At 38.3% G+C, this 288358-nt stretch overlaps 6 protein-coding genes across 10 annotated transcripts; 3 read left to right on the top strand and 3 right to left on the bottom strand.

Moving 5' to 3' along the window:
• Positions 1–12796: 12796 nt before the first annotated feature.
• LOC110169453 (contactin-1a-like) lies at positions 12797–46760 on the top strand. Its single transcript, XM_055155877.1, has 22 exons — positions 12797–12848; positions 17254–17383; positions 20734–20912; positions 22492–22587; positions 25328–25534; positions 25648–25747; positions 26562–26743; positions 28035–28159; positions 28541–28658; positions 29453–29600; positions 31062–31189; positions 32307–32479; positions 33909–34032; positions 37584–37742; positions 38742–38891; positions 40082–40152; positions 41932–42166; positions 43672–43775; positions 43865–44054; positions 44222–44331; positions 44424–44580; positions 46681–46760. The coding sequence occupies exons 1-22, from the start codon at positions 12797–12799 to the stop codon at positions 46758–46760; spliced, it is 3018 nt and encodes a 1005-aa protein (XP_055011852.1).
• Positions 46761–52836: 6076 nt separating this feature from the next.
• On the top strand, positions 52837–197399 carry LOC110169454 (PDZ domain-containing RING finger protein 4-like). Its single transcript, XM_055155990.1, has 9 exons — positions 52837–53167; positions 53615–53686; positions 171406–171659; positions 175868–175970; positions 187423–187521; positions 191797–191859; positions 194327–194428; positions 195093–195209; positions 195534–197399. The coding sequence occupies exons 1-9, from the start codon at positions 52838–52840 to the stop codon at positions 196962–196964; spliced, it is 2571 nt and encodes an 856-aa protein (XP_055011965.1). The 5' UTR covers position 52837; the 3' UTR covers positions 196965–197399.
• Positions 197400–237560: 40161 nt separating this feature from the next.
• Positions 237561–243239, bottom strand: LOC110169615 (glucoside xylosyltransferase 1-like). Of its 2 annotated transcripts, XM_020935174.2 has the most exons (8): positions 242894–243239; positions 242477–242563; positions 241994–242168; positions 241773–241904; positions 241447–241698; positions 240584–240707; positions 240062–240234; positions 237561–238378 (listed from the first exon to the last, which is right to left on the bottom strand). In XM_020935174.2, the coding sequence occupies exons 1-8, from the start codon at positions 243094–243096 to the stop codon at positions 238217–238219; spliced, it is 1308 nt and encodes a 435-aa protein (XP_020790833.2). In that variant the 5' UTR covers positions 243097–243239; the 3' UTR covers positions 237561–238216. The 2 variants fall into 2 exon arrangements, with proteins under 2 accessions (XP_020790833.2, XP_055011164.1); XM_055155189.1 differs by lacking the exon at positions 242477–242563.
• Positions 243240–243614: 375 nt separating this feature from the next.
• LOC110169648 (YY1-associated factor 2-like) lies at positions 243615–245136 on the bottom strand. Its single transcript, XM_020935212.2, has 4 exons — positions 244978–245136; positions 244615–244746; positions 244284–244415; positions 243615–244202 (listed from the first exon to the last, which is right to left on the bottom strand). Exons 1-4 carry the CDS (start codon positions 245001–245003, stop codon positions 243977–243979), a joined length of 516 nt encoding a protein of 171 aa, XP_020790871.2. The 5' UTR covers positions 245004–245136; the 3' UTR covers positions 243615–243976.
• LOC110169361 (periphilin-1-like) lies at positions 245090–255185 on the top strand. 4 transcript variants are annotated; one of them, XR_008632379.1, is made up of 11 exons: positions 245271–245637; positions 245823–245867; positions 248509–248585; positions 248674–248907; positions 249018–249070; positions 249417–249568; positions 250112–250165; positions 250309–250436; positions 251080–251156; positions 251353–251529; positions 254574–254712. XR_008632379.1 is itself a non-coding variant. In XM_055155190.1 (10 exons), coding segments are annotated over exons 2-10 (1023 nt in total). In that variant the 5' UTR covers positions 245090–245174; positions 245823–245866; the 3' UTR covers positions 254796–255185. The 4 variants fall into 4 exon arrangements, 3 of the variants coding, with proteins under 3 accessions (XP_055011165.1, XP_020790549.1, XP_020790550.1); XM_055155190.1 differs by lacking the exons at positions 245271–245637; positions 249417–249568 and adding an exon at positions 245090–245174 and having other exon boundaries at positions 254574–255185; XM_020934890.2 differs by lacking the exon at positions 249417–249568 and having other exon boundaries at positions 245447–245637; positions 254574–255185.
• LOC110169359 (prickle-like protein 1) lies at positions 255050–281862 on the bottom strand. Its single transcript, XM_020934889.2, has 8 exons — positions 281675–281862; positions 263204–263404; positions 260642–260755; positions 259362–259499; positions 258156–258359; positions 257890–258076; positions 256563–257414; positions 255050–256442 (listed from the first exon to the last, which is right to left on the bottom strand). Exons 2-8 carry the CDS (start codon positions 263387–263389, stop codon positions 255613–255615), a joined length of 2511 nt encoding a protein of 836 aa, XP_020790548.1. The 5' UTR covers positions 263390–263404; positions 281675–281862; the 3' UTR covers positions 255050–255612.
• Positions 281863–288358: the final 6496 nt, after the last annotated feature.

The raw sequence follows: 288358 nt of genomic DNA on the forward strand, positions 1-288358 counted from the left end.
CAGCTGAACATGGCAGATTGGAGACGCTGGTTTATACAGATATAGTTACAATCAGCAGTGGAATCAGTCTTTAGCAGCAGATTAGGACCAGTAATCCAGCCAACAGCCAACGTGGGGATACTGTGGGACTGGACGTAATCATTTGGAGAAGAGAAAGTGAGTGAGGCTGTGGCACCATGCAGCTCTCCATAGGACTGCAGTTATTTATAGCAATCTGCAAGAACTCCACAGCTAGTCTATGCGGACTAGAGTTGTCCAGAAATATTGATACCCAGATACTGATAGATATTTAAAGAACACCTATTGTGCTTGTTTCTGCCATATTTGTTATATATCTGCTATCTCTGACACCCGTGGATCATTAGGTTCATCATCATTTGGACATTTTAACTCACAATACTGATAAAATGACTTAATGAAAGAAACAATTGCACTGACTTCCATGTTACAAAACTGAGCTGGGAGCTGACGTCACTGTAAACAACAAAATCTGGTGAAGCTGTTGGCATGTCCTGTTGATAGCTGCACATCACACTTGGAAGCCACAGATTTTTTTTTTCATTCATGGCAAAATTTGAGACTTTGAGATGCTGTCGAATCCTACATGGATCACAGGAAACTAGATAATTTAATGTGTTTTGTACATTAAATTAATTCCTTTCTTCCTCTAAACCAGGCTTAATCAAATAAAAGATGCGTGACTCTACACATAAGAAATACAAATCTGAATTGATTTTATTTTCCTGTGGCTATTTTGGTGAGAGATGTAATCGGGTATATGTTATGTTGCCAGAAAGCAACTCTAAAATTACCCTGTTTCTGATGCAACTGATAAGATGTAATGTCATCACCAACATCTTGGAGAGAGAATGATCAAGAGGCAGGCCCAGACATATTAATCGAATAAAAGATTGAGACAATACAACAGGTAGCATTCACGTTCTTAAATGTCAATATTATTATACTTTTAGATGGGGGGTATTAACTTTATAACTCTATGGGACATATCTCCTTTCAACTGACAATACTCACATCTTTGGGACTGAATAAAGGCACCACTTCCTGAAGCTATTGTCAATATATTTTTTTTATGTTTTACTGACAGAGAAGACCATGATCATATGACCCTATGGTCATGAGCTCTGGGTAGTGACCGAAAGGACAAGATCGTGGATACAAGCGCTCGAAATGAGTTTCCTCCGCAGGGTGGCTGGGCGCTCCCTTAGAGATAGGGTGAGGAGCTCAGTCACAAGGGAGGAGCTCGGAGTAGAGCCGCTGCTCCTCCACGTCGAGAGGAGCCAGTTGAGGTGGCTCGGGCATCTGTTCCGGATGCCTCCTAGGCGCCTCCCTTGGGAGGTGTTCTGGGCATGTCCCACCGGGAGGAGGCCCCGGGGAAGACCCAGGACACGCTGGAGGGACTATGTCTCTCGGCTGGCCTGGAAACGCCTCGGGGTTCCCCCGGAGGAGCTGGAGGATGTGTCTGGGGTGAAGGAAGTCTGGGAGTCCCTGCTTAGGCTGCTGCCCCCGTGACCCGGCCCCGGATAAGCAGATGAAAATGGATGGATGGATGGATGACAGAGAAGACATTGAAGTTCATGACAGTTTTTGTTTCATGTGAATAGGTCCAGAGATAATGACCATTAACCATGTTCAAAAATATCTGTAAAGCTGACAGTTCCACCACTGGATTCTGACTAGACCTCCAGCTCAGTTTTACATTTGTTTATGGGGATGGGGGTGTTATACATGTAACTTAATGGTAGAATGTTGTCAGCTTCTCCTGGAGGCGGCCTGAAAAGAGTCTTAAAAGAGAGTCCAGAAGAGTTAAAGTAGTTCATAGACATGTCTCTTTATTGGCTCCAGCAGGTACAGGTCTCAGATTTAAGTTGACATACATGATTCAGCCACACAGCATCTCTCCACGTCACCCCCCCTTAGTACAGCAGAGCAGGTAGCTTTATACTAAAATATTGACTGACTGTATAACTGGTATTTGCAGGAAATTCACACTAATGTTGACCCAGACAGTGCTATCATAGATTAGCATATGTTAGAGAGTTCAGACCCTCCCCTTTCTGTGTCGTATACATCACAAAGTCCATCATAACATGTCCCAACCTCATTGACACTTTAAAGTTCAGACATTGACTTCTCTTTATGACACATGTAAAGGGACTTTGAACAACTTCCATATTGCATAGTGAATTAACATGAATGAAACATTAAAAACACGGAGAATAATTCTCACACTGTTGTCACATGGTGACACAATGCACACATCTGGAAAGACTGACAAAAACATTTTAAAATGGTCAAAAAACTCAAGAAAAAAAGTTCAAAATGGATTTAAACACCACATTTTCAGGAGCCTGTGATTAATACGATGTTCATGGTCCTATTTTGGTGTTTTCAGCAAAAAAAGTGAGAGAGAAACTGAAAAACGGCTAGCCAACTTGTGACAGCAATTGTGCATATGTGAGAGACTTGTTTAACAGTGTCATTTTACCTGTTGTAGTTCCAGCCAAGTCAGCTCTTTTTGTTCAGATTGTGTTAAAATAAAGCTCAGATTAAGCCTAACTTGAGTAACAGAGCTTGTAACAGAGTAGTGCTTTCTGTTAGCTTCACCTCCCCAGGGAATGTTGATGACACCACCTGCAAGGCACTTTAATCCCATTCTTAGGCATAATTGATCCTTATAGATTTGTGTTTTGATTTTACATATGTTTTCCTGATTTTTACAATAAATCTATTGTTTGATCTATATCAGTGACCACACGGACATGGGCTTTTGCATGATCCTGTCTGATATTTTACAGTGTTTATTCAAATCGTTTATCACTGACAGTGCTGTGTGTGATCAGGCTAATAGAAGGAGACATGCTGCTTGCTGGAGTTTGTGAGTGGGAGGTGACAAAACCAAATCTGTGCTCTGTGCATCATCTCACCAGTAAAAATAGTGAGGCAACATGGAGGAAACAAACAGAAGACCACAGCTAATACTTTCCCACAATTCAAATGTAACAGTCCTGATTTAGATAATTATAGTCCAAACACCCCCCATCACAAGTCACCTAGTGTGTAACTGGTGGGGGCTGCGCGATGTGTTTGTCTCCATGGAGATGTTCTTGCTTTGCCTGAAATGTTACATTATATACCATTGTACTGATCTATGGCCACGGAGACAAGCAGGTAGTACCACTAGGTCAAGTTATGGTCAGATCATTGGAAAGGCGAGCTGCTCACAATAAGAACTCAAGTTTTTCAAGGTATTTTTGAGCAATAAAAAACACAGTGCTATACTGATATGCTGTTCTTTGCCATATAGAGGAACAGTCAATTCAAAGCAATAACATTTCCACTGAGACCAGCAAGTTGTTTACCCTCCACCATCTCATTCGTCTTCAGATAACTTTGTATTTGATAAGATGCAGGCAGTCTAAGGCACTCTGTTTTTGAAGATTTGTATTTGTTGGGTGGATACATTCATTAACTTAATACGTCTGAAAACTAATTGCCCATTTGAAAGTGTATAACTACTAAGTATTAAATATTTGTCTCTTAATATAACCACCCTTGTATATTTAACATTCTGTGTTTTCTTTTCAATGTGGTGCAATGAGTTTGTGAAGGTCTAGTTATTTATGATGACTAAAAATACATCGTGCAAGGGGATTCTAATGTGAATGTGGTCTTGTTTGAACTCTGGTTTTAAAGTATTCTCTCTCCTTTTCTCTTCAGGATTGGCCTTCAGTGCTGCTCATGTGGCTAGAGCAGAGGGTCCGGCTGTAACCCCCTGGTGGTCCTCACTACAACACCATGACTCACCTGGGCCTGCCCCTCCCCCTCCTGCTCCTCTGCTTCTCCATGCACGGTGAGGGTCGCCATAACAACACGTCTGCACGTCTGCAGTACTACTTTTACTTTTGGAAGATGAGTTTTAAGTGAATATTTTAAAAGTTTACAAAGTTATGTGCACTGTCAATCATTCACTTGTAAGCTTGTAAGTTAGCTTTCATTCAGAAATCAGAATGAGCCTTACACAAGTCTCTCATTGGTGTTGCCAGTTTCAATATTGAAACCTGAAAGGACTCTCTCTAATCCTCACTACCTAAACTCCAGCATATGAAGTAGCCTTTGAGTGAATTCTGGAGGTTCTGAGCTTTCACATGATTGATGGCCAGTCCATACACTGAGAATGAGAAAAATTTGAATGTGTCATTTGTAATTGTAACCTTTTTTTTTTTTTTTTTTTTTAACTGCATACATACATTTGATTAAAACACTAAAATAGTATGTCCCCTTTAAGAAAAAAACTTGAAGAGAAATGTATGATGATTCAACTATCACCTGTCAAAACTTGATGTTGCAAAACCACGGCCTTGCTGATTGAAGCAGAACTGACAGTGTGCTATTAAAGTCTATTATGAAGCTGTAGACAAGCAGTCATCATTCTGAGATGGGAGCAGTAAGACAGGCATGTTTTAGATGTGTTGCACACTGGCAGTTACATTTTAATGCATTTGAGGTTGCAGGATAGATTTCTTTGTGTGGTCTCTCTGAGCAGTGTGCTGTGGTGGAAACAGAGTGAAGTTGACAGAAAAGAGCAGACCTGAAAATGACCTGTCCAAAAATCTTACATCCCACTTGGAGCTCCTGTCTGCAGCCTGCTCTCATGTGGCTTCCATACCATTTGTTTTTCCACTGAAACAAACAATACTTTGAAAAATGCTATTTATTTGATGCTCCAAAACCAAGTTACAGGTCAGATCTGTGGAGAGGCAACCTTGCTCCCTGTAAGAATGTGTGTTTTTCAAGGTTTTTTGGAGTAATAAAAAGACTGAAATTAAATAAATGTGAAATAGATCATCTAAAGGTCCTATATTACACAAAGGGATTTTTGTGAGTTTTATTTCATGTTATAATGTTGTTACCTCATTAAAAATGTTCATTCACACGCGTTTGAGTAACCCTTTATTATTAGTCTGTTTTCATCTCCAAAGCTCAAAATGCTCTGTTCCACCTTGTGATGTCACAAAGGGGTAGTTTTCAAGTTAACGGCTGCTTTTTTTTTTTAACTTTTTGTTTAGTAGAGATTGGCAATTTCAAGACTGAAATTATCCAAATAGTGAAGGGTCATGGAATTTAAAAAGACAATAGAGCACTTCCTGTATTATCACATGACTTCATTAGGTGGAACAGTGTGTTTTCCATTTGAGAGAAGAACTCAGCCTAAATATACAGGGTTTGTGTGTTAAACTTATGTGAATGAAACAAAACTCAATTCCAGGTATGCTTTTGATGAGGACACAACATTAGAACATAGATCAGAGAATAGCATAAAATGGGCCCTTTAATGCCATACTATGGGACATAATAGGCAAAGCATTAACATTGTGTGGAGACAAGCAGATGACAGACCCTCCTCCAGAAAAGTTACAGTTTACTTTTAAAATTTTTAAACAAACTAAATTTGTGCTGGAAATGCCACTGAAATAACATCAGTAGTCTATAGATTGACTTGATATTCATTGGGCTTCATTTTCTCAAAGGTTGTAACATGCACTTATGTTATTAATAAGAATCACAGTGTATTGAATGCCCCCGTAACCGTAATCTAATAAATTGCTATGATTTGTTCAAATTGCAGGTGCCTCGACACAAGGAGAGGATTTCTATGAAGGTAAGAGAATATACCTAACCCCCAGCTGACAATGAATGTAATTGTTATTCATATAATCTTACATTGTACTGTGCATTATAAAAACTTCTGTACCAAGATAAAGTGCATATGACAGGTTGCACTACTCTTTTTACTAAAACACAGTTAAGATCATTGCATTTAAGATTTTTGCAAAAACATTCACACTTGTTTTTTTAGGCATTTTAGGCTTACATTTTTACCTCCTGGTTAGAAATCATGTCATCATAGTGGGGAATTTCATGACTGTTCTCTAACAAAACTTGCCTAATGTTCACAGAAATGAATATCTAACAAATACAAATATAAGAAAACACCTTTTGGATATAATTCTCCCTAGTCTGATGGCATGTTATTGTCTAATTGTGTGTTTTAATGCTTTACTTCCTGTAATTTTCAACATATTTTTCAACTTTTCTTCACAAATTTCTTCTTGATTTGTGCAAAACTATCATTTATATTTACAACAGGTTTTATCCCACCAAATTAAAGGTTCACTGTGTAACTTTTCTGGTGGAGGTCCATCAAATGCTTTTCTCCAATGAGATGTTATTGCTTTGTCTGGAATGTTTCACAGTATGGCATTAAACCTAGTTGTCATCATGGAGACCAAACCAGGCCGCTCAGAGTCACAATACCTGTTTTTTAGGTATCTTTGTGCAATAAAATCACTTGTAATTGGATACAAGTATGGTAGATCTGTTTAAAGTCATATTGTGGAAAATTTGAAGCAGACCAATGAGACATAATCATAGAAACAAGCAGGTCATGGACCAAAAAGTTACACAGTGCACCTTTAAGTCAAAGTTAGATAATCATGAAAATCTGTCATACGCACTTTAAGTCATCAGGGTCATTACTTATTCCATTGTATTTAAGCAATTTATCTTGAACATGTCTCTACATTAAGCTCCTGTTCTAGGGCTGGTTAAATGACAGACAGTAACAGATGGGCCCCATTTTAACAAAAGGGCAGAAATAATTAATTAGATTCTCGAGGTCACGATTCCATTCTCTGTTGCTATTTCTGGATCTCCTCCTCCTCATATCTAACATCAGTGCTTAACTAACTGAATGAGGACAGCTGTGTTTGACTAGGATATTACCAGGTTTTATAATTGAATATTTTTACAGTATCAAATTATCTATAATGACAAAATGGTCCTGTGTGTTTTTAGTGTGGGTAGAAAATTGTACCTTTCAGAGTAATTTTCTGACACCGTATTTACCACACCATACATTAGTTCTGCTTACATAATATATAGATTTCTAAGTAATAGTACTGTTATTTGAGTAATAGTTGTTCTGTTCCACCTTGTGATGTCATGGTAATACAGGAAGTGCTCCACTGTGTAAACTCCATACACTTCCACTAGAATCATTTGGAGGATTTCAGCCCTGAAATTGCCAATCTCAACTGAGCTAAAGGTAGCTGTTAACTTGAAAACTGACAATTGATGACATCACAAGGTGGAAAAGACCATCTTGAGCTTTGGGGATGTAAATAGATTAATAGTAAAGGTTACGCAAACATGTTTGAATGAAACAAAGCACAACTCCAGGCATGTTTTTGAGGAAGTAACATTATAACATGGCTTAAAGCTCATAAGAGTCAATTTAGAGCAGGAGTGACCAAACTTTTTTCTTTGGGGGGCCACCTTATTGGTCCTGACTGTGATGGGGGGCCGGGCCGTATAACAGAATTGTATGACCCTGACGACGCAGATTATATTATATTTGAAAACCATCAAACTTTCTTTACATATCAGACAAACTGTATGGTCCTTACACTGAACAAAAAGTAATCAGTTGTCCACTGCTCTTTGAAAACTCGGTACTCTCTGTCAAATTTTTGTACTCGCCATTTTGCTGTCCTTAACTGCACTACTGTCAGTGTCACTGTTTGATCGTGAGCTTGTCAGATGATGGAAATTCTGCTGCAAAAGTCAATACATCATATAATTATTTAAATACTTCATTTCATTCATTCACTTCATTTTATTGAAAAAAATCTACAAAATACAAGAGACAGACATGTTATTATTTGCCAAAAATGTATTTAAAAAGATAGGCCATGACAGCTTGCCTCACAGGGCCAATTCAAGTGGTGGGGGGCAGAGGGGCTGGTCAAAGGGGCATGGAGCCTTAGTTTGATGACCCCTGATTTAGAGTAATATAGGACCTTTATGTAAAAGTAAAATGTTCTTGACTACTTTACTCGCCTCTGCTTGAGTAACTATATATTAACATATACGAACACACCTCAAAATTCATGAGACTAAACTTCAACAAAACGTGTACTGTAAGAAGGACTTAACTAAGCCTAAATTAGAACCAGAAATTAGAAATTAGAACTAAACTACAGGACTCACCCAGAACTTAACTAAAGCCTATTGTGAAAAACATATAAAAAAAAGACTCACATCCCAAATCTACAGTTCACGCTCTCTATCTGGCCTAGATTGGCTCCATCGCGTGTATAAAAAAGCGCAGTAGAGTCAGCGAGGGGTAAATTGGAAAAAGGATGCTTGCTGATTTGTTGCTTGGGAACAACTCGAGAAGCTGTGCATTCAGTATGTTGCAATTTTCACAGTGCCACCAATGAGAGGGGAGTCACTCATTCTCCTTTTATCATTCAGTGTGAGTTATTAGCATTTGCCGTCTTCTTTTTCTCTGGTTTTGGCTATTTGGATTAGCTAAACAATGATGACACTAAAATTGGACAGATGGAGGATGGTAATAAAAGTTAATGTTGATTTTATCTGTCTTTAGAGACTGACAAAATTTATGAACCGATCAGGCACAGCATAATGGTTATTATTGTGCTCTTAATGTATGCCACCTGCCTCACATTATCTTTTAAACAACTTCAAGGACAAAATCTCAGACTGTTATTTACTTATTTTTAAATCACCTTCAAAGGTATGTTAAAGGTGCAAAATGCATATTTTTATTGCTCAAAAACACCTTAAAAACAACAGTGTAGTCATGTCATCCTACTGGGGAATTCCATGACTGTTCCATGTTCACAGAAATGATTATCTGACAAATACAAATGTAAGAAAACAGCTTTTGGATATAATTCTCCCTAGGGTGATGTCATGTTATTCTATTATTGTATGTTTTAATGCTCTACTTCCTGTAATTTTCAACATATTTTTCTACTTTTCTTCACAAATTTCCTCTTGATTTGTGCAAAACTATCATTTATATTTACAACAGACTTTTTCCCACCAAATTAGAGGTGCATTGTGTAACTTTTCTGGTGTATGATCAAATGCTTTTCTCCATTGTGATGTTCTTGCTTTATCTGGAATGTTTCACAGTATGGCATTAAACCTTTTTGTCATCATGGAGACCAAACCAGGCCAAGTTAGAGATCAGATCTGTGGAGAGGCTCAGTGTCACCCGTTTTTCTAGGTATTTTTGAGCAATAAAACCACCTGCAATTGAATACATGTACAGTAGATCTGTTTAAAGTCATATTAAACAGCTCAAAAACACCTTAAACACAACAGTGTAGTCGCCTCTTTACAGACCTGACCTGTAATTTGGTCTTGGCCCGTGTCACTTGCTTGCTTCTTTTGGAATAGATACATTTAACATTTAGAAAAGGTAAACCAAAGACATTATGGAAACAAGCATTTGGTGGACCCTCCACCAGAAAAGTTATTATATTTTTCTGTTCACCAACCTTAATTGTTTGGCCTAAATTTTTCCAAGTAGGACAATAAACCATTTTCATAGAGACAAACAGCCGATGTGTGTGAAGTTAGATCTCTGGTGTTTTAGTAATAAAAACATGTAACTCATTGTAACTGTCACTGGATAAATGCATGATAGATGAGCTGTGGAACATTCAAGGCAAAGCTGTTAACATCTCCATGGATACAAACAAGTAGCAGATGCTCTACCCAAAAGTTACTTAGTGCACCTTTAAGTTAGTTACACAGTAGGTCTGGCACTGTAATATTTAACATATGGTCCTGATTTAGCCTTAGGGATTTAATTCTGCAATGCAGCGTGATTCCAAACAATACAACTGTGAAGTGATTGAGTTCTGCCTGATTTAGTCAATGCTAAATGGTTTTAGTGCAGAAGATTAGGCAGCTGTTCTTTAAAAGGCAGATTCCAAATGCGTTTGCTATACAGTCAAATGCATTTGTACATGAGAAGAGCAGATTGTATTGATTGTTTTTCACACAATATATAAGTTAGCTGCACAGAGAATGCATTGTCAAATAGAATACATATACAGCAGGCACTCATGCTCTGCTAAAGTCTATTTTCCATCATGTCTGGACTCAGGTTAAAGCAGAATAACTGAATTATAATTGAATACTGTTTTCAATCTCTAATTAAAAGACAAAGTTGGGGATTTTCCCAGGGGCTTTGGGTTGGTCGCATACATCTCTGCATAGCTCCAGGCTTTAGGCTTGATATTAGTCACACACAGATGCACAGAGGACACCAAATGTGCTGTGTTCTTCATGTACCACTGACTAGTGAGGCAAAACAACACATGTGAGGGGACCGTGGACACAGTGCTTTTGGGATTTGTTGACATTGCATCACAACAAATCTCAGAGGGGCCTCGTGACACAGCAGTCATTTATGATTACAGCATATCTCTTCTTTACCTTCAAACAGACTGCAAACTTGCGCATAAGCCTAGAGCAGTGCTTCTCAATTATTTTCTGTCATGCCCCCCTTAGGACGAATAAAACATCTCGCGCCCCCCCACGTGACTATAAATAGTATCATTTGTCTATAAAATTGTTATAAGTACACCTCTGCGTAACACTGCCACCTTATATGACGCCAACAATGCTCGCTGGTTTACTGAAGTAGCAGTCACAAGCGGGATGATTGTCGGCAATATTCGGCACGTTTTCGCTGAAAAAACTCAAGTGGCTTATCAGAGTGATTGGGGTGTAATGTATTTAAGTGACGCCTTAATTTATTGGGCATCATGCTGTCCGCTGCCAACATTTTTAGACACAGTAAGCACACCGGTCTTTCCTCGTCTCCCACCGTAGTCACAGTGAAGCCAAGCGCTACATACGCTTCGTCGTATTTCCTCGTCTAAGCTTTCGGGAGATTTTCGTTTCTCTCCACCTGTCTTCTCATCCCTGTTAAATATTTTTTCATGGTGTCACTTGAGGGTCTGCTACACTTCGTGTCTACACTTCATACTCAAACTCTGTGCTGTGTGCAAAGCGCGCATGCTCAGTGCAAACAAAACTCCTACACCACCGAGCGAATGCTCCCTGCGCACACTCTGGCAATGAGAGCGCCACTGCCCCCTAATGTAGTGGAAGTGCAATTGCACTTTATTCTAAAGGCCCGTTCAGACCAAAGCGTCAAAGCGTCCACTTTCTATGTAAAGTCTATGTGGACGCGCGACTAGAGCGTCCTGCGTTTTTGCGGCGCGTTTTCGGCGTCAGCGCGGCGCGTCTTCAGCGTTTTGGCGTCAGCGGCCAAGACGCGCGTCCAAGGCGTCAGCGTCAAGAAGTTGAAAATGCTGAACTTTTCGCGTCAGACGCGCCGCGTCGACCAATCAGGGACGAGTATCCAGAGACGCAGCGACGTTATTATCAGGAAGAAAAACCCGAGAACCAGAACGAGAACCACAAACATGAGCGGAGAATAAATATATACGCCACAATCACCGAGCCGATCGCGAGGACTACACCAGGACCGGACCAGGACCAAACCAGGACTAGACCTGGACTAAACAAGGACTAGACCGAGACTAGACCGAGACTAAACCAGGACTAGACCGGGACTAGACCGTGATTAGACCAGGACTAGACCGGGACTAGACCGGGACTAGACCGTGATTAGACCAGGACTAGACCGGGACTAGACCGGTATTAGACCAGGACTAGACCGGGACTGATCCAGTGTCATTAGCCGAGTATAAATATATATACGACCCGATCTCCTCCTTTGATGTTTTATGTCATAAAAACACTCTCTCAGTCTGGTCTGACATTGTTTCGGGAAAAGAGCGGGACCGGGCTCTTGTTTCCAGGGCAACGGACGCGCGTCAAGTATTTTTGTCCCGTTTGTCCACGGCGTCAAAGACGCGCGTCGGGGGCGTCTAAACTCAAATGCAAAGGCTCCAAATAGAGGCGTCAAGGCGTTTTTTGACGCTTTGGTGTGAACGGCCCTTAAGACAGTAAAAAAAAATAAAAATAAAAAAGCATGTTCCCCGAGGTCAAACGCGCCCCCCTTGACGGAGCCTCACGCCCCCCCAGGGGGGCGCGCCCCACTATTTGAGAAGCACTGGCCTAGAGGAATTGCTTTATGATTTCATAGTTTCAGGAAATAAACTATAGTATTAAAATATGTAACCTTATGTACTTGACTAAGTTGACAAGCCCGTATTTGTGTCTTATTTTAAGGTTCAAGATATGTTGCTTTAATCATCATAAAAATAACCCTTCCTAGGAATTAAATCCTTAAACTCTCCCCAGAAAATATTTGCACTTTGAGTAATACCACAACTAAACTAGGTCTATAGTAGAACCTTTCAATTAGGATCTAAATTTAGGAATTAGGAACTAAACCATAATGTAAACCTATTATAGGCACTATATGAGGACAAAAACAAAGAAAATGTACTTTAAAGCAGAAACTAATACAGAAGAGGACCTGATGTACCAGAAATAGTCACTGGACTGGACTACCTCATCTGTGATATTATATAAGAGTCAACTTACAATAAATGAAACTGAAAAGTCATATCAGCGCAAAACCCCTTCTGGGTATAAGAAAGCTGAATAGATCTAAAACAAATGTATTCAGTTAGCTTACACATTCAACCTACTGTATATTGAATTACCAGTTATGTCCTTTAAAACATATATAATAGAGACTCATCAGATCAATATGGCTGCCTTAACTAGTTTGTATAGCAGATGCTGGGAAGGATAACAGACTTCTAAAGCAATTGTGGCATTTTAAATCGAATCCATCTTTCCCTGCTGACTGTTTGATGAAGTCTGACCACTAAGAAGGTCATATCCTGGAAACCGCTCTCCCTTCCCCTGCTTTACTCACTCACTGCTGTATGTCGTGTACAGTCGAAGCATGAAAGATCTAAGAGGCATTGTCAAATGTATACGAGAGCTGGAGATGGATGGTGAGGGGAGAGAAGTGAGGCGGACAGACTGGCCTCAGAGTCTCCAGGCTGTGGGTCTTATATGTGGTCCGCTCTAGCACTTCTCTACACCATCTGTCACACGCCACTTTAACCAGACACCATTCAAACACCACCAGCTCTGTTTCCTCACTGTGGTTTGAGCTGTAACATACCAACACCGGAGATTCTAACACATTTATCACATTTATTTTTTATATGTGCATGTTAAATACTTAGAGGCAGCACTGGTGCCCTGTACAGTATATGCAAGTTTATAGGCCTGTCACAATAACATGATAATATTGCAGCTAATTTAGCAGCTAAGTTAAGTACAATAATGGCATTTAAAAACATAAAATCCAGTGCAATGGGTATGTATGAAAAAGGAAAGTATGTTGCATAATAGTGAAGATTTCCGTTTGCAGTTGATTGAGTTTATTGTGACTGAACTGAAATTTACTGATTTGAAATGTTTTAAAGTGACTATCAGTGTTGACGTATTGTCTGGAAAAGGGAAAAGGGGGCGGATAACATAAGATTACTCTTCTTTCTGCTCCTTTTCATTCATTTCTTGTATGTTTGATGTTGTGACACTTTTAATGTCTTTTTATGCTTTATGAATTAAATAAATAAACACATAAATCAATCAATCAATTTATGCCAATGACACAATAACCCATTTAAACCAGAGAAACTATTCTAAATGTACAATTCTGCTAAAAAATCATGAGTTGCAATAAATAAATACCAAAATGAAACACTTTATTACTTAGTTGGCACCTGTAATGAGACATAGAAGTTATTGATTCAACCTTTTATGGCTTAAATCTTATCATATAGCCAGTAAGAAATGTACACACAATAAATATTGAAAAATATAGGCTTACAAATTAACTGTAAAAATGAACAGCAGCTCTTGATTCAGTTTGTCACTTTAAAGATATATCTGTTCTAAATCAGGTTGCGTAGATGGTGCTGCATATTTTTTTTGATATGTTACTCACATAAATGTAACCCTGACCCTTTTAGCAAATGAAAACTGAGCTGTGCTATGACTTGACTATGATGAATTTAGCTGCAGTTTAACAACACTGCTAATAGCTCTTTTTACACTGCTATGATTCAAAATTTTACCACCCCCTGCTCTTCTGCACTTTCAGAAAATACACACTTGACTGACGTGTGTAATGTGTAGTGCGTATTGAGACAAGGACAAAGTTAATTATTTTGAATTTATTCATTAACAGGTATTTTTATTGCTTAAAATACCTCAAAAAATAAAATCATACATTCGTGAGCAGGATCACCTCTTCACATTTCTAACTTGTATCTTAGCATATCGGGAATATTGTGGAATATTCGAAGCAATAACAGATGGTGGACCGTCCATCAGAAAAGTCACATAGTGCACCTTCGAGTTTAGAACTACAGTGATGATCTTTTTTTTTTTTTTTTTTCTTTTGGCAATATTTGGTTTAAGATTTGCGTTTTCCAGGACACCTCCATGTAAGGAGGTTGAGTAATTCACAGTATTTTGTAGTCCTTTTCCGTTGCTCCCAGGACATGTTTCTCTGTTAATATGTCGCTCTCTCATCTGCTCCACAAACCCCATTCACACTCCTGTTTAATTCTCACTCAGCCGATGTAATTGTGAGTCCTTGGGATTTCCATGGCGTGTGAGACAGCTGTGCTCCGCCGCTGCACTGAGAGGGGGGGGTCTGTCTCCCACCGTGTTCACTGGAGCTTCTCACAAAGAGTGATATTCAATTCAAGTGTAATATACAGTGTCTTTTAGATCATTATTATGATAACATTGAGCAGTTAATCCTTTGGGATCTTTTAGACAAGTTAATGATAACCTTTACCTTATAACAATATTAAGATTTATTTTGTTATCAGAAAACAGATTCTGTTCCCCAACCACGCCTCCTATTGGTCAGTGTCGTTGTGCTCTAAGTGAGTGACAGATGGATTCAGCCAATCACAGTGAAGTGTGAATGTTCAGTAAAAGAACATGACTTTGGTTATTAAGTTGAAAGAGGAATACGTTGAGGCTTTAAAGGTGCATTGTGCAACTTTCTGGTGGAGTGTCTGCTGCCTACTTGTCTCCATGGATTACTTTGCCTGGAATGTCCCATGGTATGCCATTAAACATATTCATCTAGCGTTTAGTCATTACGGGTGTTTCTGCTGCTGAAAAATACCATAATTCCTTCTGTGAACAGGGGCGACTCTCCACAGATGTGACTTGTAATGTAGCGTAGTGCTGTAACCTGCTTGTCTCCCCATTATAGATAGATTTAATCTATACTGTGGAACATTCTAGTCAAATATCCATATAGTCCATATCCAAGGAGACAAGCAAGTGATGGACTCTCCTCTAGAAATGTTCTGCAGTGCACCTTTAAAGTGAACTAGCTCTGTTTTTCACTTTTTATCATGAAAGAGCATTATGAAAGAGTTCTCACATCAGTCGATACTACAATGTTATGACTATTATTCACTCACAGAATGTTTTAATACAAGTGATCATTTATGTTAGCCTACTCCAGCTTTTTGCTCCTGACTCCTTTAAAGGTTGTGCACAGTTGGTCGATATGACATTTTCAGCTTGAGTGAATCCTAAGCACCAGTATAGGCCTGAGTATAGGTGCTGAATAGGGTCGGATATTACTGTCTAAAACACCTTTTCTCTCTCTGGAGGCGTCAGCTGCGCAGACATCTGGACATCACAAGCACGTGGAATAACAAGGACTCAAGAAAAAACAAAAAGACAGATTTTGATCTTTTTTATCTCGTAGAATAATCAGAATTTGGAGGCGCTCATTGCTTATTCATAACCCTGGCGTTGTCTTAATGTCTTATTCATGATTTTTCCTCATCTCTGTTTTTTTATTGAGTAATTGAGGCTAATTTGTATGTGTGCATTGATAGTGTAAGAGATGGATTTTTCACTCTCTGAGGATTTATTTACAAGGTCATTATATTATGCTACATCAATGAACATTTGTATTCTGCTTTGACAAAAGGATTCTCACCATTGCACTATAGAAAACATCCCCTATTAATTACTGTGATGTTGCCATTTGGATTCATTACACAGCCAGGACTGCGCCTAATAGATATTTAGTATTTAGTATGTATGGATGAAGGAATTACATTAGTTAAAGCTACAATCTGTCAGCATTAAAATAAAAGGCATGTCTCTTATTTCATTATAATTTCAAGGTTTGTACGTTAGTAGAATACATTGTTTCTGTGAAAGTTTTAAGTGTAAAGTATAACATAGAAAGTATTTAAAGATACCATCGACCCGGCGCAGTTGTATTCTCACATATGGCCACTAGTGTTGTGTACATTACTGCTGTCTGATAGTGTAGCCAGTTTTGACATGACAAAAGAAGAGCAGAGACCAGTCTGAACTAAGGCCTGGTGAGGGGAGAGGAGACCTACTGGTAAAAAAATAAAATAACAGATGGTAACTTAATATAACTAAACTGGACCTTTCCTAAACCATAAAATGGTCTTTAGGTATATCAGACTGTATAAATAAATGGACATAGCTAACCCGCCAGCCGTCGCATCTAAATAGAAAATGAGCATGGGAGGCGCTTTTGGCTTCATCAACTCTGGCTCCTATAAAAATGGTAACCCCTCTCTTTGTAACTGCTGCAGTGAGCCTTGTCATTTTGGTCTCAAAATGTACATATTAATCCGCTTTACATGATCCATGGTGTTTTTATTTAGCTATTTTGTCAGTTTATAAATTGCTATTCATAATATGGGACTGGGCTCAAAATTCACTTCTATAACTGGTAGAATCAAGATCTTCACTTGTGTGGTGCTGTACGCTATGGGTGACGTCCAATTGTGACGTCACACTCCCTTAGTCCACTTTTTTAGACAATCTACGATATCAGATCTAGTATGAGACCACATTATAATTTTAAATAAATGTACATTATTTTGTGTTGAAAACTACATTTTATCTAACTATAAGAGTGTTTTTAATTTGTATCTAAACTGGTATAACTTATCAAACCTATTTTTGTAGTATCAAAAATTACAACATATTACCATAATAAAACTACATATACTTATACTATCATTACGTAGTACTGTCCACTATTTCACTATGTTACAAAAACAAACTTGTAACCATATCTTTTCCAAAATTTTTACTCAGAAGACTCATTCTTATAAACTTGTTTTCTTTGAGACATCTCACAGTTGCATCGATGATCTTCTTCCTCTCTACTTATGTAACAAGTGAACCCAGCTGTCAGTGTATTTGATGGACCTGCCCCAGAACCGCCAGACGAACAGCTCATCTCTAATACCTCATTCTGATTCTGACCTTGATTCTGTCTTCATATCCTGTCTCATTTGTTTGTGTGTTCTTCAGCAGACGAGACAGCGGGTTATGGACCAGTGTTTGAGGAGCAGCCGGTGGACACCATCCACCCGGAGGAGTTGCTTGAAGCCAAACTCACCATGACCTGTCGTGCCAAAGCTGACCCACCTGCCACATACAAGTAACATATGTCCCCATTCACCCTCATTGACCCTGTCCACACCCACACAGTCTGTCTCCAAGCGCCGCTTTATATATGAAGAGTTCAATAGCACAAACAGCTACGTAGCTCAGAAAAATTGCCATAATTTTTCCTTTTTGTTATTATCTTCTACAGGTATTATCAATGACAATACTGTATAGTGAATTTTAATTTTGAATTTACTATTAATATACTAAGAGTAACTAACTACTACAATACTACAAGCCTCTGATGACTTCATATATAGACACTGCAAAAATTATATTATGATGGTTTCTATTTGGCATATTGTTTTGAGTCGATAAAGTTTGAATTGATCTAAAATTTATTTTAGATATTGTATTATAACATATAGAAATTTAATTTATTTGATTGTAGTGCCAATTTTCTGATCCCATTGGTTGATAAAAAGTGTAGGACAACTAATTAATTGTAATAAAAATATTTGGATGTGATATACAATGTAAATTGTATACAGTATCACTGGACGCATACAACTTTTCTGATGGGTTGGTTGGGCCCCTACTTGTCTCTATGAAGATTTTATTACTTTTCCCAAAATGTTCCACAGTATGGCATTAACCTTATCAGATGGACCAGCAGAAAAGGTACATATTCCACCTTTATGAAGAGTGGGCACAGCAAACATAAATTTAAAGCACTTTTTGTACTATTTTCTTTTTATCTTATTAGATTTATGTGTGTCTCTGAACTATGTTTAATTATTGATAGTAAGATCCAGTTAACAAAGTTCATATATGTATATTCTGTTAACATAAAAAAAAAAAAAACAACTTCGCAGTCATAATCAAAGGGCCCATATTATGCTATTTTCTGATCTGTTATAATGTTTCTACATCAAAAATGTACCTAGAATTGTGTTTGGTTTCATTCACACATTTTTAACAGTCATATCCCGCATATTTAGTTCTTCTCTCAAACAGAAAACCCTCTGTTCCACCTTGTGATTTCAAATGATTTGGATGATTTCAGCCCTGCAGTTGACAATCTGAACTAAAGGTAAAAAGTAGCTGTTAACTTGAAAAGTACCTTTTCATGACATGACAAGGTGGAACAGAGCATTTTGAGCTTGCAGATGTAGACAGACTAATGATAAAGGATTACTGAAACATGTGAATGAAACCAAACACAACTCCAGGTATGTTTTTGATGAGGTAACATTATAACATGGCTCAAAGCTCACAAGAGTCAGTTTTGCGTAATATAGGACCTTTAACTTAGCTATATAACGTTCATCTAAACGGCCAAATTTGTCCAACTGCACCTTGTCTCTTTGCCTTATTTAGCTATCTTACTTAAATGTTTTGGACAACCCATTTCAATTTACATGCAAATATATGCTAATTATGTCAGCCTGCATCTTCTTCTACTGTCAGTGAGTAAAACATCAGAGTCAGTCAGAGTGGACACAAATTAGCTCTGACCATCTCTAACCTTATTCTAATTCTTGCATTTACTAATTTAAGCATCTATTCATTATAATTTGAAAGTGTCCAAATGTGGATGAAGCAATGTTTTAAGTAATTTCTCAAGATGTCTGTTTAATTCCTCAGTCATACAGGTAGGATCCATAGCAAAAGATGGCTGAATTCTGAGTTAAAAAAAATATAAATAAAATTATTTAAAGGTGCACTATGTAACTTTTTGGTTCAGGGTCCATCACCTGCTTGTTTTTTTGGATATGTCTTTGCTCTGCTTGGTATATTCCACAGTATGACATTGAACAGCTCTAATTTACATTTATTCAGTTCAATTAGGTAGTTCTATAGCTCAATAATACCTAGAAAAATAGGCCTTCTGACTCTGAACAGGGTTGTTTCTCCACAGATCTGACCTGTAACTTGACCTGGTTTGGTTGAAGATAGAAAGGTTTAATACCATACTGTGAAACATTCCAGACAAAACAATAACATCTTCATGAAGAAAAGCATTGGACGGACCTTCCATGAGAAAAGTTACACAATACACCTTTAAATTATTACCATTATTTATGTATGAATATATTTTTTTATGAGTACATTATACCATTCATCTAAATTTTCAGTTCTGTCACAGCTCTGATAAGGGACAGGCTTAAATGTCTGTCTGAAGAGAGGCACTAACTACACTGAAACTTAAAGGGACAGTCCAGAATTTTGACATAGGACCTCATTTCCTAGTGAGCCTGAGTGTTGGACACGTGTGGAGACACTTTTTAAAATAATCCATCCAGTGCTTGTATTTGCAGAGGTCACTGGGGCTAGGATAGCACATGTCAATGGGCATAGTTAGCCTGACACTAAAAACAGTCTTACCCACTCCACAAAGCACCCGAAGCAAAACAATTATTACACCAGACTGTGGATGTAAATGTCTGTGTTGATAGAATAATGTTTGAAATAAAACTAACCTTGCGTCGCATGAATCTTCACATGTTGAGGGACTATTTTCTCAGCAGCAGAATTTTACTTTGTCGGTAAGCTAGGCGCTAGGTGATATCAGTCCGCCGCTACCAAGCTTTCTATGAGAAAGTACAAATCACTGCTGCTGCTCAGACATAAATCCTTCAAATGCAAGGTTGGTTGTACTTCTAAAATTATTTGATCAACACAGACATTTATGTCGATAGTCTGGCATTATAAATATTTAGCTTTGGGTGTTTTGTGGAGTGGGTAAGACTGATTTAGTGGCAGGCTAACTATGCCCATTGACAAGTACTAACCTAGCACCAGCGACCTCTGCAAATACAAGGACATTTATGCCTATCAGGACAGGATCTTTAAAAAAGTGTCTCCACATGTCTCCAACACTCGGCTCACTGGAAAATGAGGTCCTATGTCCGGACAGTCCATTTATAACATCCCAGCTTTTTCTTTCTTTATTTATTTATTTATTTTTTGTAACAGGAAGGGCTATTAATTATAATGCATATTATTTAATCCATTGAACTAACCTAAGGTGTGAACACTCCGAACAAAGGTAAAATGTATCTGTTAACTTGAAAACTGCAGTATCATGACATTACAAGGTGGAGCAGAGCATTTTGAGCTTTAAGATGTACCATAAACAAATTGTAATAAAGGATTACTCTAATATGTGTCAATGAAACAAAACACAACTCCAGGCATGTTTTTTGAGGAGATAATAACATTATAACATGACTTAAAGCTCACAAGAGTCAATTTTGCAAAATGTAAGGCCTTTAACTCTTTATCTACCTTCATACCATGATTACCCATACTGTTTTCAACTGTTTATTCAATGTTCTTTTGCTATTTTTTCAAGCAATAATATTGACATTTTGACTAATTCTGACATAATCTTTGCAGGTGGATGTTTGACGGAGAGGAAATCAACTTGAATGAACAAGGGGGCCACTTCAGTTTAGTCGGGGGTAACTTGGTCATCAGTTCCCCCAACAAGAACAAGCATGTGGGGCAGTACTCCTGTCTTGCATCCAACAAGTACGGCTCAGTGCTCAGTCGCTCTGCCTCTGTCCAATTTGGATGTAAGTGGACCTCACGTGGACTGTGTGTAGGTCATAAAATGGAGGAGAGGGACAGATATATGTAGTCGTGTGCATATTAAGTAAGCTGAAATTGGAAAGGACAAGCAGGACAAATCTTAAGTGGCGAGGAAAGGGCAGGGGATGATCTCATAAAATATAGCCCCTCTTCTTTTAATATATTAAAGTATTCAAATGTATCTGATCTTTACACCTTTAATCCATGAAAAATTTAATGGGATTTTAAAATGTGAAGTGATGCAAAAGCTCGAGAAACAGGAGTCAATTAAAAGTACTCTATCCATGCTGAAATACATTACTCTCAGCTTTGTAAGTATAGCCCATGTGTATCTAGTTGTAAAGTCTACGTAGAGGCTACTGGTAGTAGAGTATAAAAAGTAGTTGAATGCAATGAAGTACAAAAGTAAAACTGCCCTACAAAGGCAAAAGACTTTAACTCGCCACAGTGTGAAACTGACAAAAATTACTTGAAAGCTTCTGTTTTGTCCAGACAAAAGTATAATAGGCAGGGCTCGCAAAATTTGTCAACTAGTTGCTATAACGAAGAAAGATTTGTATGCAAAAAATATTGACCTGTACTCTGCCTTTGGATCATGAACCAAAAATAAGGAGTCGTGCAAAGGCAAAAGGCAGTAACATGATCATTATTTGCTTGATTTTCCCCAGACTTCCATCCATTATAAGAAAAACACCTCACCAAGGTCTAGTCATCATGGTGTTTGTTTGAAATGATATAGAAGACCTTTGGATTTCCTATTTAGTGCTGATCAGGATAGTGCGGCAACACTTTTAAACACAATTAAACAGTTTGATAGACAAGTTAAGTAGTATGTACAGTATGAATAAATACACCAAATACTTTCACATTAAAGATAACTGAAATATAATTGAATACAAAGGAATATTTATTTAATGTGTTAAGACCCTGTGCCAAGGCCATAACAAAAAGGAGGTTGGATTTTAAAATAAAATAAATTTATGAACTAAATCACAAATAAAACATAAACATTTACTGCCTTTTGCTTTTGCACAACTCTTTATTTTTTCATGATACAAAGGCAGAGTACAGGAACTGACAAATAAGGGTCAAAGGTCCATTTTGAGCTCAGTTTTTTCATGATATTTATTCATGTGATAAAGGAGATCTCAAATACCCCCAAAATAACATGAACTAATTTTGACTTTAACCAATTATGATGTTACAGAGTTTAGTTTGAGCTACTCTACTTACTCCACTAGTACTTATTACATTTTACAGGAGATATTTTTTGCTTTCACATGATGCCTTTCAAGAGCAGGTATCTGTAATTTCTACTGCTACATTTTGTTTTACTTAACTTAAAAAGTATGTATTTTTTTCTTTTTCTTAAGGTTTTGAGTTGAAGTCCTGGCTTTGAACAAATTAAAAATTACCATGATATATAGCAAACTGAGTCACTTTTGTTGACCCAAAATGTTTACAATTCTTAATCAAGATCACTACATTTGAGTCTTTAATAGTTTTACAGTGGTGCATTTTGAAGTCGCTCTTGACAGACAGCGTTTTGTTTTGTGTTTTCAGATCTGGATTTCTTCTCATCAGAGGAGAGGGAGTCTGTATATGTAAAAGAGGGCCAGGGTGCTGTGCTGCTGTGTGCCCCTCCTCCACATTATCCAGGTAACCACATGTCATGAACAGCCCCGTGATTGTAGACAACCCCCTCAGACTGCAAAATGAGGGTAGATTTTACAATAATAGCTTTGTACTGATTCTGTCTTTTTTAAAATTTTTTTTTTTGAGACCTGACTATTAAAAAACATATAGTTCAATCACCTAGGGATGCAGCATATACAAGCGTGTGTGATAGCTACAGTAAAGGAATGACAAAATATCAAATTTTTGTGTTATGATTATTATGAAAGGAAACATCACAGTTGTACAATTAATCACAATTACTGACTCTGTGACCAAACAATAATGCAATACTTAAATGTGCATTGTGTAACCTTTCTGGTGCTTTTCTTCGTGGAGATGTTATTGCAGTGTGGAATTAAACCTTTTTATCTCCATGCAGACTAAACCAAACCAAATTACAGAGCAGATATCAGTGTTTCTCGCAGAAAATGAGTTACTCAAGGTGGTGACCAGGGAGGGGGAGGTGCGATCATCATAGTTTTGCGAGGATTCACATGGTTCTGAGGGACGTAGTCAAGGCGGGGGGGTAATTGTTGTCAAGATGGCCGCCCTAACTATAAAGCATTTTGGGAAGTACTAGGTGTTTTTCTAGGTATTTTTGAGCAATAGAAACCCCTGTAATAGAGTACGTGTTAGGTATAGCAGTTTCATGTCGTACTGTGGAACATTCCAAGCAGAGCAGTGACATATTCATCAAAACAAACAGATGATGGACCCCAAACCAAAAAGTTACATGGTGCACCTTTAAGATGAGGCAAGGTAAGGTTCCCCATAGAGAAATTTGTCTTCTGCATTTGACCCATCCTTCAAATCCACTGGGTCACAATAACAAATTTTGATGCACGATTTATTGCTAAAGAGAAATATTGTGATAATGGATAATACTGCTTTATGCCGCTGACACAAAGATAATCCCAGTAAATTACTTTTTGAATATACCATATCATTAAAAGACTTGAACTGCAACAAATAAATTGCAGAATAAACCAATAAGTAGGCAAATAAGTATTTATTCTACCATCTAAAGCTCAAATCTTAAATTATTACATAAAAATGTCAAAAAATCTCCCCACTATTAAAAAGAAAATGTACACACAATAAATATTGTCCCCCAAATATATCATTCCAGCTTTTATATACTGAATGATTAATCGATATAGTAATTCAAATTCAACTCAATAATTTACTTTGATTGACATAATCTTTTAGAGCCCTATTCCAAATCACATTTCTGAAGGCTCGGTGCAAGAAACACAATGTTGTAATTGAAGATTTTATCAATTCTACTCATTGTGGGCAGAGTAACTAAAATCTTTACTCAAGTAAGTGTACTGTTACACTGCAAGTTATATTGCCAGAAAATAAACTATGGTGTCTGAAAACTCTTCAGAAAAGTACAAATTGTTCAGTAAAGTAAATGTAACTGAATACTTCCCATCTGTTCCCTAAATAACCATAAATCAAATGATCCCGACATCTCTATACTACAACACGTGTAAAAGGGATCTGAGTGTTCACTGTGACAGATCTTAGCCTCTCTTTTGTCAAAAGCAATAGTTATCATAGCTCAGAGCGCTAACCTCTTTAGCACACATGCAGTCTGCAGTGGGGCTTCTCTGATCTCATTTAGACTAATAATGAAATGAGCCAAAGCCATATCCCCTGTTGTCTCAGAGTCGTCCTTCATGTGTTCTCAGAGGTATAGGAGTAATGACTTGACTATCACATTCCTATCATTTAGGCAGGATTTATATGGGCTGTTTTATAGAGAATATAATGGAAAGGAGTATTGCTGCTCGTAATTGAGTAATGATGTTTTCCAAAATGTGTAATAGGGCTGAACCATTTTCACAAGATATCATTTTGCGTTTAATTTGCAATTTAAGTTTTAATAGTAGAACTCTGGTCAAGTTCACATTTTAAAAAGATGTCTAGGAGCATTAACATTTGAGAGACAACTGAAATATTAACTGTTTAACAACTTTTCAGATCCTTTTGTTCTATGCAGAGGAAACTATGTTGCTTTAATTATTACAGTCATTGCCATCTGAACATTTTTGATTTGATTGCGATATATATTGTAACCCTAATGTCTTATTTAACATTATCCTAGGCCTACATCATCTGTTCTGTGTGGTTATATTTATACAAACCAGAAATCCAAACACTTCAAGATACACTATGTAACTTTCTGGGGGTGGAACATCACCACCATGAGTCTATGGAAACGGAAAGCTAAACCCATACTTCAGAACATTCGCCATGGAAATAGACAGGTTTCATGACATACTTAAGAAGATTATAGCCAAATAAGAGTCAGTTTAAGAGTAAGAGTAAGGACGCATGTTTTTTAGTGCAATAAAAAACATCCAAACATGTTTTTAACTTACGTATTATGGCTTTAACTTGCACAATGAATTTAATGTATTATAATATTAACATCCAAAGCGAATCGGCCAATCAAACATTATTAATACCTCACAGGCAGAAATCGCCAATGTAAAAGGTCAATAGATGCTTGAATAACAACGCCCGCATAGCTCACAGTAATTGTGCTATTTTGGTTTTGCATTGTTCAGACTATGTCACCCCATGCACTGTATCTCTCTGAGCTTTTTGATGGACAGCTTTTGTTTTATTTGTTTCCCCTCTCTCTCTGTCTCTCTCTCTCTCTGTGTGTGTCTCTCTTTCTCTCTGTGTCTCTGTCTTATATTCTCTTTAGCCGAGCTGTCATTCCGATGGATCCTCAATGAGTTCCCCACCTTCATCCCAATGGACAAGAGGCGTTTTGTCTCCCAGATAACAGGCAACCTTTACATCTCCAAAGTGGAAGAGTTAGACAGCGGCAACTACTCCTGTATAGCTACAAGCCCGTCCATTTCAAAGAGCGTCTTCTCCAACTATATTCCCCTGGTGCCCATAGTTGAGCGTTAGTAGCCCATCTCCTGCTTTTCACTCACTTTTCTGACCTTTAAAAATAATGCAGTTATTTCATCAGTTATACATGCTGGTTTAAATGATAATAGTCTGGTTTTGTTGCAGGTTCTGTCAGAAAATATCCAGCTGATCTCAAAGTCAAATTTCCAGACACCACAGCGATGGTGGGACAAAATATCACCTTGGAATGCTTTGCTTTGGGGAAGTGAGTTTGACTGACTTTCAGCTCAACCCCATACTAAATAATTAGCCTCTTATGTAGGTCTGTCACAATAACACATTTTGAAGTTTGATATATTGCTGAAGTAAATATAGACAATGAACAATAATATTGCAACTAATTTATGCTACTGATGCAATAACCCCAGAGCAGATTTAAACCACAAAAACTATTATAAATCTACAATACTTTTAAAGAATCATGAGCTAAACAATAAAGAACAGAATGAAACACTTAAGTTCTTTGTTTGCATCTGTAATGAGTCATACAAGTTATTAATTCAACCTGGCCTTGCTCAAATTGTGTAAAATGCCCAAAAAGTAACCAAAAACCTCCCAGTAGTGCAAAGAAAATACACACTATAATTACTGACCCCAGAAAATACAATTCCAGGTTTCATATATTGAACGATAAGGCAATATAATTATCATGACAGGCCTACTCTTTTTAAATGAAATAGCATAGCTCCTTTTTCAAAAATATATGATGATATATTAATTATGAATAAAATATGCTACACATAAAATAAATACCATCTTTGTAATGGGCTGAATGTACTAAGCAGAATGAGACTAACACTAAACATGCATTGATTAAAAAACATGTTAAAATGACTGAGCTGGAACTAATTTCCTGAATACCACTACGACAAGCTGTACTACAATTTTAAAACAACTGTCCAATTATATTTCCAAAATGTTGCATGCTTGTTAAGTCTTTCTTGAATACTTTTTTTTTTTTTGCATATAACTCATCTCTCTCTTCCTCCTCTTCTCATCTTTCCCACTGTCCTTCACAGCCCTGTCCCTGAAATCCGTTGGAAGAAGTTAGATGGACCCCTGCCGGCCAGTCACGAGGTGCGCATGGCAGGGGCTCACTTGCACCTCAATAACATACAGATCGAGGATGCTGGCACATACGAGTGTGAGGCTTTAAACTCCAAAGGGAAGGACTACCATTCTGCCATGCTCTCTGTCGAAGGTAACAAAACACAGTTTATAATTTGAGCTTTCAGCTTCCTTAAAGGTGACAATCTGAGGACCTTTTACCATTCAAAAGGTATAACATTTTGTTGTTGCTGTAGTCGTCAAAACTATTATCTCTGTGTCTGACCCAAACTGCACTCACAACACTACAACTGCACATGTGTTCATATAATGATAGAATAAACTTAAAAATTAAATAAAATTTAAACTGCCTTTTAACAAATGAATACCAAAAAATAAACTCCAAAATCTTAAGATAACACACTAACTAACTTCTCCTTTCTGCTGCCATGTAAATCCTTATAATCTAAATAAAAGACAACATTAACCGAAATGGATGAAGGTCTACAAACCTAATATTTAGTTTTACATTTTTAACTGCTTTGGTAATGGTCCTTATTTTTCATCATTCTGACACACATGAAAAGGTGAAGCAGCATTTCTTTGTCATGGCAACAGTGGATGAACATTATGTTAATGCATAAAAAGTAGGTCAGTCATACTAATACATTTTGAAGTGTCATATATTGATTCAGAAAATATTACAATAAGATTCAATGCCACTTTATAATCCTGACAGGATGCATCTAAAGCAGGATAATGCCAATAAACCCTTTCGTAAATTAACCATATTGTCTGTAATAAGGCTGTTCAGTACAGGATCAGTTCAAAAGCTCTCCATGGGCAGGCCCCAAGTTACCTGTCTGACTTTCTCCATGGGCATATGCTGGGTCATAGTCTCAGGTCTGCTGACCAGCAGCTATTAAATGTTTCACAGACTAAGTTCAAAACAAGGGGTGACCGAACATTCCAACTAAATTTTGGAATGTACTCCCCTTGATCTTAGAACAGCAAGGTGGGCTTAAATACTCACCTGTACAGACTTGCCTTTCCTCGCTGACCTATTTTATTTGCCATCTGTGTTTGTATTTGTTTTTTGTAAATGTTGGTGTTCTTGTTTTTTATAATGTTTTAGCATTTTATCTTGTTATTAATAAGAATATGTTTAATCTGTAAAGCAACTTTTGCTCTTATCTCTGTGAACAACATTCTATGAATAAATGTAACTTAGATACTGTGAAAACATGAGTTTGAGATAGTGAGGGGAGGCAGGCTGTCAAACATTATAAGTATAACAATACTCATAATGTTTGACAGGAGGTTATAATTTTATACTTGATCTTATATCTAAGTTACTGATTCTCATTAGTACTTTGGATATCTTTATTGATTTGTGAAAAATAACAAGATGTATTTACTCTGATATCACACTGTTTTTGCCTCAGCTGTCCCTCAGTGGGTGGAGCACATCAACAGCACAGAAAAAGGCCTTGGCAGCGAACACTCCATGTCTTGTGTAGCCAGCGGCACACCCACACCCCACATCCGATGGCTCAAAAACGGACAACCGGTAATTTTTCCCAATCCATAAATCTCTATTGTCATGTTCTTGCTACTGCGGTACAGAATTAGGCAGCCATCAGCAGCTTTATATACTGTTGTGCTACACTGCTGACAGGATGCTGGCACTGTGAGTACTGTGTCAGGAAATAGTACCTGTTGTTATTGAGTGGGAGCCAGCCATTGTGCAGCTTCCTATAGTAACAAGGAATGCCCAAGAGAGTAGCTATAATGACAATAGACTCCTGCTCTGTTTGACTTATGCTAAATACATCATTATACATTTAGCATATCGTCTCCCAGACTCACTAATTGTCGCGTTCATTTCGGTAGATGTCAGATCTTCTAATTGGTGGAGTTGTAATCCCAGGTGATGTTCTTGTGTCTACAGTTTCTGAGGAGTGACATGATGTTTAGTGAGCTAACGCTTGAAGATGGGGGGATGTACCAGTGTGTGGCTGAGAACCGCCATGGGGTCATCTATGCTAATGCAGAGCTGCGTGTGTTTGGTGAGTCACAATTCCAGTGTCACAAGAGATATATGGAGCCAGGTTTGACCAAGTGTTATAATAACAACAACATTTTGTGAAAAAGTAGTGCTTCTGTCTGTCTGCTGTCTCAGTGTGTTACCTTCACCAATCTCAATTGTAGTGCAGTTGCTTCTTTTGAAGATGAAAACTTTAAGTAGTACACTTGACATATTCACAAAAATAAATTAAAGGTGCACTATGTAATTTTTTCCTGAAAGCAAGTCTGCCACCTGTCTGTTTCCAGGGAGATGTTATTGTTATGCTTGGATGTTCCAGAGTATGGCATTAATCATATCTATCTAACAATTATTTATTTAAATATAGATGTTTTTTGCCTGTAATACAGTATATGCATGTTAACTCTGAGTGGATCACTTCTTCTCAAATCGAATATTGTAACTTGTCTTGTTGGCTTCCGTATGCATGTTTCCATGGAGATTCATTGGTTTAAAGCCATAGTGTGGAACATACTAAGCAAAACAATAACCTATCAGTGTAGTCTTTAATCTGGACTATATATGTAAAAAGTTACATAGTGCACCTTTAAAATAACTGCACTCAGCACCAGAATGTTCATGGCATGCAGTATAATGGATATTGTCTTGATCAAATTGTGAATATAATGCATAAAATGCATAATGATTCACATTTATGACAATGTAAAACAAATGTTGTCAGTAGAATATAATCAGCAAATGCTATTGTATCTGTAATGTATTCATATGTGGAAAGAGCATGTTTCTCTCCTGTTTCCTAACATAATGCTTTCTTAGCCTGTGCACCCACATTTGAGCACAGCCCTGTGAGGAGGGCGCTGGCTGCGCGGAATGGGCGTGTGGTGATTGAGTGTCGACCTAGAGCTGCCCCCGAGCCCGCCATCTCCTGGAGCAAAGATACGGAGCTGCTTTACAACTCCACCAGGTGAGGAGTCACCATGTCTCTGTATAAATCTGTAGGATTTATGGAGATGTATGCCTCACCTTAACAGGCCTTTAACAGGAATCAAGGTCGGGTCAGTCAAGTTTAAGCCATGGGTTTACCAGGGTTATAGGAGCGGTGTGATTGATGACTGCAATCCATTAAGATGCTTTATTGCAATGAAAACAATTTAAGTATCTTAAAGGATATCTGTGTCTGTGGATCTGTTTCTCCAAAATCTTCTCACTTATTTGAGATTTGGTGGGATTAGATTACGTTTTCACCCTGATAATCCCCTCCATATGCCATCAGTGTTTTTGCTGTTTTAAGATCTTCATTCCATGCCCTCATGGTTAACATTAGACCCAACTTTAATCTTATCCAATAAAGAACTCCTACCTCCTTGTGCTCCTTGCTGACAAAACAAGACTAATCTCTGGGATCCCCAGCATGGCTCGCCCTCTCCCCCCACTGTCACCACAGCCAGACACTGGGGGGATCTTTGAATGTGGAGGAAGAGGTGATGGGCGAAGTAGAGCTACTGTATATTTGTCAGTCAGTGAATTTAGATTATGCAAGGAAATTGAATTGAACGTGTTTTTGTTCAGTTTAGTGTAGTGTAAGATCTTGCTGAGTACTGGAGTTCACATATATTTACTCTTAGAAAGCAAAAAAATGTAATGATAAACTGAAGAGTAGTTACTGACCTTATTTATATAAAACATCTATAAAAGCAAATAAATGGACACTAGTACTATTTTTTCAAATATCAATTTTAGATATTTCTGCTCCTACTACTTTTACGAAGAATTGTTATCTAGTAGTAGTACAGTGTAATATATTATAGGCCTACTCAAATTATCATTAAAACACTAAACAACCAATACTGACATTACTACATGTTTTGCAAAAGTGTGCTTAGTGTGTACTTAATTAATTCATTTTAAGGAAAACTCCCACTCCAGTTAGAGTACTTGTAAGAATAACTGTAGGAGTAACAGATCATATAGATAAATCAGATGTTACACAGACAGTTTAAGTAAAATCTGATTTATACTGATGATGATGATGCAAGTATTTTCAAATGTTAGACCTGAAAAAATGTGGGAAAATGGCATGAGAAACACAAATGTTCAAATCATATTATCAGCCTAAAGCTTTTATCATTTTTACACAAGTTACAGTTCTGTGTACATAAATCTAGTAGAAGTACTTTAATTTTCTTGCAAAATATTATCACGTGCCTTAGAAAATATTCTCCACCTACACACATACAGTCAAATCCTTGACTAACAGTTTTACATTGTTATCCAGCACTGAGGAGCAGCAAGTTTCACAGATTTCTTTCATCATGCTCATATCCAGTGAATTACAAAGGCTGCACTTTTGACCCTCACTCACTGCTTAATATTTGATATCTTTTGGATCTGCAGTTCAGTGTGTGAAGAGTTCATTTTTCTGCAGGGTTTTCATATGGGAAGACGGGAGCCTGGAAATACTCAACGTCACACGGGCAGATGAGGGGAGATACACCTGCTTTGCTGAAAATGACCGAGGCAAAGCCAATAGCACCGGTTCCCTCCTGGTTACAGGTAAGTTTAACAAAAAATACAAAATGTTCAATAATAAAACAATGGTGCACTTTGCAGTATCCCTTTGGTGCTGTCAGTCAAGAAATTCTTCCAGACCACAAGTGTTTGTAAAGCTATTTCTATATTAAAACATAACCCTCCAGGGTGCTGTAGGATATTCAAGAAGCTGTTGGTCAAAATGGAAGAAAACAGAGTTTATATATATATATATTTAGGGATGCACTGATCTAGCTTTTTCAGTTTTGATAAAATTTCAATCTACTGTATGGCTGCCAATACCCAATATCTATACCAATATCAGATGTGTTATGTAGCTGTCATTTATCCCTCATATTAACTACATCTGATAACAACTTTGTATAAATAAAAATACAAACATTAAGAAAACTTAAACACATAAAGAAGACATATATATAATATAAAGATATTTTTTTGGATACAAAGGTAGAGCTTTGTGGGAGCAGTCCAGTTTAACTTGGATGAATAATTCATAGATTTAAAATAATGTTTCATCAATAGTTTGCAGTCATTAGGCACAGAGCTGATTTACTGCAGCTACAGACACCAAAGAAGCTTCACAGATCATTAGTGAATGTGAGCTCAAGTCTACTTCTAAATCTCAGCATCTTAATATATATATTTATCTGTGCAGTGTCTGATGCCAGTTATGTGTTTTTGTCCAATGATTGGACAACACAGTGTTGTTTGTTCTATTTCAAATGGGTTTTATCTTTCTGTGTTTCCAGCTCTTTTTAATTAGTTAATTATAATACAAAATAATACATTCAATAGTTACTTGGGTTAATTGTTTTTCTTTTATCAAATATTTTATATTAAATATGTGTTTGTGGTCATACCATGATTTTAGATAATACTGGGTCCCCAAATATCATTCAAACACTGGAAACTAGGAACAGCTCAATGACAAAACCACAATCTTGAACATCTCCACCCATTCATTTGACTGGACCCACACATTTTCAGTACAGCTCTTTTCTGCCCTCTACTGGACCTGACTGATTACTGTGAATATATGTCCCTGTAACAGGACAAACTTTAGCCAGCCAAACCCTTACATTTGTCCCATGATTTATTTCCTTGTATGTTATGTGCTCAGATGCCACAAAGATTACGCTGGCTCCAGCTACCACTGATGTAAATGTGGGAAAAGATGCCTACATGCGATGTGCTGCTTCACATGACCCCTCCCTGGACATCACCTTCATCTGGGCTCTGGAGGGGAAGGTGATCGACCTCCACAGGGACAGCCTGCATTATGAGCGCCCCCTGGTGAGACCAAACAGGAATCACTATTCTGCTCATTTTTATCCACTATTTTATAACATGAGAGAGCAGACTGGTGTGAACATAAATGTGTCATGAATAAATCATAATACTCCCATCAGATGGACAGTGAATGCTTACATGACATTTCAACATTTTGATACTTTCAGAAATCAGTGATGATCTGATCTTTGGAACACATCTAAACATAGCCACGTTCTCAAGATAATTACCTTATAAATGTGATCAAACCTTGCTTAAAATTGTAAAAAAAAACAAAAAACTCTTAGCTGTTTTTGGCCCCTAGATTAAAGTTTTACATAGTCCAATAATGTGATAAAGTGTGTAACATTGACGTTAATGTATTTCTAAAAGCTATATCTGTTCCCACTCACTTGTACTATATCCTTTAATAGCAGCCTGTGCTCACATCCATTACTGTTGACATGACCTGCTCTGCTCCTCTCTTCTCTGGCCGGACTACGCTCTGGTTAGCGGTTCTCGTTTATCAATCGGCTCATTGGCCAAACATCACATTATGACTGTGATTAATGGCGTACTATTTTCGATCATGGGACAATAATTTTTCCGCTTATAAAACAGGGCCAATTTCCTCCTAATTCAGATTCCGTGGGGCAAGCAAAACATAACTCTTCACTCGAGTCAGCGTAACCTTACTTCGAACTGTTTGTGGTTTGACTGAGAACAATAATATAACAGCAACAGATGTCGTCAATGTCCTCCCACAAACCTATGAAATATTTGACAAGGGCCCATGTTACACTAAATCTACTGTATGCTATAATGTTATTTCCTCATCAAAAACGTACCTAGAGTTGTGCTTTGTTTCCTTCTCACATGCTTAACTCACAAACCCTGCATATTTAGTCTCTCAAATAGACCACTTTGTGATGTCATGTGGTAATACAGGATGTGCACCACTGAGATTTTAAACTCCACTCATATTCATTTAAATCATTTGAATAATTTCAGCCCTGGAACCACCAATCTTTAGTGAACGAAAGGTAAAAAGTAGCTCTTAACTTGAAAATTTGCAACAGAGCATTTTGTGCTTTGGAAATGTAGACAGACTAATAATGCAGTGTCACTCAAATGTGTGAATGAAACAAAACATAATACCAGGTATTTTGTGTTTTGAATAGGTAGTAACATTACAACAAGGCTTAAAGCTCACAAAAATCTATTTTGTGTAATATAAAACCTTTAAGAGAGATATGGTCAACTGCTTCTAGTTTAACACCAAAGTGAGAAATCAGTGATCATCAAAGTATATATTATTTTAATCAGACTTTACTTCTCCCTCTCTTTCAATATCTTTCTCTGTTCCATCAATCTAAATCTAAAACAATGCCAATGCCAATCATTTTCACAAACACATGTACAAATGAAAATATATTGTGTGTTGTTTCCACAGAATGGCAGCTCTAATGGAGAGCTCCTCATCAGAAACGTTCAGCTGAAGCATGCTGGGAACTATAGCTGCACTGCTCAGACTCCTGTGGACAATGTGACTGCCTCTGCCCACCTGCTTGTGCGAGGTGAGACACATGTCAAAACAATCAGTACGGATTTAAATTCAAAAGTGTATTGTCATTTATTGTCAGTATCAGTGCAGTTCATAAAGTGCACTTTTTTCCCCACATATAGATCAGTCATTTTATTACATTTTTAAATTTTATTTTATTTAAACTTAATTTAATTTAAATTTTATTTTATTTTTTACATATAGATCTGTCATTTTACAGCATTTAGACTGATCTATATGTGATTTTAAGTCAGGCGTTCACTGTTTAGTCACAGCACATGCCTTTGTACTGGCTGAAGGACTTAGACTTGTGCCTTAAGCACAAACAGCTGTTGTTTTGTATTGTATTTCCAATGTGTTAAATTTGATTTGGCATCGTCTTTATCTGTAAATGAGATTTCCATATCTAAATATGTACCCAGGCAACTCATTCAAATTTGCTTTGTAGCAGCTGTGTGTTCAAAGAGATTGTGAGATAAGTGAAGTAAGTGCAGTCATTTGATTTCATTGCATTTCATGTGCGAAATGTAAATCTTATCGCCAAGCAAAAGAATCCGCCCATACAAAACTAATTATAGTGAAAATTACTAAGTCTTATTCCTTAAATGTAAAAAGGTGCACTATATAGCTTTTTGGATGGGGTTCCGTCATCTTCTTGTTTCTGTGGATATGTCATTGCTCTAGTTGGAATGTTCCACAGCATGGCATTAAACAGCTTTACATGTAACAGCCTGATTTGGTCTCCATGATGATAGAAAGGTTTAATGCCATAAACAAAAACATTCCAGACAAGACTGGCTATAATATTCCCGTAAATAGAAAATGTTTTTTGGTTGCAGGTGGCTGGATAGATTTCTAGACAATGGGGCTGTGTGGTGGAATGTGCACTACATAATTATGAGTCAAGGGGCCGATGCAGCACCAGTGTACACATATGCACACTCACCTTCAGTTATTATGAGCAATTAAGTCAAGTGCCTAACACACTCCACTAAGAGGGACACCAATGACGCCAACTCATATAGCGTCATAAGCATTTCCCACTTTACCATTTTGAAGTACAAACCAACCATGAACAACAGTATACTCATCTTCCTCCCCTGTATATTACCTGTATTTGTCCGTTAGTTTAGAGTACTTACTTGACGTGCTCTAAAAACCCACATCTCCACACTTCCGCAGTGAGCTCTGTGTCAATGACTGTATTTCAACACTTGGATGATTTACTGTACTTCCCGATGAGCGAGTTTGCCTTACAGTATTCCCCTATACTGGTGAATCCTGTGCACTGTTATCAGCACACAAAGGCCCTCTTCACACAGGAACTCAAGACGCTCTCTGGATGTGCCTGCACTGACCCCTGCTGTGGCCTGGATGCCCTGCCTCCACAATTCTGGTCTCAAAGCACTTGTTGATAGATAGCATTACAGCCTATGGGGCGTATCCTTAAGTGGCAGACAAACGTACTTCCTGCTAATGGACAACCTCAAGGCAGAAGTACTTGAGAGATGAGAGACAGGTATTTAACACTGAAAAACAGGAAGAAAATGTAATTCAGATGACTGCATTGGCGATGACACCTGTATCTTTACTGCAATAGTCTAATGGTATCAGAAATCTCGCAATATGTGTAGAGGTGGGAAATTTCTCAAAAATATATTGACTAATTTTGCCGTTGTTGTTTTGGAGCTGTGCAAAATTAGCATTTAAAAATATGTTGTCTCTTATTAAAATATGAATATCAATTAAAAAAGGGTTGGTAACAAAGGCTAATCAAAGCCACAGTATGTTAACCCCAAAATAGACTAAAATAAAGGCTTTTTTTGTTTGTTTATTTTTTTGTTTTTGGCTTGGGTTTGGATCTCCACAAACCTGACTTAATTTGGTTTCTTATTTCTTATTTGGCCTGGAGGAGGGTCTCTTTCTACTTGTTTCCATGGAAATGTGGCTTTGGCTATAGTCTTCCACATAATGGTATAAACATATCTATCTCCATGAAGAATATTGTGTATGTACATGTAATATTAAGTATGGTTTTAACTTTCTATTTGTAATGGAATCATGCAAGTGACACGCCACCTCCAGAAAGTTACATACTGTGTCTTTAAGGCATACTTATTATAAATTGGTACATGATTGCATGAAAATCTTGCGATGTTGTGCTTCCAAACTATCATATAAGATGATATTTCTGCACATTCTTGAATCTCGACCAAGACATTTCCAGGCACATTTTAGGACAGTTTCAAAGTTCTGCCATAATGAAAAGCTGGCTATGGGATAAGCCAGAAACAATATTGAGATCATTCATTTTTGTCAGTATTGTCCACCACTAGTAGTTAATGAGGTCATCAATTGTTAAACATGGGAGTTTTGTTGTGGCAACCATCGAAGAGAAGTTAAATGGATAGACTTTTATTACTTGAAAATAGTGATGAAATCTCAGTGTTTAAAAAAGTGAGTGTGGATTTGTCATGTCAGTGGGGATGAAATATCTGTCTCTTGCTCTTTTTTTTACCAGTTCTTTCCTCTCTCATGTTGAGGACAAGCTTTAGTAACGGCCTGCCTTGCCTGTATAATCATCTCAGTCGTCTAGGCTCTTGGAAAAAGTCAATCCACTCTGATTTCTGAGACAGCGAGTTGAAGTCTGTTTTTTCTATTAGGCGTTTTTTTATGAGGTAACAGAAGAATCAAAAGGAAAACACTGAACTGAAATGGTATTAGTATGGCTGTGCTGTAATTTAGGTTTTCAAATACAAAATGGCTGACTGAAATTTCCCCCAATTAAAAGTGAAGCTCTTTCTGAACCCTTTGGAGTACTAAGAAATGGCTGAACTCTCTGTGAAGATGAGACTCTGTAGGTTTGGCCTCTGTTGTCTACTCTAATTATAAGTCTTAACCAGCTATTCACAGAGGAAAACCAGATTTGAAATACCGTCTAGATTTCTGGGTAAATATCACAAAAAATCAGATGCAGGGTTATAAAAAAAAAAGTCTAGAAAGAATGCTTATAAAAGGTCATTACAGTTTAAAAAAAAAACATGTATTTTTATTTGTGGGTTTTGAGTACAAGTTGATCTTGATTCTTCCCAGAATGATGGATTTAACAAAGTATGAATGTTATAGCTTACCTATTATGTTTTATTTGTGTAACAGTTTGATATTCTATGGTTGACACAGAGGAATGGATGAAAAAAAAAATCGAAACTTCAGGACACTGAAATTTCAAGAGATGAAGAATGTAACTTTTATGCTTTTGGTACTTCTTAAAGGTGTATTGTGTAACCTTTCTGGTGGAGGGTCCATCACCTACTTCTTTCTATGGATGTGTCATTGCTCCTAGAATGTTCCACAGTATGACATTAAACAGCTCTACCTTACATTTATTAAATTACAGGTGCTTTTAATGCTCAAAAATACCTAGAAAAACAGTCATTCTGGCTGTGAGCTGAGTTGCCTCTCCACAGATCTGAGCTGTAACTTTGTCCAGTTTGGTCTGTTGTTGTTTTTACTGACTTTTGCAGCACCAATTTAAACTCACATGTCACACCTGCCCATTCACAGGTGCCCCGGGAGCCCCTGGAGGAGTGCGAGTGGTGAACAAAACAGAGAAAAGTGTGACTCTGCAGTGGAGCAAAGGAGCAGACAATCACAGTCCTATATCCAGATACACCATACAGTACAAGGACCCGTATTCCAAAGACTGGAAGAACGCCTCCACATGTAAGAATGTTTTTATTTGTGTGTTAATAACAAGGGTGGAAAGAGTACTCAAAACGTGTACTTAGGCAAAAATATTGTTGCATGGCTAAAAGTAGACTCAGTTATAATTACTACAGAGTTCCCACAGTCATGGAATCCTGGAAAAGTTATGGAAATTGAAAATGTCATTTTGCAGGCCTGAAAAAGTCATGGAATTTTGTAAATTCAATGAACGTTTTGGAAAAGTTATGGAACTGTAGTGTCTCTTTCATGCAACTACAGCCTTCTTATTTCCAAATGTATGCACCTTTTGTTTAAAAGAGCCGACACTAAATGCATTGACAGTATTTTGAATGTTAAAAAACTATAATACCATAAGGTGAGTGGAAAGGCTTAACATTTCATATTTAGCCCTAAAAGTATGATAAATTCTACACAGTGCTGTAAGGTCATGGAAAATTCACTTTGGGTCATTGAAAAAGTCATGGAAAAGTTTTTAAATTTTGTCAGTGAAAAAGAATGGGAACCCTGTTACTAATACCGCTACCAAAATTGCATGCAGTATGTAGTAAGTAAGTATGCATAAAATGTAGTAGTTAATAGTACTAAGGTTTTAGGTTAAGGTTTTAGTAGGTTGTTTTAAATTCACATATTCTCAGAGCTCTGGCCTATCAGAGCAGGCAATGCAGTGATGTGAGTGTTTGCACAGAAAGAAGTGGGTACAGCACTGAGACAATTGTACAATGAGAATATTAGGAGTTACATGTTCAGAATTATGCTCAAGTATAGATTTAAAAATGTGTTTGGAAAAGTAGAATAGCTCTGTGCACTGCAAGTAGCGTCACTACTTCCTGTCCAATTGTGCATCTGTGGGTTTATTGCAAAATCTTGCTAAAATGAACAAATATTTAAAGATAAGATATTGAACTGGATGGATGTAACTGACAGCATGTTAAAGAGTACACAAATAAAATCTCGTGATAGTAATCGCAAATATAAAATGTGACATTGTGTCTTTAGCTCCTGCGATTGTGGAGGGGAATTCCGAGTCGGCCTCAGTGGTGGATCTGTTTCCGTGGACAGACTATGAGTTCAGAGTCATCGCCACTAACACTCTGGGAACAGGAGAACCCAGCAGCCCCTCGCCCAGAGACAAGACGTCAGAGTCGTGTAAGAAATCTGTCAAAGTCTGTAACCAAGAAAGGCTCCCCATAGCAATCACAATTCTGCAACCACAAACTTATAAATGTCTCTGTGACCTGAATAAACATTTTAAGTGTCAAGAAAGTTTAGAAAAGGTAAACTCAAGCCGCACCTAAGGATTATTTTAGTAGTGGATTAGGCACCTTTTTTTTTTTTTTTAATGAGTCACAAATTGAGAAATAACTTCTTTTGTATATATATATTTCAACCAGACAAAGATAAAAGTGTTAAATCACAAAGAGTTTATTATTTTTGTTCAATCACATTTCTATTTAATAATGCAGCTACTTTTGGTCCATGTTTTATAGTCTGTATATGCCAAATAACAAATGTTAAAGGTGCATTGTGTAACTTTTCTAGTGGATTTATCAAATGCTTTTCGCCGTGGAGATGTTATTGCTTTGTCTGGAAAATTTCACAGTATGGCATTAAACATTTCTATCTTCACGGAGACCAAACCAGGCAAGATACTGGTATTTTTGAGCAATAAAACCAGCTGTAATTGAATAAATATAAAGTAGAGCTGTTTAATGTCATACTGTGTAACATTCCAGGCAGATCAATGACATATCCATACCCATAAACAAGCAGGTGACAGACCCCCAACCAAAAAGTTACATAGTGCACCTTTAAAGATTTGTTTATATATATATAAAAAAGTACATGTAACCTAAAAATCAAACATGGATACATTTCACCATTGGAAAAGGTCATTTGAGTTTGTGTTTGATGCGTGGTGATGCATTTAAACTTTTGTATTTCCGCTGAAAAGTACAAAACCAGAAACCATGATCTCGCTGACCGCTGTCATTTCAACCAAGCCAGGACACTGCCAAACTAACCACATAATCCTGCTCTAAACACACACTTATATGAAAGCTAATACTAAAATTCGCATATCAGAATAACAGATTTACAATAACGGATAATAATTAGAAAGTGATAGTGAGTTTAAGAAAACACGAATCACTTTAAAATTTCCACTGGTGACAGGGCAGAAGCAGAGAGATGGAGGTGTTGGACTTGGCTCGCTGTAGGATACTGATATTGTGTGTGATGAGGAAAAGTGCCTCGGTGCCAGGCAGGAGTTGGGCAAAGAGAATGTGGGTTTGGCATCATCAGTGTGTTTTGACCATGTTCCCCTCTGTCTCTTTCAGTTCCTGTGGTGGCACCCTCAAATGTCACAGGAGGTGGAGGGACCAATGGGGAACTCATAATCACATGGAAGGTAAGTGAGGATAGATAGATCTGTAAGGATGTGTAATGTATAAATCAATGCATATTCAAACACCACTTCTAAAGGAGACTAGATAAGGTATTTAACTCATGAATTTCAATTTAAAGGATCCATGTTGCGCTATTTTCTTCATCGAAAACTTACCTGGAGTTGTGTTTTGTTTCATTCACACATGCTTAACACACAAATCCTGCATATTTAGGCTGTGTTCTTCCCTCAAACAGAAAACACTCCATTGTGTGATGTTAATAATACAGAAAGTGCTCCACTGTGTTTTTAAACTCTGTACACCTTCAGTAGAATCATTTGGATAAATTAAGACCTGGAATTACCAGTCTCTGCTGAACTAATTTAAAAGGTGGCTGTTTACTTAAACTAAGCTTCAGAACATCACAAGTTGGAACAGAACATTTGGAGATGTGGACAGATTATGTTAAATTTTTTATGTATTCATAAGGTGGAGGCTTTAATATAAGCCCTTTTGGGTTTTTTGCCTCCTCTGGCACCAACTTTTTTATCTAGTGTGTTTTTTTTATTGTTATGTTATATATGTGCAAAATAAATAAATAAATAAATAAATAATAAAGGATTACTAATGTGTGAATGAAACATAAGACAAATCAACATATGTTTTTGATAAGGTAACATCTTTCGAACATGGCTAAAAGGGTCAATTTTGCATAATATAGGATCTTTAATATGTTTAGCCAAAAATCAGTCAACTCTCAGGTTTAATCCTGGTTTAGTCCCTGTTTCTTATTGTATAATACTGTAAGTATTTCTATTAAAATCCACACAGGTTACATAAATTACTCATGTCTGGGAGATTAAACTTCCCTCAAATACAATCTGGTCAAAACTGGACAGATCCTCCCAGGGTTTTTCAATAACAAACAAACAGTTTGTTACCAGTGCTACCACATCTCTGCAATATTTTGTGTACTCCACTGTGCTGCCTGTAGGAAATCATGTATCTTTGATGATGTCATATTTAGTGAAGGCTCACTCCTCACAAAAATCAATGACTGCTTCTGAATCATTATCCGTCACGTTTCCGTGGCAATGCGTTATGGATGCCCTCTCAAGTTCACATTACCTCCTATCAAATGGGATGTGAGCGTGTGGGAAGAGGTTAGTCATGTCTAATACAGACAGCACCACACAGGTAGCAGGAGAAATGAGCCCTGAAATCTACTACTCACAAACTGGAAAACTACTGTGATAAAGCCTATTTAGACAATCTTTCCAATCGGCTATGCTTGGTTATGCACCTTATTCGGGAAATGCAACGGCATTATCTTTAACTCTTTTTCCACTTGGAGATTTTGCACAGGGCTGCAGATCTCAACAGCAAATATTCATATACAGACTAGGGATAAGTATTAATTCAAGATTCACGATTTTACTGTCATTGTCATAGAAAAAATATAAAATTACAGTTGTGACTTGTGATATATTAATCTGAGTGCACATTGTAAAAGCTCCCGGAGCATTAACATTTGGGGTGGCGAATTATCTAAAACTGAAATATAAACAGATAAATTAATACAGTGATCGAATGGATTTCTTCGATTTTCACACCGCCTAATTAAATATTTGCACTAAAAGAGGAGTAAACCAGGTAGAAAGAAAGTCTAACTCCATACATGATGTTTTTTGTATAATTCTTTCATTTGAATTCAAAAACTGAGTGGTTATAACACTTTAAATGGTTAAGTTATTTTTCATAATTTCAGAAACTGTGATTAACTCTCCCTAACTTCTCCTCAGCCCGTGGAGCCCCAGTACTACTTTGGACCAAACTTTGGCTACATCTTGGCCTTCAAAAAGAAAAACACTTATGAGTGGAGATACGTGACAGTGGCCGACCCCCAGGCGAAGCGCTACGTTCATAAAGACTCCACTATCCCTCCAATGACAGAGTTTCAGGTCAAAGTCAAAGCGTTCAACAGCAAAGGAGAAGGTCCCTACAGCACGACGGCAACCATCTACTCTGCACAGGACAGTGAGTTATAGGAGTCTATTTAAAGTGTGCTATCATCACTCAACTAGATCCTTCTATGTATAATGTATGGTTCAGAATCTGTAACAATCTGAGCTTTGTAGTTGTACTGTAGAATTTTGGAGGGTCTGCCATCTACAGAAAAATGGCAAAAGTACCCAATGTAGGCAATGTATTTAACTGTATTGCTATATTTATAGAACATCCAAGACAAAACATACATAGTGTACCTTTAAATATTTTTTGGAGGGACGATCATTTTGACCACATAAACTTTTATTTTTACGTGTTTTTTCAAGTTAGATTTGCTCCAGAAACTCATGCTAAGGATAAATTTTTACTAGTAGATCGTAAAGTGGTAGTGGTGTAATGCTGTACTGAAGCTGAGGTAGATATTTGTAGCTTTGATTATTCCACACTAGCATTTCTTACCACTTCACAGTTTTTCCACGTACAGTCACAAAGGGGAAGTTACACTTATCTTACTGTAAAATCAAGCCAAAGCTTAACCTGCGTTCTAATGTTAACACTATATCATTGTCAGCTACTTATCACTACAGGGCTTTGAGTGCTTTGAGACCTGTTTTCATGTATAGTGTGGAATTGTAATGCCTCTTGAAAGTGAAGCCATCCTCCTCTCCTCCTCCTCTTCGCTCATTCACAAGGATTATCCTGATCTATTTAGCATGAACCAGGGAGCTGATAATTTGCCCAAGGATGCAGAGTATTTAGCCTAGTTATTAACTTGCACTGACAGACAGTTGAGATAACCACAGGCAAAACCGGGCGTGATGGTGCACCCTGATACCCCGTCGCCATGGTAACATCCTGACAAGATCCTGCCCTTTCAGTGTCAATGGTTTTATCGTTTTTGTCTCTTGCTGGGCACAGACGGCATACTGCTGCTTTGTGCTTTACTGATACTAGGCTGGTAGTGTGTGCATGATTGTGTTGAGAATATATCATTGTGCTTGTATTAATGGTAACTGTAAAACATGTTTCAGTTCTGTTTAGGCTCTGATTGTGTTGAAAGGGGAATCTGATCTGACATATTTATCTGAATCTGAATTATTATTTTAATTATGTGACTCATTTATCTAAAAATATCAATTAGTTGGTGTAATCTCTCATTCGTCCAGGAGTGCTCCACGGTAGAAAGGGTTTGATCTGCCAATCATCTGGACAATGTTTTTGAAATTGTGTTGTTTCATCTGCCATCCAAGAGCCATTTTCGTTCTGAGGGTACTGGTTTGAGAAGCTAGAATTGCAGTTGAAACATCTCAATATCAAAAACATTGTCGAGATTACTACCTTTTGAACCTTTTCTACCAAGCTTTTTTCACTAAAAGAGCTCTTGGTATTTGAGAAGTGGGATAGTGTAAAGTTGATTCTTGAGTCTTCAAATATAGTATTAAATGTCAATAGAGAGATTGTAAATAGACGAACAGACTGTAGAAAGTGTTGGGCCTGTAAATATAACACTCAGTTTTGTTTTCTCTGTTTTCCAGTTCCATCAAAAGCTCCACAAATAATAAGCGGCAAAGCTTTGTCTGCCTCCACAGCCATTTTTTGGTGGTTGCCTCTCAACCAGAGCGCTATAGATGGATACCAGGTGAGTAGTACTAAAAAATGCCAACTAAAATGTTATGAAATGTTATATAATGTTATTTTATGGGAACTAACCGCTGTGGTCTGTGGTAGGTGAGGTTCTGGCGCACTCACAGAGACCCAGAGGAGAGAGAACATAAAGTGGTGGTATCCCATAAGGAGAACCACACAAGGCTGGACGGGCTCAAACCAGACTCACACTACTTTATAGAAATACGAGGGTACAACTCTGCGGGATACGGACCACCAAGTGACCCCCTGCAGATCCACACCAAAAAATCACGTAAGACTGTTAGCGAAAGATTTTTGCTCTCACTGTTGTATTTTATTTTGTTGAAAGGAGCACTGCACATTAATCAACACCAAACCATGTAAATGTGCTTATCAACATGCATTCCTATTGATAGACTGTCCAATAACTGTTTCCTCCAACTGTTGTCCCCTTTCCAGCTCCTAAACAAGCCCCTAAAGTCACCAAGAAGTTTAACAGGGGGATGGTTAATATTTCCTGGGAGGGTGTGAGACCTCAGGAAAATGAAGCTCCAGTGAATGAATACAGAGTAAGTACATTTTCCTAGTTAAGTTTTGATGTATAGAAGTCATGTCATAATTTTCTCATGGTCAAATATATGTTCTGTCTTGGTTCCTGTAGGTGTTATATAGAAAAATGGGCCACTCCACAGGGTCTCTTTTCACGACCAACAAGCTCTACATCGACCTGCCCGTGTTCACCGATGGGAAGTATGTGGTGGAGGTCCGAGCACACTCAGAAGGAGGGGATGGACCCGTGGGACAAATCGAAATCCTAAGTATGCTTTTTTATCACTTATTAAAATAATCTTTTTATTTCTTATCTACATAGCATATTAGATGATTAGTTCATTTAAATCCTATATCATGCAACATAGACTCATGAAGCAGTAGTTTTCAAATTAACAGCTACCTATTACCTTTAGTTCAGTAGAGATTGGCAATTCCAGTGCTGAAATGATTCAAATGATTCTAGTGAAGGTGTATGGAAGAGTTTGAGGGAAGAATTCAACCTAAATATGCAGAGTTTGAATGAAACAAAACACAACTCCAGGTATGTTTGTGATGGAAACAATGTTATAACATAAATCAGAAAATAGCATAATATGAGCTCTTTGTTGGCACAGTGAGACAATCAAGATAATATGTGATGAGTCAGTATACTGATAGATGATTCCTGAGGTCAAACTGCAGACAGGATGCCTAGAAGAAGACCATAAATAGATATTTAGACATTATATATTTATTGTTAGATTGAGAGGATTTTATATCTAAATAACTAAAGCTTCTCTTATCTTTAGTAGCCCAAGTTTCTATTATTTCTATCACTGTCTCACCTATGTACTGAATATTTTACATAATAATATTGAATCACACGTATATCTCTAACACATAAACCATAACTTGAAATCCTGCTTCGGTGTTATCATCAGATATCTGTGATCCCCAATGGCTTTCTCTTCAGGTTTCATGTTCCTGCAGTATAGGGCTGAGAGTAGAGGCTTTACCATGCGTGACTAAAGCTTTGATAGGCTGCTGACTGGTCCCATCCTTCGCTGTGCAGTGAGAGTGACAGTTAGAGCGCTCACAGGTGGGGGGATCTTTAAGCCCCTGTAATTGATCTTGATGTAGAGGAAACCCTGTATACGTGGTGTGTGTGGTTTGGTCTTATCACTCTGTGCAGACCCTCCTGACAGCTTGATTTCACAGAGAATATAAACCAAGAGGGACTGTGAATGCAGGACACTGACAAATGGGTAGCATTTTGGGTGATTTCCAGCATATCAGCTCTACATCTTTCTAATGGACTGTAGTGTGATTTATGTAAGGGTAGAAGCTTGAAATTGAGGCAGATATTGGGTATGGGATTGTGGTTTAATATAGACAGATATTTGCAATCTCCATTTTAGGTGGGTATGTTGTTAGTAATGACCACCTTGTTACATTTCTCCCTTATAGATGTGTAGTATAGCAGGGTTGTGGATGTACAAAAATATCACCATAGATAATATTTTTTGTCATTATACTATTGTTATATAGAGCCGTGCAATGGCAGTTATTTGTAGTCATTTCAAATTATATAAATTGGAGAAAATTTATCTAAATTGGCCCCACTTATTGGCCTAAATAATATTTATATATAATATAATATTTATATATAAGCTTATTAACCAATTGCCTTCTTTGGATTCTCAAAAATTGGGATCTGCCAAGAAAAAAATCTGCATCTCAAAGGTTGGAAGGAGCTATAATCACACTTATAATAGTATCAGTAGTGGTTGTAGTATCAGTCATTTTTATACTAATAGTTGTATTTCTCCTTTAGACTATCACAACCATTTTTGAACTGTGTCATAATGGAACATAAACAATAGGAGTGTAACATATCCAAGTCTCACAATACGATATCGTCACAGTATGAACCTCACGGTACGATTTTTATTGCAATATCGTGGGAAAGCTCTGTTAACTGTTAATATGTTACTTTTTCCTCTTAAAATGCCTTGAGAAGACTTAATCCAAAGAACTAAGACTTAAAAGTGCTTAGAACTGTTATTTCTTCATGTAGTCTACACTGAAATGGAACAAAAGATCATGGTCTATGTAGTCCCCTCTGTCTTTTCTTTTTTGCTGCACCATAACACTTAATTTAAGCAAAGAGACTTGTAATTTGATATATTGTGATGGTCCACAATATTAGTGTGAGAACTTTGATGATACAATAACACAGTATTTCAGTTATTGTTACATCCCTAATAAACAAAGTTAAAACTTGCTACTTTACTGTCTATGAATTAACTCTGATGTTGTGAATGCATCCAGCTGAAACTGCTTTAGTTCTTATTCTTTTAACAACACACTTGCTTTTGTGTGTGTAGGTGGAGGTGCCATGTCCCTGTGGTCTCTCTACTCCTCCCTCCTCCTGCCCCTGGTGGCTGTGCTCTGCCTGACCCTCTGAATGTAGCACCATCTCTGGACTCAGCTCTCCGTGAAGGACACTCTTTATGGCCGACGCCTACCAAGGGACTAAGGGACCTCCGTACACTCTGCTGGTTCTACTTTGTAAACAGGACGTCACCTATACCAACTCTCCTGCCCTCTCTCAAGTGTGCAAAAGACACAGATATGGAACATTATTTAATATCTCTGGAGGAGGGAGAGTTGACTTTAAATATGCCTTATATCAATGGATGCACTTATCTTTCACACTGGCTTGTTCCTGGATTGTCCGTGACTGAAGGTTTTTGTGTATTCAAAGAGACCTTTTCTCTGCATTCCACTGTACGAGCAAATCAAGGAGTTGTGAAGGATAAGTGGATGACTTTGTAAATTTGTATGTTTTTTTCAGTGGCATTCTCACACATTCGCTTCAATATTGAGGCACCCGGGCCACAATCATACAGTCAAAGCAATTGAAAATACCTACAACAAATACAAAATATGGTTAAGAGGTTTGTAATATTTTGGTTATGTAACAGTATGCTGTCTGCTTCTTCAAGTAGTAAAATCTATAAATGTGTAACTTGAGTTCATATTAGGGGATAGCTTTGGTGACTCCATTGCAAAATAATGCAGTGTGTTTTCTGGTCTTTAAAGATGAACTATGTAACTTTTCTCACACTCTCGGGAATGTTCTTGCTCTGCCTGACATGTTCCATAGTAGATTATTATACGTATCTATCTTACATTTATTCAGTAACAGGTTTTTATTGCTCAAATAATACTTGGAAAGCATGCATTTTTTCTGTAAGTGGAATCACCGCTCCACAGATCTGACATGTACTTGATTACCACCATGGAGATAGACACAGTTAACAGGATACAGAAGAATATTCCAGGCAAAACAATAACATTTTGATGGACACAAGTGTGGTGGGGGGGTCTTCACCAGAAAAGTTGCATAGTATATCTTTAAGCTCATAGAGCAGATTCAGGTGTACAAAGGAAATTAAAGGCATGAAATAATTCTCACTGAAAACTATGTAAGCTGCTCAACAAGACTCATGTCCTTTTATTTTACTGAAACACTTCTTCATCATTAAAGGTGCACTATGTAACTGTTTTGATGGAGGGTCCGCCTACATCTTTGTCTTCATGACAATGTAATAGCTTGAAATGTTTCACAGTATGATACTAAACTTAACTATCTCCATGGAAACAAGTAGGAGATGCCCCCAGATAACAGTCAGATCTGTGCAGGGGGTGGCCCACTGACTGTAGGTGTGTATGTTCTTTGAGCAATAAAAGCACCCATAATTGAATGAATGTTAGATGGTTAAGTTTAATGCCATAGTGTGAAACCATGGATCTATAATAAAAACTGGATAAGGCATTCCTCCTCTGTCCCGGCTCGAGATCAACTAGTGGCTGCTCCATTGGTACTGCGGCTCCTGGGAGCCGCACAAGCACAATGCATTTTTTGGGAATTCAAACTACCTGTGTTCGACTGACAGGGCTCTGACAACTTTCACAAAGGTCGGATTTTGTAGAGATTCTTTTCTATTTTAAACAACATGCATTTATTTATTTTTTTTTTAATCCTCAAAGCGCCTAAAAGTTACCTTTGTTAGACTTAACTTAGCCTCGCTCTGAGCCCGGGCTAGTTCTACTCTAGCAGCTCTTGCTCTGATTGGTCCAAACACTCCATGCCGTGCACGTACAGATGTCACACGGGTGGGAGGCGCTAGCCCCTATTGAGGAAGTAAATTCGGAAATGAAAAATGTTTTGGGCCCATGCGCCACTGAGCACAGGCCATTGAAAACAACACGACACCATCTTGGATTCATCTTCCAGTTTTTATTATAGTTCTATGTGCGAGATATTTTAGACAAATCCATCTCCAGGGAGGTAAGCAGGTGACACTCTACCTGAAAAGTTCTACAATGCAACTTTAAGTGGACCAACTCTGGTGCTTTGACTGTATGGTCCGGCCCTCAGCTGCACCAATTGGTGCTCCTCATGAATGTTGCCGTTTTATGACATATGTTTATTACATAACACGTTCATGTCATTTCCATTTTCTGTGTGGGAGAACCACTATCTAGGAGGTATCATTGAGACACTCATGCCCTGAAAGCTATTGTGCAATGTCCGCTTATTCTGTGGCAACTTTATATTTGTATCAAAACAACTTGCCTAGCTCTTTCAACAGCAATCTTGTACATTTGATTTGATGTGAGCTTCTGTGAGCAAAGCCATTTGTGTTAGCTCATTCAATGCAAGTTATCATTTTATATTCCTTTTTTCTGACCAGATTTGTTCCCAGTCTATAAGCTGTTTACCATAACAGATATTATATTTCTTTGTCACGTGACACATGGTGGTTAAAAGTGCACTGCGTAACATTTCTAGTAGAAGGTCCGCCTCCTGCTTGTCTCTATGGAAAAGTTATTGCTTCATGAGGTAAATGAGAAGAAGGAATTCATGAATTTTTGAGCAATAGAAACACCCTTAATGAATGAATGCTAGATAGTATGACATAAATCATACCATAGAACATTTGGGGCAGAGAAGTAACATTTCCATGGACACAAGTAAGTAACGGACCCTCCACCAGAAAAGTTGCGATGTAACTTTTTACTGGGTGTCCGTCACCTGCTTGTTTCTATAGATATGCCATTGCTTTGCCTGGAAGGTTTCACAGTATGACATTAAAAAGCCTTACATTTAACCTTACATTTATTCAATTACAGCTGGTTTTATAGCTCAAAAAATACCTTAAAAAACAGGCATTCTGACTGTGAGTGGGGTTGCCTCTCCACAGATCTGACCTGTAACTTGGTCTGGTTTGGTCTCCATGAAAATAGAAAGGTTTAATACCACACTTTGAAACATTTCAGACAAAGCGATAACATCTCCACAGAGAAAAGCATTTGACAGGCCTTCTAACAGAAAAGTTACACAATGCACCTTTAAGAAAAACAATGCTGCATTTCAAATTAATTTCTACATTTGACTGGTCACATGTCTCTCCTTGTCTATAACAAAAGCCACCGCAGAGTGCTTTCCCCCAGTTTTCCTCCATGCAAGCGATCATTTTGAAATCAGTTGCCAAATGCATGAATGCCTTGACACAGCCGTGGTTCTGAATTCGTAACATGCATGAGACTGGATAAGATGGTCCATTACTCTCTCCAACTGTCATTCTCCAAGCAACCGTCAGAGGAGCAGGAACATCTTTTATGTGGAGTGACATCCCTTTACAGCAGAAACTCTATAGACTTGAACCTACTGTGCATTAGCTCAAAGAGACATCTTCTGTGAGGGGAAAACCAGACGCGGAGGTTAGAGGAAGTGAGCGGTCCAATTCTAACGCTATGGCTGGGATTGGAGACAGCATTATGTGGTAAAGAGAAGAACTCAGTGAGGGATAAGACTGGAAAAAGGTACAATAAAGGTGTAGTTAACTATTACATGTGTTCTTTATTTTGTGTGGGAGCCTCTGGTCAAGAAATGATGATAGTTTTTAGCCTTGTATTGAATGTGATGTCATATGTAGTGGCCAGGTAGTGGTGGGGACATTATGTTCCCTTTGCAAACCATACAACTTTTGGCATTCACTGACCCAGTTTGCGGATAGCCACAAATTTGCTTACCTCTGGAACTTTTAAACAAAACTTTTATAAAACTGAAATTACATGACTCAACAGGAAAAGTCAAGGTCAAAAAGTTCACCTTCACCTTATATTACACAAAATTGACTCTTGTGAGATTTAAACCATATTATAATGCCATTGCCACCTCAAAAACAGACCTGGAGTTGTGTTTTATTCACATGTTTGAAAAATTATGCATCATTAGTCTGTCTACTTCTCCAAAACTCAAAATGCTCTGTTCCACCTTATGTTGTCATGAAGCAATGGTTTTCAAGTTTACAGCTACCTTTCACTTTAGTTCAGCAGAGATGGGCAATAGATTTTTCAGTCCTGCTCCCGCCTGCAAAGAACTGTAACTTTCAGTCCTGCTCCCACCTGCATCTGCGATAGTTTGTCCTGCTCCCGCCCACAAATCCCGCAAAATGTTGACGTTCACTTTCGTAAGCTCTGTCAGACAAGGAGAAGCAGAAAGGAATTGTCTGAAATTTGCGTGAGATTAGAAAACATCCGCATATTTAGGCTGCTTAAAATGTTTTTATTAATGCCAAATAAAAATACATACATACATTAATCATTTGTATATTTTACTTTACACACAATATTTAGTTTGTGGGACTGCAGTTTATCATCCCACCTGCCTGCTCCCGTATTGTGCAGTCCCGCTCCCGCCCATGCTCGCAATGAGCTTTCAAAATGTGTCCTGCCCCAGCAGTGCAATTCTAAAGCTGAAACACTTCCAGTATCACCACATTACATCACAAGGTGGAACAGAGTGTGTGAAAGAAAAACTCCTAAATATTTAGGATTTGTGTGTTAAACATGTGTGAATACAAAACACAACTCCGGGTATGTTTGTGATGAGGAAACATTATAACATAGATCAGAAAATAGCCCTTCTTACAGCCCTTTAAAGCTTAATTTATTATTAATCTTAATTGAACTAAAATAAGAAAATGTATGTTTTAAGTATTATTGTGATCTCCAGATGAAATACTGAATAGTGAATATATTTAATTCAGCATTTTTTCCTCAAACAAAGCAAGAAACCTGATCAAATAACACTGCTAATGATGCCAGTAAATAATATTCAGGTATTAAGGTATTATGGTGTACAGCTTGTCTTTCATTACATGCACAGGGGAGCTTAGTGCCTTTATTTTAAGCAAAAACAGCTGTTCTACTTCTGTCTTAATATTAAGTTTCTAGAAGATGAAAAACAGATCACACCACTGTTTTCAAAGATTAGATTCAACTAAAAAGATGCAATTTGAGAACCGTAACAACACAAAGCTTGATATCATATATTCTGTATAAAAGACTATTGAAGGCGTACGAGAAGTGGAAAATGATCTCTAAATCTGAAACAACAATACTCAACTCAAATAAGACCAACCACAATCACAGATATTTATAAAGACGTCATATTCTCCTTGATGAGTGTCTCCCATGGGTGCAGGCAGGTGTACACAAATTGTTCTATACAGTCTTTGTAAATGGACACCTTCTCTGTGATGGTGCAGACAAAACAAAACACACTTGTGTAAGAGCCCTGTTTGAGCGGTGAGTAGGGCCAGGGCTGATCTGAGAGAAAGGTGAAATGTGAGCCTCTGTGTCAAGGGTCTGTTATATGTCATGTGTCAGGAGGAGCGGGACCAACCGGAGATCAGGCAGGATACACCGAAAAGAGGGGCACAGAACTAGGAGAACTAGGATAAGGTTACTGTCTGTGACATAGAGGTATTTTAAACATCTCTGAAATATGATCTGTATGTTTTGTAAAAAGGGAGCTGGTAAAATTTACTTATGAATCAAGTGAGAAAATTGACAAATTTCTGCACATTTTACAGCAATGGCTAGGTCTACATAAAGTTGTATACCAGCCTACTGCCCAATATACTTATACATAGATACTACATATATACTCATCTTATATTATTAATAGTCCACTGAACGTGTGGTCTCTTCTTTGTGTACACGAAGTACCAACGAAAAACTGTTTTTTTCCTGACAAAATTCCCAAGATTCTATATTAGAATTGGTAAAAGTCTATCCTTTTGATGACCTCTGCTGGAGTGTTTTGGCATTACAAATAATTAAGACTCCTCCAGCTACAGAACACAAACTCACCAATAACAATCCAATTAAATTTAAATTACATAATGTATTTCTATGTAATTGTAGATGACTGTCAATATATTCATTACTATGTAGTTTTATAATTATTACGGTTCTTTTGGCATCCAGATATGGGGTTCTATCTAGTAGTCATTCCTTCCATCTCCAGAGAGGGCGTAGTTCTTTAATGTCCCTCAAAACTTTTCTCACTCTCATGTGCCCGGAGTCATTGCACAAACTTGGTCGCAAACTTATAACCTCTTCTCCAAAGCATGCACTTTTCCTTGCGCTAAAAGAAACTCCAGCTGTTTTGTTTTCTGGAATATGGATCCACAGTTCGACCCGGAAGACTGTACTGAAATTTTGTGTGGTGAAGGATGCGGGCTGCTGCTGTGTGCCGAGCGCCCAGAGGAGCACAGCTGTGTGGAGGCTCTGCGCGCTCTGGCGGACGAGCTGCAGGACCGGAGCGCGGCGCTGGAGCACGAGGGGCGGATGGCGAGGCTCGGGTGGGAGCGCAGGGAGCAGTGGCTGGTGGCCCGGGCAAACACAGCCCAGACTGAGGCCAAACTAACGCGGACCAAGTACCAGAGGAGACTACACCAGTACGCCCTGCACGTGCACACCATCCTGCAACAGGTTCTGGGATTATATCAGGTACGTTTTCATGGTGAACAATGTAGGCTAATATTACCATCTGTTTGTCTTCCTGGAGAAATTATTGCTTTACCTGGAATGTTCCACAGTACAGAGATACACATATGTCTCCTTGAAGACAAGATGATGACATCACAAGGCCAAATCAGGGCTCAGATCTGTGGAGAGTCGACATGCTAGTATTTTGCTAGGTATTTTTGAGCAATAAAACACATACAAGTGAACAAATTCAAGAGGGAGTTTAGCTTGTACCACCATAGTCTCAGTGTAAACCTATAGGAAACCTTTAGAGGGTAAATCTGGGCTAGTTTTTATTCATTGTCATTCATTCATTTCACTCTTTGAAATAGTAGTTGCCTTTAGAAGTAGGGTTGAAATTTTAACTACACAATTTAGTATAATATAGGCATAATTTTAATGTATATGCTATATATTGTTGTTACACAGGGTCACACCAGGACAACTGATGAATCAAATCGGCTACAAGCATCATGGACAGTGAATGGGACCGGGGCAAATGTAAGTACTACTTATCTGCCATGCGATTAAGCTTTGCACATTTGCTTAGTTTATGTCCAGTGTGTGCTCATGATGTACAGAAGTCTTGTCCTTTGTATTATGAGTTTTCCCTCTTATAGTCCTACATAAGCCACTCTGATTCTTGTGTTACTGATATGAGGATTTCATTGAGACTCCACTGCTACTACACCTGCTGCTTCTACTCTCCATTGACTCTCAGTCCTCTAAGTAAATGTTGACTCTGGGATTTAGCTGCTTGTGTGTAATCTTAGGCTAAAGGTAGCACACACACAGTTATGCATGTCCAGCTTATGTGCTACAGTGATTAAAGGTTTGTAGTAACGGCAAATGAACAAGTACCACCATCTCCTTTATATATTATATGGTACATGTTAATGGTTGCAACTTAGTTTTCATTTTATAAGTAAGAAGAAAGAAAATAGGTGAGCCTGATCAGAGCTAGTTGCTGTTTGGGAAGCTCATTTATGCGAATAGGAGTATTGGTATGTACTGTAGGTGAAAATGTTATATCTGATTAGTGGTAGTAAGATAAAATCAACATATATAATCATATTTGAGGGCTGTGCAATTCAACTCATCAAATTTGAATTGAGATCTAGATTCCATCAATTGTAATCAATAATAAGCTTGTGTTTTATTAAATGTAATGTCTACTGTCAGAAAATTAATTTTGGAGGAGAATTTTGTCAAAAATAGCAATTAAATTCGTTCCAAATCTTTTAATTTCATTTAAAGAGGGCGTGGTTTACTCCCATGGGGTACCAACTGCTCACACATAACATAGTTAAATTACTAGATTATCTTTGCCGAAAACAACATATTAACATGTGGAATGAATTTTGTTTTAGTTTCTTAAGCTCTTCCTCTCTCCTCCCTTTGCTCCCCCTGTTAAATCTCCCCACCTCCAGATACACCTACTGCACTTCACATCAGATTTGTTTATATTTATGGAGAAGAGTGTAGGAGCATGGAGGATTTAGGCTTGTGGGCTGAGCATTGGACATGATCGCTCAGGCATGTTTCTGATGAGGAAACAACATTATATAATAGTAGAAAGCAACAAAAAACCCTTTTGCATAATACCCCCTCGTTAAGCTGGAGAGACTTAGACTGACACGTAGAGAAAGTATCAGTAGTTTTATTGAATGAGTTAGTTTTGGCGCTCAAACCCTGGCAGAAGATATTATGATGAAGGGTGCGGCTGATTAGATGACGTTTAGGAGATGTCTTCCCCTTGGGGCCTGGACACTGGAGGTGGTAGAGGTGAGGCTGAGAAGAGTGGGGGAGACAATGAGATGACCAGAAGCCGAGGGGGGCTGGGGAGGAGTTGGGGAGCAGCATAAACCGAAACGGATATGTACTTGCACTGGGGGTTTAAATTGGGCAGACTGGTTGCTGATTGGACGAAGAGGAGCAAGCAGTAGAGAGGAGTATTTGGAGTGAGGTAATGACAGCTGAGGAGCAGGTAAACTCTAGAATGGCGAGGTAGATGGGAGCAAAGTTAGATCTTCCGGGCTGAATTTATGTTAGCTCCATTTAACAAAAGCCTTTCGTGTTCAGGACATAATGAAAACCATTTAGTTTGTTTTGTTATTAGTTAAAAATAAGACAAAGTCAGACTGAATCAAAAATGTGGATTTATCAATACGAGGAAATATTGTTTGCCAGCCCTAATTTGCACATTATGATGGGGGGGGGGGACTGAGACTGACCTGAGGAAATTGCTGGAATTTTTGGTAATAACTTGTTTTGTTAACCTGGATTGTCTTGACAGTCCAGTCCAAGGTTGCAGAGTAATTTTTCTACTGTTTGTGTGTGTTTATGTGGTGAAGCTGGCTTGGTTCAATAGTGGTAATGGTCTTGTAAAGCTGGCTTCTGATAGGCTGCAGCGTGCTACAGCCGTTCTTTTGATTTATGTGGAAAAGTGCTTTGCCAACGCTGGGCACCAGCACAACATCTATTTTCATCTCCGTTCTCTAATGTGTCCGTAATGGTTTTCTTTCTGTGTTTTCATTCCTAAATGGATTTTCCAATACTTGAGAGAGCTGGTTTACTGGTTTGGAGTAATAAAGGAATCAACTTATTAAATTACTTTGACGAATGCTCAGATAAATTACAGTATAGAAGTGACTATGGTGTTGGCGGTATTGGTATTGAACTGGTCCTAAAGTTTGTGTGTTCCTATAATAAAAGCAACAATCCACTTTACATTTTAGAACAGACTGTGCTGCTTTTACTTTTGTGTAGAAGAAAATACAATTGAGAAAAAAAAACATTAACTATCCCTTGGTGAGAGGGTGTAGTTTACCTCTATGAGGTGCTAACTGCTGCATAGTTAAATTACTAGATTACCTTATATTGCTTCGCCGAAAACAACATTAATATGTTGAATGAGTTTTGAGAATGAGAATGAGTTTTGTACATCCTGTTAAGTCTCTCCACCTCGAGAGCACTATCACAAGACAATCAGTGTGAAAACCACTAATGAAACTACTGCACATCAGGTTTGTCAGATTGGTGTACTGTATACTGTGTAGCGTGTATAGTTTTGTATCATGTTTTTGTATATTTATGGAGAAGAGTGTTAGGAGCATGGTTGACTTGGGCTTGTGGGCTGAGCATTGAACCGAATCTTAGAGCTAATTGTGAGGAGGGTTTGAATAAGACCTGTGAGATATTGCTCAGGCATGTTTCTGATGAAGGATAAACATTATATAATATGGTAGAAAGCTAAAAAAAAACAAAAAAAACATACATTTTGTTTTATACCCCCACTTTAATGCTTTTAACTTCTGTTTTAGCTTTCATTGTTTTATCTGCTTTTTCTGCTTCTTCTATGCCAGACCTCGACCATTGCATTAAAACTGCCCACAGTAGTTATTCCATGTGTGGCAGGGTTGTTTTTAGTGATGCACCATGTGTTTTTATTGGCACATTACATTTATATTTTGTTATGGTCGATATATTTGTTCTTGCTAAAGCATGTTACAACTCAAAGCTACTGTGCATGTCTGTCAGGCTGCATAAAAGTCTGCAGTTTTTGCAATCCAGATGAAACCAACTGGATCCACCCTGGTCTTACACAGTTTAATATCAGTTAAAAAGTTTGTTTTTCTGTGTTGAAAATAGAAACTAAATATAAGACTCATAAAATTTCTGCTCAAAACCCAACATGGTCCATTTGCTTTTTATAATTTGCCCAAGTATTTGTAAAGAACTAGGTAGATGTGCACAGCCTGTAGTTTGCAGCCGAGATCATTCACTTGCATTTTGAAAGATTTTGTCTACTCACGCTCCATCAAACTATAACTGCCTTGTTGACTGCTATGTTAAAGGTAAAGTATGTAACTTTCTGAAGGTGGCATGTCACCTACACGTTTCCATGGAAATAGAAAGTTAAAACCATATCATGTATCTTTCTCCATGAAGATAGATATGTTTTATGCCATAGGGTGGACTGGAACATTATAGCCAAATGAGCAGTAGCAGGAGACGGCCTTCCTCCAGGCCAAATAAGAGTTTTTTAGTGCAACCGACACAACCAAAATGAAAATTCATGCATTTATTTTTTGTCTGCTTTTTGGCTAAAATTTTACACATTGTGGCTTTAAGTTAGTTTAGCTTTTAGTTTAGTTTAACATGGACCATGTGCAAACACATTCATCTCATAAAATAAGAAATGCTTTACACCAGATTTAGCTAAAGCTAGTTTCCATTTGCAGTCCCTGGGCAGGTTAACAAACTATTAAAATACATCCAAGTATCCACCCATTTTACCATCAAACATGCACTCTTCCATTCTTTGATTCAAAAACCTCACAGTCGACATTTCTGCATTTAAAATGACTCAAATCAGATATTACCATATAAGCCTTCATTACAATTTATTACATGCAAATCCAAATCAGTGTTGACAGTGCTGACTCTCTAGAAGGACTTTCCTCACATTATAAGAGAAGTCCCTGAGGTCGGAGGAGAGTTTCAGCCTGTTTGGGAACTTGTTCCATTCTTTGATGCCCATGTATGAAATGGCTGTCTGTACAAATGCTGAGCTACATCTGGAGAGTCTGCAGTCATTGTGACTTATGGAGGGAGGTTCTAGTGGTCTGCTCAGAGCGAAACTGTGGCGAAACAAAGTGGTGAAAGTGCAGCATTGTCTAAAAATGTTAATCACACATCAAAATACACAATCAAATTCTCAAAGTTTTAACATTTTATATTTTGTAAGGTTTTGACAATGATGATGCTTTAGTGGTTTCTTGTCTAGCACTTTTGCTGCCTGATTATATGAAGATTTGATTGGTGTTAATGCTGTCTTTTTTGCATGAGACAAACTGTAATTTCAATAGTTTTATATGAGAAATGAGAGGAATACAATAGATACAGCTTAAAACTTTTGCGGAGATAGAGAGAACCAAACGGATGAAGAATGTAGTCTAAAGCCAAAATCATTCAATTTCACATTCAAGAATCAGTAAAAGTTTCAAAATAAAAAGCTTCAAACAGCAACTCTCGCATCATAAAAGCTGTTAAACTGACCCATATTTTGGCTCTGACTTCTTTGGCCCAGAGCCTCTCAGGCCTGTCCACTCCTGTGTCAAACTCAAGTACCCCTTTTTACAATTGTATTCACTTGAAGAAAGTCAAAGGGAGGGAGAAAAAACATGAGAAAGTGTGAAAGGTATACAGCTCAGGTATCAGTACCATCAACACCCAATGGTCCATGACAGGTGGCTCCCCAAAGCATGGCTGTCTGTTTGCTCCCTTAACAAAAGATGACAAGGAGAGATTGCTCAAAAGATTTATGACTTGTGCTTTTGGTGTTGGCTGATTACATTTTTCCAAAGTCGACACAAGAGTATATTGTCTCCATTGGGTGGTTGGAAAAATAAAAACCATTCAAGTCGGTCGTGTGGCTGCAAACAAAGCAGATGTGGAGCAGTCACAGCGTCTGGGCAGCGCTGGTGTTCCAAAAGGACTTGACTTGGAAATAAAGCAGATTGTGTTTGGACAGAATTGAGTTGTGTCATCATTTTGAGCTTTTCCACTAACTGGTCTCTCACTGAAGGAAATGCTATAGTCGCCATGGAGATGTAAATTGGTAAACAGAAACTTTATCCACGCAACATTGACTTTGGATACAGTGAGGCAACGTTATTTCAATTAAACATTATGGCTACTCGATGATGGAGAAATAAAAATAAATTAAATCAAAATCGTAACTATTTGGGAAATCATAATAATTTTAAGATGTTTAGATGACTGTAAGTTTGTCAAAATAACCATGATTTCAATTATGGCCCAAATAATTGTGATTAATGGTCCTATATTATACAAAATTTACTCTTGTGAGCTTTAAAACATTTTAGAATGCTGTTACCTCCTCAAAAACATACCAGGAGTCTGTCTACATCTCCAAAGCTTAAAATGCCTTGTTCCACCTTGTGATGTCATGTAGTGGTAATTTTCAAGTTAACAACTACTTTTTACCTTTATTTTGGTAGATGTTGGCTGAATTTATCCAAATTATTCAAGTGAAAATATGTGGAGTTTAAAAACACAGTGGAGCACTTCCTGTATTACCACATGACATGACAGAGTGTTTTCTGTTTGAGAGAAGGCCTCAGCCTAAATATGTAGTTTTTGTGTGTTAAACATGTGTGAATGAAACAAAACACAACTCCAGGCATGTTTTTCATGAGGAAACATTATAAGCTCAGAAAATATGTGTAATATGGGCCCTTTAAATCGCTTTACTATGTCATTCTCATGTAATAATCCTTTATTTTCCTGTTTAATTTCTCCACCTAAACATTACCCAAGACAACTACTGAACTACAGTTTGTTTGTGCCTCGAGCCCCGCCCATTTCCTCCGTCCCCTCTATTATTCCTCTAACCCTAACCTTTGCTCACATTAATCTACATCACATACGACGTTAATTTGCCTCTTTAGCAGCACTCAAAATGTTTCTCTCTCCTCCTCGTGCTGCTTATTTGTAGAAGCATGTTGGCGTGTTATTTAGTGCTGTTTGAGTTCATGTGTTTACTTCTTCTGTGGCTTTAGGCACTAGGTGTGAAGGACCACCATGTTCGGCAGGGGAAAATCTGTTTGGATCTGTCCCAACGCAGTGAAAGATTTGGGTTCAAACTTGGACTCGAGACTGGAAAAGGAAATGAGGCACAGGTGCTGCTCCACGTTCAGATGAGCCATTTAGATATTTGTGCTTTTGGTGCTAATTTGAAAAGTGAGTTGTGTTTGGCTAAACTGTACCACCCAATTTGATTAAATAAACATGGAAGAATGATTACGTGTTCCAGTAACAGCAAGAGGGGCATGGCATTTTTACAGTTTGCATGAGACTGCTAGCAAACATGTTATGATGTTGGTTTTTAAAATTGTATTTATTTATTTGGAACCCCATTAGTTTTACTAGTCTTCCTGTGGTCCATTAAAATGTAATAAAATCAAAAAACATTAGCTGCAGTAACGTCAGTGAAGAGGAAGCAGAGCCGAAAGGCAAACTTCTCCATTTACTGGTCAATCTACGTTCCTGCCCTCACTTATGGTCATGAACTTTAGGTAATGACCGATAGGACAAGATCGTGGATACAAGTGGTCGAAATGAGTTTCCTCTGCTGGGTGGCTGGGCTCTAGGGTGAGGAGCGGGAGTAGAGCCGCTGCATCGGGCATCTATTTTGGATTCCTCATGAGCACTTCCCTCGTGAGGTGTTCTGAGCATGTCCCACTGGAAGGAGGTCCCAGGGAAGACCTAGGACACACTGGAGGGACTGTGTCTCTCAGCTGGCCTGGAATGCCTTGGGGTCCTTCCCCTCCTGGAGGAAGTGTTTGGGGTGGAGGAAGTTCGAGAGTCCCTGCTTAGTCTGCTGCCCTTGCGACCTGGCCCCAGATAAGCGGAAGAAAATGCATGGATGTATTACACTTTTAAATCTTAATTCTTTGGAATATGACAGTCAAGATTCCCACGGAAGACTTGTCAAGGCATTTTAAAAGGAAAAAGTAGCATATCCACAATTTGTGTTTTTTTTGTTTGTTTTTGTTTTGTTTTGTTTTTTTTCTTCCACAATTTTCATATATTGTGAAAATATCATACTGTTAGATTTGGATATTGTTACATCCCTATCCCTACTGTCACATAACAACAAATACTAGACTTAGATAGTACAATTCCATACAGATGGTATCATAAAATCATTTCGACAGTTCATTCATACATTTTTGTTTTAAAGTCTACTGTTGACTACTACACATTCTACTTATTTGCTGTGTACTCCCAGACAGCTGATTCCACACTGCTGATGGTCTACATAATATTGTTCTCATACAGTTTGAGATTGAGAAAGAAGCCAGAGCTGACAATACTTACTGTACACTGTTTACCTATAAAAAAAAGTTGAGCTATTTTATATATGACAATGTGCTCACATTTGCCCTAAAAGAGCAATCAAGGGCTAAAAGGGTTAAGGGTAGTTCGAAGAAATGCTGAATTAATACAAACACAAGTTGAGGGGAAAACGTTCCAGTCTTCCTAGACAACTGTAGAGAGCTGGCATTGCCAATGGGAGCCCAACTATAAAGTCAGTATAGTTTTATGGACTACTTTTTTACGACTGCTAAATTGCGTAGCAGTAGTAAAATTAGAATATTGCAGTACAAACTTAGAATATTGAGTATAACTGCCAGAAGCTACAAGAATAAAACTAATTTGCCATGTAATTTGCAAATAAGGCCATAAAGTGATCTTTGTGTAATGAAACGTGTTATTTTAGGTTTTTTTTAAACTATACTAATACTTCAGCAACATTTACAGTTTAGCACACTTCTGATGGATTGTCATAGTCACCGGGATATTCCCCCCAGGAATTCAACATATAAATTTTTGTCAATATTGTCCACTATTATTGAGGAACTATTACACTATTACTATTACTATTACTATTACTATTACTATTACTATTACTATTGATAAACAAATGTGCAGTAAAATTGGCTGCTTCCAGTCAATTTCTCTAATCTATCCAAATGTATACCAAGGTATAAAAAACTGACTGACCTCTACTGACAAGAAATGACTTACACAGGACCAAAGTGGACCATTCCTGAAAAGATTTATTAGCATAAATAAAATACTATTATTTTGGGTTAAAAAAAGCTAGTTTTTTTTTTTTTATTGTCATTGTAGTTTTGTAATGGTATTAAGCATTGAGTCTGTTCTTTAAGTATTGAAATCAATTTTGCAATTTTAGTATGGTCACTAAACACTAAATGTATGTAACTTTGGTTCACCGTAGTGTATTTTTCAGAAGCTAACCTGGAAAGTTCATCAGATCCTTTAAGATCAGACAGAGCTTCCGGGGCTGTAGGTTCTTTTCCAGATGTGCAGCTGAGAGTTGAACCTGAGACTTTGGTTTAGAGTTCACAGAGCAGTGAGGAGGATGGGTCAGGGGCTGGGCTGGGGGCATTGGGGCTGCTGTGAGATCATTAGCGTGTGGACAGTGTGAGATGTACTCTAGGTTAGACCTATGATAAATTAATGTGTCCATGAGCGCTGTGGGGTTCACCTGAGAGATGCAGGCCAGTATCTGCTACATCTGCTCTGCTGTGAAGAGGCAGGGAGAGCAGTTAATGATGCTACAGTGGACAGCTCATATTTGTAAAGATAAATGGACCAACAGCAAAAGAAGGTGTGATATGGTGTAACATTTGTTAGCAACTGTTAGCAATAACAATATGGCTGACGATATAACTGTCTTTAAAGTTACTGTTAGTTGTTTTTCCACTCCAAAATCTTGTCTCCATTCTCTTTCAGCATCTGCAGAGCCTCCAGTCAGTGGCTATGTTTACATGTGCACCAGTAATCTGATCATGACCTGATTTCTGCAGTTGTTAAAATGATGTGTGTAGATCTAAATCTGATTTGAGTATTCTGATTGCATTCTGATACTGTATATCCAATGTCTAAGTCTTATCTTATTTCTGAGGGAGGTGTAAACACATGCCAATGATCAGATCTCCAGTGTTTGTAAGCAGTGTTTAAGCCACTCTATGTGCTAGCTGTTGCTTCTGTTTGCATGCACAAATGACAATAAAATATTCGAACTTCATATAACCAAACAGAAATATATTATGCACAATATGATATGGCTGTGTAACGGTACTAGAAATTAGCTTAAAATAAAATGTCAATTTTCTTGGACTTTCACATTCCATTAAAATTGATTGTATTAAGATTGCAGTGTTTTAAAACTTTTGAAATGTCAGTAATTTTGCAGTATTTCTTTCACTACTAACTAACACGCTATTGTAACGTAACAAAGGGCTAAATCTACATTGCTATGTTGATGTTGGATTTAAAACTACAGAAACGTTCTGTCAGCGTAGCCTAGTCTACCTCAAACACACTATGTTATTTTTCCGGACCGTGTTATGAGAAAAGTCCTTCTGTTAGGCCTGATTCACCATCTGAGTCATTGTGGTCAGATCTGTACCAGGTCGCCCCCTCTGTTCCCATCTTTACAGTGGCTCCTGGTGACTGTGTGAACTCTGCAGACCTCCTGACCCTGTCCATCTGATAAACATGTGGCTTAAAGTGCAGCTGTTTTAGGGGAATAACACTAAAGTCTGGAGTCAGCAGTGCAGACAGCTGGGTTTGTGCCCTCATACCTGTAACACACAACACATCAAATAACATAATGAGGATAATGAGCGGGACTGGACTTCTGTGGTGGCCTTGTGCTAGATTATAAGAGAATAGCTTTACAGATTGTAAGAAATAAAAGTCAGGGTAAAATAGAACTGCACAATATATACAAGCAACAACAAAAACATTACAATATTAGCTAAGGCTAAACTATCATAATAACACTACAGGGAATGACAGAGGTGTGTTTGGAGTTTGGAAATGATTAGTCTTGTTTTTATCTTGGTTTAACTTAACTGTTTTACTAAATATACTTTGTCAAAAAGTATTTGAAATAAGACGGCAATATATTTATTGCAATAATAAACATAGTTAGGGAATATCACATATTTTTCTTACATCTTGCAAACCTATTGGCCAATACATGATGTAACACAATCCTCTTTATGAGATTAAAGTATTATACTTCTATGGGGTCTTAATTACTATCAAATAATGTATTTAGATCTCCATATTATAAAAGTGCTATATTCACAGAAAAAACACCGTATCATGTTTAATAAGTTTCACTTTCATTTTGATGCTTTGAGTCTCTCCTCCCTTTGTTCCCTGTGCTAAATCACTCCCCCTTCAGAGTGCCATTACATTACAGTCAGTGAGCATTATGCTAATGAAACTACTGTACAAGGAGTCAGGTTTGTGAAGTTGTATTGTGTCACTGTTGTATCCTGCTTTTGTATATTTATGGAAAATTGCCAAATAGAAGTGTGGGTGACATAGGCTCGTGGGGCGAGCATTGAACAGAATTGTACCGCTAACCATGAGGTGGGTTCAAATAGATGCTGGGGGACATCTAAACCTCTTCAGGCTTGTTTTTAATGAGGAAACATTATAACCTGGTAGAAAGCTTCAAAAGGTTGATTTTTGCACCATATCCTCTCTTTAATATTGATGGCACAAAACCAAGACCATTTGAAATGCCTAATACTGTACCTGTGTGTTTAATGCTCTAAATATTGTTCTTAAATCATAACACTTGGCCTTATTAATTCTATCTCTTCAACCCTCTATTCTTCCTTTATTACTCCTGTGTGGGTTGAGAGAGGTGGCTTCCAGCAAGTAAGATGACTTGATTCTAATAATCTAATAATGATTTAATCTAATTGGTGGTGTTGGAGTTGGACAGTGATGGATGCCTTTAATAAACACGTTAATGTGTTTGAGGAAAATCTGATTTATTGTGGTGTTTTACTACCAATTATATTACTATGGGCACAGTCTCTACTTGTATGCTCTGGTTTGCATATTGGTTTGACTGTTATAATTTTATTGGCAGTGAAGTTATGCCAAAGCAATAATCTAACTTTAGTAGTAGTACTGGAGTTGTTAACTTAAAGGTGCACTATATAACTTTGTTGGATAAGAGCACACCACCTGCTTGTCTTCATGGAAATATTATTGCCTTGCCTGGAATGTGCCACAGTATGTAAACAAACAGGAAACATCTCCAAGACACATTACAAGTCTGGATGTAACCCTGCTCAAAGTTGTTTAAAATGCTTTTTGGAGAAATAAAAACACGTGTAATTTAATAAATACAAGATAAGTTTAAAACTACGTTGGAACATTCTAAGCAAAGCATTAACATCTCCATGGTGGCGGACCTCCCATTGGAAAAAGGGAATAGTGCACTTTTAATTTCCCAGGTTAAACACCCACAAAAGCTGTTTCACACAAGTTGCATGTGTGTTACAATTTTAGGGCTTAATTTCCTGCTAATTGACTTTTCAGAATAGCACATGGCATAGAGCACTGATACATATCTTTGGCTGTCTATGAGAGGTGGTTAGCCTGAGCTGCTGGACCACAGGGCAGCTGGTGTTGGAGACTCCTGGGTCACTGGGGTGGCTCACAGACCTCCATCTTTGTGCCAAAGGAAACCTCTCCCTCCATCTGATCTCAGTGGTGCATGTTCTAGCCTCGCCACAGCAGCCCACATTCACAGCACACTGCCTCTGTGCCATGTGTTTCCCATTTGTTTGAGTGAGTTTAGATTGAGGTTTATGTTTGTAGTGGTAGATTTAGGAGATGGTGATGTAATGGTGTTATGGTTCCAGCAGATGGCAGTAAGTGCACATTGTGTATAGCAGCTGTTCAGTTTTTGCAGCCTTAAATGGAACAATACACACAAAACACATTTTACTGAATAAGTTAAAAAATAAAACACATGTAAAATGTGTTTTTTTTTTAAGTGCTATAGGTACTGCACATGGTCAGCAGCATAATAAGTTGCTTTCTAGGTCTACAACTAGGGCTCATGAGGCTTATAAAATGTAACCAGTTAAAGCTAAAAAAACAAGAAAAATATTTAAAAACTGAGATTTTTTTTCAATCAAAAATCACTGAAGATGTTATTTTGTTGACTTCTGATTTAACAACTGCAGCATCTTTACAATAAAATCTATTTTGATAAATGTCATGTGTTACTGTTTATACTTAAAATAGTGATTAATGATTTTTATAAGTAGCAAACTCCCGATTATTCCAGTTAATCATAACAGCCCTCTATTGTTGTCACTACATTCTTCTTGAGGATAAATATATATATTTTTAATCTTTTTGTAGTACTCTGTCTTTATGATAAAATGTAGGATAATATTGGTAAGTGTTTTGTTATTTTACCTTTCTGAAATAGATTTTAAAACTTCTTAGTGAATTACAAAATAATACTTTAAGGATACTGTCAATATGTTTACTCTCCCTAATGTGAGTCAGAACCCTTAGAACCCTCTTTAGGTCCTGGCTGATTCAAGTATCATATCCTGTTAAAAAGGACATGTTGGATTGCATTAACCTGTCATCCTGTTTTTATTTGTGCCTCATGTAATGTTCTATAGAGGCTGTTGTATGTATAGGCTCTGTTACGTGTCCAATCAATCTATTCTACAAGGTTACATTTTATTGTGTCAAGTGCAAATTGGATCTTGCTGCAGAATCATCACACACAGTACACTGGTGATAACTGATGAAAAACAATCATGTAAGGTTCATAGAGAAGTGAATGTTCTTTTAATATTGGTCTCCTTCCATATACCCCATTTTAAAGATATTTTCCTGCTCTTTGAGGACAGCTCAGATTTTTCTTCCCTCAGTAATATGACTCAACCAGGTTTGCTTCACAACATATACTAAAGTAGATCACATATGCTTTACTACTTACCTGCTAATGGTCCAATACTTGTTTTTAGAACAAATTACACTGTATTTTCATTTAGGGGGTGACTTTAGGGGGTGAATTACACTGTTGGATTTTCATTTAGCAGTGTTGGTACAGGTTGGTGGTGCAATTCCAGCTCTCACAGATGAATGTTGTCATTGTATCCTTAGACAAGACACAAGACAAGACAAGGCTTTGACCGCACTGACAGTGGAAAAGCGCTATATAAAAATATGACCATGTGTGACCATTTATTCACAATTGTTTAGGCAGGGATTTTTTCATGAGGGAGTTTAGACTAATGATGAGCTCTTTCATGGACCCGGTTTAGTTCTGGTCTAGACTCATCCAGACCCTACCTGGGATCCAGCATATACGCTTCTCCAATACTTCACGAAGATTTGAGTCTTTTGAGAGTCTGTTGAATCTCCCTGAGCTCAGATGGGTGTGATTGTGAATCTGATTAACCTGCATTCACAGATCATCAGTGTGGTCAGTGCATTCAGAAGCCATGGGTCATCACACTCCAGCTCACAGATACAAAAAAAAAAAGTTTTAGTTGTTTGGTTCCCTACATTGTGATAATTCAATGCAAGTAAACTCACTGTATTTAATTAAAGAGGATTTCTTCTGAGCTTTGATGCCTTCTGTCACATCATATTTTGTATTATTAAGAGTAATGAGATCAGCATTTTTAGGTAATGGCTTCATTCTTGTGAGACTTAAAAGCATGTTGTCTCTATCATTATCCGCACGCTTTATCAACATCAAAGTAACAGCATCAACAACTTTGCAGCGGCTCATTGGGCACAAAAGAAGTGTTGTAATTTTCTTCACACATGTAGTCTATTGATAATGGTCTTCAATGAGCTTGCATGAAAAATAGAGTACAAACTAAAAATGACTGCTTTTGATACTGTAGTAGGCTTTCTAGTCCGAGAAACGCAAAAGGTGACAAATATGGACAGGGGAAGAAGTACTCAAGTGAATGTCTGGATGCCAAAATATCATCATAACTTTGAAAATCTATTATTTTTTATAAAAGTAAATACATGTACATGATAAAAATATTAAATTGTCTTACTGTCCTACGGTTACAACTAGGGTTGCACTAATCCAGCCTTTTTCAGGTCTAATAGCGAGATTCTGATATTATAGCTTTAAGTATCTGCCCATACCAGAGCAGAGACTTAAAACAGCATGTATTTCTTTAAATCAAAACTAAAATAAGACAGATCAAAATGTGTTATGTAGCTGTTCTTTATCCTTCAAGTAACTACTGAACAGCTAAAAATTCAAACATTCTGAGACTTTCAGGGCTATCTACGACCATTAAAAATTCTTATTACATCCATTTATATGTCCAACCACTATATCGACTAAAATTATATTATTATTTTTCCGGCGCAATATCCAATATCAGTGTCGGATCAGTGCATCCCTAGTTACAACCAGCCACACTTTCAACTTGTGAACTCCATGCAATAGCATCCAAATAGATTCTTTGGGAAAATGTAATGCACTTACTTTATTAAGTCAGCTAAATTATTTATATTATATTATAAATTCTTTCAAATATTCATATTATGTGTGCTAGCATTAGACTCGGAGCTTAAATTCTCTACCTTGGCTTTTCACATCAGTCTCAGACATAACCAAAGTACCTTTATATTATTACACATTTTCCACACAAATTCAAACTACATCAACAAACATCCACGGCAGGCCTTGGTGAAGACCTGTGTGTGTACTCCGGGCACAGTAAACAGCCTCATAAAACCCCATAGAAGGCCCAATTATGCCAGGAACCTGACATCTCCTCCTCGTAAACCCGGAGGAGGCCGTAACTATTGGACAGAGCATGATATATGTCTGGTTGTTATCGAGGCCCATTTGTGGCGATTAAAAGCTGCCCTGGAGAACCTCAGCAATGGGTAAGGGGTGCACTCGACGCCTGTAGCCTCACCATACGGCCCGTGCCTCCAGTGGGACCACCCCATGCCAACAATGCTCCCAATGACGGTTTGATTTATGGGCGGCCATCTTCAGCTAATGTACCAGGCACTCTCGCCGCTCTTGTGGTTCTCCTGGTTAGCTCGCCACAATAGAAGAGCGGCTTTATTACTATTATCAGCACTGGCACTGGAGCAGAGAGAGGGAGGCCTGTATTATTAATAAGCTCGCCCACATGTTCTCAGACAAAGTTGAGTTACATTATACCAAGTGCAAACCATGATTTATGGTGTTGCGTGACACATTCATTTCCTAAAACCTGAAAACACTGATGGTTATAATGTTGTTTCCTTATCACAAGCATACCTGGAGTTGTGTTTTGTTTCATTCACACATGCTTAACACACAAACCCTGCATATTTAGGCCCAGCAATTCTTTCAAACAGAAAACACATGTGATACCATTTGGAAATACACTGTGCTCCAGATATGCTTTTTGATGATTCCAAACACCTTTTTATCCATTAAAATGCAATTTTCAGAACAAAACAATAGTTGTGTTAATGTGGTTTTTAACTAGTTCTGATATAGATCAGGCACAATAAAAACTATCCACCAAAGATCAGTGTTGTCCTACATGTTTTTTCACTTGTTTAAATTAGTATCTATTTTTATAGTCATTTCTGAGTATTGATTTTGTGTTAATAGTTGTAGTGGTTGTGCAGCTATAAATATGTGTTTATTAAGCTATAGATTGTAGATTTATATTGAGCTTTATGTTTCTAAAGCAAAGTTATTCAGACACAGCGGCCATTTTGTGCCTGCAGTCACACATTAACACATCCTGATGAGGACTCGTCTAATGACACATCCATAGCATGCTGTCAGAAAAAATTAAACTACCAACATTTGTGATAATGAGAAAACAAACATTTAGAGAAGAGTATTTTGCAACTTGCACTTATGCTGCTCTCAAACCTGGGTATTGAAAGTAAATGTCTGAAAGGGCATCTGGGGTACAAGGACACAGAGATTATGCAAATGACAAGACAGTGAGAAGCATATTCGCTAGTTACTCAACACTTTGATATCCATTGAGACAAGCGCGTGTAAAGCACTTCTAGGCTAAGTATGACGTGTCCATACAATAGTCATTTCTTATACTAATAGTCATTGTAATCTGCGTGAGTCTTAGTGGGTAAAGATCTTTGAGTGACCTAACCAACCCAGTGGGAATACCTAATGACAACTCGACATCAGTTCTTGATTAAGTTTCAATAGACTCTCTCAACTGTTGGTCTCCTAATGAATGCCAGAGACGATTTGGCCGTGATTGTCTTCCCTCATCACTGCAAATGACCGCTGAGTGCTGCTGCTGGGCTCAAATCAATATCTCCGGACTTGCGCACAGAGTACTGATGAGGCCAGTTCGAGATGTTTTCACTTTTAATGTGTGTTTGGCTCGATACACGCTGAATTAAAAGGAAATTCCACTATTAAAGCCATGTACTTAAACAGAGCTTGACGTCGCGCTTTACTTGCCTCCTCTTCTAAACGGTTTTGGTTTCTCTTTTAAACATTGAACACCGTAGGTGACAGATGATCCCGAATTCGATAGACAAACAGCGAAAATCAATATGTGCTGACGGCCTGTGGCAATTCAAAGTGAGTAATCCTCCTGTTGCATGCCACTGTTTTTACAATGGTTTTTGGCTCAATGTAATTTTCTTGCAAAAGAATTGAGACAATGCAATAATCATCATAGCTTTGTAGTGCTTTCATATTCACATAATCAGTATTGGTGGAGGATATTAGCTCACTCATATTCATTCATACAAAGTGATTCTGTAATTTGCCATTCTCTTTGTTATGAGCCAGTCGCCTGTGGACACTTTTATTACCAGCTACAAGTGTGGTTTCGTTTCATTTTCTTTTACTGCTGCAGTGTACTGTATCACTATTTGGGCTGAACACTTTTGTAAAAAATACCTTTTGTAAAAATGGAATTTTTATGTACAAACATTATGAATGCTAATAGATTTGAAATCTACTTTTAAAGTTCACATTTTAAAGGAGCAAGCAATGGTCTCTAAAAACTGAAAGTCTTTTCTGACACGTCACATTTCAAAACACTATCATTTTGATAGGTTAGATATTGGTTCTAACATATCGGTTCAGTCGATATCTCATTTTGATCTATAAACTTTTGTAATACGACAGTTTACTGGCTGATGTTGGCCAAAAATGATTGAACTTCAAAGCTGTTCTGTAGTTAAAATCTTTAAATCATAAATATCACTTATAAAACACATTTAGGTAATATTTAACTCTACGCCATTTGTATTCAGCCTGGTATTGGTTCATATTGGGTATTGGCAGGTTCTTAAAGCCAAAGTATCAACATCACTATCTGACCTGAAAAAGCCAGATCGTGCGTCTTTAGTTGGTATACATACAGTATATTATGAATACTATAACACAGAATATTTAGTTGTTTAGAGAGGATACTCATATTTGTCTTTATTGTACAGTCTCTGCAAATTACTAATAGCAACAATTCAGATTGTAGCTTTGTTTAATTTCCAATCAATCTTACAGTATAGATCCCTATCCTACCCCTTATAATTTATCGTATCTTCTTCCTATAGTAATGGACCAGACATGTATTTGCATATTCATTTACAGTATACATGCACAGTGGGAGTACGCCCAAGAGAATACATGGTAACCTACTATAACCTACAATACATACATTAACCTCATAAAACCCAAATCCTAAATGACATGACATTACATATACACCACTCTAATGGAACTGTATTTGTTTTGAAATAACAAAAGTTCAAATTTAATAGCCTGTTGTTTGTCTCTGTACTCCCCTCTCTTCTCTAGTACAGTTGTGTTTGGTAATCAGAGAGTCCCAGAACTGCACCTGCATTATTGATGATGATAAATATCCATAATGTTAGAAGAAGAAATTACGAGGTGTGTTTATGTGTACTTTGGGACCTTCTGCTTGTCATCTGTTGCCACCAGAGACACTTGGCTGATGTCACTATGGGGTAAGATGATATACTGTACTGCAAGTCACTGTATGTAGAAATGGTATCAAAACACTAGCCAGCTATGTCACTTTTCCTCTCACTTTATTGTACCTGTGTCTGTATATAGAAAACCCACGCTGTGAACTGCTGCTGCACCTCTTTCATGTGTTGTAACAGGATTGTCACTTCAGAGGCCTCACAGGTCCCAGTGTCTCGGTCTAACACCCAAACACACCGTGATGAATAATGAAGGAGCCAGGCACAGACAGACACAGACTAGTCCTACAGGAGCGACTTAACCTCCTCCTACAGTCATCCTACATGTACACCACACGGGGTAAAATACTTTTTGTTGAGGCAGTTGTACAAAGCTGATATGTAGCCAGGGTTTTTCAGGTATTCTATGGGACACGAAGAAAAAAATGAAACACAATATATTTCAAGATAAATGCAATAGACATATTATACTTGAGTAATGGGTTATATTTGTGTATTTAAATATACAAAATCATGACTTATTGATCCTTAGTTTACATTTTGTTCATTAGAAATCTTTACATTTATCTAAAACATGTTGGAATAGAAATAACAATGCAATAAATTGATACTGCCATTTCACTTCATGCATTAAATTTTCAGTTTCATATGTTTTTATACATGTGTAAACAGATATAGATATGTCATTCAAACAACACATGTACACACATTTTTTTTTCATTTTTATGCAGATAAAACATAACTTAGAAAGTTAACTAACAAAAACAAATCACTCAAGAAATACGAGTAGTGTCATACAATATAATAAAAGAATGATAATAAATATACTACTACTATTAATAAAAAAATAAAATAAAATAATAATAATCAATTAAAAATAATAGTCATATATATATATATATATATATATATATATATAAAGGGGGGTTAGACTGCTTCAAAAAGTCAATAAATGGTTGCCACTTTCTAAAAAAAAAAAAAAAAATTACATTTCTTGGAATATCTAATCTTTTCTACTTTCAAAAATAATATAACATGAATTTAATTTTCATTCATATTTATATTGTTGGTCATGTGCCATGTTTTAAACCCTAACTGTACAGTATGTAGAGTTAGTCTGGATTTTTAAAATGGTAAGTACAGAGATGGGGAAGGAGATAGGGGGTAGGTGCAAGATAATATAGCATTACTGTATGAATGGCTCAAAATACAACTCTGAGTATAGCTAATGATGTTAAGAAGCCCATTATAACACGGTTTAAAGCTCATAAAAGTTGATTTTATCATAATATCACTTTTATGTCCCTTTTAAGCTTACTGGAGCTGAGAAGTACTACTTTCTACTTGAACTGCTCTGAGTCCACAGCTGTAGAAAAAAAACCTTAACCCCTGTGAAAGTTCGACACACAACTTTTAATAATCCCATTGTTTTCCATGTTTTCCACATCTAGCTGATCCACCCCCAATACCCAAAGCATTAAAAGTTATGATGTCTAATAAAAGTATGGCTGGCGTGCTGAGGCTGAGAGATCTGTGCGTGTTGGTATAGAGCTGTAGCATGTCGTCAGTGTGTAATTGAGGGTGCTGTTATCTGCTCAGAGACCCATTACCAGACCAGTCTTTTTATGACACTGTCTATTATAGATGCCTTCTGCGTGCACTTTCATCTCAGGCCATAAACATCGGCCCAGTCAGCAAAGTCCACTCATTAAGAGACATTTAAATGTAATTATTTATTGATGCCTCTTATGATCTATTGTCCAGGCTGTTCAAGTGTGAGGGTGGTATTTTTCCTATCAGGAGGCCTGCTGGAAGAGATTGCCCAAGTTAACAGCTGTCTTAACTCTTCTGTGGCTAATTAATGCTTTATCATAATTGTGCTAAAGGTCAGTTGGATAAGATGGAAAAAATGATGTACATAGAGTTTAGAATGTGTTTGGACTTAATATTTGAATTAAAAATGGGACGGTTTCAGCACAATCGGTTCAGATCCTCTTGATGGTTACATTTACATATTGCTCCTAGGATACTGGTGCACCAATTAAAGTGGCACTATGCAACTTTTCCGGTGGGAGGTCTGCCATATGCTGTCTTCAAGAAGATGCTGTTGCTTTAACTGGAATGCTCTACAGCATGGCATTTCACTTTTACATCTCTTACTGAGTTATAGTTCTGATCTCTGATGAGGTGACCCCATAGCCAGGCTGGCGCCACCTAGTGCCTCCGATCAATTTAATTTCTCTCCAGCGACTAGGTCAGGAATCAGAATACACTAGATGGTTCGGCAAAACCCCAGAAGTGTGAATTCGGACAACAACCAATCAGCGAAGAGCCATACATTTTGCGTTAGCAACAATTCCCAAGATCGAGGATTTAAAGCCAGAATAAAGAGAATACGTGGTGAATTTTATCGAGGGGAAAGACGTTATTACCCTTCTTCCCATGGGATTTGGGAAAAGCTTAATATACCAGTTAGCCCCGTTAGCAGCTACGACCAAATAACAGTTATTGGTTAAATGAAAAAAGTACCCGCCTACCATTGAGCAAACAAATTCTAACACTGCGAAGTCAGATGGTTTCTATGAAGTGAAACGGGCTGATGAATCAGGCTAGTGACCCCACCCACCGCAAGAATATGTGAACAAAAGAATATGAACAATATGAACAATAGCAAGATAGAAATATTTTCTTTCCCAGAGTCCAAATCATAGAAAAAAAAGTAAAAAAAAAAAGTGTACTAAGCGAGTGTGACATCACCCACAGCGTTCAGCTCCTCTCAAATGAAGCTTGCAAATGCTAATGTTTACAGGGGCAAATTTGGAGCCAGGCTCTTTGTTATAAATAGGGCTTTTTTAATGGACAAAATAGTGAAAAAAAAAAAAAAAGGATCACATAGAGAGGGTTAATACAAACATTTTAAGACCAAAATGAGAAGGCTCACGGCAGCAGTTACTGAGAGGGGCCACAATATTGTAATGTAATGTCAGTGGAAGCTTGCATGCGAACGTCCTATTTTGAAGGCGGCAGCTAGCAAGTTAGCTACGTCCATATTTATATATACAGTCTATGGTCCAAATGAATAAGAGAGACCATGATACTCTGCAGCTGGAATTACTACTCTGTTAGAAGCTCTGTTGCTCAAGTTAGATTTAAACTGAGCTTTGTTTTAACACAATCTGACCAGAAAACGATGACTTGGTTGGAACTACAAAAGGTGAGATGATTTGTGTGTTTTGAAAAGTCTCACACACATAAAATTACAGTCACAAGCTAACTAGCATTAGCCAACAGTTTTTCAATTAGTCACTTTCACCTTTTTGGCTGTAAATCAAACACATCAAACACCTAAACAGATTAGTTATTTAAGTTCTTTTGTATTTATTTCAGACTATCTTAAAACTTTTTTTAATGTGTTTTGTGTGTGCATTGTGTCACCATGGTAACAACCCCCCATCGTGAAGTGACTGTAAAGTATCAGTATCTTGTACATGTGGACTTCCTTTATCCATGAGTTTTCACCATTGTCCCATTGAAGCCGTGTTAGTGCATTCATAACAAATAGATTTCATGGGCAATGTAAAGTTTTATTGACCATTTTATGTGACTTTGAGCCAGTGCCAGGGAAAGTTGCCCATGTGACATTTGCTGAATCCAGTGATGAAGCTGTTGAAGCAGCACATTTTATGAAAGGCATTTGTGCTCACATAAGGGTTTATTAGACTATAGAAAAGCTACAGGCCTACAAGAGCAGAGGGTCAGCAGGGACTGGTACGGACTTTGGGGGGATAAGTACGACCGTTTCACTGAGACAAACCCTTCACTCTTAGAAACTTTATGTAGTCTTTTATGTAATGTGTCTATGGCTCCATAAAAAGCATTAAAAAAAAAAAAAATAAAATACAGCTTTTTGAAATACTGATCAACCAATATGTGTGGGGGTCAATACGCTAAAAAGACCAAATATTGACCTCATATATCGACAAACTGCTTATCTATTTATCTATTATTTATGTATTTTGAAATTATAAATTGTGAAATATTAATCTAGAGGTGCACTAAGGATAGGGCTGTCAAAAGTATTAATACACAGATGCTAATCAATGCTAAAACTAGTATCAAAACTAGACACTCAAACTGGAAAAAACATTTTGTTGTTTTTGTTATAGTTTCATTATCAAAATCACAACAACGCGCAGTTAGGGGAGGCAACCAGTCCTTTTGAGAATAAAGAACTGCTCAGTGTCTAAATAATTACTTTATATATTTTAAATATAATATTATTTACTCTCAACCAAGTCCACCCACTACACTGTGGAGTTTAGCTCACTAATGTAAGTTTCTTGCTCTGGGTTCAAGACTCCAATCTGTCAGTTACATATTTATTTTTTTCTTTCTTCCCTTTTCGTGTGTAAACAAGATTATTAACTAAAACTGAATGTTTTTATTAGTTAACGTGATTCATGTTTGTAAAGAAAAGCTGAAATTTTCTGAGCCTGCTGCACTTTGCCTCACTGGCTGTAAACCTGACCGCACATCATTGCAAAATAAGTATAAAATTTATTCCATGATATCAAAAACAACAAGTGACAAAAACACAACTAAATAATAGAATGCACATACAAAACAAAACAAAAACATTTACTCTCCAGATTTCAAAGTAGACTTACTTTAGCACTTTCCACACATGTCTTGTCTAACTTCACTTTCACTTAGATTGTGGATATTCTGAAAGCACTCAACTCTGAAGCAGGCTATAATTTGATCCAATTTCACGAGGATATTAAAAATGGCTTAAGTTCATGCCGTCTCATTCCTACAATCTCCCCCACACACGCTATTACATTTCACACAGACCCCCCCCGTAGTCTAGTGCGCTGTCCTGATCAAGGTTAAATAAGCAATAAAACCTGTCAAAAAGCCTATCCATCAAGTGAAAAAGGTGAAAAATAGGGCTGAACATGATCCGCGACATGTAATTTTTCAAAAACTCGTCACATGCACGGGCTATATATTCCACAAACAATTTCTGGCGTGACGTTAAGCATGAGTAGGTCCACGCGTGCTCCCAGCTCCTGTCAGCCATCACAAAGGCTGGGGCTGATTATAGGCCGACCCAGAGGGATTGGCTTGGCTCAGCAGATAAAAGAGGTTGGCAGTGCACGGACAGGCTCCATCCATCAGGCACTGAGGTGGTACGGAGGCCATTTTACAGAGCTCCACAGCCTGACGGATCGCTCGGACCACTGACATAAAGACATCTGAGGCTTTGTCATCACCCACTGTGTAGACCCCTCTGGACGTGTATGTGGACACTGCTAATAATAACTTGTCTTTAAGGTCTTATATTAGACAGAACTGACTCTAGTGAGCTTCAAGCCACGTTATAACGTTGTTACCTCATCAAAAACATAGCTCGAGTTGTGTTTTGGTTCATTCACATGTGCTTAAGTAATTCTTTGTTATTAGTTTGTCTACATTTCCAAAGCTCAAAATGCTCTGTTCTACCTTGTGATTTCATGTAGTGGCAAGTTAGCAACTACCTTTTTATCTTTAGTTCAGCTCAGTTATCCAGATGATTCTACTGAAGGTGTACGGAGTTTGTGGAGCACTTCCTGTATTACCACATGACATCAGAAGGTAGAAGGTAGAGTATTTGAGAGAAAAACTCAACGTAAATATCCAGGGTGTGTTTTAAACATGTGAATGAAACAAAGCTCAACTCCAGGTATGTTTTTAATGACGAAATGGCATTTATAACTTACTGTAAACCAGAGAATAATGTTACATGGACCCTTTAAAGGTGCAAGACTTAATTTTAAAAACGTAAAAAACAGAACTACCAACCGAACTATTCACTGCGTTGTGTTTACTTTCAGAAGCCAAAGCTGAGTTTCGCTGTCACTGTAATGCCAACTTGAACTATCATGCTAACAGAGCATTTTCTGGTTTTGGGACAATGAAATGATTTATAATTAGATGCAGACAGCACATAAGCACATATCGGTCTCGTTTTGAACCCAAGAACTTAGGTCAGTCCTGATTTTGGTGTAGGAATCTTTGTCATTTAAACCATTAAGTGGTTTTGTCTGTCAAAAATTATTGCCTGTACAAGTTAATTTTGTGGCAGTTTTTGGGCAGCATTATAAATTTTTCAAACCACAAGACACAAGCATAATATTAAAGCTGCATTACCCCATTTTCAACCCACAAAAGAAGGTTTTTAAATATATCTATCCTAGCTATCACAGACCCTTTGGCTTATTGCTCTGATTTTGGTTCTGCTGTTGCAATGTCCTCTTGAGGATTTAATTTAATTTATTTATTTATTTATTTTTATTTCCAAAGATAGTCTAGTACCCCAACTTAACTTTGGACTTTGGAAGCAACGGCAATCACACCAATTTGCAGACTTTCTCCTCCAGTTGTCAGAGCTGATTTATTGTGAGGCCAACTTTGCGCAATCAAAAGGCTGAAAATAATCTTGTTACGCTCAAATTCATTTTTAATTAAGCAATCAACGACAGAGCATGCCTATTTACCATCTGTAATGCATGGATCATTAACTTAGATTGTAATAGGTTATGTCAGAAAAAGTGTAGCATAATTTACCTCATGCTTTTGTCTTGATACAGTGGCTAATTTAGATGGATATGTTTTGAATCATTAAGCAGTATTTGGCTCCCAGCTCCTCACATGATATGATGCTAAAATAGTTGTGGAGGGAAAAGCATGCAGCACTAATAAGGATACAGTGGTCAGAGGTTATTCATATTTTTATTTAATTTGATTTCTGTGCTGGAGACAGAGCCACCGTTTTAATGATGTGGTTGGTAATTTTCAGACTAAAAGCGCCACCCTCTCTCTCTCCTCGGTTAGTCTAACAGTAATGGCTGGCTCCTCATTTATGGAAGCACGCCGGGGTGAAGCTATAATATTAAGAGCTAATTTTGCTGGTTCACTGTTGAGCTGAAAAATGTTTATGATTGGTATTGACAGAAAACCCAGGGAGTAGTGTTGTGTGGCTCTTGTCTGATTCAGGGCTCCATTAGGGGATTAAAAGATAAACATAATCAATCCTCTTAAGTTTGACAAATTGTTATGTTAATGTAGATAGTATCTGCGAGCATTTGAGCTGTGTGTTCCTAGGACTTAACAACAGTTTTCACAGTTCTGTAGACTTTTTTATGTGCCTACTTTTTACTAAAACAAATTAAACTCATTTTTATTTGTAGAAAAAGCACTTTTGGTGTGTCATGAAATATATCGTGGCTTTGTATAATTGTAATTGGCTGTTAGTAACAATACTGTAAAACTAAAATTGTATATTCTTTTCACTATTTTAGGTAGTCAGCCATTTAACTAAATGGTTGACTGTTAGAAACTTGCTTAGCCAACTGTAGGCCTGTCCCAATAATTAATTACTAAATTGATTTATCTGTTTAAAATGGTTTAGTGGGATTATCCTGCTTTATTTTAATCTGAAAGTAAAAATTAGTAGCATAAACTAATTTCAGCATTATGCACTATTTGTCTGTAGCAATATATCATGCTTCAAAATTTGTTATAGTGACAGGCCTACCCAACTGCATGTGCGTTTGTGTCATTGGGCAAGACACCTCACCTATTTAGATTGATATGGCCACTCCATTTCGTTCAGTCCCAATTGGAATGGTTTTAATGGGCAATTATAAATGGCCATGGATTGTGACCGCAATTAGATTCTGTTTGGTGTGTGCACTGTGAGCAACTCAGAACATGTTAAGAAAGGTCTGAACTACTGGGACTGACTGGGAGGTTGTTTCTATAAAAAGAGAAGATGTTTTGTTGATTGCAGAGGACATTCTATTAAATAATTGCACCCTCTGTGTTTTAACGATTACACCAACTCAAATTGCAGCTTCAATTTGATTTTGATATCCTGTGTAACCCTCTTTCTGATTTCACATTTCTGAATCAGTCCCATGTGAGCTGCAGAGACACTGTTAGCCCAAACACAGTGGCCTGAGTGATGCCTCAGAGACGTGGCTGTGTCATCAGACTTTATGTAACACAAGGGCTATGGCAGTGTGTATGACGCTGTGTATGGGGCGGTGTATGATAGTGTGTAGGGCTTTGCCAAAAATCAAAAGATCGATAAATCGCGATCTCTACTTTGGTTGATCTCAATGCTAAGGCATATGCATTTTAATCAAGAGGTCTATAGCCAGTCATGTGACTGTAAGAGCGTGTGGTGTTGATGAGGATTTATGCTCTTGTTTAGGAAAAAGCAGCCTGAGCCACAGCGCGTCTCTGAATGTCTCCTCATGTGTTCACAAGTTTTAATTTAAATCTGCACAATTTGTCTAAAAGTCTTGTCTCTCCCTTTGCCTGTGTCCAGCTCCTTACCTTTCCTCCTCATTCTCTCCTCTCCTCTATAATCCAAGTTATGGAAACCACTGTTTATGAGTGAAACTTAAGACCTAATTTAGCGCACAGACATCGTGCGTGTTTCTGTTGATACATTTATTTTGCTGCTAACTGTAACACACATTTAGGCTTAATATGCTGTATGAACATTCCAAGCGCTTTCCAAACACGAAATAAAAAGTGCAGCAATACTGACACCTTGCTCTTTATGCCCAAAATCCGCATGTCTATGTGTTCAATAGGATGGAAGAAGATCGAATCGAGATTGATCATTATCCCGGAAAAAATTGATGATTGGTGATTCTTTTTTTTATTTTTATCGCCCAGCCCTAGTGCTGTGTATGGCGCTGTGTATGGCGCTGTGCGTGGCGCTGTGTATGGCGCTGTGCGTGGCGCTGTGTATGGCGCTGTGCGTGGCGCTGTGTATGGCGCTGTGCGTGGCGCTGTGTATGGCGCTGTGCGTGGCGCTGTGTATGGCGCTGTGCGTGGTGGTGTGCATGGCGTTGTGTATGGTCCTGTGTATGGCAGTGTGAGGGCCCAGTTCATTATGATCGTGTAGCCGCCAGAACAGCCTTCAGTCAGACATTTATCTGTGTGGATGCCGCCGAAGCTCAAAACTCTTTGTTCGTCCTCACTGCTGCTGATGGAAACCATTTCTTTGTCATGGCCTGAAATCAATGAAAGAATGATGAAAACACAGCTGTCAACTCTCCGTCCTCTCCTTCAGAAGCACAGGCAAAGAGGTACATTTTCAGTTGAGCTGCACAATAGAAGAAAATAAGAGATGTGGCCTCCAGAAAAAGATGCATGCTGCACCTTTAATTGAATTAATATATATAAAAAACAAGCCTTTGTCTGTCCTTAAAAATGTTTATTCACTAGTATTTTTGTTTACATGAAGAAATAAGAAGTGTTTCTGGATTTAAATAAAATAATAATTGCACAATGGCAAAGCCCAAAAGATTGAATAGACCATTCAATATATATTTTCTTTTAATTAGTGAATTATTTGACTGTTGAATACCGGGAAGACCTTAATATTGTTATGACATTTCCTCTGAGTTTGACATTTTGCAAATTAGATATTGTAAAGCCTCGATCACACCATCATTCCAGTTTCCTATATTCTCATAATGGATGGACATGTCAGTTCACCTGGCAGTTCATTGTACTCCCATCAACTTTAAACCTTCTCTCACTGAAAACCAGCCTTCAATTAGTTTTTATCAGGAAACTGGGGCATAACCTGAGATTGTAACTAGCCCCACTTTACGATCACCCTCCTCTCTCTGCTTTGACAGCTCTGACACTCCGAAAGGTCCCATTTCATTTAGGCCAACACTGTATTATGTGGAGGCCCTTGGAGAAATAAGAGTGGAGCTGTAGTTTTAGGCATACCCTTTATGTTTATGAATGGAGGGAGAGTGAAAGCATGCCTGTCACTGGGGTTATTAGATAAAAGAATACACAAATAATGGTTACATCTCTGCCCACAGGTTAAACAGTCCAACGGTCCAACTTTAGACAAACCGTTGCAATTTTAAGCTATCCTTTCCTCCAGCAAAAATAATTGTCTGTGTAAACTTCAAATAATAACACATCTCCTGCCTCACAGTGTAACTGCCATTTTCAATTTTCCAAGTCATTAGACCCTGAAAACCTAGAAAAATGACTTATAGGCTGAATATAAAATACAAATTTCTATCTTCAATCTTCAAGCATTTGTAAATTTTACCTGACAATGATCTGATTGTTATGATATGAATTGTGCATTCGTGTACTATTTATGTGCATAATAATGGACCCATATTATCCTATTCTTTGATCAATGTTATACTGTTGTTTCCTTATCAAAAACATACCTGGAATTGTGTTTTGTTGATTTTCACGCATGTTTAACACACAAAACCTGTATATTTAGGCTTCCTTTTTCTCTTAAAAAAAAAAAAAAAAAAAAAAGTTCCATTTTGTGGTAATACTATGTTTCTAAACTCCATACACCTTCACTAGAATAATATGGATAATTTCAGCCCCAAAACTGCCAAAATCTCCATCCATCCATTTTCGTCCGCTTATCCGGGGCCGGGTCGCGGGGGGAGCAGCCTAAGCAGGGACTCCCAGACTTCCTTCACCCCAGACACGTCCTCCAGCTCCTCCGGGGGGGACCCCGAGGCGTTCCCAGGCCAGCCGAGAGACATAGTCCCTCCAGCGTGTCCTGGGTCTTCCCCGGGGCCTCCTCCCGGCGGGACATGCCCGGAACACCTCCCGAGGGAGGCGCCCAGGAGGCATCCGGAACAGATGCCCGAGCCACCTCAACTGGCTCCTCTCGACGTGGAGGAGCAGCGGCTCTACTCCGAGCTCCTCCCGTGTGACTGAGCTCCTCACCCTATCTCTAAGGGAGCGCCCAGCCACCCTGCGGAGGAAACTCATTTCGAGCGCTTGTATCCGCGATCTCGTCCTTTCGGTCACTACCCAGAGCTCATGACCATAGGTGAGAGTAGGAACGAAGACTGACCGGTAAATCGAGAGCTTCGCCTTTCGACTCAGCTCCCTCTTCACCACAACGGTCCGATACAGCGACCGCATCACTGCCGAAGCTGCACCGATCCGCCTGTCAATCTCACGTTCCGTCCTTCCCTCACTCGTGAACAAGACCCCGAGATACTTGAACTCCTCCACTTGAGGCAAAGACTCCCCACCCACCCGGAGAGGGCAAGCCACCTTTTTCCGGTCGAGAACCATGGCCTCGGACTTGGAAGAGCTGATCTTCATCCCAGCCGCTTCACACTCGGCTGCAAACCGCCCCAGTGCACACTGCAGGTCCTGGCTCGATGAAGCCAACAGAACAACATCGTCCGCAAACAGCAGAGATGAAATCCTGTGGTCCCCGAACCGGACCCCCTCCGGCCCCTGACTGCGCCTAGAAATTCTGTCCATAAATACAATGAACAGAACCGGTGACAAAGGGCAGCCCTGGCGGAGTCCAACATGCACCGGGAACAGGTCTGACTTACTGCCGGCAATGCGAACACAGCTCCTGCTCCGGTCATACAGGGACCGGACAGCCCTTAGCAAAGGGCCCCGGACCCCATACTCCCAGAGCACCCCCCACAGGACACCACGAGGGACACGGTCGAATGCCTTCTCCAGATCCACAAAACACATGTGGACTGGTTGGGCAAACTCCCATGAACCCTCGAGCACCCTATGGAGAGTGTAGAGCTGGTCCAGTGTTCCACGGCCAGGACGAAAACCACACTGCTCCTCCTGAATCCGAGGTTCGACTATCGGCCGGATTCTCCTCTCCAGTACCCTGGCATAGACCTTACCGGGAAGGCTGAGAAGTGTGATCCCCCTATAGTTGGAACACACCCTCCGGTCCCCCTTCTTATACAGAGGGACCACCACCCCGGTTTGCCAGTCCAGAGGTACTGTCCCCGACCGCCACGCGATGCTGAAGAGGCGTGTCAGCCAAGACAGCCCCACAACATCCAGAGACTTCAGGTACTCAGGACGGATCTCATCCAACCCCGGAGCCTTGCCACCAAGGAGCTTGCCAACCACCTCAGTGACTTCGGCCAGGGTGATGGATGAGTCCGCCTCCGAGTCCCCAGCCTCGGCCTCCTCCTCGGAGGACGTGACGGTGGGATTGAGGAGATCCTCAAAGTATTCCTTCCACCGCCGGACAACGTCCCCAGTCGAGGTCAGCAGCTCTCCCCCCGCACTGTAAACAGTGTTGGTGAAGAACTGCTTTCCCCTCCTGAGGCGCCGGACGGTTTGCCAGAATCTCTTTGAGGCCGTCCGATAGTCCTTCTCCATGGCCTCCCCGAACTCCTCCCAGCTCCGAGTTTTTGCCTCCGCGACCACACGGGCTGCAGCACGCTTGGCCCGCCGGTACCCGTCAGCTGCCTCAGGAGTCCCCCGAGCCAGCAAGGCCCGATAGGACTCCTTCTTCAGCTTGACAGCATCCCTTACTTCCGGTGTCCACCACCGGGTTCTGGGGTTGCCGCCGCGACAGGCACCACAGACCTTACGCCCACAGCTCCGAGCAGCTGCATTGACAATAGAGGCCGAGAATGAAGCCCACTCGGACTCCATATCTCCGGCCTCCCCCGGAATCCGGGAGAAGTCCTCCCGGAGGTGCGAGTTGAAGGTCCCTCTGACAGAGGGCTCCGCCAGACGTTCCCAACAGACCCTCACTACACGCTTGGGCCTGCCAGGTCTTTCCGGCTTCCTCCTCCGCCAGCGAACCCAACTCACAACCAGGTGGTGATCAGTTGACAGCTCAGCCCCTCTCTTCACCCGAGTGTCCAAGACACGCGGCCGGAGATCAGATGACACGACGACAAAGTCGATCATCGACCTCCGGCCTAGGGTGTCCTGGTGCCACGTGCACTTATGGACACCCTTGTGCTCGAACATGGTGTTTGTTATGGACAAACTGTGACTAGCACAGAAGTCCAATAACAAAATGCCAAAATCTATTGAACAAAATGTAAAAGGTAACTGTTAATTTGAAAACTACCACTAAATGACATCACAAGGTGCAACGAAGCATTTTGAGCTTTAGAGATATAGACACACTAATAATAAACGGTTATTTAAACATGTGTGAATGAAACAAAGTACATCTCATACATATATTTTTGAGGAGGTATCAACATTATAACATAGCTTAAACCTCACAGGAGTCGATTTTGCATAATATAGGACCTTTAAACTGTAAATTCTAATACAGTAGACATGTTTGTGTTTATATCAGTGAATAAAATCAAATATGTGAGATTCATATTTGCTGGGCATTGGACAGTGAAGTGAATCCAGTGCCCACCTGCTTGTTCTAAATGTAATATTGGGTCTGATTTTCCTGAGTGGGTGCTGGTGTGGAGGATGACTATCATTAGATATAAATGAGCTTGCTGAGGTTGCCATGTGTTGCCATGCCTGATAGGGACCGGTCTGTGGGGTTTCCAGGCCTGCGGTGGGAGGGGCAGGGGGAGAGCGGGGGAAAAACACCATGTTAGAAGATATGAAGCTGATTACTTTGGCCGCTGTGGCATAGACCAGATGAACACAGCAATATCTAGTAGCTCAGGCTTTGCTGCAAAAAGAATAACTGAGCTTAAAATTAAAATGGGGTTGCTTTGGTTTTCAAAAGCCTTGTCAGTGTAGTAGGCTGGTTGTGTTTGGCTTTAGGGACAAATAATGATGATGAAATTACAATGTTGGGCCAGTTTTTAGCATGTTGTATCATTAGATTTACCTGAGTTCCTCTATTATGCATATCAATAGACTGTGTACATAAACATGGACATGGCAAACTGGCACTTCCGACTCTACTGACTCAGTTTCCCATTGACTTTACATTGGAAAATTGCCACTCAGCCTCATTATTTTGGTTTTAAAATGATTGTATTAACCCGTCTACATGATTCTGGTGTTTATTTTTTTTTTATAAATTCCTATTCCTAGTACGAACTCTTATAAAGGCTAGCCTCATGAGCTTCATTTGACTGGAGCTGAAGGCTATAGCTGACCTCACAGTCCACTTCTTTATACAGTCTGTGCATATCCCAGCTAACCCCAACATAACTGTGGTTGTGTGACTATTAAGAGTACTTTGCCAGTTTGTCCTGTGTTGCACAAGTATAAGTATAAACTACTCATGACTTTTCCATTTGGAGTTGATTATTGGTACTACATGTTCCAAAGTGCATAGTGACATTATTTCTGACATTTTATATTTTATTTTGTTGATTTAGAACAAGGTCCCGTATAAACATCTCTGTCTTAAATCAATATTGTTTATTAGCTCAAGGCTAATGAGCCACTAAAACTCTGTAATTAGCACTAAGACAGGACTGCTGCTTTATCACTTCTCTTTCTACATTTGTTAAATGTATGCTATATGTCACTTGGAGGTATTAGATGTAACTAGAGCTGAACGATTTTAAGAAAAATTTAATTGCAATTTTCCTGGCAGCTATTGCGAGTTTGATTTCATTCACGATTTTTTTTTTTCAAATCAAGTTTCATTGCACATGAATATTTGCAAACAGAATCACGTCACAGCAAACATCACAGAAACTTGCATCATACCAGAGTTCTGCACCACGATTTGACGCTAGACCATAAAGCCCAATCTCTACCATCACTCTATGGCTTTCCTTTCTTTCAATATACATTGAGTAATAATGTGTTTAATGCAGCTTTGCGCACATTTGTTTGTTTTACAGAAACAAAACTTAAAACCACATGGCTCCTTTGCATAAACTAACAGTGCTATAAAAACAGCTTATTCCTTGTGTGCTGATGGGGTCAGCTTCTGTCAGACTAAAGGACGCAACTCAGTGGAATATTTGTTTCTTTCTGTGACAGAGGATGTGCTGATGATGGTGAGTCCTCGTGTTGTGGTGGTGAATTACTTTGTGCAAATCTGTGTTGTCTGAGATCATGATTTTCGGTCCAAAACCATAGATCATTCACCCCTAGATGTAACAATACAATTTAGAAGTTTCTTGTTTCAGTGCTGGCTGTAACAGATATTTGTAGATGTGATTATGAACTCCACAAATATGACCTGGACTCTTCTTTTAATAATTGCAGCAGTGAGCAGAGGTGGGGGTTTGGTGAAAACTGAAATTTTCTTGCAGTGCTAGATTACTCAAACATGCATTAATTACTCAAAATACAAATATGGACTGGCTAACAATGAGGCAACACCATTACAACATGATTAAAAGCCCATAAAACTATATTTATTTAACATGTCCTTTAAGATTAAGATTAAGAGTCCTTGAGTGACACTTGGAGGCAGTTTGTTTAGCAGCTGTTGTTAAAGACAGGAGTTTACGCCTAATAAACCAGGACAGTGTCTTATATTACTGCACATTACCTCTGCAGGTCAGCAAATAGACCTAATGGTGCACAAAATCAACACCAAACAGGAGCATATGCAGCGCCCCGTGGCTGGATGTTTACGAGCCTTGCGCTGGGCTCCCTCTAAATCATTGTGGCTAATCAGGACCATCCACGGTGCTCTGGTGTGAGATGAGGAAGATGAGTTATGTTCTCCATATTGCTCCATTCTCATCCCCTTCACTCCGCTGGTCCTGTCACCGCACCGCCCCTGTCACCACGGTGGGCCCTGTCACCACACCGGGCTATCTGCTCTGACCTTGCAGGTGCTCCTCAGCTCCAGGTGCAAGTGATAGATACTCCCTCTCCCTGACAGCACAGCGCTTTGTATAAGGGGAGACGTATTGATTCATGAGCCAATAAATACAGACACCAGCTACTTGGCCACCGCTACATGCACACGTTTTTCCTCTCTTCCTCTTTCATTGGTGGTGTTTGTTTGTGCGGAGAGCTTTAAAGGACACACATTATGTATTAGTGTGCTGAAATTTCTAACTGTATTTTGATACTAGGAAAGAAGCTTGATACTCAAAACCAATTTTGTTAACATAAAGACACTCTTTTTTGAATAGAATGAAAATTTAAACACACAATAGCATTTGGATTTACAGTTCTGATAAAGAATAAAAAGCTGTCTGGAGTCATCTGGAATTACTGTCAGCACTTGATGCATTGTAAGAATTACCTTTGGAAAAAAACAAAAGCTATCTTGTTTTAACAACGTAGCTGGCATGCTAAATTAACCATGTACGCAGTTGTAATGAACACAAATTGACAACAGAAATGATTAGTGATTCATGGACTTAAAAACAGCAGAAGACCTCAGGATTTCTGCCTGTGATGTCACAATCCAAGTAAATTTGAAGCTACGTGTTTTCTGAGTCCTCAAAGGGAAAGACCCTCATAAACAGGATTAATGAAGCAAGCGTGAATGAAGTTATAACATGGTTTGAAGCTCGGAAAAATCTGTTTTACATAATATACGTCCTTTAAGGCTTTGATAATATGGTCAGCATATGGTGCCGGTTCTTATCAGGGTTTGGCTCATCAGCAGCTGCCAGTCCGGGCTCACGCAGAATAATGGGTGGAGCCTTGTCTTTCTGTGATAACCCATCCCTCCTCTCTCCATCCTGAAGGTGCTCGCCGCCCGATGGATTAAATATTGATCACAACGCAGAAGAAAATGGAGTTATTTTCTCCATATGTCATTATTAAAGGTGGCACTATCGGTCTGTGCTCATGGATTGTCACTTGTGGCTGATGCATTGTGAAGATATAAAAAAAAAAAAATAAGTAAAGATACATGCAGGTCATATTGACAGAAAACCTTTTCACTTCATCCTACTGCTCAAAATCTATGCTGATTAATGGCATTTTGTATTATTACACTAAACATTGTGAATAATTTAAGCTTCTTTAAGTTTAAGCTTCTTTGTTTAATATATATTTTATAGTTTACCTAGTACTTATGTTTTGTGCACTGTGTAACTTTCCTGTCTGCTGGTCTCCATTTAGAGTTATTCATAGCTTTGCCTGGAATGTTCCACATTTTGGAATTTAACTATGTTGCATTCATTTAATCACATGTGGATTTATTGCTTTGAAATACCTTAAAAAAAGATGCATTTTTACTGAGAGAGGATCGCCTATCCATAGATCCGAGCACTAACTTGGCCCGGAGACTTCACAGTGTTGTCTCCATGGAGAGAAGTGCAGAAAAGTTACATAATACACCACAGAGTTCATCACAAGTCATCGTAACAAGCACATTCCTTATGAGTCTCAATACAGTTTATATTCTGAATCTATTCTGATGTTTAACACCTTATATATCTTCATTTATAATATATATAATTGACAGCATATGGAAATGGATTTTTCATCTATATGTCCTCCGCATGTTGTGTTATCACATCGAAGGGCATTTTAAAAGACCCTTATTTCTTGTCACTCCATTGATTTCTCAAGTATCTCCCATCACATAATGCTACACAGGCGTCTGCATGTCATATATTACAGTATATGTCCTCTTTTCGACCTCTCAGCGCTTATATTCTTTACCCAGTGGCACATTGATTGGGGTTGGGGGCTTCGTCTTAGCATATTTTACTTGCTGAATACAACTGGTAATAGGACAACGTAATGGGAACAGTCTTCGATCATATTTGACACATATTTGACCCTACTGCATAATATAAAAACTATGAATAAAATATTGCAGTTGTCTTACATTGAGCTCCTCTACTCTTACAGTTTTCCAATTCGGTTTACTCTCTTGGCAATGAGTCGTGCCCAAGCCTAAATGGAAGCATAGTAATGTATGTATACAAAGAAGGCAGGTGGTTACCCTCAGAAATACAAGTTCTTTTTATCAAAGAAAAATTTTGCCAACATAAAATATAGCAATGTTTTTAACTGTGAAATTGTTATAATTTGTCTCCATATCACTTGACATTATCTTAAAAAGGCAGCTGTAATCTTGTTGGCCTATTTGGTTTCAAAATCAAATTTTATCTGAGGCTACTTTCACCACAACAGGAACAGATCCAATCACATTTGACTGAAAAATGGGACAGGCTATATTTTCAATTACATTTTAGCATAAAGGGATTGTTAATCCAGCCTGGTGCTGCCAGGAGCTGCTAATGAATGTGCTTATCCCCCAGATACTCCCAGCGACTCTGCACTGGGGGAAAGACAAAAGAAAGGCACACTTCTCTTTGTCCTCTCACACAACAAGGTGGCTCTGTATAATGGATGCAAATCTATTCAAGGTGAGGCTGAACAGTTTTTAAAGCAAACATCTTGTGAACTAAAATCATAACTATCTTAGTCATTCAGATCATTAACCTCCAAGTGTGTGCTTCATTAGCTTCCATCTCAAGTTTTATCAGATTATTTTTGTGTGGTTAAATTTACACGTTTCTGTCAGACCAAAGCTGGCACACTACCAGACAGCAGTAATGTAGATACCATCTAGAGGTTTTATATGAGGACTGGATTTTTTATTTTTTTTTACACATTTTAATTGTTGACTATGTCAATTTTTTTATCTACATGTTTGAAATCAGCATTTTTTTTAATAATTGCAAGTCAGTACAGAGAAGTGAGCAGAGAAAGGGGCAGGTGAAAACAACTTTTTCCTGAGTGCTCAACTCAAGCCTTAAAGGTGCACTATGTAACTTCTACGGTAGAGGGTTTGTTACTTGATTGTCTCCATGGAGATGTTCTTTGCCTGGAATGTTCCACAATAGGACAGTAGGACTCCTTTGCATTTATTCAATTGCGGGTGTTTTATAGCTCAAGAATGCCTTAAAAACATGAATTCTTAACCATGTGCAGGCTTGCTTCTCCATAGATCTGATCATTAACCTGTCTCCATTGTGATTACCAAGTTTATTTCCATACTGTGGCATAATTGAGACAAAACAGTAATATTTCCAAAGAGAGAAGTAGGACTTTCCACCAGAAAAGTTACACAATGCACCTTTAATGTAGGACAACACTAACCAGGCTGGTGCCATCTAGTGCCTCCACTCAAATTCATTTCTCTCCAGCGACTAGGTCAGGAATTAGAATACACTAGATGGTTCACAAAAACCCTGAAAGTGTGAGTTCGGGCACCAGCCAATCAGCAAAGAGCCATATAATCTGTATTGGCAACGATTCCCGAGCTCAAGGATTTAAAGCTGAAACAAAGAGAATGTTTGGTGAATTTTATCAAGGGGAAAATGTTATTGCCCTTCTTCCTACGGGATTTGGAATAGCTTAATATACCACTTAGCTTTGTTAGCAGAACATTACATATGTCACGACTAAATGGCAGCGATTGGTTAAACGAGAAAAAGTACCTGCCTACTGTCAAGCAAACAAATTCTAACGCTGCGAGGTCAGATGGTTTGTACGAAGTGAAACCGGTTGATGAATCAGGCTAGGACAACACCAACTTACTCAAACAAAATACTACTTCGATTAAACAAATAATGAGGGAACACTTTAAAAACATTATTAAAAACTCATAAAAGACCATGTTACCTAATTTGTCTCCTTTAAATAATGGCATTACACTGCAGGTGTGCCTTAATTCAGCCCCTGCCCAGCCCATGCTCCAGGTCTGGTTCACATTAGCTCTGACCCTGGCTCCAGTTAGCCTCATGATGGATGATGTTTTAATGCACTCTTCTTTCTTTTGTCACTTTAACATTGCAAACACATTAGGCCTAAACAAATACCCGTCTGCCTGCCCGGTGTCATGTGTCTAATTATAGCCTGTGTCACCTTGATACTATGAACAAAGTTCTATTCAATTAACTAAAGGCACATTACGTCAGTGGGTTTACCTGACCTCAGCAGCTCCTCTAAATTACAAATGGGATTTACATTTTCGTAGGTCTAAGCACTGTACTGTACACTGCTGATTCTCATTCATATTCATATTTGTTTATTATGTGTGAGGGTTATATCAGGACTAAGCCCAAAAACCATATGGGCCTATAATGGATACAACATATTTGACTATTAGTTTCAACTTATAATTTATAAATCTATCAAAAAGCAGGTGGCTATTTGTTTTTTGTTTCTAACCAAATCAGGGTGGAGTCACAGCAGAAACACAAGAACAACATGCAAACTCCACAGAGAAAGATTATATACAGTCTGTGTGGTGGTACTGAAATATGGAGATATATACATATGGTACATTTATATAGTTCTATTTAACAGTATTTATATTGCAGGCAGCTGTATCCATATTAATTTTTTGGACAAATCACAAAATTAAGTTGTGGCAGCACTACAATTGTATTGCTTACTTACAGAAGGAAAATATTTTTGCTACCAGTATATTTAGATGATTAAGTGATTTTAATAATAAATAAATAAATAAATGCAATTATTCATAACAGACCCACACACATAAACGCACACACACAAAGATTTCTTTCCTGCTCTCATGATAGATTAGATTTTCTTCCTGTCTGTAAACAGATTTGCTGCCACCTTGCATACAAGTTATGTGCAGGGTTAGACAATATAATTGTTAAACTTCAGCCTAAACCATTTCAGTCTACAGTAACTGAAGTGACATGCCAAAGTACCTATAACATTTGCACAAAAAAGATTCTCATAAACTGACAAACTAACTTTTTTCTTTTTGTTGTTTAATATACATGTTTTTAATAGAGACTATATCTAGTGCTTTTATTCAGCCATTATTCACTCTTTCTTAGCCTCTTTTCATATTAAAACCAGCACTCTCAGACATATTAACTGATTAGATTGCGTATTACATGTTTAATACAGTGGGTGCGATCTATGGTCTGGAGCGTGGGTGTGTGTGTGGGCAGTTTGTCTGAGATTTGCGCTCACACACATGTTACAGCACACATGATGCAGAGGTTAGCCAGTCACCGTCATCAGACCTTCACACGCATCTGCTCGTGCCGCTGGGTCATGTGATCTCTCAGCCTCTACATGACAGGTGGCCATTTAGCTCCAAATTTATGCCGCCCATGCCCTTTATCAGTGCACTGGGAGGAGGGGGCAGATAGGGGGCGTCATTCAGAAGCCTGGGTCTGATTTGTGTGTCTGCTTTAACTCAACCCAACGTCGAAATGACACATTGTAGGCCCTTTGAAAACCTTTGATGGAGGCACAAATAATCCATAGACCATGTGTATATTGGATTATATCTGAATATATTTGCATAATGTCATTTCTAAGGACAAAAGTGTTTTTAGGTAAATCCAATCAGGCTATAATAAGGCAGGAATGCAGAGTTTGGTGTCAGATTAATTTTGTCTTGACAAATTTACAAGTAAATAAAGTAATATGTTAATTATCACATTTATAATTATGGTAAATAGTAAATGGTCGCATTTTTAGTGCTTTTCCACCTTCAAGGCATTCAAAGCGCTTCACATATGGCGAAGTGGGTTAAGTCTCTTGCCCAAGGATACAACAACATCTGCTGGACAAACATTCTTCTAACTGACTTACTGTTGCCCCTAATTATGTAGTTTGTTTTGAACTGGTTTGTTTATTTTATTTATAACAATGTATTACAGGTGGTTGGTGCTTCTGTCTGCCTCCGAGCAGAGAGGATGATGGTTCAACACATAGCAGTAACATAGATCACATCTCGTGGTGAGAATACAACTGGGCTGGGTTGGACTTTAAGAATGCTTTGGTTGGAGGATTTGAACATCACTATTGTATTCATTAGTACTTGTATGGAAGATAATTTGATCCTTTAGATTTTGAATTTTTCCCTTAGATTTTTTTTTTTTACATTTTCTGGGGGAAAAAAAAATTTCATAGCAACGATGAGGAGGATAGAGGCTGTTTCCTATTGGTCGTTCTCATCTGTGGGCAGGGCTTGAGGGTTTGATGAGACTAATTCTGACCAATCAGATTGTTTCACTGCAAATTTTACACTCTGAATTTTGACTGTTGAATTTCAGGGTTTGAAAATATTTATGCAGAATATTTAAAAGTTGATATTTTTTTTAAATATTGAATTTTAAACACTTTGAATATGTATGCTTAAAATTTCATCACCGGTCATACAGAATAAAAATAATTCAAACATGTTTTTTCAAAGTTAAAAAACTCAATGTAAGAAATTCAACAGCATTTAAAATTCAGAATCTAATAACGAATTAACTGCCTACAATACATCAACACATCCATATAAAGTACAAGTGATTAAAGTACACTATGTCAGTTGTAGTTATTTTGGCAACCTAAATAGTCATTGCAAAGATGTTTACTGTATTAGACTCAAAGTTACAGATATGACAGTCTCCAGTCAACCATGACATGAACAGGAACAAATAGGACACAGTTCTTTACCAAACTGAAATTGAAGGCAGATTAAAACTTTTTTGAATTACGCTTTATCTTAATACATTTCATATCTTTATTCATAGTTAGCACTAAAAATAAAAAGTACACAAGCCTGCTTTATTATTTTTCTTATCAAAGCTTTCAAGTTTGTGGCTTCTGATTTCTCCATCCCTTCTTTTGAAAACTGTTGTCAATTTTAGGCATGCTTGAATTCCCTGTGGTTTTTACAACATCAGGCATATTTTGATAAGCCATTCTGCCTTGCACATTAACAGATCTGCATACAAAACAGTTGTCTACAGCCCTGTCTTAGAGATGTCTTCAAGTGTTTCCTGGCAGCAAGGAATCAAAAGCATATGTTCATTTGCAGCGCTTTTTACTGATTTTAGCGGCTTTAATTAAAGAATCTGTTTGGAGAGGTAAATAGATGCTTTCAGTCAAATCATTTGTAGACTTAAAAATAGGAATAGACAAAAGTTTGGATTTTTGTGGGAGTTATAATAAATGACTTATGGTGCTATTAATGTATTTTGTAAGTTGGAAGTTTTTGTAAAAATTCAACATAAACAACACCAAAAAACATGCTCATCAAATAACACAATTTAAAGCTTTTACCTTATTAAGAAGTATTGATTTGGAACATTTTGCACCTCTAATTAGTATACATGCCAACACTGTTTCATCAGTTTACAAAAGAAACATTTGAAGTAGTGCTATAGCAGTTGTACACAATACTACAATTCCAAACTTGATTTTGATATTAAGGAATAGACGTAATACCAATGCATTACTACAATTCATTACATTTCACTATTTTAGATAATGGAAACTTAATCATCATTATTCTTTATGTTACCATGTGTTTTTTAACCTGTACTGACCTCTCACTGACTGGCCCTCTTCACCTGTTCAACTGGAGCATAGAGACTGGTGCATAGAGGGACAGTCATGGCTGCCTGTGTGTCCCTTCTCTGCTACATAATTCCAATGGAAGGTGTGAGGACTGAATATGCATTATATATTACACTGACTGAGCACACACAGGGACATTTGAATATGCATGCACAGTGTGTGTGAAAATAGGCTTTATTTAACATTCAGTACAGTAGATATATTCTATCTCAGAATCACCCCAAGTGTATTACAAAAGACAGTTTTGTTTTAATAAAAGTTTTAATACAAATTCAGAATTCAAGCAGAAAGGGGTAAAAAGTTCATGTACCTGCTACTCAGATTCTAATCAATACTAAAACTAGTATAGAAACTAGACTTATTTGAGGTATTGATTTAAAAGATCACATAAACAGAACAAAAATGGAACAGTGTTGCTCTAAATCAGAAATTGCAGAAAACCGCTTGATAATATGAAACAAGTGAAAAAAAACAAACTATTATTTTGAATTGAAAATTCCATTCTGTTGTCAAAAAATAGTATCACTGTTGTATTAATATTGTTATCCAGAATTTTCTTCCAAATAGAGACAGATTCTTTTGTATTATGACAACACTACCTACATATGCATTAACATTTAAACATATAAGTAATATAAATGCTGCAATGATCTGTAGTATTGTAAAGACACACTAACACTGCTTTGGCTCTCTCTTTATCATGGTGTAACATTGTAGATCACTCACAGTTGTCTATCTTTGGCTTTTGACTACACTCCCCATTGAGAGAGTTCAGTCTGATCATACACAGACTGGAGCAATGAACCAAGAGAGGTGCAAGTCATATCAAAGCTGCCTGTACTTAGTGTGGAAAAGATATGAACTCCTTACAAGCCGTCTCTCAGTTCATAAACTCATATTTAGATATACTTTGCAGGATTGACCAGGCCCCATATGGGAGTATGGCATCATAAAATTTTAGAATCTAGAATCTGAAAAGCCACCACCGATTTTGATACCACAATAATAAAAAAAACTATTAACTATTGTATTTTATAATAGAAATTTAAACTCAAATATACTAGTTCTGATAAAAGACCTTTCTAAAACCATTCAAGGAAAGCTTCAACTTTATTCCATTTTGTAGTATTTATTGTTCAAGTAAGTATCTAGTATCTGACACATCATTTAGAGTTTGTATTGATTTTTTTTGACAACCTTAGACATGACATAAATACGCATGTGTGCATATGGGTACACCAAATAAACCTAGCACCTTTGACATTGAGTGACTATGGCCCATGGAGAAAGTAGCCCAATATTTAGTTCTAAAACAGAAGTGGCAAAAGCATTACAGATTTCTCCCTTCATCAGGGTTCACTTATCTGTGAGCCTCTCTGCCAGCGCTGATGGATGCCCCAGTGGCACTGAGTGTGTCTTTACTGACAGTAATGCCTGCTTTCAACAAGACTGATCCCCACACTGCAGCCTATACACAGCGGAGCTCAAATGGGATATTTCTTATCATTATGGCCTGTTGTGAAAATGAGCCTGTCAGCGGAGCCTGGCACATTTGGGTTCATTCAGGGAAACCATTGAACAGTGAAGGTGTGCAGCAGACTGAAGAAGAAGGCTCTTAGCGCAAAATGTCATCAGGATGTGCTGAATCTTATTTGCACACAAGAAGGAGGCTGCTGCAAATGTCTAAGGGCGCGCAGCAGTCAGGGACCACTACAGGCCTCGGTCATGCATCAAGAAATACGAAGTTTGAAGCCTGTATTCAAACTGAAACTTTAATCAGAGCACTTCCAAAGAGCATTGATGAACCATGTCTCTGATGCTACTGTCCTTGTAAGGAAGCTGGTTTTCTGCGCTTGACCAAGGCTATCTCCCTTTGTAGCTGGAGCCTTCGTATAGGAACAGTGGGTCCATGAACTCTACCCTAGATCTACAGCAAGAATCTTGATGAGAGCAATATACAGTCTTTATGTTGTGTAAATCTATAGAAGGGACTATATCTACTGTATTGTGAAAAACTTTCAAATACCACATGCATTTCCAGTTTGAAAAGTGTATATATTTCATGTAAGAATGGCTATGGGTTATCAGTGATCTTGGTGTTAATCTTTGGACATTAGTATTCCCAGATTGTCCTCGATGCATCATGTTCATGTGTGAATGTATTAAATTAGTAAATATGTATTATATCTTAAGATGAATTTGTGGTCCTTACTGTGGATTTTTAAAGCTTAATATCAGTATCAACTGCCACAACAGCCAGACAAATATCGGTATAAGCTCAAAAAAATCTAACCATCCCTAATTTGGCAGTGGTGACCATAATAACCTCACAGTGTCATCACTTTTCAGAAAGCTTTTAAGAAATGTTACTATACCATTGACTTTACTGTGGTGTTGCAGTTGTTTAGAAAAGGTTATAAATGCTTGTCTGACATGTCTGATGCAACACATGGTCACCTATTGTCTGCAGCCTGTAATCATGTGCTTTAATCCCCCTTTGCTGTTACAAGAGCAAACAATTGTGTCCAAAGTGACTTATTGATTTCATAACACTGCTAGTCAAGCTCACAGTGAAACCAAGCAGCATGCTAGTCTTCCTGTGACCAGTAATCTAGAAGAAAAGAGCCGTGGTGTGGAGCCGTTCAACGATTCTCCATCCCCTAATGCTCCAAGGAAATCCAATTTCACATGGCTGTAATTGAAATTTATTTTGTCACCACAATGGAAGCCCACATTACTTATTGAGCTCTGTTGTTCTTCTGCTGTCAGGGGAGTTTTCTCACACCTGACATGAAGATGCTCAGAGTCTTGCTAATAAATGCCTCTATTTAAATGTATTATTTAACATCTCTGTTAAAAGAAATCTGTATGCATTAAATAGTGCTATTTGTTTTACGCCTGATTTACACTATCTAGACATGTTGAATAGCCTGGAAACTGTTCCAGACAGCTGTGGTGATTGGGAAAAATAGACTTTGCCAATTTCTTCTATAGACCTACACCTATCCCAGATCAGCATGGGCACAGAACCTCACCCAATTCACAGTTAGTCTACTTTTTCTCTTAGTTAGTTAGTCTAGTACTCTTTGACATTGTAAAAGGGCTAGGCTTTATTTTATCCTCTTACTGGACTGTCCATTCTGTTGTCTCTGACTCTATGGGCTCCTGCCTTACAATGTATAATTTATTAAGCTTTACATGCATCTGAAGTATTCATGCAGAACATATGCCAATTTAAATAGTTTCGGTTGGAGTTGGCCTCTGTTAAAAATATTATTGGCTCCAGATTGTTTCTAATCCAAACTTTTACAGGCCAATTTTCCACCAAACAGTTCAGAACAGAACAGACTGTGTTGAAGGTGCAAGAATCCATTCGTTCTCCGGCAGGTCATGCAGCGTTATGTCGGACAAACTCCTCGCAGTGAGGCCCAGTTGGATTCTATCATCACTATCAATCCTGGAGAATCAACATTAGCATTTCTCTCTCTGACTAGTGCTCCGTATCCCAGGGTGTGATGTAGAGGCAGCCTCAGGATCACCCGTCATACTTCACCCATATGTTTGGACTGCACAGCGTGTAGTGGTCCATTACCTCAACCATTGGCCTGCCTGCCCCTCCTTCTGCTCCACTCTCCATCCACACCATGGAAATAAGGCAGAACACTTCAATGGAAAGGCATGTAGACTTAAACAGAAACAATCTATGTATCCACAACTGGGAATTAAATTGTATATACATATTGGATACCTGTATTGTGATTACTGTGATATTGGTAATATAAATATATTTTATTCAATGTATGTTTTGACATTTTTGTATATACATATTTTATTTTACAAATCAAACTCTATCATCTATCAGACTTAACATAGAGACAACCCAGATCAAGGCACATTTATGCTATGTATTTAGTTTGTTGTGATAGTCATTGTTGCATCATCCAGTATTGCAGTATCAATACTTTTGCCATATATTATTAAAAAGCATTCTATTGTAAGATATTTGGTAACTGTATGTCCTTAAGATAACTCAAAGTTATTTAAACACCAAAATTTTGCCTCAATATTTGTTTTTGTCCCTGCCCTTCAATTGGAGTTTTTGTCACACCTATAGTTTCAGCTTTGTCCATTTAATTGAGAGTTACTACCTGGGTGTAGGCTGGTGGAGGCGTGTATGAATTTGACAGGTGGGCTCATAACGTCTGGGCTCCTTTGGGGGTTGGAGCGACATGTGAAGTTGTTGCAGTAATTGCTCATGTGCGGTGGTCTTTCCCCTTTGTCTGCTGCCACTGTTACACTGATTGTGTGGGCCTTTCCTTTTCTTTGTCTCTACACATATAATATTTGGGTGCTATTCAAATCAAATGGATGTGTGATATACATTAGACCTAATTATAATATCTCTGTGTAGTTGGGCACTTACTTTAATTGTACGAGCACACAGTATCAAAGCAGGATACATTTTGTGCCAAACCCAATATTGCAAGAATGAATAAAGATAAAATTTGCATCAGATGGGTCAGCATAATGTTAAATAACAATATAATAATATAATATTTTTCATTCTTGTGGCTTTATTTCTCATTAAAAGTTTTTGGACATCTTAGGAGGAGTACACTTTATAAACTATATTTCCGTTTCAACAGGTATTTAGGTATTTTGGTGTTTACTTTCAGCAACAGGAATAAACTGTGAGAAAATAAACAAATGAAACTCATAGGCCCTGAATGCTATGATAACAGAGTCATGCATTTGGAACTCGGAAGGAATCGTGGACTTAAAAACTGCACAGGAGAAGTCTGAATTTTTACTTGTGATGCAACACTCAAGGCCAAATGCAAACAGAGCCTTTTTAAGTGCTCAGAGAAGACAACTTTGGATTAATGGATTAATGAAACAAGCGTGAATGACACAAATACAACTCCAGGTTTGTCTTCGATGAGGGAGCAACAATATAAAATGGATAAATGCTCAAAAAAGAAAGTTGTTGGAAATTTGCTGTTCCATATTTGAAATGAACATTGAGGTTAGTTGACAGTTCTGCGAGTTACTGTCCCTGTCCCTAAGATAGAAAAAATAGGAAAGTTGAATGATTACCAATATTACCAATAATGTCATATTTGGTGAGGTCAGTTTTCTTCAACATTGTGCTGATGTTGTATTATTATTCCAGTTGCTTCTGTAAATCTGTGATATTATACAGCTCTAATGCATCATTCCGTGTCAGGTAAAGGCCATACCACTGACAAGCACTGTGCATACCCGTTAAGAATAACCCAATATTTGTGTTTATACGTACAGTTTCACTCTGAATAACAACAGCCCCTCTCTGCATGTATTTGAGTGGCAGGCTGTTTGTTTGTGTCTGATTTATGCTTGCATACATGAACTGGTGTGTGTGTAAATGTGTGCTGTGGCGCTGTAACATCTGGCAGAGCTATGATTGGTGTGGTGAGCCTTCGGGCCTTCTCATAGGTGATAGATGACACCTATCACAACCTGTCAGCGGGGACCCAGCAGCCAGCGCGCCCGGACCACCATAAGCCCCCCGCACGCTGTACAGAGAGATGGAACGAGTGAGAAAGACAAAGTGATTCATGGGCTTTTATGAATATCAAGATGCATGCTGAGGTGGGCTGTTTTGTGCCCTAAAGATAACCTGCAGGGAAACTGAAATGTCAGCAAATTAGATGTAATGAGTAGAAGTTGCACAGAAGTAGATATAGGCAGTTTGCACTGTTCTAAAAGGGAGAGTATGTAGTCAGTGCTCTTACTGGTTTAAAAAGGAACTACAGTCACAATTGCCTCTGGGTTGCCAGTGCCTTAACCTGCATATAGAGTAGTGATTCCCAAACTTTTTTTCTGGGGACCCATATTTTAAAAGTCACAAATATTTACATTCCAAGTCAATAGACATTATTCATAAATCACAAAATAAAGGTAGTTTTGATCATTATTGGCCTTTTAATGAGGATATTTTACTGTTGACTGAGTGATCGTGTCTCTCTGAACAAGTAGTATTACTCAAGTTTTAAACAATGAAAAACAGTAACTGCACCAGCAATAAAAAGATTCATAAGTTGACTATTTGGACATTAAATGTAGCTCATTTCTTTTTCTTTTCAAGATTCAATTGAACTGGCAATAGTGGAACAAATTAGTCTGTAGAACTGTATATTGCAGACTTACATGCAGAGGGGACCCAAAAAAAATCTCTTGCGACCAACCTGAGCGTTGCGACCCAGTCTTTGGAAAACAATGATACAGAGGACACGTACAGGTTTTTCTCATTCTCAGTAAATGGAGGGAAGTGTCAAAAATCTCCAGAACTCACTCAGCCCTTTTAGGTTTGTTTAGGTTTGTTTTAGTCATAGGGTCTGTCTACAAATTTAAGGCTCCTACTGCTTAAAACATCAAAAATTTGTTCATCACATCGATTGTTGTTATAATAAAGAAAAATTTGCATTACAGTTGTTATCACTTAAAGCTAAAAGTAAAATTTGATTTGAGCATATGTAACTTTTACTTTGTTGTTAATACAATTTCAGAAAGCTAACTTTGGTTTCAATCAACCAAACATATGCGATAACAAAAGGTAGGTCATTATTTGCCCTTCCTGATCCCTGTTTCCACATTTACGTAGGCTTACCACTTAAGCTTGTAACTATGGTTTTATTCTTTTGTATGATAATATTTAGCGCTAGATGCTAATGCTAGTTTAATGCTTTTGTCATGTGATTGTCAATGGAGCCGGCTTAGCTCCCAGATGTGAACAGCTGAACCGGGCTGTGTTCTATAGAGCTGCAGGTCCACAGTGGCTGCTCTGACGCCTGATAATAATTGATGGATGACTTTGGTGCTGGACAGTGACAGCCCGGGTGCCTGGCCTTTACCCTCTGCCAGCTCAGCCTTTGCATGTGTGAAATAGCCAATTACAGCACACTTATTCAAAGTAATAGGCTGATTAACTAACAGTTAAAGTGGGCCACAGGGGAAGTTTGAAGAATACATACTTTTAACCTTGTCTGGAAAGTGATCTATCTATACTTTAAAGGGACATTATGTAACTTTTTGCTGATAGAGTTTCTGTCACCAGGAATGTTCCACAGTATGACATTAAACTCATTTATTTAAGCCAGGGATGCTACTAGGCCAGGTTACAGGTAGGGATGCACTTATACTGGTATCCGATATCAGCGCCGATACTTAAGGATTTGTTTGATTGGATATCGGTGTCCAAATATTGGTTTGGTCGATAACCTTGTTGGACATACATTGATGTAAGATAAATAATGGTGTTTTTTGGCCCAGAAAGTCTCATGTTAGAATTTCTATTTATACAAAGCTATTCTGTTGTTACTTGAGTGATAAATAAACACATTTGGATCAGTTTTGTCTCATTTAATTTTTGCTTTAAGGAAATAAATGCTGTTTTCAGTCTCAGTCATTTATTCTTAAATCTTAGTATCCCTAGTTACAGTTTAGATCTGTGGAGAGATAACCTCTCTGTTGTTGAACGTTTTTCCATGTATTTTCGACCAATTAAACCATCTGTGATTAAATGAATTGTTGATTGCCAAGTTTAAAGACATACTGTGGAACAATCAAAGCAATAACATCTCTATGGAGACAAGCTTGTGATGTGTCCTCCACCAGAAAAGTTCCACAGTGCACCTTTTCATTTAAGACACATCATCTCTCTCTAATCAAGCTGCAGCCAGTGCGTATTGACTTAAAGTTTATGATCCATGCTGCTGTCTTGCTATATGAGCTCATTTACAGAAATAGATCACGTCTTTACAGCCTTTTAAATGGATAATAGAAACTGCAGATATAGTATATTCTCACAAAAGCATTAAACACACTTTTACTGTAAACTGGGAAGTCATTCGGCGCGAGGCTATCTGACTTAAGCCATCCAGTATTGACAAAACAATCCATCTTTATAACAGTGGACTTGCCTGTTCTTACGGCGGTCACATTCTAAGGAATTGTGTAAATAATGAGCAGAAATATCCCCCAAAGAAAGGTGAGGTTTAGACTTAGACAAACTTTACTAATCCACAAGAGAAATCAGCAGCTCACACATCATATATCATATCATAACAAAGAGCAACAATATAAATGGTAATAATAAATTCAATGTGAGATTAAGTAGCAAAAAATATTTAGAGATTAGGGATGTAACAATAACTGAAATATCGTGATATTGCATCGTCAAAAGTCTCACAATAATACTGTAGGCCATCACAATATATCAAATTACAAGTCTCTTTGCTGAAATTCATTGTTTTGGTGCAGTAACAGCTAAACTACATATGCCATGATCCTTTGCTCCATTACAGTGCAGACTACATGAAAAGTAATACAAATAATAATAAGAATCATAACTTTAAGCACATTTAAATCTCAATTCTTTGGTTTATGACAGAACAAAAGTCTTGTCTCATTCTCCAACAGGCTCCTACAGCTCCGCTCAGTGAGATACAGGACTACATTCATACTACACTCAATACAACTGTACATCAACTCACCCTTATGTAATAGATAACCCTATGTCATGTCAATCATTATTTCATCTTTGCACTGTTTCTCCTTACAACCTCTTATATAGCTGAGATATATTTGTATTAACATATTTCTATATTATATTATTTTTTACTTGTACATATGCATTTACATAATTATGGCTTGTTTGACACCAGTCTCTTGTAGAGGTGTAACAATATTCAAATCTCTCAACATGTAGGATACACTATGATACGATGTACGGTACGAAATTTATTGCGATATTTTGTAGATGCTAACAAAACTGTGAAATGCAACTTTTTCCTTTTAAAATGCCTTGACCCTCTGTCCCTCTATAGTCTGGTGCAGTGGGTGAGCAGGAGTGTCCATGATGGAGAGCAGTTTGTCCAGTGTCCTCCTGTCCCTCACTGTGATGTCTCCAGCTCACAGCCTAGGAGAATATTGTAGTATTGTTTGGTAGAGATAACAAACTGGGAGCATCCTATAACAAATCTGGGATACTCTGCATAATTGGAGAAGTTATTTATACACAGCTCTGGCGTCTGGCTGTTTTTTGACATACATTTTCTTCTCCGAGGATATAACTCACCTCCCATAGCATTTCTTCATTTACTCTTGTTTCAGTCCCCGGCACGCTTCTCACTATTAAAACCCATTGTAATTGAGTGCTGTTTTGGAGGCTTACTGGGAAAAGAGACAGTGATTGGACACAGCTTGTGCCTCTTGTAACAGAACCCATTCACTTTGCACTAATTCAATTCCAGCTTGACTCCTACCTCAATCGGCATGTGCTTCAGTCGGAGGCAAATGAAAATTGAGTCAGGATATGGATATATACGGGAACATTTTTACACATATTTCTCTGTGTGCTTATCTTGCAATTAATTCATCATCTAACAAAGTCATTACCCAGAGTTCCACAGCATGACAAATCTCATTATACCTCAGGGTGTAATGGAGGACAAACTTTTAACAAAATAAGCTTTGTAAATGTAAGCCTCAGAAAGTCTAATTCAATTTTAGGAATGTTGGTCTGTTCTTGCTGTGTGTTTGAAAAATGAGGATTTGGAGTTCAGCTATTTGAATGGAGGCAGCTAGTAAATCACAAATGCTGAAATTTTATACCATATGCCATTATTTCCTCACCAAATTATAATATATCCTTTATCATTCTGTGTAAAATCTGCTAACCCAGTTGTTTTGATCTGTTAAAACGTTCTGAATTCCTGTATTGGGTGTCAGTTCATATTTCAGTGAACTTTGAACAGAATCTTATTTTTAAAACAGAAATTGCAACTCTAAATGCATTCAGAGTGCTTGTCAGATAAATTGCAAGTAGATATTTTTCCCAGATTGTTCAGTCCTAGTAGTGGTCAATTGTGATGAATGGTCACAGATGTATGAGAGTTATGGAGTTATGGACGCATGAAATCTGGTGGGCTCTTTAAGTGATTGATGTGAATGAAAATAAATGGACCACAGGAGATTTACATTTTTTACACAATGGGCAAACAGAATGCTAAAAATTGTTTGTTGTATGAAAGTAAGAAGGCAGCAAAAACACATGCCGTAGTTCATGTGTATTCATGTGCCATCATAACATTTTAAAGTTTTCGCAGTTAAAGTCAAAGTACAGATGTCTTGACCTGGAGTATAGCTCATATCTCTGCACAAACTGGGCCTATCCACAAAAACTGGTGCAAAGTTCAGTGTCTTAATGTGAAATTATTTTTATAGTCTATAGTCTCGTTATAAATACATGACAATAAATTTCAAGGTCATAATTTCTGGATTTCTGTTATTACTTTCAAATACAGTAAACCGCCCAATTGAGTTGTGGTGGTCTCATTCTGCAGTGTTGCACCTGATGTCATCAACGTTCCCTGGGTGTTATGCTAACTGTAGACACTGCTCTGTCTAAAGCTTTGTGACTTAAGTTACACTATAAAGGGACAGTTCGGAATTTTGGACATAGGGCCTCATTTTCTAGTTAGCCAGAATATTGGAGACGTGTGGAGACATATTCCATCCAGTCCTTGTATTTGCAGAGGTCGCTGCTGCTAGGCTAGTGCATGTCAATGGCCATAGTTATCTTGCCACTAAAAATAGTCTTACCCACTCCACAAAACACCTGAGGCAAAACAATTATTACACCAGACTGTCAATGTGAATGTCTGTGTTGATATAATAATTTTAGAAGTACAACCAACCTTGCATTTATGTCTGAGCAGCAGCAGCAAGTTGTACTTCCTGATAGAAAGCTTAGCAGTGGTGGACTGATATGAGAAAATAGTCCCTCAACAAGCGAGGATTCATGCGATGTGAGGTTAGTTTTATTTCAAACATTATTTTATCAACACAGACATTTACATTGACAGTCTGGTGTAATAACTGTTTTGCCTTGGGTGCTTTGTGCAGTGGGTAAGACTGGTTTTAGTGGCAGGCTAACTATGGCCATTGACATGCACTAGCCTAGCACCAGTGACCTCTGCAAATACAAGGACTGGATGGATTATTTAAAAAAGTGTCTCCACACGTCTCCAACACTCTGGCTCACTAGGAAATGAGGCCCTATGTCCAAAATTCCGAACTGTCCCTTTTAATCTGAGAGTTGTTTAACACAGTCTGACCATATAGAACTAACTCACTTGAATTTCCAATAGGTGAAATGATTTATGCAGTTAAACAAGTCCCTGTCAAATAATGATGATGATGATGTTGATGATGTTGATGTTGATGATGATGATGAACCATGAATGCTTGTATTGATCACAAGTTCCTGCAAATATGTTGTTCAAATACATTATGTATTTTTTGTTGACTTTTTCACTCAGACTTTAATCTCAAAACCTTGTCTGTGTTTGCTAATGTGTGTATTGTGCCACCATGGTAACTGTTGAACATTCTGCCACAGGGATACATGTAGAACACCCCCACTGCAATGTCACAGCAAAGTATCAGTATTAGCATAATGGTGTGTCATCTTATGTTTACAACACAGCCTTCTCCTTCAGATTTGGGAGTTGCTCAAAGTTCTCCTGTACCATTATGGAACATTTACATTACAGACTGTTCATTTTTCATTTCCATCTCTAGCTCAGTCTTACTTATTTTCATTCTTATCAAGCCTTGCAAAAACTGACACCATTTTTCCAGTCATTTTCCCTCAGCTGTGGCACCATATATTCACTGCTCCGAGCGGTGTACCCAGTGACAGAGCGATGCATACTGTAGTGATGCTGTGATTGACAGAGGCAATGGGGCCTGGGATTGCAGATGGCTATGTGCAGTATTGGAGCACTCCCTTCATTAGACAGGGCCCGAATGACCCCACGGTGACCCCACGGTGACCCCTGGAGCACAATTATGAAGCGTACAGGCCTGGCAGGTTATTGATGCCTGTCGCCCATGAGCAGCTGTTCCGGGTTAGGCTTTTACTGTCTAATGTGGAGAACAGTCGCACTCACTCAGCTATGGAAATGCACTGGACAATGGCAGAATTCACTTATGTCCATTATAGGTAGGCTCAGTCATGCATTATTATTACTACTACCAATGTTATGTCAGCCAGCTGGAAAGGCACATACATAAATTAGGAAAAATACTGGGATGTTTTTGATGTTGGTACAAGTCCCAAAACGTTGGGACAATATTAACGCAATTGTAATGATCTGCGAACCTCATAAAACCCACATTAGCTCGTTATTGTGTTTAATGCCAATTTAATAAATTGGTGACTGAGAATGATTTTGGGTGTATCCCAAAACTTTAAAAGTTAATGCTTATTTTTCTTTAATTTATTATTTTTAATATAAAAGTTTGGCGCCATTACAATCATCGACATTCAGTCAGTTTAAGACAAGTCCTTCTTTTTTTTGTGTCTTCTCTTTATTTGTATTTTTTCATTCAAACCAACAGAAAAATTAAAGAAACATGGTTGTGTAAAGGTATTACACAAAACTGACTCTTGTGAGCTGTAAGCCATCTTATAATGCAGTTACCTCATCAAAAACATACCTGGAGTGTTTTGTTTCATTCACACATGTTTGAGTAACTCTTTATTAGTCTGTCTACATCTTGTGAAGGTGCATAGAGTTTAAACACACATTCCTGTATTCCCATATGACATCACAAGGTGGAACTGAGTGTTTTCTGTTTGAGAGAAGAACTCAGCTGTGTGTTAAATGTGTGTGTGAATGAAGCAAAACATAACCCCAGGTTTGTGATGAGGAAACAGCATTATAACAGAGATCAGAAAATATGGGCCCTTTAACTGCAAAGTAGTCATTCCTCTGACGGTCCTTAAAATCAGTACTGTGAAATTTAGGATTGCACAATAACAAATTTTGATAACTCGATAGTACAAGTAGTTCAAAACAACACAATATTTTCCATTTTACAGAAGTGTACCATTTTTGGAAAATTAACTGGACAAAAAGGCTGATTGTATTAATGATTTCCTTTATTAAATCACTTGGGTCAGTTTTGGTTTTTATTTTGACCCAGTTTGACTATAAGTAAATAGTATATGCTTTTTGTTTTAAATTAAATAAATGTTTTGTGCCAAAAAGCAATTAAAATGCTGCAATGATATCAATACAATATCAATCAATACAAAACATAGTTATTGAATATCACAACTGTTTCACATATCGCGAAAGTCAAGGAATCCATATGAACAGCAGTCCCAAAGTTTAGTCCAAAAAGAAACTATATGTCCGTGTAATTCACTGCTGTGCTGTGGGATGTAATATTGTAAGTAAGAGCTTTGTGAGAAGAAAAAAACAATGTGCTGCTTGTTGTTAGCGTCTCATTTTTCCTTCGGAGAGTTGGCAATAAACCAACATTCAACGTATTGATTTTTTTCATGTCTTGGTGTAAAATGAAACCTGAAATTGCACCTACCCCTGTTTTCTCTGACCCTCTTTTTGCTGCTACCAACAAAGTCTGCTCTCTGTGATTTATGTTACTTTAAGACTCCAGAAAGCAGAGTCCTTTTTCACAAGAAGTTGCTTAAGTTTACAGGTATATATTTTTAAATACTACAGCTAAATCTTTTATATGTTTTAAGCATATGTAGTTTTCAAAATTACAAATACTTCATATGCATAATGTATTCACACATTTATTGCATTTAATTATGCATTAATTATATGGTTTCCAAAAGTATAAAAAATCAGATATCATCAGATATCTGATAAAAATCAGATACTAATCGAAACTAAAACAAGTATCCAAATTAGACACTAATTGAGCAAGTATTGATACTAAAAATAATGCACAGGACACAAATGAACCTTTCCTGATCAGCTTTAGAATGATTTTGAGCTGTATCAGAGCAAATATGAAATCACATATACTCTATATGCCCATGTACCTGAACGACTGAGGGATTACGTGGATATAAGGCCACATGGTAATATAAAAGAAAGTACTATTATTGAATGTTGAAAATCACATTCTATTGTCTATTGAGTCTATTCCTTAGTATAGAAATGGATTTTGAAATTTTTGTTTTGTGACAACACTTTTTCATTATATTAATATGAATCCATTTGTTCACTTAAAGGTGCACTATGTAACTTTTCAGTTGGAGGTCCTTCTAGTTTCTATGGACATGTCATTGTTGTGCCTGGAATGTTCCACAGTATGACATTAAACAGCTCTATACATTACATTTTTCAATTACAGGTGATTTTATAGCTCAAAAATACCTAGAAGACAGCGAGGTTGCCTCTCCACAGAACTGATCTGTAACTTGGCCTGGTTTGGTCTCTGTGAAGATAGAAAGGTTTAATACTATACTTTAAAGCATTCCAGACAAAGCATCTAATATCTCCATGCAAATAACATCTCCATGAAGAAAAGCATGGATGGACCCTCCACCAGATAAGTTACACAATGCACCTGTTAATATAGACATATTTATGGATCTTATGTTGATTACAAAATGAACATTAATCTTTTGTAGTATGATTTTGGCATTGTTCCATATTACCTGCCCTGACAGAATGTTGGCTGCATACCTCCTGTCTCTTGGTGCTCAGGAGCTGGGATCAGGAGCTCTTGGGGTGGTGGGGTTTCTGTGGTAATGAGCTTTTGTCCCTGCTCGTACGGCCGTGGCAGAGAGGCCTTTCTGATGAGTAAATTGTGCTTAATTAGACAGATTACAGGGTCACAGGGGGCGAGACAGTCCAGGGAGCCATTGAATGATGTGGGTATGTGATACTGCTAATCAAACAGGGCTCTCACAACAGTGTGGGGCCTGTAGTAGACTGTAATTGTAATAGTCATTAAGAGCTATTAAAATGGAAGGACAAAAGCAAGTGTTCTTAACTGTCTGAAGAGTGAACACATCTGTCCATATTCATTTATTCACAGACAGCGTGAGAGGAGTCAGTAGACTGGGGACGAGTGGATCAGAGACATTTTCACATGCAACTGTTATTTTCAACGTTCTAAAATGTCACTTAGATATCATACTAAAATGCTGAAAAAAGTCAATATGGTCCCATCATAATGCAATGTGCTTAGAGGGCTTTGTTTAAAAAATTTTAAAGGAAATTGTGTTCATTGGCAGAAATTCACTGTTTTCACTTTTAGTAATTTCATCCAACTTCTGTAGCAGCATTGTTATTAAAGGGCTCATATTATTTTCCAATCTATGTTATATAGGGGTGTAGTGATATCCAAGTCTCACAATACAATATCATCATGGTATAAACCTCACGGAACGATATTTATTGCAATATCATGGGAAAGCTCATGATATGGTGGGGAGGCTCACAATTAGAAATGTAACAATATCCAAATCTCTACGATATTTTCACGATATACATCTCAAGGTACGATATTTATTGCGATATTTTGTGGAGGCTAACAAAATCTTAAAATGCCTTGACAAGACTTAATCCAAAGAACTAAGACTTAAAAGTGCTTAGAAACTGTTATTTCTTCATGTGGTCTACACTGAAATGGTCTATATAGTTCCCTCTGTCTTTTTTTTTTTAGCCATTGCTGCACCATAACTCTTCATTTAAGCAACGAGAACTTATTGTGAGAACTTTGACGATACGATATCACAGTATTTCTGTTACTGTTTACATCCCTAATGTTATAATGTTGTTTTCTCATTACAGACACACCTGGAGTTGTGTTTCGTTTCATTCACTCATGTTTAACACACAAACTGCATATTTAGGCTGAGTTCTTCTCTCAAACAGAAAATACTCTGTTCCACCTTGTGATGTCATGTAATAATACAGGAAGTGCTTCACTGTGTTTTTACACCACATGCATCTTCACTAGAATCTTGTGATGTCAGCCCTGGAATTTCCAATCTCTACTGAACTAAAGGTAAAAAGAGTTGTTAACTTGAAAACTTCCACTACATGACAGCACAAGGTGGAGCAGAGCGTTTTTTAGCTTTGGAAACATCGACTAATAATGCAGGATTGCTCAAAAATTTGTAAGTGAAATAAAATACAACTCCAGGTATGTTTTTGAGGAGGTAAAATTATAACATTACTTAAAGCTCACAGGAATGCTCACAGGAAAGATGAATCAAATATGACCCAAAGTGAAGAGATTAGCTCAGTATCAACAGCATGGCTCACATTTCTCTTTTTCTTCTTATCTGACTCTTGTTTATTTCCATCAGCACACCCTCACATAAATAAAAGCTTTTTCACTTGTTAATCTCCAAACAATGATATGTCTAATCTAATCTGATGTACCAAACAGAAATGGCTGAAAGAGACTCCTGGCCAGTTGTGTTGGCTCTGGACTGGGCTCATAGCAGGTGCAGCGCTGCCTCACTGCTGGCTGTACGGCTGACCTCCCTGCTCCTGCACCGGGCAATTAGTCCACAAAATGGCCGTCAGTAAATCTCCCAGAGCTAGACTTTGGCAGGTCCACCCCGAGGTGAGCTCCACAATGAGGAATTAAGCACAGAGTATTACCTAACAGCACTGCCAGTATTAGCTAACAGCGCTTTATGATGTGAGGAGCTGAACCGGGTGAAGAAGGGGCAAGGATGCACGTCTGGAATCTCCAGGGACCTGCACACTGCTCCAGGATGCTTTAAAAAGAAGAATTATATGTCAGATATACCATATAATGAGAGTTAGTTCAGCAGTTCTCATTGATGTAAATAATGGGCAAACCAAACAGCAATGAATTAGATTAAAAAAGAAAACAATAAGTCCATGAAAGTTAGTGATTTGTGGAAATTGTCTTAATGGACCCCAATTTCCGATGTTTAATGGAAGGGCTATGATTGTGATTAAGATTAGATGTGTGATATATTTGTGTTTTGAAAAGTAGGATTCTATTCAGATAGCTCTTTGTAAAATTCCAGGAACATTAATATTAGAGAAAAGGATAAAAAATTTATAAACTAATATAAGAATACCATACATTTCAGAACCTGTTTGTAGAAGACTAAACAACATGATTTCTCTATGAAAAAAATTATATCTTGCTAGCTGAAGACAGCTGACAGACAACTGTATAAAAAATTGCAGCTTTATGATTGGATAATTGCGCCACCTCAGATTGTTATTTCAATATAATTGTGATACATTGGACAGCCCTATATTTTATGATGTCTTTTGAATTGTTATGTAAAATGTGTGTGATTTACTTTTTTCTTAGATTTGAGTTTATTTTGCCTTGTATCAACAAAGCTTCCTGGTTTTAGAATTAAATTTGTGCTCTTGCCATATAATCTTATTACCTCAGCTCCCATAATACAGCAAATAAAGCTCTATCAGTCTGGTGAAATAAAAAAAAACTACCGCGTAATTGGCCTATAATTGCTGACTACCCCGCTGTAATTGGATGGTGTGGGACAAGTTTTGTTTACATGACTGTCCTATTATTCCACACCTTTATTTAATGGCCACTTAAAGCGACTCACCTCTGCATTTAACAAGCTCGCATCGATAGCCCCTATAGCCACAAGCAGAACACTGTGAGCATATAGTTTGAGGTGAGGTTGTGGCAGTAGAAGAGAGGAGCTGTCAGCTGATAGTGTTGCCTCTTGGCCCATAACCACTGTCTGATTTGTGAATACAGTTTCCCCTTTGGTTTAATCTGCAGTGTGCTGTGAGGCAGAAACTATTCCCAGAAGGCAGCTCACAGGGGGATCTTAATTCATCTCCTGGGTATTAGCACAGGCCTGGCACCCGACCTCCTCATCCCTGTAAACGGGGGACGTTTTGACCCGCTCTGACCCACAAACCTTGAAATGGACGATATTAAAGGATGAGGCTGGTTATTAAAAATATGTGTAACAGTTATAGTGCAACCTCCCACCTGACCCGGGGGCTTCTGTTACAGGTATCTTATTTGCTGGAGGTCAACTCTCATGAGGTTTTAAATCTGAGCAATGCACTCATTTTATAGAATGAAAACCGCTGTTACCACCTGCTCACATGGATTCTATTTTAGCGATTATCCAAAATGCTCTTGCTCATAGTTATGCATTGTTGATGTCAATGTAAAGTTTGGAAATTTTTAGTAAGACTCAGCAAGTAGGTTAAGTTCTAGGTGCACTGTGCAAATTTTCTGGTGTAAGGTGTGTTACCTACTTGTCTCCATGGATATGTTATTGGTCTGCCTGGAATGTTCCATGGTATGACATTAAACATATACATCTCACATTTATTCATTACACGTGGTTCTCCATATTCTACATGCGCCCTTGTGATGGATAGGTTTAGAGTATACTATGGAACATTCTAGACATAGCAATAATATTTCCATAGAGACAAGCATCCTCCACTAAAAATGTTACGCAGTGCACTTTTAAGTTCACAAATAAACTTTTCACTTAAGCCAAAATAATCATAAAATATAATTTACTGTGATAATTAGCTACACTTTAGAACAGCTACACCTTTATTAGCCTTAATAAAGCATGAACAAAGACTTAATTTATATTGAACAAACTGTGTCTTAAGTCGGTAAGTTAGGTTAGGGCTTTATTTAGTTTCTAAGCCATTCTTAATAAAATATTTGTTAATTACTAGGCTAATTGGGTATAGTTATTATACCATATTGTTGATACCATATTGAACCTAGAACTCCTTAATAACATGGTGGTTGCTATGTTGGTTGCTATGGTGGCTGTTACGGTTGTTATGGTGGTTGCTATGATGGTGGTTGCTATGGTGGTTGTTACGGTGGTTGCTGTGGTGGTTGTCATGGTGGTTGCTGGGGTAGTTGCCATTGTGGTCGTCATGGTGGTTGCTATGGTTGCTATGGTGTTTGTCATGGTGAATTTTTTGGTGGTTGCTATGTTGGTTGCTATGGTGGTTGCTATGGTGCTTGTTAAGGTGGTGGTTGCCATGGTGGTTGCTTTGGTGGTCGCTATTTGGTGGTTATAGTGGTTGTAAAGGTGGTGGTTGTCATGGTGGTTGTTATGCATTACCAGTATAGCAACCGCCATAGCAACCATGACAACCACCATGACAACCAGCATGACAACTACCACAGCAAGCACCACAACAACCACCATGAGTTGCTAAGGTGGTTGCTATGGTGGTTGCTATAGTATTTGTCATGGTGGGTGTTACGGTGGTTGCTATGCACCCTCATGGACCAGCCATGTCCTTTTACTGGCCATCCAAAGACGATTCTTGTTGGATACCTAATTTAGACATACACTGTATGATGAACACTCTTTTGTTCACCTTCGATGAGAAACTACAGCACTTCACATAATATGTCCAGAATTTCCAACCAGTTTGAACCGACCTGCAGATAAGGAGTAAATATAATGATTTCATGAAATGAAGACAGTTGTGAAATTTTCAGTGACTTTTGGTTCTGTGTGATTGACAGTTTTTCATAGATTATATCAACTTGGATATATAGCTATATACACTGAATGGATATTTGGCACATCTTAAGATGGGGGTAAGTCAACTTGTAGGTAAATTTGTGTGAAAATAAAAAAGAAAACCCTGTCAGATGTTATACATGTTGTAGTAGACATATAGGGCTATATATTTTCTATTGGTGTCATTGGGGTCAGGCATGTCAAGGTCAAAATATAGGTCAAAAGGTAATTCATCTCAAAAGTACTCAAATGCAAATTTAAGGATTCCTTACGATGTCTCCTTTCCAGAGATACCTTGGTTTTTGATATCGGACCAATAGTTGCTGAGTAAATGCAATTTGAAATTCAGGGATCAAGTGAAAAAATTAAATTGCGATATCTCGGAAACTGTTGGTACGATCAAACAAAAATTAGAAAATTTTGACTTTTCTGGCTATGATTTACCTGCATACCAAGTTTCATCCAAATTTGACAAAGTAGGGTTTAACTCATTGGGTGAACTGAGGTGGACAGACCCGTATGTAAATATGATGTTATACTGAAGTAAAAGTAAACTTTCTATGGAAAATGTGAATATATATTGTTAGAGGTTGTTCCTGACAGCCATGTTTTACCTGCAAAATCAATTTTAATGCTTGGCTGTGTTGGCGTAACATAGAGCACAGCATTGTAAGGAACAGAATAGTACATTTCTTATTTTGAGGAAAAGTTTTAAAAGTGAAAAACTTTCCTCTGCCGGGCTGGACAAATGAAGTGTCCAGTGCTGTTATACAAACGTCAGCGCACACAATAAAACTAACTATAAGGTTTGTGCGAGTTGTCTGGGGAGAGGGTGACCTGGTCCAGCCTCCAGCAGAAAGAGCCTCATTTCCAGGATGAATCTGGTCACAGCGACTTTATCACAAGCGTTTTGTCAAACAGACTCCGTTACCATGACGACAAGGTTCAGAAATCCCATCTCCTAGAACTGCCCGCAGTCCACCACACTTCATCATGTGACAATCAATAATTTGGTGTTGATTGTAATGGTGAAGCCAATGTATGTCTTTTAAGATATGAAGTGTTAAAATGGTGAGTGTGCCCACCTGTTTTTTATGTTTCTGCAGGTAAAAATAGTATTCTGGAAGTAGTGTATAAACAAAAATATGTGTCATCATTACTGTATATTAAAGGTGATATTGAAGGAGCACTGTGTAACTTTTTGTCTGAGGCTTTATTAGACTTTAAACTTTAAAGGAACGGTTTGGATTTTGGATATAGGACCTCATTTTCTAATGAGCCAGAATGTTGGAGACGTGGTGAGGCACTGTTTTAAATATTCTACCCTGTCCTTGTATTTGTAGAGGTCACTGGTGCTAGGCTAGTGTATGCCAATGGCAATAGTTTGCCTGCCACAAAAAACAGTCTTACCCACTCCACAAAACACCCAAAGCAAAACTGTTATTACACCAGACTGTCAATGTAAATGTCTGTGTTGACAGAATAATGTTTGAAATAAAACTAACCTTGCATCACATGAATCGTCGCATGTTGAGGGACTATTTTCTCAACAGCAGAATTTTACTTTGCCGGTAAGAAAGGTGCTAGGTGATATCAGTCTGCTGCTGCCAAACTTTCTATCAGAAAGTACAACTCACTGCTGCTGCTCAGACATAAATCCTTCAAATGCAAGGATGATTTTACTTATAAAATTATTCTATCGACATCTTAGGAGAAAAGTTACATAGTGCACCTTTTAAGCTTTACTGTGCTAGATTAGACATTGAAAAGACATCAGATCTGAATCCTGTACCCCAAATGCCATACCACATCATTTAGGTGTTCTGTAGGTGCATTTGAGGGTATGTTCTCTTATTAAAAAGTTGAGTTGTTGAGCTGTTTACAAATGTAAGCCGTGTGTGTGAATGTGACAGTGTGATTATGAACGAGACACAGTGTGAAATATGTAGCTCATTTGTGCGTCTGTGATGAGGATCAGACTGTTATACGAGGCCGCACACGCATCCATCTTGGTTCTGTGGGAGATAACACAGGGGGGCTACTTCTCTGCGTGTAATCAGACTTTTCACTGGTTTGTGAAATTGTTTTTTCTTATCTTTTGTGGACATTTTCTTTAACACATGCACAAGCACATGTTTGGTGAAATTATCAGTTTCCTCCAACAGATTGTAGACAGAAGGACGGTTTTATCTTCATGAAAAGTCCATTAATGGCTCTGCTGGATACGTTTTTCTTTTGAATACAAAAGGCGTTGTACATTTTTGAAGCGTGCAATCTTTTTTGTAATTCTAAAGTATCATAATTTTGGCAAAACATGTCATGGATATTAACATCTTGCTTTAGTCTAGCCCCACAAACATGTACTCCTTTTTGCCTGTACCCACCCGGAGTGTGTTAGACAGGGCAGCTGGTGCGACTAATAAGACTCAGACTAATAAATGTGGATTTAAGTTTTCATTTCATGGACATAAACAAGACAGACTTTCGTGTTATTTAAGTCAAATTTCCAGTGCATTCCTCCATAATCTGAACTGTGCTCCAGACCACATAATTTTACCGCCACAGGACTGTCTGATAAACCATGCCAAGTAAAAAGCCCCCAGCTCATCATTGTCTGTTACAAATTATTTGATCAAAATTAAATAAAAATGTGATTATTTGTTTCAAAATGCTGATAATCATTCATGTGTCAACTATACCAAGACCTAAAGGGCCTATATTGCTCTATTTTCTGATCTGTGTTATAATGCTGTTTCCTCATCAAAAACATACACGAGTTGTGTTTTGTTTCATTCACATATGTTTACAAACCCTGCATATTTAGACTGAGTTCTCCTCTCAAACTGAAAACACTCAGTTTTCACCTTGTGATGTCATGTGGTAATACAGGAAGTGGTCCACTCTGTTTTTAAAAAGCACACATCTCCACTAGAATCATTTGGATGATTTCAGTTCTGCAATAGCCAATCTTTACTGAACAAAAGGTAAAGGGTAGCTGTTAACTTAAAATGACCCCTTCATGACATCACAAGGTGAAACAGATTAGCGTTAATCAAACATCTGTGATTGAAACAAAACGCAACTCTATGTATGTTTTTGATGAGATAACAACATTTTAACATGCCATAAATTATTTTTGTGTAAGTACATTCTATCTGTAATATAGGACCTTTAAATGTGTACACAGTGTCAGTCTTTTTGTGGAGAAAATACAATATAAGACAAAAGCAGAAATCTTCTCAGTAAATTACCAGATACCTGACTTCCAGATTAGAACATGGTTGTATATTTCCAGAACCAACATTGACACATTAGCTGTCTCACCGTATCTGCCCCTGTCTGTTTAATAGGAAAGCCACCACAGCAGTGAGAGGCCCAGCATGTTAAATCACATAGCCCCCCCCTCCCTCTCCCTCTTGTCTTCTGCTCTTGTTTTCTTATCAGGAGGACAGAAAATAAGATTCTTGGCCCGTGGGTATCATCATAATTCCCAGCTAATCTTTGCACAGAGCGCCGACCATGTGATCCGTCCCCCATCTTGTTATTACTGGGGCTATTCTCATTCAGAAGCGGTCCAGTTTAGGTGGCGCTGTTAAGCTGATCCTCAGGCATTCTCCTCCATTCATTGTAGTATTGGAATTAGGATGTGTTTTTGCAGCAGGGACCTCGCACCCTCAACGGTGCGCAGGTAAACAAAACTGATACAACACAAATTATAGAAAACATGTAGAATTCCCCTGGAGGCGTCCTGCAGCCACTCAAATGACAGTGGCCCATGTTTTCCCCCTTGTAGAGTGCACTGGGTCATATGGACTGGAAAAAAGCCAAACGCATTACTTCAGCTTTTGCTGTAACTTTTCTGGTGGTTGGTCTGCCACCTGAGTGTATCTACGGAGATTGCTTTGTCTAGAATGTTCCACAGTATCAATTAAACCTATCTATCATGAGAGAGACGAGCAGGTTACAGCACTACGCTACATTACAATTCAGATCTGTGGAGAGTCACTCCTATTCACAGATGGAATTAATGTATTTTGGAGCAATAGAAACACCTGGAATGAATAAATGCTACATGGATATGTTTAATGTCATTAACATGGAATAGGCAAAGCAGTAAAATCTCCATGGAGAAAAGTAGGAAGCAGACTCTTTACCAGAAATGTTCCACAGTGCATCTTCAAATGTGTGCACTGAGTAACTTTTATGATGTGGAATTCGGCCTTCTGCATGTCCATGGAGATGTTAATGCTTTGCTTAGATCAGACCTGAGCATTCTGTATGATTTACATAACAGAAACATATGTAAATAAAATAACCAAATAATAACAACTAAAATAAATATGAAATATAAATATAATACAATCAAATATAACATTGAAGATAAATTGATACAAAAAAATGTAAAACACACACAAACACACAATGGGGCACACACAAATGTCCACAATTACATTATATAACAACACTGCCGCCGCCTTCTTCAGGGGCCCACTACAAATTCAAATGCTCCAGAATGGGTCTCCATACCTTCTGAAATTTTTGAGGGTTTCCTGACACCTCGTACCTCAATCTTTCAATATGCAGCACTCCCATCATTTCTCTGAGTCAGGCTTCAAACTGGGGTGGAGAATATGATTTCCACAGTTTCAAAATACATCTTTTAGCTATCACCATGCCATAAGTCACTACTATGGTGACATCATTTGGAATTACAAAATAAACATATTTTATAATTTTACCTCAGGCATGGACTAAAGCTGCATTGCTTTTTAAGGCAATCTCACTTTTTCATTGCTTAGTTATAACATATACTCTTACCAGCTCATCAAACAATGCTATTATAGCTTTTTATAAAGAAATACAATTAATGTTATGCACAACTGAGTGAAGCATTTTGGCCTGACCCTCCACAGTATTTTCTGTTTCTAATGTGGCCCCATGGAAAAAATAATGGCCCACCCCTGGCTTAGATTGTTCCAAGCAATGAACACATCTTTCTACATGGAGACAAACAGGTGATGTCACAAGTCCAAGTTACAGGTCAGATCTGCGGAGAAAATGTAAGTTTCTTCTAGGTGTTTCTGAGGAACAAAAGCACCTAGGGAATAGATGCAACATACATTTAATGTCATATTGTAGAAAATCCCAGGTAAAGCTTATAACATCTCCATGAAGACAAGCAGGTGGTGGACCGGACCATCCCCCAGAAAAGTTACACAGTTCACCTTTAACTGTGTGAATACAAAGCTTGATCCTAATCAGTTGTGTTTATGGATCTATTATGTGTGACATTGGAAGACAACATGAGGACAGCCATTGAATATAGAAACAGTTTGATCCTTGTTGTCCGTGACAGGACACAAAGCAGCGTTCCTGTTTCTGCCAGAATCAGTGTTGGCTGGAGGTTGTAGATGAATAGATGAACCTGAACAAAAGCCTGTCACGATAAGCACTATATCGAGTTATCAGTCAATATGTTAGATGGAACAAAGTATTTTGGGGGTCAATATTTATTGAGAGTACTTATTATGATACTAGGATTAGATTTGAGCTGTGAAGGGTTAAATGAATAAATTCTATGACTCAATATAGATACAAACGGACTACTAAGTGTTTCATTCTGCGATTTGTTTATTGCAGTTTGTGTTTTTAATGACATTATACATTTTAGAATAGACTTATTTTAACTAAATTTATTGATCCACAAGGAAAATAATTTGGACACAGTAGCTCACACATCACACTATATTAAAATAACAACGTGCAACAATTTAAATGGTAATAATAAGTTCAAAATAAGTAGCAAAAATAACAAGACTGGTGTGAAATAGAACATAATTATATCAATGTGTATAAAGTAAAACAGAAACGGAAATATAGTAATATAAAGAAGCCTTAAGGAGAATAGTTTTTTGGAGAGAATTCTGCTTCAGGTTTATTATGTCAGTGGCATAAATTAGTTTCAATATTATTATTTATTGTCTATATTTCCGTCGACAATATATCGTACTTCAAAATTTGTTATCGTGACAGACCTACGTGAACATTTTCTAGGAGATCTGCAGTGTGCCCTCTGAGATGATTGTTTCTATAGATCCAGACTGTCTCTTCACAAGCACAAAACTTTCATCCACAATCAAAGGTGTATTGAGCGAGTATTGACAAGCGCTCAGCCTCAGAGTGTTGGGTCTCAGATCAATGACATGCTGTAGTACACGGTCGGTGCATGTGGGATAGCTTCAGCTTCTGTCACAATAACACATGAGTGACCTTTTATTGTTCTTAGACATGCATAAACTGGTTTATTTCTTCTGGGTAATGCTTATGTCTGATGACGCTCCTTTACAGAATATAAATGTCAAGTGTAGCAATATGGTGTTGAAATTTTTTTTGACAAATTGTGATTTAAACCCTGTGATGATATGCTGAAATGATTTAGTGCTTTTCTGTTTGATGCAGCTGTTATTGACTGGTGGACTTAACCAATCACACAGAAGTATGAAATCTCAAAAGCAAAAGATGACTAAGTTCTTCTTAGAAACATAAGGATACTAACAGCTTGAATTGTGTTAAAAAATCAAATTTACACAAAAATTTCAGTTTTTTGGCATATCACCCAACCCTGTATAAAGCCTGTATGTTTTACAGTCCACTTGATATTTTTTGTCTCATGGAGGGGTGTCAAGATTATTTGGTTAATCGATAATCATGATTATTCATATCACAGTATGAACCAACAAATTATAGCTGTGAGAATTTTACTTTGCAAGTCAATATTTATTGCAAAAAGTAAAGATAAATGTAAAGTGTTTTTTTAATCTGTTTATATCACATCAGCATTACTGTTACGGTCAACAGTAGCTCAGTTGTTTAAGTGTTTGTCCACTAATCCAAAGGTTGGTTGTAAGAATTCCCCGCTCAACAAACATCATTGGTAGAGTTGCTAGCTCCATGCGATTTCAGCTCCCACAGATGAATGCTTGTTGTGTCTTTGGGCACTTAACCCCTCTCGCCCCTAGTGTCTGCATACACCGTTGTAGGAATTTGTGTGTGAATGGGTGAGTGGCTTCTTAAACGAGGTGCTTTGAGTGCCTTGAAGGTTCTAAAAACACAGTCTTTACCATTTATTGCGATAATTATTCAGAAAATTTTATTTCATAAAGCTTGGCACATACTAGAGGAATGGTGATCTTTTAGATAAATAAATATAAGCAAATTAAAGATTTCACTCTTGTTTGGTCATGCTGTCAATAATTCCAAATAATGGTTGAATCACGGTGTTAGTCTGTAATATAATTCAACCTTTTCCACTAACATGTGAGGTTTAGTTGTAAAGATGACTGCATAAATAAGCAGAGTTGTCCTTTACCCTCTCTCTCATTCTTCTTTAAACGGTGTATGGCTGAAAAGGTCACTGCTCTTACATGTGTTCACCTGACAAAGCTTGTGTTTCCTGTTTGACACATGAAGTGATATTTACAACATTAGCTAAGGCTTTGATGCATGTCTTTTAATCATCATTATTTTACTTCAAGTTTACATTTTTCTTCTCTAGCTTAGGTAATTAGATGTGTAAAGGTTAAAACAGAATTGCAAACATCATTTCTAGTATTAATCTTGTATGCTTAACTGCTCTCTGATATTTAATATGTTTAATCAAGGCTTTATTTCCTCTGTCAACTTGTCAGATTACGTTAGATTGCCATACATTAGTAATTCATGTTTAAGGTCAGTAATTAGTCTGTCCAAGGGTTGTCAGAAAATAAATAGTTGGAGAATGGTTTTGGTCAGAACTAGTCAAAGACCATAGCATGTGGCAAATTTGATTGAAATGAAGTATCAAGTAATATGAGTTTTTTCATGGCCGATGCTGACACTGATTGCTTAGAATCCAGAGCAACCGGCTGATTACCTCTGCTGATATTTTTGAGCCGATTTAGGTCATTTCCCCCAAATTTCAATAATCAAATTAAAATGTAGTGCATAACTCATCCACAACTTTCTTTTATTACAAACTGTGTAGAGCCCAGTGTAGTCAAATTTTTTCAGTACTTTTTCTGGACTCAAGTGTTCAAACAAAGCTTTATGTATATATTTTTCATGCATATTTAGGCTGCTGGAGATTCATGGTTGACAACCTATACGCTGAAAAGGAAGATATCGGCCAACCGATCAACCAGCCAACCAGTCTATCTCTAGTATCAAATATCTACATTGGAGGAACTGTATGTCGAAAGAAGTAATGCTGTACTGTTGATTCTCTGTACACCAACACTGCATATGTTACCATACAAATCAGCCGTACAGTGTACTATTTATATCTATGGTCAGGTTCCTGCATGCATTAAAGATTTGAACCCTTTTAATAATTTACTGTCATTGAGAGAGATATTTTGGTAGGCTTCCCATGGTCCGGGCACACTGTCTTTGAAGCATCCACCTGTGTAGTAGTACCCACTGGAACCACTGCTGTCAGAGCTGTCAGGGAGCACCACACATACTCACTGTGATTCATTCATTAAAGACTCTAGCTTAATTACTCCCTGAGGTGGTCATGTGGCTCCCAACATGGTCACATGATTCCCAGGAGGAACAGCAGGGTGAGTGTATGCACAGTACACATCACATTTCACTATAACATACATCGTGGTAAAGGAGGTTGCTGGCCTAATAAACTGCTTATGTAGTTCACACCACTGGGACTGTCTTCGATCAGTAATCACGTCATAACTGCCTGATTAAAGCCCCAGCTCTTTACCATGCTCCACTGTTTGTTGTCAAGGTTACCATAGGCTTACGCAAGTGTGGGAAACGGAGTCCTGAGTGGTTTAAGTATTAATGTCTGACCACTCCAATCAGATCAGTGTGTTCTTTCAAATAGCTGATACTATTGTTTTGATCGTCTGTGTCTTTGTAGTTTATGCTCTTTGTGAACATCATAAATCAGGAAAAGTATTTTGTACATTAACGGGTGCCATAAGTAACACAGAATGTCTTTGCAGCACTATTGTAGATAGTGCACTTCACCCGACGAGTATGAATGTGGTGTATGAGTGAGTGGAGAGCAGAAATTGGCACAAATTGTCAGTCTTGCTTTCATAAGTCTACCCCAGGGCAGATGTGGCTTACCATGAGCGGAGTGAATGAAAAATGTGATGTTAAGTTCTTTGGGTGTTTTGAAAGCTGCTATATGAATGAAAAATAGTCAATAATGTAAGTAATAATAGCCAAAGTAGTAATAGTAGAAGTAGTAGTAGTAAACAAATGACATGTGATGACCATAGAGAGCTGGCCTACAAGTGCAGTACAATACTTAGATGACCGACTACAGTTAGGACTGTCGTAGCAATAATATCGAAACTAATTTATCCCACTAGCACAAAAATGCAAGAGCAGATGTAAACCACAAAAACTATTCTAAATCTACAATACTGTTAAAAAAAACATGAGTTGCAATACATGGATAGCAAAATGAAACACTTCAGTACTTAGTTTGCATCTGTAATAAGTCATACAAGTTATTAAGTCAACCTTTTACATCTTAAATCTTATCATATAGCCAAAAAATAACTAAATATTCCCCAGTTGTGCAAAGAAAAATGTATACACGATAAATATTGATCCCCAAAATATATTGTTCCAGCGTTCGTATATTGAACGATAAGTCGATATAGTAATTACCATGACCACCTAACTTAAGTATTACTTTTATGTATACAGTATATATATTTTGCACATGGGGTGGCATAATGAACAGGTCCTCATTAATCCAAGAAATTCTACTTTTTTGCTTTATAGTAATGTTTTTTTTTGTGTAGGGACAAGCAGCTTGTTGCCAATTGCGGTTGACTCTGAGCTTTCACATTTCCAATCTTTTCTTTTTAAAAATCATTACCGACTCCACATATAAAAGACATTGTTATGCCCTGATGTTGTATGAGATGGAGGCAGAGGAATATTAAATTGATCCAACTTGTGCGGTGTACTAAATGACAGACAGCGGTCTTTATCTCACGACATGAAATCAATTCAAACAGACTTTGTGGGCACTGATTAGGATTTTATATTTGATATTGACAGCACTGTAACTCTATAGTTGTAATTTGCCTCACATTTAGTCAAGTCCTTTTGTAGCCTGCAGAAAAAACTAGTGATCCAACTTTGTGACATACTTGGCTGGAGGTCGTAGCCGATGTGTTCAATTATCAGTTTGTCAGAAATGCAATTAAAGAAACCTTCAAATACGTCTATGACACAAAGGAAAAATGTCTCCTCAATGCTGCAGGTGTAAGGCCCATTAACAGAAAGAATGAGTAGGATTGAAGAGCTGTTTCTACCTGAGCAGGCAAAGGGCACCTCTATGATGAATGACCAGTGGACGAGAGGGAAAGACACAGGCAAAGTCAAAAGGACAAAGCTATGATGCTATAAAATATCCTTAAGGTCTCCAGGTAGTCTTTATCCAGGCTGCAGGGCTGGGTTTACAATCAGAGGGTTAGGGGAGATCACTGAATCCTCAATCTTATCTCTTTGGGAGCTTTTAAGGGGAAACCAATTGGCAATATTTTTTGTGGTCTTGGTTTTTCCTGAGAAGACACGGTACAGCGAACGCAGTATTTAGATCCTGATGATGAACTTTACAGTTAAATTGCATGGTCAAATGAAAAGAGATGGAAAAATAGACATTTTAAAACTAGTATTAAGAGTGATATATGAATGTTTGAACAAAATGGTCCCGTATTCCCCATATATGCCCACTGCTCTGTACTTCCTTCTTTATTTTTGTCTTATATGCTGATGCACGGAGAATTCTGCCACATTGCAAAGTCATTTTGGCACAAATGAACAAATATATACTCCCTGCTATCATGGCCATCAGCATGGTCTGTCAGCATGTTTTTTTTAAATAATATTTTTGGTGATATGTAGGAAGTCTGTTTCAATTCAAGTTTAACTTTGCCACAGTTTGAACATTTAAACTAGAACCTCACAAATAATAACTTAACTTAAATTAAATTAATATATGTCATAAATATGACTGGTGGCGGCACGGTGGCTGAGTATCTAGCACTCACACTTCACAGCAAGAAGCTTCCGGATTCAAACCCTGGGTCGCCTGGGCCTTTCTATGCAGTTTGCATGTTTTCCCTTTGTCTGGGTGGGTTTTCTCCCAGCACCTCGGTTTTCCCAAAATATGCATCATAAGTAATATCCTCAAGATCACAAGGAGATGTCCCAGCAGCACTGAAGGATGGGTCAAATGCAGAAGACAAATGGGAACAATAAAGAGTACAATAAACTAGAGCCCGACCGATATATCGGTTGGTCGATATTATCGGCTGATATGGGCAACTTTAGGCATATCGGCTATCGGCCGATATGCTTGCTGATAGGGGCCGATATTTCACGTGGGCATGTTATACCTCGTTATAAAGCTTAGACTCTCTACATTCTGTTCATTTAATCCAATTTACAGACAGATAAATGTCCTAATATGTGGCTCCACATCAGTATTTATCTACGGAGTCATTTGTCTGTGTGTCCGTACTGTCCCTGAACACACCACAGAGTCGCGTCACTCACGTGTGTTTGTTTACACCTGCAGACACAGATCCAAACACTGAGGTTATATTCTTTTTACGGACAATCGGTTTGAGTCTGGATTAAAAGGACATTTATTAGTGCAGATTTGTGATGTGAGGAGGAGCCTGTATGAGCGGTGAGTGTTGGAAATATGTCGACTCTGAAGCTAGTTTTTGTCATTTGTTATGGGTTAGCTGCTGTAACTCCCGCACATAAACAGGCTGTTTTCTATTGGTCTGTTCTAAAGTGACTATATTGGCCGTATATTTGTTACTGGACCTGCACTGATATGTAAATGAGCTGTGAATAGAGGTGTGAATTATGACATTTGCGCATATAATTAATTACCGCGGCGCGCACGTATTTACGGCTAAAGGCTAATAGCGCTACTTTCTTTACTAGTTATGGGTCCGTCGCGAACGAAATGACTCTTAGAATCGGCTCTTTAAAGGGAACGACGGGAGCCTGATCCTTATTGGGAGCCGTGTTTTCTCTTTCTCTCACTTTTTTTCTCTTCACGCCGCGTGCAGATTCGTGGTTTGACAGCGGCAGCGGCTAAAAACGAAACTTTGAGAAATTTGCGTGTACGTAGGATTAAAAAACAAAACAAAAACGAGCATATTTGACTGTAGTTTAGCATAAAATAAATAAGTCCCGGTTTAGTCCTTTTTTAGTCCTGGTTTAGACCTGGTTCAGTCCTGATTCAGTCCTGCTTTAGACGTGCTTTAGTCCTGCTTGCAACAAAACAATCTGAAGAGCCACTTGGGAGCCAAAAGAACCAGCAGCTTTTCGTGAGCCGAGCCAAAAGAGCCGGTTCTCTAAAAAGAACTGGAATACCCATCACTAGTGTCTAGAATGTGATGCAAAAATGCCATTAAGCCAACCTACTGTCTGTAAATATGATGTAAAGAGGCAGAATAACAATAAATGTTGCCTAAATAAACCCAATTTAAAATCCACCGGAGCCAAACCTAAGTTTTTTTTAAACAATTCAACATTTACAGTGAATTTTTACATCACTAAATATATCGGCGATTATATCGGCTATCGGCAGCTCCAACTCCCATTATATCGGTTTCATATCGGCCACAGCAAAATCCATATCGGTCGGGCTCTACAATAAACTAGCTATTCTATTCTCATCTATTTTCTACCATATAGATTTTCCAACATCCCCTAGAACCTTTTCTCTTCTACTATATTTTTGTACAATTTCTCAGATGACTTCCTAGAGCAACATGAGGATCTGACAATGGGAGAAACAAATCTTTGTCAAAGTAAATTGCTTTACTAAATGTAAGTATAATGTGCCAGTCTTGCCCTGAGCTCTGTTGAAAATGCAGCATGAGGTAAATCCACTCGATCACGTAGTAAAATGCAGGGCCATAAAGCAGTGGGCGCAGGCTTTTATCACTGTTTGATGCCCTCCTCTGAGACCATCCCTCACTCAGGACACCCCATCAGGAGGGGCTGGCTGACCACGGGCCGAGCTACTGTATCAGTCATGCTTCACAGATGATGATGAGAGTCCATTTGGCTGACCAATGAGCATCTTAACCTTTCGGGGTCAGTGAGTCCACTGCTGCTGCTGTTATGGTCACTGCTTCTCTGGTCTGGTCTCGCCAATTGAAAACTGTCGGAGCATTTTCAATCAACTTTACGATCTCCTCGTCCTTCTGCATGCAAACGTTTTGATTCTGAGCCTTGTTCTGACACCTGACTGCAAACTACTCAAAGCACTCAACATGTAAAGTGTCTCACTGTGAAACCATAGACTGTACGAAGAAGTGGACTAAGGGAGTGTGACGTCATCAACCAAATGAAGCTCATCGATTCTAGCAAATATATATTATATAATAAAATCTGCTACCAAGGAGCATATTTGGAAATCTAAATAAAAACAACAGGATCGTGTAGAGAGGGTTAATATGAACATTCTAAGACCAACATGACAGTAGCAATTACAGAGAGAGGGGCAGTGTTTTCACTGTAGAAAGTGAATTGCAACCAGAGCAGAGAAGAACCAGTTTGTTCCCTTGTTCAATTCCTATTTGGAACACAGCAGCTAGTGGGCTAGCTATGTCCATTTATAGATCCATCTGAGAAAGTAAATAATGTCTGGAATAATGCTGCATTCTAGTTATCCTCTGAGATCGTAGCCCGAGTCCTCAAATTAGCCAAAATGCAGATTCAGTTAAGTTCATTTATTAACCCGGACACTGTTATTACATTTACTGTTTGTAAAGCAACCTTTGAGAGTGAATGTTTTTTGTCAACATTAGCCCAGAGTAGACATTAGCCTGGTGTAGACATTAGCCTGGTGTAGACATTACCATCATTAGTATAACAGAGAATAATGGTGCATTTATAGTTACAGAGGCAGGTTCACACACAGAAGGGAAGGGAAAATAGTTTCCAAGTAGGAATCCTGAGATGGAAGGGTGTTACACTTTAAATTTACTCAGAAAACTGACCCCCGAGGACAAATGAAACGCTGCATTAGTTAGTTATTTGTGCTTATAGGACTACTTTTGAAACTTTAATTTCTATGGTGAGTTGGGAGTCAAGTAGGTTGATAGTGTGTTTTAATGTATAATGTATGTATAATGTATTTCATAGGATACGTTGCAGAAGTATGGATGTTTTTAGGATGTTTTTGGATTGTCAGTTGTCTTCAGTTTGTTGACTTGAATGATTGAGTTTAGTTTCAAAGTGCTCTATTTTAGAAGACAGTCCATTGTAGCAAACAGCGCCTGTTCACAAAATGCTATTCTATATAGCGCTCGGTCTTGCTGCAAGACCCTTTGATGTGAAATTGACACTTTAGTGAGGAACACTTGGATGGGATATTGCCTGGCAACGGCAGAAAACTCACTTGTTGTGGGCTCCTTGAGGATGCTCCAGCGGATGGCTGGGGCAAAGGAGACGGAGGTGGAGAGCTGGGTGGAGGATGTGTACAATCATACTGCGCTCCATGTGATGTAGGCTCTGTTTGGCCTGCCTTGAGGCACTGGAGCAAAATTAAAGTCCAGAAAATGGGATTATGTTGTCCCTGGAGGAGGGATGCCCAGAGCAGCTGATGAGCACTCATCTAGTCTGGATTCTGTGGAGCACCCCCCACTGGTCATTTACAGGACTATTTGTGAACTGTTACTGCTCATTAGTGGAACACTGTGGTACAGACAAGGTACACAGTGTCATAGTGATTGAGGACATAGTTATACTATACTGTGTTTTTCCTATTTAATTGACAATTACACCAATAGCATTTGCTCTTCTGTATTTAATCTGTTCATCACAAATTCTATTTAGATGTCTTTAATAGGCTTCTCAGCAGTGATAAATGCTCATGAAAATGATGAATGCCAACTAATTTTGTGATTATTTAGCATCTGTATTGAAAATAAGTAAAACATTAAATAATTTTGTTTGTGTATGATTTAAAGGGGTGCTACATCATTTTTTGGTGGAAGGTCAACAACCTTCTTCATGAAGATGTTTTTGTTTTGCTAGAAATATTCAACTGAATGACTTAAAAGCAGCAATCTCCATGGAGACAAGCAGGTGATGCCAAAAAATAAAATATGATTTTGGCAATAAAAACACCTGGAATAAATTAAAGATATAAGGGTTTATACCATTCTGTGGAACCAAAAGGGTTCCAGAAAATGTGCATATAGTGTGCTTTTAATTTTGTGATTTATGTAATGACATCTGTAGGTATAACCAATAATTGCAGAATATCCTTATAGCATTTATCATGTGAGGCACAAACATGAACTCATTTGCAATTCAAATGTCTCATTCATATTTTTAATCTAGAATTGCTTTTGATAGTTTTGTAATAGTGACTGTATGCGGAAAATATTAGCTTTTAAAATAAAATTTTTATTGAGATCTAAAACTTAAAGACGTAACACACCAGCTGTCCACCACTACTCATTGCTAGTACGCTGTGTAACAAGAATCCAATACTTTCCCTTTCTCTCTCTCTTTCACTGACTCTGCCTCCTGTCCCTCCCACCTCATGAATATCCAATCACATTTCTTTACCATTATTCAGGAGCCCTTGGTGTAGTCATGTGCCTTCACTGTGGCAGAAAGGGGGAGTGTCCCTGCACACGAGAGAGCGAAGCACAACTCCAGCGTGTGTGAAAAAGACGGAGCGCGGAGGAGAGCGAGGATAGACTGGTGCTTCTGCTCGCGACCTTCACGTACTCTTCCACTCTCTCTCTCCTCTTCCTACTCTGAACACTAAATCCTTCTCTATAAATGAATGGGGAGATGCTGGCAGAGGAGGAGTGACCGATGAGAACCACAGTGGAGGGTGAAGACTCGGGGAGATTTGGTTTCCACAGCGACTATAATGGGCTGCAATCTGTGCACTTTACAGAAGCGCGAGGAACACTACAAGCTGCTGTATGAGATCGCACAGGTGAGTGGCTGCACAGGGATATCTTTAATAGGGAATGTGTTTTTTTAGGATTAGGGAACTGTCTGTTGGTAGCATAGGGACTTAATTAGTGAATGAACTTGATTGGTTGAGACAAATTATGTTACTGATACAGCTGGAGGTACGCAGACAGGTTTCTTGTGGGAATACTTTTGCAGTTCTTTTGGTGAATTATTGGTTTGCGCATAGTTAAGTCCTGGTTTAGCTTATTTGCTTGTTTTGTTGTTGTTTAAAATTTTTATACAATTATGATACAAAAAATTCTAACTAAATTTTTATACTAAAGAATAAGTTTGATACTCGAATGCATTTTTAACACAAGATATTAGTACTTTCTCTATGTTGTGGTCTTGTACATGTCCTGACAAAGCACAAGATAATTCAAAAACTGTATAGAAAAGGTAAAATTTTGCCTTGTTCATCTAATTTTTTAGTATCGATGCTTGCTCAAATGAATATCTAATAATAGTAAGAGTATCACTTTGTGGCTCATTTTCAACACTTAACAATCCTAGTGTAGGGAAATACATTTGAAGTCAAACATTTTCTGAGATTTCTGAGCATTTGGTAGGGTACTTTCGTGAATCACTGTTGTGTTGGCAAAAGAAATGACAATGGAGGATTTAAAAATAGCAGGATAATATGAAAGCTTTTCACTGCTGGTCGATGTGTAACCTGTGAGGAATGGATAGTTTTGTGTAGAGCCGAAGTGAAGAGCCCATTCATCTGCAGGAGGCTGTGCTGAGAGGGCAACTTTTTATGGGCTACCACCACCACACCTGAGCTCGGTTATATTTAGTACACATTTATAACTATCCCCAGGTGTGTTTTTGCTTTTTTCCATATTACAAACACATCCAGGGGAGAACAATGTATTCTATCAATTCTGCAAGAAACAATGTCATGTAGACAGGTGTTATCACAATACTAACATTTCAAACTACTTTGTTACTAAGGAGAAGGCTTGATGGTTGATACTGATTTGATACCAGATTATGATTTCCAGTACAAAATAATAGTGATTCTCTTTAATACTACCATGTTGTTTACACTAGATCTGAAAGTGATCATACCACTCCCAAACGATTGAAGCAAAAGTACAGGTATCTAGTTTCAGTAGTATTTTTTAGTATCAATGAATGTACATGTATTGATTTTTTGACATCTATAATGTAGATACACGTCTACGCTGTTGGAGCACTGATGGGAAAAATACTCTAAATAAAGATTAGTGTGAAATTAAAGGTGGATTATGTAACATTTCTGATAGATGTGTGTCACCTTCTTGTCTACATCTTTAACTGCTTTCCCTGGGATGTCCATCAGTATGACACTACTCTCATCTATATAGCATTTATTCAATTTCAGAGATTTTATTGCTTAAAAACACCTTGAAAAACATGCACTTTTTTAATGAGCAGGGTTGCCTGTCCACAAATCTGACCTGTAAGTTTTCATGGAGGTAAGTTTAATGCCATACTGTGGAACACTCTCTTGGAAAAAGCAATAACATATGCACAGAGTTACATAGCACACGATTCTATATCAAAATATGTGATTGAATATTTGAAATTTCTCAGCATTTCACTTTATCACAAATTGCATCTGAAGTCCATATATATATAAACACATTTAACCCTTATGGTCCAACTATATTGGAAAAACAAATATTGTGAGTCTCCTGTTCTTTGGTCACGCACCGCTCTACAGATCAGCCTTCTCCTTATGACAGACTAATAACCGTAAGTCTCCTGGAAGTCAAGTGTCCCCCGCTGCCCTGGGTCCTGCCTACACTTCACGGTGCTCTGCTCACAGCCTCATTAACTCTTTTATACAAGCGTCCCGTGCATTCATTAGACGTGAAATGTCTCTACTTTACCCTTGTGAAGAGACAGATCAGAGCCAGCGGGGGCTCAAAACAAGACCAGGTTAAGCACTGCCTGTTGGGGTTGGGCTTTAAAACTGGGGAGTTAAAGGAATGTTTTGAAAAACACAGGTCAAAATCATGTAAGACCATGTTTTGTTTACATTACATGACAGTTTCAGGTGTTAAAGGTGCACTATATGACTTTTCTGGTGGAGGGTCTGCTACTTGCTTGTCACCATGGAGATGTTATTGTTTTGGCTGGAATGTCCCGTAATATGGCATTTATTTATGGCATCTTAAGTTATTTCATTTAAATAAAAGAAGCACATGCATTCTCTCTCTGGGCGGGGATGCCTCTTCATAGATCTGACCTGTAACATGGCCATCATTTTGTGTAATTTATTTTTATCTGTGGAGATATAACAATAACGCTTCAAAATTATAATAACACAAATAAATACTGGTAGCTAAGTTAAACATATTATGAATTATGAGTCATATAAGTTCATTTTTCAATTATTAATAAAAGTGACCTTCTATAACTCAAATCTTCTCTTAGTGCAGAAAAATAACAAAAAGTTCCCCGTAGGTACGAAGAATAAAATACTGCTTCAGAAGTTATTGTTCCATGTATCATTTATTGAAGTATAGTATTTATCATGAGAGACCTAGCAGTGCCCCAACGTTCTCTGGCTAAGGTTATAACAAGAAACAAAAGAACAAGCGTGTTTCCTTTACACTCTCAAAGGGGTGATAAAAATAGTGCTGTCTCTTGCTCTTACCTTTTGCTTTTTACTCTCTCTGCATGAATTGTTAAGACGTACTTAAGTCCTGCCATGGGTTTAACAGAGTGGGATCAGTACACTGAGGGGGGCCAGTCTCGGGGGCGCACTCAAATTTGACAAAAGCTCTCGTAGTCCCCCTGTCCACCCACTGGAGCTGTGCGCAGGCTGCAGCATCAGCACCACGGACAGAGGCGAACAATGGGAGGGCCCAGCAGAGGAGATGGAGCGTGGAGGGATAAGGACAGGAGTGGGAATAAGAGGGTTATTAAAATACAGTGGTTAGAGAAAGAGGCTAGCAAGCTAACAGAGCAGTTTGGAATCATGCGGGGAGGGAGACTGATGATGTTGACAAAGTAGTTCAGGAGAAGTTCTTAGAGAGGCTTAGACAAAATTTTGTTGCTTTGTGTAAAACTGTAAAAATCAGATGGTAATCAATACTAAAACTAGTACAGAAACTAGATAATAAGTAGTTTGCTACTACTACTATCAGCTACTTAAGAAAATTGCTTGAAGCTTTATTTGAACAGTGTAAAGAGGACACTGCACAAAAGATGATTACGCAGCTCTATTATCCAAAGGTTGTAGATGCATTTGTAATCCATTATAATTGTATGTTTGGGAAATAAAATATAAAAATCTGCTCTACATATCTACTTAAAAATATTGGCAAACCTTATTGACCATCAGTTTCTCTTGACTCTAAACAATTGGTAACCCATATCAGTTGATTTTGACCTAGATTCTCATTTGAACAAGCATAAAAAAAAGTACTGTTGTTTTATAATTACTGTTGTCTATTGTCTAAGAAAAGAGTTTGAAATTTTAGCATTAGGACAACACTAGTTCATAGCTGATCTCTCCACCAAATAAAGTTAAAATGATTAAGATGAGAAGTACAGTGAAGACCTTTTGTACGTAATTGACAAATGTTCTAATTGATCCCCACTTTAGACCCATAGTTTTTGCCAAAGATTCCCCAAGACACAGAAGTGAAACCCTGGTGACGATCTAGACCAGTGGTTCTCAAATTATGGAATATGTACCTCTAATGCTTATTTAGTTTTAATTCCATTGTGTCCACTGTTTTGTCCTGATTTGGAATGCAGTCCTACCATTTTAGACATGCTGAAGTCCTAGTTTAGATCTGGAATAAGCACTGCTGTTGTTGTGGTTGCACTTGGGAAGCCAAATACTGTATTTTTACAAGGTGTAAGTTTAAGTTCTGCTGATCTAAACCAAAACAAACCATCTGCTCTGTAGTACAAGGACATGGTCTGAGAAAGAATGGTCCTATATGTAGCAGAACTCTCCCTGGAGCTACAGAGCGTGGCTTTGTCTGATGGTCACAAGAACATAATGACAGCTGCAAGATTCATAGTTCACTACTGGCAACGTCACGTTTTATTTTTCTTCTATGACTTCTCATCTGTCTCTGCTCTCAACATTACTGCATTTTGGCAGTATTTCTTATTAACTTCACTTTGTTTTCCTTAATAATATATGTGTAGAAAGTGTATGATTTTGACTTCACTAAAATGCAGCATTTGGTTTGTAACCAAAACCTCAAATTTGGTCAGATTTCTGATTGGTTATTGTTGCAGTTTTTTTTTTTATTGTATTTATTTGTTTGAGCATCATTTTATATACATTACAGTAAGTCATTTCAGTACATAGCCGAGGTGCTAAAAAGAGTAGATAGAAGTTAAAAACGTATATTTTCCTACCCCCTCTCCTGAAATGATGTCTCCACCGTATAGAAATCTTACATTTTACAGTGGTTTACCCAACATGAACTCAGACAAATCCTCTCTAGTCCTTTTCAAGTCTCACCGGCAAATCCACCTTTTAAGATTAGCTTGCGTTTTCTTTTCTTATATTTGTATTAATGTTGTTTATGCTTTGTAAAGTGACCTTGCGTGTTAGAAAGGTGCTTATAAATGCCTAGAAAGAAAATCAAGTCTCCGGTTTTGACATGGATATTTTACACAGTAGCATCATTGTCATTTTAAAGGGCCCATATTATGCAATTTTCTGATCTATGTTGTAATGTTTCCTCATCAAAAACATACCTGGAATTATGTTTCGGTTCATTCACACCTGTTAAACTGTATATTTAGGCTGAGTTCATGACTCCAACTGAAAACACTTTTCCACCTTGTGATGTCAGGTGGTAATAAAAAAGTGCTGTGTTTTAAGCGCCAAACACCTTCACTAGAATCATTTGGATAACTTCAGCCCTGGAGTTGCCAATCTTTACTGAACTAAAGGTAAAAGATACCTGTTAACTTGAAAACTACCACTTCATGACATCACAAGGTGGAACAGAGCATTCTGAGCTTTAGAGCTGTAGACAGACCAGTCCATCTATGTCCTAGGTAGTTCTGAGATATTTACTGATAAGTTTAATGTTCTGAACACAGTGGTCAGGAAGTGAGTTTTTACATTTGCCAAAATTACAAAACCTTACACAATCTTGATAAAAGTGTTTAGGAACAAGAAAATAACCCAAACTTCACAAAAACCTCAGAGAGAACTTATAATTCTAAGGGGAGGATGTGTAGGTAATAGCTGCAGTTGGTTTGTGGCAGGTGTTTCCAAGCAGCAGGCTGGTCTCTGTCTCCGGTGTTTGTCTCAGTGGAGGGTTATCAGGTCTTCTCTTCCTCTTTCCTTCACACCAGCACACAGTTACACACTGTTTTGACACTCTCAGCTTGGGCCTGACCCCCGCACTATGGGAGATTTATGAGGAGTGGGCACTGCCTGTTCTCACCGCGGAGATGCATGGAGATGTGCTCACCTCTCACTATCTCTGCTCAAGACCCATGCTTTATATAGTCTGGAGCTTTCTTGTCCGAACTAGAATCTAATCTTAGATGTTCTTCTCTTCGCACATTTCTGATTAGATTTGTATGGTCCTGTATGTGTTTTCAAAGATGTGTTTTTACACCAATTTGGCCTGCAAGGACACAGCCTGCCCAGGAGATAGAAAGATAGAGTTTGTAGAGCACAGACCCATATCAGACTACTTTTATATAGTCAGGAATGTCTTCTGGATCTCAAGGTTTGCTTTCAAATTTAAAGTGACAGTCTGGGATTTTGGACATAGGACCTCATTTCCTAGTTAGCCAAAGCGCTGGAGATGTGTGGAGACACTTTAAAAAAAAATTCCATCCAGTCCTTGTTTTTGCAGAGGTCATTAGCTAGTACATGTCAACGGCCGTAGTTACCTACTCCACAAAGCACCCAAGGCAAAACGATTATAACGCCAGACTGTCAATGCGAATGTGTTGATAGAATAATTTTAGAAGTAAATTGTAATCCTTGTATTTGAAGGATTTATGTATGAAGGATTTATGCAGCCATGAGTTGATAGAAAGCTTGGCGGCGGCGGACTGATATCACCTAGCACCTATCGTAGCGGTAAAGTAAAAATCCATTGCTGCTGAGAAAATACTCCCTCAACATGCGACAATTCATGAGATGCAAGGTTAGTTTTATTTCAGACATTACTCTACCGACACATTTACATCTGGATTATAATAGTTTTGTCTCGGGTGTTTTGTGGAGTGGGTAAAACTGTTTTTAGTGGCAGGTTAACTATGGCCATTGACATGCGCTAGCTTAGCACCAGCGACCTCTCTAAATACAAGGACTGGATGTAATATTTACAACTGTCTCCACATGTCTCCAACACTCTGGCTAACTAGGAAATGAGGTCCTATGTCCAAAATTGTGGACTGTCTCTTTAAAGGTCCTTTATTATGCTGAATTTTGTTGTTTTCTAATCTCTGTTATAAAGTTGTTCCCTCATCAAAAACATACCTGGAGTTGTGTTTTGTTTCATTGACACATGTTTAACACACAAACTTTTCATATTTAAGCTGAGTTCTTCTCTCAAACTGAAAACACTCTGTTCCACTTTGTGATGTCATGTGGCAGTACAGGGAGACCTCCACTGTGTTTTTAAACTTCATACATTTTCACTAGAATCACTGGGATAATTTCAGTCCTTGAATTGCCAATCTTAAAAACTACCACTTCATGACATCACAAGGTGGAACTTTGGAGATGTGTGAGCTTTGGAGATGTAGACAGACTAATAATAAAGGCTTACTGAAACATGTGTGAATGAAACAAAACACAATCCAGGTATGTTTTTGATAACATAACGTTCTAAAAGCTTAAAGCTCACAAGAGTAAATTTTGCGTAATATAGGACCTTTAACCCAGCTTGTGTTTCATTCCTGTTTGATAGTCATTGCTTGTTTAGTTTGTCATTCCCATACTGTATCTTGTGGTCCCAGTTGTTGTATGCACCACCACAGCCCAGAGATGTGTGTCTTCCTTTGGCTAATTAGCACGCAGTACGAGGATGAACACTGTGTAACTCTGGATGCTACAAGTCTGATGCTGTCTGCGGGTGTGACCATGCATTAATAAAACGCATTTGATTTTGACAGTCGCCTCTTTAGCAAATCAAAACAAAAGGACTCCCAAGAGCGTGAATGTCAGTAAGTGAATTTCATAGATGATTTTTCTGTGTGCCTGCTTTTAGTTTTTTTGAAGAAAGTTTTGAAAATGGCAGAGTCAGTTTCAAAAGTTTTCATTGGAATTGAGCATTGGAAAAATAAATGCAAAGCAGTTCCTTCCCAGCGCAATGAGGCACGGCGGTCCCTGATAAGCTCCTGATGCATATGAATGAGAGGAGCAGCCAAAGACAGTGATGCTCGCACACATCCACAATCTGAAAACAAAAACACATTCTGAGTTTGGACCACCACAAAACTCAGGCATTTAAGTGTGAGAGGTTCAAGAGGTCAGCACTATGGTGTGCTATATAGTGTGTATCTATACTAAATAATTCATTGTAATTAATAATGACTTTGTGAAGCTTTTTTTGAGCTTGTTGGACAAGTGAAGATTTGGTTATGAGGGGTGAACTATTTGAAAAAAAAAAACAATGTAATTGCAATTTCTGACGAGCACTGCCATTGAGATTAGATTTGAGATAATAGGATTCTGTTCTTAAATGTGTAAAAGAACTGGCAAAAATTATGCAGCATGAACTGACAAACTAATATGAAAATCACCTTTAAGAACATGTTTATAGGATATTTTGTTTGTGGAGAAAATTAAGGTACTTGAAAAATCGCAGCTTTGTGATTGACTAATTGCATCCATTGAAATTTCAATTTGTTTGTGATTAAGCTTGCAGCACTACAGTTTGTTTTTGCTTCTCAGTGAAGACATTTTTGGTTTGACTTTAGTGAAACATCAATCTGAAAATTAAATAGTAACAGCATCTATTTTCTTTTTAGTATTAATTTGATCTCTCCAAGGCATGTTTCTTCAACAAAAATTTTCTTCATACTGTGTTTATCACTGAACATGCTGCAAGCCATCAGTCTTCAACCATACAAACAAACTCTTTTTTTTTTTGCAATTACCAAAAAAGTTTTAATTCAAAAGTTTTACCAAAAAACAGAATAGCTGCCTGGCCAAAGGGTTGATAAGCAGAAGAGAAGATGTAAACTATATTTCGTCTGCTCTGGAGGTTGTTCCCTGTGTGATCTGCTGCTTGGTGGCGGTATCCCTGTGGCTCATGTAAAACCCGTGGACTGCAGAGGGGACACAGCTCAGTTCCCTCTCTGCTCCACACACATGCAGTGTGTGTGTGTGTATGTAATGGAAATGCACTCACTCATTTGAAGCTTGAGCGGCTAACACCAGAGCCCGGCCGTCTGAAGAAATCGCTGGCTGTCTTTACCAGCTGCACGGATCGCCAAGTCCACAAAGCAAGACTGGTGTTAGGCCTGAGTTTACTGGAGCTACTGGAGGGCGAAATACAGCTTGCACAGAAAGTGATTTTATTACATTAAAATCACCCGATAGTGAAAAATATGTCTGGCAGTGTTATTGTGCATAATAAACTTTTGACGTTACTCCATATATGGCGAATCGTAGTTTAAAGGTACACTACCTATTGAATGAATGTTCCATGGTATGACATTAAACATATTCATCTAGCAAAGTTTTTATTGCTCAAAAATAGAATAATTCCTTTTGAGAATAAGGTCGACTCTCTGCAGATCTGAATTTTAATCTAATGTAGTGTAGAGTAGTTCTGTAACCTGCTTGTCTCCCTTGTGATAGGTTTAATCTATACTGTGGGTCATTCTAGGCAAATAATACTTTCAGGGCAATAAGCAGGTAGTGGACCCTACTTTAGAAATGTTACGCAATGTACCTTTTAAGAACGTGAGTTTTTCTCTCATATTCTGTTAGTTACTCCTATGGATAATTATTTTATATTTTGGATACACAACACATGTATCTCACAGCATTTATCTAAACAACTTTATAAAATACCCAGGACACGCTGGAGGGACTATGTCTCTTGGCTGGCCTGGGAACGCCTCGGGGTTCCCCCGGAGGAGCTGGAGGATGTGTCTGGGGTGAAGGAAGTCTGGGAGTCCCTGCTTAGGCTGCTGCCCCCGCGACCCGGCCCCGGATAAGCGGACGAAAATGGATGGATCGATGGATGGACATTATAAAATAATTAAGTCTTAAGTTTCAGTTGAAAAAAAGGATGGTACATCACCATAAACGTCATCACTGCAAACACCATATTTACTGTCCCTCCAATGGTTAGCTACAATTCATCATAGTGAGCAGATCCTATGTGTATCACCAGAGAACAAAGTAAGTGCAGAGCAGTGTGCATGTGAAACTAAGGTGTCCTGAATACAGGAGAATTAAGATGACTCAAACATGCAAGAATCACTATAAATACAACATTGTGTTGGAAATGAGGAATGGGAAACATTCCTTAACCATGATTAAAAGCTCTTAAAAGTAAAGCATATGTTTTAAAGATTTGTAGCTGTACTGTGAAAATAGTTTATCCATAAGGCTAGGAACAAATCTACCATTACCACAACTTTCATTGTTGATTGTGATTTCATGTTCAGATGTAACACAGTCACAGGAGCATTTAACTGAAACATAAAGAGTATATACAATCAATAAAAGACAGCTTATCTTGTAGCCCTTCAGCATAAATTGACTGGCAATAAGCATAGACAAAAGCCCAAGTCTCTCACCAATCAACTACCCAATGAAGCTATTATTAAGATCCCTGTATTACCTGCTCATTAAATCACATTAGGGACGACTAGGGCTGGACTCCTGACAGCCTCAGGAGGTATTTGACTGTTGAACAATCAATGAATAGACTTCACAGCTTATTTTCATTAACACAATTTTATTTTCATTAACACAGTGTCACTTCATACACTGCTGATTTGAGTTACTGTGTGATAAATTGGGAAGAAAGTGTAGTGTGACATTGTGCAGGAATATAAAGTATGTTAATAGTATAAAAGATATGAGGGTCTAAACATAAATCTTTGGATAAACTCAACTGGATACAAATTTCATTAAAATACTACATATTTAAAGGTAATATATGTAACTTTCTGAAGGAGGCATGTCACACATACACATACTTTAATCACAAGAATTATTTTTATTTTATTTTTTTGGCTAAAAAGAGACATGTATGTGGCTTTAATTAATAAAGAGATAATACACTGTAAAACAAAACAAAACCAATAACTAAATAAACACAACCTTCTTTTATTGCTTGCTCCTACTTGTCTCCATGCAGATGTTATTGCTTTGCCTGGAATGTTCCATGGTATGACATTAAACATATCCATCCAGATTTTATTCATTACGTGTGTTAATTCCTTTTGTGAACAGAAGCGACTCTCCATTGATCTGAATTGTAATGTAGTGTAGCGCTGTAACTTTCTTATCTCCCTTGTTGATAGATTTAGTCTGTACTGTGGAACATTCTAGACAAAGTAATAACATTTCCATTGAGACAAGCAAGTGGACCCTCTACTACAAATGCTATGCAGTGCACCTTTAAATTTGGAAATTAAGTTCTATATCATGTTTCAGTAGGTCACAAAGCTTAATTCATTTTTCATTTTGAATTGTTTAAAGTGTCCAATCAATTTAAAACAACAGCCTCCTCCTCTATTGTCCTTCCCCATCCCAAAGTACACTGACATAGCTGTTGATCCCATAGATTTAACCTCAGCACATCTCCTGCCCTATCTGCAGTCTGTTCCCTCCAAACGCTGCTATCCATCTTCCTGTCCCATTATAGTTTTTGAAGGATGTCCCTCAGCCATTAAAATTGATAGAAGCCACACAATTGGGTGGGGGCAGTGAGCAGGCGTATAGTGCTTGATTGATCTTGTGTCCAGTGGAAATATTAGCCTGAAATATCGCACTGGCTCCCTGCTCTCGCTTTCACAATAAAAGCACTAATCTGTCTGCGGCATTCCCAAACAAACATATGGGACGCGCAAATCCAAACACAAATCCATTTTATTTCTTGTAAAAGGAACCATTTCTTTTGCTCAGGCGCCCCCCTTTTCCCCCCATCATCAATTTCTGTGCTGTATAGCTCCTAACCAGATGCCGGATCTGTCAGCAGAACCATGTTTGATTACAACACAAATGGACGCCTGTGCTCTCTGCCGCTGTCTCTCCCCATTCCCTGGAGCCCGAATTGAGACACAAATATGCTGAGATGATCTATTCCCATTTAGACTGTTTACAAAGAAGCTGTATTTACCTCCACATTGTATAGCTTCTGTCTTCGCCTATATTCTCTGTGTTGTTTTGATGGAAGACTGCAGTGTGTTGCATAACGGCAGACCTTCGCTGACTGTATAATTGTGGATTTCACAGTCTCATTTGGCATGAATCGCACATACACACGCTGTCTGCTTCTCTACACCAGATTGGGGAAGCTTAAGTGTTTATTTAGGAAAACACTGTTGGTACAAGTGCTGTTTTGGCAATGCATTTCTATATGAGTATTGTGTAAAATGTATAATACGAAAAGTAGAGTCATGTGAATTGTTTATGGGGTTGTTAATTGAGGGGTGAAGGTAGCAGGTTGCGATTGGCTGAAATTACAAGCTAAAGCTTATTAATGTTCACATTGGAGGGACAATGTCAAAATTCATCCGTTGGAGCTTTAATTGCTCTGTCAACCTGTGGGTCCGTCAGTTTGACTGCTCCACCACCAGCAATGTGCATGTTGAGTAGGGCTGGGTATTATTAAGAAGTTTCCATTACGATACATAGGTCACAATATGATATATATCTCGATGCAGTGCACTTTCGAGTTATGTCTCAAAGCGATTCAATAAGGTTTAATAAAAAATAATGGCTAAATCATGGCTCTGATACTAAAAGTCTTTGTTAAACCAGTTATTGTGCAAAGTTAATATGAAAAACGGCCATTTTAATCATCAAAACAATGAAAATGTTTTGAAATGAAAATTTAAATGATACAATATATCGATATTCCAATATTTTTGCACACCTCTAATGTTGAGAGCAGGAACCACCAACCTTCAGATCAGAGGACAAGCACATTACCAACTGAGCTGCAGCGTGCTTATTACCAGTGGGCAATAACATACTTACAGTATTAATATTTTATTACTGGGATGGAGGATATGTGTAATAATTAGCAATTTTCTCAGAGCTCATCTTAGAATTAGAATTTTAGAATGTTTTCATGTACACACCCTTTATGGGATAATAAACATGTTGTCTATTTCCTCTTGGAGTTCAGACTTCACTCTAATTGCTTAAATCCACCTATCATTCTTTCATAAAAACACCTGTAATTAAATAAATTGCAGAAGATACATTCTGCAATGCTACACTGAGAGCTTCTGGTTGATTAATCAGCAAACTCCAAATAGCTATCACACTAATTAAATGTGTTCCGTGTAAAGCAATATCTCCATGCAGAAAAGCAGGTGACCGAAAAGTTAGAGTTCACTTTAAAATCTGTTTAATTGGATAGTCCTTTCTGCCTAAGTCATATAAAGTCTAAAATCTCCATAACTGGCTGTTAGTTCACAATATCCCTGTGCAAAACTGCTAAATGAACTTGATAAATTGACCTTTTCCTTTTGTCTGTTTCTTATCTCAATAACAACACGGCCGACCTTTTCAGCCACACATCAAACCCCCTAAACTCCTCTTGTCTCCTCTCCGAGCCAATGCACCTCTTCAAAAGCAGCTTTTTGTCCCTCGTGGGCTTCCTTCTGTAGCGTTTCTTTTACCCACCAAAGTGCACCATGACATATAGTTTTTTTTTTTTATCAGAAAACAAATTCCTCCTCATCTCCAGCGGATGTCAGATGTCTTGTTATAGCTGGTAGCAGGATTTAAAGTATTTCCGACAAGGATCTCTGCACTGCTAAGGTTATCTTGTATTGTGCGTGTTTGGAAAGAGCAATAGTACATACCAAGGGCGTGTTTTTCTTTTCCTTTTTAATAACAATTGCTTCATTAATCCATTATGGTAAGAGTCGTCCTGGGTTCCCCTTTTGTTTGGCGGATGACATAACTGTGGCGTCATTCGTGAGTTACACCCAGTTCCTGTTTTATGTTCACATTGGGATGAGAACGTGGCAGCATCAATCAGGTTTAAAGGGCGATGGAGAGAATGAACTACACGGCTGACTATCTTAATGCCGATCCCCAGTGAAGCGCAGCATCTCTCTAATGAATTGATGCCAGTATCATATGACTCACTGGTTGTGTGTGTCTGGAGATCCTAGTCTTTTATCTTATATCAAATTGCCTTCAAAGGACAAGTGTGTATTATTTTGTTCTCATTTATATTAGTCATGATACACACAGTTTTCATTGTGGAGGCCTCACCACAAAAATCAGAAATCACAGGACGACATACAATCTACGAGAATGAGAAAAGACAAGATTTTGATGTTATTTGTACTAAATAAATTGTGCGATCCAATTTCCAGTTTTGGCCTCACCATTTTGAATTACTTTATTTAATATTTCTGCTGTTATTATAGCACTGTTCTTGCCAGTACTTAACTATTTTTTTTAATCCAATCCAAACATAAAAACATGGAAAGGAAATCTCACAAGATAATATTTCTCATCTGTGCACAGTCTTGTGGCAATTTTGTCTTACGAGATCTCGTGGCATGAAATGTTGTCCCATCTACCTGCCAGTGACCAGATTAATTTGGTTTGAGCTATGGATGCATGTGTTTGATAAGTATAAAACATTATTTGATAAAGATAAGACATTATTAATCATTATTAAGCAAATACAGGCATGCTCAATCATACTCTGTCCACTCCATTTATCCGGGCATAGAACCGGGACTGGACCTGGATAGAACCATGCCATGTTTCTTCTGGCTCTGGTATGCGGTCCACTTCGCCTGGGAGCTCTTTGGCTCTGTATTTTGAATGGTGAAATCTGTTTCCATGTTTCAGACTGAGCACATCACTCAAAATCCAATGTTTTCTTAATAATTTAAAATTTAAACTGTATCTGAGTGATACTTTTCAATTGTGAAGTAGATCTCAACAGTTCACAAAAACATGTTTAGTAATTCCAGGTTTGTGGGTGTGAGTAGGCCTGAAATGCAAAACAACTTCTGGTTCATCACCAGCTTTTTCAACAATTGTTTCACTTCTCTGCACCTCTGCACCTTGTTTTAATGTCTCTTTATTGATCCATAGTATTCACATCAAGACCGTAAATATTATCCAACATTTTACGGTCTTGATGTGAATACTATGGATCAATAAACAGGAAACAGCTGTTGCTAACATGCACTAGCTTTGTTTTGTTGAGGCTAAGAGCAGTTTGGGACCTCTCAAACTGGCCAGTATACTGTTCATTATGTACGCACTATAGCCATCCTCTCCAAAACTAACATGGAAACAAGGCTTATGAGTTGGAGCGAAGTGAATTGAGTCCTACGAATTAGTTTATTTACTACTGAGCGTAACAGTTTAAGTGGGATGTTTGTGTTTCACTGAGCAGACTGGACAGCTTGTGTTTTCCACTACAAACACTGGAGGAAACAAAGAGCTGTGGAGCTGGTGAGAGGCTGTGTGATGGACCCCGGGTGCCTCTCAGTTGATTATCTGTGTTTAAGCAGACAGAAGGGCCCTCATTAATTTATTACCATTCAAAAGAACGCAACATCTTCCCCACTTCCAATTAGGGAGCTTTGGATGCGGCAAGAAACAAGGAGTCTCCAGCTATAAACACTTCTGCTTGAATAGGACTAATTTCCAAAAGGAGCTGCTACTGAGAACAACTCCTGGTTTTGCTTTGAGTTAAAATTCAACAATTGGACAAATTTTAAGTTGTTTTTCTTGCCTAAACGAGCTGCCAAATAGTGGGCAATTATTACTATACCAGAAGTTTCTTAACTGTGTAACTTTTCTGGTGGGGCCATCCCTCAAATACTTTTCTCTATAGAGATGTTATTGCTTTGTGTGCAATCTTTCACAATATGATATTAAGTCTTTCTATCCTCATGAAGACCGAAGAAGTTACAGGTCAGATCTGTGGAGAGGCAACCCCACTCACAATCCGAATGCTTGTTTTTCTTGGAATTTTTGAGCTATAGAATCATCTGTAATTGAATAAATGTAAGGTAGAGCTGTTTAATGACATACTGTGGAACATTACAGGCAATGACACCCACATTGAAACAAGAAGGTGACAGACCCCCAACCAAGATGTTACATAGTGCGACTTTAAAATGTCTTATAACTAATTGATAATTCAACAAAATGGCAGTCAGTGAGGGAAAGAATACTTTGAAAATGTATTTAATTTCAGAATACTGATTACCTGCATTTAAATGTATTTTGTAACATATTCATATACATGGTCCAATCAGAGTATTGTGTTCTGAATACTTGGAACACTTTTACATTTAGTTGCATTTAAATTATTGACTAAAAATGCAGCATAAGATTAAAACAGAAATCATTCACATACAATCAACAACTATTCTGTAGAGTTTGAAGCCTAAATTACATGAAAATCCCATGATGTATTCCTTTGAGTTTAAATAACTGTATTCTGGATACCACCAAATGAAAAATTAACTGTACCAGAATACAGTTCTGAAAATTAGTATTCTGAATATTTTTGGTAGAGGTATTCAGTTACTTCCCAACACTGGTGACAGCATAGCACCAATCATATTATTTCTCTTCATGAATGTAGTTAATGTTGCTTTCCTAATCTCTGTGTGCATCCTATACATTTAAAACTTCCACTACAGTAAGCGGAAGAAACCTTCTCGAATACACAATCTGTCCCTTATCTACACTCCACAGTGTGTTCTGGGTCCAGCCGCTGCTCGCCCTGAGATATCAGCTCTTACATCGCTGCTGACATTTGGAGAAATGGGCCGGTGCCAGGGCAGAGGCTGTGCTGTGATCTATAGCCGATAAAAACATGTGACAAAAGCCTCAGGTTCTTGTTCTGGTCTCTCTGTATTCTGTCTGGCTTTGTAATATTTTCCCAGTTCTTTTCTTCTGTTGCTTTAGTTGTACACTGCAGGAATCCTTTGAAGGTGCTACGGTCAGAGTTTGCCTTTGTGTAGAAGAATGACTCTCTCTGTCTGTCTGGGATAGGTTAGTCTGACAGTGTGGATGCTGCACGAATGGATGGGTGACACTCAGACCCTTGGGTGAGGTGAGTGTCACTGCACAGGTCAGAGAGCGCCCCCTGCTGCAGGCCAGATAAGGGAGCTGTGACATTAGTGTGACACGCCCCCAACCATGTCCATCCGCTGTGACCAGAGTGATAAGGACCTCCATAAATGTGGATTCTGCCACAAGGCTGAAATGAAATCCCCTTCAGCATCAGATGTAGTTGCACCATTAAATATTGCTTTCGAAAAAGGAGCTCATGCTATTTGCTCTTAAATCAGCCTTGTGAGTCTGACAGCTGTGCCAGGCCAGTGCCTCCTAAATTCCTCTGCACTTCTCGCTGTCTAGTAAACAAAGCTGACAGTACAATATATGGCGTAAAGGATGTAATAATCTGCAACATTTACATTCAGACCTTATGTAGCCTTTACAGTTTTTTTTTATTATTTTATTTTATTTTTTTTTTTATTAAAAGCCCTGTATTACCCAGAATCGTCTGTTGTGAGCTTTTTGCCATGTTATAATGTTGTTACCTCATCAAAAACATAGCTGGAGTTGTGTTTTGTTCCATTCACATGTTTGAGAAATCCTGCATTACTTGGTTGTTTGCATCTCCAAACCTCAAAATGTTTTATTCCCCCTTGTGATGTTCAAGATGAGTTACCTTTTACCTTTTACCTTTTACTTCAGGAGAGATTGGCAATTCCAGGGCTGAAAGTATCTAAATGATTCTAGTGAAGGTGTATGCAGTCCAAAAACACAGTGGAGGACTTCATGTATTACCACATGACACAAGACACATGACACACATCACAAGGTGGAATCTAAATATGCAGGTTTTGTGTGTTAAACATTTGTGAATGAAACACAACTCCAGGTATATTTTTGATGAGGAAAAAACATAACATAGACCAGGAAGTAGCATAATATGGTCCCTTTAAGAATTTTTTGACCCATTACTAAGGCGTTATTGTCCCATTTGGATAACTGATTTATTGTGCGATTGTTACGCAGATGATCATGGGGTGGTTAAATGCAAAACAGAGGCAAGTAGTATTGAAGTATTGCAATTGCTATTACTGCTAGTTTTGTAATATACTTGTATGTATCTAATGAATTCCAGCCTTTACGATTTGACAGTTGTGATTCTAATTGTGATATATATATTTAACCACCATCCTAAACAGTGCAATGTAATGTAGATTAAGATTATGTTTCAACCATTACCTGAAGCTCTAACCTGTGAAACTGAACAATGCAGTGGTTTCCTGTTTTTCTTTGGACTATATTATCTCTACCAAACAACCAGTGACCACACAAAGCAAAGCCCATTGTCCAGTCTTGGCCATGGTGTTTACACCGTGGTCCAGGCTGCGGTCTGCCCCTCTGCTGTCACACTGACACACTGACACACTTACAAAGGCCCTGCTTTTAATGAGCTGCATCACAATGAGAGCACAACAATAGCTTTAGAAAAACACAATCAAATCAATGCCTCATCACTGTGGGGCTGCCTTTGTTGACGCTCCAGTGTTAATGTAATTTAATTGGATTGTAAAGTCTATTTAAATCCCTAATAGTTTACCATTTCAGAGCCAAGAGTTAAAGGTGCCGTACCTTACTTTTACTGCCTTAAAAACGTGAAAAACAGAAGTAGTTCCTTTTAAATGCTTCACAACGCTCCACGGTTACTGCTGTGTAACTTTTCTGGTAGGGGGTTTGCCACAAGCTTGTTTCCATGGCGATATTATTTCTTTGCCTGAAAGGTTTCACAGTATGGCATTAAACTCATCCATGTTGCATTCATTCACTTGTATGTGTTTTACTGCTCAAAAATACTTAAAAAAAAAAAAAACATGCATTCCTACATTGAGTGACCTGTCAGCTCGCCTGGAGATATTGCAGGTTTGAAAATGGGTAGAATAAATAGATATAAGTTTAATGCCATACTGTGGGACATTCTCAACAAAGTAATAACATTTCCATGAAGCAGGTGTGTGTACCCTCTAGAAAGTTACACCGTGCACTACTAAGTTATTACGGTAAATAAATATGCTAGGATTGCACAAGTTTATTATTGATTTTCACAACTTATAGAGGCCAGTGTTGAGTTTTGCTGTCACAGTAATGCTAACAGAGCAATTCCTGATTCTCACGGATTCTCACACAATAAAAACACTTAATAATTAAACACAGACGATGCACCCAAGTTGAATATTTACCCCAAGAGTTGCTTTAACAATATATGTGTTCTGGAGCGTGACACATTTTGTTCAATAGGGAAAAAATGGGTACAGCCTCTTTAATTGTTTCACCATCGTTCTGGGATGTTTATTTGGGATGTGTTTGTAAATGTTCACATAAAGCGTTGGATGGAGATACAGAGAAAGCGCTGATAGCACAGGATCACAGCAGGAGGCTTGAGCTCTGGGTGCATTCTCCCCTCAGCTCTACAGTCAGCCCCACACCTCCCACACAGCCTCACACTGACACTCAGGAGGACCACCTGCCATATGCAGCTCAGGCAGCACAGTTTAGCTGTTTTTACTGTCACTGCTCAGGAAAATGTGCTGCTACTCTCAAGGAGGAAATATGTGGATTTTTACAAAGTTGAAATCCAAAAACATACTTATTCTTTACTAACTTTTTAGAGAATAACAAGTGTGATAGCAGCTGTGGCAGTGGTTTTAGTTTTAGGATGTTCTGATGGAAAACTTCTAAATAATGTTACCAACAGTGAGAAATATGGCAACAAATTAATATAAAGATTTAGATTTTATCACAATTCACTTCATTTTTTTCCATTTTCTCTTAAGAGGTAAATAAACAATCTGCTTCTTCTGGAAGTTCACACTTCACTGTGATTGGTAAAGTCCAGCTCTCATTCACCGGGAGCTTTACAGAGACTAACATGAAATGTGGATGGGAGAAAAGAGCTTTATTAAATAGAGATAATATAGGCAATATGAGAATATGACCAAAATATCAGTTTGTCACAGGGATAAAATCACAATCACATTTTTATCACCATTTTGCCTAGCCCTGACTGTATTACACTTCATTTATTTATTAGTGGGTCATATTTCACCAATTTATGTAAAATGAAGTCAAGTATGAGAGCTTGTGAAACTTCATATGGTCCCAAGGTCAACTGCTCATTAATGCAGCCTTTGGACTCCAAATCGTCTAAATTGAAATGACTGGGAGACAGAAGAGGAGTATATTACCACACACTTGAATATGAAGAGCCTGATCTCACCCAGTGACTCTTCTCAAGTGCCTTCTCCCACCACAGTACAAGTGTTTGAGGACGACCCTGTCCGTCAGCTCGCCTGTGCTCTGGGCTTGTGAGAGCAGTGCAATGTGGGTAATGTCCTGGGAGTGCCAAATGCCAGTCCATTAGTGTCAACGGCACGTCACCACCCCAGAGTGTCATCAATCGTGCCATTTTCTCTCCTCCAACACTTGTCCACTGTGAAAGGGGCGGGGCTTCTGTCATCTCACAAAACGCAACACCAAAGTCTCCTGCAAATACCATAGCTGTAGAGTGTGATTTACATGCAGTATAGACAGCCACATAAAAGGGCAGAGGAATGTCTTGAAAACACCATATTATTTTGTGTAGACGAGACAAGCAAAGTGAACTTGATTCGTGTTTTCCTCACTGCTGTCAGCGCCTTAGGGAGGACCAATCAATAAAGGGATGTCTGTTTTTAGACAGTGCATTTGGATGGAATTAATCAATAGTGGAATATGTTTCAAAACACAAAGGGAGTTGCGGGACGGGGTCAACGCCATCCTGTTACCTGGGGGCTCCTATTCATCAGGGGAATGGCAATTGTGTTTCGGAGCTTATACGCGGTCCACAGGGGGAGGTTATGCAAGTACATGTGATGCTGTTTGCACACTGAGACAGCATAGCTCTGGGGAAGGTTGTATTTCAGGAAACACACAGAGGACTGGAATATCCTGGTTGCTTGGGGAAAATGTATCCCCTCTTCTATTTTTTATTTTGTTAAAGAATGAGTTTGGCAGGCACATTATTGAGGGGAGATTCTGTATCCTCTGGCTCTGTCTCTTTGTCGACACAGGAGCAGTGATAGCCCCAGGTGAATGCAACAAACACGGCAGTCTTCTTCTCTCAAAATAGTTAAAGTGGGTCTCAAACTGGAAAGATAAAGATGGCAGTTTTGTACAGTATTTTACAGTATTAAATGTAATATTTATGTTCATTTACTTTTGAAATCTTAAAGGTGAACTATGTCACTTTTGTCTCCAGGGAGATGTTATTACTACCACGTAATTTTTCTCAGCATGGAATTGCAGCTTGAGGTATTTTAGGCCTTAAACACCTGTAATTGACGTTCACTGTATTGTGGAACATTCCAGACAATACAATAATATTTTCCCAGTATGTGGTGAACCTCCCCCCCCAAGAAGTTCCATAGTGCCCCTTTAAGTACGACAAGCTAAATTGAGCTTGTGAAACCCCTTTTTCTTCCCTGTTGTGTGATGGATTGAAAGATTGACACCATTACCCATGTTGGTAGAAAATAGCCCAGTCACTTCCATTACAGTACCAGGTGGTAAGAACAACAAAAATAGCCACACAAAAGATTACAGCACCAGGTTTTGTTCAAGGGAAAACCAACATACAGACACAGAAATACACAGTGATACAATACTGCATTAAAACATCAAAGAAGAAGAGTAATGCGCCCATTAATCTTGTCTGTGTAATCCCTCAGTCATCCAGGTATGATCCACAGCAAATGAAAAATTCAGTTCTGTCACTTGGACTGAAGTGTTAGAGTGAAGACATGTTTTCCTGCTCATCCAAGCGGCTTCTTCACTTCATTACCCCATAACTTTTCTTCAACAAGCCTGCCTCCCATCCTCATGAGCATTATGTGTCATTAAAGGTGCACAAGTAACATTTCTGGTGGGAGGGTCCATCACCTGCTTTTCTCCATGGAGATGTTATTGATTTGTCTGGAATGTTCCACAGTATGGTATGACTATATTCAGCTTTAATTTATTCATTTTCTGGGGGTGTTTTTATTGCCAGAAAATGCTTGTCTTGATTGATTCACCTGCTTGTTTCTGTGGAGGTACCTAAATATAATGTTATTTGTAGAACAGGTAAAATAACTGCTCCATGGAGATTTTGGACCATATATTGACCATTTAAAGCCAGGGACATTTTACAATTTTATACATTTTATGATCCAGCCATGTGGTCAGCACATCCTGATGGTTGGTTGTTATTCTTGACATTTGGACTGTACCTTGCTTTTAAATGGTAAAACTATTTATATATTTATAGCCATAATTAGGGGTGGGCAATATGCAGTGGTTGAAAAAGTACTCAATTTTGTAGTGCAGATACTAGACCAAAAAAATACTAAAGTAAAAGTAAAAGTGTCTACTTAGCAAAAGTATTACAATACCTGCTTAAAAGTGTACTTAAAGAGTAAAAAGTAAAAATATTTCATGCAGATTTACAGTAAGATGCAAAACAAATTTGATCATTGTTTTCTTGGAGCCAGATCATGATTTCAACTTTATCAAAAGTCTATCTAAGTAAAGTCATCTGCTTCTCACAAAAGTTTATATTTGTGGCTTACTCTGAATGTTACAGAGGCTAACCAACTGAACGCCCATCCCCAGCCACAACAGCGATTTCCACACAATAGCGTAGCTGGGATTGTGCCCTAATGAATACATTTACTGTACAATTATTTAATTAGCTCCTTGCACATCTACAGTTTGACCCAGCACATACGCCACATGCTCCAGACTGAAGCTCCCTCAGCTGCTCTCCTCTTGAACCAACACTGGCACAAAATTACACGCGTGAAACAAAGTGCGAGGAGCTCCGAGTGCCAGATGTTCACTAGTGCTTTAACAGGTTGCCCCTCTGCTGCTGGGGACCAATTAGCATTTGTCATGACCAACTTCTACTCCACAACTTATCTGTGTGTTTTGAACCTGGACTTCTTAATTTTCTCCACAATACGGTTCATATTTTATTACACCCACTAATTGCCTGTCCATACAGCCGTCCGTGCTTGCTCCCAGTCGGAAAATTGTAGTCCAAATCACAGAGGAACAGACTCTCAGCTCCCAAACAGTTGCGCCGATCTAATTATAAAACACTAGGTAAATGTTGAGCAGATGCCCTCAGCCCCCTCTCTGTCTGCCGTTGTGGGAAGCATTTGGTGTGGTTCTGGTGTTACAGTGGATCCACATGGAGAGGCTGTCTTTGCCAAGTGCCTGCCGAGATATAAATGACCCCAGTTGCTCGCTAGAATCTAGACTGTAGTGTTTGTACAGCAGACAAAGGAAGATTTCTGTCCTCTGTATGTGTGTGTGTGCGGATACTAGTTTCTCCTCATGAGCACACTGTTTTTAGGATGACGAAATACTAATTTTTAAGCTTTACTGTTGTTGAATTTTAATTTGCTAAGCTGTACATCTGGTTATAACAGAAGGAGAGAGGCCAACAGACAGTAGGGGGTGAAGGAGGAACTAGAGGTTAATGATGAAACGTTTGGACCATCTAAACAACAATAACCATGGGAGACTACCATTTACATCAGCAGTTCAGAAGGCACACTGTTGTTACCTTAAGGTTAGTGGATCAATCTTGCCAGGCCAGCCAATATTACAGCCTTTTACAAAACTTTACAGAGATGTGTGGGTCTGGAACGTTGTCTTGTCTCAATTTCCGATGGCCATGATAAAACCAAGACAAAACTGAGGAAAAATGTGGATTTCCGCAGAGTGAACCAGTGAACCACTAAACTCTGAATGATACGAGAATGTTCGAGAGTAGTTGTCTTCTGTTTTTGAGAGACACATGCTACAAAATCAGCAGCTATAATTGTAAGGACGGTTGTTGGATGCACTTTGTTTTGATTCCATACCACCTGGATTCAAACAGAAAGTGAAAGGGATTGACTAACCAGGCAAGGGTCAATCCTCACTGTAATTACTGCACTCTGCTTATGGATTCTAGGATAAAACACCTGGGAAAAATTTGTGTTTGTGCCATGTCTTTAGTGGTGATTGGAAAGGCCAAATCCACAGAACGCCTGCCTCCATCACTTTGTCCCAAGGCAGCTGAGGCAGATTTATCCTCTAAATCAGGGGTTCACCAACTATCGGTCTGTGGCTAAAAATCAGACCACGGGCCATCTAGTACTGAAAAAATATTATATATCTTTAAAATATAAACGTAAAACTCCTTTTAGTTTACCACCATATTTACTACACACTTTACTACAAGTCAACCTAAATATAGTCCAAATTAACCTAAAGAGGAAACCTGATTATTAAGACCAGTTTTTGACCATTTTGTGCGCTTATTACTGGCCCTGCCCTCCCTCTCTCATCATCCTTGAAATTGAATGTTTATTACCTTATGTGAAAAAAGGTTGGAGACCACTGCTCTAAGGCGTTGTATTCCTTTTTCATTTGAAAACTTTACTTCAGTGCAAGTAGCGTTCTGTCTTCTTTGTTTTCCTTGATGCTTCCCTCTGTGGGCTGCTGGAGCAGAGCAGCTGTCACTTGTGTCTATGCCCCTCCTGTCCTGACCTGGTACACACCTGTCTAGATGCCAGAATACATTACACTGGCCGTATACTGCCTGCAGTTCTCCTGCAAATGTTATCACGGGTGTTCCATCGATGATGCGAATAATATATATATCTTGTTGTGGTCTTGTTTGCTGCTTGTTAAACAATACTGACTTGATGCTCATGTCGTACAGTATGTGTTTGAGTAAACCCTCTCCTGAATAATAATGAGTGAGGCTGATTGCTGTTGTGCTCTTCAGATTCTCTCAGGAGTAAGTGTGAATAATCCTTTATTAAAGACATTATCCACAGCAGAGATGCTCTTGTGAAGCAGCCCTGTTGTCACATTACTACAATATTTACAGTTGTCATTGAGTTTACATGCAGGTCAAGATACAAAATAATTGCCTTCAGTTACTGTAGTTTTTCATATCTTAGTTGTACTTGCGTGTTAAAGGTACACCATGGAACTTTTTTTGGAGGTGCTTTGGTTTGAATGTTCTGATAGCTTCCATTTATTCAATTCTAGTTTTTTTTTTTTGTGTGTGTTTTGTTTTGTTTTTCAAAAATTCCTTAAAACTACACAAACATGGATGCTTCTCCACTGATCTGACCTGGAACTTGGTCTTGTGGCATCACCAGCTTGTCTCAGTGGAAATAGATGAGTTTTTTATGCCATAGACTATTCCAGGCAAAGCCATAACATATCCAGGGAGATAAACAGTGGGCATTACCTACCCCAAAAGGTGCATCTTTAAGTAGTTGCTAACCCTGAATCATTCTCAATAAACTCTTAGACTATTATAAATTCAGTCTTTGTAGATGCTTTTTTAAAGAGTAAATAGTGTGGTTATTATTATAAAGTGTTGCCACATTTATTCTTCTGCTGTCATCACAAAAAGATACATTTCCAATTTACTATGGAGCCCTAATAGAAATGTAACCCACACGATTCAGTTTGTATTTTGCCTGAGGCTGCAGTTTCTCTTATGAGGCAAATAAAGACCTTGGTTTTTTACAAATGTCTGCCGTCGCAAAGGGCTTGACATGAGAGCGGTGAAATGCCTTGTCTACTAACACCAAGCAAGTCTGGTCAATTCTGCCAATGTCAAAGAGAACAAAAGAAGTGGATTACTGATGCTAGCCTGGGGCGCGGTGCACTGAACCCCGAATGCAGCTTCCTGTGCAACCAACTCATCTTTGAATCTTAATTTATCCATGGAAATGTTTTCGCAAAGCCAAAGAGCGCCGTATGTCTGGGAGCTATAGTCTATTGGATGGCGTGTCATGCTTATAAAACCCAGGAGTCTCAGGTGCCTTGTGAATAAATCTTGGGTTATTGACTCCGGAGCAGACGCCTGTACTCAGCACCACGGGAATCACCACTGCACGCTGCATATTGCCACCTCTTTGATTTGTTAAAGGGTCATTTGAAGAAGTCACACAGTAATAATAATGGTCAGTCAATGGTCATTCCTGTGAGACAATAGTAGGATGAAATACTATTGTGTTATTTATTTTGGGGTCAGTAACATTGCTTATGTTCATGAAACAAAGAGATATTTTAACTTTTGGAATAGTTTACATATTTGCATATTAGTATTTAGTTTGCCCCCCCCACCGCGCCTAAAATGTGTCCGTGTTTGGGGCCGCTGGGTGAGACAGTCTGAGAGGTCTGGTGTGCAAGAGAGCCTCAGTGTCCCCGAGCCATGTATGGTTGAACTCGCTGAGCGCAGGAGCCTTGGATATATGTCAGTCGGACCAATTTTGGTTCGTTTGCAGGTGCAGACCATACTAGAGTCTATATGCTACATAATAACAATTTTATTGCCTGGTACAGACCAAATAATCAAACTAGTGGTGTGAAAGCTCCCTAAATAAATTTTATTTAAAGGTGCACTATGTAACTTGGCTGGTAGATGGTCCTTCACCTGCTTGTTGCATGGAGATGTGCCTAGAATGTTGGCCATAAATGTATCAATCTCCATGGAAACTTGCGAGCCATTTGGCTTAGATGTACAGGTTAGATTTGGGGAGAGGCAACTTCACTCACAGTAAGAATGAATGTTTTTGAGCAGTAATAACTCCTGTAGTTGAATAAATGCAAGACAGATTAGTTTAATACCATATTGTGGACAATTTAAACTAAAGCATTCACATCACCATGGAGACGAGCATGTTGTGGACCGTCTCCCAAAAGTTACGCATTGTAGCTATAAATTTACCTTAAACTTAAATTTAAGTCATATATTCTACTTAACAGTACTCTTATTTCAGGCTTACTGCTGTGAGTAAGTGGCAAGTTACAAATGGCTTTATTGTGATCATATGAAATGGTTTGTGGTTTCTTGTACTCCTCCTTGCTTTTTTTGTGGTCTAAAATATCAGGTTCAGTGTATTACAAAAAGTATCCTTCCATTTACGTTAACTTTAAATTATAAATTATATGTAATTACTTGGACCCAGGACTACTTTGTATTACTTCCACAAGAGTAATAACTAGTTTTTGGCTACTTCACCTCTGATAATTAACCCTGAACATTCACCTACTTACTCTTTGTCATTCTTGCATATACGATTAATAGTTCAGCTGTGGAAAACTCAAACAAGCTAAGTATCTGTGAGCTAAAGGACAGAGAGGTACAGAGTGTCTGGAGTTAAAGGAGTTAGTCCAATTAAGCACGCCGTTCCCAATGAGACAGTGATGAAACTGCTGATGATAATCTTATCCTTGTACTGAGCCCCAGCACAATGCATGATTAAGGGAGGGACATTATCTCGTAGGACTGATCACGGCTGTAATCAGTCCAGACCGGGGTCTCGCTGAGCACTTAGACACAGTCAGAGGGGTTAGAGAGAGTCTACGGTCTGGCCTGGCTCCACAGAGATGCTCTTCATGTCCACGGTAAACAAAAGGAAGTAGGGGGAAATTGGATGCTATTGCGAACTTCCTGCAGAGTTCTGATTGCACGCCAGGCCAAATGCAAGAAAAATGATGTTCAGAAGAGCTACTTCAGTCTACCTGTATGTCTGTGTCTGTCTGAGTGGAAAAAGTTTTGATTCAAGATGTGATTGATGACAGATCTAAAATGGTGAATATTTGGGTGATTGCTTGTTGCATGGATGGTGGAGCTTAACAACAGATTTCTCTCATTTTTTTTTAATATAATATAGGCTAGAGACTTTGCTGTCCACTATGTTTCCTTTTGCTTTGTTTTGTTTTTTCCAAGTTCTGTGATAGTGATTTATGTTTTAAAATCAGGTTTCAGTTAACAGTGCACATCTTGAACAAATCCAGGAACATTAACAATTAATTAAAAATTTACAATTTAAAATGTTTTTTTATCTTTTATCAGTGAATACTTAAGGCCGTAGTTCAATATCACTATCAGACCTGAAAGAAACCTGGATCGGTCCATCCCTAGTAACAGTGACAGGGTTAACAACTATATTCATAAAAAGATGGGATATTTTGTTGTTCGCTGAGTATAAACGATTCCCTAAATAGTTGCAAACTGAAATCATGATTTCAACGTGAGATAATTATGGGGCAGGCACCATTTCTTCATATTACATAAATTTCTAATAGAGCTGTGTTATTGTCAAACATGTATAAGAAAGAGACATTATGGACTAGAACTTTTAGTGGTCCATTAGACCTGAATGTTTAGCACCAAGTCTGAAGTTGATAATAGCTCTAACATGGATCCCCAGTATGACATCAAGAGGCAGATTAAACATGCTCTGTAATAGTGAATGTGACAGTTTGGTGACAGTTTATTCCGAAGGTAATGAAACATCTGTCACAACAGCTCTGTCTGACCTGAAGCTGCACGGAGTAAATGAGCCGTGACATTGCTCTACTCTTGATGGAGACTACATTAATGAAAAAAAAAAAAAAACTCCACCTGGCATTTTATTTTAATGTATGCACAAAACAAGCAACAAACTCATCATGATTAGGAACAGCTGGCTTGGCTCTTGTCTGAACGCAAAGATGAACCAGATATACGCTGCCATCTTCTTTGACTAATGATTGTGCCAAGTTTTGAAGTTGGTCCAAATCTAGTTGTTGTTTAGCATATGGAGCTTGTGGATACACTCCAGAGGGTTTTCATTGGCACTTCAGAAATATTTGGACTTCATGCGTTAATATTATGCAGGAGCTGATGGCAGGGAGGATCATGTGGTAATAGAATGCATGTGTTGGTTGGGAGTTGGTGCAAAGCGGTTTTAGTGTGACTAGATTTCCACGCCGTATACTCAGGCTGTGCTCAGGGAATAAGTGCTATGCCAGAATAATAAATATCTATATTAGTAAAGTAGGCCTCCATTATATTAGTTTGTATCTACGCCTGTCACTATAAGTACTATATTTAGTCATCGGTCAATATGTTAAATGGAACAATTATTTTTGAGGGTCAATTTTTGCTGTTTGTACTAGTGGGGAACTTTTTGTTATTTTTCTGTTCTACAATTACATTTGAACTGTACAAATTCTTTGACTCATTATAGATACAAACTCATAACTTAAACATTTAATTCTGCTATATAATACATTTAGATTTATTTTTGGGGTATGAGCCTAGTTTAGGGTTATTGGATCAGTGTCATAAATTAGTTTCAGTATTATTGTTTATTGTCTATGTTTTATTCAGTAATATACCGTACTTCAAAATGTGTTATTATGACAGGGCTATTTATATCAGGTGTCTGCATGTGAGTGTTGGGACTGATAAAACTTTGTCCACGCTAGAGATGCGCGGATCGCGGTTATAGCCACGGACTCCGCGGCTAAACCGTGGGTCGGGCGGATGACGTGACGAAAAATAATATTTTAATTAAATTTGGGTGGGTGGCTGTTTCACTACTCAAATAAAAAACTCTGAACTCGGAGCAAATGGGAGGGGACCGAGCAGATGGCGGGCGGGTGCGGTTTTGAAAACTGGTTAAAAACTGTGGTTGCAAATGGATAGCGGGCGGATGATGAGTTTTGCGATGCGGTTGCAGATGAAAAAGTAGCCCATCCGTGCATCTCTAGTCCACGCATGTCCACGGGTGGGACTAAATATGTCTTTGATTTGATTTTCTTCTGCTTATTCCTGATGTGTGTTTTGTGACTACCAAGATTATTAAGGTAATCAGTGTTATGGTTAATTGGGGAACAATTTAATCATGAGGAAAAAATATTTGTGTGAATTGTTTCAAATCTACTTAAAACAGTTTTTTTTTAAATATGGCTGCCTTTGTTACTAATACTTTTCTTGATCACTTGGTCACATACACTTGAACAATGGTTATTCTTTACAGTAGACCAGGCATGTTCAAACTATGGCCTGCTGACCAATTGCAGCCGTCAGAAAATTTTTTCTTCCCACTAAATTGGCTAAAATGACAAAAAAAATAAATAAAATAAAAAAAACTGTACTTTTTATCTGCAGTTTTTATAAACCCATTATCAAACATGTTAGTATGTCTATTACCAGTGCTAACCACCCGTGTATGGCTGCTTTGTCTCTGCTTCATCTGTTTTAATATGGGGTTTTGATGACAAAAGTTTGGACACCCCTGTATTAGACCCTGTACTAGACAATGTGAATGGAAGCTAATAAAGGATTTCACAAATGTTTGGCCATGGAGTCAATAATTGTGAATGATAATCAAATTGCAATGTTTCTTCTCATAACCTTAAATATTGATATTGCGACACCCTGAGTTGTTTGTGTTTTCAGTAGCCAAGTACTCATGGTCACTGACTTGCTGAGAAAACAAGTTACTAGAAAACATAACTCTTCATATTATATATTTTTCACCATTTGGCAGCCCTAATATCTATGCATTTGCTCTGGCCCTCCACCTTACCCTGGTTAATGGCTAACAGGCAGCCCATTGGCTCGCTGTGGGGGTCCTCGCTGACCTTTCTGACCCTCTCAGTTTATTATTTACACTGTGGACGCTGCATGTGGCACCGGCTGACCTCAGCGCTCAGTCCAGAAGCAGACAGCAGCACAAACAAAGAGGGGGCAGAGAGGGGAGGGTGCCACACGAGGAGTCAATGTTGTCAGTGTGTGTGCTGCTTTATGTAAATATTGCTGATCCACTGTTAATTGCATCTGCAGTTTGGATGAGCGCTTATATGGGGAAAACTATTCAACACTTCTAATACCTTCTAATGCCGTGGATTACAGTGAAAAATCTTTATGGATTTCAAGACTATACAGTTATATACATTTCTTACATCAGCCAATTATTGTTAATACACTCTTGCAACTTGACACACATTGTACCTAATAGAATGGCTATGGTTTGTTTTGCCATTTTTACTTCTGCCAGAGTAAGGTTAATGTATGCTTTATTATCCCCGTAGGGAAATTTGTCCTTTGCATTTGACTCATCCTTAAATGCTGCTGGAGGCAACCTCTCAGGAGCAATAGGCGCCTCCCGAGACCCATCTCTAGATCTTTTGCTAGGCTTGATCAGAACTACTTCACCTGGAGGATTTTAAGTATTGTGCATGTTTTGGGTTGATGGGAGAAACCAGAGTGCCCAGAGTCAACCCAAGGAGAAACATGCAAACTCTGCACAGGAAAGTGCAAGTGAACTGGGACGTTCTTGCTGTGAGACTTTAAGTGCTCGCCTCTCAACCACTGCGCCATTTATGTTAGCTTAAATTGCAGCAGCACCTGTGTGTTTTTGTATTTTTTTTTTTTTTTTTTTTTTAATAAAAATAATGGAAAGAGGCTTAAATTTCCATTGACAAACGCTCCTGCTGTTCTTTGAACCTGTCCCAAGCCTGGACAAAAGGGAGAGCATCTGGTGTGAAACATATGCCAAATGAATATGCACATCATGGCACTGGAGGAGGCAGATGATTTGCTGTGGCGTTCCAAGAAGGGACAAGCCAAGACATTTGGCACCACTTTCACTCATGTACCATATGCTCTCACTAGTGGTTTCCATATTGTGGGTCAGGATTCAAATGTGGGTCAGAGGGAGGTCAAATAAAGTGCATCTAAATTTAAGCTTATCATAAATTGTTTTACACATCAATTTCAGAAGTCCTTACAAAATTTTTGGAAATCACAAATGCATTGGATTTGTATAGTGCTTTTTGAACACCCAAAGGGGCTTTACAATGTATTATTCATTCACTCCATGGCCTGTGGTGGTAAACTCATTCTGTAGCCAACAGCTGTCCTGGGGCAGTCTGATGCCTCTGGTGACACTGGCCCTTGGGACCACTACCTACTATCACCCACACTGAACTGAAGTAGGTATGGCCATACTAGAGTAACAGACTAGATACTACTTTTGACTTATGCCATTAAACTATAACCTCCACTTCAAAACAGCTTAGTAACCATCTGCTATTACTTCTAGGCTGCAAAAATTCATAACGCGATCCGTTAATAACCATAGTTTATCAATACTGTCCAAAGCATCTGCATTACATTCACTCCTCACACTTGCTCATACACCAGCTCCTATCATTGACTTTGAGCCATTATTGTGGAAATAAGTACCTGCAAAGTGCACAGAGCGAACACTTTGGGATTATTTGTGGCGTTCTTTTGCCCATTAAAAGTATCTTGGTTGGCACTTTCATTCATTCTCCCTCCTTTCCTGTCTAGTTCCGTAACAGTGCCCCGGTGATTCTCTGCAGTCAGCATATGGACAGCACCATTACTCCTTACAACATCTCCACACACAGCCAACCCATTTTGCTGATCTACACTGTACATAGCATCTCCCAGTCTCCTCGCTCTTTCCCCCAATACCAATTACCAGTTATCACCGGGCGCGAGGCACCTAATCTATTAGTTATTCATCCACCCAAGCGCGCCTTTTTACACTAATTTGATTTTCTCCCTCCATTTTACACAAAACTCAAGCAAAGACGGTGAGATCTTAAAAGTTAAGCACAAAGATTAACGGTGCATTGCTAAATCTCTTTTGCAAATACTCTCCGCTCGTGCCATTAACCTTGGATGTGCTGATTAACTTTGCTGCTCCCAAATGAGAAAACCTGTGAATAATTTCATAATCCACCCAAAATAGGATTGTAGAGTGATCCAGTATGTGGATGGCAGATGAATGAGATTAGGGTAAATATTCTGGGTATGTCAGAGAGTCTTATTTTTGATGTTGCAATGTGAAATATACAGTAACTTCATACTTTTAAATTCAACATGTTTTGCTCGGGTAAAATGTGAGCTTGGTTCAGTTGACTTGAACTATACCAGTAACTGAAAATAAACTTTTTAGGGCTGTGTGATCTGACAACAAAAATGACATTGTAATTAGATCTCTGTGACAATACTTTATTTAGCAAAATGGTTATGTTGTGTAATTCAGCATTTTTTGTTTTTTATTTAAAGGGCCCATATTTTCTGATCTGTATTATAATCAAAAACATTGTGTTTCATTCTCACATATTTAACACGCAAACCCTGCATATTTAGTCTCAGTTCTGTTCCACTTTAGGATGTCATGTGGTAATATAGGAAGTGCTCCAATGTGTTTTTAAACTCCATACACCTTCACTATAATCATTTGACAGTGAGGTGTGTAGTCTCAGAAGAGACAGATAGTTATAGTTATACTTGTGTGGTCATGAATTGTAATTTAGTTTTTTTTTTTTTTTGGCATATCATCCTACTGCCATGACAATGTCTATGACAGACTTGTCCAAAGTATGGCCAGGGGGACAAATGCAGCCCTCAGACCAATTTTTCTTGGCCCTCAAACTTCTTACTGAATTGGCTGAAATGACCAAAACCAATTATTTTTACTGCAAATTTTAAAAATGTAACTTTATAAATTCATTATCAATTATTTTCTAATTTAATGTTTGGTGCGTCAGTTCTGTTTTTTTAATGCATCAATTTGAATTATTTCCTGTACTGATGGGTGTGGGTTTTTTGGCCTCTGTTATGTGTTTGTTTTAATATGCTACTCTTGATAACTGAAGTTTGAACACCCCCGGTCTAGACTCAACTTTTTGCCTCCATCTTGACCTTGAACTACTACTACTTTCATTATGAAGTCATCGTGTTTAACAGCCTTTATCCTGATCTCGATCATCTCTTCTGCCCATGCCCTCTGTAAAAGTTGCCCTTCGGTTCAGTTACAGCTTCAGACTGGATCATGACTATATACTATAAAAACCCAGACAGTGAATTTTACCACTGATTAAAGGAGGAATCCACATTGAACTGGGCGGGCAGTAAAGGGAGTACAGAATTCATCAACTGTATGAAGTCTGAACAGTGTTGTGTAGGTCCTTTAATGTGAGAACAGCCCTGGGGCTCTGTGTTTATGTGATGGAGAGGTTAGCGCAGCATTGTTTTATGCTGTTCATATGCTGAAAAAATGGAAGGTCAAGTCCAGTAAAATATTTTGTGCATTACTATACATTTGTTTTGTTTTTGACTGCATGTCCCTCAAGTTGTTCTGAAGTATTAAGTTATTGTTTGGTTCATGGTCTCAAATTCAGTCCTATTTTTGAAACTAATTTTAGTGTACTTCAGGTAATACTACACTACACTAAAGTTATAAGGGGAAGAGGCGTTGGATCCAACAAACTTTTATGGATGCATCACTCCAGCCACTGAGCTACTGAACCTGTTGTAAAGTTTTACAAGCAGCAGTATTGGAAAAGGTAGCAGTAAAATAAGTTAAACAAAATGGGAGGAATTTGTTATATAAGGTGAGCAGTGGTATGTGGGTTCTGGGATGCAACAGCCACCCTGGGCCCTGTGTTTTATGTGGCTGGAGGGGTTAACACAGCTGCCCTGCTCTGCTCCTGTCGCTGCTCCTGTCTCTGCACCTGTGTCTGCTCCTGTCAACATGCTGAGGAGACTGTCAAATTTCCCCTGTGCCTCTCTCTGGCCCTCTCTTAGTTTCATGTGGTTGGAGTAGTGTAGGTCCCACACACACTGTCTGTGTGATTTATGAAGTCATAAGGGCTGCACTGTGGCAGACCTCAGCCCTCTATTTTATCCTGACACTTCTTATTGAAATGAGACATTTGGGTGTAAGGAGCAACTCCAGACGTTTTCTTAGCGCCATGATGAGCCAGTCCCATCAGATCTCTGCTCTCCTCCGGGAATATTCAATTCCACTTCTGCAGCCAGTGTCTCTATTGTCCCTTGGGTTTTATTTATGAAATTGCAAATTGAATTCCTCATGAATAGCGGTAAAAATAACAGAGTGCAGAAACCACTCTAGACAGCCATCTCTCTGTTCTACGTCTGTAGGGTTAGAAATCAACTGGTAATAAAGTGGCTAGAGGCAGTGGGAGATGAGAGCTATTCCTGCAAATAATGAACAACAAGCCTAGACAGTCCTGGCTCCTTAAAAATGAAATGTGCCCTAAAACATGCAGTTTATAGACTATATATTACTGTATCAGGCATTATTGTTTAGCTATGGCAGGTAGATTTTCAATCTTTTGAGATATTATTCCTTTTTATAGAAACTTATTATAAGGCAGTGCACTGGGTAAGGTACACTTTATTGTCCCCTTGTAGGGAAATTTGACCCATTCTGTGGTGTATATTTTGGCTTTATTGGGGAAAGTGTTGCCTAGATAACACCCACCCAGACATGCAGAGAGGCCTAGTCAGCCCGGCAGTTGAACCTGGAATCTTCTTACTGTCACAAGAGAGTGAGAGCCGCCATGGTCTTGAGGCAGGACCACATTACCTGGAGGGTTATTTCTTTATGTATTTGTTTTGGGCTGGTGTGCAGAGGTACAAACTGGGGGAGCACTGCTACCCACTCAAATAATATATCAAATCCTCATGGTTTTAAAGTTTGTCTTGTGTTACTCCATTATGCTTGTTAGACTATAGTATTTTTTTAAAAAAAACAACATGTTTGTGGAAAAATAGCCCATTCTTTCTGCACTAACACCACCTCTGCTCTCCCATTCTCTCAGTGCTCCTGACATCACACAGCCCAGTGGAGGTCCCAGCCCTGTAGGTCATGTTTGGTGCTCTTAAAAGCTCAGATGAAATAGGCGTGTAATCAGCATCCCTAAACAGTGCACTCCTGAGGCTGTATGACCTGCACGTTCCTTCTCTCTCCATCTGCCCCACAGCCCCACAGGTCCTATGGAGCAGCAGGTGGCCACACGCTGGAGGTTTCCCTGTATGCAATGTTAGATTAGTACTCATGTAATTATTTGTCAATACACCAATCTAATGCACTTTCAACTGTTGCCAAAGCTGTGAATGACCTTAAAGTGATCTGCCTCTTGCTCAGCTTTGATGTGAGTGAAGACATTCTGACTCCATAAAATCCATAAGCCAAAAAACATCAACATTTCATTAAGATTCAAAGTGCTACACAGCAGCCATGAAGCGATGTATGCAGTTAATTTGAAGGCATAAAAAGCTAATGGACTATTAGGGCCTTCTGCCTGGGGCTGCCTTTACTCCGCGCACCAGAACTCCATCAATCACTGGTGTCCGTAACTCCCCGCTGCCAGCATCTGCGAGTGAGCGGCAGAGGGATAATGCACATGAAAAGGCATTGACCAAAGCTGACACCGCACTGATAAACTGGCCCCTCTTTGTTCACTCTGACACTACATCTGCCCTGAGTCGTTCTGGGTTATTGATGGAAGCCCCAAGCTTAAAAGACAGCACTACTGGAGGAAAAGTTGTGTGTCTCGCAAAGTGACTGTATACCCACTACTTCAACAGTTTTCATAGTGTTTCTCTATATTTATTTATCTCCTAAAGCTGCACTATGTAACTTTTCTCCTAGGACGTCCATCACCTGCTCCATAAACTTGTCATTGTTTTGGCTGAAATGTCACAGTAAGGTATTAAGCATATCTATGACTATGGGTACAAGAAGGTTACCTGTTCAGCCAGAATTACACACTTTGACAAAATACAAGTGGATCTGGAGCCATATCCTGTCTAGCTGATTTCAGAGGGCGTGATTGACAGGCAGATTAACCAATCAGAGAAACGCATGTTCTGTTCGTGTCAAAAACAAACATGGCTGCTTACATGTAAGAAAAAAGCAACATAATGGGCTGAGTTAACAATGGAAGCACCAAACAATTACTTATTTCAGGTAAGAGAAGCTGTATATTTTTCATGATATGAGAATTTTCAAGAGAAGACATCTCGATCTTTCCACATTTGAGAGACACATTAGCTGCTGTAGTTGGGCCGTCTCATTTTGGACAGAGGTTTTTCACTCTCTATTGTCTGGATTCAGACAGGATGCAGAAGGGCCTGGCTGGTCAGGCAAACAAGCAGGGTCCAGATGACACCAGGCAAAGTTACATGTCAGGTCTGTGGAAAAGCAATCACAGTAAGAATGCATGTTTCTCAAGGTATTTCTGAACAATAAAAACATGGGTAAGTAATAAATGCGAGATAAATAAGGGGAATTTAATAATAATTGGGAATTTTCCAGGCAAAGCAATAACCTTGCAGGTGGCAGGTGCCCCCATCAGAACAGTTACAGATGATGCCTCACTGACATACCACCTTTCATTATTACATTCATTCAATATTATACAATCTGGTAAACAATTTATCTACGGGTGTTTTAACATTCTGAACTTACAATTCCTGGGTGAGATTCTTCAAGTATCTTACTTACTCTTAAATTTCTCCCTCAACAGCTTTTAGCTCCACAAAAATAAAACTTTTACCTTGTTACACCCAGGCTTCCCAAGAGTACACAACTTGTGAATTCTATCAATACCACATGCCGCACATTCAAAACCGGGAGCGAAAAAGGAGGCTTGATCCCTTTCGATTCACTCTGCTAAGCTGCTTTTGTGCGTTAGCTTTGGAGGCAAGTCTGCTGGTGGTCTCAAGGGCTTAAACTGAAAACACACAGCACTCTCCAGGCTACAGCTGCTGCATATCCGTGTGTAAACAGACAGAATATGAATCCATCGTCCAATTTCTTCATCCTCCATCTCTTTCTCTCCAAATTTCACGTTTACCTGATCATTTCCTGGCCCAGGGGTAGAGCAAATCCACTTTATATGAATAATTATTATGGTGGCTTCCCAGAGTTGGGGGGTAATTCATGTTGACAGTGTCTATGAATGGAGACATGCAGGTCAAGGAGTGATCGCAAAGGGCTTGGTAAATACTACAGCTGCTAAATAATTTGTGAGGATTTAGTTGAGTATTATATGTTTAGAGAAATATTTATATTTCTGCACTTTGAGTAAACACTTGAACAGATATTGTTAGCTTTAAATATTTTCCGTTCAGTATTATCAATCCAGTATTTTCAAAAGTTGCCTCTCTGGTATATTACACTTGCTTATTAATGGCAGTGTGCACTTTAGCAGAAGCTTTCTCCAGTACTGCTGTGGAGTCCTTGAGCAAGACACTTTCCAAAACTTGTGTGCCAGTGTTCATTAATTAAGTAGTGTAGGAGTGTAGTATACAGTGTTTTGATCATAACTAGAAGAAAAGATGGGTGCTATTTCAGAAAATGTATATTATTGCAATTGTTGTTTTGGAGATTTGTAATCAAATACATTTATTTGAACAGCCTGCAAAAAATGTTTTAAAAATTAGAGATACACTGGACCAAGTTTTTCAGTTCCGATACCAATGTTCATACTTTTGCCGGTTTCTGCCAATATCCAATATCAACCAATGCCAGGGCAGTGACTGAAAATATAATTTATTAATTTAAACACAAACATCATAAGGTATAAAGTAAGTGACCCAAATGTGTTTTCTAACTACAAAGCAGCTTTGTAAAAATGCAAGTTTAATATTATGAGATGTTTTGGCCCAACATTGTCCAGTAAATCATCTTATTACACTAATTTATAGACCTAAATGGGATATCAGCTGAACTGTTATGAGTATTGTATATACAGATGTAACAATATAGAAATTACTCGATACGATTCTTCCACGATATGCATGTCATGGTACAATATTTATTGCGATATTTTGTGTGTGAACTGTAAATATGCTACTTTTTTCTTTTAAAATGCTTTGACAAGACTTTGGTTCTGTCATAATAAAAATAATTAAGATTTGAAAGTGCAGTTATTTTTTCATGTAATCGGCACTGAAAGTGAGCAAAGGATCATGATCTATTTAGTTTCCTGAGTTTTTTCATTGTAATTCAATATATTGTGAGGTTTGTAATTCAATATATTTTGATGGCCCACGATATTTTTGTGAGACCTTTGACAATATGATATCATGATATTTTGCTTATTGTTACATCCCTAGTACTGTATCAACTTTCAGTGAATTCTATAATTATATAGTCCATTCTCATTTTCTGCCAAGCTTGAATTGCTGTAGTATTATTTGTATGGTAATTGAGATAAAAAGAATAAGTAAAATGTATTTAAAAAGGTAGTTTTTCTCAACATTGCCCAACCATAGCCAGATGCCCATTTCCTTTCTTTCTGTTTGGTACATTTAACATTTATTATCAATTGTCTGAACACATGTGTATGACTTGGGCCAGTGCTGGATAAATTGGCTAACATGGCCATTACATTCTGGTCCACATTACTCGAGTCTGTCTACCCTGCACCTATTAGTTACAACAGGTGGTTAATCGAAAATGAAATTGTTATCAAGACATTCCCAAACCACGCTGGAAGCATTTCTTCTGCTGGGAGAATCTCCGAGAGTGTTTTGAAAGCTGTAGCCATCTTTTCCCATCTGTCTGATAGGACTTTGAGTGTACACAACAAAACAAAGGAGTGGTGAGGGATTTACTTTGGAAGACACCATTCAGCTATTCCCTGGTGCTAGAGTTGAAGCTATTTAATATTCCGCGTTTGATTGGTGGATTAATTGTTCCATCTGGCTGTCGTGGAAATCATTGGATTGAAAAAAAAACTCTAGTGTTTTTGTGTTTAGTTGTTTTATTGTAGTTAGAAATTGGATATAGGAGGAGTAGCGCGGATTGGACAGGCTGTACCAAAGGGATAGCTGGGAAATGCGGTCATTTTTCTCTTGTCATACATCATAGACCACCTCATTTGTCTGCTCCAAGTCCTTTGTTTCCTGTTCCAAGATGGCTGCCCAAGTGGAAGCCCTGGGAATTGGGTCCTGAGTTATTACCATAGTTCACTACATTTCTTTAATATTAAAACCAATGTATGTGCGGCAGTGTTTAATATCTGCTGACTGGCTGTAAAGGTTTCACGGGCAGGATGGAGAGAGAGATGAGGGGTACGGAAGCACAAAGGAAGTCTTTTTTTTTTTCTTACAAATTGCCTCACGGATACTCAAGAGGAGTGTTGACCCAGTTTATGTGGTGTACTGGTGATTAATGCAGCACTGCTCTAAACAAAGGTCGTGTGAGGAGGCAGAGGAGCAGACTGTTACAACAGGAGCTCAGGGACACTGTGTGGATGTGCAATGTTATGGAGGAAATATATGGTTTGTAGGACATAGGAGTCCCGGGAGAGAGTGAATATATGTAAAGAAAAAAAACCTGTACTAGCCTAAATGCACTTTCCATTAACTGTAGGGATGGTCTGATATGGATTTTTTTTTCTTTTGGTCCCATTACCAATGTCTCATATTTTTTTACGGCTGTAGATAATGAACTGATATATTAAGATTTTAATATCTGTATTATCTATTGTCCCCAATTTTTTTAGGTTATAGTAAAGTTTACAAAGTGACTTTTAACTGTGAAAAAAAACAGGTAATATTTAAAAATCTTATTGATACTATATGCGGGAAAACCCTCCTATATTCCTGATAACGATTAGAAGTGGCATATTAGCTATACCTTATTGATGTTGGTTGAATGTGGGTTGTTTCTCTGTTTTTATGTTGTATTAGAATGAATCTGTTTGTCTGTACAAAGGATTGTGCAGTTAATTTCATTTTAAAAATGACATGGTTTTGTGTTTTTGTGTGGTAAATGACAAAGTTTATATTGTTGCTGTTCGTTAACCTTAGGGCTCAACAATTTGGAAAAAATATTTAATTAAATATTTTCTGACAATTTGTTATTGACAAGATAAAAGACTCAAACTGAAAACCGTGATTGATCAATGCAGTGTTGCCCAGCCCTATTAGACATCATATAAAAAGTAATATATGAAGTTCTCCAACTTTAATCATTGACAATGCCCAACTGTACCGTTTTCTCTGCATCTAAACTTATGCAAACAGTTCCCTGAGGCCTTCTTCCCATTAAATAGATTGCATTTTTAGCTTTCACTTTTAATGTTAGTTGCTTGCAGTTTTCTGTCTAATAGATCAATGTGTTTTCCCCAGCCACTTTTTTTGAATATAAATGCTCCTCTTACTTTTACTTTGAGATTGCTATTTGAACTTGTCAGCAGTCTAAGCAGTATGCCCTCTATCAAAACACATTTAAACACAATAGTGGGTGTAATTACCTAGCGCCATAGCTCCTTCTCTTTGTCCTCTCGTGGTTATCTAAATCATTATCTCAGATTCTGAGCATTTGGACCAAAAGCGTGTTCTCTGAGGGATTCCACAGTCAGGCCTTTCTTATTCCAAAGAAATTACTGGCGCTAAATGAAGCAATGATTTTCTCTGTATGTGCCAGCTGAATAGTTAGGAGGGTTTCCAATCTGGGAGGAGAAGCCAGTTCAATTTGTGAAGATGAGGACGAATATGGACCTAACAGAGGCTGCTTTGATCTGGCCCTCAGATAATGTCACTTCAAAGCAGGTTTGGGTCTGTTTCCAGAATTTCTAATATATTCTCAGGTCTCCTTGGGAACAAATTCAAGACAACATTTTAATCTAGTCCCTTATTGTGTTTTGTTGACCCTCAAACTTAAATAGAAATTTACCTGGAAATGTTTTGCTGGTAGTGGTTGGTCAGTGGGATGTGTTTTTCTCTTAGAATTACCAATATAATACTAAGAATTTTTGGATGGCACCCGATTTTTTTTTTTCATGAATGCCCAGGAAGAACATGTTTTTTGTATCCTGGATTTTTCTCAATTTGTTTTGAGAACGTCCGAGGTTTATTTGTCATATCTGTTATCTAAAAACAATGTTAAACTCTATTATCATTATGTTTTACAGGTCTATTCAGTGCAACATGATCAACAAAATAATAAATAATTTAAAGTATATGAAAAGAATTTGCTATGCGCTGGATGTTGTTGTCCTAGTCTTGAGGCTGTGGTATTGCTGTAGGGTTGAACATACTGGAAAATTCGGGAATTGTGGTTTAGTGTTTTTAATGAATTTATATTTGAATTTATGAGTTCGGCATTTTAACCACATCTATGATCATGTGTTTGATGATTGGAACCATAGACTATGGACATAGACATTGGAACGGCTTGCTTCGTAGCTTCATTTGACTGGAGCCGAACGCTATGGGATTCGTCGCTCTCCCTCAGTCCACTTCTTTATGCAGTCTATGATTGTGACATTATTTGTAAACAGTTGCCTACAACAAGAAGCTGAAACTCATGAATTGCTGAACTGTTTTCAGATTTTCACACCAATGTGGCATATACATAGAGTGCAGTTCCACAGTACACTCTTTAATGTGAATCTTACCATTTGTTGCAGGTGAATGGGAAGGAGCTTTCCAAGTGCGGCCATGATGAGGGGGTGGCGTCCTTCTGCAGTGCTCGGGAGCCTGTTGTGGTGCAGGTCATCCGCAGGACAGCAAGCGGCCGCCCTCATGGCTCCCCTCAGGAGATCCATGTGGTGGACGTGTGCACACAGACCGACATCACCTTTGAACACATCATGGCTCTGGCCAAGCTCCGCCCCTCTACGCCCCCAGTGCCTGATGTCTGCCCCTTCCTGCTCTCAGACAGGTACTAAAGACACAACACGAAGCATTATAGTGGTGGATTGTACAGTGTCCTCTAATCATAATAGTATCTTTGATAAATGGACAAAGAAGGCACTACAAATCCTTAATCTTGTTTTCAAATAGAGATTTTGTCTGTCACAGATTGCTGTTGGTGAAGAGTAATACACAGTTTGATCCTATTCATTCACAGAAAACTGCATCTTCTCAAAATAAGATTCCCTGAACAAATGATGTATCATAACCTACAAAAACTTCACAGTAAAGCAAATAATGTCCACCAAGATTCTTCCCACTGCTTTCTTCTTTTCCATAACCACCATACTATTGATAGTTATGCTTGATCAGTGGGTACATTTACGTGAGCAGTAAAGATAATTTAAGAATACCAAAGTATGTATATACGATTCAAGTGTTCATATAGATCAAATAATACTTTAAGAAGGCAGTTCTAAATATTCTTAATCAGATAAAATGAATAAACATTGTACTTGGTTAGATCCTATATTACATTAACAAAAGTAAATGGATTGAAAGAAACAACATCACTGTGAGAGTTGTATCATAAGGCTAATATGTGCATAAATTGCTAATTACATAAATGATTCAGAATTAATAAAAACTGTTTGAATTTGATAAATGAGCCCCTCACCATCCTTCATCCTCTGCTCTCCTCTGTCATTGACAGCTAGAGGACACACTGAAAGATGCTAATTAATAAGAAGGAAGTGTTCTGCAAAGTGTTTCAATCATTTTGTTTACTGTAAATTAGGCTCACTTGTTGACACTGATAAACAAGTAAATGGCAGAGTAAATCGACCAGATGTTTAAAAAACACCAAATTCTAGTGAAATTAAAATATTGCCTTGGAAACATAAAAAAGAACTTAATGTTGTAAACAAAGTGGTTGAAGGTCTAGTTCCCATCCTGCCTGCCCCCACCATCTGAAAACATACTTGTGTTAAAGGCCCTGTACAGGATTTTGAAATGAGTGAAGAACTTTCTTTAATGGAACTGTTAGCCAAGCTCATTTAGTCCCTTCTCCAGGAGTATACAGTAACTCAATACAAATACTCATTTTATTAGGAGTAGTTTGATCTTGGATAGTCACCAGCGCCTGTACTTGTTTCCATACAAATAGCTGCTTTTACAATACACCTGGATCAGAAGAAATCAAAATCAGGTAAATTTCCTGAATAGTCTTAAGGGTGCACTCACACAAGCCTAACCAAGCACAGCCCCTAACGTGTGGTATGTTTGTCCAAGGTGAGTGCAATTAAACCGTGCCAAGGCATGGCACATTTCAGACTTTGGGCCTTTTGGAGGAGGTGGGCCAAAGCATGGCATGGTTGCTCATGTACACGCACACGCACGGCTTTACTATAAGAGTCCTGTCAGGTGTGCAGATGTTACTCATATTAGGACATCAGTGAATAAAACTCCACTCTAAAACACACAGTGAATCTGCACTTTCCTTCAATAAGGACTGTGCACAGTGAGAAAAGTTTTGCAGGCTCGTCTCTGATTGTCCTCACTCCCTCACACTGTTATTATATCCAAAAACTCACGGAGGAGCAGCAGAACTCACATCTGCCTCACTATTTAATAAATATTTCATGCCGCTGGACTAATTTTCTCTAAACTCGATAGCACTACTGCTCGACATATAAACAAACAGCACCGTGTGATGACGTCATTGGGCTGTGGTCCGGTTTGGTTGTGCAGGTGTGAGTGTGGGCCATAGAACCCTGTGGAATCATGCTTGAAACAATATTATAACATTTATCAGAAAATGGTGTAATATGGGCCCTTTAAGGTCCATAGTAGTAGTAACCTTCTTCATGTATAACCTTGAACAGGAACAAGAGGAAATTAATAAATAATAAATGCTAAAAAACGAATCGACAGCAGTTTTTCAACAGCATTGAATCTTCAAACTTACTTCAAAGCCTACACAATCCACTCTCATTACCATACTGTAACATTGTTCATTGGTGCTATTGCTCAAAGAGATATTTTTACACTTTTCTTTAGGGGTTTTTTCAGGAAAGATGGCTCATATTCCCCTTCCAACATTTTGTTTTATGTTGCTTTCATCTCAAAGGAGGACTAAAATGTGCGCAAGAAAAGTTTACAAAAGAAATATCTAGGCTTCCTCCCCAGGGTGCAAGGCAAGAGAGCATAGCTGCAGCTTCATTACAGGAAGAAAAGTGATTCAATACAATTAAATCTAAATGCGGAAAACACCTAAAATACCTTTATATAATCCTCATTTTTGGGTCTTTGGAGGATTTGTTTAAAGATGCATTGTGTAACTTTTCTGGTGGATGGTCCATCACATGCTTTTATTCATGGAAATGTTTTTGCCTTGTCAGGAATGTTTCACACTATCTGCAATGGCAACTAAACCAGACCAAGTTACAGGTCAGATCTATGGAGAGGCAACCCTGCTCACAATCAGAATGCAAGTTTTTTCTCGATATTTTTGAGCTATAAAACCACCTGTAAATGTAAGGTAGATCTGTTTAATGTCATACTGTGGACCTCCAATCGAAAAGTAACACAACGCACCTTTAAGCATCTATAGAGCAACATCAGCCAATTCTCCATCTATATGTTTCTTTGCAGAAAAAATGCCATTTCAAATATGTATTATTGTCAAAAGATATGCAGTCTAATCTAACCATCCCCCATGGGTCCTCAGCCAGTAAATGACGTTACATTGCATATTTTTTCTGAGTCACACAAGCTTTACAAGGTGATTATATGGAATGGGCTAATAAACAAGGCTACACATTGGCCACTAACCGGCGACTGCTGCCTCAGGCCTCAGCTCACTTGTAATCAATGCGATCCATAAAACTCCCATATTATTTACTTCTCTTTGTCTGACAACAGGTGCAATTCAATAAACAACATTAGAGAGATGTAAAATTATGCGTAATGGTGCTCAAGATGGAGGTGAGGATCGCATTTGTAAGGAACCATAAGAAAAATATGGGAACATTTTATCGAGTTGTTTTTGCACTGACAACAAAAGTCTTATACTTAGAGGCAATTCTAAACTCTTTATTTTCCTTTGTTCTGCATTATATTATGTAGATCTTAAAGGGTCCATATTATGCCATTTTCTGATCAATGTTATAATGTTGTTTCTTCATCACAAACATACCTGGAGTTGTGTTTTGTTTTATTTACACATCTTTAACACTCAAACCCTGCATATTTAGTTTAACAAAAGTTAAAAGGTAGCTGTTAACTTGAAAACTACCATTTCATGACATCACAAGGTGGCACACAGCATTTTGAGCTTTGGAGATGTAGGCAGACTTATAATAAAGGATTAATCAAACATGTGTGAATGAAACAAAACAAAACGCCAGGTATGTTTTTGAGGAGGTAACATCATTCTAATATGGCTTAAAGATCACAAGGGTCACTGTTGTGTTACATAGGATGTTCCACAATATCATATTAATCGCCATGGAGACAGGCAGCTGACACTACAAATCCTACAAGGCTAAGTTTAAAAGCCAAATCTGTGAAAAAGCAAGCCTAACTCAGAGAGAAAATTTTTCATTATATATTTGTAGCAATAAAAACATGTAATTTTTGAGTATTGAGTATAATGCCATACTCTGGAACACTTCAGACAAAGTAATAACATATCCATGGAGACAAGATAATGGCAGAGAAAAGTTACGTCTACCTTTAAATAATACATAATACTGCTAAGGATCACATTACCATTTACATTTAGCAATTCAATATATCTTTGAGTGTGCAAAGGCCAGATAAAACTCCCATTAATCATTTAAAATGTTAAACTTTATGCCATTTTAGTATTTTTGCCCATCTTCACAAAACCTTTAACAAAATCTTAATAATTCCAATAGAGAGTAGAAGTTTATTGTCATATTTTTGTGTGTGGGAGCTGCTCATTTTGTCACGCTGCTATTTCCTTTTGTTATGAGCAACGCACATTTGACAAACACTGTATTACGTGGGGGTTCAGGCTGTCAAGTACATGAAGTAAATAATATGCAGTTATTAACAAGGGGCTGTACTTTTACCACACACACACTCAGGCAGAAGTGAAAGCCCTTGACAAATCCTTTATTCTACCCAGCCAAGACAAAAAAGGGGGAATGTGAAGGATTTAAAAGAAGCGGTGATGTTAACGCCTCCTCTGTCTGTTTTCTCCTCTGACAGCTGCCACTCTCTGCACACGATGGACCAGGAGTACTACGATGGGACAGCCTACCTCTCCCCGGGAGCAGCTGATGTAGACAGACCAGAGGAGTTTGAGTACGAGGTATGGGCAACAATGGATTCAGTTAAACGTCCAATATTACGCAAAATTGAGTCTTTAGTGTCAAGCCATAATGTTGTAACCTTGTCAAAAACATGCCAGGAGTTGTATTTTTCTCCAAAGCTCAAACTGCTTTGTTTCACCTTGTGATGTCATGTAGTGGTAGTTTTCATGTTAACAGATGTATTGTCCCTTTTGTACAGCTGAGATAAAAAATTCCAGGACTGAATTTATCCAAATAATTGTAGTGGAGGTCAGTTTAAAAACAATGTCAAGCACTGTATTACCACATGACATCACAAGGTGGAACAGACAAAGAACTCAGCCTAAATATGCAGGATCTGTGTGTTTAATGTGTGAACGAAACAAAAAAAACAACTGTGGGTATGTTTTTGATGAGTAAACAACATTATAACAAATCACAAAATAGTGTATTGTAGGCCCTTTAATGCTGCATTACCACATTTTTCTTATAAATTAGTCAATTTTGTTTTGTATAAAAGCAGAAACTTGTGACAAAATCAAAACACCACATGTTTTCATACAATTATAAACACTTTTACCACTCACAAACTTGTGAACTTGTGAGAAAGAGTCATATGAGTCACTATATGACCCTTTGGGTTGAGAGTTGATTGGCTGTTCTTTGGTGGTCCGCTCTGCTTCACCTTTCTATTTGAAAAAGCTGTTCTAAAGCTGTGCCAGTGGCCAAGAAAATCGTGCAGGGGAATACTAATGATGTACCAAAGGGTTTGTAAGACCTATGAAATAGTTATATTTAAATGCCAACTTCCTCATTTCACATTAAGGGTGGACCACTCTTGCACAACCAATCAGCTGTCATCCCAAAGTCAGTGACTCACATGGCTCTTTGATAAATTTCTACAGATAAAATATGTTCTAATTAGATGAAGACCGAGTGTAATGGTTTGATTTTTGTCACAAAATTCAGCTTTTATAATACACTTTCTTGGGGGAAAACATACCACTAATTTAAGAGAAAAAAGTTGGGTACTTCAGCTTTAAATGCTTGAAATTAAAAATTGGCATAGACAATAGAAATAAGTGTATGATAATTATTATGATCATGATTTTGTAAATTAAGCATTTTGTTTGAAATTGTAGGGTGGGTTTTCTGTTGGCAAGATGGCCAAATCAATAATGTGAACTGTTGTGTGGTTCAGTAGCACATATTCAGGGTAATTAGTTTGCCTCATTGAAATGCTTTTAGTCCAATTTCCAAAATGTTTTTTGGAAACAGTTTATCAGGAAATAGTTTTTTATTCAAATTATCTGAGTTTCTTTTGTTGAGATGTAGAGGCCCTGTACCCAATTTGAACCATTTTCAACTTGTGAAAAACAGATCAAGTTCATTTTAAGCTGCAGTGGTTCAACCAAAAAATTTAAGATATTCTTAACATCCCGATTTCTCACCCTGATACATTTTTAGCACATTTTATTACCAACTTCAATTACCAAGAATAACTAGCCCTCTAACACTGCACCAACACTACTTCCGGGTTTGTATTCAATAAAATATACTTTTACAATAATACTATACTGTGACAAACCTCATCTTAATGAATTACATGAAAAAATAGGTAGCCACCATAGCCTTATAAAGAAGTGGACTAAGGGAGTGTGACGTCACCATAGTGTTCGGCTCCAGTCAAATGAAGGTCATGAGACTTGCTGTTATAGGAGCGAGTTTGGAGCAGAGTTCCATATTAAGAACAGGAATTTATTTACAGACAAAATAGCGAAATTAAAACACCATGATCATGTAGAGCAGGTTAATACAAACATTTTGAGACAAAAATGACACGGTTCACTGCAACAGTTACAGAGAACGGGGTGACAATTTTTCAGTGTAAATTCAATTGGAGCCAGAGTCAATGGAGCCGGACACACCTCCATGCTCACTTCCTATTTGGAATGCGCCACTAGCGGGTTACCTGTTTTCATTTATATTTACAGTCTATGGTTGCCACAGGACCCTTAATCTGTTTCCGTGCATAGGTGATTGAGCTGCTAACCTTGTGGTTTTTGGGTGGATATCTACCACCGACCGAGCTTTTATCACTTCTAGTTTGAGGCGAGGTATTCAGAAAAGGACTTTGCGTATGCTTGGGCTAGAATATGCCTTCATCATTTTCACTAGCTCCATCTGGTAAATCTGAATGTTAATGGTACACCTGGTAATACAAGCACCACAAGCTGAAATCAAAATGTCTTTCGCACTCTCTCTTTCCAGCTCCCCTCCATATTTAATGATCCCTAACATTTAGCAGCAGCACAAACTGTAATTGACTCTCCCAGCTCATCTCAAGGGGACAGTTGTGACAGATGATCGGCTGCCCTGCAGACAGCTTGACAACTTTCTCCGTAATAATCATAATGCCATCATGTTTTTTTTTTCATCTGGGATTTTTGTGAGACAGACATCCGTACTTTTACCTGAGATTTGCTTCCTGATTCGACAGCTGTGGAGAAAGATAGAGTTGCCATGTTGGAGAGGTGAGGATCAGGTGCTGTAACACGTTTCTGGTATGGAGACTGAACAGGGAAGGTGTGACTGCAGCTTCATGATGCTGCTTGTTGGTATCTGACACATTCACAGATAAATAGACGCACGGGTTAATCTGTGATAGAAAATGTCAACTTTATTGTCAACTTTATTGTGGTCTGTAAACAAAGTGGGAAAAATGCATTAAAAATAAAATAAGATATTGAAGAATTTAATAATATAATAAAATAATGTGAAAAAGATGAAAAATATAGGATCTATCAAATACTGTATGTATGAGTACTTGAATGCCACTTTGACTTGACTGGGGGAGACAGGAGATATCTACAGATCTCTGGGTCTCTGAGGCAGGAAAAGTGTATTTACTATGAGTGTGGGACTTGGAGAGATGCACGCTCAACATATCATATCTGTACCACCTTGAGAATGCCCAATTTTGTCTGATATCCAAAGCTAAACAGGGTTATGTGTAGTACCTGGATGGACATATCAAGAATTGCATTTGAACCTTTGTGAGACCAATTGCCAGAGAAAACTGATGTATTTTAGTTTTTTCTTCTGTTATGTAGCCTACTTGCACTGTAGTTACCGCTGAATGGTGTTCCTTTATCCAGTCAGCGATCAGAATGAGATCTATGGGGTTATATTTTCTACAAAACAGCTTTCAATGCACTAAAAACAGCCCAGATCACAGACAAAGTTTGCTGAAAAATGTGGGTATGTTTTACAGACATTTTTAGACATGTACGATTAGATATGCCCTTAGGTAAAAAGAAATATCAACAGTAATAGAGCTACTGGTGTCCATGTTGGAACTATAGGGGATGAAAAATTCCAACAATACAATACTACTTCATATATTATTGAAAATGCTTGAGCTGAGCATCACTGTTTTAACACTTCACTGCTTTTGCTAACTTTACACAGAACTGCATATTGAACGTTAGACCAGTTTGCAAAACAATTTTAGCTCATTTGCTCTTCTTGGATTTGCTCTCAGTAATTCCTCCTGCTGTGAAAAGCTGTTTCCTAAAGAGATTTGCGCAGCCCCAGTGTCAAATCTGAGCAAATATAATATATGGAAGCTATTAACAAATCCTATTATGCTTTGTAACCGCTACCATCTTTTATTTCATGCTCTGTGAGTTAGACTGTGCACTAATGCAACCCCACTTACTGTATGTCAACTGAGTGTGCTGCCAGGGGAGAGGAGACAGCCTCTTACAGCTGCTTTTAACAGAAGAGAATGGAGAAAATGCATTTCTCCATATTACCTATTGTTAGCCAGTACTACACTCTGAGCTCTGAGCCACTCAAATCAGACTCACTCCTAATGGGAGAAGCATTTTCACTCCCAAAAGAACATCCAGGTTTGTCCACAAAATCTACACACTTTTAAATAATTTCACGGTAGAAAAGTTAAAAAGAAAATTCTGCTGGCCTGTATTGCACATCTTTTTGTCACCGATTTCATACAGATTGTGGCATCTTAAATTTATAGTGGTTAAATACAGATGGCAATGTCTTGGATCTAGTCCGTAATATCAATGATCAGGTTAAAGGGCCCATATTACTCTTTTCTGATCTGTGTCATAATGGTGCTTCCTTATTATGATACATTGTTTTCTCCAACTGAAAACACTTTCTTCCACTTTGTGATGTCATATGGCAATACAGGAAATACTCCGCTGTGTTTTTTAAACTCCATACACTTCACTAGAATCATTTGAATAATTTCAGTCTTGGGACTGCCAATCTCTACTGAACAAAAGGTGAAATGTAACTGTTGAAAATTACCACTACATGACATCACAAGGTGGAACAGAGCATTTTCATCTTTTGAAATGCAGACAGCCTAATACTGACGGATTATTCAATCATTTTGTTTTGTTTTTTGATGCAGTAACAACATTATAATAATATTAATATTATTAACGGTTTAAAGCACAGAAGAATCAAATTTGAGTAATATAGGGTCTTTAAACATTTGTGAATTTACCTTTTAATTTAGTTTAATTTAGTTTAGTCTTTATTTGAAGGGACAGTGTACAGAGACATTAAGATCATAAAAAACAGACATTCCACACCAGATTATAGCTAAATAGCTAGTTTTCATCTGCAGTCCCTGCAAAGTACAATCTTATGAATATTATGATAAAACTATGGCCCTTAACCCCCATCTGGGTGTATCACACATCTTCCCATTCTTGAATTTGAAAACCACCAATTATTTACTGCAAAGTGCCGCTAGTGAAAAGTAAAAAGAATGTGAAATTGAATGATGAAACTGACTGTACCCGTAATCCATTTTTAGGATAAGTAGAGGATGAATTAATTAGTTTTGTTCCTCCACCGATTTCTTGCAAAGTTTTAAACATTTAGCACCGTATAATTAGCTCATTAATCCACACTAATCTGCAAGTGTTATATTAGTTTGATACATCTGAGGAACTTTTACCATGAAAATGACAACAAAACTGAAAAAGATACAGACAACAGTACAAATGAAGTGGATCATGGTTATTTGTTTACATATTTAAAAGTTTCGGCGCTTTTCACACTTGAGAGGTTTGCAATTAAAGCTCGCCAGTTCCGCATTATGAGACATGTTTACAGCTATTAGAATGAGTCATAATACATAATACACTGGTCAGGGCTGCAGGGACTGAGTGCGAGCAGCTTGTGAGACAATTTCTACTATTTATGGATTGACTATATTAAACCTAGTATTTAGCTTTTTTGTCCTCTAACTGCTTGGGGTCAAAGACTTTGTAGAGTGAATACACTGTCACCATGAGCGGTACAAGATATAAAAAATATAAATCCACTTTGCCATAGGATTGAACCCATAGACGGTATGGACATAGCTAACCCAATAGCCGCCGTGTTCCAAATAGAAAGAGTTCATTGGAGCTCTTCGGTTTTATCGACGTCCAATTGACTTAACACTGAAAAATTGTCACCCCTCTCTCTGTAACTACTGCAGTGGGCCTCATCATTTTGGTTCATATTTACTGACTTTACATGATCCTAGTGTTTTTATTTTGCTATTTTGTACATAAATTCCTATTCCTAATATGGAACTATTCTCCAGATTTGCTCCTTTAACTGCTTGCCTCATGAGTTTCATTTGACTAGAGCTGAATGCTTACACATTCCCTTAGTCCACTTCTTTATAGTCCATAATTTTGCCACTGGCTGAAAACATCTTGTGTTAGCTTTGCCACTCTGCTCATTCGCACTTTTTAAAACTGAAATGTCTCCTGTGTTCAGTCCCTTAAAAGAATTCTTATTTTTCAAATGATGACTGAAAAATATTCCTAAAATGAGGGCAGGGCGATGTGATGATAAAAAATGTAATCTGATTGCAATCAGATTACTTTGACAATCTGCAATTTTTGTCTTACTATTAATCAGTCATTTTCAGTTTAATGCATCTGTGCTCAAACACAGACACTTTTTTCCCACTGACTCTTTCTATGGTCACCCACTGGAAAGCTTTGAGTGAGTGTGGATTTAACCAATTTACAGTGAAGTGTGAACTTTTAGAAGAATCAGACTATTTACAACTATGAACATAACTTAACATGAATCATGGTCAAATCAAAATCGTGACCTGGCTTCAAAAAACTATTATTTTTTGTTGGCATGTTGCTCACCCCTACCTGGAAAAAAAAAATCTACATTTCTTTCCATTCTTCCCACATTCCATACAGTCACACAAGTAAGTACTGCCATTTCTAGTCTTGCAGTGCTCCCCTTTTTACCAGCATACCGGCCAACATGCAGTGCATTTGCAGCAGCTTTTTCACTTAATCAAAGGCCTGATTATTATGACAGCATCTACTGTAGTGTGCCTTAATGGTGGGAAGCCATTTTCCCCTAAACACTCTATGGCGGCCATTAATTTACTCAGCCCTTAGTCACCACACTCCAGTATCTCTGCTCTTTCGGCACAGGGCTTTGAAAGCTTTAGAACAGTCCCTAACCAGACCAAGATGGGTAATGGATTTCAGACAGTCTTTTTACTGTGGAGTGCGAGTGGGTGTTTTAGTATCAAAAGAAAGTAAAAAGAACATCTGGTGGGAAAAAAGTTGTGTGTGTACGCGTTGGCAAAATACACAAAATGGTTTTCATCCAACATGGCTTAATGGTTGCAATCCATTTTCTCTGATCATTTAGCCACAGGTCTTCAGCTCCATCCAGGCATTAATTAGTCAGAAATAACTCCAGGCTTGTTTTTGTCTCATAGGGGTAGATATAGAAGCTACTCACACCTTATAATTCATCAATGCAGTTATTTTTAGATGATGTCTCAGAGATGTTTCCCACAGTTAACATCAAAACAACTTAACATGCGAGGAGCCATTTCTCTGTTACGGCACTTACGTCCTTGGCTGCTTTGTTGCATCATTAAACTAGAGATGTGCGAAAACAGTACCTAAAAGCACCGAAAACTCATTAGTTGTTCTGGCATAATGTCAGAAGTAAAATAAAAAGTCTATTTCTGTCAACATTTGTTAATTACCAAAACTAGTGTGAAAAAAATATAGTAATAGTAGTGATTTAGTGTCTGGCTGTTGCATTTGAAACTAGTTTAACTTTTTTATTACTTTTTTTTAGAATATAAATTGCTCCCAGGTTTGGATTAAAAACTATTTACAGCATTAGACACATATGTGACAGATAAAGAAAAAGAATAGTTACTCTGCCATTGACTATCGCTTGAATGCAGCACATAACAGCTTTAAGACATGTGGTGCATAAAACAAAGGAGCTCGTTTGTTACCCTTCATTTTGAAATAAAATGACATTTCTCTCTCCTCAGATTAATAGTTTAGTGCTTTGCTCATTGATTCTGCAGAAACCCACAATGTGTTTCAGTCCAGAGTGTTATTTTTTTCTTTCATTTTTTTCCTCATAATCATCCATATTTGTTTTGATATGAACGAACCATGCGTGTACCTGATTGGCTAATCCACCTGTCAATCACACACATCTGAACAGTGACCAGACTCATATCTTTGGATAGTATTGAAGAAGAAGTAGAATTCTGATCCCAAGCAAGTGATATGGTCACCCCTTTTATTGGGCAATATTCCTAAGACTCAGAATAAGGGACAGGTTGAATTAAAGGGACAGTCCAAAATTTTGAACATAGGACCTCATTTCCTTCGAGTGTTGGAGATGTGTGGAGAATTTTTTTTTAATATTCCATCCAGTCCTTGTATTTGCAGAGGTCGCTGGGGCTAGGCTAGCGCATGTCAATGGGCATAGATAGCCTTATAGATAGTCTTACCCACTCCACAAAACACCCAAAGCAAAACAGTTATTACACCAGACTGTTGTTGTAAATGTTTGTGTTGATAGAAAAATGTTTGAAATAAAACTAACTTTGCATCACATAAATCGTCACATGTTGAGGGACTATTTTCTCATATATCAGTCCACCGCTACCAAGCTTTCTATCAGGAAGTAGAACTCACTGCTGCTGCTCAGACATAAATCCTTCAAATGCAAGGTTGGTTTTACTTCAAAAATTATTCTGTCAACACAGACTTTTACATCAATAGTCTGATGTAATAATAGTTTTGCTTCAGATGCTTTGTGGAATGGGTAAGACTATTTTTAGTGGCAGGCTAACTATGGTCATTGACATGCACTAGCCTAGCACAGTAAATACAAGAACTGGATGGAATATTTTAAAAAGTGTCTCCACACGTCTCCAACAGTCTGGCTCACTGGGAAATGAGGTCCTATGTCCAAAATTCTCGATTGTCCCTTTAACCATTAAGTATGATCTCGAAAAAACATTATATAGACTAAGTGTACATGTGTCCTTAAATATGTTGTAAATATGATCTGGCAAAAAAAAGGATTTATTTTTTGGCATATAATCCACCCATGTTCAATTTATTTTTAGGATTTGAATTTGTGAACACATTGACAAAGCATTCAACAATTTGCTCAACTCATATCTTTTGATCATAGAGCAGTACTGGCTGTCACAGAAGATGAAAACCCAGAGCTCTGGTGATGTTTTTGCAGTTTTCTTTAGATGTTTTATTCTCTCCAGTACAGTGCATTTAATACTTGCTGTGCATGGAAGAGTGTTCAGCAGCAGCCCCTTAGCTCCCCATGCACACAACACCTCAGTGATCAGCCTGAGAGAGAAAAAAGAAACAGCAGAAAGAAGAGAGGGCTGTGTTTGAACAACTAGAACGATATAAACATCTTACAACATTTAGTCAGTGGTGGCAGGTGTTAGCTATTTAATGCCACACTTGGGCTTTTTTCTCAGCCTAGTTTTTCAAAGCCATGACCCAGCTGATGTGTGAAAAATACTGTAGTAGAGATGTAATGAGTACATATTTATTGTGATATTTTGGACAGGCTCACAGCTTTGTGAACAGTTATTTCTTCATGTAGTCTGCACTGAAATGGAGCAAAGGATCATGGTCTACACTACCAGTTAAAAGCTTTCAATGTTTTTTCTTTATGTGTGTTTTACTTTTTATAATGCAGATATATACTGAAGACATCAAATATATGAAGCAAGATATAAGGAATTATGTAGCAAAAAAAAGTTTAGTATGTTTTATATTTTAGACTGAAATTTGTACACCATTTGCTTTGTTAACAATGCTACAAACCTTTGTCCTTCTTTCAATTAATTTCACGATGATGTCCCCTGAAATGGTTTTGTGTGCCTTGTCAGGGTTCATTAGTGGCAAGAGTGTACAAAGTAGTGATGAAAGCAAAGGGTGGCTATTTTGAAGAGTGTATATAAACTATAAAACCTGTTATATTTTGTTGACTACATTCCTTATGTGTTCAGACATACTTTTGATGCCTTCAGTGACAATCTACTATGTAAATAATCATGAAAATAAAAACAGTGTCTCCAAATTGTTATTGACTTATTGTTTAATTATTGAGACTTTTGACAAAACCCTATATTTTGATTATTGTTCAGTCCCTATAGTGAACACTGTACAGCACACTCACATAATCTAGGACATGTGTCTTTGTGTTTCCATGGCGCTGCCCCATTGAGCCTGAGCCACCACCGCCCAAACGCCATGTCTTTCTGCCTGCTCCATCTCTCTCCACTCGGCTGTTTCTGGTCTAATGAAGATCTCTGGTGGAGAGGCCATTTCACACTTGATTCACCCTCAACGCCCTTGATATGTTTGGGCGCGGCGCTGATGTTTTTGGTGCTGGGGAGAGCCTGGACTGTGGGAAAATGAGAGTGCAAAGTGGTTCATCTTCATTAACTGTCGGCGAGCTACGGCTGGGATTGGAAAATAGAGTTTTGGCTGCTCTTTTCACCAGAACTTCAATTTTCTCTTGGATCCAATTGTGTTGACAAACCAATTTTGGAACTTGAAGAAAATTGGAAAAGAAAGTACACACTGGAAGCAAAGCACAGCAAAGAAGTTTGTGTAATTAGAATCCATTTGTGTGGAAGAGTGTTTTTGGACGCTCAATCTAAAAGTCAAAACAAGAATCCAAATCTGACACTGGCCTCATCTCACTGTAAAATTAGAAAATACCCAAATGTAAAATATATTTTTGTCACACTGAATGTGTTGAATTACAACACTGATAAAGGAGCTGTAGCCTAACCTCTTACTGTTTTAAAAAGTTACTAAAATAATCGCTATTGAAGCTGGGTTGCCAGGTTTCGCTAGTGACGATTTAGGGCAGACGGAGGTAGTTGAGGTTTAAACCAACTGGATTTCAGCATTGAAACTGGCAACCTAAATGTGAAGCTTCTTCTGAATTCTGCTTGGCTAATCATCATGGGACCCAATGCACCACTTTATAACAAAGTTTTATTTTTTGTAACTAAGAATCAATCAGCATAATTGTTACCAGTGAGTCATTTGTTTGTTTCATATCTGGGGACACAGTAAGGTCATGTTTATTAAATTTAAAATCTAAATCATCCTACATACAGTCCCTTTAAATATTCAAGTTCCCAGTCACTTTTTATTTTACACCCAGAACTTATTTTAATCAATGTCCTCTGAGCATTTGTGGGAAACATGAATAAAGATAATAAGAAAGAAACAATAGCTTGGTCCTTAATCCCAGTTGTAGTTTTTGTAGTAGTAGGTTTAGACAAAATTAATAATTTTTGCATTCTTAAAATATTAAATTGATTAAAATTAATACACTTTATTTTACTAAAAGACTAAAAAAAAACAACAACAAAAAAGCAGCATCAAACACGACCCAAGTCACTAAAAATCCACATTGCATTGCATGGAAAATGAAGGAACAGAATGCATTAAATATGAAGGATTACTTGTTTGTTTATACCTACAAAAATGACTCCCATCGACACTTAGGTACTAAACCATGTTGCACTAGGCTCATGGGGAACTCTATCACTGATCTGCGAGTCAATGTTTTTCTTGTCTGTACCTGAGGGAGAGAGATGAATACCAAAGACGCACCCTATCTGGCAGCATTAGCATAATTATAGTTTATTTACGGCCTAATATCTTGTGACTTGGCACTGGCTTGAAAGAAAAAAACACGGAGAAGGTCCTCTGACACTTATCAAAGCTCTCTCCGATCAGACTGTGTGAGCTGAGAATGCCTTTCATGATCAAACAAAAGTATAAAAAAAAAATAAAAAATAGCTATCCGCACCCAATAAACGTCTCGAAAACAAGTTGGACTTTTTTGTTGGGTCTGTACAATGCGTCTATTTGATGTTCAGTCCAACAGACCCCAGAGTTTGGCCAGCCATTGTAATGAATACAAACTTTGACTTTCATGTGCAGATGAGTTTAACTATTTCTTTCTGTCTGTTTGGGGTGATGTAATCTTAGCCAAATTTGTGGTGTGTGTGTGTTTTTTTTTTTCTTTTATCTCTTGATGTTTGGCACAATTTGTTCATTTTGATTTTGACAGGAAGTGGAGCTTTGTCGACTCACCAGCCAGGAGAAGTTGGGGCTGACGTTGTGCTACAGGACAGACGAAGAAGAAGATGTGGCGATCTATGTCAGCGAGGTAACAAAACATGCACTAGTCAAAACACATCATGTGCATAGAGGGCTATAATAATTATTAATTTGTTAATTGATTAATCTAGCATTTGTATTGCATTAATTGTTTACTTGAAAACAAAAGTGAATATGAGATTTTGACCCAGATAAAATTGAAGTGAAGCCACTTGAGAACAGTTTGGTGCAGTCTGTGTAAATGCAAAAATAGTGTTGATTTACATTTCGCCATGTTATTTTAATTTATTACAGCTCTATCTAAGTCATAAACCTATTCTCTCAACTCATGACTCATGGGTTTTGGAGCCTGTTGTTACACCAGTTAATGATTATTTGGTTACTAAATTATTAGTTGATATTTATTTCAATAATCAGTAGGTGGTGATTCAGCAGCAACCGTACATATACACAGAACCATTGCTTTCTTGGACAACATTAGATTGATTTAAATGGTGGAGCACCCACTCATTTAACCATTAAAAATGACAGAATTTACTCCTGAGTATGTTATACTTGGAGGTAGGGCTGTGTATTGCCAAGTACCTTATGACACAATACATACATGATACAGGGTCCCCAATACTGAGACCTTGATACCATACATGTTCATCCCTTAAAGGTGCACTGCCTAACATTTCTAGTGGAGGGTCCGCCACCTGCTTCTCTCCATGGAAATATAATTGCTTTGTCTAGAATGTTCCATAGTGTAGAATAAACCTATTTATCACCAGGGAGACAAGCAGGATACAGCACTATGCTATATTACAATTCAGATTTGTGGAGAGTCGTCCCTCATCACAGAAGGAATTATTGCAGTGAGTAGTAGTGAGCAGGTAGTTAAATGTCAGTTTATAATGCTTTTATGTTGTTTAAAAGTATCAAAATATGCATCTCTGTATATATATATATATATATATATATATATATATATATATATATATATATATATATATATATAGACAAAATGTGTTTCTCACCTTCCACGGTGGTTGGTCTCTCTCACCCTCATTCAGCTCAGGTCCTCTACCAGAGGCCTGGGAGCCTGAGAGTTCTGCGCAGTATCTTTGCTGTTCCCAGTACTGCACTTTTCTGGACTGAGATGTCCATTGTTTTTCCCGGTATCTGTTGAAGTTTGGGGGTTACAGCCCCGAGTGCTCCGATCACCACAGGCACCACTGATATATATATATATATATATATATATATATATATTATATATATATATATATATATATATATATATATATATATATATATATATGATATATTGCTGTATCGATATTTTGAGTACAGCCCAATTTGGAGGAACGCTGACAATAAAATAATGTTATTTGTAGCCTTGTGGTGATTATTATGCATGTCCAGTGTCCTTTTTATTTTTGCTATTCAAATGCAGCTGATCATTATGCAGAGAATCTTCAACATTCATAAGTTTTGCACTTGAGAAACTTCTCCAGCTCTGAACCCTTTTATCTTGGTCCGCTTGGAAAATGTATCAGATATGTGTTCTTGTGCTGTGTGCTGTATTTTCCTTCTATCTTCTGAAAGAGCACTGCTAGCTGTGTGCAAATGAAAATATGAAGGCTCATGGGGAAAGATGTATAGGCTATCTGAAGTTACACAACTGAACACTGCCAATGGGCAGCCACTGCTTCAAAACACTGTAATGCAGTCTTATTAGTAAAATCTGGAAGTAGTGTTAGTGCTAGTGGTGATAACTGTAATAATCTAGTTACATATTCAAGTTCTATTTTATTTTAAAGGGCCCATATTATGCTGTTTTTGGATCGATATTATAATGTTGTTTCCTCATTAAAACATACCTGGATTTGTGTTTTGTTTCATTTACACACACAACCTTGCATATTTAGCAGCATCCACCTTGTGATGTCATGTGGTAATACAGGAAGTGCTCCACTGTGTTTTTAAACTCCATACACCTACACTAGAATCGTTTGGAAGATTTTAGCCCTCTAATTGCCAAGTTCTACTGAACAAAAGTTAAAACGTTAGCCGTAAACTTGAAAACTACCACTTCATGACATCACATGGTGGAACAGAGCATTTTGAGCTTTGGAGACATAGACAAGCTGATATTGCAGAATTACTGAAACATGTGTGAATGAAGCAAGACATAACTCCAGATATGTTTTTGATGAGGTAACAACATCATAACATAACTTAAAGCTCATAAGAATCAATTTTGCGCCCTTATTTTTTGATATCCAACTACCCAGAAACCTTAAAGAGCTCCTCAAATCTTTTTTTTTTTTTCTATTTTTTTGCCCATTCCCCTCCAACAGCAGGCTGGCGGGATGCTACATGTTATAGCCCAAAGACTCCTACCCTCCCTCTATTTTCCTCACAGCGGTTTGAACCATTGAAAACGCCACTCCATTCTGTACAACTTTGTGCTAGATTTCGTTTGAAGTTGACTCGGATCCTGCAAGGTGTTTCCTTTGAGAGCTGGAGTGGAATATAAATGACGGCAGTGCGTGGCTCCTGGCAGCATCTTTAAATGTTGCCTTTCAAAAAAGACAGAGTATGTTGCATGCAGATGAGCACACTGAATCACACTATACATTGGGAGGAGTAGGGAGGCGGATCATGCTCACATACCATGGGAGGACACATCGTTTCAAGAGCAAAACAAAGTCACTTTAAGACAAGGTGTGCGTTTGTCTTCTCACTTCTCCTCTTTTTGTTGACCCCTGTGGTTGCCGCGACGGCTGGAGTTGGGTGCACTCTGGACAATGGCTTTTTTCATGAATGACACACAAACCCCATAGAAAACAACACATCCAGACAGTATTTGAAAATACTGTTCCTTTTGTTAGCATGGGCTACAAATTTTTATCACTATCACTAAATGTTATATCACTAATTTATCTTACATTACTGGGCTTGTTGTTGGTTAGTTGGCTGCTTCTAGTGCATATGACTTGTTCTCATATTTTTGTAATTTCTTGGTTTGGTGAGATAGGAGCTTAGTAAATGTTTATCATAGTTTTTTTTTTTTGTTTATTTGTTTTGTTTTTTTTTCACAACAGTTTTATTTCAGTCTCACATTTGAGTAACTCTGTATTATTAGTCTACGCTCTGTTCCACCTTGTGATGTAGTGGGAAGTTAACAGCTCCTTTTACCATTAGTCCAGTAGAGATTGGCAATTCCAGGGCTGAAATCATCCAAAGGATTCTAGTGATGGTGTATGAAGTTTAAAAACACAGCGGAGCACTTCCTGTATTACCACATGACATAAGGTGGAACAATATTTTCTGTCTGAGAGAAGAATTAAATATGCAGGGCTTGTGTAACATGTGTGAATGAAACAAAACACAACTCCATGTATGTTTGTGATGACGAAACAAGACATAATGACCTGAGGCTCTGCTTAAAGGTCCCTTTAAGCAAAGCCTCAGGTCATTACAATTAGAATATGTTGTCTAAACCATATTCATCAAAAAGTGAAAATGTATAGTGTAGGCTTACAATAAGATGAGAATGGTTGACACTTTTTACACATAAGCATTGGGGACAACAGTGCAGCTACAGCGCAGGTTTGTATTCTTCTGAGAGCACATTTTTCCTTTGTCCCTATTCCACCCTTGACTCCAGTCTGTGACCTCCTCCTGGTTTAATGTGCTGCTCTGTGTGGGAGTGGACCATCATGAAGATGGAGTGCCTGTGCCCCAAACATCTCCAGAGATTCACAGTGTGATAGGACAGAGTGAAACCAATGGGCCCAGACAGCCATTGACTGGACATGAAACAGTGCTCTGCCCCCTACTCCACCATTATTGTTTACATGAGGACAGGTGCGTTAATGAAAGGGATAGAAAAGAACTAAGATTTGTAAAGGGAGGCATAATGTTTTTTTGTTATTACCTCAAATAAACCTGCCTCCAGCCTGCATCTCTCTGTCAGCTCAAAGTCTGGATACATCTGCATAAGGATCATACAATACAAATGATAAATAAAATATCTAAAATCACAATAGCTGTATCCTGCCAACTAGAAGCCTTATGTAGTAATTAGTCTTTCTGATTGTCTTGCATATTTAATTGCATACATTTTTGAATCTCAGTCTACCATATGTTAGATTGTTTAGAAGTTCATCTCTCAGTTAAAATATATTGAGTTTTTCTGGTGAGTTGGTAAATCTAAAATGACCAACACCATGTAAACTCTCTCTATATCTGACATCATATAGTCAATGAAAAATTCATCGTAATGGGTCTTATCATGATCAGAATAATACAACTTCTGTATCTTTTTCCACAGATCAGTCCAAACAGCATTGCAGCGAGAGACGGGCGCATCCGAGAGGGGGACCGCATCTTACAGGTACCGCTGTTTCCACCATCACAGCAACATTAAACCTGCTGTTTGTGCTGTTCTCTACCACTGACTTCCACCAGGTCTTTTCATTGTGAACAGTGTGTGCCTGCTATAAGGGAGCAAATGCCCCCCTTGGCTCTTGTAGTTACATACTCAGCACCAGTGGCGTTACCTAACAGCTGTACTTCTCTGTGATACTGTGTTTAGCCCTGCAGCTCTGTCCCCAACCCCAGATACAGGGGAGCTATTAGTCTGTGGGGGTTTGATAGGGCGCCCCTTGTGCTTCGCTCAGAGAAAATCTTATTTTAATGCTAAACCTGCACTAATGGCTTTTCTTTGGCCACATGAGTGCAATAGAAAAGAAGAAAGCAAAACAACAACTTTTTATGACCTTTTAATGATGTTTAGGGGCTAGGAATTGCCTTCTTAGATACTGAGAACATGAGCAATGATTTTGTTATGCCTTTAGTCACCAAATTATTAATCCCACTAATTACACACTTTTGAATTGTTCTTGTACTCCCCCCAGTTCTCCCTCTCCAACACTTTAGATGTGGAACTAACAGTGATGGTAGTTGTTGTAATTTTCCTCTGGTTAATCCTATCTCATCCCATCTCATCAACTATGGCTTGTTGCCCTAGGATTATTACCCTTTAAGATGTATTCATTAGTGAGACAGACAAGATTAGTCCTGTTTAATCATTTGTATTTTCCTCTATGGTAATTATGGCAATAATGTATTTATTTATTACATTTAATTTGACTATGCTGATAAATGAGAGTAATAATTTGGAAATGGCTGGTTTTGAATTCCCACTAGTCTATTTGGAATGGACTCACATTTGTGTTTTAGCTCAGACAAGGCTCTTCCTGTCTTATTTCTCCATAATTACCACTTATTGGTAGGTTTCTTTATTTATGTCGTGTCTGAGCCATGGACCCTTTACGTTGTCCACTAAACTCCACCAAATTAATAGACTTATGGTAAATGAGTGTTTTTAAATGGTCGTGGCTAAGAGAGTCATTTCCCTCAATGACATATAGGGCTTTTCCATAACAAGCTGCACATAATGAGCTTTGCATTAATGAGTGCAACACTAATGAGATGCTCTCGAGACACCAGTGAAAGCAGTTAAACACAGAAACCAGGTTAATTTAACTTCCTCAATCCACACAAACACTTGGATAAGCCTAATGGCCCATATTTATCTGAGCTGTCCAACATTAGTGGCCAACACTAGGCTTCTTTCCAAGCTAGGTGAATAATGGCTCATTTCTCTTTCAGATGTTGGCAGACATACAGTTATTCAAGGTCAGATAAAATCATAAAAAGTGTACTTGTGTACCAGTACATGGTATGATTTTTGTTTTGTTTTTTACATTTTAGAGAAAAGCAATTCGTATTTTCTAAATGAGTATTTTTGACCATGGCGGTAACTCACAAGTGGCACAGGTTCAAACTGTAATAGAAGCAAACGGTTAAGGAACAGTTGGTTAGATTTAGATTTTCAATTTCACAAACATGACCTAACTGTGTCCCTAGATACAAGGTTAAAAATGATAATGCTTTTTCCTACTTACAAAAACATTGTACACTGTGGCCAAGTTGTTTATTTTACACTTGTGTTTTGATTCACCTGGGGCTCTCATTTGGTTTGCCAGTTTCAACGCTGAAATCCAGTTGGTTTAAAACTAAAATGCCTCTCTCTGATCTGAATGGTCACTACTGCACCCGCAGCAGATCATAAACCAGAGCTAGTGCAGCCTCTGCAGCTCAGGGAGTTAATCCTGGAGGTTCTCGACTCTCACATGAGACATGGCCTGTCCATACACTGAAAATGAGAAAAGCAAATTTCAGTATGAGTGACAGCATTAGCAATGTATTTAGCAGGGACATCTAATGTTGTGTATTTTCCTCCTAGGTCATTAAATGAATTTTCTTTTCTATAAATATAAAACTAATGGTTGAACTAGTGGAAGAAATCGCACGTACTTGCAGCATGCATTACTATAACAGAGTATGACTGATATATGGACCAGAGGTTGTGGTGGTGTTTTGCAGCTCCACCAGTTCTCCAGCGCTATTATCCACCAGTGACAGGGGCCATTAGTCTCCCCCACACAAAGATGGACGCCCCCTGTCAGTGGCCAGTTAATTGTACAGTTAGATGTATGTATGGTGCGAGATACAACAGCAGTGCCGGCCCACAGCCACTGTCCCATTCATAATCAAAGCTTTATATTAGAGAGTCTCTTTACTGTGAATCCCAGGACGGAGCAGAGAGGATTCTGTGCACGGGGCCTTTTATTGAGGTGGCTTGTTTTTCCTAAAGAAATTTGCATAAGGTTAACAGATAAAAGGGGCTCCTGTGTGAATATTCAGGCTATTGCTGTTAACACCAACGATGATGAATTCTGAAAATGTGTGTTCGCTTTAGACTAAAAAGCTGTGTTTTTGTTTCTAATCTTCAGATTAATGGGCAGGATGTCCAGGACAGAGAGGAGGCAATGGCGGCTCTCTCTAATGAAGAATGTAGGAGAATTGTGCTGCTAGTCGCCCGACCAGAGTTGCAGGTATGTATGTATGTAGGTATATATTCCTTTTAGATTTAATAACTTGTTTATTTACATCTAATTTACTATACATTATAACTGACATCCATTGCATTAAGCTGTTACTGTCTTGTAAACATGCTTGTTAAATAGTTAATGTACAAAAACACACACTCTGATGAAGCATTAGCCAAAGATTCATTATAAAGTTAAAATGAATTATTACATTGTCATTTAGAGCAGTCATTGTAGCAGTAAGTGGTCACCATCTCCACCTTTGCGATACCAGACCTGCTGAAAGCCACCATTGAGACCTCATCATGTTTTATTTTTATGTAGCACCACTGTAATTGACTTCCAACTCCAAGCCATAAAAGCTAATGGCATGCTAATGTTGAGTGCGTTCAGACTGAGGCCGGTGGCAAAGAGGCAGAGGAAGTCCTGTCGCAGTGCAGAGGAGCCTGGAGCAGAGTGCTCTGTACAAATGTGTGGAGTAATTAACTGTATCTCAAGATATGAAACCACTTTTGTCCCGAGTCAGCAGACACAGAGATGATAAATAGTGTGGGGGGCTTTAGGCCAAAGATGAACACAGTAGAGACTAGTACGCTCTTCAGTCCTACTCCAGACCAGGGCTTCATACATTTCACACAAATCCATTAAGTGTATGGTCTTCCTGTTGTAGCTGGAGGAGGCCTGGCTGGACGATGAACACAGCGAGTTCCTGGAGCAGCTGAAGATGGAGATGCTGGAGGAGCAGCGTAGAGAGGAGATGGAGATGGCTGCCTTAGAGGAGGAACAGGTGAAGAGCCTTTCTAGGCTATTGTTTACAAGAGAAAAATCTTTAGTTGAATAAATAATACAGAAGTTTCTCAAACAAACTCACTTAATATATAATGATAATACATATTTATTGTCATTACAATTCATAATTGTGTTTTGTTCTGAGGATTGGGCAAAAATCCATATAAATGGAAAATCAAAGAAAAAAAATGAGGAAACAGTCCCTCAAGAACATCACTGTGTGAATATATTATACATAGTGGTGTCTTTGTGCTGCTGTTTCTCCATCTGTAAATGTGTTTATGCTAAAGGTGTTTCCTGATCTCTGTTATACTTGTTTCAGAGAGCTGAAGATGAGCGGCCATCTTGCTCGTCCCTGTCTCACCACACAAACCATGTGCCGCACACGAGAGAGCGTCGGGGGAGTGCAGAGAATGTGCTAACTCAGATCCAGAGGCGTCTGTCCCAGTGTCTCCGGGACAGGGACACACACCGACCCCCCGGCTCCACGCGACTAGAGGACAGAGATGAGGACGAGGACGGAGATCGCTTCCAGCAGCTCCTGGAGCTCAAGTGTCAGATCCGGAACAGCGGCGAGTATGACCTGTTCTACAGCCGCCGCAGCACCATCGAGTGCAGTGTGGCTGAGCAGGGCAGTGTGCAGCACGAGCTGCGCATGCTCAATGAGGAACTGCGCAGTATCGAGATGGAGTGCCAGAACATCATGCAGGCTCATAAGCTCCGCAAAGGCCAGGAGTCACCCTCCAGCGGCCTGTCCAGCAAAAACCAAAGTCCAAAGCGAGGAAATCAAACCAGGAGCAAGCTGACGGACATAAACGAGCGGCTTGAGAAATCGGACAAGGACAGCTCCAGTGCCTACAACACAGCGGAAAGCTCCCGCAGCACACCTCTGCAGATGGAGCGATCTCCTGAACACTCTCTACAGAGAATCAGCCTGACCAACCAGAGAAACCTCTCCAGTGGGCTCGCCAGGAGCCAGGCCAGCCCGGTGCCCGCCCTCAGAGCCCCTGTCCTGGGGAAAGGCAGTAGTCCTGACCACAGTAACCCCTCTGAGTCTGACCACGCCCCTCAGCCTGAAGAGGACAAGCAAAGTTCAAAGGTCACAGCCTCTGTTTCTCAAATTCCTTATTTCTCTCCGTCCCACAGTTCCCAGCAGCGTCAGGCCACCATCCCGGCCCACGCGCGTCATTACCAGAGCTACATGCAGCTGATCCAGCAGCGCTCGGCTGTGGAGTATGCTCAGAGCCAGCTCAGCCTGCTCAGCCTATGTAAGGAGCCTCAGACACCTGAGCCCAAAATGGAGTGGAAGGTGAAGATCCGCAGTGACGGCACCCGTTACATCACCAAGAGACCAGTGAGGGACAAGATCCTGAGAGAGCGCGCCCTGAAGATCAAAGAGGAGCGCAGCGGAGGTATGACCACTGATGATGACGCCATGAGCGAGATGAAGATGGGTCGCTACTGGAGCAAAGAGGAGAGGAAACAGCACCTGGTCCGAGCCAAGGAGCAGAAGAAGAGGCGTGAGTTTATGCAGCGCAGTCGCCTGGAGAGTCTGAAGGAGAACCCTCAGAGCAGCAGTGAGGCCCGCAAAGAGGTCAGCATCATCGAGCTGAGCCAGAAGAAAATGATGAAGAAACGCAACAAGAAGATCTTGGACAACTGGATGACCATCCAGGAACTGATGACTCATGGCACCAAGGCACCAGAGGGCGCTAAAGTGAACAATGCCTTTCTCTCAGTGACTACTGTATAACTGTACTGTACAGGATACCCATGTGGTACGGAATTCTTGCCTCGTTCAATGTGGCTTTTTAGGAGGACAGAAATATTTTTCACTCTTTTTAACTGAAAAAGCATTTTATAAAGGATTTATCAGTGATCTAATAGTTTGTTTCTGAGGAGGTTTTTCATATCAATTCACAATCACAATTTTCTATAAAACAATACTGTTATTTTTCTTACTTGTGTATTTACATGTTTGAGTTAAATCATATTTGTTTTGTTTCATAGCTGCAGACACTTTTCTACATGGCCATCTGATGATCACTCTTGACCTTAATAACTGAAGATGTTAATGTTTCTGTTTGTTCAGCCTCAGGTCTTTTCACTTTGTCATCAGTTCTGTTTCACAGGCCTGTGGCCTCAATGCTGGAGAGTCATTTCTAATACAGTTCTAGTGTTGAATTATGCCAGAATATAATGAAATGTCAGTAGTGTATTTTGTAGAGTACACATTCTCTGAAAACCTTTGATTGTTGAATTTTTATGCTGCGATTTCTTAAACCAACAGTCCCTGGTCAATGGGAGATGGATACAGCAAAGAAAGTCAAATTAGTTAAGTAATTTTATTTATCTCAAAAAAGTAATGTCATCTTTTATTTTTATATTTTCTATGTAGATTTTCTACATAGTTTTACATTTGGACATTACACATCCAGTTCAGCCTTACTGATAAAGAGCGCAGTAGCAATCTCAGTGCTTTATCCACATACACATACCTTTGTATAATTCACCATAACATGTAGTACTACAGACAGTGTTGGCTGATACTGTACACTCATGCCTCTTGTGTTCAGTGAGCAGGACTCAGAACACAGATACTTTTATCACCAAACATTTAAATTGGGTTTTGGTTGGCATACATTGCATTCTGTTTTATGTAAAATGAATTTAAATCATGTAAATTTGGACATTTGAACCTAACCCTGTGTTAATTGAGTCAATGTGAAATTTCAAGTAATGTGTAGCAAGGTAAAATGTGTGACAATGGTGACCTTTGGCAAAATTGATAATAAATTATTGTTTTTTACTCAACTCTTCTGAAATGTTTCTAGTCTTTTGAGTGTTGATGTTAAACCACACAGTGTGCATCAGTGTAGTGGAGGGAGACAACATTACATGTCCATTGAACTCCACTGGCCTATCTTTGGAGTGGCTCACTGCTCTCAACTCCTGGGAATACGTTATTAACAGAAGGAGATTTCAATTAAAATGGCCTTCCACTTGGACGGCTTTGTGTTCATTAAAACATCCTCTGCTCTTCATCATTACTATGGGCCTGTCGTGTGCAGCAGGGCAGAGCTAGTGGGATACTGGGGCCTCTCACTGTTATCTTAAGTTGTCAATTTTACAGCTGGAATTGGAGTGTCACAGATAATGCTATAAGTTTATTTTCAATTTAACTTCAAACTTTTCCCCTAACACATTGTATTACCAGCAAGTATGTCCTTTTTTTCAATGTTATTTTATTTATTTATTTTCCATTTCTATTGTGGCAAAATCATTGTTTTGTACCTCCCAACTGCACCAATAACAGTTAACACACAGTTTATTGTACAGTACTATTATCTACTTTCTATATATACTGTCAGTGGATAAAAGTGGGTAATATTTACTCAGGGAGGCAAGTCTAGATTTCAAGATTTTATTGTCATTATTAGAAAAAAAAAAAAAAAAACATTTAGAGCATCAAACACTGCATAGTTTTGATGTAACGTGCAATACTAAAGGTGCAAACCCCCATAAATAAATATAAGTAACCCCAGTGTAAACATTAGCTCAATAAAGATCTAAATCTAAGGTCTAATTCCAAAACTGTAGCCAACAAACTATGCAAATATAATTCTACTGTAATACGAATGCCGATAAAACTCCATTTTAGGCACAGGCCATAATATCTAGTATTGTGCCTTCATTCAACTCCCAATGCACTCTGGGTATTGTCCTAGTGAAGAGGAACACTAAGTCACTTAAACAGTTTGCATTTGTCCAAAGTTATTCCTCACTTACCTGATGCATTCTGATCATCCTATTTACTCACCCCAATGAGTTCACAAGTAGTGTTTTGCCATGACCGTAAAGCTAACAACAACTAGCATGCTGATCACACACCTCATGATTCTCAGACAGTAAAACACTTAATAATTAGATGCAGACAGTACACAGCTGACTTTTGACTTCAAGAGCTGCTCATACAATATATTTGTACTGGAGCAAGAATTTTTTGCTGAATATATGGAAAAATCATGCTTAAGCCCTTTAATTGTGACTGTAATTTACACCTAATTGAAAATCTTCTGCTTGCTGTGAAATTCCACTCTGAAGGGCCAGCAGCAGAGACACAGTCCTAGCCTATATGCAGCTGTTTAAACACTAGTGAAAAGTTGTAGGAGCTGTGTCAATTGCCCCGATCCAGATGGTGTGCTCAGTATCTAATGAAGCTGATCCTCGGCCTCTGGAACAGTCAGTCAGGTGTAATTAAAGCCAGTCTAGTGACAGCCTTGGCATTTGTCAGGGCTCTGCAGCAGTTCAAACAGCCGCTTGGGCAGAAATGTCAAACAGATAGCAATGACTCCTCTCTCCACTCTAGTGCTCCACACATGCTAGAACTACTTACTACGTTGTTATGAAGGCTTGCTGATAACCTTTTGGATTCTCCTAAACAGAAAACTACAAATTCACTCTCATTATTCTCCCAGTCAGATCTATATTCACTGATGTACTGGTCCTCTTGACACAAAATAGGTTTTAGCAAAGAACAAACTGATAACAATGTCAGTTCTTCTCATTGTAGAAGATCTGACCTGTAACTTTGCCTAATCGTGTCACCTGCTTCTCTCCATAAAGAAATAGTTGGGAGGGAATTTGTGAATTATCATAAGGATTGTGCACTTCTGGAAAAGTTTTAGATTTTTGGCAGGGTGTTAGGTATGGGCCAAAGGTTTTTAAAAATCCATGGATACAAGTTGGGGTACATAAAATCCAAAATGGCCTCCGCCGAAAAGAGAAAAGGTTGTATCCCACCTTCCTTTTGTCTTAAATTGTTGTATAATGACACTTTTTCTACTTGACTTGACAAAAGAAATGTGTTTGTGAATAGTATCTTCCCATTTTGAGGACATTTTTAGGCCAAATTTATTGTCATGGTCACTTTTTGCTTGAAAAATGGTCTATTGCTGAAATGAAATAACATACTGTATAAAGATCATAAAATATATTCTATGTGCAACACCATAAAGTACAGCATTCCAGTCAAAGCAAATACATTTCTTTCAGAAAAGTTACATAGTCTACCTTTAAAAAGATATGGCATGTACTTTATTGCTGTGAGAAAAAAAGATTAAACAAAGGAATTCTTCAAATGCACTTCTTTTAATGGCCATTTTGCATTACATTGTACTCTATGTGGTTGCATATACAATCTTTATGTGGTTATGAGACCAGATTTTTTTGCTCATAAGACCCCAGAGGAGCAACCAGCTTTAATAAATGAACAGAATTGCTCGTCTATGGACATCTAGGATTACTGCTGCAAATGCAAAGCAATAATATTCACCAGCACAAGTGGAAGGAAGAGTGTAAACCAAAACATTACAGAGGTTGACAAGTTGTGAATTCAAAGGATTATCTGCAGCCAGTCTAATCCTCTGTTTCTGCCATATTTGCTTCATCAGGGCCCAAACATTTTCTAGATTGTTGTTTGTGTTTGATTACCAGAGGATTTTTCATCGAACCATTTGGAAATTTCTCTATTCTCTCCTTATTTATGCGTCATTGTTTTATTTCCCATGCACACAAGAGGTGGATAATGGGCCAATAGGAAAAACCCTGTGTGTGTGTGTGTGTGTTTAAAAGTTAATTATAGAGCTAATTATAATTCATTATTCATAAGGGCCTGAACCAAACTAGCGTACAGACTGCACTGGTTTCAAGCATGTGTAATTTGGCCTGCAATTAGCTTGAGTATATTGTTCCCAAAACATATTACAATACAATCAGCCCAACCCTGTAAAACTATGCAATCATGACTAGAGAGTACAATACCAAATATAACAGGAGGCAGAGGCATTGGGGTTGTAATCTGGACCATGACTTACTGAAAGGGCAGTAAAAATGTGAAAATCATAAAGTTTTACATATGTATGGCTTCCACTGTCTATAAAACCAAACAAAAGTCTTGTAAAGTTTTCCTTATTCATGAGCCTGAGTCAATGGTCATATCCAATAGAAATTACAGAGCATCTGTGACAGTTTACCCTAAAGGTGCCAAGGTGACTTTGACTGTTTTCAAACATGAAAAATATAACTACTTTATTTTAAACAGTTTGTGGGGGTCCAAGCTGTTCCTCACTTAACTTCAGCATTCCTGAGAGACCAGACCGCAGTTTTATCATGGTAATGCTAAGAACATGCACAAAGCACTTCACAATTAGCAGACAGTGCACAGTGGCCTCATTTCTATCTTAAGAGCTGCTAATTTAATGTCTGCATTTTAGAGTAAAACTAATTTTGTACAACCACACAGAAAAAAATCAGTACAGCCACTTTAAGTTGAAGTTTAAGTCCGTAAATACTGTAGTGTAGCTTGTTAATCTGCCTTTTTCTGCAATATAGCACATTTGAACAGTCTTTCACCAACAGAAGAATCTTGTATCATCCAGGTGGGTATACAAAATGTGTATTTGAACTACTACTACTACTTTGTCTTCCTGCAATTTTATGAGCAGTCCTGTCCTCACCGTGACTTAATTGGCTCCTGGAGTGCTGCTGTGTTTTTAATCAAATTGCCTCATGCTAAGTGTGAAGTGTGTTCATTCATCTTTGCAGTGCACTGACAGCAAAGAATCGGAGCAGCTGGAGTCTTCGCTAGCCCAGGTGCATTCTGGGTAGTCCGCACTTTGCTGTAATGAGAATATTACGAGGAGGCTTCACTGGTCAGCGATCAGTGTCTCGGGGCTCTGGGCAGGTTACACTAGAAACAGTATACATAATTTCTTTGCAATACCTATCTTTTGTTCAGATGTAGGTCTGTCACTGTAATTATCAACAAGAACACTTATTTATTATGGTTAAGGTTCACTTTTTTGTCCCCGTAGGAAAATTTGTGCCATGGATTCTTGGAGAGCAATATTAAAAATTAGTTATCATGACAGGCCATACTGTAAATTATAATCACAGCACACTACCTTTTGTAAGCACCTCAAGACTACATGACATTGTGTTGTAAGAAAGGAGAGGTAGACTTCGAGCTCTTTCTTGTGATTCTGAGGAGTGCAGCCAATGAATGCTAGCCAGGCTGGCGCCACCTAGTGCCTCCGCTCATTTTTATTTCACTCCAGCAGCTAGGTCAGGAATCGGAATACACTAGATGGTTTGCAAGAATCACGGAAATGTGAGTCTGGGCACCAGCAACATTCTGTGTTGGCAACAGTTCTCAAGATCGAGGATTTAAAGCCGGAACAAAGAGAATGTTTGGTGAATTTTATCAGAGGGAAAGATGTTATTGCCCTTCTTCTTATGGGATTTGGGAAAAGCTTAATATACCAGTTAGCCTCGTTAGCAGCGCATTACATACGTCACGACCAAATAGCAGCGATTGGTTAAATAAAAAAAAGTACCCACCTACCATCGAGCGAACAAATTCTAATGCTGCGAGGTCAGACGGTTTCCACAAAGTGAAACTGATGAATCAGGCTAAATGAATGTGACATTACACAATGAAACACAATCTTAAATGTAGGAAGTCCACAACTTTTTGTCTCCATGGAGATTATATTGTTTTGCCTGCAGTGCTCCAGAGTATGGCAAAGGGAGAAATTCAATTTGTCAACTGGCCAAAGTTTTTTTGGTTGAATACGTTTTGCAGCTCATTCAAGCCTCTTCTTCAGTTCTGGTCAGATGCTGCCTTATATTTGTCTGAAGGAAGGAGTTAACTACACTGAAACTAATCACAAACACCCTTCTTGTTTACAGTTTCTATTAGTTAGCTAGGCCTACCACACTCAGGTCAGCTGGACGACTGAGGGATTGTACACACATCTACATAGTATGGCATTAAATTTAACTATCTATGCGGGCTCACCTCTCCGCAGATCTAATCTGCAACTTTGTCTGGTGGCACCGCCTTCTAATGTCCATGGAGATAGATAGGTTTAATACAATAATGCACAATATTCCAGGCAAAACAATAACACCTCCAAAGACACAGGTGGGTGGTGAACCCTCCACCAGAGAAGTTACAAAATGCTACTTTAATTCAGTATTCAGTAACACATCTCAATACATTGTGCAGTTTGTCACAGAAGTATGGGAAAACGTGACGCTCTTGACATTACCAGTCTTGATTGTGGCACAGTACAAATGTCTGCTGAATGACGAAAGGGAGAGAAGTGGAGGCATTTCACAGTGACTTGTTCAGAGTAACCTTGAGACTGGAGTGCTCTATTCGGCTTTATTACAGCGGCTTACAGAAGTCTGGCAGGTTTATGATTCATGACTGCGATTTGATAGTTCTGTGCAGCCCATTTGACAGGCTGGAGTATTGTAATGAAACAACACAATGGAGGAGTGGCTACAGTCATTGAGGATAATGGCTCCATTGTTCTAACTTCTAATGGGGTCAAAAAAGTCCAGTTAGAAAAGACCAGAGCTGGAAAACTAATCTTAAAAGTCAAAATTACAATGCAATTTCTAGGGTTGTTTAAGAAGTTTTGCCTAAAATATACAGCAACAATACTACTACTAACTATACATTTAACCCAATATACCCATTTATGTCTGCTACTGTTATTGATCAATATTGATTTGATATACTTGAGAGTAGTACTAACACTACTACTGCTACTACTACTTCCACTACCACAACTACTACTATTACTACCTCTTCTGTCTCATAAGCTATCTAAATATCCATGCTCTTTAGACAACTGTGAGCTGACCTGCTGCTACTACTACAATTTCTACTACTAGGACTATTACTACTACTACTACTACTACTACTACTACTACTACTACTACTACTACTACTACTTCTACTGCTACTAACGCTACTAAACTATTACTACTACTACCACCACCACTACTACTTCCATCTCTTACTTTATCATATGCTACAACAATATCCTTGCCCTTTAGACATGGTGGACTTTCTTTTAGGACAAAACTTGTATCATTTCAGAGAAGGTCAGTGAATGTGGGCCCAAGCAGTAGACAAGCTAAAATGTCACTGACTTCAATATCAACCTTCCCACCTTAAACAAAAATGTAGATTGTGAAAGTAAGACAGTCTGGCTATATATGCCACAAAGAAGACAATGCTCCCAGTAGCAAATAGGCAATACATCACTGTCAGCCTAGCCACCATTTTTAAATCACCTCTCCCTTCTTATATATGCAGGAACACTGATAATATCTATTGGTTACTACAAGTCATGCATTTGAGATTTTGGAAGTGAATTGTTTTTGTAACATTTTGCCAAAACAGTTAGAGGATTTAGTGTGCTTGATATTGATATGCAAATCTAACCTTGAAGTCACCTATGGACAGTTTTTAAGAATAATTATCTGAAATGCCCTTGAGCCTAAAACTCCTCAGGTATTGTCTTCTATTTTAGCCATAGGGAACAAGAGAACAAAGAGATGCACTATATACCAGTGAAAGGCACTTGTAGAAGCTGGAGCGGGCCTGCTTCAGACTGATTGGAGTACACAGCCAGTGCTGAGTGAAGTATCCAGCTCATTAGCTTAAGTGCATGTGATTTTGTTTAGGCCAGCATTTTTATCCGGCATCATTTACTCTACTCCTTATTTTTGAAATTATAAGCAGGGTGAGATCTATCATATTTGGTTAGAAAATTGGATCATTAATCAGTACTATCCAATCCACTGGCTAATGGACTCCAACTACCAATGTCAAAATGTATGTTTGTAAAATCCTTTCATGTTCGCCCATTAGAATCTGTGGGTTGCTGAAGTTTTGTGGATCATGGTGTGGTAGTACAGATGTGGCTAACTCACAGAAACAGCCATAATTTTATGACCATTGACAATATAGGTGTAGCAGCATATTACCAACCTTATAGCCGCTCGGGAAGATCAGAGTGGGTCCTGGGGTCGAAGTTTGTGACGCGCATGAAGGCTATTGTAAACTAATACGCTGAGATCCAGAATGCATTTTGTATATAATTTAACAGACATACAGCTATCCCAGCACAGAGAAGAAGATGGATAGAACCAGTTGGAGACTAAAGGGTGAGTATAGAAAAGGAGTGGCAATCAACTAAAATTATGGCTACCCAGCTCTGACCCTCAGTCAAAACTGGGTAACAGGTAAGTGCACACTTTTAAATCCTTCCACAGGCACACATGCACGCGCACCTGCCCGCGTGAGCCTCACCCCCTCTGCACCAGAGCTATACACCCACACCCTCAACCACACCGTGCACCAGTCCTGTCTCCTACAATAGGTATACAGATAGCACATGCAAACTCCACCTAGAGTGATTGTGACCAAAGTTGTGAACTGAATTGCACAATTTATATATTAGAAATTGTGTCAACGTCTTGTATTGTCTCATTCTCACGAATCCAATCTCATGTCTTGTGTCTCAACTTGTCTTGTGGAAACTGTGTCTCGTCCCACCCTTAATGATTGTTGATTCCACAAAGATTGCACACTGACCCTCTGATATTCTATTTCTACCGACATGCAGCTAAGATTTGTGGGTATCTTTACAAATAGGTATTAGTTATACTTAGTGCTGTCATGCGATTAAAAAAATTGAGAGATTAATTAATTATGATCTGTAATTAATTTAATCTCACCTAAAAATTGCTGAGAAAAGCCTTCAATTTGAGGTATTTTCATTTAAATTCATTATTACATTATTGTGGCAGATCAAAAGTGAAAAACTGATATAGAACAAAAAAAGTGACTTTATAAAGTCATTTATTGTTTAACAAATCTCTCCAAATTGGCTGTTGAGCCCAAGTCTCCATGAATAAGAAACTGTTTGCTGTAAAGTAGCAAAGACTAGGAAATCTGAACATAATAACTTTTGTCTACTTAAAGACAATAAAAATGTCCAGTCTTTCCTTAACCATATTAAAAATATTATTGATAGAGAAATGTTTTATATATGAGATCACTGGTTTTAGATCTGGTTTTAGTCCTGGTTTAGACCTGCTTTAGTCCTACTTTAGTCCTAGTTTAGTCCTGGAATGGGTTAATCCTGGTTTTAGTCCTGGTGTTAGTTCTGGTTTAGTCCAGGTTTAGTTCTGGTTTAGACCAGGTTTTAGTTCTGGTTTTAGTTCTGGTTTAGTCCTGGTTTAGTCCTGGTTTAGACCTGGTTTTAGTTCTGGTTTTAGTCCTGATTTAGTCCTGGTTTAGACCTGGTTTAGACCTGGACTGGGTTAGTCCCGGTTTTAGTCTTGGTGTTAGTTCTGGTTTAGAGGCGCACAGGAGGAAGCGCGGTTTACGCAGCGTACGCGAGAAAACGTACGTGGCGCACGGGAGGACAGCGGTGTCCGCGCAGTAACTACGGAAGGAAACGTGGTCCGCGCGTTCTCAGGTTAATGACGATGATGAAGGTGTGTGTGTGTTTGTGTTAGTGTGTGTTTGTGTGTGTGTGTGTTTGTGTTTGTGTGTGTTTGTGTGTGTTTGTGTTTGTGTGCGTGTCCCCTCATGTGGCAGGTCACTATAGGACAGTAGTGCAGACATCATGAGCCTATGCAGGTTGTTTTCACCAGTGAAATTTAAGTTGTAGGCGATTTTCTTTTATATTTCACGTCGGGAGAATAATTTCCAAGACACGAATACGTTTTTACCTGTGCACTGCTGACTCTGTTCTACTGGCTCTTCGACCTCGTCCATTGTGCGACTGACGTCGCCAACGTTAACATGACGTTTACATTGTTCTTACTGCGCGCGTTTTGTGTGGGTTTCCGGCAATGAGTGGAATTACCGAAATTAAAAAAATTATAAATGTGTTTTTGTGTGTGTGTGTGTGTGTTGTTGTCCCAACAACACATAAAAACAGATTTTATAATAAACAACTCGCATACAGAAACAGTAAAGTTAGAGATTAAAAATGAGATTAAAGCAATTAAAAAACATAACGCGCTAAATATGACTGTAATTAATTAATCACAATTAAGGCGATAATTTGACACCCCTAATTATACTTCAGATGACAAGGCAGGAGAAGAAATAGTTTAACACCACAATAACATAAATTGTATAAAACACGGATGACGCATCACACCAACATGTTGCACAAGCTATTTGTTGTATAGGGGTTGGGAGCACTATTGGAGAGTGAGCTCCTCCAGGTGCTCAAGTATTGGGAGGGTCTCGAGTCCTGGACGGGTTTTAAGTCCTGGGATGATCTCGAGTCCATGTATCTGCTTGGGTCCTACTAGGGTCTTGAGTCCTGGTAGGGTCTTGAGTCCTGGAAGGGTGTTGAGTTCAGGGATCTGCTAGAGCTCTGGTAGAGCCTTGAGTCCTGGTAGGGCCTGGAGTCCTGGAAGGGTCTCAAGTTCAGGGCTCTGCTCAAGTCCTGGTAGGGCCTCGAGTCTTGGTAGGGCCTTGATTCCTGGTAGGACCTCGAGTCCTGGTAGAGTCTTAAGTCCTGAGAGGGCCTCGAGTTCTGAGAGGGTCTCGAGCCCTGATAGGGCCTTGAGTCCTGGGAAGGTTTCGAGTCCTAGGAGAGTCTCGAGTCCTGGGAGGGTTTCAAGTCCTGGTATCTCCTCAAGTACTTTAATGATCTCAACTCTGGGGGTCTCCTGAAGAGCAGAATGAGTGAGATCCACAGGCTGTGGGTCACACAAAACTTCAGAGGAGACTACCTCAGGGAAGACAGTCTCTGTGAGCCGGTCTGAAGTGATATTGAGGGTGGGCACATGTCCACTGGGTTCCTCTGTTGGTTTCTCTGAAGCTTTTTGGGGGATGTCCTCAGGAGGAGGAAGAACGGGGTAACAGACTCCAGGTTTGTCCTGGGGTTTCATGCTCCTCAGTTTCAGGAAGGAAGAGGGCACAGATCTCTTCTACCATGAGGTCAGTAAGAGCCTCCAGCAAGCTGGAGCAGAAGGACCCCACAGGCTCCTCCAGTTCTTCATGGGGAAACATTTGATGGATTCTCTCCATGGTCATCAGAACCACTTGTCCCGTACTCTCTAGAGCATGTTTCCTAGAGCTTTGGTTAGACTGTCCAGCACACGGTGAGTCAGTCTAATGATTTGGATGCTGAGGTCAAATAATGCATGCTGAACAATCTCCATCTGTCCGGGGCTTGCAAAAGGCTGTGGAAGACCATTGGTAAAACAGCCAATACCACATCCCTGGGCTGGAGCAGGCAGGGACACTCCTCTGTCTGCTCAAATACAGAGTCTGAATACTCCTGAGCCAGGTGGGTGATTTTCAGGTTGCTGGAGGACAGAGAGAAAGCCAAATGAGCTGAACATTTCAAACAGACATGATAAAGAACAGTGTATGGGGGCCTATACAAAGCTCTCAGGGATGTCTTCAGGATACATGAAAAGTTGCTTTGCCTCAAACACAGTGTCTTCCTTTTTGAATGTCATAACATCCCAAGTCTGAGACAAAGAGAACCGTCAGAGAACTGGTCTTAAAGGTTTCACAGAGCATTGAATGTCTTACCAAATTTAGAAGAGGTCTGGCTTCCTCTTCATCTTTCCCTTCCAGCTTAAAGTCCCACAGCTGGACACTGATGGATCTCTTGGCCCGCAGTACAGACCGCAGAGGACCGAAGGTCGTCCTCCTGTTGTCTTAACAGGTGCAGAACCATATCAATCTACCTTTTTCTGATAGAAATGCAAAAAGAGAGAAATACTCCTCTATATCAGGTTACTCAAGAGCACCTGTAAAGACATTATCATGATTAAATAAATACCTTCAATTCACATTTAGTTTTACTTTTTACACTGGCAGTCAGCTCTTTTTGGTGGGACATGTGTCCTACAGAAAGTGTCTTACCCTGATAGGTCGATAGAGACCCTTTATCTGGGCAAGAGAATCTATCACAAGAGCAATAACCACAATGAAACACAGAGAGACCATAAAGTGTGCACACGCAGCTGAACTCAGCTCACAAATGACAGTATCTAAAGCAGTAGCTACTAGCACAGGGGTTTCTGACATTATAGAACTTAATTTGCACATTGTCACAGAGACATGCAGTTGCTGTTAGAACATGACAGTGAAAATAAGAATATAGCTGACTGTTTGTTTATAACTGTTAATTATTAAAATTAGATATATGGCTATTAGACATGTGTGACATGCATAATGTCCACTGGATACTTAGACAGTTAAACACTATTTTAAAACTTTACTGTTAATTGTTCAAGTAAACTGACCCACATTTTTTACAGACAATTTAAGTATAAAAGTGAAACAGGATCACACTGCACTGCACATACAGCAAATTCAAAAGAGTTTAATTCACAGTGTTGGTGTTGTTGTGAGTAAAGTGAAGAAAATCCAGATATGTTTCAACATTGTAAAGAGTTATTTCAACTATGACAGTGCTGTAGAGTAAAATAAGTAGTTGTTGAGTCACAGTTTTAATGTCAAACACTTAGAAAATGTCTATTTAGAATATTACACTACATCAGTGTTAGGCTTTTGTAATGATTCCAGTGAGAGCTACAGTCCGAAAGAGAAGCCACATTTCACCATCTGAAGCTAAGCTAAGCTAAGAGGTAACAGCGTTTGTTTTTCAGCCGAACATGAACTCAACGGGCCTCAAGTCCAACCACCTGAGCTCTCACATGCCCCAGGTCAGATTACTTTACCTTTTTAGGACACTCTGTAGTTAATTTAATTCATAAAAATACTAATATAATTGGTCTAATGCTAGAAGTGGTAAGCTAACTAATTTAGCTGTGATAGTTGTCACTGATGTCCATGAAAATTGGGTAAAATAGCCACAAATTTACTAAATTAAGAGTAGCGTTACTTAAAAAAAAAAAAAAGGATTAGTCTAAAAAATGTGTTAAGTAGCTAGGAGTAAAAGTATTCGGGGAAACTACTCCTCAACTAAATTAAGTTAAAAGTAACTGGACCAAACATCTGATTTGTCATTTAAAGTTAATGCAATTGCGAGGATGAAACATGAAATTTTCATGTTTGCGATTTGCTTTTTGTCCGTGTTTTTGTCGTAGGGCAGCCCTCAAAGCCCCGTGACAAGTGTCCGTGGTGTTCTTCACTTTCTGGACCGGTGTAAAGGTCTACCCCCGGTTTCAAACTACCGGGGCGTAGCTTGAAGCTGGTTTGAAATTACCCCCCAGTAATTTGAAAACGGTTTCAAGCTACCCCCCTTAACCCTAACCCTAAACTTAACCCTACCCTTAACCCTCACCAATAATTTTGTAATTTACAAATTTTATTTTATATATGTGCTAAGTAGTTTTAATTTTTGCGTTAATCTCATTCTATTTTCGTGATTAATGGCATTTAGGTGTTTTGTTTCTTGTGGGTCTTGCATTTAAAAATAATCTTTTCTAAGGGGCTACAGTTTTTTCAAATTTCCCTTCAAGTTATTTATTTGAATGGTTCCTGATATAAACATATATATAATGATATATATATATATATATATATATATATATATATATATATATATATATATATATATATATATATATATATATTTTTTTTTTTTTTTTTTTTTTTTTTTTTTTCATGGCTCATTAAATATTGCATAGCCTGTTTTGCAAAGTGGTTACTTTGAATATGTTATATTTATTCTATTCTGTATTGTATTTTACAGATCGGTTTGGACACATTTCTTGCTGGTTGAGCCTGGATGGCCTTTCTACCTGTGACTGAAGTGGGAAGGACAAAGGTTTTTTATGTCATTGTTGACCAGGCTGAATTTGATGAACACTTCAAGGCACTTGGTCCTCAGACTTTCACAAACTTTACACCTGTATTCAAAGAACTGTCTGCAACATGGACGTGTCAAAAGAAACCCCAAGAGTGAAAGACTGACTCTTGAGGTAAAAAGTTTTTGCAATGTTAATGTTTCATACTGAGCAGGACTGCCTCTATTGTGAACATTGTTATGTTTATATAATGGAGAGAAGATCTTGTTTCAAATAGTCAGACATGCTCATCTCATTTTTGGAGATGAGCATGTCTGAATTCCATTCAAAACAAGATCTTGATTCATCCATCGCCTGCTTGCATTGAAAAATCAATTTTAATAAATAAATGACAATCATTGTGACCAACTGTTGAGAGCACAGAGAACTTCTGCTGTCATTTGGATTTTGCAAAAATAGTATTTTGTCCTATGACTTATTTAAATTGTGTTGATTGTGTACAATACAAGTGAAGTTAAAATGGAATTTTGTGGTGGTTTCATTATTTTGCATTTGTAAAAGAGATTATGAACTAGAATGACCACAGCATTTACACTGTATTTAGTGAAGAAAGAGTTACTATTGAATAGTGTAAGATGAAGAACACTCTACACTATTTCTACTTCGTAAAGTGTTAACTTTAAAGTGTTAAAACATAGCAGTATAGAGTTATTAGTTTGTCACTATACTCTAGTGTAAAAAAATCAAATCTTAATCAGTGTCAAATTTAACTATGAGGAGTGTGATTACATCACTTTACCAGTGTTGAGCCTTCTACACTTTGGAAAGTGTAGTTTTAACTCATTTTATTGTGGACTCCTTGTGACATGGTAAAAGTGTTAAAATTAACAATATACGAGTACTCTTGAATTTGCTGTGCAGGAAGACATCATTAAACATTTTATAACATTTATTATGCCCAGTTTCCCTACAGAGGTGTAGGTAATGGTAGTAACTCTTTAAAATAAGGCTCCTTAATCTTTTTTGTTTTAATGACAGGGCCCCCATTGGCCCTATTTAAATAGATTTTTGTGGTGGCACTTCTAAGATTTGTTTAAATTTTTTTACTTGGGATTTTCACTCAAAATTAGAGGTCACTGATATGATTTTGATACCAGTTTTTCCTATTCACTGTGTGACTTATTAACAGGCTTGTTTGTTGAAACCTGAAGCCTGTTGCACAGCCTATTGATATTGGTTAGTGATATATATGTTATTTATGTCAATTATCAGTGTTTTGGTGCAGGTATACAGGCATAATCGGATGATTCTCAGTGAACTCAATGTATCCATTGTTTAGTTCAGAGGCAGAGTATGATTCTTCCCCTCTCATAGCATTTAGAAAGCTAAAGATGTCTTGCCATTACTGTTTGAATGAAGGAGGTTACGTACTACAGAATATGTTTTTAGACTATATAAAGTATAAGTGAAAAATATACATGAAAGTGTAGTCTTGAGTGGTCAGGCAAAAAGGTTTCATTTTGTGGTGTCTGGTATGAGATGATACTTTTTTTGTACAGCAGAATAAGCAAACTGTAAAGCCATACATGAGTAGAGAGGGGACATGTTTTCTCTTGTTGTCTGTGCCATTACCTCAAAAGGGTTTGTGCACATTGTAAACCAGGCTCCCATCCTCTGTGCTGCCTGAATGGTTGGGTTAATATTTCTTTTGATGCTCTGAAACACACAGTGACCTGATCCATTCATGAGTGGTCCTAATACTGGACTAATGCACCACATTCATTTCAGCAGAGATCCAAAGAGCCTATTATTCTCTTCAGATATGAAAAACCATATGTCATTTCCTACAGTTGGGCTCCCATTGATGAAAATCCTTTTCAGCTAAGATGTTGGCACACAATGGAATCTGGGCATTTGATTTGAAGAAAACATATCAATAGATAATGAACAGATGTAAAGGGTTAGGTTACATTTCAAGCTTTTTCAAATAATTATTTTTCCCTTCAACGACAATAAAGTTGAAACATTAACCTGAAAAATAATGCATTTTAAATTGAGTTTTTTAGGTGTTTAAATATATTGATACGTGAATTAAAAACAAACAAACAAAAAAAAAGCACCAGCACCATCAAAGCAGTTATCTCAGCCTTATCAAGTTGACATGTTGTGCCAAAAATACAATAATTCTCTCTGTGAATAGGTTGTTGAGGGTTGTCACTCAACAGATCTGACCTGTAATGTAGCCTATACAGTAATAGCCTCCTCCAGAAAAGTTATAACAATAATACACAGGATATCCCTACCCCAAGACATGAATAAATAAATACCAAATAAATAAACAATAATTAATCAAATAAACAACAATTAATAAAACAACTAATAATAATTAAAAAACTATAATTAATAAAACAACAAATAAGTACAAAAGTTTTAGATTACACAAATCCTATTAACTGCATTGTCTCACTCAAATGTCTTTCATTGCCTTAAATGCCAAACTCTTTGTCTCCTGCATTGGAATGTTATATAAAATCAGCCTCATAGAGCAGTGAAGAATAAGAGCCTATAAATCCCCCTCTCGCCGTATCAACATGAGCAGAGTGTGATGAACAGTGCGCGCCAGAGCACATGACCTTCGGCGATGTCACATGACTCTGCTTCACGCTGGAATTTACACTGCTCCCTCCTCCTTCTCAAATGCCATCCACACTCCGGAGCCGTAATGGTTCACATATCAGCAGCCTGTCACAAACTGGAGCCACAACCACAAAACACAAGCACTATTTCTCTGCCCTGACTGCTGGCTTGTACAGTCAAGAAGAGGCATACAGCCGCTTAGCTATTGGTCAAAACAGAAACAAAAACTACAAGGATGCAATGTCCGTGTTGTAACAAAGAGAAGGTGGCACTGCAATTTGTAAGCAGGGAGAACAGCATTGTGATTCAGCGTTAAACGGAGAGAAAATGTGCAAATTGAGTAGTTTTGTCACATCTGTTTGATCCATGTGTTCTTGACAAGCTCGTAGACTCATTCATCAGAACACTTCTCAGGTGGTCCTCGAGTGTGGAGAAAATAGGTTTGTTTTCAGATTAATTCTTTTTGTACAAAAAACAACATGATGAAGTCATTGTGTTGGTGTACATGGTTCATTATTATAGTGCTCAAATAAGTAGGTAAAAACTACATGTCCCTGGAAAAAAGGAATATGATCATGTTTAAACTATTTACTACTATTGTTTAAAGTATTATCACCATAATTCTTATAAACAAGTAAAAATTATGACTATACATTTTAAACCTTTTTCACTATTTTCCACTTTAAGCTAGGCACTATCCCTGATTTTACTGGGAAAACCTACTTACTTCACAGTGTATAAGCTTGATTCACAACCAGAGTGGTCACAGTAATGGTAACAATTAGCATGCTAACAGAGTACTAGTCTTACTTCCAGATTTGTGAAGGATATAAATACTTCAAAATTAGCTTCAGGCAACTCACGTTTTAAGAGTTGCTTTTACAAAATATCTGTACTGGGCCAAGACTAACTTTACTTAATTATATGAAATCTTTAAGAGGTTGAGTATAGGAAAAAACGAGTCTCTGGGTTCAAAGAGCAGTGTAACATCCATGCTTCAAAATCTTGGATGGAATCTCCTGAAGACTACAACGACTTGTCCAGATGTATAAAATTACCTACAACCTCAGAGCAGTGCCATCCACCCACCTCACTCCAGCTGACTACTGTACCAGATCTAATCATCCATGAGTATCAGACCTTAAAACTCAGTAGAAAAGCTCTTTTTCCATACACTAGAAGAAGTTTTTAGCCCAACTTTGGACACCAGCTGTCAAAACCTTAACAATGCGCTGTCTTTTCATTGCTATGATTTCCATTTGGAGTTTGCCAATTAATTAACCAAAACCAGAACTAATATCATACGTCCCTAGCTCCATTGTCTTTTGGTAGCTTTTGTCTCTTTAGACGTTTCTACTCCTGCATTTCTCCAAACCCCCAGCATTGGATCTTCACACTTCACATTTGTAACCCTCATGAATTATTTCTTTATCTTCATGGTTCCCTTCCCAAATCTCTCTCATTATACAGCGGTGAGTGATCGGCAGCTTACATCCTGACACTCTGCCACTCCACTTGGGTTGATATGAAGTCAACCACCCAGTGATATCCCTCCCCGCGGTCTTTCATGGAGGGAATCAAATATTAATTCCTCCACATCTGTCTGGAGCGCTGTGTTTTCTGACGTGCATTGTCATTCTTCTAATAATCTTTCCTGGTTTGGTCTCACTCGTGTGTCCCAGTTGAGGTGCCTGTAATCTCCTTCATTATTAATCTCGGCGAGCACAAATGTCACGGCGCCAGACTCAGCAGCCATCATTTAATTCTTGTTTACCGTCCTCCTCTATCTGCTTCTTCACTCTGGTGTTTTTATCCTGTCAGGAGAAAAGGGGGATTTGCATTAAGATCCGTACACTATAAAGCTTATCATTAACCATGGATCTCCACAGCCACTGGGTTTGGTTTGTTTGGACTCCTTTCTATCAAAACTGCTTAAAAAATGTTTTTCTGGTCATTTGCTTGTCTCTATGGAGATGTTGTTGCTATGCCACTGAATGTTCCACAGTATGATGTTGGTAAATAGTGAATGCCCACTTTTTTATATGGTACCTTTTCACCTTCAAGGTACTCAAAGAGCTTTACATCAGCGAACCAGTCACCCATTCATATTCATACACAGACATGCTACACAGGTCTCCAAGAACAGTTAATAGTCAAGGTCAATTAAATACAATCAGTCAATGAACCTGTCCAGGGCACTGGTGCTAGTGGCTAGACACTTCACCCACATTGCCTAGTATGAAAGTGGTGTGTGCGTGAGTGATGGTGGTGGTCGGAGGGACCATTGGCGCCGATTGGCATGGCAGCCGTGCTTCTGTCAGTCTGCCCCAGGGCAGCTGTGGCTACAACAGTATCTTACCATCACCAGGTATAGAGTGAATGAATAATATATGCTGAATGTAATGCTCTGTAAAGCGTCTCTGTGACAAAAATGTCTGTGAAAAGTGCTATATAAATGGGGACTTACATGACTACTTACATGAAATGGGTCTTGCCCAAAGACACAATGCCAGCATTCATCTGTGGGAGATAAGACTTGCACCATCAACCTGTGGGTCAGAGGATCTGACTGCTCAACCTATTATGGTTATAACAAGTTTTGAACTGTCAGTCTTTGGATCAGAGGATGAACACTGACCATCTGAGCTACCGTTGCTTAATCTAACTACACCCATGGAGACAAGTAGGTGAAGCTTTCACATTTTCTCTACCAGAAAGGTTACATCATGCACCTTTAAAGCTACCATTTGTAATTAGACTGGCAGACCTGGCCCTGTTGTATTCTCATATATCACCACTAGATGCTATCTCTGTGGCCTCTGTCTGATAGTATGCCAGCTTTGACCTGACAGAAGAAGACCATAAACCAGTGGTGAGCCTGAACACAGGTCAGCTGAAGGGAGGGAGGAACAGGTTTCACACCTACGATGGAGTATAAGGGTCAGATAAAAAAAAAAAAAAAATGCTGGCGCTATATTATGACTTTATTTTAACTTCGACTTTACTCTCGTAAAATTTTGACTTTATTCCGTAAAATTATGACTTTATTCTAGTAAAATTCCGACTTTTCTGGCTTCGACTTTATTCTCGTAGCGCCAGCAAGTTTGTTTTTTTTATCTGACCCTTATACTCCGTCGTACACACCTGACATCTATTGGTGAAAAAAATAATAATAATAACTTAAACTTAACTTAAAGCTTCTATCTAATAAAAATACAGATGGCAGCTTTAAGTTACTCAAAAATTAAGATATTTGTCTGGGTTGCATCATATCACTTTACATCTGTTAATATTTTTAGCTTGTCAAACTTTGGCATGTATGAGAAAATATTTATCTACACAGTCATCTACTGGGGAGTCTTTGAATATGTTTGCTTCTCTACCCTTGTGTCCTCGTTCCTAGTTCCTTCCTTACCCCGGTCACTGGTGCAGCTTTCATGTGCCACCAGAGGACTGTGGCTCTGTCCCGGGACCTCAGTTGGAGAGAATACAGATGGAGACAGTCTGTTTGTGTGATGTCTTTGCCATTTATCTGGGAACAGCAATGTGGGGCTACAAAACCTGGAGGTGACTGGTGTTTAAACCTCATGCAGATCATTTCAGCAAAGTGCAATGCATCCCATTAAAATACGAATAGTGTTGAAATTGCAAAACTCCCTCGTAACAAAGGTTTGTCTGTGTCAGTCGTTTTAGCCTTTTCAGATGGAAATGTTGAAACGCTGGTATGAGGTAATGAAGGGGACAGATGGGTTAGGAATACTGTGTACAGCATATACATCAAGCTGATGTAGCATCTCTGCATATCTTTGAGATACTACAGTTTTACACTTCTACATTCATTTTCCTGGCAATGGAAGTGAAACACAATACATACATATATATATACATATATATATATATATATGTGTGTGTGTGTGTGTGTGTGTGTGTATATATATATATATATATATATATATATATATATATATATATATATACTTTTTTTTTTTATCAAATAAAGACCTGCAACAGGGAACACATCTAAGATGTACAAATAAAAAAACACTTATTTCACTGGTGAAATATCAGGAACAAACATATTCTTAATTCAGTGGAAAAACAAATGCTCTTTGGTGTAATATGAAATAATTAGAAAATCAGCACCGATCGAGTGAAAATATATGTTTGGCTTTTGTTGTCTCAATTACAGTTACAACTTTATTTATACAAAGTTTATTTATACAAAGTTGTTTTGTAGCTATTTGATGAATAAATAGTAGTTATATAACACATAACTGTGCTAAAGGAAATATTTTTTAGTCTTTAGTATCAGCTGATATCAGGCATGGACAGATAGCAAAGTATCGATATTGGTATCGTAAAAGCTGGATTGGTACATCTGTTGTTGTTTTTTTAAATCTTTCAAAATTTGACTGAATAGGTTGACAGAATTGATCTACATGATATCACACAAGTAGAAAGGTGTTTCACTGATACAATGAAGATTCCATTGCTGCTCATATTTTTATAATATAACAAAACCACTCAGAATACTAACCATGCAACCCACCTCAACTATTATTCACCCACTTCACCTTTTCCTCTTGTTTGTACAACTGTTGACTGGTGCTGTCACTATTTCCCAAACCGTGGCTCTATTTCTGCTCTAGTCCTCATTTGGACACAGGTCTACAGGCGCAGGTGTGGAGCCCAGATTTGGGATTAAGTCGTCAGTTTGTGCATGGAGGTCTACTCTGCATATGTGAACCTTCAGAGGGTATAGCTCAGCCCATGCCAGCTGTGTGCTCTTATATGCCAGGCCCTGCTTTGTTTGCACACAGATCCACTGGCAGCCGAACACGGGGAGAGAGGGAGAGAGGGGGCACCTGTCAAAAGCACCCATAAGGTCTCCAAAGCTGCACAAACAAGAGCAGCAGATGGGAGAGCAAGAAGTGTAGCCTATGTGTAGTTAGCAGTGATTTCAACACTCATCCAACTGAGCTATTTATTTACAGCATTATGACCAGGAGAGGAAAAACACGCTATAGGTCTCTTCATCATCAATCATCAGTATCACTATAAAAACAACACCTTATTAAAGACTATAAAATACACAGTGACATACACATTTCACATGTGATGTAATTACAGGTTCTGTATTACACAAAAATGAGCTTTTAAGTCATGTTAAAATGTTGCTTCCTTATCAAAAACATACCTGGAGTTATGTTTTGTTTCCTTTACATGTGTTTGAGTAAGCCTATATTATTAGTCTGTCTACATCTCCAAAGCTCAAAATACTCTGATCCACTTTGTGATGTCATGTAGTGGTAGTTTTCAAATTAAGAGCTATCTTTTACCATTAGTTCACTAGAGATGGGCAATTCTAGGGCTAAAAGCTGTGATTTTATATTTTATTACATATCTTTAATATTTTATTTTGACTTGTACATATGTATTTATATGATTATGTCACACCTGTCTCTGGCTTTTTTCCCCCTACTTTTTTAGAATTTATTATTACCATTTATATTTTTGCTCTGTGTTTTTATATTATATTGTGATGTGTGAGCTTCTGTGTCCAAATAATTTCCCCTGTGCATCAATAAAGTTTGTCTAAGTCTAAGTCTAAAATCATCCAAATAATTCAATAAAAGTGTATGGAGTTTAAAAACATAGTGGAGCACTTCCTATTTTACTACAACATCACAAGGTGGAACAGATTGTTATCTGTTTGAGAGAAGAACTAAATATGTTTGTGTGTTAAGCATGTGTGAATGAAACAAAACACAACTCTGGGTATGTTTGTGATGAAGAACATTATAATATATATCATTAAATAGCATAATATGGTCCCTTTATTACCAAAACTATACCATAACCAAAATCAATTACAATCGTTCAGCAATGATTTTCTCATAGATTAGACTTGTCATCATTTATTGTACTGTATACCTGCTATCACACTCTTAAAACAATATTAAATGCCTTCCAGTATGTTTTTTTTTCCCGGTCTTGTTGCATATCTAGTCTCTGCTGCTGGGACAGAGCTCCACATATTCCTGTAGCGGTCTCCCAGTCTCCTCCTGTCCTCCGTCATATTCATCTTTTCTGTGGTGTATGTATATTCCATATCTTTAGAATGTGTGACAGCAGCGCTCACTTTTGCAGGTCTCCAGGGAGGACTCTGGCTGTCTCTGAGTCTGTAGAATTTACTGCTTAGATTCAGACGAAAATGTGACTGACAGCAGCTTTATGTGATTCTACCCAATGACATCTGCAGACATGATGACAATATGGGCCCATATTTAGTCAAACTAGAATGTGAGTGGAATTTTCTGTTTGTAAAAGGAAAAAAGTGGATGCCATTGAATTTTTTGTGAGTGGATTATATGTGATAACTTGTAGAATATATCACAAAATACTCTCTTTAAGAATGTTTTATGATATAAAAATGTTGAGAACAAATTTGTTCTCGATGAACGTCATGAATCACGTTTCAGATAAAATGCTCATGTTTATTTTGATGATCTGATTCTGGTGTTTTGATCCATAACTGCTAAAGTAAAATAGACTAAAATAAAAGCATGCTTTTTTTTTTGTTTTGTTTTTTTCACATTTCGGAAGTGTCTTATTTTTCCTGGAAAAAGGTTTCCTCTTGCTTATTTCCATCGAAATGTTCCTTTGGCTATAATCTTTAACAGTTTGGTATAAAATTTAGGGTCCCCTACCTGCTTGTCTCCATGGAGATGTTATGACTTTTCCTGGAATGTTCCATGGTATGACATTAAACATACCCATCTAGAATTTATTCCTTATTTTTTGTTCAAAAATAGAATAATTCCTTCTCTGAATAGGGGTGATGAATTGTAATAGTGTAGTTCTGTAACCCGCTTGTCTCCTCTGTGATAGAAAGGTTTCATCTACACCGTGGAACATTCAAAAACAAAGCAATAACATTTCCATGGAAAGAAGCAGGTGGCTGACCCTCCACTAGAGATGTTACACACTGCACCTTTAACTTTCTATTGCCATTGAATCATGAAGACTATGTGTCAGCTCCAGAAAGTTACATACTTGTGCCTTTAAGATAAATAACAAAGATATATAAAACAATGTTATATCAAATTATATTACATTACTCAAATGCATGCAAGTTTACACACAAACTACAAATCAGTCATATGGAATATCCTTCATTTATCTGAAGTATTAGAGTATATCACTATATTGTTATAAATCTTTGTTGACTACAAATGAAAACACAACAGACATGAATGAACCACGACCAAACCTCATAGTTACACAAGAAGAAATAAGTACTATTGACTGTGAAATGGCGCTATAATGAGTCTGATGATGGGGGTGATACTCAGAGCCTCCTGAATGAGCTTCTAGTGACAGATACAATCACTTCATTCAACCTGTCTATTCAAAAGATGTGGAATATGCAGCCGCGCTGTTTTATCTCCAAATCTCTCTCCATTCTCCATCCAAATGGCTGTTATCAAAATGAAATGAGACAGATAGGCACCATAATAATGCTTTGACAATAGTATGTGACATCAAGGGTCATGGATTTGAGTAAATATGGTAATACGCAATATCTTTTATACTTGGAGATTTACTCTAGAAACCCGCGCTTTGTTGATATTGGCACCGGCAGACATCAGAAATCAAAACCAAAATGAGTTGTCGAACAGAGAAGTAATCCTTCAAATTTGTTGTACTTTATTATGTAGTGCTCACAGATGGTGCGCTCTCCACTGCCTGTCTGGAGAAATACCAGGCACTAATGAAAATGAATGGCAAGGTCCATACAACCTGATTGCCAGAGCTACTTTTGTCAATACATCCAATAAAGGAGGCAGGCTTACTGTTACAAGACAAAATGAGGCAATAATACAGAAACAGTGCACTGGCCTGGCCGGGCTCCCTCACACTCTTTTAACAAGTACATTATTACATTGGCATTATACCAGTGGTGGAAGAAGTACTGCATTTTGTTTCTTAAGTACAGACAGCAGAGCAAAAAAATAGTCAAGTAAAAGTATCAAAAAATCTACTTAAATAAAATTATTAAAGTAACTGCAGATCTATAAAGCTTCAAATAGTGATTTTGATAAAGGTGCAAGCTGAAATTTGTTCAGCAAAAACAACTGTATCAATGTTTTCTTGGAGCTGTTTTTATTTGTATATTTTTGTTTGCTCAATCTATGAACATGTTAAAAAATAAAGACCCCTCAGCCTTTTCAGCAAGCCTCAAACTATTATAAAAATACTTTTACTTTCAGTTCTGTTCTAAAATGTAGTGAAGTAGAAAGTACAGCTACCTCCTCTCAAATGTAGTGAAGTAAAAGTAAACTGTATCCACTTTAAAATGTGCTTAAGTAAAGTACAGATACCTAAAATATATACTCAAGTACAGTACTTTCTACTTTTACTTCATTACGTTCCACCACTGCATGTGCCTGGTCACTCAGATAAAAGGTTGAGACATTGCATCCTAATGTTAGTGTGTCCTTGGGCAAGACATTTCCTCCAGTGTCTAAAGGTTATTATTTATTAACTATTGCTGCAGGTAATTTCCAGACTTGACACATTTTTCAATTTGGATGATGAATATTTTTCGTTAGTTTTATTCAATTCGAGGATATTAAAATCACAAATTCCAAGTGCTCTCCCAAGTGAAAAAAAAAATGCAATAAGCAGTGTCACAAATGTTGGATGTCATATTAATTTAGTTAAAAGTAATTAATTAATTGATAAATGCATAAAAATACAATACACAAATAAATGAATAATAAAATGTACACCAGATTTACATGACATTTGTAAATGTTTACTATATGGACTTACGTCTACACTGACAGCATGTCCTTGGGAAAGCCATTTCTTCCACTACCTAAATGTGGGCTATTTCCAGAACCAACCTTTTTTTTTTATTAGGATGATAAATATTTTTAAGATATCACATATTAAAGCTGAGAGGAGCTGAAAGTTAACTTGACAAAGTAAAAAAGAGGTTTAAAGAGTCCATATTACATTATTTTCTGATCTGTTATAATGATGTTATGATGTTGATTCCTCAAAAAGATAACTGGATTTGTGTTTTGTTTCATACACACTCTGTTCCAACTTGTGATGTCATGTTGTATTACAGGAAGTGCTCCATGTTTTAAACTCCATACACCTTCACTTGAATCATTTGGATAATTTCAGCCCTGAAATTGCCAATCTCAAACAACAAAAAGTGTAAAGGTGTGTATGAATGAAACAAAACATAACTCCAGGTATGTTTTGATGAGATAACAACATTTTAACATCGCTAAGAGCACCCGGGAGTCAATTTTGCGTAATGTAGAACCTTTACTGCAACTTCTTAACTGGGTTCCTCACATATTATTGTCTTTCTAACACTTACATTTATTGTTAGCGACACAGGAATTTGTGTTATGACAGTCTGACATTTGTGTCTTGAAATAACTGTAACTAATTTGGTGTGGGATCTGACACTTGATTGTTAACGCTCTGGTGGGAATGTCCTGCTTAATCTATCTTGCATTTTTTCAATTACAAGTGATTTTTATGGCTAAAAAATCTTGAAAAACAGGCATGAACAGGCTGAAAGCAAGCTTGCCTCCATTCCAACAGAAACATTTAATGCCATACTATGAAACATTACAGTAATCCTAGAGGTGTGATGCTTGAGTCTATATGCCCTTGTACGGTTAAAACCCATAGTTTCTCAGGCTCTAGCAGCAGATCTGCCTTCTCCTTGGCCCTACAAAGATCTTATGGAAACTAAAACAAAGTGTGAGGATTATCTCTTTCTGTGACAAACTCATTCTGCTTTAGCCTAAGCACAATCTAAATGCTAATGTTTTTCTCCTAACTCTGTCCTTGGGCGTTCACAGGCACGTTTAATGAGAAGGATGCTTTGTTTTTCACTGGAGTAATTGGAGCTTTACCTGTTGTAGTAAAATCTCATACACAGAGGAGGAGTTGCAAACCTGGATTAGTTGTGTGCTTTGATAGTGTTATTTTCATCATTTTAAAACAGTTCAATAGTTAAAGTGCACAGATTTTGATGATTCTCTTATTTTGACTTAATTCGGTGGGATACTGCCTGTTGTAAAAATAAAGTTGAAAATATGTTGAAAATTACAGAAAGTAGAGCATTCTATTAGAGAGTTTGATTTCATGTTTGATTTCCAACCAGGAAGTAAACATTTAAATCTAAAAATGGCCAAACTGGCTAAGACAATGTTATATTTTTAGTAAAATCTTCAACATGATGATGTTAACTGAGTTTTAGTAGAATGAGTAGACTAACCTCTCATAGTCACTTTAAGTTACATGTTTTTGTTCTCATCTGAACAAATAATTAAATCAATGGAAACTGAAGCCCTTGTATGAACTCCCTCAGACCTTGTGTTGGTGTGCCCTCTTCAGGACTGGGGGTGAGCTTACAGTGTGTTTTGGGGATCTTAGAACAGGTTTCCATGGTAAAGGTTGGAGGTTTGATCCCCCTCACTCCTCAGACCTGACTTGTACCTTGGCCTTGTAGCGTCACCTGTTTGTCTCCACGGAGATAGAAAGGTACAATTGATACTTTGCAGCTGATGTCGTCAACATTCCCCAGGGTGTGAAACTAACTGAAAGCACAACTCTGTTAGAAACTCTGTTGTCCAAGTTAAACGTAATCTGATCTTTATTTTAACACAGTCTGAGCAGAAAGCGCTGACTTGGTTGCAGCTACAACAGGTGAGATGATTTGTGCGTATAACAAAGTCTCTCTGGGGCGTCAAGGTGTCCAGTCACATGCAAAGTCTATGTGCATGTGTGTCTAGGGCATCCTGCGTTTTTGCAGCGTGTCTTCAGGCATCAGTGCAGCGCAAATCTGGGGAATCTGCGAATCTTACACATGACAAAATTACGGTCAAGCTAGACAGCATTAGCTAAACAAGACCATGAATGCTTGTATTGATCACAGACTCCTGAAATGTGTTGTTTAAATCTTTTTTCTTGAGTTTCCAGACTATCTTAACTTTTTTTTGTCTATGTTTGCTAATGTGTGTGTTGTGTCACCATAGTAACTGCACACATACATGTAGAACACCCCCAGCATGATGTCACTGCAAAGTATTAATATAAGTCCTGTGACAAATGTCAATGGTCATATTAATTATTTAGTTGGCAATTAACTGGATTGAGACAGTTAACAAAAACAAATACATATAAATACAATTAACATTTTGACAAGGTTTTTGATATTTGTAAAGTGTTTGGTTCGTAACGTCCTAAATGTCCTTTAAATGTGCATTGTGTAACGTTTCTGTCAAATGCTTTTCTTCATATTTTGCTTTGTCTAGAAAATTTCACAGTATGGAATTAAACCTTTCTATCTTCATGGCGACCAAACCAGACCAAGTTACAGGTCATCAGGTATTTTTGAGCTACAGAATCACCTGTAAATGAATAAATCTAAGGTAGATCTGTTTAATGTCATACTGTGGATCATTCTAATCACAGTAATGACATATCCATGGAAAGAAGAAGGTGATGGACCCCCAACCGAAAAGTTACACAATGCACAAATACTTCAGTTTGCCGGTGTTAATCATTCACCCCATGCGCCTCATAGCCTCTGGACTATAAAAGAAAGCAACATGGAGAGTTCAGTGAGAACAGGAGTACACATGGCTTAGGGGCATATACGCTGTCAGACTTACATTTGTACAATGAGGGTTTGTATGCCGCTGGATTTATTGGCCAGTGCATTCACGATGATTCTGTTTTATTCAGAGGCTGTGGTTTGGCTCAGGTTTATTGTCTGACAAGAGTTGAAATAAGGTTGCAGTTTGAAAATGAGAAGGTTGTAACAGATTGGAGTTCAGTGATAGAATAACCACAAGTTGGCAAGAAAAACGTGTCTGGGTCTGATTTGTTGCTTGGGTTGGAGGCAGTTAGTCGCTCAATAGGAGAAATGTTTAGTCAATTTACCTCTGTGATATGGAGCCAAATACATTGTACATATCCAAGTCACATCGGAGTGGTAAAATAAATGGTGAATTGGATTTCTGCTGCAGACAGGCTTGGAGTACCATTAAAGGGCCCATATTACACTGTTTTCTGATCTATGTTATAATGTTGTTTCCTCATCACAAACATGCCTGGAGTTGTGTTTTGGTTCATTCACTCATGTCTAACACACAAATCCTGCGTATTTAAGCTCAGGTCAACACTGTTCCACCTTGTGATGTCATGTGAAAATACAGGAAGTGCTCAACAGTTTTTTTTAAAGGGACAGTTAGGAATTTAGGACATAGGGCCTCATTTTCTAGTGAGCCAGAGTGTTGGAGACGTGTGGAGACACTTTTTAAAATATTCCATCCAGTCCTTGTATTTGCAGAAGTCGCTGGTGTTAGGCTAGTGCATGTCAATAGGCATAGTTAGCCTTACCCACTCCACAAAGCACCTGAAACAAATAATTTATTTCGCCAGACTATGAATATGAATGTCTGTGTTGTAGAATGATGTTTGAAGTAAAACTACTCTTGCATCGCATGAATCGTCGCATGTTGAGGGACTATTTTCTCATATATCAGTCCTCCGCTATCAGGCTTTTGTTGCAGGAAGTACAACTTGCTGCAGCTCAGACATAAATCCTTCAAATGCAAGGCTGGTTTTACTACTAAAATTATTCGATTGACACAGACATTCACATCGATAGTCTGGCATAATACTAGATTTGCTTCGGGTGCTTTGTGGAGTAGATAATATTGTTTTTAGTGGCAGGCTAACTATGGCCATTGACATACACTAGCCTAGTACCAGCGACCTCTCCAAATACAAGGACTGGACAGAATAATTAAAAAAGTGTCTTCACACGTCTCCAACACTCTGGCTATCTAGCAAATGAGGTCCTATGTTCAAAATTCCGAACTGTCCCTTTAAACTCCATACACCTTCACTAGAATCACTGACAATCTCTACTGAACTAAAGATAAAAGAAGCTGTTCACTTGTAAACTACCGCTTGGAGATATAGACAGACTCAAAGATGTATGAATGACTCGAGGGTTTGTTTAAGATGAGGTAACAACATTCTAAGATGGCTTAAAGCTCACAAGAGTCAATTTTGCAATATCTCTACTTATTTTTACCACAATGCACTGTAGCACTTTCTAAACTTTTGTAAAGGAGAATAATAACATGATGAAATTTGAGAACTCCACTCCTGAGTTTCTGGTGGTGAACTGCTCCTGTCTGTTCAGCTCCCTGTCCTGTGTTTAGTCTGCTGCTGTTTGTTGCTGTTTGTGATTCTAGTGTGGCTTTTGTAGTCTTTATTCTAATGTTGGTGATGATTTACTGTGTTTTAAGTAACTTTTACCATCAGCCTGTCAATGGACAACACATGAAATATTTACACATATTTCATTTATAGCACATTAATATGGACTGACTCTTTTTATTATTTCATTCATTTAGAAAACAATAGTGGTGACAGTAACTGAGTAGGGGGCAATAGAAGCTCAGTTAAAAGAGTGTTTGTCCACCGAACTGAAGGTTGGTGGTTCAAATACTGCTCTCGACAAGCATAGCAGGTTGGCAATGCAATTCCATCTCTCACAGATAATGCTCTTGTTGTGTCCCTGGGCAAGACACTTGAATGGGTGAGTGGCTCCTTGATGTAAACGCTTTCAAGTGTCTTGAAAATGGAAAAGCACTATATAAAGATGTGTTTACTATTTAGTGCACATTATTAGCATGTTGTAAGCAAAACATAGCTCTGATCTGAGGTTTGTGAAAAGCATTTATAAACTCATCCTGGTGAATAATTAAGATGCCTGGAATACATAACATGACTTTGGACCAGTGCAAACCATACAGCACCTTTAACAGTAGATCCTGATGTGATGAGATGGACAGTTTTTCTCCTTCAGTCCTATGGTGTTTCTTCACTTTAATACACAGCCACATTTTCTCTTGAGCATCTTCTTGTTGTCACACATGGGCAGAATCAGGAGGAAGCGAGACAACAGAGGGAGATAAGTGTGTGTTATTCACTGCATAATGGATGTGAATACAGAGGAAACAGGGCTGTGGCTTCTCGGCTTTGGGAAGATTCCTCCAGGGGAAGCAGCACCTGAATAATAATGACACAGGCTGACAACACAGAAGAGGAGATGGGTGGGTTTTGTAACCATCTCTGTCACCACACACAACATGCATGCAGCCAGTAGTCATATGAAGATGCAGGGAAAAAACATCAACAGAAACAAATTACAACATAACTTGGTGATTTTTTTTTTTTTATTATTCCCTGGGGACTGCTGGTTTCATATTCTGCATTTTTGGTGATAATCGGCTTTTGACTCATATTAAGTTAAGTTAGCAGTCCGAAAATTGCATATAAGGCTCATAAGGATAATAAATTAGTTAGTGAGAGTTTGTCCACTGATCAGAAGTGTCTGCGTACATTGTTGTATGAATGTGTGTGTGAATCGGTGAGTGGTTCCTTGATGTAAAGAGCTTTGAATGCCTTGAAGGAGGAAACGTGCTATAAAAATGTGACCATATGTATAATCTTTGTTGCTGTAATTAAGACACTATAATTAACCATAATAATGTTCACAGTACATTTTTAAGATTAAGCAAATCAAGTGCTTATGATGCACTAGCTTATCTAAAGAGACTTCCAAAAGTCAAAAGACACATTATTTAAATTAAATGTGCCTTGATTATCATCATATTTATTATTGATTGTAGTCTGACTTGGAATGTCAAAATCACAATTTTATAATCTCTATAAATTATTTAGATGACCTGAGTATAGCTATTTCAGCATTATAAATTGCCCCCAGGGGATAAATAAAGATATTATAATGATAGACTCCTCTTATTTTTATTTTCCTTTAAATTAAATCACTTAAATCTCAGTCAGCACTATTATGTTAACCTATATCTGACGAGCTGAAGACCACATGCTGATTTGAGTGGGATCAAAAGCATATGGAAGTGGTTATAAAGATAGTTCTTCATCTAAAGACCTTAAAGGAAACAGTGGTGGGATGAAAGGTGGGCTTTAATGTCTTAACATGGACCAAATGAAGCTCTCACGTCTTTCAGCTCTGATGCCCAAAAGACACGGAGGAGGGATAAATGACTGTAGACACTGAGCTAGCATAAACAGCCTGTCGAGAGCAGGTTTACGTGAAAAAGCACATTTAAAAGTGTTACTCTTGTGAGATTGATGTGGTAATAACGGTAATGGCTTTTGAGCTTTCAACCATGATATAATGTTGTTTCCTTATCAAACTAGTCAGGTCTTGTTTTATCCATGTATGTTCACCTAATCCTGCTTCTCAAACATTTTTCCACATTGTGATGTCATAATGTGTGACTCCCGGAAGTTTGCACGAGGTAAAATTTTAACTTCTTTAAAGGTGAACTCTGTGACTTGTCTGGTGGAGGGTATGGAAATATCATTGTTTTAATTTGATTATTTCACAGTATGAAAATAAATGCAGTGGAGACAGGTTTATGGACAGATCTATGGAAAAGCAAGCCTGCATATGGTAAGAATTTATGTTTTTAAGGTATTTTTGAGCTGTAATTGAACAAAATACAAGGGATCTATGTTTAATGCACTACTGTGGAACATTCCAGGCAAAGAAATAAGATTTTCATGGGGACAAACAAGTCACACACCCTCCACTATAGAAGTTACACAGTGCACCTTTAAGTTTAAATGTATTTTCTATTAGTTGGGAAAAATAATTAAAAATAACTAAATCAAATATGTGTAATGTCCTTATTCTGCCCTGTAGTTGTTTCATTCTAACAAAAATGGATGCTCAAAATATCATTTGAAAGTTGAGCAGTCTATTTTCCTGACATGTCAAAGATGAAATAATGTGAAACAAAGAAACATTGGCTTGATTTAAAAAGTGTCCATCAAAAGTGGGGAGAATATCTGGATTTCAATTAAAGGGGAGGTGTGTATAGCCAGATGAGGCGAGCTGTGACTGCTGTAGTATGCCTCAGGGATCAGACCTCACCATGTTTCATTATCTGCCTCCTGCATGCATGGATTTCCTTTTACCTAAAAGCCACCCTCCTCTCTCTATCAATATTACGCACGTACAGACAGGCAGCCAATGGAAATCAATCATGTTGGGCTCATTCAAAACTGTTCTTTTTTCTAACAGATTTTTTACTCTTTTAAAAGATGTGAAAAAATAGACCTAGTTCATTTTAATCAGTTGGCAGTGGTCCAAACTTATTACTTACTTTCCCAATTATTCAAGCACTTTTCACAACTTTCAGAGACCAGAGTGGAGTTCTGCTGTCATGGTAAAGCTAACAACAACTAGCATGCTAAGCGCGCACTTCTTGATAATTGGACAATTAAACACTTAGATGCAGGCAATACAGAGTGGGCTATTTTGACCTCATGAGATACTCTTAAAACATATTTCTATACTAGATCCTGACTTGCTCAAATACATGAAAAGAAATAATGTACTGCCTTTTTAAGACAAATTTCCAATTGGTTATTAATGTTCTAAAGCTGTCATTTTGGGCTTCACTGTGATCCTTAATAGTTAATAGTGTTGAGATTAAAATTCTAATGTATCTGTCTATCTTAAAACTGATGCCCAGACACATGACCTTATATTGAAACTTAACAAAAAACAAACTATAATGAGTATTTTTGGCTTTTCCCCACAAAACCTTTGCACCATATTTTTGAATGAAATCTTCAAAGTCGCACTCATAAAACTATCTCATGTACTACTTTCCTGGACATGCATAAGTAATGATAATGACTTACCAGAGCTTTGATGAGAAACCATCTCTATATTTTGGTGGTCAAAGTGCCCTTGAAAGTAATAAGGGAGACTGAAAAATGGCTTACTAGAAGCAATTTGTACTATATTCTCCTACTGAACTCATTGCGTATTTTGCAGCTTGGCCCAGCCCTAAATTGCAATGTTGCTGTAATTTGCCTGATTAATCTATTTCAGTGTTACAAACGCCTGAAAGGAATCGCATGTTAAATTAGCTTGAGATTGGGTTTTCATAATAGGTTTCACGTGAGGGGTATGTGTAAGTTTTTTGCAAATATTTCAGCTCATTTAACTCTTCAATCATGCGGCAAAGTTCACATGATGGAATGAGATTGTGCATAATTTGAGGTGGTAAAATAGCCCATTTAACCCCAGGGATTTGTGCTGCTTTAAATGAAAGAAGTGGTTCTGCAGATTTCAGATCAGTTACAGCCATATATAGCTCACAAACATGATTAACAGCATTGGCACAAGTATACTGCTGGTTTTGATCCCTTTTAATGTGCAAATTAGCTTCAGTTATATCAAGGGAAGATCAAGCACTGTAATTTGAAAATAGCAAAATACTAAAAAAATTTTAATATTGCAAGTAAATGTTTGGGGGAAAATATGGTGTAAAATATGAATGACTATTCATTCTGTGCAGCATCTGCAGTCATACGGTTGCTATATCGGACTGTTGTGGTAAAGAATGGCTGAGTCGAAAGACAAAGCTCTCCATTTACTGGTCACTCTACGTTCCTACCCTCACCTATGGTCAGTTTTGAATAATGACCAAAAGGACAAGATTACAGATACGAGCAGTCGAAATGAGTTTCCTCTGCAGAGTGGCTGGGAGCATCCTTATAGATAGGATGAGAAGTAGGAGCTCAGAGCCAGCTGAGGTGGCTTGTTCATCTATTACAGGTGCCTCCTGGACGCCTCCCCAAGGAGATGTTCCAGGCACATCCCACCAAGAGGAAGCCCTTGGGAAGACCCAGGAGACATTGTAGGGACTATGTCTCTTGACTTGCCAGGGAAAACTTTGGTGTCCCACCAGAGGAGCTGAAGGAAGTGTCTGGGGTGAGAGAAGTCTGGGAGTCTCTGCTTTAAAGGTTGTATAGAGGATTTTCCAAGGAACGAGAAATCCAGCGACTGTTTGTCCTTTTTCAAATGTTGCGCATGCGTGAAACCACCCCCCCTCCCCTACAGCTCCCTACGTAGAAACGCCTCCTCCCGCCTCCTCCTTACGCCAGAAACAGGTTTGTTTCTAGAAAACAAGTACTCATCGCTGCACATGACTTGTAAACAACTAACTACAGTGTTGGTTAGGCAAGGCGGAGAAGTGAGGAGCGGGGGGAGCGGGTGCGCGGACATTTCGTGCGCTGACGAGAAGTGAGGAGCAGGGAGAAGAGCGGAGCAGGGAGAGAGGAGAGAGGAGAGAGGAGAGGGGAGCGGTGCGCGGAGATTCCGTGCCCGGAGAAGTGAGGAGCAGGGGGAAGAGCGGAACGGGCAGCGGGGTCAGGAGCAGGAAAGGGGTACAGAGAAGGTTGCACGGAGATTCTGTGCGAATGAACTAGCCACAACACGCAGCAGCAAGCGGACTCTTTCTTTGCCTTGAAAATTACGTTTTCAGACATAGGATATCGCTTTCGTGTCCTGAAAAACGTTTGACTAGCCCTTGGAAATAAAGTACGTTTTCATAATAAGCAGAAGTTACCTGTCCAGGAGTAATTTGGCGACCAGTGCGTCAGTCTTTAGACCCTGCGATTGCTTCAGTTGCGCCATCGCTGGAATGAATCTCCAAGAATCACCTTAGTTTGGCTTCGCTGCTTTTCCCCTTGTCTTCTTCTTTCAGCGACCTCAAAAACGGACTTTCTTTTGGGGATAACTGCTCCTGGATTCTTGTCTGCCATTGCAACAAACTTTGTGCTAACTGCGAGGAAGATATAGGTCAAAAAAAGCCGCTAAGAACTGTTGCGTTGGTGGAGTAAACAGCGTCTTGCGTCTGTGGACTGCGTGACAGGCGTACGTAAACCACGTACCGGCGGCGCGCAGGCAAGTCAGTTACGCTAGAAACGTAGGGAGATTGATTGACAGCCTGTCAGCTAACAGATAACGAGGCAGTGTCGTTATCTATTGGCAAATGTTTAGCTGGCCCCACCACGTCCAGAGTTGATGAATTTTTATTCTCTTTTTTTTTGGTCATCATAATTACAAGGCTACTGCACCTCTATAATGCTATCATTGACAATTTGAAACAAAAAAAAAAAATCCTCCATACAACCTTTAACTGCTGCCCATGGACCTGAAAAGTTTATATAGAAGTTTATTATTATTAAGTTGATACATTTTGTATCAATTTAGTACAAAGCTCTGAGCTGCAAGCAAAAAAAGAATCCAGCAAATCATTTGAGCAAGTTCAAATTCTAAATATATATTTTTTTCCTTTAAATTGAAAAATAAATAAAATTTAAAAAAAATGTATAAGTTGACATCGTAGCTGACAAGTAAGTCAGGACATGGTACTCCTTCTAGTATGGTTGGGAGTAGGGACCATTCAGTCTTCTGTTTGTGGCTGAGCTAAGACAAGATAACTCATGAGCCCATAACACAATTTAGTTTTGTAACAAGATTGCTATTTGGTCGTTTATTTTTTTTGTTGAAAATGGAGGACAAATTACGCTATTATTATCATTGCTATTTTCTTTTGCTGCTCTGGGCTTCCATAATTTAGAGCGATCATGTAGAGAATGCTGTTTTTATTAATTATTTTCTTAATTTAAAAAAAAATGTCAAGGTGATTTGTTTGTAGACTCTCATTTGACCCCAAGAGCTTGTCCCACAGAATGTCCTTTTCCATGTCACAGAGAAGTGTTCAGGCAAATCCATCATGTCAATGCTTGTCAAACACCAAGAAAAAACAATTATAGGCTCCCACGTACAGGTCGTGATGCTCCAGTAGTCAATAAAGACACCACTATGTACGTGTGTGTGCCGGTGTGTGTGTGTGAGGACAGTTCATTAGAAACCACTAGAGAAGTCCATTGTATTGGAGGAGAGACAATCATATGACCTTCAGTATATGAGGTTGAGGACTCATGGGAGCAAAATAAGAATGTAAGCTCATATGAAAACAGCCACCGAGCAAAGTTTGGTCAAATGTAATTATGAAGCAATTAAAGAACGGTGTAAACAAAATGACAGAGACAGATGACCACAGCAAGAGAATCCTTCAAAAGCTCTTCACAGCAGTATAATTTTGTACTTTGTGATCTTATACATTTTACATAACAATTAGTAGGCCTACACTGCAAAAACATATGACTGGTAAGCATATAAGTAAGTCAATGAGGAAGAGTAGTCTTACATCACGACCAGAACAATTGACTGCTGCATTTTTTTTTTTTTACTTTTATTTTTTATCAGCTCTGAAAAAAGTAATATCTAGTGCCTAATTTAAGAACATTTTACTTTATTTGAATATATTCAACTTGCCAAGTAAAATTATCTGCCAATTGAACAAGTTTTAATTCAAGCAACACAAGATTTTGTTTGTCATTTTAAGTGCAAAGATCTGTTGTTTTTCTTATCCTCAGTGTAATAAGATGAATTTTCTTGTTTCAAGTACAAAAAGTCTTGTTCCAGTGGTATATCATTTTACTAGTCAAGTGAAATTTATTCAGATCAAGATAACATTTTATTGATTCAAGCAGTTTTAAATGATCTAGATTGTACTTCTTGCAGTGAGATAATTAAAACAAATCAAATCAAATGACCCCAAAAGGTAGGCACATTATCTCAGGACAAATATATAAGTAACATTATACTATTCTAACATAATATACTCCATTATTTAAGTGCAACTCCACCTGTGACTCAGACCCTATATACAAAGTCTTCACAGTTAGATATCGATATTTGTGATATACTTCACTAACACTACTTGGCATGGCATTGATTAGCGGTAGTAGATCTTTAGCTTAAGGCACTGCTGGGAGGTCCATTCAAAGACAATTAAAAGAGCCACGGTACTGTTTGGAAGTTAAAGATGCACTCTGTAACTTTCCTGGTAGAGGGTACGCCACCTGCTTCTTCATGGAAATGTTTTTGCGTTACCATGACTATGACGATATACTTACATTGATCCAATTAATGGTGTTTTCATTGCTCAAAATACATATAACATACCTGTAATTGGGCCTGGAGACATTGTCATGGAGACAGATTGAATTAATGCTGTTGGAACATTCTCAGCAAAGCAAGTGAGACTTTGTAGCTGATGTCCTCAGCATTCACAGGGGTGTGATGCTAACTGGAGTTTCTGCTCTGTCTGAGGCTTTATTAGACTTCAATCAACAACTCACTTTTATGTAACACGTAATACTCCCTACAACTATACAACAACTCACCCTTTTGTAACACGTAATACTCCCTACAACTGTACAACAACTCACCCTTTTTGTAACAGATAACCAGTCAATGTCCCCTTAATCATTATATCATTGTTGCACTGTCTTCTATGACCTCTTGTATATAGCTGACATTTTAGTTGGACTTGTACATACATTTACTCTTTGTTATTATGTTATATTGTGATGTGTGAGCTGCTGTGTCCAAATAATTTCCTTTGTGGATCAATAAAGTTTGTAATAAGTCTAATCTGAGCATCATTTTACCACAATCTCATCAGAAAGAGCTGACATAGTTGGAGCTACAACACGTGAGCTGATCAGTGCTCTTAAAGAAGTCTCCCACACAAAAAATACAGTCACAACTGCAAGCATTAGCCAACAGTTTTCAGTCACTCTCATCTTTTTTGCACCTACATCTAAACAGGACCATGAAAGCTTGTATTGATCACAGGCTCCTGAAAATGTGTTGGTTAAATCCACTTTGTATTTTTCCCTGAATATTAAAACTTTTTTAATAGTGTTTGCTAATGTGTGCACTGTGTCACCATGGTAACTCCTAAATATTCCACCATTAGAGATACATGCAGAACACCCCCCAACTGCAAACTATGAATAATCTCTCCATGGAGACAAGCAGGTGGCAGATCCTCCACCAAATGTTACATAGTGCACCTTTAAAAGAGCCTGTATTCTGCTTCTGTATTCTGGCAGATATACAAGCGAACGCCTCAAGGTTACTGTAGATGTTAGGGGTTGAGCAAAAAACAAATTGCGATCTGAGTTGATGGACTACGGAGAATTGTTGAATCACTGATTTGCACATTGCAGCTCTGAGGCACTGTGGCATTTATCAGGCTAACCTTCTGTTCTGTGAAGCTAAATTAAAGCACTATTTCAAACCTGTAAGGCAGAAAAATTGGATGGAGACAATGAAAAAACATTTACACTGCAAAAAAAGGGATTATTTTACTTAAAATCACCTGAATTCAGAATATTTCAGTCATCTGTACTATTTAAGATTTGTTAGTTAGTGAATGTAGATTTTTGCACTTGTTTCGAAATGTTTTTTATAATCTCAGGAAAGATTATCTGTCTGTGTGGAGTAAGACAATGTTAATAAAATGGTCAGTATCACAGAGACAATTTTAGATGAAACAAGAACAAATATATTTAACCTTTCACTCTAAAAAACTGAAGACTAAATAAATACATCTACAATAGTCCAAATTAACTTTCTGAACTCAAGTGATTTGAATGGGCCAGTATTACAGTATTTTCTGATTTATATTACAATGGTGTTTTTTCATCAAACAATCAAAAGGTCCTATATTCTGTTATAATGTTATTACCTCCTCAAAAACATACGTGGAGTTCACACAAAAACCTACAAATTTAGGCTAAGTTCCACCTTGTGATGTCATGTGATAATACTGGAAGTTCTCCATTGTGTTTTATTATGTTTTTAAACTCTATACATCTTCATTAAAATCATTTAGATAATTTCAGCCCTGGAATTGCCAATGAACAAAAGTTTAAAGGTAGCTGTTAACTTGAAAATTACCTCTTCATCACATGGTGGAACAGAGCATTTTGAGCTTTGGAGATGCAGACAGACTAATAATAAATGAATGTGAATGAATGAAATAAAACATAACTCCACATACTGTATGCTTTTGAGAAAGTAAAAACATTATAACATAGCTTAAAGTTCACAAGAATCAATGTTGTGTAATATAAGACCTTTAACTAAAAGTATTACAGTGTATTATAGGTATGTATCCTGGATTATGAGTTTCATCAGTGCTCCAGAGTCACACTTGCTTCATGGGGGGTGCAGCTGGTTAGGAAAGAGGACTCAATACCGGGCTAATGTTCAACAGTAAATTATCTTTATAGTTTGAAAGTGTGACAGAGCAGCACGGTTGTACTGGTCTCAGCAGAGTAGAGCAGATGTAATATTGATGAAAATGCTCCACTGTAAATGATTTCCTTGTGCAGTAGGAGGCGAGCGGCAGACGAACACATGCACCAGGAGTGTCTGCTCACTCCATCTCACTTTTACTCCATTTTTTAATCACACTGATGAGATACACTGAAGTCCAATGTTCCATTTAGCACTGCAGTCCAATCTTACACTGCCTGTATATTTAAAGTGGGCATTCATATTTAATTGAGAACTAAATACACACTATGATGACAGATACTGTATACAAACTAAGATTACACTTCATCTAATTATCTGGGGTTTTAGTATGTACAAAACTCAATCATTCATACAGTTAGATGACAACTCAATGTCTTGCGCAAATCTTTTTACTTGAATTATGTGACTTGGTTTCCCATCTTTTAGCTGTGCAGTACAGGCAGTGATGAGTAATCCTCTGGGAGTAAAGTTAAAGCACCATTAATTAAACTCAGAAGAAAGCTCTATCTACACTAGCTTCCTCCTAAACTTCTGCAGCAACTTTCAGAGCAGTAAACATGGGGCCCTGAGAGAGAGCTTGGGGGTATGTACAGTACCCCTTTAAACATTATCTGAAAAGATCTGACTAATTAAGAGCCAATGCGAACTGTCTTTGAGTGTATTTTAGAGAAGAGGGACTTGTCCAAACTTAAAAAAAAAATGTGTGCAAAGATTTATACATTATAGTGAAATATGAACAACGGTACACAATTGTCTTTTTGTTTACGTTGCCTGAAGCTGAAACTCCATAGAGATTGAGGGCAGCACAAACATGAACTAGCACCATCTGCATTAAACAGAATATTTTACATCTCACTTTAGTTTACACTCTCATATGGGGGAAACTAAATAATTGTCTAATATGCATGCAAGACAAGTGTCACGACAGTAACATTTCATTTTCAAGCTTAAAATAGAATCATTTATTTTCTTTTAAATGGATGTCTTTATGTTTGCTCAAAAGAAGTATAAAATCACTTCAAATGAGGCCAATAAAATGAACTATCACAGTCTATACTCCCAAAGTCATAGTGCAAATGAGCCAAAAGAGACCCCTTATTGTACAACTACAGCGACATCATTAGAATAAACAGCATTTGTATAACCTCTTCTAATATAAAACTTCCAGAGAGGGAAAAAGGGAAATGTACTTTAAAGTAAATAAACAAATACTGCAAAGTCATAAAATTCATCAGAAATTGACAATCTCAACTGAAAAATATTTTGTACCTTAAACATCTGAAATTATATTAAATTGTAATCTCATAGAGAACAAAATAAAAACAGTTTCAAAACGAAAGGGTCAACACTTTTGACAACAAAAGTGATTGTCTATAAGATTTGAATGGTGGTAATACAGTACGTTTGTTGGATACATTCATGTTTGAAAAAAGGTTACCCTGTCTGAACCTGAAAAACAGTACCAGTAAACATCTTCAGAGCTGACTGTCAGCCAGTGCCTCCACAGGAGTGTTTAATAGATAATATAATGGGCCCCAAAATGGCCTGTACACACTAATTGTACACTGTATATATCTGATCTGATCCTGTCATCTCCTGTGGGGGACCTCCGGTTGAAGTGATAGAATACTTTGTTTCAGCCTCTTGGTGAACAGGTGACTGCTGCGCCCACAGTACGTGTGTGTGGTGGAGGTTAGAGAAGCTTCAAGTGGCTCCAACAGGGACTTGTCTAAATCTTCACCAAACTGGTACTGTGAAAGGAACATTTAGGCTTTAGTTTATCTATAAATGTACATAAGATGAACAGAACAGAACAAAGATGAAACTTATACAGGACCATACACAAGTAAAATGGACAACCTAAGTTTTTCTTGTACTTATTGTACCTTGCTATGGGAATGGTGGATACATCTCCAGCTGTACTGTCTCAATCTTTTACAACTGTAAAAAATGATTCAGTTCTTTATAGCTTCTAATTTGACCAGGTCTACTAGTCTTTGAACTAGTCCACTTCCTTTAATATCCTTCATATAGTGCAGCAGGCCATAAAACACTATTAACAGCTTCCTATTGATTTTATGTGGATGCTGCTTGTACGCCACACACATGGCCATCATGATGTCTCAAACTAACACTAAAATGTTAGTACTCTTGTGGGCTGGACTGGATAATAGCACTGCCCTTTAGTGTACTGTATACTTCATGCTGGACTGCTGTCTTGTTTGGGGATTGAACTGTCTATGAGAATCTTAAGGGGTGTTGTTCGAGACTGAATGTTTCATGTAATAAAATAATATATCATGGCCTATGGCCAATACAAGCAAATGTGTTAACAGGACCTGTCACAATAACAAATTTTGAAGAGCGAGATACTATTGCTGAAGTCAATATAGACGATAAAAATATTCAAAACATACATAAATTTTGAATACTGTTGAGCTGCATCATAAATAGTAGAATGCAACAATTAGTCTGTGTAATTTTAGTTCATAACTCGACCTTATACAGCTCAAATTATCATATACTGCAGAAAAAATAACCAAAACTTTCCAACTAGTACAAAGAAAAAGTAACAGCTCTAGTGTTGACAAATGAGTCACTCCCACCATAATGACTGCTATTGCTGCAAATACTGAGCCTATTAATATTTAACCTGTATTTAGTAAGAAAGCTGGGTTCATCAATATCTGATTCACACAGATACGAACACAATCTATAGACAATTCAAAAGCAAGCAAAAAAAAAAAAAAAATCATTACTGTATGTGCTAAATGTCCAGCTTCTGCATTGGAGCCAGAGCACCTGCTAAAACCCAGGTGCAGTGTGCTGGGTGCATGTCTTCCTGCCTGAGAGACTGATGGAGGCATGAGGGCCCAGTGCCCCTTAATGAAAGCAGCTCGTTTAGCTAATGGCTGGGAACATGGGCCGCTCTGATAGTGGCTCTGCTCTGGCCCTGTGGTTGTAATGGATGGACACTGGCTAATGAAGCTTCCCCTGCTTCACCAGTCTGGGGCTGTAGTGTTGACCGCTGTGCTGGAATCAACACAAGAGATTGAACACAGGCACAGCTCCTCACTGTTCACTGCCTCACTGATAGCTTAAAGGCACTGAACAATAAAAGCTACTTTACTCATTCCAAGTAACTGGGCATATAAGTCTTATTAGTTTTGTTAATACATTTTAAAATTGTATTAAATTGATTTTATTGGTCTGAGAGGCCGAAGAAATGGAAGTGACTGATAACTGATTTGAAGCAATGGACAGTGGACATAGCTAAAATCCACTGGTCTGAGATGATTATTGATGAAACAATAACACTGCGTGCAACATGCCTGGTCCATTTACTGAAAACCTGTCCAAGTCTCAGTCAAAGGGTACCATGTGTAAAACTAAAGAAATGAGAGTTGAAAATAATAACTATATTACTGCTATACCTTTTGGATGGCGTTATAAACCACTCGGAAAGCTGGCTGCTTGTCATCATGGAAAACTCCCCTGTTTCCATGGAGAATGAAGACACCTTGTTGGTCGGCCGTGTGACAGTTGCTTCCATAAATACAGTGGTCTGGACGGTAGTTCCACTCACATGGGAACACAAACAAGCTTTCTGTAAAGTCAGAAGTAAAGATTATGTAAAATTATACAATATATTTCAAGCTCATTGCTCAAAATCTATCTGTAGGTATGTATTTGTGATTTTGTTTTTAAATGTAAAATATTCATGTATTTGTCAGTTTTATAAAGTTGGTTTTCTTTTAAGGAGTACAACTGGAACTATTTATCAACACTGTTATTAGCAATCTATCTACCAGTGATTAACTATTAAATGTACTTTATCTCATCTACAACTTGAAGACATCTTTTTAACATGTGCATATGTGTTAATGTATGTGTGCCAGTGATTTCTATAAAGGAGAAGAATAGTTTTTGATTTGCAGAAGTAAAAAAACTCAAACCTGGATTATGATGAAATATGATATTAAGAAGGTCCTGATCTCCCCAGGTGATATTGAGTTTATACTTTTGAAGGAGAGGCATGAGCATTTCTTCCCATCTTAAAGGAACAGTTGTCATATCATTCTATGGGAAAGCAAAAGAAGAATAAGTTTTAGAATCTTAGTGCAAATACAAATTTTCCAACATTACGCCTCTAGTCTTGCTATGTAATTCTAATGCAATGCTTCCATCTACTGGTGATCATTATTATAGATTTAAAGGTGCACAGTGTAACTGGTTTGATGGAGGGGTCCATATCCTGCTTGTCTTGTCTATATGGAGATGTGCCTAGAATGTTCCACAGTATGGCCATAAACTTAAGAATCTCCATGGAGACTTGCAAACCAAATTGCAGGTTAGATTTGTGGAGAGGCGACCGTACTAACAGTAAAAATTGTATATTATATTATATATATATATATATAAAAATAAAATAAAAAAAATATATATGTGTGTGTGTGTGTGTGTATATATATATATATATATATATATATATATATATATATATATATATATATATATATATATATATATATACACACACACAATATATATATATATATATATATATATATTTTTTAAATATATTTATATATATATATATATTTTTTTGAGCAATAAACAACACCTGTAGTTGAATAAATGGAATACAGCTAATCGGTTTTGAATTTATTCAACTAGAGGTGTTATTTAATGCCATACTGTGGACAAATTAAAACAAGGCAGTAACATATCCATGGGGACAAACAGGTTGCAGACCCTCTCCAGAAAAGTTACACAGTATACCTTTATAAGCAGCCACTGTAGACTACTTTGTTTTCACCTTGAAATATTTGGCCCTGATACGTGTCATGTTCATTAACATGACCCCTGAGTTGATGCCAGTCCTGCCGTAGTAAGGGTGACGAGCAAAGCGGTTGTACCAGCCGATCCGTGGCTCCTCGTGCTCTGGAGCCATAGCCGCTAACTGACTTGAGTTAAAATGAGATAGCAGAGTCCACAGATCCTCCACTGGCTGAAGGAATAGGATATCTGTGTCTACATAGAGCAAAGAGTCCACGTCCTGCAGAATCAGCTGTACATGCAAATGGATATGTTAACAGTAAGTATAAAACAGAACAGGCTAGACAGAGGAATGTTTGGACTTACTGGGAGGAAGAGTCTTTGAGATGCACATGGTTTGAAGAGCCTTTTCCACTCCTTTTCATTGTCGTTTGGAAAAGTGATGGGAAAGATGGTGAAGTTAAACTTTTTCATAACCATATGTGGCCATGAGTTCAGCTTTAAAACAATAAGATCAATAAAAAACAACACATAGTAAGAATATTTGTTTATAATACATTACATGCGATCAAATGCATTGTACTTACAGCATTTTTGAAGCTGCTTTGCAATGTACTTTCTGCAAATATATAAAAATGCAAAGGCTTTTGGCTGAAGAGAAGAGCAGACTTTAACATGGTGAGAGTTTCCTCAAGCCTGGGACCACAGGCCACCACAGCCAGGTGACTTCGCTCATCAGGAGCTTCCTTAGCCAATCCATCTCTACAAAAACAAACAGAAGAGAAAAAAAGAAACAAAGACAAAATGATGGTTTTAGAAATAGACACTAAAGAATTTGGGCTGGGGTAATTCAAGAATAACCTGATCTTCTACTTCTACTCTGAGAAATAGGTGACTGTGGTGCATTACATGAGTCTAGCTAATCTTCAAAACATTATGTAGTCATTATGTAGGCATAAGGCACAGTGGTTGTATTCATTCAGAACAATGTAATAAAATTGTCCTTTGGGAACACAATCTATCGAATCTGATGTACATTCTTTAACAAAGATGCACAAAATCAGTCATACCCTTCAGATGTTTCCATTAAGCAGTTCACTCCACACACATCTGCAGGCATTCTCCAATATGGACTCCAGTAAGATACTGACTTACACCTGACAGGATGAGAACAGCAACTTTCCTGAATTAACCAGTCATTAAACTGCATTGTGCAAAACTGGTTAGTTGGAAAGCAAGACTAGTAGACATATTTCTATGTGGGGGGTTGTGGATTATACTGAGAATTATGTTAGTCCTGGCATTTAAACAAATGAAAATGAATTGCACAAAGTTGTTTAATTATTTTAATATATTTTAATTCACGAGACATTTCGATGAAGTAAAATACACGTGTTATTAATCTATGGTTGTTATGCAATCTACTATAACTACTTCATTGAGTTAGATGAATATAGGTATAGTGACTGACTGATAAATTCGCATACCTATGCAGTGCTCCGTGTTGGCCTCCAGAACCGCGCGTTTTCCTGAGAGGCAGTCCGCTATCATGGCTTCTGTGGACGGCTTTACCCTGCTCTCTCCATCGGTCTCTGTCCTCCAATGTGGAGGCTAACTGGCTGAGGACGTACACTAGTGAAAAGATCGTTATGGCAATGCATATAAAGAATACATGACAAAAACATCGCATTTTGCATTTTACTCTGCTACTGTCGGTTTAGCTGCCCATTTCAGTGATAAAAAGTGCGCTCCAAGTTCTGACTGCTACTTGACCAAAGCGCAATGTTTACATCTTTTAGCCCCTCCTACTTCCTGGTTCGTGCAAATCTTAAGATGTTCACATTTTCTTCACCAAGGGCCACATCATGGATCTATGGGCCACATACTGAAAGACATGTAGGCTGGTTGTCTGTACAGTGGATGATTCAGATGGGTGCATTTCACAGTTTTGACAGAGCCGCCATGCCTAATGGGGTTTGTATCAGGTCTGTATCACAATGTCATGTGATTGAGGTTATGGAAAGTGTTGCTGTCTTTTTTATGGCAGCAACTAAAAGATGGTTATTTAGTGTAGTCACTGACTAACGGCTATTTATGAAGCCTAAAACTGTAAAATCTGTACGCCTTATTTTATTTACTTATTTATTTACAACATAAAACTTTTTTCCAATCATAATTAAATTCAATTCTACAAAAGCATTAGTTTGTGGTTCTTTGGAATAAATAAATGCAGCAATAAAAACAAAAAATATAACTTGCTAATGAAGGACATAACATAGGCTACATTCAAGTGCAAAAAAACAAACAAAGAAACAAAATAAAACAAAAACAAATTCTAGCAAATGTGTTTTTGCTACTTAATGCTCTATATGCATAACAGCTGTGTTTTTAACATATCATTGACTTAAACAGGCACATTATTCTTAACCCTGTAATAGCTGTAATGTCCATATGACTTGTCATCCTGAGAAGGAAATGGAAATGAAAGTTTTATACAGCCTTATTATTGACTCAGTAGTGAAACAGTTAGTGCATGTTGAACTTGCGTAGAATCCATTGCAGGCTGGCAGTCAGTGAGTGTCTTTGTTTCCTGAGGAGCTGTCTCTGTGCGGAGAGGAGTATTGAGAAGCTGCTGCCTCTGTGTGGTCAGAGCTTGAGCTGCTGGAGTTGGGCTGGTCCACTGAAGTGGCACTGGGCCTCACTTTCTCCTTAAAGTCTGTGATTATTACAGTCAACTTGCCAACGGTTACCTCTAGATGTTGGGCACTGCTCCTGTCAATGTTTTTTAATCTGGGTCTAGTAAGAAGAAAACATTATAAACACATCAGATGACGATGATGGTGATGATGGTGATGATGATTATTATTACTCTAATACCTTGTCTTTCTGAAGTGCTTCCTTTTCAGTGAAGGCTCTTTTTCACTTCTGTCTTTGTCAAACCTTCCTTTCTTGTCTTTTCTGTGATGTGTGGGTGGTGCAAAGTGCTGATTTACTTGAGGCCGTGGTTTCCTGTAAAAAATAAAATATCAAACGTCTCTGACTTATTACACTATGTCGGCCTAATTACCCTGTAATTACAGTACTATGCTAATGTAGGCTAATTACAGTTTTGTTTGAGTCATGAAAGCGCTTTTCTCATCACACTGCCTTTTTGAAGATTACCAAACTTGTTGACATTCTTAAAGTTGCCTGTATGTCCTGATCTTACCTCGTGGACGTGCCCTTCCTCACATCACACATGAGGCATTTAAACGCCTCTGCGCTGTTCCTGAACGTGCACACGCTGCAGTCCCAGTGGCCGAAGCCGTCATCAGTGCTGGCCTTTGGTTGTCGCTTTGGCCTTTAAAGAACATCAAATAAAACGTGTAGCATGGGCAGAGGGACACGAAATACGACTAATAATAAGCGAGCAGACAGTATTCATTAGTAGAAGCTTACTGTGGAGTTGCCTAACTTGGCCTGAGCAAACCACCTTGAACACACTCTTCACAGATTCATGCTTCACACACAAAAATCTGCATCTTTCCACTGTGTTAAAATATCAAGTAACAGCAGTCAACAGCAGCATTACCTCGTAGGACTTGTCTTATCTCCCATGACACGGACTTGATCGTAGTGTTTCAATTGTAGATAACTGAGGCGCTTTTCAAATAAAGACACGCGTGTAGGAAGTCCTGAAGACCAGAGGCCACGTGACCCGGTTAACCAATCGAGGAGCTACAAAAACCCACTTCAAACATGGGAAACGGGGTCTAAACCTGCTCCCAGGTGGGTTCAACCATCTTCTGCCACATCCCGTTGTAAATCAGTTTTGACGAGACTTAGATTTTACAGGAGGTCTGTGTGTTCAAAGTCCCTCTTTCTGACTGATAATCAAGATTGCTGTAAGTCAGACAGTCAATCAGACCCATGGTAGTCAGAACAGGTCAGAAGTAGTTCACCCAATATTGTATCCTTATATTATTGTTATTTTGTATTTTCACTTTTAGAGATTGAGTTTACAGCAAATATTCAACACCTTCGCCACAAGAGGGCAACATTTCTTTTTATTCGCCCTTTCACCGAAGTAGACCCCAAACAGGAAGTGTTTTCAGCAATGCTAAAAGCATCAGCGTGCTATTAATGTTTGCCTTTTTATCTGTAAATAAAGTAATGCCAATGGAAAAATCAGACTTTTCTGGAGCATTAAGAGAAAGTCCGACGGTACAGTGCGTGGTTTATTCTTTCTAAAGTGAGTATTGACGTAGTTTTTATTCAGGAATGCGAATTAGTGCTATGCTAATTTTGCTAACAACAAAACGCAAACTAAGTCATCGAAAAGGAATCTCATTAAATCTGACTGCTAATTTATGTATTGCATTTAGCTATACTCAGAAGAACCAGGGTGTTAACTTATTCTATGCTCTCTGTTTTTAGACTTGTTTTAGTAGAGGCGTCTGGAGCTGAACTGTCCTCAAATCAGTAAGTAATTGTAATTGTTGTAATTCCTCCTGCAGCATTAAACGTGGAGATGAGATGTCTGAGTTGCGACTTGTTTGAGTTGCATATACCACAACTACCACATATATAAAATTACATTTTAATAAATCATTTTCTCAGTAATCAAATTCTTTTTAAAACACATAGGTATTTTTAGTTTCATTTTTATTGAAAAAATAAAATATTGATTCTTTAAGTGATGATTCTTCTTCACACAGAAGATAAAGATCTTTAAAGTCCATGGGGAAACCAGCTTACATGACTCTTTCTGGCTGATATACAGTCCCTGACAAAAGTCTTGTCGCTTATCCATTTTGTAGAAACAATAGCTTATGACCTGACTTTAAATTAATCGATTGGTTTTAGAAATGTCTCATATGAAAGCTAAAACCCTCCCAAATTATGCTCAATATACTAAAATAAATTTGCTTCACTGAAGAAAGATTGTTCATTTAATGAACACAGAAAGGTCAGATTTTGGCAAGACAAAAGTCTTGTCGCCTTGTCATATGATGCACCCAATCCTAGATTACAGCCTCACCTGTGATCAGTTACTGATCAGTCAATTAGTGGGTGTGTATAAAAATAACCCCAGCACACCAGACCTTCACATCAACTGCAACTTGACCTCTGACAACATGCCTAAGATCCACTCTGAGACCAAAGTGTTAATTATCAAGAGGCTGAAGACCAGATCCACTGCTGAAGTGGCTGACACCTTCAATGTGTCTCAACGTCAAGTACAAAGAATAAGAAAAAGATCTGAAATGACTGGAGATGTTTTTGACAAGCCCAGGTCTGGCAGACCCCGCAGACAACTGCTCTGGAGGAACGTTTGTTGATTTGAAAATCCAAGGCCAGCCCCTTTTCCACTGCAGCAGAGCTCTACCAGGCCTGGTCACCTCAAGTCCCTGTGTCAACCAGAACAGTTTGTAGAATTCTGTCTCGAAATGGCCTCCATGTTCGAATCAGTGCACAGAAACCAGAACTAAACAAAAGGCAATTAAAAAAATGTGTGGAATTTGCCAAGGCCCACAGCCTGCTAAAACGGATGGACACTGGAAAAGTGGCAGAAGGTGGATTTCTCAGATGAATCCTCGGTTGAATTACATCACAGCCGCCGCAAATATTGCAGGAGACCTACTGGAGCCCGCATGGATCCAAGATTCAGAAAACAGTTAAGTTTGGTGGCGGATAAATCATGGTCTGGGGTTACATCCAGTATGGGGGTGTGCGAGACATTTGCATGGTGGAAGGCAATATCAATAGCCTAAAATATCAAGAAGTATTAGCTACCTCTTACATTCCCAACCATAAAACGGGTCAAATTTTGCAGCAGGATGGTGCTCCATCGCATACTTCTATCTCTACATCAAAGTTTCTCAAGGCGAAGAAGATCAAGGTGCTCCAGGAATGGCCAGCCCAGTCACCAGACATGAACATCATTGAGCATGTCTGGGGTAGAATGAAAGAGGAAGCATGGAAGGCAAAACCAAAGAATCTTGATGAACTCTGGGAGGCATGTAAGACTGCTTTCTTTGCTATTCCTGATGACTTCATCAGCAAATTGAATGAATCATTGTCGAACCGCATGGATGCAGTCCTTCAAGCTCATGGAAGTCATACAAGATATTAAATATGGATCTCACAGCACCACTACTTAATTCACTGACGTTATGCAACATCTTTTTGTATTTGAAGTAAATTATTTGTTCAGTTTTCTGTAGGTGACAAAACTTTTGTCTTGCCAAAATCTGACCTTTCTGTGTTCATTAAATGATCAATCTTTCTTCAGTGAAGCAAATTTATTTTGGTATATTGAACATAATTTGGGAGGGTTTTAGCTTTCATATGAGACATTTCTAAAACCAATCGATTCATTTAAAGTCAGGTTATAAGCTTTTTTCTCTACAAAATGGATAAGCGACAAGACTTTTTTCAGAGACTGTATGGGGCCCTCTGAATTGAGTTGTGAACTCACAAAAATGGCAATAATTCATCTTGTTGGCAACTTTACAAACTGGCTGCATAGCATAAATCTGCAGTTTTATTGCATGTTACTGGAGGTGGGAGATGCATTGAAATGAATGATAATATAATATATTGTTTGAGAGATATGCAAGATTTGAATAGTAAGTGTATAATTTATAATAGAAACATAATGATGTAGATATAACAGACATGTCTAGTGACATCTTTCAAAAAATGCCATAGTGATTTCTGCACTTTTGTCGTTGATGGTCCGTTCATGTTTTGTGAAATACTTGAACAATCAAGACATTTAAATTACATTTGACACATAGATGCATTGTTGAAATAGCGCCTGAATATTGTCATTTAGATAGTACATTTAAAAAAGTAATAAATTTTTTTGTCAGTATTACCCATTCACCACATGGTGAGGCATATCTTAAAGGCAAAAGTTCAGAAAAAAACAGCCAGAACTCTGAGGAAAGAGTGGATCATAAATTATAATGCACATGAATTGAAACAAAACATTGTGTTAGAATTGTGCTCTAATGACAATACTTGACTCTCATGTGAGCAAAGACTACCTCTTCTTTTGTCATTTGTTTTCTTACTATTTATTGAGTGAAAATGTTGATGTTCAATGGTTTTGTAGTGTTTCAGCGTGGTCGTAAAAATTTTAGAGAGGCGTATGATAACCACTTTATGAGCGGTCCGAGAAATGGCAGGGAGGTAAGGAAAAGACATGTTTGAACACAATCAGTGCATTCTTTTGTGTTTTCTTGGTGTCTAAAGCTCTGCTGTTTTGAAACAATCTTAGGTGACATTTCACAGAGTTGTTAATGTTGTTGAGAGAAGAAACCCTATGCAAATGATGGGAGGAGACTTTGACAGAAGAGGACTTGATGGGCCATTGTACAATGAGCCCATGCCCTACCAGGATCCTAGAGAATGTCAAGGCAGCAACAATTACCCACAAAATGACGCACAATTCTTTGAAAATGAAGACCACAGATTTGGAAATTTTCACAGAAATGCTCCTCCTCCTAGAAATGTAAGTGTCCCTTGACCTCATGAGGTAACAGAGTTTTACAAAAATTTTACATTTACTTTCTAATCCTTAGATTTTCAAGATGAATAATTGGAATGCTTTACTGTTTATAGGAAGGACACTACAATCACAACAGAGATGACCTCAGGCATCATTTAGACTCAAGGTACTTCTAGGTTCTATTTTATTGTTTTTAATCTTTTCTATTTGAACATTGTGGCCTGTATAGAACATTATTCCCCTTCACTTTAATTGGTGCAATGCTACAAATGTGCCACTAGATGGAGGTAGAATTACGGTACTTTTGTGGTTGAATTTGTTCGCTCATATGATGGTTGTGTCTTTCTGTATTATTACCTGTTATTGCTGTACATGTTACAGCAAAATATGTAATTTAAAATGTGTAAGGCTGCACAGTTAATTTGTTCTGCACTGAATGTCTATGAACTTTTAAACCACCTAATGGTTGCATTTCTGAGCCTAGTCCTGCCTCCTCTCCTGAATACTACCAGGCAAAAGACCAGGACAAAGGGCATCAGTGTCTACAGTCAGATGCTCACAGCATTGCTTACTCCAGCCAGACATGAACACCAGAGAGCAGTTAAGCAGCTGTTTGTGTTAACAGAGCTGCTAACAGAAGCCTTTTCTGACTATCTTTTTACAGGTTAGGTCTCTTTTAATTGCACATTTTCTACCTTTTTCATTGCAATTAACACAACAAAAATGTAATAAAATACATGCTTTTATTTATTAGGATTGAAGAAATTGGCAATTAAACAATGTAGCCTTCCTCCTTGTGTAGCCTTTTGATGTTTTAAAGACATCTAGTCAATGTTTGGCAAATGGCAGGCTGAGTCCTGGCTACTTCAAACAGGTCGTGAGTCGTAAAAGTTGTAGGCTTGTTAGACCTGCTCTGTTTGAGATGTGGCCGGAGTTCAGGCCGGGGTCATGACTACCAGGTGCCTCCAGCTCATTTATACCTCAGCCTGGACCTAAAGGATCCTTTGTAGGCAAACATTTACTGTGAACAAGGTAAACGCATAGGCCAAACAACAGGAGCCTGTTTGGGCATCTGCTTTCAGTAATGGTTAATATTAAAACTGTGTAACACTGGTGTTGTATCATTATGTTTCTGGTGTCGTTAGCACATCACCATTTCACCAAAAACTAACAATATTATATGTCTATAATTTTACCCCTTTTATAGAAACAATGGCAGAGGAGGGAATTTCTTCCGTAACAGAGGTCGAGATCCTGCAAGGTAAGCTTTTACACGTTTTAAACCAATTCGAAACTTAAGTAGATGTGATTGGAAGTACTACTAGTAAACACTTCAGGTTGCTCATGAATGTACATATTGATATTGATACATTGATACATGATATTTAAGTCTTTTGGTTTTAGAGAGGACATTGACTACCGACGTAGAGAGCAATTTACATTTGTTCGAGATCGCTCCCCTGTCAGACGAGGAAACCATTCTTCCAACTCTGCGTCAAGGCCCTCTGAGAAGAGCTCTAGTCAGCAAAAACGTAAGTGTAGTGTTGTGTGATATTAGCTGAATAGAGCTTGGTGCTCTGTTTATTTCACACTCAAATAGCTTACTCTTCATAGGCTACAGTCTTAAACTAAGAGCATATAAATTGCCACTGTTAAAGTGCTGTACTTGGTTTATTCATGTGAGAACAAGTCAAGTCTCCTCCACAGCAAAGCATCTGTTTCTGTGGCCATGTGTAATGTGTAGGGTCAAGGTGCGGCCGAGCATGTGAACATGTTAATTACTCACACAACACTCACTCAGAGGGCCTGGGAAAATTGATACTTTTGTTTTTATTAGGTACTTTTGCTTTGGAGTATTGTCCTGCTTTAACTTGGTACCTGGTTAACTCCAGCTTTAAAATGGTAATACCACTGATATGTATAGCAGCTGTGTTTTCAAATGGCCTTTGATACTCTAGGATTTTAGTTGTAGTGTGAAGTAATATACTCTGTACATTGTAGAATTGTTCCAATGCTGCATTGAAATCTTACCATTGCCACCTGGGATACCTGAACAAAGACGGGTTTGTGTTCTTACATATGAGACCGTCACGTCCTGTCACATTCATAAAATAGTTTAATAGATGGTGCCATTGTTTTGTAATTTGTTTAAAAATATCTTTTTTTTTTCCTTAGCAAAACCCACTGCCTCTGCAAGTCCACCTCATGGCAGCCCTGAAGAGGATCTTCCACAGACCCCGACAACCTCAAAGGTAAATCACAGAATGCTGCCTCCGTATTGTTATAGACATAAAAAAAAATTACATATGTATGTTAACGTCCTCGTAATCAAGCATGGAGTTTGATTGGACTAGGTATTATATTTTATTAACAAGCTCTGACCTTTTTTTGAAGACCAAAGTTGCCTCAATTTAAATCACTTTGAAATGAGAACTGGTTTCTAAACAGGGTGACCTCAGCTCTAACCTTCGACCTGTGGCCTTCCAGGAAAGCCCTCCTGCGTCTGTAGCCGAGCCAGAGGAGGAGGTGGAGGCTGCCAGCGTGGAGCCAGAGCCGACACCAGAGCAAGACTTAAAGGCCCGCCGGGTGGAGGCCATTAAGGCAAAAGCTTTGGAAATTGAGAAGGTAGTTAAAATTTGTTCCATAAGTATTTAAAGTCTTATGCATTAGCTATACTTTGATTTCATTACTTTCAACTGTCAGGGGAACTTAGCTAATGATAATCAATTAATATTTTTAGGAAATAACTATCCACAATTTTAGTAGGATTAGTTTTTCAAGCAAACATGGATTTTCCAACTCTGTTTGCTCTAAGCCTAATTATAATCTGTTCTTTGTGACCTACTTTATAAATAATCTTACAAAGTCTAGAATGAGGCGGCAGACTTGAGGTTGTGAGGCGTCTCCTCCTCGGGCTGAAAGGAGGTGCTCTTTTCCCTGATGTTGAAAGCTTCAGCACAGTGCTACTTATCTGTTGTGGTAAAGGGGGACACAAGTTTCCCTGCAGGTGCAGGCGGCCCACCCAGTGTGGTATGTCTATTGGAATTACACATCCTGCCTTCTACAATTTTTAACAAACCTTCTGATTTAATCCTTCTTCTACAGTGTGAGTACTGTAACATGTACCCAGGACTGAGGATATATATTGCACGCTTGCCCTTCATAAAGAAAAAACACAATACGGCTTTACACTCTACTCTAACCACTATTCATTATGTTGTGTTTAGTGTTGTATTGCTCCACATAAAATACCCTTCAGTAATTAGTTTGTGAACCCGTTTATCCTCTCAATCAGTGCAGTGAAACATATCCATTTCAACTATTATCCCTTACTCAGAGAGGCCCGGTTTGTAGCTTGAGTGATTAAAATAGCTTTTAATATCCTCTAATGTCTAACAGCGCTTAGGTCATTAGCCTACTTCCCTTATTATGCAGGACCCCTGGCTGGTACAGCGCCCATTTGAACAGAGACTCTAAACATGCTGGAACATCAGTATTCTACATACACATACATGTATATTGGATTTCCATGCTTCTTGACTTGCATATCATTTCCTGGAGACTGCTCCTAATCTAAACCATACTACTTGCCTAACCTTAACCTAAACCTTGATATTTATCCCAAATTAAACTTAACCATATTGTTGCTCTAATAATAAATGCATAAAAAACAAATTTTTGTCTCTACTATTGAGGTAGGTCCACATTAATATGAATTGAGTGTGTATACAGATTTTAGTTTACTTTCCTTTACCATCCTGGTATGGCCTATTTTTTTTATGCCTGTGGTCCTCTCGTGTGGCCCCTAAAGATCAGATTGTGGCTCCTGCAACCTTTTTCTCACAATATGCAGGGAGTGATTAGGTCAAATGTACACTTCCTGTTTGCTCAAGCATCAAGATGGCTACTTTCAAGCAGAAGAAAATAAGAGGTGCTTAAAATCACAATAGTATTTTCAGTACTATTGAAACAGTACTTTCAATACTTTACCTAAATGCATTTGTCTTAAATTATACAAATATACATCATTTGTGAATAATCCTTTAAGTCGAGTTCATAAGAAGGCCACAGTTGGCAGTAGGCAGTTGACTTCTAAATCTATTTTTAAAGCTCTTGACTGCCTTAAAGCCTTTTGAGTGAAAATGTGATCAGTGTCAACAAAGACTGTGTCATGGGAAAAGCTTAAGACAGTTTTGTTTTGAACGATGGTAAACATAATCAGCTCTGAAGGATTAGAGGCTAAACACTTGTCCAACTTCAACCACATGTTGTTATGCCTATATAGACAACATTTCTGACTTTTAAAAACAGAAAATAATAAAAACAGACTAATGAGTGAAAAAATGAATATTTAACCATTCAGTCATTCGTGTGGAGATGCTCACATGTGTCGTGACTCTCCTGCCTCCTCGCGGTTAGCCCTGAAGACTATGATTATGTGGGGCCTTGAATTAGCTTGACATGATTTGCCGACATTAAAGCCACAGCTCCCACAGTCTGGTACATTTCTGTCTCCCTTTTCAACCCTCAGATGTGCCCATCCACTATGCCTAGGTCTTATATTCAAAGTCTTCATTTTTCTGACATTTGATTGAATCATACAACTTGGTAAATGGTCACATTTTTTTATCGTGCTTTTCCACATTCAAGGTACTCAAAGTAATCTAGACCTAATGGCGTTTTAAAGAGTAAAGTAAATTTGGGACATTTCACCTAATATGATCTAGGATAATTCTCGATTCTTGTTAACCCATTTTGGTAGTTTAGGTACCAGCGACACATCCCTGTGAACCTTGGTGAACTTCACTTTACTTCTGGCTTGAGTTCTGCCACACATAGGCCACTTCTCTTCAGGTGATAAAGATTGGGTTGAGTTTGCACCTGGGACCCCAATAAAAAGTGAACAGCCGTTTTGTGTTGGCAGTAAAATGTGAGAAGGATGTGAGAGCTGGTTACATTGTGGTGTGAAAGAATGCCGCAGAACCACTAACTTACCCTGACACCTCACTTTGCTTTGTTTGAGCCCATGTGCACTGGAATAGGGCTTCCAGCACACAGCTGTTTTGGTGAATGTTAAAGATGATAACCAGTGCATATAGTTCACGGCTGTGTCGTTTCAAGGTCTGATAAATTAAGGTTGACTTTGCTCAAGTGTTGCTTTATCTTGTGAACGTCAGAGCATAAAATAATCAGTAATATAGCAAATGAGTGTAAAATGGTCTGACCTACGACTGAGTGGTCAGAAACTGAATTCAAATCCAAACCAGGTTGAACTGAATAACAATATGGTTTTGGTCACAAGACCCATAAATCTACATTATTCCAAGGTGACTTGTGTCTATAATAATCATCTATGAAACTCTAAAGATATGCACCTGGACAGTTGTTTAAATGTATGTGCAACTAGAAAACAATAAAAAAAACAAAAAAACAATTTTAAGAAATACATATTTAGTATCATACAGTGTCCAGGTAATTTCCCTTGTGGATCACTAAAGTTTGTCAGAAGTTATGTTAGTCCGGTGGCTCAGAAGATAAACATTTAGAATGTGTCTAGTTTAGATTTTGTTCATATAATATTTCTGAACATTGACCAACCTTTTTTGATCAACAGTTTTTGATGATAAAGAATACTATTGACATTCCTGGTGTCATTGTTTTCTACCCAGGATTACAGGCAGGACTGTGAGACATTCCGCACTGTGGTGAAGATGCTGGTGGACAAGGAGCCCAGTTTGGATTATCTGCTGCAGGCTCCACTGGAGAAGAACCTGGAGGAGATCAAAGAGCGCTGCCTGGACTCACTAAAACAGTTTATTAAAGAACTGGACGAAGCCATAGAGCAGCCCAGCAATATACTGACCAATACTGACCAACCCACAGAGGGCTAGGCCTGAAGGAGAGACTATTTGTGCTGTGTTTTTAAACTCTATATATGTTTTAACTAAATTCTCAAACTGTGTAAATCAAACTGTGAGAAAGAATGATTGTGTAATAGATTTCAAAGAACCATGACAGTGTTATAACTATGACTTACTGCTGCCTATGGAATGGTTTAAAATCAGTTCATCCATGTACTTATTTTTGTGTAAAAATACATTATTGGTGTTGATGACTGGTGCGCCATTTGATGTTTACAAATGTATTGTAGTTTGATATATACAGTATATAGAATTTTTATTACAAGTATCAGTCTTTATATTCCAGTTTTTACATTTATACAGATTACATTGCTTTGCTTATTATACATTGTGGCCCATAAATAAACCATTCAAGCCCTCCCCCAGGCCTTCAGTTGGACTCAGTGTTCATCTACTATAAGATCTGCAAAAGCAGAAAGCTCTTCTCAAAGCCTTGTCACACACTCTCTGTCAATACTGTTTGGACATTTCTAGAAATATAGCGCCAAATGCAGTTTCAACACCAATCAGTACAAAACAGCACAAACTCTGGGATATAAAAATAGGCATTTTCAACTCTACACAATATACAAAATTGCATTGTTAAATAAATGGTAGTGTTTTAAATATCTGTTTTGCTGAAATACAGTAATACATGGTGCATAAAGCGGAAGAACAGACGTGTGTTTCACACAAACATCTTGATAAACTGAGTGCCATTGAAGCCATTAATCACAAGCAGGCTCTCTAAAACGGTGTCCATAAGAAATGATTGTGCATGGCAAAGTGAAGATGTGAATGTAGACCTCTAGGATATGATACAGTTCTTTCCCTTATGTCCTTTCTTCTTTTTGGACTTAGTCCTTTGGCTATATGAGGGAGAGCCCATACCCGCCACAGAGCAGGGCAGGTCCTCCATATAGTAGTGTCTATGGGACCGAGGCTGGGGGATCGGCTGCCCCAGGAAGAAGCCCTCCTCCTCAGAGTCTGATGAAGAAGAGGAGCAGGTGGAACACCAGTCATCCTCTTCATCTCCATACAGTCCAGTGAATCTGCTTGTGACTGGTCCATGTAAACCATATTGGGACATAGTGTTTGGGTGTCCATGTAATCCAACAGCGTTCCCTCTGGGATCTCTGTTAAAACTCTTTGATGCCCTCTCCTTTGGCAGTAGGTTCAGAGCATTATCAGAGCGAGACTTGCGACTGCGGCGCCTCCTGTGGTGATGGTGGTGTCCTGCGCGAGGGTCCTGTCCCTGCTCCTCAAAGTGAAACGCCCTGCGGCGAGTCCGTTCACTCATGGGGGGCTGGCGCAGGGGCAGCTCATACTGACTGTTGTCCACCACATCATCGGAGAACTTAACCTGCTGAGGTTTGGCCTGTGAGCGAGCCCTCCTCAGAGCAGGGATGTTAGATTTGGGCCTGCTATCAGGTAAAGGCACTTCCTGTACTTTTGGGCTGACAGTGGCTTCCTGTTCAGACACAAGGCTCTTAAGAGAATTTGCACTTCTGTGCAACATGGAAGAGTTTAGTGTCCCCATATTACTGTTCTTTTCACAGTCCTCTGTCTGGAGGTCAGGAAATCCTTGCAAAGAAAATGCCAGTCCTCTGTCTTTGCTGTCGCCATCCACTGAGGCACCTAGGTGGAAAGAAATAACATTTCTTAACTAAGTAACTAGTAACGTCTTCACTAATTTCTTAAATAAGTACACATAGTAAATAAAGCAAATATCTGGATGCAATCGACTGAGTTTCTTACCTGTAATATTGGACAGAGCCAGTGAGTCCATGGAGTCTCGGACATTGGGCTCCATCTTTTTGAACTGATCTGAAATGCACTCCAAAGAGCCGTTGTACCACTGATTGTCCTCTCCAGCTCCATGGTCCAACTCTAGTTCCTGGATCTTTCGGCTGCTGGCAGGACCAGGGTGGCTCCCATAGGCCGAGTCCCCCAGACCGTCCTGGGACTGGGCCCAGTACCTGTCCGCCTGGTATTTCTTACTGGCTAGACCTCCTCTCACTTGTGCCCCACTGCCCTGTCCTGCTTTAGCACAGTCCTGCTCCAACTGGGCCTCTGTCTCTGTTGTCCAAAAATCTGTAGGTTTAGAGTCATTGGCTTGCTGCAGTCCATGTTGTCCAAACTTCAGTAGTAGCTGTGTCATATAGTCTTCATGTTCTGCCCATTCTTCCTGATCCTCTGGTGCTTCGGCCTCCTCTCCACGGCCCCTCCAGAAATGCTCATTCGATAAGTTCATATGGGACAGTTTATTGGTTAAAGTGTCCTCGGCATTGGCACTTAATCCAGGGAATTTATAGTTGGCGGAGGGTGAGAAGAGGAGAGACTGGCGGCACTGATCAGCTGACCTACTGCTCTTTCCCATGCGCACGCTCCTCCGGGACTCTCGTGAGCGAGCTGACTGGAAGGCAGAGTCGGAGGAGTCCGAGGCGTGCACATCTTCACCCACGCTACAGGCTTTGGAGCAGTAGATCCGGCCCTGGTGAGGCAGGAAAGGGCAGCCCAGGAGAGAGTTCTTGCACTGGGCACAACTAAAGCAGTTTTCAGTGGCATGCCAGTGGAGTCCATCATAGGTCATCTGAGCATGGTCCACACCTAAAAGAACAATATTATGAGCTTTTCTCTAAAGTAAATACTGTCCAATTATTTTTATCCCATATTTTTATGAAAGGAGGGCAATAAGAAACAAGGGTTTGAAGAGTGGGATGAAATACCAAACTATCTTGAGTACATGCATGTGTGTTGTTTCCCAACTCCTTGGCCAGTGCAATAGATGACCAGTTATTTTGTCTAGTGTTTTTTGGTAACCATGGCAATAGCATGAATAATTGTTTATCTTATTAAAAGCAGCACAGCTTAAGATTCCTTGTGGTGGGCCTGCCACCTGCATGTTTCCATGGACATAGAAAGTAAAACTAAACTTTGCAACATAGTTCAAGCCCCCTCAGAGCAAGAGTGCATGTTTTAATGTTTTTCAAGGTTTCTTTGAGCAATAAAAAATGTTAATAAAGTATCTTTTGGCTGAAATATTACAGGGTGGGGCTTTAAATAATGACTACTAATGTCTTACCTATATGTTCTCCACAGGCCTCACAGTACTCTGCATAGAGAGATTCGAAGCATCCACAACAGTAGGGTCTGCCATCCTTCATGATGTAACGCTGACCTCCCAAAACTGTCTCACATTCAAAACAGGAGAAGTGCTTCATGTGCCAATGACGGCCCTCTGCTTCTGTGCACTCATCAGCAAAGATTATCTGTAGACACAATAATACTCAATACAATATACCTCAACTAATTTCTGTTGTTTTCTACTTCTGGTTCAGACAATCTTACCTCATCACAGGCCGAACAGCGTGGTTTGAGCAGCTCTGCATGGTGCCGTCCACACTGGATCTTTCCCTCGTGGTAGAAGTAGATTAAATCCACCAGAAGCTCGTTGCAGGTGGAACAGGCAAAGCAGGCTGGGTGCCAGAACACCCCAGGGCCCACTCTAGACGCAGACACTGCCACTTCTCCACCATTGATGCTTTCACCACACTAAAACAAACAAATACATAATTAGTTATTAGTTATTATAAGCTTTACTTTTGTCTCTTTAAAAGATACACTAAGCTAGGCCATCACGATAATTACTATATCAACAATATGGTTCACTTAACATACGATTTACTGGGATTATCCTGCTTCGGGGTTATTGTCTCAGTGGTATAAAGTTAAATGGCCCATGTTATGCTACTTTCTGATCTATGTTATAATGTTGTTTTCTCATCAAAAACAGTTGTGTTTTGTTTCATCAACACATATTAAACATACAAACCCTGCATATCTAGGCTGCCTTCTTCTCTAGAAAGAAACACAATTTTCCACTTTATGATGTCATGTTGTAATACAGGGAGTTATCCACTGTTTTTAAACTCCATGCACCTTCACTAGAATCATTTGGATAATTTCAGACCTGGAAATGCTAGTCTGTATTGAACTAAAAGTAAAAGGCAGTAAAAGATAACTTGAAAACTTTCGCTTCATGACATCACAAGGTGGAACAGAGTATTTTGAGCTTTGGAGATGCAGACAGTAATAATAAATGATTGCTCAAATTTGTGTGAATGAAACAAAACCCAACTATGTATGTTTTAGTATGTTTCTGATGAGGTGAACAACATTCTAACATAGCTTAAAGTTCGTGAGAGTCATTTTGTGTAACATAGGCCCTAAAGTAATAGCTTTAAGTAATTCCAATATAATATTTTTCACTATCAATATATTGCACTTCAAAATGTGTTATTGTGACAGGCCTACCCTAAGCACATCTGTACATTTGCATTGTGAACTCAAATGGTTCCAAAAATATACATTCCAGAGGATCTCGGTCTTGATACAAATAGAAAATGCCTTTGATTTGATTCCCACAAAAGGTCCAAACACAGAAGCATTTCATTCAAAACCAAAACCAAGTCATTCAAGGCAACGTTATACCACAACTTCCTCTCTGCCATGCATTTAATGAGGTAAGTAATTAAAGTTTAAATGAGTACTTACATGCTCACAAACACTGTTGAGGAGATTACGAGGCAAAGTTTTCACTGTTCCCCTCCCAAGTGCTTCCTTTTTCCTCTGGACACTGAACATCTGCAGTTCTTTTTTCTCCTCTTCGCTGAGAGACTGACAGTAACGCACCTGGAAAAGCACATGGAATATTTAGGATTCCCAGTCTGTGATGACCAGTTTAGAAAAATTTAATCAATAAGGCCTGTGCAAATAATCAATATTTAATCGAGATTCAGTCATTTCTAATTGTTAATGACAATCTTGGTTGTTTTTAATCAACAAATCTACAGCTGATGTTAAATGGCAATAATTAAAAGTCTGCATTGTTTATGTTTGGGAAATTAATACTGAAAACTATTTGTATTTCTTTTTACATAAGACAAGATGAAATTGAACAAAAATTGAGGAATATGAGGATATGAGGAAGAAATCAATCCAAAAAAGGCTAGAGTTAATTTATTCAGATTAGTACTTATATCAGAAAGAGAAATTATGGTGATACTGGAATGTCAGTAACACTTAATAATAATTGATAATGAGAAAACAGTACGACTATTACTACTATTACTGCTAAATTAACTACTACTGCTAAATTAATACCCTAACCACAACCCCAAAAGTTACTAAGCCTTAATTAATACTCTAACCCTAACTCCTAATGCTAACCCCTTAATTAAATTATTAACTGAATGATTCAAACTTATTAATTAACAATGTGTTCACTATGAATTAAGTCTTTATTAAGTCAAATTACAACATGTTTTTTATAAAGTATAACCAGAATATCTCTATTAAAAACTTTCCAGAATGGAGTCTTACAAAGCTGCTATAACACTGTCCCTGCCCTCTTGACATTATGTCCACAGATCGAGAACCCTCATTTTTACAACAAGCCATTTTGATGTTTCCCGCAATAGTAACTAGAGACGGAGCAGACGTTTACACAAACAGTGCTTGTGTTTGGAGTGAAATCAAGAGAGCGGGCAACAAAAGAGCAGGGAGACAGCCTGTTCCAACTGGTGCCAGTGCGGTGGTGGCATCACATAAAGCCTCTCTCTCTCCCGCTGTGCGCCCCTCGTAAACTAACCACTGCTATGACAGGAATCTGACTGGTGGGGGCTCCAGGCAAACACCATAAACTCATCAAGTCAAGAGTCGCATTGTGCCCACATTACACGCCTACAAGATTGCTGAACAAAAATCCCCTGATGTGATGCTGCCACAGATGCCAAGTGCTAACTGTGGTAGATATGAATTCATAACGCTCTCACCTCATTATCGTGCGGTGGCAGCTGATATAGGAGCTGCTTGATTCGGAATTTTTCACCAGGACTGTTCACATAAGGAACCTTCTCTTCAGGAAGACAGGAGAAAAAGATCTGAACCTGCAACAAAACAAAAGTGAAATCAGGGGAAAAATTCTAAAAAGTTATCCATTAGCATCCATTAGGATTAACTGATATTTATGATTTTGTAAAGATGCAATGCAAGAAAAAGCTATTAAAAAAAAGCAAGGATATAATTCTGTAGACTGTGGTCCAGAGAAAGAAAATTATCTGATGAAGGCTTTTAGTTGAAAAAAATGAAAAAAATGTACACCTGCTACCTGAGTGAGCTATGCTATTCTCAGTGTTTGAGGAATAACATAAAGTAATATAAAGAGACACTAGGCATTCATACTAAAGTTTTATTTAAAAATAAAAAAGGTATAAAAATGTATTGTCCAAAAGGGTTTTGTAGGTAGTGCCTAAATGTTACTAGTCAGGCTGGCACCACCTAGTGCCTCCACTCAATTTAATTTCTTTCCAGCGACTAGGTCAGGAATCAGAATACACTAGATGGATTGCAAGAACCATGCAAGTGTGAGTCTGGGCACCAACCAATCAGAAAAGAGCCATACATTCTGTGTTGGCAACGATTCTAGAGCTCAAAGATTTAACGCTGGAATAAAGAGAATGTTTGGCGAGTTTTATCAAGGGGAAAGACACTATTGCCCTTTTTCCTATGGGATTTGGGAAAAGCTATATATATCAGTTAGTCCTGGTCATGTCATGATCAAATAGCATTGATTGGTTAAATAAAAAAAAAAGTACCTGCCTACCATCAAGTGAACAAATCCTAATGCTGCAAGGTCAAACGGTTTCCACAAAGTGAAACCGACTGATGAATCAGGCTACAATGTTAAATAGAAATCAACTGATCATTTCAAACCACTATTTAAGAACACACTTACCAGACAAAACCAAAAGTTAAATTGTGTTGACATTTTGGGACAACAGAAAACTGTGGAATCGCAGGTTGGATGCAAAAGCTTCATGTCCAATAGTGAACTTAGTGAGCCACTTTATGCTTTCTTCATTTTATGTGATGATAGTTTAAAGCAGAGCTGAGTAGGCCCAATTAGTTTCTTTCTAGTCATAAGTCTATCTCTATAGGAACAGGACAAAGCAGCGTGTCCCCATGGCACTTTGACCCCTAGGGCTGGCCAATGAAAACTCAAACTTTATGAGGAGGGACCATTACAGCTGCAGAGATAAAAAAGGTAGTATGTGCTTGTCTTGTAGGTTTCAGGCTAACTTCCTGCAACACAGGTCGTCTAAAAGGGAGGGGCTAGCGCAATTTAGCCTGACAATCATCATCAAGAGCTAGCCTTGGTCATAAATTATGCACACTTCCATACCATAGTTACCTCCCCAGGGGCAAGAGGGGCAGTCAACTTGCACCATGGCCCTGTGTGTTTTTCACTGTAATAATGGAGCCATAATGCTTAGCCAATTCAAGGCAATAGCTGCAGTAAAGGCATTACAGTTAACGCAGGCATCTAGCAAACAAAAGCATGCTTAGCCCTAGCCTTTAGCATACCTCCCACCCCCTTCATTGCATCCATGTGTGCTCTTTAACAAAGGAAACAGTCCAAACTTGTGCAAAAGCAGTGGCTAAATTAGGAGCAGTGCCACATCACACTAGTTGCCCCAAAGTCATGACTGAGGGGTTGTTAGAAAGCCTTGATTGCAGACCTTCCCAAGATGGCCGCTGTGACCCATCAAAGTTCCCTTTTCTAACAGATCCCTGATAATGACAAACAGACTTGCCAGGCCGCAGTTGGTAAATAAAATCACACACATCCTGTCTTTAAGTGGCTGCCTGCTGGAGCTACACAGGCCTGGAGAGTTTTGCAGAAATTCTCTTTGAATGCTCAGAGTCATTGTGTAAATGCTTCATTTGGTGGTAACTGTGATCTTCTGACACAAAAACTATATATATGCTTTGCCTTTTCCATTTGTTTGCACATGGGTCAATGGTGTTTACTTAATGTAAGTTTTAGTGCTTAGATTGAAAGAAAATGTATTCCAACAAGGCCAGTGTTTCTGAAACTGTGGTATGGGTACCAGTAGTCATGTACAGAGGCTCTTTCTGGCGGTATGCAAGGTTCTGTACTGGGTTGGTGTTTATTTAAATGACAGTAAACATATTCATTCCTTTCAGTTTGTTAGAACTGCTACTACCAGTTTAGACTTTGTTAAGCCCTACTTTTGACTTGGAATAGTCTTGTTATAGGCCTAGACTAGATTTGGTGGTACTTGGAAAGTCAAATATTTTTTTAGGTGGTACTTTGTGTGAAAAGTTCGAGAACATTTGTTTTAGAACACTAGAGGGCACTGCATTTTTTCAAAGCAAGATAGGTGGAGTGCATAATATATAAATAAAAAGAGGTATTTGTGAATATTACAGGTCATTTAAATATAGTGACATCAAAAACAGAGGGTCCAAATAGCAATTAGAGCTCCCAGATGTGTTATACTACTATTACTCAAATTGTGCCTTGTGCTTACCTGCTCAGGCCTGAGTCCAGGTGGGACCCATGCATACTCCTCCAGAGCACAACCAGAGTCGTCGTCAGATGTGGAGCTGCGTTGGAAGCCGAAGCTGAGTTTACTGACTTTGTGCTCCATGATGTAGTCCTGCTGACGAGCGCCGCCCTGTAGGCCGACTGAGGGTACTGCACTGCTCAGGTTCATGGCACTCCCCACTCACTAGACACACACAAGAAGACAGAATTTAATTGGTACTATTAATTCTAGACACAAGTTTATCACACAAATATAATCCACTAAAACCTAGATGCAGAACCAAGACAGTGTTAAACTTTATCTGAAATAAACTTGGCTTACATTAGGATATGACCAGTGATTAATGGGAAAACTACTTATTTTCTTCTGCTGTGATCAAACTTTGTGTTGCAACACTGAACATTTCCAATTGTGGTACAAATAATTATTCTTATGAACAAAGTTTGCTTTCTGAAAATTTGTTTGTGTGTGTTTCTGTAAAATAGACAGAGGTCTCCATACCACAGTTAATAACCTTTGCAGTAATTCTATAGATGACGTCTACCCCAAAAAGAACTATAGCTGCTTCTCTGGCTGGCATTTTAGCATGTGCCCTCCTTGTGTGGTTTTCGTGGCTAGAGAGATCATTAGGAAATTCCCTACAGCTTCGCGAGGTGACGTCCGTTCTCATTATGGGGACAATAACAAGCAGTTAGCTATTCATAAATGCATGACTGTAAATGCAGAATTACTTGTATAAACAGCCAGTCTTGGGAAGCAACTGCTCAGAGCCAACATTCCTATGCCGTGGTGTAATTTGGTTTACCATCATCTCATAAGGAGGAATAATACCTCACATTAGCTGCTTCAAAGTTGGTGCTTATCTGTAAAACTTCTTGTGAGTAATGATTCTAGCTCATACTTCTTGAGAAGGGAGGTTGTCTTGTATGATGAGATCCAGGACTGAATAAACATGGGACAGGCCCAAAGCCATATGGGGACTGTCCACAATGTCCCTTTTTCTTTGGAGGGGTTATTTTTGAACCTGCTGGACTGACTGTCTCACTGTCCTTTCATCTTTTACATGTCCAAGCACCATCAAACAGGTGAAGCAGGGACAGCAGATAGAGACAGGGATAAATGATGCTCAGTTGACAGTTTAAAAGAAAGAGATTAGATCAAAAAGGGGGCTTTGAATGTAGTGTTGGCACAAGTGTCACCAACTGATTCCAGGGTGCTATGGTAAGTGGTTGAATAAATGGTATAGTGATAAATAACCGGCAATTTAAGCAAGTGTTAATTTGAATGTAATAAAGGCATTGAAAACAAGTGGACAACAGCTGTGTGTGCATAGCTGGGGCGTATCTATGACCAAGATTATCTCCACTGATAAAAAAAACATGTACTAGAGGTGGGAGTTACATGGGTGGTCTAAAAATGACAACGATTCTGTAACTGCCTGGAGGGATTTTTACATCATAATTTCTGTTCATGCACTCCTATTGGTTTGCCATATTCATGCTCAAGTGAGAAGTTTCAGAAGATGTGGATAGACTTTTAAATTTTACTTTGATTTATTCAGGATACAAGTTCTTATAGTAGTAGAAGTGGTAGTAGTAGTAGTTGCAGTAGTAGTAGTAGTAATAGTTGTAGTAGTAGTAGTAGTAGTAGATGGATGAAACCGCTGCAACCAATTTCACCAAGGGAACAAATAAAAAGTAGCCTTTGTTAGTAGTAGGACTTACTTCTCAATGCCTAAACCTTCTAACCATGATCAAACAGGAGCTTTAACCAGTGTCCAGTCCCATACCCTACTAACCCCCCACCCCCTGCCCCCTTATGCCTCTACCCCCTATGGCCAGTGAGGGCACACAAGGCCACAGGGAGACAGCTGAGAAAACCAGACGCTCTTGGGTGTGTGCTCTTTGAAAAGCGCACGCAGCCGACATGAGAAAGAAAGAGCCATCCAAATCTGCTCTCTCTCTCTCTCTGTCCATGATATATGTGCCGACTGCCCCGGGAGCGTGCAGCCCTGTGCGTATTTAAAGAAGTAATGTACATATTTACACTGAAGCCTATGTGGTCAAACCTGGGAGGCCTTGTAAACTATAGCTTCATCTTGTAGTCAGTGCATAAGACATACAGGCATTTTAAGATAGTTTAGCATCAAATACATTATTAGACACAGATTTCTTTCCAAAATTATGAGAGCAACACCCACAAAAAGAAGATTAGTACACTCTTTATAATGAGATGTAAAGCTTTAATGGTGGTTTTCAGGTTTTAGAATGTGATGATGTTATATTGCCAGAAAGAGAGTTTTCTTTGAATGATTACTGTATTTTTATATAAGAAATATTAAAACTAAAAATGGACAAATGTTGAGCTTAATTAAACTTAATTTGTGTTAGTGAGTAGACCCTGGAATACTGCAGTTTTCAATGTTCATTTATAACTTTACCATTGTTATTTTATTATTTCATGGTGTCATTTTTGTTACTACAAGTATGGGCTCATAATATGGCCCATTACTGTTGCTGAAAATGATCCTTTTGTGAAAGCCTGCACCATTTATCTTGCCTTACACGTTAGGATGTCTAGTGTTATCTCGACATACATTAAAGCTCTCTAGCCAAGATAATCTCCGCTGTGGCCTCTCAAAGCAGAGGCGAGGAATCAGACACTATCTTGTTCTGTTCACTTCTATTGACTTGCAAATGAGACCAAAATAACCTGCAAAAATGTGGCCTTGTTTGAGAGTGGGTTTCACATGGGAGATGGCTAACTATAGACAGGTCTAGTCAGGAGCAAGAAGACTTTTTCATGATTCCTGCCAAAGATTTGGTCATGCTAGGTTGAGTCACAAAGCAGCCTACTCAATGACCTCTTGTATTAAGTCGCCTCGCTTTTAATTTCAACTTTCCCATTTGACCCCCTTTTAAGTTGCAGGAACCATTGAACATTCGGTCCCACAACTTTTTACAGTTTTCCTCTAACAAGGCTAGTATAGTTTGTAAGGTTATTTTGGAGGCCCCTTGGCTTGTCCCCTACTGGCCTTGCCCTCCTCCCACACTATACCAAGACCCCTGTAGTCCTGAATCTTTAACAGCCCATGGTCCCTTTGTATAGAACACTTGTTAACATGGCTTGGGGAGTAAGCCTTGCATCTGACTGATCTACCCCAGTGAGGGCTATAGGTGTGTGTGAGGGGGAGGGGGAGCACAGTGAAGCATGTATGAAGATGTTAATGAGGCCGGTTTGACTAGTGCATATGTTGTGTATGCTAGGTGATTGAGCGATTTAGTCATTTCAAAACAACGAATTAACTTTGCTTTGAACAAGAGTAGCGCTATTTTGGTTCCACTAATTCTAAATGAAAGTGAATTAATGCTGACATCTAGTTTTTGCATGTATTTCAATGCATATTTCGAAAGAAAAACAGATGCAACAGTATGTTTTGCACTTAACTTCCACCAATATTACTACTATTACTTTATGGCTACCCACAATTATTGGTGGTTTCTAATGATATCATGCTCCCAGATGGAGAATGAGCCAGTTTCCTTATTGACACCATTGTATTTTGTTGACTTAAAATACCAAAAATTGTTATTAGTGACTAGACACTGGAACTAGCCACCAGCATTTTAGATTTTTGTTATGGTGTCATGAGAAACCTAGCTATTCTGCTAAATTATAAGAAATAACTTTGTGTATTTGTTTTTTCAGTAAAGCTTTACATGTCCTAAGTAAGTAAAACACACAGCTTTTAAACTCTCTTGCTAAACTTTCCCATGAAGTGAGTCATTAGAGCCTTGGATTAACAGGCCTTGGGAGCGCGCAGGGGAAAGCAAGCAGCCGTGAGCTCAATTACTGTCTGTGTTCCAGAGGGAAGTGGACATATACAGAGCCCTACACTAGTCCTCTGTCAGCCTCGACCGGACTGACATGTTTAACTTGGCTCACACTAACTCAGCAACACAGTCTGGACTCTGCTGCTGGAGGAAAACAAAACTTGGGTTCAGGGGGCAGGGGCTGGCCAGTTAATCGAATCTGAATCGAGATCGAAATTTGGTTATCGTTAAAAATCCAGTGATAGTACTTTGAATCGAGAAGTCCATTCCTCTGTCTTCTGGAGCACTTATATATATGGTTATATGTTAAAGTATTTTTTGTTTTATTTTTGAGAAAAACTAAATAAAATTGAACTGAAAATCACATCTGATCATAGCAAGGTTTTTTCTTTTACCATATCACCCAGTAGTAGCTCAGAAAGACTTTTGCTGAGATATTTAAATCCTTACAGTAATACTAGCCTGTGATACACTTAAATAAATGCAACAGTGAAGGTAAAAGTCTGTTTTTGTTGACTTGGCAATGATAAGAAGTTAACAGCTGGTCTATTAAGTTTTTTTTCAAAAGCCAAATGGGAGTGGCATTTTCACTAGAGAGGTTATCATTAAGATACAACACATTTGTTCTGTCAAGTCAAAAATATTTAGCATATTTATCAATGACAACTAATAATTTCAGCTGTAGAAACAAAACTCCATCTTACCTTAATTGCCAATCTTAAAGCCAGTATATCCAATTTTTTTCCTCCATGGCAGTGTACGATCTTTACCAATCTATGTCCAGAATTTCACTATCTGTACAAGCTGTATACTAGCTGCATCCATATCAAAGCTTCCCACAAACTTAAGAAGTCTCTGTGTTGAGGGCTAGTGTAAGTTTGAATGTATGTATGAAGTAGCTCAACCAGATGGTCACTCCAGCCTCCCACTCCTCCTTACCCATACATCCAAGAGCCTGCCCCTTTACAACTGCACAGCCAATCACTTCATAGTCCTGCAAACTGAGGCGTCTCCCCGAATTTTAGCACATGGTTCCCAATGAGAACCTCCAGCAGAGAGTTGACTTAACAGGATCTGTGTTTTAAAGTCATTCAGGCAGGCCTACATCTATTACTCATAATTTACTGCAGTCAGCGGTACAGCTTTGGTTAAGTCAGTGGTTTGTGTCTTGTGGGTTTACACTGGGATATTTCTTCACTAACTACATTGGAATACAGTGGAAAAGATACTCTATTTAACGCAGCACAAATCAGCTTATTATTACAGTCCTGGCTTTTTCATTCGACCATTTCTCACTGAATGTGCCAGCAAAAATTAGGCATGAGTTATAGCATGCCTTGTGTCATTTACAAAGCACCTCAACCATGTATTATAGGCTTTACCTAATCCAAACACAGCTTTAATATGTCCAACATCATTTGTAACATTGTCAGGTCTGGTAAATGTATGCACTGTAACATAATGCAAAAGACAAAATGAATGAAACGTCATAAAAGGTTTCTAAAACAACCAGTGATTAATCCCAATCAAATTAGAATTGTAATTTGAATGACCACAATTAGCAAATGACAAAAACTGCAATTATTTAACATTACTTTCAGCAACAAACAATAAAATATTGTGCATTTATTGCACATAAAAATGGATAATCCTGTAGTTTAGATCTGTACAAACCTGTTTGTCAGTTCATATTTCAGTTTTTTAAATTCCCCTGGACATGTTTTAAGTATAAACTTGGTACAGAATTCTACTATTAAAATATAAATTGCAAATCTAATCAGAAGAATAGCAATTAGATATTTTTACCAAATAGTTCAGCCCAACACTTAACCCAGTTTTGGTACATAGAAATCTTACATTCATGAGTTTGGTTCATCACAGAGCTGATTTAAGCCTTTGGTTGGGATCAGGGTTAACTTTGGCTCAGTTCATTGTAATACTATAACCAAACGACCAACGACTTTCTGCCTTGGTGTGTAAATCCTGAGAACCATTTCTTTGGATCACAAGAAGCTCATTTAGACTTTACTATGGAACAAGTAGCATATTAACAATGTAGTTTATGAACAATGAAACCCAAATGGTGAGTCCTTAGGCAGGATGCTGTTGACCTCTGCCTCTCCTTCACCTCTTGAGGAATGTGAGGAGGTGCAGTCCTTCCTGTTACCTCTATAAAGTCCCAGTGTGCAGACTCAGGTCAAACTCTGGACACTGACACCTCAGCATCCTCCTGCTGCTGTTCACCTATTATCTCAAAGTGTAACTTTCTCCACAAAGCAGTGTTAACAGGGCAAGGTAGATGTATGGTTTTTATGAATAGTTAGGCTGTGTGCATGCTAATATATTATTTACTTATTTGTTGGTTAAAAATATTTGGTCTATATAAGCATATACAATATATAATGACTACTCATTAGTAACTGATATTGAGTGCTTTATGTTTTTAACATGAAAAACTTTTTAGAATATATCTAAATGATGCATATTAAATAGTGCCGAAATAGGACAGGGCATGTAAGTGTAAGTGTAGTGACAGTTGATGGACAGTTGTGATCCCTGTCAGCACTTGCACCATCTCTACATAATCACACCTCCTGAGCCTCATGTGCTAAAAGTGCTGAGCGTGGGCAGATGATGGTCACTGTCACTTTTCCCTCATATGAATCAGAGTCACTAAGATGGTGGGAGTGGTACAGACTATACTGTAGGTCTATACAGCAGGTCTATACGAACAGGACAAAGCCATTGTGGCAGCCAAGTCCAGGGACTGGGAGACGCTCTTTCACAGCAAAAGCAGGCTTTTGTGTGGCTCCCTAAAGAGTCAGCAGCCTGCTCCATTAGCAAGTCTTAGAGGGGAGGGCCCACTCAGCATCCTGCCTCTGGGAGGGGGCATTCATCAAATGCAAGGGTAAGACTGTACTCTAATGTGGACAAAAGTTTAGCTACTATTCAAGACCCCTAACATTAGCACAGGTCTGCACAATAAAGAAAGGAAAATCAGGTTTACACCTTGGTTCAATATTTTCTATAAAACACGCAGATTAGGCAGAGAATATGTGTGGGAAGACTTATGACTCATGTTAGGACAATTTGAGCCTGCAGGCACTGACCATCACACGCACTAGGATAACAAATGCACTAACGCTGATCATCTGTTCTCATTTCCTGCAGTACAGTTTTTGATGAGGTTCACGTGAGGACAGTTTGTGAAGATTCAGCAGTCTCTGACAATGAACTGTTGTTAACATGTTGATCACTTAATGACATTCTACATGTGAACCTGACACTGTAAGATAGCTAAAGTTAACATTAGCCACAAGCCCAGTTCAAGGTTCACCTTGGACCTTTCTCCAATATAAAGCGGAACATGTTGAGCATCCCTGACCTTTGCCCTTTGGAGGGGGGCAACTGATGACCCATAATTCCATGTCCCAGGGGCTTTATGGCTCATTCCTGTGTCATATGCCCCAACGACCTGAAACAGCACCTCACACCTGGTCTGCACCTTCTCCACAGTAAAAGCCTCTCTGAGTCCTATCAGCGGCAGCATGCCCCAACAATGACAGGACACAAACCATTAGAGCCCAAATAAGCCTCGCCCCGCGATAAACTCACATTCTTCCCCTGGCTCAAACACGTCTTATGACAGCGCTCCTGTAAAAGAAAGAATCTTCACTAAAACATTACAGTATGCAATTAACATGACTGTCAGAAGTGGACAGTGGAGACCCAAACTCAACTGTTGCTCCAAAATAAAATTGCACAAAAGAAGAAATCTGGACTATGTAATTTCAAAATAAAAGCTGCTAGCAGTACATTTAGGTATGACATGTATTTGCTGAGAAAAGTTGTGCAGTTGTTTGAACAAAAGATTTATGTTTTATTTAAGGGGATGTCAGAGATCCTAGATTTGAAAGTCAGTGAGAGGGAAATTAATCTAAAGTACATTAAGGTTATTATATACACAAGTATAGGCCCAATATCTATTTTTACATACAAATAAACATATGCAAAATTGTATTCATGTGAGTGTGTCATTACTCTTAAAAGGGCATTACATTACACATTAGTAGAAATAAATTGACTGGGGCTGTACATTTGATCAAATTTTAATTGAGATTCAACCATTTCTAAATCTCGATGATCAGCTTAGGTCTTTTTAAATTTACAGGTCCAAAGCCAATCCTCTGTCAGTGTGTAAGTGTGCGATTTTAAGAAGACACAAGGAGAAACATATAATTTTAAGTGGTCTGTCTTGTTCATGTTTAGGCAATCAATACTGAAAGTCATTTTATTTATTTTTGACAAGACATAATAAAATAAAACAAAAAAATTAGAACATGATGAGGAAAGAAAAACTCAATAATGTTTTTGTGTCAAATCGCCCAGCCTAGTTGGAATACATTTAACTCAATAAATTTCTCAAGTAAATGTAAATGCCCCTCTTGCTTAGTTAAATCTTTTAGTTTCAGGAAATGCTGTAAACCAAGTTCCCAAAAGGGCAAAAGGAAGGTCAGTCTCTAACTTAATGTTGATGACCATTGTTACGGACAGCTCCTATTGGTCTGAGGCTGCCTTATAAAACATAGGCATTCTCCAGGTTTTTAAATGACTTGCCAACGGGTATTAGCACGACACAGGCTCAACAAAAGCCCCAGTTATAAAGGCCAATAAAACTCTATCACTCTACTGTAACAACAATCCCTTTTACGCCTTGAAAGAGGGGGGGAAAGGTCAACTGGTGGGGCAGGCAGTGCAGTGATATTGACTTAGTGAGATTGGCGCTGACAAACCCAGGTCAGACTGTGTGCTTGTTAGGCCCGTAACCCCCACGTAACCCCATTTTACTGTTCACCCTGACACGTTACAGGCAGCTGAGGGCCACACCAGCTTTACTCAATTATGCTACTTCACAGCAAATTAAACGACTACATTTACTACAGCAATCACAAGCAAATACATCACATATGAAGCAACTGATGCAAAATTTCAGACATCCAGGAACATAATAATATAAGTGACTTAAAGGTGCACTGTGCAACTTTTCTGGTTGAGGGTCCACTACCTACTTGTTTCCATGGAGATGTTATTACTTTACCTGGAATGTTCCATGGTATGATATTAAACATATACATACAGCATTTGTTCATTATGGGTGTCTTAAAGTATTGAATTGCAGATTTCAGAAATGACACTACAAACTATGACGATATATGACTTGAGAAAATATACAGTACTAGTCAAAAGTATGGACAGGCCATTTCTTTCAGTTTTTTCAATTTATTTTTGGACAAAGCATAAAGGGCTACTTTGAGGATTTCGATACACATTTTTTATTTTATTTTTTTCCCTTTGCTACATAATACCATATATCTTATTTCATATATTTGATGTCTTCTGTATCTATACAAAATGTAAAAAGTAGTAAAAAAAAAAAAAAAAAAAAAAACACTGAATGAGATGGCCTGCAGGCCAGGTATGTATTCCATTTATCATATTGTAGAACTTTCTATAGAGATTATAGAGATTTAAGTATCATGTTGAATGTTGATGTTTGAAGAAGAATGAATGTTTTTTTTCTTCTCAAGGTCATGATTTTGGCCTTGGGTTAATAGCTGGAAATACTGACTCCTCCTTGACGTCATAAGTGGACCTCACTGTAGAGAAGAAACAAACTGGCAGCCTCTGTGACCTTTCATATTGTCTACACTGTTCATTAGCACGCTGTTGTCGAATTACTTTTTCAAACCTAACAGACAAGTATGATTGACATGGGCCATATTTTACCTTCCCCTGACACTCTCTCACCTAGTTGTTAAGGCCGGAGCTCATTGGGGACAATAGTGAGTGTAGCGACAGGGCTCCTGGGGCAGTTAAAGGCAGGAAGCCCCTTTATTTGTGGAGACTATAACTCAACAAAAGCCTGTGTCTGTCTGTGCAGAGAGGTGATCAGGATGAATGGGACACGTCTATAGTACACACTTGCACTGACAATAGGGCTGCAAAATAAATAAATCTTTAATAAGTAAATCTTGTCTGGTGTGGACTCCATGGATAAACACATAATACGAATATACAGTCATATGCAAAAGTTGTAAGCAGGTGTGAGGATGGTATATCTAAATGACCATGAAAAAATACTACAAGATCAAAATGGAAGACTATATATGATTTTTATATTAAAATATTGGGTTATATTTCAGGGCAAAAGACCATATTGGGGCATAGGATGGACTGAATGGACTTTATTTAAAGGTGCACTTCTGGTGGAGGGTTCGATACCTCCTCTTTGCCTTTCCAAGAATGCTTAACAGTATGGCATTAAACTCTTCTATCTTGCACTTATTTAATTTTATTGCTCAAAAAATTTACTGTAACCTGGGTTTGTCTCTCCATGGTAACTGATAAGTTTAATGTCATGTTATGGAACTTTCTAGGCAAAGAAATAACAATGCAAAGACCCTCCACCATCAAACTACAGTTGTAATAATTTTTAACCTAAAATATCTCTCAGTACTGTATATTTAATTAACACACCAGTGACACTTTCTATTGGTATTTTCCTGTTTTCCTTTCTAATGAAACAGAACAGCTGTCAGGTGAACAAAACTGTCCGTGTTCATATTTGGCACTTGAGTGAGTTCTCGTGAGCTCACACTTTCAAACACTCCCATACAACTCTTAAACTTCAAACACATGTGGACATTTTCCCCCCATCTCCTTCAAGTCCACGTTCAACATTTCATATTTCCTGAGTGTTTCCCTGCTCCGGGCCAAACCCACACATGAATGAGACCGCCTTAACAAAACGCACTAAAAGACCACCTTAAAATGTGTAGAGAGATGGCGGTGAATTTGTACACATGGAAGCGCTTTCTACAACTTCAAAAGAAAACAATGATATTCTGAAACGATTAAGAGCTGCGCAGTCAGGATCCCACTAATGATTAACATTCCAGTGCTGTTACACTGTTACTATCTAATTAAACACACACTGTACTGATGCTGGGGAGCGGCCATGCCTCTCCACAGTTCAACTTAATAGGACACAATTTAAGTCATTTAGCAGGCTGTAAAAGCAGAAGAAGCCATCTCCATGAAGCTGGGATGTGACTCTGGATGACCCCTTCATCTCCTCATGTGATTCACATTCAAATGTACAGGAGCCATCATGAGACTGCACTTGGACCGGTCAAAACCTGTCTCACTTCATGGGAAAGTCTCTGTAATCAAGCCTTGTTTCAAAGTACTTTTACACAACCACTTACATATTGCCTCAAGATTTCAAAGTAAGGATGCACGTGACAGCTTTTTCAGTTCTGAGACTGTATTGATGCAGAAGAAAATAGCATTTATTTTCATAAAAAACAAATAAATAACAAAACGGACAACTTATAAAACTGATTAAAATGTGTAATGTGTGTATTTAGTTATGTACTTAGTATGTAGTTATTCTCCAAAGTACTAAAAAATTTAATTTTCAACACTGTGAGGCGTTCTGGGCAAACATTAGCCAGTAAAGAGTTTTATTACATCAGTTGTGACAGGATATTGATTGAACTGATATCTTTGTACTGATATCAACGTTCTTCTGTATTTGCACCGATATTTGATACTAGTATTGTGTGTGTATGTGTGTGTGTGCGTGCGTGTGTGTGAAATATAGCATGCGTTTATTACATAATGTGCACTTAAAATGGAACAAGTAACCCCTCACTATCCAATTGAAATCCCAAATGCATTTACACATGCCATAAAGGAGTAATAAGGTAATTTTGTTAATCTGAAGCTTACTTGTACACCTTTTGAACCATAAAATCATATAAGTAAATATAAGACAGAAAATGTCACTGTGGCTTAAGCAGTACAATTAGTATCTACATTAGGTATAATGTTACTTCACTATTCAGTAATGCTAATAGCTGTTGTACATTCACTTAGTGTTCTCTGCTACTGTACTCCGCAGACGTAATAGGTGGAGTATTGCCAGCCAGACACAGTTATATTTGGAGCTGTCTAAACTGAGGCCACTAACTGTGATATTTTCAGCCTGGTTCTGTTGCTGGGGCGTAACTAACATGTGACAGAAAGATAAGACCCAGACTGTCCATAAAACATCTATAAATCAATATAGTTGACAGGTATATTACTTTGTACATCAGTGATCCAAATAAACAAGTTAACTAGTAAGATAATTCAATTAAGTTTTCTTTTTTTTTTTCAAACAGTACTGAATGACTCCATATAACTTACTAGTTGCCTCTTCTTAGTCTACTGATGATGTAACAAGTCTGACATTGATTTTGATGACAATTTTATTTTAGTATATGAAAAAATCTGTAACTAATTATCTGAAATAAATAGTAACATTTCCTTTTTTTTTTTTCCAAATTGGTTTTCAATATTAACTTCCTGTACATAAACAATACATACTTTGTCATTTAACTTATAAAGCAGTCAAATGTCTCCAAAGTTTCTCCTCCAAATCACATCCTTTTACTGACAGGGGAGTGGCTCCATTAAAAATGTCTAAGCATCAGCTCTTAAAAATGACTGAACCAGCTCTACAAGAATCTCACTCTAAACTTACAGGTCCTATATTACACAAAATGTACTCTTGTGAGCTTTAAGCCATGTTATAATATTGTTATCTCATCAAAATGATACCTGGAGTTGTGTTTTGTTTCATTCACACATGTTTGAGTAACCCTTAATTATTAGTCTGTCTACATTTCCAAAGCTCAAAATGATCTGTTCCACCTTGTGATGTCATGTAATGATAGTTTTGTTTAGTAGATATTGGCAATTCCAGGGCTAAAATAATCTAAAACCACTATCCATCTAATAAAAGTGTATGGAGTTTAAAATCACAGTGCAGAACTTACTGTATTGCCACATGACATCACAAGGTGGAACAGAGTGATTTCTGCTTGAGAGAAGAACACAGCCTAAATATGCAGGGTTGTTTGTTAAACATGTGTGAATGAAACAAAACAAAATCCAGGTGCATGCATTTGATGAGGAAACAACATTATAGCATAGATCAGAAATACTGTCCCAAAAGCCAACCAAAGCCTTTATCTAGAACACACTTTAATTCACTAGACTTAACCATGACTGACTGTAGCTTAAGACATTTGCACATCTGGTGAGCTGATGTGATGTTTTCTTATGCAGCCCAGCCCTGAAGGGAGGACTGTGTGAAGACAGTAAACAGAAGTGCGCTCTGAACTGACCTGACTCAAATAGCTGTGGTTCATTCACAACAATATATAGACTTCATTCACTTTGTCAGTACTGACCCAGGTGTTGGTCCATGCTATGTTATTCTACACATACCTCACAGTCTTAGCTCATGTAATTGTCACCTTTTAATCTCGTGTGATTCATAGAAAACATGTCCTAGCATTGTGTGTGATTTGAAACAGAAGAAAGCATTGTTCTATAACCTTGTACAGGATGTGAGAAGGACACTTTACTACTCATAGGGGGCTGTATAAAAGAAACCACACGTAAAACGTATATATCATTTGAATTCAACTTAAAGCTATACGAGAATCACAAAAGACAAAAACAATTAAAAGAAAAAAAAAAAAAAAAATGGCAATAAACGTACAAACAGATACACATCTGCAGTCCAATACAGTCCCAAGTCAACTAAAATCTGAAAGATTAAGAAGCCTAACCCTAACCAGCCATGGTGGCGTATTAAATACTTGATTAATTCTCTAAAACCCCAACTCCTAACTTTTACCCCTTAATGAAATAGTTACCAAGCCTTAATAAACCATAAATAAACTGTACTGCCTATTTATTATTTGCATACTGGCAGAGATTTTATGCCCTTTCTGGTACAACTCTTTCTCTTATCCAAAGTTTGGATCAATACAAATAATACACTCTGAGCTAGAGCTGCACAATATAGCACACTTCAAATTGTCAAATGGAAAAGGCTGTAATTAATTGGATATCTTTTTTAGACATGAACATAAACATGTTCTAACTGGCTTGTCATTCTTATATTAGTTTATCAATTCATATTTAAGACTTCTCTCTGTTTTGGAGTTATTTAAATACCCTAAACAGAATGCTACTTTTTAAAATTTGACAACATATCTAATCAAAATTATTATTATTTTCAAACTGTGCAGTCCTACAGTGGCTACACCGAATATTACAAGGGATAACAACATTGATCAACTCACCGCATGCATCTTTTAGGGAAACTCATGATCTGCCTGATGACCCGCCAACCAATCAAAAGATCTGTTTCAGCAAAGCCATCTCTAGACTGACCTCTTCCACTGCATCTCCACCTCACAATGTCAACAGCAGAACAAGAGCACAGGAAGATGCGTGTGAGCATAGCGCACTTACAGCCAGGGGTCCGGAAAGCTCAGAGCCAAGCCCCTGTTGTGCAGTGGGGAAATCTGGAAGGTCTTTAAATGACTATCTCAGAGTAAAATGTTTTCTTTTGCTATATCAGTTCTGTGAGACTGTGAGGGATAGCACCAGAGAACGTACAGCCCTCCATTTTCACAAATGTAGTATTTATTACATTATTAAAGGGCCCATATGACACTATTTTCTGATCTGTGTTATAATGATCATCAAAAACATAACATGGAGTTGTGTTTTGTTTCATTCACACACGTTTAACTCACAAACCTTGAATATTTAAGCTGAGTTCTTCTCTTAAACAGAGGTCACTGTGTTCTAGCTTGTGATGTCATGTAGTGATACAGGAAGGGCTCCTCTGTGTTTTTAAACTCCATACACTTTCAGTAGAATCAGACCAATTTCAGACTTGGAACTGCCAATCTCTTCTGAACTAAAGGTAAAAGGTAGCTGTTAACTTGAAAACTACAGCTTCATGGCCTCACAAGATATGCAAGTATTGTAAGTACTATGATACATTTTTTACAATCAAAATTTCAATAACAGTCTACAATTTAAACATCCATAAGCATTAACACCACACAGTAACAGTAACTTTTTAAAGAAATTGTACTTTGTGGGAGTGGTTTTCAGGCACAATACATTTACTAGTATTTGAGTAATAAGTTTTACAGTGTAACAGTAATCTTACGTCAGAAAAAAACTCAGGCTTCTCTAACCACCTCTGCTTTAGAGTATTCTAATTGCAACTTTGATTAGATTGCTATTAATCTTGTAACCCTCAACTAGATAAGATCATTGAATTCTCCACAGACTGCTGACATCTTTGCCCTCCTTATCTCAAACAGAGCCTCTATAAAAAGCTGTGGTGATGTGCGTAGTTTATAGGCAGCCAGCATCATGTCTGTACAGGGCACCCATAATGAAACATGTGTGCCAAGCCTGTCTTTCATCATCGCGGTGGTCTGAGGGCTTCTCCCACAATTATACAGTGTGGTTCAGGCACAGAGCTGCAGTCATCCAGCCAAACCCATGTCTTCCTCTACAACTCCATCCTGTAACTGCTAATAAACAGCGCTGTGCCTGGAAGCGCTAAATCACTAACTACCTCTAATCACTTTACATTAATGTTTAGCATGTGGATCCAATGTGTGCCCCTGCTGCCCCTGCTGCTTCTGCTGCTGCTGAGGGCAAATCCCATTCTAGATCTACAAGCTCTTGTCCAGGCTGATGTGTGTAGAATAATATTAATAATTAGGCCTGTCATGATAACAAATTTTGAAGTGTGATATACTGCTTCAAGTTGCACTATGTAACTTTTTAGTTGGGGGTCTGTCACCTGTTCGTTTCTATGGATAGGTCATTGCTCTGCCTATAATGTTCCATAGTATGACATTAAACTGTTGTATCTTATATTTATTCAATTACACGTGGTTTTTTAGCTCAAAAATACCTAAAAAAAAACAGGAATTTTAACTGTGAGCAGGACTGTCTCTTCACAGACCTGATCTGGTCTAACTTGGTCTGATTTCAGACAAAGCAATAACATCACCATGGAGAAAAGCATTTGACAGACCCTCCACCAGAAAAGTTACAAAGTGCACCTTTAACTAAATATAACAAAAACATATAATATTAAAACTCATTTATGCCACTAACACAAAAACACAAAACAAAAAAGAGAAGATTCAAGATTTAAGTCTTTATAGTTTGCATCTGTATTGAGTCACAGAAGGTATTAATTCAACCTTTGACTGTTTAAATCATATTGTATAGCCCAAAAAATAACCAAACATTTTCCAGTAGCTCAAAAAAAGAGTACACATGATAACCCCTAAAACATTTATTATTCCAGCTTTCATATATGAAACAGTAAATCAATACAGTAATTATCATGACAGGCCTACACAAGATGTAAGAAAAGAAAAAAAAGTTGTTGTCCCAAAGACGTAAAAAAAAATAGTTTGGAAAAAAATAATGAACTACTGGGAATAATGGTGATTGTGGTGAAGGAAGAAAACAACAATGTGGAAAACAAGAAAACATTAGGGGGAAATTACAGCAGTACAGAGTAATGCAAAGGTTTATTTCATGGTTAGAGCGTGGCCAGAATCCTATTGTTGTTTCAAAATAAATAAATAAAGAATGTGGCTGTAATTTTTCTGGTGGGGATTTCACACTTGGAGATGTTTTTGCATTTCCTGGAAAATTGCACAGTGAGGCATTTAACGTATTTATCTTGCATTTATTCAATTATAGGTCATTTTCTTGCTAAAAATGAATTTCATTCATTGTTACTGTCAGCAGGTTCGCCTTTCTATAGAGCTGACTTGTAATTTGGCTTGGTGTAGTCACTTGCTTGTCTCCACGGAGATAGAAAAGTTGAATGCCATAGTACAGTGTGGAATGTTAAAAAAAGATTCAAGTGATAAATCCTCAGAGACAAGCAGGTGGTGGACTCTCTGCCAGAAAAGTTGCATTGTGTACAGTGTGTAGGCCTTTAATTTATTCAAAAATATAAGTACATGTAAGAGTAAATATAAGTCATTACTACCCACTTCTACCTCCGCACTTATTCCACTGTACAACCACAGACTAGAGTAAAACTGGCCTAAATCTGACCAAGAAGGCCGCTGTCCACCGTGCCAAGCCCAGAGACCACAGAGCAGCAGACCACCAATGATTAAACAAGCTGTACTTCATCCAGTCCCCTGCCAACCTCCCACAGTTTACAGCAGCAGCAGCCCTGAGTTCTGTGCACTGTGCCACTTCTCATGCGCATCTGAACCATTAAAGACTTGCCCCTGTTTGGTTCACACATGGGCTAACAAACAAGGCTCTGTGCTTATTCTTTATTCCACTACTTTAATCAAGTTGCATGAGAAGCACTGCAATTTCAGCATTTGAATATAGGGATAAATACACAATATTAAAAGAAAATCTGGATCAAAACATTGTTATTAATTACCTCTTAAATTTCTAAGTAACTCTTCAGCTTCTGAGTAAATTTGAATTGAAACCTACTTCATTGTAGAAATCTAGAATTCTCATTGTGGCCACTGGAGGGCGCCGTTACCTTTGCGCTGCGCGTTTGGCTTTTTGTGGTTTCGTGCTGACAGAAACATCTCTATATCGTCTGCAAGTAGCCAAATAATGTCGAAGCCAATAGAAAGTAATTCATCTTCATATTATTCACATCCAATTAATGTGAAAGTCTATAGGCCTATGCAAGTATATGACAGTGGAGCCAAGCGTGCCCCCTTTACGCACAAGACTTTCAGAGCTCTTTCAAAATATTATGATAGATGGCTCTGGTTTAACATAACAGTATGTGCTCCCCAGTGTCGTGCAGGTTTAGCTCTTTAAATCACAGCTGAGAATGGAAATGTTTGAGACGCGAGGGTGTGTCATTGTGCAGTAAAGGAAACACTTTATGGCATGTTTAGCTTCTGTGAGGTCCACAAGGAGAGATGGATTCGCTCAAGCTACTTTTAAACTCTATAGGCTACGCAGGTCACCTCAGCGTGCATGTCAACATAAGTCTACAGATGAAGTCGTGAAAGTATTTGCGCACTCAGTTTGGGCACTCACGCAAATGCGTACATTTCAAATGTCGCCAGCTCAGAAATATAATTTTTAAAAGGCATTTATTGTGCAAGTATCAAGTATGTGGCTGTGGTGTATGAGCGAGCACATTCCTCCTCACTCAACAGCATTCTTGACAGCTATAGAGACCCACTGCGAAAGACAGACAGCGGTCATGGAGCGCCGACCAGTTGTCACCAAAGTGACAGGCGACAGCTGAGTCCATACATCTGGAGGCTCCAGAGACCCGGCACTTAGCACACACACAAACACACACGAGCTACCCTGATGGAGACTTTTTGGAGTCAGGGAAATCAGGTTTCTGTGCCTTTACGCACAAGGGAATAGTGTCTCTTTCGGGCTAATGCGCAAAAGCGCAGATAAGAATGGTAAAGTTTAGGGCATTTATCCACAGTCTGAAACAGAAATAGCAGTTGACCTCTATTAGACAGTCGTTAGAGTGTTTGTTTTACTTGGCTCTCTCCGATGCATTCACTGTTTGTTTGCACTAAACGGCCAATTAAGGTTCACAAACTGCAGTTATTTGTTATAAATCCAAACCCCCAACTCCTCTCATGAAGTAAAGAACGCTGATTTATATCAAGCAACTTTTGCAAAAAAGCACACACGTACTGACCTTCAAAGTGTTTCTCCGCAGTGTGCGAAATATCCACAATCGATATTCCCGAAGTTTAAGAGAATCTCGCTGCGTTTCATTGGCAGAAGAGAAGTCCGCAGACTGTGCACATATCAAGCCGAATAACTGAACCAAGTCCTGCTCAAGTGAAGCGACAAGCCCAGAGAAGCCCAGGTAATGATGCGAGTGTTGAGAGAGGGAGAGAGAGCGTGGTCTGACTTCCCCCACTGTCACCACGTCTCCGGCTACAGTCCACAGTGCGCTCTGGTCTCCTGTTTGAAGGGCGCACTGAAATGACATTAGCGCCGCGCACTCTCCATTGGCTCAGACCCGCAGCCCCCACCAGGCAGCCTGGGCTCAGGGATTCAGGAGACCTATCAGTACCGTATTAAAAGTCCACACCTACTCTCTGTTAGCACAAAGTTAATTGGGTCTCTATAACAAATTCACAATGTTTTAAGAATCCCATGTCCTGGATCTTGGATGAAGAACATTTTATCAAGCCAAAACAGCGAGACAATATTTTTCAGTGCAATTAATTTCATTTGCTATACATTGCATTATGCATATAAAACGATAGATTTACTTTATTTGTTTGATCCAGATGCACTTTCAGACTATAATTTTTTCAAGTTTTTTAAAAGTCTTGCAATATGGACCATCATATCATTGTAGTTTTATGCGTTCCTTGTGTCATTACTATGATATATTCACAACGTTCTGCTCTTTCACTGACCCCATGTAACTCCATTCCTATAACAATGAAAGTTACACATCTCATTTTGAAAGGCAAGTTGTCATTCTGAGTTACATGTTCAGTGGTGATCAAAGATGTGTAGAGAAACAGCCAACTCCCATAAACCAGTTCTCCATATTAACTTTAACAAAGATAAAACAGCTCTCTATTTTGTGTTTTACATAATTACATTGCTCAGTCCTTAACATAACCCAGAGCAACTTAATCACAACTTCCAGGTCTTCTGAAAAGTGTTTTGACCTGCAGCGACCCAGACGACTCCGCACCATAACATCAGACTGACAGAGCAGCCCTGAACAGCTCACTTAAGTCTGGATCACTGACATTATCTAAACCAGCATCTTCAATGAACTTATTTAATAGAGTATAAACTAGACAGCAGGAATGAAAAACAAAAATATACTAATGAAATGAACTGATATCTCTTTTACCATGAAGAGGTAGATGTAAGCACAATGTTGGTTAAAACCCATAATAGTGTGAATGTCCTTTGAGTAAAAACAGGTTTGGTGAAGATTTTTTATTGCTCAAAAATTACTTTAAAGTTTTACTCCATTCAAAAGTCTGATAAAGAAAGCAAAAACAAGAGACCAAGCAGATCGCGAACCAGAAAAGTTATATCTTGCGCCTTTAATTTTGGCATTATCCATTTTGTTATTCTACTACAAGAAAATTCACAATAAAAATTACAATTTATTTAATACAATTTCAACTATGAACTTTATCTGACTGATCTAGACCAACTTTTACTGTTTTTTTTTTTTTTTTACTGTAATTGCAATATATTTTTCATTCATAGTCCTATATTCCAATGTATCTTTTCCAGGATTATTCCGTTTTATTGTACAGCATTCTGGAGCAAGTTAACCTCTGCCAAAATAGTGACTGGTCAGACCTGAATGGACCATCCCTTTGTCTTATCTGTTGTCTTCATATCTCTGTCTTATCTGATAGATATTTATGGCCATGCTGTTAAGACAGAATAAAAACAAAGCAACATCTTTAGAAAGGGTTTTGGACCATAAAGATTCTACTACTACATACTTTCTATGGTAACATATTATAGGATTTTGCTAGTTAATGTTTTTTAGACATCTAAAATAATCTAACATGTATAACTGAAGATAACTTCCCCTCCCTTTTAACCAATATCTTCTGTGAGTTAAGTATTTATTTGAATGCTTTTGTGGTTCAGTCACTTAAATTTGTTTCCAGAAAGGTCATTTATTTGCCAGAGATTCCATTTAACACTGGGGTTGTGGTGGTTGCCAGGTTTGGTAAGGTTATTGGCTCCTCTGTTCACGCTAATGAAGTTGTTTTCTCAGCCTCACTGCATGCTTCAGTGAACATGTAAAAGTGAAATCTGTGAAGCTCTCCTGAGAATCTTTAACACTTTTGATAACTCAAAAGAACACATTTTTAACTTTAACTTCATTATTTATACTATGAATCCAGTGCTGAAAAGTTACAACACACACCAAACTACAATGAAGAAACAGATATGGAGTTACAGAAGAGTCAGATTTAAAGGTGCACTGTGTAACTTTTCTGGTGGAGGGTTAGTCAAATGCGTATTACTTTGTCTGTAATGATTATGGTATTAAACCTTTCTATCTTCATGAAGACCAAACCAACTTTTTTTTTTTAGAGCTAAAAACAAAAAACAAAACGTAAATGTAATGTATAGCTGTTTAATATCATATATACTATGAAACATTCCAGGCAGAGGTAATGACATATCCAAACAAGCAGGTGGTGGACCCCCAACCAAAAAGTTACATAGTGCACCTTTAAAATTATATTTATCTTACATTTTGAACATATGTTTATTGTAATCTGACCACAATGTTGAGTTTTGAGTACTTGGATACATGCTAATACTAAGTCTGGACAGATAGATCAATGCATTATTACATGTACAACCATCGCCAAATTACTGCAATCTTAAAACAATGTTGATTTCTTGAGATACCACAAGAAGGAAGGGCTGGGTGATATGACAAAAATTAATCCCAATGTCTTTTTTCATATTAATCACCATTTTCAGTTTTATTTTGTCTTACTGAAAACAAATTAAAATGGCTTTCTATATTAACTTTCCATAACATGAATAATGCAAACTTTATTTATTGCCATTTAACAGAAATAAATAAATAGTCTGAAATTAAGTGAAATCTCTGGTCTACACAACATGATTTTACCGCTGTGGAACTTGATTAAAAACACCCCAGCGAGTCCTTGATAAAATAGTCCTTAAAGCGCTATTTTCTTATCTATATTATAATATGATTTCCTCATCAAAACATACCTGGTTTAACACACACATCCTGCATATTTAATTCTTCTCTCAAACTGAAAACACTGTTCGACCTTGTAATGTCATGTGGTAATACAAGAAGTGCTTCACTGTGTTTTTAAACTCCATACACCTTCACTAGAATCATCTGGATCATTTCAGCCCTACAATTGCCAATCTCTACTGAACTAAAGGTAAAACGTTGCTGTTAACTTGAAAACTACCTCTTTATGACATCACAAGATGAAGCAGAGCATTTTGAGCTAATAATTCAGGATTACTCAAAAGTGTGAATGAAAAAAAATCACAACTCAGGTATGTTTTTGATGAAGTAACAGCATTCTAGCATGACTTAGAGCTCACAAGAGTCAATTTTGCATAATATAGGACTTTTAATCTAAATGAAAATGTGATTAATTCCACAACCCAACCAGAAGGTAATAATCAAAAGGGAAAGAACAAAAGACATCTCTGTAACCAGGATTTGCTCTGAAACTTTCCCATTCTGCCTTTAGTTTACTGAGGCGATCTGTAGTCCAAACAGAAAGTCCGAAAAACAAACAGGCACATGCTGGGACAGAGGTAGGCTGGAGGAGGGACTGTGAGCAGCTGGAGCTCTTGCCCAGTCTCCTGGATCCTGCCCATTCTCAAACACCGGTGACCAATTAGTGGGCTCTGGTCTGTCCATTCCACACCCACAGAACACAGCAGTAATCAGGCTGGCTTGATTTGTTAGTGGACGCGGCGACAAATGGCATTGCATTTCCAAAACAAACATACCACAGATAGGAGATGGTGTGTAACCCGACCACAGAGGTTTAGACTGAAGAGATCAGTGCTTCTCAAACTGGGGTGGAGGTACATGGAGGTATAGGTAAAAAGGTGTCTTCTATTGCTTAGGAGTTATTTTTTTAAGTAAAAGTAAGAACAGGTAAAATAGGTAAAATGAAAACTACTGCTAAAAGCTGTGATGTATTCCTGGTTAAAATCTGGTTTAGTAAGGTCAGTTTGCTCTTAATAATGTAGAATATATTTATGGGTCTGTCTATTTGTTATTCAAAAACATTAATGATATATTTTTATAAAATTGTGCTAAAATGTCAAATGTTTCTTAAAAGCGTTATGTGTCTTGTATCTGGAATAATTGTATTCTGTCTGATAAGGTCCTGATTTTGTCAGGTCTAATTAGCACTGCTGTAGCTTAACCCAAAATATCCATAAACTGGAGGTGAAACAAGAGAAGCCTTGTTTGCTTACAGCGTGCTAATTATGGAATTGTTACAGGGTAGAAGTGGTCCCTGCGGCACGCCGGGGCGTCTGGGCACTGCTCAGTCTGGGATCTGCTGCTGCTCTAACCATTGTTAGGTAAGACTTATTAGACCGATTAGAAACAGAAATAACTTCACATTTAGGCTGGAAGTTCTGCTTTTGTTTGTCTGCTTTAAAACGTAAATTCAGTAATCCAGGCTCATTATCCCTGACATTTGTACCTAATACTGTTACACAACTTTTACTCAGACTTTACTCAGAGGATGCTTGTTTTCATGAAGATGCTGCATTGTCTGGAATGTTCCATCATATGGTATTACATGTAACTTTCTATCTAACATTACTTTTACTATCCATAATTACCTTGATAAACTTGCATTCTTACAGTGAGAGGGAACGCCTCTTCAAAGATCTGACCCGTAACTTAGCCTGTTGCTCCATGGAGATACTAAACAGTGGAACATGCCAGACAAACTAGCAGACCCTCCACCACAAAAGGTGTGCCTCAACAACTTGAACACAGGCAGTTTTACATTTTTTTTAAGTTACAACATGCTGTATCTTCTTAGTCAAAGCTAGCAAACACTGCCATATAATTGGTGTCCATTCACAACAACCTGCAGAGCTGCGTAAGGCTCTGGGGAGAATCTGAGAAAAACATTTTTCCTCTGATGAGCTTTGCATCTTTGTTCACATGGGCAGAGTTCCCGGCTGAATTTGTCACACTGTCTGAATGTCAGACCTCAACATAAATCCACACCGGACCAGACCAAAAGTTTGGATGGTTTCCGCTGGCCTTTCTCAACTTTCATTTCAGTCTTGGCCTCTGTTCACCCAACAGTCAAAGCTTTTTCGTGTGGATGGCATTCCCTGGGCCAGTGTTCTGTCACTGTGAGATAGGACAGAGCTAACAACCTGCAACACCACCACGAGCCCTCAAGCTAATGAGATCAGACTCAGAGGAACAGCTGCCTTCTATCGGCCTTATTTCCCCTGACTTACCTCAATACCACACTACAGCTGTGGAAGAATTATGCTACGCTAAATATATTCTATGGTTCTTTCTAAGTCAAACAATCTGATTAGTTTAGAGTTTGTAAGTCCTTCCCATGGCTGGAAGGATTTTTCTTCTTTCTTTTCCACCATTCACTTAAAACAAAAACTGAACATAAAATAGAGCTGCCAGATAATACATCACGTTTTAATCACCACTATTAGAAATCACTATCAGTCAAGCACTCATATCATTTGGAACAAACAGTAATTCATTGCATTTTCAAGTTTAAGTTTAAGTTTAACTTAGTTCAAGTACAGAAACTGTATAAAGCAATTGAAATCACTATTATAAATTTGATTAGTTGCATAACCCTTTTAAAATATAAAGACAAATGAGTCAATTGCCATCTGCCAAATAAGTATTCTGTTTTTGTCTCTACCTTTCTTACATTTAAAAGTGCACTGTGCAACTTTTCTGGGAGAGGGTCTCCCAACTGCTTGTTTCCATGGAGATGTCTTTGCTTTGCCTGGAATTTTCTACATCACGGCATTAAACAAACAGTACCATTGACCTAAGAAACAACCAAGTGACGCCACAAGGTCAAGTTACAGGTCAGATCTGTAGAGAGACGACTACATTGACAATGAGGACGCATGTTTTTAAGGTACTTTTGAGCAAAAAAAAAATGCCTGTAATTAACTTAAGATAGATTTGCCTTATGGCATACTGTGGAACATTCCAGACGGACCCTCTACCTGAAATGTTGTATAGTGCACCATTAATATCTGCAATCTTGAAAAAAAATGTATTTCAAGAACTTCACAAAACTGACAACTAAAAGCTCACCTATTATTGTCCAATATTCAGGGCTATGTGGATGAAAAACACATCCTGGAAGCTTCTTTGGCAATACCCCGCTGTTTATAATCCCTCTTAAGTTTTAAAAAAGGAAATCATATTTGCAGCATGGAGACAGTGGGTCGTGTCTGCTCCCCTCGTAACAGAGCACATCTCCAGCTTCAGATCCCTCCTCACTGTAATTGAATGTGTGCATGGAATGTAGTCCTGGGTCCTACAGCCTCAGTAAAATGCCATCACCAGCTTTGTTCCGCCACCAAAATACTTATGAGGAATGGGGTCAGCCAATGTATAACACTTAAAGCACACTATTTCTACGTATTTCCCCCAGTACAGATAAATATATTGTATAAGCAGCTCTTGAGGGAAAAATTAGACCTCTGTGTGCTGTCTGTGTCAAATCATAAAGCATTTTATTGTTCGATCAGGAAGTGCTTTACGATGACGGCAAATCTACACTGAAACTTCCAAAATGCGCTTATTAGGATGCTCGGAATGCATAAACTT

This window comes from Boleophthalmus pectinirostris, unplaced genomic scaffold (genome assembly GCF_026225935.1).
Source record: "Boleophthalmus pectinirostris isolate CB_2022bp ecotype Guang Dong unplaced genomic scaffold, ASM2622593v1 HiC_scaffold_2, whole genome shotgun sequence".
NCBI classification, from domain to species: domain Eukaryota; kingdom Metazoa; phylum Chordata; class Actinopteri; order Gobiiformes; family Gobiidae; genus Boleophthalmus; species Boleophthalmus pectinirostris.

What these genes read in the sequence shown, in the direction of transcription:
- LOC110169359 (XM_020934889.2), bottom strand. Translation starts at nt 263,389, where the DNA reads ATGAACCTGAGCAGTGCAGTACCCTCAGTCGGCCTACAGGGCGGCGCT. An exon ending in TGCCACCGCACGATAATGAG is followed by an intron (nt 259,500 to 260,641) that starts GTGAGAGCGTTA and finishes GTGCTTTTCCAG; the next exon opens with GTGCGTTACTGTCAGTCTCT. An exon ending in GCTGTTCGGCCTGTGATGAG is followed by an intron (nt 258,077 to 258,155) that starts GTAAGATTGTCT and finishes TTGTGTCTACAG; the next exon opens with ATAATCTTTGCTGATGAGTG.
- LOC110169453 (XM_055155877.1), top strand. Translation starts at nt 12,797, where the DNA reads ATGAAAGATCTAAGAGGCATTGTCAAATGTATACGAGAGCTGGAGATG. An exon ending in TGCCATGCTCTCTGTCGAAG is followed by an intron (nt 26,744 to 28,034) that starts GTAACAAAACAC and finishes TTTTTGCCTCAG; the next exon opens with CTGTCCCTCAGTGGGTGGAG. An exon ending in CTCCAGTGAATGAATACAGA is followed by an intron (nt 44,332 to 44,423) that starts GTAAGTACATTT and finishes TGGTTCCTGTAG; the next exon opens with GTGTTATATAGAAAAATGGG.
- LOC110169454 (XM_055155990.1), top strand. Translation starts at nt 52,838, where the DNA reads ATGGATCCACAGTTCGACCCGGAAGACTGTACTGAAATTTTGTGTGGT. An exon ending in CCCTTCCTGCTCTCAGACAG is followed by an intron (nt 171,660 to 175,867) that starts GTACTAAAGACA and finishes CTCCTCTGACAG; the next exon opens with CTGCCACTCTCTGCACACGA. An exon ending in CTGCCTTAGAGGAGGAACAG is followed by an intron (nt 195,210 to 195,533) that starts GTGAAGAGCCTT and finishes TACTTGTTTCAG; the next exon opens with AGAGCTGAAGATGAGCGGCC.
- LOC110169361 (XM_055155190.1), top strand. An exon ending in ATGCTCCTCCTCCTAGAAAT is followed by an intron (nt 248,908 to 249,017) that starts GTAAGTGTCCCT and finishes TACTGTTTATAG; the next exon opens with GAAGGACACTACAATCACAA. An exon ending in AGGCATCATTTAGACTCAAG is followed by an intron (nt 249,071 to 250,111) that starts GTACTTCTAGGT and finishes CCCCTTTTATAG; the next exon opens with AAACAATGGCAGAGGAGGGA.
- LOC110169615 (XM_020935174.2), bottom strand. Translation starts at nt 243,096, where the DNA reads ATGCGATGTTTTTGTCATGTATTCTTTATATGCATTGCCATAACGATC. An exon ending in TTAATGGAAACATCTGAAGG is followed by an intron (nt 242,169 to 242,476) that starts GTATGACTGATT and finishes TTGTTTTTGTAG; the next exon opens with AGATGGATTGGCTAAGGAAG. An exon ending in CATATTTCATCATAATCCAG is followed by an intron (nt 240,235 to 240,583) that starts GTTTGAGTTTTT and finishes CTGACTTTACAG; the next exon opens with AAAGCTTGTTTGTGTTCCCA.
- LOC110169648 (XM_020935212.2), bottom strand. Translation starts at nt 245,003, where the DNA reads ATGGGAGATAAGACAAGTCCTACGAG. An exon ending in GATAAGACAAGTCCTACGAG is followed by an intron (nt 244,747 to 244,977) that starts GTAATGCTGCTG and finishes TGTTCTTTAAAG; the next exon opens with GCCAAAGCGACAACCAAAGG. An exon ending in AAGCACTTCAGAAAGACAAG is followed by an intron (nt 244,203 to 244,283) that starts GTATTAGAGTAA and finishes TCTTCTTACTAG; the next exon opens with ACCCAGATTAAAAAACATTG.